The 288,358-nt window shown below is 40.0% G+C and overlaps 3 protein-coding genes across 3 annotated transcripts; 1 reads left to right on the forward strand and 2 right to left on the reverse strand.

Moving 5' to 3' along the window:
• Positions 1–396: 396 nt before the first annotated feature.
• Positions 397–27,218, forward strand: RNF20 (ring finger protein 20). Its single transcript, XM_068973805.1, has 20 exons — positions 397–466; positions 1,528–1,682; positions 6,884–7,051; positions 7,171–7,318; positions 7,471–7,653; positions 10,468–10,586; positions 15,105–15,251; positions 15,431–15,508; positions 15,939–16,058; positions 17,183–17,362; positions 18,257–18,392; positions 18,711–18,832; positions 18,957–19,327; positions 20,556–20,673; positions 21,256–21,405; positions 23,721–23,933; positions 24,488–24,613; positions 24,772–24,912; positions 25,612–25,713; positions 26,018–27,218. Exons 2-20 carry the CDS (start codon positions 1,554–1,556, stop codon positions 26,192–26,194), a joined length of 2,928 nt encoding a protein of 975 aa, XP_068829906.1. The 5' UTR covers positions 397–466; positions 1,528–1,553; the 3' UTR covers positions 26,195–27,218.
• Positions 27,219–35,959: 8,741 nt separating this feature from the next.
• GRIN3A (glutamate ionotropic receptor NMDA type subunit 3A) lies at positions 35,960–230,225 on the reverse strand. Its single transcript, XM_068974563.1, has 9 exons — positions 229,527–230,225; positions 170,914–171,518; positions 151,020–152,067; positions 103,266–103,411; positions 95,006–95,121; positions 80,781–80,932; positions 45,103–45,267; positions 42,826–42,902; positions 35,960–36,299 (listed from the first exon to the last, which is right to left on the reverse strand). Exons 1-9 carry the CDS (start codon positions 230,223–230,225, stop codon positions 35,960–35,962), a joined length of 3,348 nt encoding a protein of 1,115 aa, XP_068830664.1.
• On the reverse strand, positions 60,142–60,654 carry PPP3R2 (protein phosphatase 3 regulatory subunit B, beta). The gene has a single exon (XM_068974754.1). It carries the CDS (start codon positions 60,652–60,654, stop codon positions 60,142–60,144), a length of 513 nt encoding a protein of 170 aa, XP_068830855.1.
• Positions 230,226–288,358: the final 58,133 nt, after the last annotated feature.

The raw sequence follows: 288,358 nt of genomic DNA on the forward strand, positions 1-288,358 counted from the left end.
GGAGAATTCCATGGACTGTATAGTTCATGGGGTCACAAAGGGTCGAACACGACTGAGCAATTTTCACTATTCACAGTAAAAAAAAAAAAAGAAAGAAAGAAAGAAAAACAGGTCGCAGTAGCAATGGTTAACAAACAGGAAAAAAATCTGGGACGTTTCCTCTGACGTCAGCGAGGCCTCTACAAAGCGGCCGCCGGGTGCCCAAGAGCTGCTAGACCGCACTTACTTCCGGAAGCGGGGCGCCCTCGATGCGTGTCACTTCCGCCCGGTTGAGTCTTGTCCTTCTCGCTGTCAGATTGAAGCTACTTCCTCCTTTCTTTCCCTTCTTCCTCCCCTTGGCCCCGCCTCCCGGAAGCTTCGCTGGATCTTCACTTGTGGGTTAGGGGTGAGAGGTGGGAGGGCTACGTGGACCTTGGTGAATAACTGCTCCGCGTTCCACTCCCGGGCGGCGCAAGTTGGAACTCAGGTTAGATCTCGGCCAAGGGCGGGACGGGACTCAGCGGGCAACGGGTATCCCCACCCTCTTCCGCTCCAAGGCCTCCCTCTCCCGGGCCTGTAATTGGCCTCTCCGAAGGCTGGGGTCCTTGGCCCCTCTGGAGTCGGATTGAGGCCATTGTCCTCCTCCTCTCTCTCCAGGCGAGGTCCCACTCAGGTTGCTGCCACCGATACCCTTCTCCTGGAGCTTCAGTTGGAAGCGGAGTTGTGTGTCGTCTCGGTGATGGCAGGGCTGATACCTTCAGTAGCAAAGTGCTTTAGCATCTATTCCGCTTCTTTTGAGCTCCGAAACCTTGGGAGGCAGAGACAGTATGTGGTCACTTGCATTGTGCATATCAAAAATTCCTTTCCAAGGCAGCACGGCTCTCTAAGAGTTAGTACTGGGATTCACACCCAGATCTAGCTTCTCTAGGGTGACACAAATTAGTGGGGAGAGCGTTTAGAAATAGGGAAACTGCAAATATAAAAAGGAGAGTTAGCATTGCTGAGTGCATGCTTCGTGTTCGGCCTTATGCTAAAGTCTTTCTGTACTTATTCATTCCTTATGAGGAGCATAGGAAGCATATACTGTTGTTATTTCTGCTTTAGGAAATTGAGGCTCAGAGATGATATATGGCTTGTTCAGTATTAATAAAGTAGACATCTCCCAGGTCTCTTCCAGCTCTCTGATTCTCCCAACACTGTATAATTAACTGATTTTCTATATTTCTAAATTAAACAATATTTTCAGATGTTGGCATTTCAGGAAATGAGATGCCTGAAAATTTTCTAAGTTTCTTCATCCTTTGCCTGTTATCTTGTATTTTAGTAGCATCCTATTTAGAACTTTGTAGTTCTGTAAATTCAGCTGCGACTCTTACTTCACAATTTACTTTTCTCTTTCCAAGAGGAACCTGAGGATCATGTTGCTAAGTGTGAAATTAATGGACCCGGGTTAAAGGATTGACAGGAAAAGTTGCTAGTTTTTACATCATAGATCGACTCTAGTTGCTCTCCTTGCCTATCTTACCTAAGATTTTTTTTTCTCTCCAGGAAAACAGCTATCATCTTGTGCCACGATGTCAGGAATTGGAAATAAAAGAGCAGCTGGAGAGCCTGGCACATCTGTGCCTCCAGAGAAGAAGACAGCTGTTGAAGATTCAGGGACCACAGTGGAAACAATTAAACTTGGGGGTGTCTCTTCAACGGTATGTGGAAATAATGCTATGAGAGTGTGCTTTTCTTCTGTCAGTTGCAACCTAGAAATAATAATTATGGAAGCCTTTTGGAGTAAGAGAAGTTGATTTGAAAAGAAGAGGGAGATAAAACAGCTAAAAGTAGATGAAATGATGTGTTGCTCATTTCTGAAAAAGAAATATAATGACATTTGATCTTTGTTTTTAAAAGTATATTCATATTCTTTGAAGAGTCTGGTGCCAGATTCAGCATTGATTGTAGTTATTTAGCAGTGGGAAGCTATACACTGATTTTTCATTCACTGGGAACTAAGGGGCCAGGTATTAAGAGGCAGTGTAGCAAAATCAGTCATTGAGAGAGTGCCTTCTTATTTTCTTGTCTGTAAAATGTAATCATAGTATCTACCTCATTGGGGTTTTGAGAGGAGGAAATGAAAGGGTTCCTGTTAAGGAACATTACTTTTTAACATGGTAAGTACTCAGTATATGTGCTCTATTCATAGTTTTTATTGGGCCAGATATTGTGTCTATAATGGTGAGTGAAATAGATATCTTCCTTATTGTTATGGAGTTGTCAATTTTTTTAGACAGTTATACACCAAAAACTTATAGCAATGTTATATGTCCATTAGACACCATAATAAACTCACTGTAATAGGTAAGGCGTCTGTATTTTGGAACTTAACCATAGGGATATGGTGTAAAAATGGTTACATTTGTATAGCCTACAAAACCATATCTACTTTTTGAAATTGAGGATCAGAGAGTAATAGGAACATTCAGAGTAAATTATTGATGAAGCATTGTTTCTGGGTTTGCTGTCTGGGATTCATCAGCCTCCTGTTGCCAGCAGGTGATTTTGTCTTGGCACTGTCTCACATCATGCATCTGAGGGACATTTTTTCATTCAATAAACATAAATATTTGTTGAGCATCTGTTATTTGCCAGACACTGTGCTTTACACTAAGGACAGCTCCTGGACTTCAGTTTGTAGGTTGGCACTGAGAAAAGAACAGACTGTTATGATAGAGTGAAAAATGGGCTCTTCCCAGAGATAACTACATATGCTAAGGGATGCACAAAACACGCATTCCAGAGGCAGTAAGGAGCCACTGGAAGGTTTTAAGCAGGGAAGTAACATGCTCTGACTTAGGTTTTGAAAAAAGATTATAAGGGAGCTAAGTTTATAAGAAGGAGTTCAGTTAACAAAATTGTTCCCTCATTCCTTGTCTTTCTCCTCCCTCCTATTCTTCCTGTCTAAGGGTGGGGAGCTGGGGCAGGTATCCACTGATCCTGCCCTAGCTGGTTGACAGTTGCCCTTGAAGGCAATAACTTCTCTTCTGCACTTCAAGGTTTCTGTGGTAAACCAGCTGAGATTGTGGAACAAAAAACTTTGAGACTGCATGGTATGCTTCAAGTGGGAACACTGGTGGTGTGACTGGAGCTGTCCACCAGAGCTGTGCTGAAGTCTGGCATAGGATGAAAAAGTGTCTGCTATATGTAGAAGACTGTTGCAATAATCTTGATGAAGGATCACAGTGGCTCAGGCCATTGTGAAGATAGTGTCAACATGATTTTGTTCGTGGATTGGATGAAGGGTATGAAAGAAAGGAGGCAAGATGAGCCCAGGATTTTAGAAGTATGGAGTTTTCACAAGCTGAGCTAGGGAGGTATATGAAAGGAGCAGATTTTGGGGAGCTGTGGGGGAGCAGTCATAAGTTTGATATTGGACTATAAGTCTGAGGTATTTGTTAGACCTATGAGTGAACAGGTAGTTGGATGAGGTGATCTGCAGCCTGTGGAGAGGTCTCGGCTAAAGCTGAACATTTCTGAAGCATTGTAGATGGAATTTAAATCCATGAGACTATAGGCTCTCCTGTAAGGGACAAGCATAGATAAAGAAGTCTGAGAACCGGGCCCTGGAGCAGCAACACTTCATGTCAAGGAGATGAGACGAGGCTGACCAAAGAGGGGCCGCTGAGGTAGGAGGAGAAGAGGGAGGGCGGGATCCCAGAGGCCAAAGGAAGAAAGAGTTTCAAGAAGGAGTTGATCAGGGGCTCCTGATGGGTTGAGAAAGGGGAGGACTGAGACTTTAGATTTAGTAATAGAAATTACACTGGAGACTCGACAAGAACTGCATTGGTGGACTGGTGGCAACGGCAGCCTGATTACAGTGAGCTTAAGAGAATGTGTGAGGGGAAGAATTAGGGGAAAGAGGTAGAGATGTTGCTTTGGAGGAGTGTTGATGTAAAGAACCAAGAAAATGGGACCTCAGCCCGAGGGAAATCGGGGGTTGAGGGAAGTTTTTGTTTTTTGTGTTTTTAAAGTAGGAAATATGGCATTTTTATTTATTGGTGAAATGATTTGATAGGATAAATTTGATCCTGGAGGAGAGCATGGCTGCCTATTCCAGTATTCCTGCCTGGAGAATCCCCATGGACAGACGAGCCTGGTGGGCTACAGTCCATGGGGTCACAAAGAGTCGAACACAACTGAGCAACTAAGCATAAACTTGATGATGTAGGAGAGACAGAAAGCAGTTACTGGTTCTGTTCTCTCTCTTCAACAGAAGAGAGAATGTAATATAACGCACAAGGCAGGGATGGGGCCTTAACTAGGAGAGGAACACAAGGGATGTGGGTTCAAATATAAGTAGGTCAGTAGTTGGGCTTGTGGGTAATAGATGTGGACATGCTTTTCTGATTGCTTCTGTTTTTTTTCAGTGAAATCAGAAGCAAGACTCATCTGAGAGTGAGGATGGGGGAGAAAGTTTTGGAGGTGTGAAGAGACAGGAGAAGGTACGAAGTAGTCATCTTGAAGAGAGAATGGACTAGAGAGATGGGGTAGAGTTGCTGGACAGCACTGAGAACCCACTTGAGTTTAAACTAAGGCCAGTCAGCATGGTGCTTTATTTATTTATTTATTTTGTTAGTCACATTCAGCTTCATGGATATAGGTGGAGAATTGGACACTACCAAGGTTGGGGTTTTTAGCAGGCACATATAGAATAAGGGAGAAGGTTATAAAACAGTGTGACTAGTCACGGAATTTAAGTTTGATTAAGAAGGAAGCAAGGGAGTAAGAGGAGTGAAGGTCGTAGGTTTAGGATGAAGGTGTAGGACCATTGGAGTGTAGATCCTGGAGTTGCTGAAGAGTGGATGGAGTCAGAAACCTAGAGAGAGTGAGCTACAAAATTGTGGAGAATGAGGTGTTGGAAATTGAGTTTATAGAGAACATCCAAGTATAGCTAAGTCTAAGACTTAAGACTAATTAGGAGTTTGGTGGCCGAGGGAGCTAAAGGACAAGATCATTGGAGGAGAGGAGGTCAGGTTACAGGATCTGAGATTCAAGAAAGATCGTCTATATGGGAATTGAAATTAGTAAGACGTACAGCATGAGTAGGATTGGAGAGAGTGATGACATGTCAGGTGCTAAATCTTCAGGAAATGTGGAGAAGTGACGTGGGCATTTGTAGATGAGTGCAGCAAGGCAGGGTGGTGGGTGGTCCAGACCAGTGGCATGATCTGCAAAGCTAGGAGGTTTTAGGGAGCAAATAGTGGCTTAGAAGTGGCAGTGGAGAATAAGGAGGACACCTGCCTGTCTCCAGGCCCAGGGCTTCAAAGGGTGTAGGAGAGAAACAACCACCACTGGAAAAGCCTGTAGGGAAGCAATGTTCTCATCCAGGTTTCAGGTGGAGTAAGAAGGGGAAGGTGATATTCAGAAAAGTTAAAGATGTCATTTATTAATAGTATTCATAAGCTGGTACATTTGGGAAACTGTTGACTATTTTGGTGTATCAAGAATGTTTAATCAAATAGAAAATTAAAGGGAAACATGAAATTGGTGCTCTAATAAATGATTCTTACTTTAAAATAGTCATTAATTTCTAGGTAAAGTAAAAGCATAATCCTTTCAACAGGCTGTTTCTTTGCCTGAGGTTCTTCCTACCTACTCGCTACCCCCCCGAACCCCTATCAGTTTCTCCTCAGAGAGAGGTTAAAAGTCCTGAGAGGGGTACACTGTTATTGATCGAGTGACATTTTTGCAGAAACAAAAGAGAGCCTAATCCTGAGCACAAGTTGAGGTTTTAGAGTATGGGCATAGGTTGGCAAACTGTGTGAATGGATCTAGGAGATGGGGAATTGAAGAACTTTCCATCTGATGGCTTCTATTTTCTCTTTAAAATAGGAAGCAAAGTCATCTGCTTAGTGTGATTTGAGAGCAGATAGGGTTTCGTAGTTTGACTCTGCTTCGATGTAGAAGCTAGTTCACTTGTTAAAGAAAGAAACATTTTTGGACAAATGATGAAATCTGTTCAGGTTAGAACTCACTTTATAAAGGTGCCAGTCTCTCTAGTTAAATGACCTTATCTAGAAGTCTCATCATACTGGGTGTAGGAATGGAGGAGTCCAATATGTGGATTGATTCAGACTGGGGTTTGTGTGCAGAAATAGAATAAAAAGATTAAAGGTCGAGAACTTGAGGAGCCCAGTAAGCTGGAGTGTGAAGGAATATACAATAGGGTATAGGCAAGGTATGGGAGATAGTGGAGACAGAGGAGAAAGGAGAAAACTCAATATTTTGGAGATCCAGATGAAGCCTAATATGTTAGGATAAGGTCATGAGGTATCCAGGAAGATATCAGGGAATGGAAGATTCAGGGAATGGGAAGTTGGAATTAAAGATTTCAGATGTGGCACAGTTCCAGATATGACAGAAATCTAGGCTATGGCTTTTGAAATGTCTAGCACAGTGATGGAGGTAGTCATTGAAGTTAAGGAATTCAAAATGCTAACAGTCTAGATGCTAGAGGATTAGATGGCTCGTGCACTTGTGGACATGTCCAAATGTATATTGAAGTCACTAGATGTAGTGACAGGGACTGGGATACAGAAGAACTTGGTTGGCAAAGTCTTGGATGAATGAAGAGCAGTCCTTAGGAGACAGATGACTGACTGGGGTAGAGGGTGACCTGGCTGGATGGTGGAGCCTCCCAGTAGCAGTATTCTGTATGTGTACATGTGACTAGCACAGTGAGCTGAGGTCAAGATTCTAGTGTATTTGTGTATATCATTTTTTCCTCCAATCGTAACAGACATGTATTTCTTTCTTCTGCTGTTACTTCTTATCCACTTATTAGCCCTTGTTGAGTTTAACAGCTGATATGTTTAATTTCTTTATGGAGATTAATAAGATTGGTTTCCTGGGGCAGGAGGAGTTAGACATTCGAACACTGCAAACCAAAAATCGCAAACTGGCAGAAATGCTGGATCAACGGCAGGCCATCGAAGATGAACTCCGTGAACACATTGAAAAACTGGAACGAAGACAGGCCACTGATGATGCCTCACTATTGATTGTCAACCGGTACTGGAGTCAGGTAGTAGCTTGTTAATTTACTCCGGTTTTGGTTTGAGCATTGTAGTTCTCCTTAGCCTTCTCTTTATTTCCAAAGTTGCTTCCTTTTGTATCTTCATAACTGTACCCCCTCTGCTCTAGTTTGATGAAAACATCCGTATCATCCTTAAGCGTTATGATCTGGAGCAAGGTTTGGGAGACCTACTCACAGAGAGAAAAGCCCTTGTTGTGCCCGAGCCAGAACCAGACTCTGATAGCAATCAAGAACGGAAAGATGACCGGGAGAGAGGTGAGTGTTCGTGACAAGTTTACTGCTGCATGCTTTCTGGGTGTTTGAAGCAGGGCTTCGCTTTGAGGCTCTCCATCTGAGGGGAAAAAGTAGATTTTGATATTTGCAGTTTTATAATTTTAGGGGCTTCTTTTTTCCCCCTGTGTCCTCAGGGGAAGGGCAAGAGCCAGCTTTCTCTTTCCTTGCTACTTTGGCCAGCAGTTCCAGTGAAGAGATGGAATCTCAGCTGCAGGAGCGCGTGGAGTCCTCCCGCCGAGCGGTGTCCCAGATTGTGACCGTCTATGATAAACTGCAAGAAAAGGTGGAGCTCTTATCACGGAAGCTGAACAGTGGAGGTGAGGCAAAACCCAAGAGACAGGGAGGAGAGGGGGAGGAATAGGAACTCACCTTTGTGTGTGAGTTTGTAGTTTTCAAACTTACACATTATTATTATTTTCAAACTTATATCTTTACTTTTAATTAAACGTCTTAAAGTCAGTTTTAATCTGTTCTTGTTTTTTTTGTTTTTCTGTTATCTCTTGTTATTTTCAAACAAAGTTGGCTCAGGTTTTAGAATTGTTAGATCTCAATGTTTAAAAAGGTAAAACAAGATACATGAATGGAAAAATGTCTATTTGAAATAAAACTTCTATTTTATGTTACTATTCAGGGTTAATGCAGAAACTTACATTTGTATAATGTAGTTAAGTACTTGTGTAGCTAGGTTGCATCTTATTAAATGTCCTTTAAATAATAATCATGGTCTAGTTGTAATATTTTAATTTCTCTGATTATCATTAAGATGTTTAACCTTTCATTTCTGAGAGAGATATTTCAAATATAATGGAGGTTGAATCACTGGCTGGGAAAAATAAGAATTTTCTTACTCTGTAATTTTGTGTTTAAAGATACTTAGGCCAAGTTAATCAATAGAATTAGAAGGAGAGGCATATTAAGGACTTGGTAAAATTTTGTGGTCAAAAGTTTCTTTGTTTTTCTAATAGTGTGTTTGTGTGTTTCTGTATTTTATTATTTATAACGGATACTTGTTTTAAGATATGCAAATCAGAAGTCACAAAAGTCCTCCCATCTTACTTTTCCAGAGATAGCCGTTGTAAATAGTATTCTTTGTGTCCTCCCAGACTTTTGTGCTCATATGTTATATATACCTTGTGTGTTCCCAGCTATGCCTCTTGGTGCCTCACTCTTTGTTTCTCGATTTTCTTGCCCTGTTTCTGGTGTCTAGTTGGAGCTTATATAATGGTGAATGAATGGCTATAAATCTTCCCTGTCATCTAATGTAAGCTGAGTTGTATGTTACTTCTTTCTCCCTTAGCTCTACTTGAATAGTTAGGAGGTATTATTTAACAATATGCACATGGATATCAGACAGAATGACATATGCAGAGGCTGTGTCATTGATAAACTTGATTTTATAAATGAATATCAAGAAAGGAATTACTTTGTTTAAAAAGGAACTGAAAAGAGTAGTGGATTAAATGGTACTTTAAAATTATGCCTTTTGATGGCATGCATTTTAAGGTAGAGGTCAAGGTAAAAAGTAAAAACATTCAGTACAAGTTACAAACTGCTAAGCTGCTATTATTTATAACATGAAAGATGGTTGCCATTGATTAGCTGAATGTTCTAATAGACGAAGATGTGTGAAGTGTGAATTGTAGCAACAACTCTAACTTTTGGCTGTTCATTTTCCTCTCATGCTTATTTGGCGCTTGATTCAATAGAATTGCATTTATCAGCTTGTTTATTAAGTCCCTAAATGTTTATTGAGCTCTTATTATATTTTGGGCCCTGTTCTCAATATCTTAGGATATTAAGAGGACTAAAATTCAGCCCCAAGTTCTTACCTTAGGTTTTAAATCAGAATCACTCTTGAGAGTTTTTGGCACATACTGTTTTTTGGCCCTGCCCATGTGTATTCTTATTTAGTAGGTATAGGACGAGTCCTAGGTAAGTATCTAATTTTAAAGGTTCTCCAGGTGATGCTGACAGGTAATCTTGGTTGAAAACCATGAAAACCACCACATGACTGACCTGTGTAACATTTCTAAGAGTGATGCCAGTTTTACTTCCTGATAACTGTCTCTAGGGTCAGTATATCACCCGAGAGTATCAGGTCAGTATCACCTGAGAGGATTTCAGCTATAGTATTTATGACTCTAATTTTAAACATACTAGTTTGGTATGTTAAGTTCTATAGGTGTACTTCCTTCTTTGTAAATAACACTATACATTTCAATTCTTGAGTCTCCAGAGTACATCTAGCATAGTATTCCAGAATATGATAAGTAATCCTATGTTCTTGTCTTTATTCTTCATGATTTTATAGATGCCCATTTGAACAGTGAAATTGCTGCTCTCTGCTGTGCCCTTCCCTTCTCTGCCAATAGGGAGAGGCTTCATGTCGCTATTAGTGAATACTAGGAATTTGTGATCGGAGAAGGCGATGGCACCCCACTCCAGTACTCTTGCCTGGAAAATCCCATGGACTGAGGAGCCTGGTAGGCTGCAGTCCATGGGGTCGCTAAGAGTGGGACACGACTGCGCGACTTCACTTTCACTTTTCACTTTCATGCATTGGAGAAGGAAATGGCAACCCATTCCAGTGTTCTTGCCTGGAGAATCCCAGGGACAGTGGGCTGCTGTCTGTGAGGTCGCACAGAGTTGGACATGACTGAAGCGACTTAGCAGCAGCAGCGGCAGGAATTTGTGATAGCCTTAGAAAACAGAATTTTACTACTATTAAGTCTGAGACTGATTAGAGATACTCTGTCTTGTCTACAAGTCTAAAATGCAGTTTTTGGGGGTGACCGTTCCTTATCTGAATAAAGTTATAGGACCCCCTCCATTTTTTTTCACAAGGCATTTTGGTTTCATAGAAAGGGATGGGCGTTAGGTGACCTTGCCTCTGTCTACCTCTGCAGAAGCACAAGGTTGACTGATTTTCTTAAGCAAGGGCTTTAATAAGGACTAAGCCCTCTAAGCAAGCCTGGGTACTTAATCTGTCATGGGAAGATCTTAAAAGCCAGCTATTTCTTGAAGTTTCCAGGAAAGTGAAGTGAGCTCGCACGTGAATACTTTCTCGGGATAGACAGTTGTAAAACGTGACACCTTAGCTGCTAAACTAAAGTACAGTTCTTCTCCCTCAGACAATCTGATGGTGGAGGAAGCGGTGCAGGAGCTGAATTCCTTCCTTGCACAAGAGAACACAAGGCTCCAAGAACTGACAGACCTCCTTCAGGAGAAGCATTGCACCATGTCTCAGGAGGTACCTGACCAGAAAGCAGGTGGCGGTTTCCAGTGGGCTGTGCCAGGCGTTGACTCAGAGTACTGAGTGCTTTAAAGGTCACCTTACTCTGGAAAGCCTGCTTTGATATTTTGAAGGGCAGGTTAAAGCAACCAGCTCTGAGAAATCAAAACCCGAGGAAAGGTTAAAGGGAAGGAAGAAATGAAATGTTTCTCCTTGACTTTGTTTAAATAGACATTATAGGATTTTAGTTTTTAGGAAGAATTGCCATCATGAAGTTTTGCAAAACAACACACCAAACCCTCAAATATTAAATTAGTCCAAAAGACCATGTACAGTGTTACTGAGGAATGGGTTGGTAGAAATTTATCTGAGAAAGGAACAGTAAGAAATACTGTATTTATGATGATCTGTGAACTTGAGAAATGTGGGTTTTTAGTCCAAACTTGGACACACATAGTGCCATAAGCAAACTGTGTCAAGATTTGGGTGTTTATTTATGTAAAATGACTGAGACAAAGCGGTGATAAGCCTTGTTTTGAAATTTGACCTACCTTAGTTGGGCCACCCAACTCTTATGCTTATAAATTAATAGTTACCATGTATTTAGTGCCTGGCACTTAGGTACTTTATGAGTGTTATCTCCCATGGTCAAATAGCTCTCATCTTATGGCTAAGGAAACACTTTCAGAGAAATCGGTGACTGGTCTGAGGGCATACAGCCAGAAAGTGATTGGACTGTGATTCAGATGTCGGTCTGTTTAACTTTAAAGCCCATGTTCTTCATTATACCCTGTTTCTGAAACTCCAGTGCCAAGGTACACGATGGGCTGGTTGCATGGGAATTACCTGGAAAGTTTAATAATATTTCTCATCAGCCTTCAAAGGGGTTGTAGTATCAGTTCAGTTCAGTGACTCAGTCGTGTCCGACTCTTTGTGACCTCATGAATCGCAGCACGCCAGGCCTCCCTGTCCATCACCAACTCCTGGAGTTCACTCAGACTCACATCCATCGAGTCAGTGATGCCATCCAGCCATCTCATTTTCTGTCATCCCCTTCTCCTGCCCCCAGTCCTTCCCAGCATCAGAGTCTTTTCCAATGAGTCAACTCTTCGCATGAGGTGGCCAAAGTACTGGAGCTTCAGCTTTAGCATCTTTCCTTCCAAAGAAATCCCAGGGCCGATCTCCTTCAGAATGGACTGGTTGGATCTCCTTGGAGTCCAAGGAACTCTCAAGAGTCTTCTCCAACACCACAGTTCAAAAGCATCAATTCTTTGGAGCTCAGCCTTCTTCACAGTCCAACTCTCACATCCATACGTGACCACAGGAAAAACCATAGCCTTGACTAGACGGACCTTTGTTGGCAAAGTATTGTCTCTGCTTTTCAAAATGCTGTCTAGATTGGTCATAACTTTTCTTCCAAGGAGTAAGCGTCTTTTAATTTCATGGCTGCAGTCACCATCTGCAGTGATTTTGGAGCCCAAAAACATAAAGTCTGACACTGTTTCCACTGTTTCCCCATCTATTTCCCATGAAGTGATGAGACCAGATGCCATGATCTTAGTTTTCTGAATGTTGAGCTTTAAGCCAACTTTTTGACTCTCCACTTTCCCTTTCATCAAGAGGCTTTTTGGTTCCTCTTCACTTTCTGCCATAAGGGTGGTGTCATCTGCATATCTGAGGTTATTGATATTTCTCCTGGCAATCTTGATTCCAGCTTGTGTTTCTTCCAACCAGCGTTTCTCATGATGGACTCTGCATAGAAGTTAAATAAGCAGGGTGACAATATACAACCTTGACATACTCCTTTTCCTATTTGGAAACAGTCTATTGTTCCATGTCCAGTTCTAACTGTTGCTTCCTGACCTGCATACAGATTTCTCAAGAGGCAGGTCAGGTGGTCTGGTATTCCCATCTCTTGAAGAATTATCCACATTTTGTTGTGATCCACACAGTCACAGGCTTTGGCATAGTCAATAAAGCAGAAATAGATGTTTTTCTGGAACTCTCTTGCTTTTTCAATGATCCAGCGGATGTTGGCAATTTGATCTCTGGTTCCTCTGCCTTTTCTAAAACCAGCTTGAACATCAGGAAGTTCACAGTTCACATATTGCTGAAGCCTGGCTTGGAGAATTTTGAGCATTACTTTACTAGCCTGTGAGATGAGTACAATTGTGCGGTAGTTTAAGCATTCTTTGGCATTGCCTTTCTTTGGGATTGGAATGAAAACTGACCTTTTCCAGTCCTGTGGCCACTGCTGAGATTTCCAAATTTGCTGGCATATTAAGTGCAGCACTTTCACAGCATCATCTTTCAGGATTTGAAATAGCTCCACTGGAATTCCATCACCTCTGCTAGCTTTGTTCGTAGCGATGCTTTCTAAGGCCCACTTGACTTCACATTCCAGGATGTCTGGCTCTAGGTGAGTGATCACACCATCGTGATCATCTTGGTCGTGAAGCTCTTTTTTGTACAGTTCTTCTGTGTATTCTTGCCACCTCTTCTTAATATCTTCTGCTTCCGTTACGTCCATACCATTTCTGTCCTTTATCAAGCCCATCTTTGCTTGAAATGTTCCCTTGGTATCTCTGATTTTCTTGAAGAGATCTCCAGTCTCTCCCATTCTGTTGTTTGTCTCTATTTCTTTGCATTGATCACTGAGGAAGGCTGTCTTATCTCTTCTTGCTATTCTTTGGAACTCTGCATTCAGATGCTTACATCTTTCCTTTTCTCCTTTGCTTTTCACTTCTCTTCTTTTCACAGCTATTTGTAAGGCCTCCTCAGACAGCCATTTTACTTTTTTGCATTTCTTTTCCATGGGGATGGTCTTGATCCCTGTCTCCTGTACAATGTCACGAACCTCAGTCCATAGTTCATCAGACACTCTATCTATCAGATCTAGGGCCTTCAATCTATTTCTCATTTCCACTGTATAATCATAAGGGATTTGATTTAGGTCATACCTGAATGGTCTAGTGGTTTTCCCTACTTTCTTCAGTTTGAGTCTGAATTTGGCAATAAGGAGTTCATGATCTGAGCCACAGTCAGCTCCTGGTCTTGTTTTTGTTGAGTGTACAGAGCTTCTCCATCTTTTGCTGCAAAGAATATAATCCATATGATTTTTGTGTTGACCATCTGATGATGTCCATGTGAGAGTCTTCTCTTGTGTTGTTGAAAGAGGGTGTTTGCTATGACCAGTCTATTTTCTTGGCAAAACTCTATTAGTCTTTGCCCTCCTTCATTCCATATTCCAAGGCCAAATTTGCCTGTTACTCCAGGTGTTTCTTGACTTCCTACTTTTGCATTCCAGTCCCCTATAATGAAAAGGACATCTTTTTTGGGTGTGAGTTCTAAAAGGTCTTGGTTGTAGTATAGTGGTGCTTATAAAGAAACTGGATTGTAGTAAAAAAAAACAATAGTATAACTTTCATGTTTTAAGGTATAAACTAGGTGCTGCCAAGATGAGAAGGTCTTCCTTGACCAGCCCTTCCCTAACCTTAGCGATACTAAGCTGGAGAGGCACAGTGCTTTGCTCAGCTGACCTCTTGTCCATGATGGCTCTCATGGCTGGCTGTTGATACAGCCTGTCAGCTAAGAGCTCTCCTCAGTCGTCCACTGGAGTGTTGCCTCCCCATCATGGCTGTTTCAGGGTAGTTGGACTTCTTATGTGGCAGTTGGCTTCTCCTTAGAGGAAGAGAATTAGTGTTTCCAGAATACCAGGTGGAATCTGCATGGCCTTTCAGACATCTTGAAGTTATGTAGCATCATTTCCACTGGGTCACCAAAGTTGACCCAGATTCAACAAGTGGGGACATTGACTTCACCTGCTGTTGGGAGGACCGTCAAAGAATTTTGGAGCCATATTTTAAAACTAACACAAGGATATGCGTAGATTGATGTGAAAGGTATGAGTTTGGTGTTGAGAGTATTAAACAGCACTAGCTATGTATAGCTCCTAAATAAGCAGAGAACAACATAAAGTTTTGTATCTTTATAGCATCTAATTCTAGATTGCCCTGGGGTCAGCTTGAAAAAGGGAATGGAAGTTTTCCTTTAATTCTCTTTGGATTGTCATTTGTGGGAATGTGGGGAGGGAAGGTTGAAGGTAAAGATAACTGCCTTTTCTAAATAAATCTTTGAGTTTTTATCTCCTAAAATATTTTTCTGGTAAAACGAAGGATGTTCTCTTTTACCTCTTAAAAAACACATATTTTCTGATGGGCTTGTGGTCTGTATAGGGAAATGGTGCTTCTCAGAGGTAGAAAAATTACTAAATCTTAGGTAGTCTTTTCCTTGTGAGAGTTCTTAGAGACTTCTACAGTTTTCTTGATTGTGACTAATCCAGAACTGTTGAAAGAACCTGTGATTTCAGTTTTATGCTCATATGTTGGAAAGAAAGGGAAGTATCTCTTACTTAAATGTTTTCTATAATGATACAGTAAACGGTTAATTCTGTGGGATTTGGGATTTAAGGCATTCCTTTTCTAACTTGGTCTTATTTTCGGTATATTTTTCTGAACACCTGTCTTTGGGATGTAGTTTTCCAAGTTGCAGAGTAAAGTGGAGACAGCTGAGTCACGAGTGTCTGTCCTGGAGTCCATGATCGATGACCTGCAGTGGGATATTGACAAAATTCGAAAGCGGGAACAGCGACTTAACCGACACTTAGCAGAAGTCTTAGAACGGGCAAGTGCTGTTTTATTCATAGTTTGAAGACTGGAATCATTTTAAGGAGTCTACTCAGAAGGGATGGGCTTGGATAATATCAATAGTACTTGAGGACAAACAGGCTTCTTTGAAAGTACTTTGCTTATCAGACTAAAATTCTAGGGTCTCTCACTAAAGAATCTTTGTCTTCTCCATAGGTAAATTCAAAAGGTTATAAAGTGTATGGTGCAGGGAGCAGTCTCTATGGTGGCACAATCACCATCAACGCCCGGAAGGTAAAATCAGCGATGCCCTCAGAATGTGTTTTTTTGACCTGGTGTCAGGTATTGCCTTAGGCTTTCCTGCTGTCTCAGTGGTGGGCAATCCGCCTGCAATGCAGGAGACGTGGGTTTGATCCCCGGGTAGGGAAGATTCCCTGGAGAAGGAAGTGGCAACCCACTCCAGCATTCTTGCTTGGGAAATCCCTTGGACAGAGGAACCTAGCAAGCTATACTATAGTCCAAAGGGGTTGAAAAAGTCAGACACTACTTAGCATCTCAACAATAGCAGCAGCAGGTGTTGTTAGGTACTTAGGATTGTGTTCACAAGTAACAGTGTGGGTTTTTACTAGAAGAGTGGATCAGTGGAGATGGAAGCTTAGGAATGGGAATGATTTAGAAATTCCTTTTCTTTAGTCTCATTTTGCTGTTTCCTCCTTTTCTCCAGTTTGAGGAAATGAATGCGGAGCTTGAGGAGAACAAAGAGTTGGCTCAGAACCGTCACTGTGAGCTGGAGAAACTTCGGCAAGACTTCGAGGAGGTCACTTCACAAAATGAAAAACTGAAGGTAGGAGACACAGCTCTCAGGGGCAGTAAAGTAAAACTTCTTGCTGATAACCTCACATTTATGAAGTGTAACATAGAGCATCATAATTTATGAGGGAAGAGAAAAATAGAAGTTTTGTTGCTGTATCTATCTATTCAATTATTTAGTTACTTAATATTTATATCCTGCCATGTTCTGAAAAGGATTTAAAGCAGCCTTCAAAGGTACATTGACTAAATCAAAGTGCTCTAATGTAGGACCTTGGAGAAAAATGAGGAGTAGGGTAAAATAGGGTGATGATCCAAAATGGATTTTTTAAATGGGGCTTGTATACAAGACATATGCAAGAAGCTTATATGTACTTTCTTCTGGCCACTCCCATGTCAGTTCTGCCAGATTGTACCACAGGATTCAGCCCTGCAGTTTCTAACTACCAAAACAGAGAAGGAATTGTGGTCAGTGATTCTGACCACAGGATCAGATGGTCAGTTGATTTTCACACCTGCCCATTAGAATTTTCTCCCATGGTTCTTGGGTGGAAGGAAATGGATTCCTAAAGTCTTCCCACCACTCTTTCAGTCGCAACCACTTGTCTTTTATAATTCGATACGTTTCTAAGTAGATATATGCATAAAGATGTTTGAACTGAAAAAATGAAAAACAGAACACAAACAGCCCGAGTTGAATCTGTCGAAGTGTTAGAATAATTTAACAGTTGCTTAGAAGAAGCATAAGTATTTTTGATACAATATCAAAAGTATTTTTCTCTGTGACTATCTACAAAGAGAACAGATTAGAGACCAGTGTCCTCAACTATCTTCTTAAAACAGATATCCTGACAAATTTCATAGTGCTCTTCCCTGTCCCTAGATCTGACTGATTTCTTCTAGTGTCCTTGGACACATAGTGTACACCATGTATCAATTAGGACAGTCCTCAGGTGGAAGAATGCAGGCACCAGGTACTACCTCTTGGAGGATCTAAATTGATTTGGGGTAGATTCTATGTAACCAGAGGAGTAGGTAGATGTATTTCACAGAGTTTGCCCCAGATGCACAGGACATCAGAGGGTTTAAGAGTTTTGTTTCCCTGGCTAGCATCCTAGATTCTGCTTCTGACTTTTCTTTCCTTCGGGCACTCCTAAGGTGGAATTACGGAGTGCAGTGGAGGAAGTGGTCAAGGAGACTCCAGAATATCGCTGCATGCAGTCACAGTTCTCCGTGCTGTACAATGAGAGTCTACAGTTGAAAGCACACTTGGATGAGGCTCGGACCCTGCTTCATGGCACCAGGGGAACCCACCAACGTCAGGTTGAGCTCATTGAGGTAACAGCCTAGCTTTTCCTTCTATGTATAAGCTTTCTCCCTCATAAATTTGATAATTTTACTCTTTTTTGCTCAGTTAATTTTTTATTCATTCAGCAAACATTTATAGAGTGGCTGTAGGTCTTTACTGTGGTAATGGTGGCTATCCTGCTGTCAGGGATCATACAGTCACGTGGGGAGAGTAGTATCCAGTAGAATGCAGTGTGGTGCAATAGAGCATGTCCAATACAGAAGTGATAAAGGAGTGATAAAGGAGTGACAGCAGTGATAAAGGAGCATCTGATTAGACTGTGGACCTGCCCTGATTCCACTTGCCAAAGCGGAGTGTGAATCTTAAGGATACATACAAGCTTACTGGTAGATAGAAAAAGGAGAAAGGTTTTAAAAAAATAGTTTAGTGTGGCTGAAGTCTTATGTGCGTGGGGCAGAACCGTGTATAGAAGCTGCATGGCTATGTAAACAATTTTTCTTTAAGGCAGAAACTTTCATTTATGTGTTCACTTCTGCATTTTCCTTAGCCTTTAAGTTTATGTTTCTGGTAGTTGGTCATTTACTATATGTCTGCCAAATGAATTTAATATATCTTACTTGACTATTGATATACTGTTTAATTCTTTAGTTCTCCAACTAAATTGTAATACTCTCAGAGTTAGGAGCCATTTCCTGTATTTCTTGAGTCTCCTGCCAGTTCTCAAATCAGTATTGTGCAGCTCTCTGGTACTCACTAAGTGTTGATTGAATGTATTGATTAAATTGGAATGAATCCCTCTTTTCTTGATATTTTCTTTTTTTCTTCTTAGACCCTTACAGGTCAAATTTAGGAAACGTAGTCCTAGAACATGGTGACATTGCTTCATTTTGATAAGAATGTTTGGTTTCTTTTCCTGTGTATAGCGAGATGAGGTTAGTCTTCATAAGAAGCTGAGGACGGAAGTGATCCAGCTGGAGGATACACTGGCCCAGGTCCGCAAGGAGTATGAGATGCTGAGGATAGAATTCGAGCAGACCCTTGCTGCCAATGAACAAGCAGGTACCGTTACTCCGGCTTCACCCTGCAGCTCTGCTGTACATGCCTTCCTTGAAAGACAGCGTGGTCACCAGGATTTTTAGTACTAACTGGAGCTCAGGAGTCCTAAAGAACTTGAATTCTGCATTCATTTTGGTGTTCAGACTGGGTGCTTGTGTTTTAACTCAAGTTGGTCAGCTTTGTTTCCATCTTCCGAGAAGGAATCTTCCTTTTGACAATTCTTCCTGTTTCTTGGAAGTCCCTCATGTGTTCTGCACTTTCTTTCCTCGTGCCTTTGTCCTTGTCCCAGTTCTTCCTAACTTTGCTGTTGCTGTATTTAAGGCCCCATAAACCGGGAGATGCGCCACCTCATCAGTAGCCTCCAGAATCACAACCACCAGCTGAAAGGGGAGGTCCTAAGGTATAAGCGGAAACTGAGAGAAGCCCAGTCTGACCTGAACAAGGTAGTAATCAGGAGGAGCAGGATAAGTATTATTTACAGCTAAGTCTGCAAAGCCATCTTGGGGTGAGGAGAACGGTGTGGTCACCATAAGTGTGTGTGCTGCTTTCCTTCCTCTGCCCTCCCAGACTCGGCTGCGCAGTGGCAGTGCCCTCCTGCAGTCTCAGTCCAGTACTGAGGACCCTAAGGACGAGCCTGCAGAGCCAAAACAGGATCCTGAGGACTTAGCCGCCCAGTCTGCTGCATCGAAGGCATCTCAGGAGGAGGTCAACGAAATTAAGTCCAAACGCGATGAGGAAGAGCGAGAACGAGAAAGGAGGGAGAAAGAGAGGGAGCGAGAAAGAGAGCGGGAGAAGGAGAAGGAGCGAGAACGAGAGAAGCAGAAACTAAAAGAGTCGGAAAAAGAGAGAGAGTCTGCTAAGGATAAAGAGAAAGGGAAACATGATGATGGAAGGAAAAAGGAAGCGGAAATTATCAAACAATTGAAGATTGAACTCAAGTAAGAGCAATGTTTTTAGAGTAACTGTTTCTGACTCTAAAGTGAAGGTTAGGACGTTGTACTTGAATGATGGCATGGCTTATTCAATAATTGTAATATTTTCATTGTAACCAAGTGTACAGTTAATGTGATCTCAGTTCTTGATCAAGTGGACAACTTCAGTGGCCTGCATGGCTGTTGTATAGTCCGGTTCAGTGATCAGGTCTCAGAAAACCCTGTTGTTTCAGCCTTATTCCTCATGAATCAAATTAAGGAAAAGGATGTCACAATTGAGATAATACTCATGAGAATTGTTGGACATTAACTACTGCTGTTTACTAGATTTCAGCAAGTTGTTGGCATTCATTATAATTTAAATTATAATAGGTGGAATATGTATGGCTATAACTTGAACAGTATTGATCTCTTTGCCTGATGGTGAAGTAATTTGTGTATATATCAGATCATTTAAAGAGGTTTCTAGGAAGTTTACTGCTGCAGTCACTGAAACAGTAAGACAGACCTTTGAGTCAAGAAACACTGCCATAACCTCACATATCACCCCCCGCTTCCTCCTGCACAACCAGGAACTTTGCTGGTAGAACTGGTTCCTTCTTGCTCTGCATTGGTCATAGTTGAGTCTTTATTGATGTTTGGATTGGAGGGACTACTGTCCTCAAAACGTTCAAAAAGGACTGTTAAGAGGTTTGAAAGTTTAGTAAGATAAAGTTTTAGTCTTTAACTGATGATTAATCACTCAACTGTCAAATCTAGGATTAGTGGTATATTTTAAACTGAATTTTCTCCTTTTTTTCTTTTTTCCTCTTGCTGTCTTTGAGGCAGAGTTGTTGTTTTTGTTGTTTTTCTCAAGTGTGGTATCAGAATCATCTGAGTGATTTACTTAAAGTACATTCTTGGACCGCATCCCAGACTGCAGAATCTCAGTTTCTAAGAGTGGGTCCCCAGAACTTTGCCTGTTTAAGAAGTGCCACAAGTGCTTATCTTATAACTTTATGGTGGTGAATTCGGTCTGAAGAGAGAAATGATTCCTTTATACACCTTACTTTTCTATACTTTCTGAGTGTGTCCAGAAGTCTCTTAATAGTCTTTGCAAAAGTTTTATCTTTTAGATGTGTTGTATAAAGTGTAAAATAGAACTGTTTAAGATAATTTGCTCAATTCAAAATTCCCTTGATCTGATGCCCTTTGTTTTCTCATTATACCATTCCTCTCCACCACCTCATCCTAGGAAAGCACAGGAGAGCCAAAAGGAGATGAAACTGTTGCTGGATATGTACCGCTCTGCCCCAAAGGAGCAGAGAGACAAGGTTCAGCTGATGGCAGCAGAGAAGAAGTCTAAGGCAGAGGTAACCTGGTCTGACGTTAACTATCATTCTGATCGAAATCTTTGTTTGTGGGATTTTCCTTTACACTTCTGAAGGTTGTAGTTTCTTTATCTTTAAAGTTAGTGTTTAAAACTTTGCAGCATTGTCTTCCCTTTAGAAGACTATCTAAAATAGAGATTTCCAGATTTTTCCATCAGACAATTATGGGGAATAGGAGTAGCCTTTTCAAACTTTTTGCTCCCCTATTTGCCATATGAATCATGGTAATACTGACTTTCTTCTTCTGATTACTTTTGGAAAGAATGCCTTATGCTTTTAAAATTTGGGAGCCTAGAAAAAAAGGGTGAAATTACTGTTTTAAAGGAAAGAACATCTGCAGTTCTCCAGAATGCTGCTTATAGAAGCATGTGATATTGGAATGGAGTGGTAATAAAGCAGGGCTGTGATGTAGCACACTGATGTATCATTTGCCTCCTTTCACAGTTCTGTAAAGGTTCTTTTGGTGTTTATGGGCCCTCTATCTGTGCACAGATTTAATTGATTTTTAAAATTGTGTGACAGCTTTTTTGTTTTTCTTTTTGTGTGATTCCTTTCCTCCTGTAGTTGGAAGATTTAAGACAAAGACTCAAGGATTTGGAGGATAAGGAGAAAAAAGAGAATAAAAAAATGGCTGATGAAGATGCCTTAAGGAAGATCCGGGCAGTAGAGGAGCAGATAGAATACCTCCAGAAGAAGCTGGCCATGGCCAAGCAGGTGGGCTTACTTTCTTTATTTAATGAGCTTTTTAAAGTAAGTTTTGCTTTTTAAGTAAGTAATTGACAGTGAAATTTATCCTGTCATTCCAGTTTGGTTTTTTTTTTGGTTAATATTTTTTTCCTTTTATGTATTTGCTTGTTTGTTTTTACATTGAAGTCTCTCATCATTCAGTTACTTTGTTTGGTGTATTTGAGAAGAAGGAAATTTACTCTTATTATCACATGGATAGCCAGTTGTTCAGAAACTGTTTATTGAGGAATCTGTCCTTTTTTTGCTGATCTGGAATCAGGGGATGTAATGAATATATACAATTTTATACACATTATGGTTATGTGAAACTAAGAAATACATGTTCCCCCAATAGTTTAGAAATAAATAACTCATATGTTAACTGTGGTAGTCTCTGAGTCACAGCACTGTAGAGACTTGTCCCCTTCTCAAAGGAATGTATATTTCTTTATTTTTAAGTCCCAATGAATTTACTAACATACCAGAAATGGTTAGAAAAATCAAAAATCTGCATAAATAGACTGAAGTACACATAGGTGTTTAATATGTGTGAAAAAAAAGAGTTTTAACTCAGCAGAATAAAGGAAGATAATTAAATGTGGTAGGGCAAAAACATAATAATATTGGAAAGACAGTGGACATATATTTGAACACTACGTATTCTAGGATAACTCCCAAATGGAACATATATGTATGTTATATAAATGTATATATATAAACATATATGTATGTTATATATTGTGCTAAAGAAATCTATAAAAGAGCCAGAAGAAAACAGATAAGTTTTTTTTTTTTTAAATTTGAAGTGGAGAAGACCTTTTTAACTATTAATAAAAGCTTAAAAAAATGAAAGAGTGGTAATTTTGACTTATGGAAAAAAATCACAGAAAAATTCTGCTTGGCGGCAAAGCCAAAGGATAAATGACAAACAGGAAAAATATTTCTAACTCTTCACAAAAAGGCTTATCTTTTTAATATACAAAAAATTTCCCCAAAAATGATAGGGAAGGAAACTCAAAACCCCAATAGAATAGGCACAGGATATGAATGGGGCTTCCCTGGTGGCTCAGCAGTAAAGAACCTGCCTGGTAATGCAGGAGATGTGGGGTTGATCCCTGGGTTGGGAAGATTCCCTGCAGAAGGAAATGGCCACCTACTCCAGTATTCTTGCCTGGGAAATCCTGTGGACAGAGGAGCCTGATGCTTATAGTCAGATACAACTTAGCAACTAAACGATAACAACAACAGAGATATGAATAATTCACAGAAAAATAAATGGCTCGTAAATGTATGAAAAGATGCTCATAATTTATAATAAGATAAATGTAGACTAAAACTGTTTTTGTACACTGTTCTGCATCTATCAGATTGTTATGAAACTTAGATGTTTTCAGTATGTTGGAAAGTTTGTAGATTACAGTTAGTATTATAATTGTGGAAAAGTATGAGAAAATATGAGATTGTATGGTGGAAATTTTCTTACCCAACTCCTACTTGATCAGTTTGCTAGGTAACAGTTTGTATAATTTTTGTCTGCCTCAGCTCACTTCAAATACAGATGAACTAGTGAGTATCAGGGTAATAATCAGTGCCAGTGGTTTCAGATAACAAGGCTTCTGCTCTATTCCTCAGTTCAAGTTCAGTTGCTCAGTTGTGTCCGACTGTGACCCCATGAACTGCAGCACGCCAGGCCTCCCTGTCCATCACCAACTCCTGCAGTTTACCGAAACTCATGTCCATTGAGTCGGTCATGCCATCCAACCATCTTATCCTCTGTCGTCCCTTTCTCCTCCTGCCCTCAATCTTTCCTAGCATCAGGGTCATTTCAAATGAGTCAGCTTTTCACATCAGTTGGCCAAAGTATTGGAGTTTCAGCTTCAGCATTAGTCCTTCCAGTGCACACCCAGGACTGATCTCCTTTAGGATGGACTGGTTGGATCTCCTTGCAGTCCAAGGGACTCTTAACAGTCTTCTCCAACACCAAAGCTCAAAAGCATCAATTCTTTTGCGCTCAGCTTTCTTTATAGTCCAACTCTCACCATCCGTACATGACTACTGGAAAAACCATAGCCTTGACTAGATGGACCTTTGTTGACAAAGTAATGTCTCTGCTTTTTAGTATGCTGTCTAGGTTGGTCTGTATTCCTAGGGCTAATCTAGTGACTAAGAACTAAGCTTCTTAAAAACTGTCTCTCCCTGTCACTTGATTATTTCCAGATTAATAGTCAGCATGTTTAATTTCCTGTGTGCACGTCTTTGGAGTTAGAAGATTTTATTAAAATGAAGGTTCTTTCTTATTTTAGGAAGAAGAAGCTCTCCTCTCTGAGATGGACGTCACAGGCCAGGCCTTTGAGGATATGCAGGAGCAAAATATCCGTTTGATGCAGCAGCTGAGGGAGAAGGATGATGCAAACTTCAAGCTCATGTCAGAGCGTATCAAGTCCAATCAGATCCATAAGCTGCTGAAAGAAGAGAAGGAGGAGCTGGCAGACCAAGTTTTGACTCTGAAGACTCAGGTAACTAGAACGAATAAAGCTTTCCAGAATCCTGTTGAAATAGAGCATTTTTTACGTGAAAATACATGTAAAAGTATGATTATTGTGGCACTTTTTATATAGTAGGAAAAAAACCCCTAAAAACTAATGTATATGATTAGGGTATTGGTAAATAAATTATACATTCATACAGAGGAGTACAAAGAGCTGTTTAAACAAATGTGAATCTGCCAATATAGAAAATTGTCTAAAATATATCACTAAGGGATTCATTTGTTTATGCATTTTGTGTTAAAAATGTGTATGTCTTTTGTGTGTGTGCCGTGTATCTTAAAAACTTCTGGACAGCTGCATGAAGAATGGTAAGAGTGGCTATGTGATTACCTCTGACTGTTAGGATGAGAAATTGCCATAGTCTTGCGTGTAATTCAAAGGGTTCATGGATAGAATTAGTATTAGCTCGAGATTTCTAAAGAGTTTCTTTTATGGATCTGTGGATTAACAGAGCTTGGTCAGTTTTTTTTCCTCTCTCTCTCTTTCCCGTTTGTGTTAACATGCTCCTTTCTTTTTCTGAGGTTGATGCCCAGTTACAGGTAGTGAGGAAACTGGAGGAGAAGGAGCACCTGTTGCAGAGCAACATCGGCACAGGGGAGAAGGAGCTGGGCCTTAGGACCCAGGCCTTGGAGATGAATAAACGCAAGGTACGATGGGTTACTCCGGGGTCTAATGTGATGGTTAGTCTTCGGACCAACAAATAAGTATGACACTGGTGAAATTGCAGGTTCGCTTTATTCCTTGGGCTTGGGTTCATATTTTTTCTCACTCTAATAAGAGGATGTTACTTATACATCCCTCATAGGCAATGGAGGCAGCCCAGCTTGCAGATGACCTCAAAGCACAGTTGGAGATGGCTCAGAAGAAGCTACATGATTTTCAGGATGAGATTGTAGAGAACAGTGTCACCAAAGAAAAAGATATGTTCAATTTCAAACGGGCCCAGGTCAGTTGTTTTTTCTTCCCTTTTTGCCTTTTAGGGGTTTTCTGGACTCTGAAGAGACTTGTTTTTAAGAGTCACTGATCTGTTGTATGTAATTTCCTACTTAACTCCTTGAGTGACAAGACAGAGTCTGTTTTCTTCACTGAAAATTATCCCTAAAGCCTATCATGGTGCCTACCATGTAATGGGTGTGGAATCAGTACTTATTTTTTTAAATGAATGAGTTAGTGAAATCGTAAAGAATTATCAGTAAAACAATTTAGAGTATTTTAAAGTTCTACAATTTTTCTGTTTTTTGCATATCTACTGTTTCTTAGGATGTCTTAGCTGTAAATCTGTAAATTTCAATCCAGTCTATCTTCTGCTTAAAATTAATTGCCTTCAAATAAAGTGGCCTATCAAGTTTTTATCATTTTCCTTTTTAAAAAAAATTAATCACTCTAAACTCTTTGACTGGATTTTCACAGAACTGAATTGAATACACTTAGATACAACTGAAGTTTGGTGATATGATTATGGTTGCTTGCTCCGAAACTAAAGAAAATAGTTTGTCATCTGTAATTCTCTACATTCTTAGAAGATAATTAGACATGAAAGGACAGAAAGTCCTTTCTTTCTATAGCAGAAGTTCAAGTTGGAGCCTTTAATTTTTCTCACAAACGGCAGGTCTGAGGGAGTAACAGTTATGCTCTCCCATCACAGGAAGACATCTCTAGACTTCGAAGGAAGCTGGAGACCACGAAGAAACCAGACAATGTACCCAAATGTGATGAGATTCTGATGGAGGAGATTAAGGACTACAAGGTTAGAAAAACTGCTTCAGTGATGTGTGTGTCTGTCTGTGTGTGTGTGTGTGTGTGTCTGTGTGTGTGTGTGTCTGTGTGTGTCTTTGTGTGTGTGTGTAGGCCTACTAACAAATTAGAAGAATAAATACTGACCTTCTTTACGTGAAAGTAACCAGACAATGGTTTATCCTGGTAGTGGGGTGGGGGGTGGTGCTATTATTATCTCAGTGCTCTGTGGATTTTCTTACTGTTTGCTTCTTCGTGAGCCATTTGGGTCATAAACCTTTATGGTTGCTCTGACTCTGATTCCTTTTTTTTCCTAGGCACGCCTGACCTGTCCATGTTGCAACATGCGTAAAAAGGATGCTGTCCTTACCAAGTGTTTTCACGTTTTCTGCTTTGAGTGTGTGAAGACCCGCTATGATACCCGCCAGCGCAAATGTCCCAAGTGTAACGCTGCCTTTGGTGCCAACGATTTCCATCGCATCTACATAGGTTGATCCAAGCCAGGAGAAGAAGAGGGGCAGGCTCCACAGGCACTTAGTCATCAACCACCGAGCTGCTGCCTCCCCTCGCCTTGACTGTCATCCTCAGGGCAGTGCTTCTGTCAACTCCCTTTCCTTCACAGACTGTGTCCAGGTTCTCCTCGCTAATACTTCGATGACTTCGGCCGGGGGAAAGGATTGGTAATGCCAGTCTTGGGTTTTAGAATGAATTAGAAACAAACAACTTTTGTCTTCCCCACCTGCTTTATTTCCTTTTTTTAGACTTTTCAACGCCTTCTTCAGGCTCCCTGTGTAAGCTTGGGTTGTCCATTCCTCCTGAAGAAGTCAAATTGGTGTTTTTGGCACCGAGAAAGAAACAAGGAAGAGTGGAGACGTGTGGCTGCTTGCAGTGGGTGGTGATCTTTTAGAAATAAGCTATCTGCAGGTCTGAGCAGTACTTGATCTAAACTTCTTGTAAACTTAGATTATAAAATGGTATCATCATGCTCCTTATTCCTGTTTGAAGCCTTAATGAAATTTATGTCCAGGATGAGTCAGCCCATCTCCTAGCTGAGTTCACTAGCTGAGTAATTTGTTAAGATCAGCTGGCTTCCTTGTTACAGTTATTTAAGTTTTGAATGTTCTGCTCATCAGTGTCTTTAAATTTCTTGAGGCCAGAATGATTTCAAATACTATAGCCCCCTTTCATCTTATAATGAAATCAAGATGGGAGAGGCTGGGGCACAGGACTGAAATGGTGAAGAGATCCAGTGGGTATTCTGGGAACTTGATGCAGAGAGGCCTTGGTGAGCTATGAATTACTCTCATCTGCCTCTCCACAGGGGTGGTTGTGACTCCTGTTTTCAGAAGATTCTATGTAATATTTCCGTAGGACTTTATACTCCTGCACAAGCTTCAATTAAAGCAGGATTCAGTTTGCTTTTGTGTTCATGTTTTCCTTTGAAATTTTTATATTTGTCATTATTAGTTGATTTTATACCTGCTGTTTTAGAATTAAATTCTTTAGAACAGAAATAATCAACTGAGATTAAAAGACTAGCTGTGTTTAAACTATTTAGTTCTCTGATTAATTGAAGTACTTTTCTCCCGGTTGTTTTATTGGGATTGTTCTGGGGAAGGGTTATGCCTAAAAGATGGTTTATTTGACTGTTTAGTTCTCTTCCATAGTTTGTTATGGGAGTAGGAGATTATGATTTATTTGCCGGAAGGTATCAGGCTGCCTGGCACTTTAGTTTGAGAGTTCTTGAATGACAAGTTTTATGGTAATCAGCAAACCAGAGGTTTTTTTATGTCTCTGGTAAGGGGCTATGTAAAACAGATCCCTTCTCGATCACCACATGTCCTAGAAGATGGGTAAGGGCAAATTCCATGTCCTTTTGGGTCACTACCTGTAATCAGCAGGACTTGTGATTAGTTCCAGACTCATGTGGAATGGATTAAAAAGTGAGCCTGAGGAATTTTACAGCGTCGTCAAAGAGGTCATGGAGCCCCTCAATCTCCCCACGCCCCTCCCCTACACACACACAGAGCCAGAAGGAGGTCCAGCCCTGCTCGTGGATACACGGTGCATTTGCATTCATTAATAGGGTACTTTCCCCTTGCTGTTATCTTATAGAGCAAGTGGTAGCATAAGTTTGTTGGAAGGAGAGCAAGATGACTTACTTGGGCAGCTAGCAGTCTGGGTTTGGATATTAACTGTTCATAACTCTTAGCTAGGAAAGCCAGCTGGCCAGCATCCGGGGACCACAGAGCCTATGGAATGTTGTGGAAGAAACTGCTGGTTTCATGGGAAGCCGGATGTAGGGGAAGTTCCTCTAGCTGGAAAGAGCAGGGAGCCCCTCATCCCAACTAGCTTGATGTCCAGGCAACACAGCAGGAGCTCTTAATGTCAGTTTCAGATAATGATCCGAAACTGGTGATTTGGGGCATTCTGGCTTCTCATTGGGAAAGAAGTCATTGAATGGGCTTCAGGAATACCCACAAATTGTATACCAAATTCTGTTTGTGTTGTGTCTGCCTTTTTCACAGCTTTTTTCAGATCCTTAAAGGATCATAGTCTCTTAAAGGAATTTTGAAACTTAACAAATCCCCAAAAGGCTAAGAATCACTGCTCTATAAGAGTTTTTTATGTCATGACTATAGATGTTAATATCAAAGATTATAGCATACGTTTTAGAGACCCTCTTTAAAAAAAAACAAAACACATTTCAGGTCTTCTAGAGATGATCTTTTTTCCTTTAGTTTTTCAACCTTGGAAATTGTCTTGGCAGTTTGGACCAAAATCAGGGTTGATGTGCTCTAGGGCATATGACTGCAAGTCTTGGGAGGGTCCTACCTTCTTACCTCCTCTGAGGATCTTTTTCAAAGGTGTTTAGCTGTTTCTGCTACCGATTGCATTCTTACATGAATTTCCACTGGGATTCCTTGGTTTGTTTGTATTGTCTGGCCAGATCCACAGGCATCTTTGCATGCCACTCGAGCGGTGAGTCTGATTTGATACCACAGGGATTCATGGAAAGATTCCAGACAATCCACAAGTGACCACTGACTTCTTTTAGACCTACTGGGATGGAGATGATGGAAGGAAGCTATCTGCTGCTCTTGTCTATTTCTATAGTCATTGGTGGTGTGGAATGTCTGAATACTCACCCTTAAGATTTTCCCTGAGGACTGTTAATTGATAACCCAAGTATGGATGGCTCTGTTGAAAAGTTCAGACTAGTTCTTATCACAAAGGCAATCTCACTGACATAAGACAGCTACACTGAGAGTATGTAGAAAACTGGTGGGTTGTGTATATGTTGGACTGGGTTTATATGGTAGGAAACCTCTGGCATGGAAATCACTTAAATTTTTCTAGATCTCTAGTTGTTTCACCACAAGAAAGCATTAAGCTTTACTTTCTGGGGATTTCTGCCCAAGTTGGGTCTACTTCTAACATTAGGTATTAATGTCTTATGTATAACATATTTCACAGTTACTAAAGTTAGGACATGGAAAGGACAGTGTTTTAATAATCATTCCCAATATCCAGCAGAGGACCTGGCACATAACACTCAGTAAAGATTTGCATGATTAAGTTAATTCAGCTCCATGTTTCTGATAACAAATCTCCAGAAGTCTGTTTTATTGGCCTAATGAGTGGATTCAAACATTCCCTTTTTCCATCCGCTTAATAGAAACAACCTTTCCTCATATATTGAAGCAATACTTCAAATCTGAATTACCCTAAAACACATGACTGCATTTTAAATTTCACTTGTAATAACAGAAGGAGTTATAGTGAATTCTGATACTTCTGTTGGAGGCATCCCATGATAGCAAGGGCTTCTCTTACTGTAGATTAGCCCTTTTTGAGGGAAATTTTAGATAAAATTGGAACCATAGCATATTCATATTCGTGTAACAGTGATTTGCTCTGAGGGTTCCAGAATGCTGAAATCTATGGCGTGTAATGATCTGAAAGCTAGGGTATGGGAGCTGAAAGGGGACCTCAAACCATGTTCTTAGTTTAGAGATGAGGAAACAGGTCCCATTCTGCTACTCAATTGAGTAGCAGAATCAAAATGTGACAATCAGACTTCCATCCACTTTTTTTTTTTACCCTAAGTGGAAACCTGTACTACTAGAGTGTTTGTGATCAAGGAGATAATAAGTGAAAATACTTTCTGTGTCTTTTTGAAGTCTTTCTGAAGACTTACATAAAGCCAGTGTATTTACCCTTGATAGTTCTAATTTGAATAGGGTCTCTTTGCCACACCCTATTCCCTGGTTCAGTGAGTTCCCATAGCATTTTGTTCTGGAGTAGATTTGAACCAGAAGGATCTTAGATTTCTCCTCGCTCACCTAACCCATTTATGCATTTGTGGAGTGCTTATTGTGATTCCAGGCACTATACCTAATATGACTTGGGTGAGTATGAACCTGCTGCTTAGCAAGTTACTTTAGGTCTCTCTACTCAGATTTCTTCATCTATAAAACAAATTCAACTTAGCACAGTGATCTTGCCCTTGCTTTTCTCTTTCTGGGCCTGTAGCTTGCCACCTACATTGTGCTTTATGTTTCTGTCTTATTTAACTATTTGATGTTGTTAAATACCTTGATTGTCATAGTTTCCCAGCTCCACAACCGCACATGCTGTTTTTGTTTTTTAACATGGGATGACTATTAAGCTCCACTCAATTTTTCCACTGCACACATGACATGTAGACACATATGGAAAAGTGTTTTCTTTGTTCCCATAGTGCCTAATGTGCATTTCACTTTTTTGGCCATGATGGTCAACTTGTGGGATCTTAGTTCCCTGACCAGGGATTGAACCTGGGCCATCAGCAGAGAGAGCACAGAGCCCTAATCACTGGACCACAAGGGAAGTCCCCCAAGACGTATTTATTTATCAGTACACACCATGTTGTTTTCCCAGTTTGTGTCTCCCCACCAGACTGAGCTCCTTGGCATCTGAATCTGCTTTCTATCTTTCTGTTTCCAACAGCCAGCCCAGTGCCTGGCTTAGAACAAGCATCCAAAAAATGAATGAATGAATGATATAAAACAGACTTGGGTAAGTTGGTTGAACTAGGTTATAGTAGGTCTATTTTTTTATAAGATTTGATTTATGTAGCTCAGTTGGTAAAAAAAATCTACCTGCAATGCAGGAGACCCAGGTTCGATCCCTGGGTTGGGAGGATCCCCCAGAGAAGGAAATGGCAACCCACTCCAGTATTCTTGTCTGAGAAATCTCATGGACAGGAACCTGGCAGGCTACAGTCCATGGGAATGCAAAGAGTTGGACATGACTTAGTGATTAAAACACAAAAGATAGTGTGTGAAGAATGCATCTACCCAGTTAGCAGACATATGATGGCAAGTTTGCCAGCAGCAAATTACAAAATACCTGAAACTGCAGGGTTGCTGAGTGATCTGGAACTGAATTTGCACCAGTTCTTGGTTGGACTAGAAAAACAAAAAGAAATCCCTGAAACAGTATTTCTGTGAGACTCAAGGGCTATTGTGTTGAGTTCACTGGACCATAGCAGGTGCAGTTACCACAGTAGCTTTCTGTGGAGCTGGGAGCCAGGCTGATGCATGGGCAGGTAGCTGTATGGCTGAAAGACTGGGGGAGAGGTGTTAGAAGGCGAGGAATTTGCAGGTGATAGTCAATATTCTGACACTATAGTATGATTGCCCTAGAATTGCTCTGCCTGCATATGAATCTCGCCCTACTTTTATTAGCTGTGGCAACTCACATAATTCCCTCTTCGTCTTTCCATTTATAGACTAGAAGTCTAGTTTACCTACTCTAGAGTACCAATCTCTTGAGGTTTTAATGAAGATTAAATGAGATCACAGTTTCTAAAATAGGTGCTCAATAAATGTCAACTATTACATCAATTTATGGGTTGTGAAAAGGGCAAATGAGAAGGTCTCTGAGGTTAGAGACCATGTCCCTCTTACAATTGTGTCTCCAGCACTTGGCACATAAATATAAGTTGTTTAGCAAATGTTTGTTGAATTAGTAAGTGAGAGTGGTCAGGCAGTTTTTCAGAGCTCTCTTAGTATGGTGGCTTTCTCTAGGATGTGACTCTCTGACAAAGCTGTTTCAGTTTAACTTCATGGTACCAGGGTTCTGAGTTTGCACAGTATGTTTTGTGCCCCTTGGAACTACACCGGAGACAGGCAGGAGTCACAGCATCACTGGGTCTCCTGTTGGGAAAGGGGCTGGTACCACATCAACATTTGAGTCCCCAGAGACAATGCCAGCAGGACATCTGGAAGTGAAGTTTCTATCTGAACATTTATTCCACAGTCATAGAAACTGAAGACGGAAAAGTCCTGAGGACATCTAGTCCATCCACGTGATTGAACAAGAAAAGTGGCTGGAGCCAAACAGCCAATTCACTTCATGCTCACAAGACAGCATTTCAGTCCTTCCTGGAGTGGAGCGATTGCACACACATTAAAGTGAAGACACAATGCAAACACTCTTTACAAACCTTAAGAAAATACTTATAGGTACGTTATTTTCAGAAAACAAGAACTAAAAGAATAGGGGCATCCTGGATTAGATGGGACATGGGGGGGTGAAGAATAAGTGCTGCAGAGTGAAGTGGTTTTGATGACTAGAAAGCTGTCCCTTCTGAGGACTGGATGAATTTTCTGGTTTGCCTATCAAAAATATGAGTGGGGAGGAAGAGAGGTTCTGTCATTTTTTCCCCCTTCAGTCTTTATCCATACCAAGGAAGGGCTCACTAGCCACAAGGCTCTAACAGACCCAGCATCAGCACTGAGAAGTCTGTTGCCCAGATGGCATAGCTCTGTCCTGCTTGGCAGCTGCTCCACTTACCACTTATCTGGTGGGCATGGAAGCAGCAACTCCCAAATAAGGTTTGTGCAACAAGATCCGTGGATAATGGAGAGTCGCCCCCAGACTTCACCCGATTGTGTCCCTGGCTGCCTCACTTGTCTGGCCCAGACATTTCTTCCAATATGTCTTCAATTGTTGAAGGCATCCTCCTGCTCCTCCACCTTGGGCATCCAAACTCTAGAGCCCTTGTTTTCATTATTTACATGAACCAGTAGCCCCGTCTGTCCCAACTCACCCAGTCCTATTCATTATAAGCTTCGTGGGCCAGGAATTCCCCCTTGTAAACAGGGTTGGGTGTGTGACAGTGGGCCTGTCATGTTCCTGGTTTCCCAACAGCAGACCTTGGAAAAAATAGATCTGACCTCATGAAACATTACCCACAGTAGGAGGCAAGTTAGAATCCCTTGCCTCTTTCTTCTTCACCAGAAAACTACCCTCCACCTGAAAACTGATCTTTGTGTTTCTTGAGCCTGAGGGCAGCTGAGAGAACAGAGGTGGAGCAGAACAAGGAAGGAAGGATTTCAGAGGACCCACCGTTTCATGAAATCTTTTTACAAAATACAACACACTTTCACAAATTGCAAAACACTGTTCAATTACTACTGATAAAAATAATCATTGCTACTTAACATGAAGACTGCTTCATTTCACCACAAGCAACTATTCTTTGTTTTTCTTTGTCCAGAACATGGAGGCAATTCAAGCAATGCTGACAACAGTAAGCCTGCTTTCAGCCCCTGCAGCTTCTGGCTGCATCCTGGCTGCAGTTTTGGCCACATAGTTCATCAGGAGATATTTGAGAAGCCATGCCCTGGTCATCTACTTTGTGGATGGGCAGGGTGGTCTGGCATGTTATCACCACTGCTCAGAATGCCTCAGGAGAGAAGCTTAAGGTAAACCTGATATACAAAAATCCAAACTTACAAAACAGATACATTAAGGGATAATTAATTGCATTACAAAAGGATTCTTTACAAAAGAATTCACCTCTGGGTTGCTTTAAGTAGCCAGCTTCTCAAGTAGTCAGAATCTGAGCTGAGTTATAAAAGTGTCCACGTACAACATTAGGAGCATGGCTGTTACGTGAGTTGAGGTACACCTGTACGTCAGCCTTCTGGGCTTTGTAAAGGTTAGCAGTGCAGAGCATGGTGGTAGAGTCTTGAGAGCATCCTTAGCTGTTGCAGGTGTGATTGGATGGCTAAGGGGCATAGTCTTTCAAAGGCAGCTGCAAACCTGCTTCTGGGTCTGGGGTGAGAACATGGGAGGATGCGCATTTCAAAACAGTTGTCCTTTCTGTTTCCAGGGCTCACTGTCCCCTCATTGTTGAATGGTTTCATCTGTGTGGTTGATGAAGTCTAACATTAGAAGAACCCTCCCTCATCAGACTCTCTAAGCTTATATCCACCCCAGGGGTTTCTCAGACAACTAAATAATTGCTTAAGAGTTATCTTACTTGCAGCTTGAAGTGTTATCTTTCTCTGGGGGCACTGGGCAGCTCTTGGTGGGAATTCAGGGATTGCATCCAAAAGTAGGGGAAGAAATTTTGCATTTAAGGAGCTTTTGCAATGATCTGCAACTTACAGAACATAGTGCTTGGCACAGTGCTAAGTCATTGTAGGCTTCAAATTGATTGGGATGGAGCAAAGATGATCAACTGAGAAAATAAAGCAAATAATTGATAGACAAGGAAGTCTAGTCTGACACGGTGCCCTGGGGTGAGAATGGCTGTATAGACAGTGAATCAGCAGGTGTGTGCTGAAGACTTTTGAGAAAAGCTCATAAAAGTTTCTTTTCAATTCTCATGCTTGGAACAGCCAAACTTCTAGAACAGTGTTTCTTGAAGAGTCATTTTTAGACCACTTGTCAGTTATGTGGGGGTGCCAGTAACAGGAGGTTTCTGAGCCCACATCCACCCCCTTTCCCACCCCATCCTTTGGGGATGAGCCCTGGCAGTCAGCACCCTGATGAGGTGCTAGGGGGTTGAGGATTGTTCTACAGTGTCCATACTCCTTTCCTGTTCTGTATGTCCAAGCCTTTGTACACTGGGAAAGGGATGCCTAGGCACAGGGGAAACGGCTTACTCATATCAACCATTAGATAGGGTTTGGGGGAGAATCAGAGGGACCAATGCCTGTTCACAGTTTGTTACAGATGAGGGGGTATGAGGCTGCAAGACTGACTTGGTAGGGATCCATACAGATATGAAAAGCACAGGGCACATTCCTGAATGCTTAAGCTTGTGATGTACACAGGCTTGAGGTACTCTGGGAGTCCTACAGCTAAGACATAGGTGACTGCTGATCTGAGAACAGCCTCATACATAGCTTGCAAAACATCTCCATTAACCCACAGTACCAGCTCACATGTCCTGTGCAGGCAGTTAGCAGGAATATCCCAGTCTCATCCTAAGGTCACATCCTTGCATTGCTTTTCTCTCTCATTTTGCTTTATAAAAGGCACACACTATAGTGTAGATGAATAGTTAGAAGTAAAGCCCTATTCATTCCTTAGCAAACTTTCTTTTTTGTTGTTCACAAAGCATGGTGTACATTTTAATGCCTCTTCTGTCCGTCCTCTTCCTGCTCACTGCATCTCTGTCCCCTTTCATAGTGGCATGTAAACATGTTCCTACCCAATGTTAGGATGGTGTCAGAGATCCAGGACCCTTTTAAAACCATGGCTCTTGCCTGATCCAATCAGTCATCAGCCTGCTGTGATATGAGTGAGTTCAGCCGACTTTTCTAAGTACCCACCTCCCCATCCCAAGTGTCTCTAGCTCTTCCCTGGCTCCCCATTCAGACTGTGGGGACACATCTAGACTGGGGAGCTGTAGCAAAAGTCACAGCCCGGAATAACCCTGCTCTATACTAAGATTTGGAGAAGGGAAAGGCTACCCACTCCAGTATTCTGGCCTAGAGAATTCCATGGACTGTATAGTCCACGGGGTCGCAAAGAGTTGGACACAACTGAACGGCTTTCACTTTCATATACTAAGATTAAAACCAACAACCCAAGAAGACACAGATATGGTTAACACTTTTATCTCTTATAGTTGATAGTGCACAGAAAGGGCTAAAAACCAGAATTAGTAATGTGGCACCTGGTGAAAAGATTAACAGGAGCTGGGGTTGTCTGGTTTTTCACAGATCCCTCACATGGCGTTACTCCTGACTAAGATTCCTGCTCTGAAAAACACACCTACCCAGGAGACCTAGGAATGAGCTTGAGAAGACTGGCCACTGCTTTGCAGGTTGGAGGAGAGCACACTTGACCTCTAAGAAGACCCAAACCTCAGCGTCCCCCCACCTTGGTCAGTAGTTACAAAAGAGCATTACAAAGTGTCTCAAGGGCTCAGAGGAAGGCCAGGAAGTGAGAAAGGGGAGCAGCGTGGCCACTCAGGGCTCACAAGTTCGATTTGTCCTTTGATACTCTTCCAGCTCCGTTTTCCTGCTCACGGCCAGCTGCAGCTCCTGGCGGATCACCTGAATCTGCCTCTCCAGCTCTGAGAGCTCTTGCATCACTGAGTTCCGAGCCCCGCTGTGGGAGTCTGCTTTCCCATTGGTGGTCAGCGAGGCAGGGAGCTCTCTTCTCCTCGGCGGGAGAGGAATGTCCTGGTGGATCTGGATGCCCAGCTGGTTTGGTCCACCCTCATCATTAAAGATGTACTTTCGTCGATTGTCATGACTCAGATTGGAAGTATTCCACACGGTGAGGTGACGGGGCCCCACACTGGACCTAGGAAACCAAGAGACACTTTAGATTGAACTTCTTTAGATTCACTTTAGCTCTGCCCATCTTTCAGGCACTTCCTTGTGACTAATACAGAGCTGGATATGCAGACAGAGCTGGAGTCACAAAGCCTTGGACAGACTACCTGCTGGAGCATCAAGGGGACAAAAGGAGTCCTTTTCAGCTGAAGTTCAGCTTCTCAACAAGTCTCATGCTGCCCTGATGCTGGAATGGGTGTATCACCTGGGGGGCTGACAAACCAGGGTATGGCATGTTCTTTTATGAAGAACCTTAGATGCTTTTCTATTCTTTTCCTGCCAGTGAAGCTCAGAAAGCCACACTGCATTGAAACAGTCTATGGCTATAAAGATGATGCTTTGGTAGATGTGAAATTCTGTTTATTCAGCTGTTGGACTCTAAGCATGGTCCTGCTAGTAGACACTCTAATATGATTCATCCTTAGTCCCATAGGACAACCCTGATGTTTACTACTTGAGTTTAAGGAGAATAAAAGCATACAAGCTGCAGGTTTCAGCAAAAAGTGTCCCATTATAGAGATGACATTGTGAGCTGAGAATGACAGCTGAGATTTGAAGCTTAATTAAAAAAAAAAAAATATATATATATATCTACCTATCTATCTATCTATCTATCTCCAAGAAATCCTCAAATTCTTGCTGGGATAATGAAAGTCAAAGAGAAATACATTTGCAGTCCTCTTTCAGGCTCCTCTTAAACCAACTACCACCACCCCTGAGATGGCTGTAGACAGCAAAAGAGCTATTGATGGCTAGGTTCAGGAAGGAAGGGGCCTGGTTTCTGAAATACACTGACAACCAGATGGAGTGAGAAGAGTTTCTTGTTACAAGAACAGATTAGAGCCTTAAGCACATGACTGCTGATTTCTTCCAGCCTTGTTGAAGGAGGCGAAGGAGGAGGATTATGATCACTTTTGCAATCTACCACAGGGCAAAATAAAACAGAAACACTGTATTAAGTCCTTGTGTGTGTGTTCTCATCCATTGTAACTGAATCAAGACTTTATTCCTGGGCTCTTACTAAAGAGAAGGAGAAGGGGAGGACCTGCAGTGGAAGGGGAAAAGGGAGAGGTCAACGTTGATTCAGTTACACGGACAAGAACAAAAACACAAGGACTTACCAGGGCGATCCTGTTTCATTTTGCCCTGTGGAAGACTGTGAAAGTAGTCATAATCCTTTGTTCTTCCTTTCATCCATATCCCTCTGTAATGTAACTTCACAGCTCATCCTTATCAATGAGGGTTCAAGGGGAAAGTCTGTTTTCTCTTCCCCTTGAATTTGGCCTGGTCTTATAGCTTGTCCTGACCAATAGAAAGTGGCAGAAGTGGCAGGTGGCGGTTCTAAGCCTTGCAAACTTCCACTGCCTCTCTCAGAACCCTGCTGCTCCAGTGGGATCAGTCCAGACTGGTCTGCTGGGTGAAAACAGACCATCAGAGAGAGTCCCCAGACTCCCTGGTTGACCGGCTGAGGCCATCCTAGACCAGCCAGCTCTGTTTCTCCCTCCTTCCCTCCAAGCTGGCTGTAGGCAAAGGAGCAAGTGTGGCCACGATCAGCCAAGTTTGGCTCAGACTGCGCAGACTGCACAGCTGACCCACAGATTCATAAGCAGCTCATTGTTGTTTAAACCATTATAAATTGAGATAATTTCTCTCACAGCAAAAATTGGTGATACATGCCCCCAGCCATTAAAACACACAAACACCTTCTAAGCCAATCTGTAGTTCTTTAATATTTCTCATGTTTTAGGTCTCATATATATAGACAGGGGGCACCGTAACACAGTTTTCCTGTGTCCTGGGCTGGGTACAAATTTTATAATGAGCCCACTTACAGCTCCATTGACTTTATACCAGGTCAGAGGTATGGTTATAATTTTCCTCCTAGCCTTACGTTTCCCTTTCTTTCTTCAATTTTTTTTCCTATTGAATTTGAATAATTTCAAAACAATCTTGTTTGTGGTATGTATTATTTTATATATGGTTTATGATTTGTATATCTTGGGGTGAGAGGAAAAGAGAAAAGAGGAGGTATATTGGAAATCCAGTAGAGTGAAGGACAGACCAAAATTTACAGAAAATCATGTGCTGAATAAACTAAGGACTGTGTGTGTCTCTCTCTCTCTCTCTCTCTATATATATATATATATATATATAGTCTTTTGCAGTATATACTTTTTTCTTCTGCTTTAAGTAAAAAAGGAGCAATATCTATTCATGCCATGGCCCGCAAATTTCTCCAGGCCTTTCCTCAAACCCATGTGTTAGTCATTCATTCATTTATCTATTATTGTATTTACTCAAATCAGTGTGGAACATAGAGGAGGAATGTAAAGTTGTACCAGATAAAGATATTTGCACAGATACTCTTGCAGAAAAAAAAGAGAGAGAAAGTTTTTGAGCCAAGAGACCTAACTCTAGGATCATGGGATGATTCATAGTGGGGAAAAACCTAGGAGTTATGGATCAACATATTTTCCTAGAATGTCAGGCAACCTCAGAAATCAAGCAAATAGAAATAGCCAGTCTGGTTTTCTCCAGAGCTTTGTGTATATATCTGGGAACATAATATAGAGTAATAAGCAAAAACTGGCCTCCATGATAGGTGATAGGTGGAAGCATCATTAGTGCTCTGATTACTGACACGTGGCTCTGAGCCATTTATGAATGCAAGGTGGTAGATACTGAATGCCAGATGTGTCTAACTAGAAATGAATGTGTTATACTGTTAGCCTCTACAGTGTTTCAGTTGAAGTCTGTAAGCTTTCCTGAGCGTTAGAGTGTAAAGTGACTAGTGAGTTGAGTGAATTTAGCACTAAAAAGTTTTCACTGGGCAATTTTATACCTTTGAGGTTCAATGTTCCACTAGACCAGAAGAGACGTGACTTCAGTGGGCCCCCAAACACTCACTGCGTTTGAAAGGTTACAAGTGGGTGTTGGGTTGTAGGGAGGTGGCATAGGAAATAAGGGGCCAATAAACCATGAGGGCGTATTATCTTAGCTCCTTCTCAAAATAAGGGATTTCAGAAGGGAATCTGCCAAAAAAATGGATACGTTGAGTGAAAGACACATTTGGTTCTGAATTTAGGCAAGAGAGATGTGACTAGGAGTCATATCACAGTTGGAAATGGGATCACGAGTAGCTTCCTGTTTCTATTAGGCCAGAGAACAAATGCTTTTTTATTGTGAGATGGTGTCTTTGCTGCTATGTCTTCTTGTGTTCCTCTCTGGTTAAACATTTATGTTAAAAATGATTATAAAAAAATATATACATAACACGACATAGAATAGCTATGACCTGATTAGCCTACAGTTTGTTGCTGATAGGGCCACAATGTGATACAGGAAGACCACAGACCACGCTGGGGGGAGTGTGTGCTCACTGCCTGGAAAAAGAGGCCATAGAGACAGCTGAAATGATTCTGACAAGCTCGATGCAAATTGCAGAGACGGGGACTCCAGCAGCCCCTGAGGAGATACAGATAATAAAAAAGAATCATGTTTTCCACTCCCTTTTCCTTGTCCATTGCAAATGAGAAGCGTGAGTGTCAGATTTCAAAATTACCCAGAAAGCTAAGGTAATCCTCAGCTTGGAGCTGAAGATCTGCTGTAGACGACAAACAGTTGCTTGGAGGTAATGCTGTGAACAGAGCCTGTAGACATAAGAAAAGACCAAGAGGCTGCCTTAGGCAGCAAGAAACAGAGGCCAGCCAGGTACCAGACCCAAATACTTCTGACATCTCTAACCACCATGAATAAGGCAACAGTTTTCCACAGGCTGGATGTGGGGAAGGTGTAGAGTTTCAATTTCCACATGTCAATTATGCATTTAATGCCTGTTACTTCCTATTAATGAGATGCTCTTTTCTAGGGAGTTTGCAGTAACAGTGCCAGGAAATGGATTAAGCAGAACATGTCTGCTGTATATTTCGAATATTCCTGGGAGTGCTGGAAAGGAGTCGGGAGTGGAAACATGCCAAAAGGGCAATATTGCATGAAATTAATTGCCTATGGTACTTATGAATTTAGCCTTATGTGTATTTGGTACACAGTAAAATAGCTAAAGTAGCTTTTTTGGGGGGGCTTTAGATGTATTATTTAATTTTTAGAGTCTCTAGAAAGTAGGTACTCTCTCTCATTTTCACAGATGAGGAAGTTGGGGTACAGAGAGGTTAAATAAATGACTTGCCCAGGACCACACATATTGTTAAGTGTAGGAGTCAGGATTTGGAGCCGGATACTTCCCCGGTGGCGCTAGTGGTAAAGAACCCACCTGCCAATGCAGGAGACATAAGAGACTCAGGTTCGATCCCTGGGTCGGGAAGGTTCCCTGGAGGAGGGCATGGCAACCGACTCCAGTATTTTTGCCTGGAGAATCCCATGGACAGAGAAACCTGGTGGCCTACAGTTCTAGGGCACACAGAGTCAGACATGACTGGAAGACTTAGCATGCATGCACACTTGTGCCTAGAGATTACGCTGGCACTTTTTCCACAACATCTATTGCCTCTACTGCATTTCAGTGTCCATCTATGTAGAGATATATATATTTTTTGGTCTGTTCTATTTCTAGAGGAAAGCAATAGAATGGGAAAGACTAGAGATCTCTTTGAGAAAATTAGAGATACCAAGGGAGGATTTCATGCAAAGATGGGCACAATAAAGGACAGAAATGTTATGGACCTAACAGAAGCAGAAGATATTGAGAAGAGGTGGTAAGAATACACAGAAGAACTATACAAAAAAGATCTTCATGACCCAGATAACGACGATGGTGCAATCACTCACCTAGAGCCAGACATCCTGGAATGTGAAGTCAAGTGGGTCTTAGGAAGCATCACTACGAACAAAGCTAGTGGAGGTGATGGAATTCCAGTGGAGCTATTTCAAATCCTAAAAGATGATGCTGTGAAAGTGCTGCACTCAATATGCCAGCAAACTTGGAAAACTCAGCAGTGGCCACAGGACTGGAGAAGGTCAGTTTTCATTCCAATCCCAAAGAAAGGAAATGCCAAAGAATGCTCAAGCTACTGCACAATTGCACTCATCTCACATGCTAGCAAAGTAATGCTCAAAATTCTCCAAGCCAGGCTTCAGCAATACGTGAACCGTGAACTTCCAGATGTTCAAGCTGGATTTAGAAAAGGCAGAGGAACCAGAGATTAAATTGCGAAAATCCATTGGATCATCACAAAGCAAGAGAGTTCCAGAAAAACATCTATTTCTGCTTTATTGACTGTGCCAAAGCCTTTGACTGTGTGGATTACAACAAACTGTGGAAAATTCTGAAAGATGGGAATACCAGATCATCTGACCTGCCTCCTGAGCAATCTGTATGCAGGTCAAGAAATGACAGTTAGAACTGGATATGGAACAACAAACTGGTTCCAAATCGGGAAAGGAGTAGGTCAAGGCTGTATATTGCCACCCTGCTTATTTAACTTATATGCAGAGTACATCATGAGAAATGCTGGATCAGATGAAGCACAAGCTGGAATCAAGACTGCTGGGAGAAATGTCAATAACCTCAGATATGCAGATGACACCACCCTTATGGCAGAAAGAGAAGAAAATTTAAAGAGCCTCTTGAAAGTGAAAGAGGAGAGTGAAAAAGTTGGCTTCAAGCTCAATGTTCAGAAAACTAAGATAATGGCATCTGGTCCCATCACTTCATGGCAAATAATGGAAACGGTGACAGACTTTATTTTGGGGGGCTCCAAAATCACTGCTGATGGTGACTGCAGCCATGAAATTAAAAGATGCTTGCTCCTTGGAAGAAAAGTTATGACCAACCTAGACAGCATATTAAAAAGCAGAGACATTACTTTGCCAACAAAGGCTCATCTAGTCAAGGCTATGGTTTTTCCAGTAGACATGTATGGATATGAGAGCTGGACTATAAAGAAAGCTGAGCACTGAAGAGCTGATGCTCTTGAACTGTGGTGTTGGAGAAGAAGCTTAAGAGTCTCTTGGACAGCAAGGAGAGCCAACTAATCAATCCTAAAGGAAATCAGTCCTGAATATTCATTGGAAGGACTGATGCTGAAGCTGAAACTCCAATACTTTGGCCACCTGATGTGAAGAACTGACTCACTGGAAAAGACCCTGATCCTGGGAAAGATTGAAGTTGGGAGGAGAAGGGGATGACAGAGGATGAAATGGTTGGATGGCATCACCAACTCAATGGACATGAGTCTGAGTAAACCCTGGGAGCTAGTGATGGACAGGAAGGCCTGGCATGCTACATTCCATGGGGTTGCAAAGAGTTGGCCAGGACTGAGTGACTGAACTGAACTGAACTGATTTCTATTTGAAACAACATATTTTTTACTTGAAACAACAATTTTTTAGAAACAACATATATGTTGTTTCTCAACAACTTAGTCCCGATTTGATTTGAATTATTGTACATAATTTCCCTCTTGAGCATGGAGTCTTAGTTGCATCTTTAAGCTTTTAACAAACATAAATGATACCTGGAACTGGCCTCTTCTTACCTCTTTTCCACACGTTTAGTCTTGAAACGCTGTTGCTTTTCCTCTACAAATGATGTGTTTAGTGCTCTGTGTAATCTCTGATGGAAAGAACAGATTCACACATACAGATCGTTAGAAACACAGAACCGGGGCACAAAGCACCCCCTGAGATTTAATCTCTTTGCTACTAACCTTGGCTTCTTTAAACCAATTACCATTGATGGCAGAGAAAAAGATCAATATTCAGTCCCAAATCTCAAGAGAAAATGAATTCTAAGATAGTATTTTACCTGGAAGAAAATAATTTGATGGGAAACTTAGAAATACTCTGAGTTGTAAAAAGGTCTGTGATATAAAGAAAAGTTGGGACTTCCCTGGTGTGTCAGTGCCTATGACTCCTCACTTCCAATGCAGGAGATCTGGGTTCGATCCCTGGTCAGGGAACTAGATCCTGCATGCTGCAACTAAGAGATCACATACTGCCACTTAAGATTCAGTGCAGCCAAATAAATAAATAAAAGAGTTATCATAACTGGGCTTCCCTGGTGGCTCAGATGGTAAAGAATCTGCCTGCAATGAGGGAGACCTGGGTTCGATCCCTGGGTCAGGAAGATTCCCTGAAGGGAATGGCTACCCACTCCAGTATTCTTGCCTGGAGAGTCCCAAGGACAGAGGAGTCTGGTGGGATCGCAAACAGTTGGACATGACTAAGTGACTAACACACTATCATAACTAACATGTGGCAAAGGACTTAGTACCATTGCTAAAGATGAGTCAAAACAAAGAAGGTAAGAACTCCTTAGAATTAAACTAATCATGCTGATTTGTAATGGAGAGGATCAACTGTCTGCAGAGTCTTCCTTAGGAGACCAAATATGTCCTAGGGTGAAAGCAGAACAGGGTTCACATGTAGCCAAACCAATAACAGTGACCTATATAGAAAAAAAGTGTTGTGTTAAAGAAGAGAGCAGCATAAGAGATGCAGGGGGCAGAGGTGGCAGAACTGGCAGCCTCACTGCTGGGAGGCAGTGGGGAGCCTGTCTGGGAGGTCAGGTTGGCTGCTCCGGCCTCGCCCCTCCCTGCACTCAGGGGGAATCTGCTGTCTTTGCTAGAGCCCCTTCATCAGTTCTTCCCCAGAAGCTCGGCTGGTAAAGAATCCGCCTGCAAAACAGGAGACCCCGGTTCAATTCCTGAGTTAGGAAGATCCACTGGAGAAGGGATAGGCTACCCAGTCCAGTATTCTTAGGCTTCCCTGGTGGCTCAGCTGGAAAAAAATTAGCCTGCAATGCATGAGACCTGGGTTCCATCCCTGGGTTGGGAAGATCCCCTAGAGAAGGCAAAGGCTACCCATTCTAGTATTCTGGCCTGTAGACTTCCATGGACTGTAGAGTCTATGGGGTCACAAAGAGTTGGACACGACTGAGTGACTTTCACTTTCACTTCATCAGTAAGAAGCCTTCTGAGTATGTTTCAGCTCTCAATGCCTGTTTCCATCAGGTGAGATGTACAAAGGAGTGAGCTTGAATGACTGTTTGCCTGACAGTTTTAGTTCTTCCTGTTGGTGAGTGCATAGGTGTCTGGATAACACGAAGGAACTTTGATCTAGAGCTTGGCCATGACATCAGCGGACTTCTAAGCTCTGGACCATTGAAATGCAGCAAGAGCAGGGACCCGAGCATTCATCTGAAGGGAAACAGGAGACTTCAAGATCATTTAATGGGTTTCAGTTTTGGCCAGGAAGACTCTAAAGGAAACAAATCTTACACACCATCTCTTCAGATTGTCACTAAGTGAAATCATGTTAAAAACATGTCATTGCAATCTCAAAACCATGTGCATCTAAACACTTCCTATGTTTTCCTGTGACAAGCTAAGAGAAATAATGGGTATTGTTACTAAGGCATTTACAGTCTATTTAGCCTATTCTATTAGATCCTACTGGACACAATTTGAAAATGGATTTAACAGTTTTATTTAAAAAAGTCAATATTTCCAAAACACTGAAAATTATATTTCTTGCAACTAACTACTTACTAGAAAACATTTAAACAACAACAACAAGGCTGTTGCTTCCACTCTGAGCAACAGTGGAGGGTTATATGGAAGGAAAGGGCATTATGGGACAGCTTAATTTAAGGGGCAAGTGCATTAATGGGATAGAGAGAGATCCATCTTGTATACTGAGTGTCTACACCACCTGGTTCTCTTGATAACCTGTCATTTGAGGTCCTGGATTCTCCCGTTATTGGGAATTCTGATGCTTAAGAATACTAGAGGGAGATGCCTGGTGGCACTCACCTGACTGGTGTGGAGCCAGTATTGCAGCCTAGATTTGTTCCTGATGCGTGGCAGCACCAGCCTGTACACCATGTGCTCACCAATGGTGGTCAGGATGGACAGACCAAATCCAATGCACAGCAGCATGAAGAGTCCAGAGAAGTGTTTGATGCCCATCTGCAACGTCTGTGGCAGAACAGGAAAGGAAAAGTCATGAATGGGGGGCTGCACCTGGTCCCATGCCTGTCTACTCTGAGATGAACATCGTTTTTTGCTGGACCCAAGGAAAGCTGGAGACTGTTTCTCTGTGCGCTCTGCAGATGTCACTCTACTACACTGTGAAGGGGATCCAGGACCGAGGGCTGCTGCAGGGCACAATTCCTGGGGGTGCTACTCACATACAGTGCTATTGTTTGGTTCCTGGAGTCATGAAGAGGCCCTGTGTCTAGACCACGCTATGGTGTCAAAAGGGACACTGAGAGATAGAGAGTGAAAATTAAAACAATTTAGTATATTAAAACATCGAAAAGTTATCAAGGAAAGAATCTCTCCCAGGGACAGAGAGTGAGTTAGATTTAAGGGGAAAAGATGATGAGCGCAATAAAAATTTTCATTTAGATCTGACAGGGAACATGGATAGGATATCATCTAGTTCAATGTCCTCATTTTAAAGATGAGGAACTTGGGACCAGAAAAGTGAAGGAAGTTGAGCCAGGTCACAAAATTAGACAGCCACAGAGGAGAGAAAGAAGGGATCTACTTGTTGATTTCTTACTATTTTTTTTTGTGTGTGTGCTTAGATAGCTATTATAACTACAATTTATAGTTGCAGAAACTGAAGTTCTTGCAGTTTTTAAGTGACAAAGCTGGCCTATAAGTCAATGTTTGTTTAGCTCCAAAGTTCAGGTTCTTTTTACTCTACAACAAGAGAGCAACAGCAACTATAAAAAAAATCACTTTAACACCTGTGACCGGCTAATGGCTTTACAGGTGGTCTCTACAAAATATGCATTCAGTCACTGGCATCAATGACCAATCAATCCAGGAGAAAGACATTTGATTCTCTGAGTGTCTACTATGTGCCAGGTAGTCTCCCAAGTACCAGGGGTGGAGATAGGAGGGTTATGTCCCTACCTTCAATCAGCTCAAGTCTAGGGAGAAAGCAAACATTTATACCGCATGATACATTGATTCACACTTCCCAGGTTTTGCAGAGAAGCTGGCTCATGAGATAAGACTTAAAGTGAGACAGGTAGAATGTGGAGGCTGGGTGGGAAAGTAGCACTCCAAGTTGAGGGCAGCAGAAACAAAGAATGTGACAGAGACATGAACCTCCAGCACACTGATCTGTGAGCTTGTGAGACAGATGGCTGTGCTCAGAGGTGGGGTGCAGAGGCCCTGCATCCTGAGGGAGGAACAGGCCAGCCCTAGGCAAGGCTAGATTAAGCACCGTAGCCAAGATCATACAAGCCAATGCTAAGGACCCTGAGCATCATCCCTTTGCTGGAGGGTTTCGGTCATTATCATCATTGATAATTATTTAGCATTTAACACGTGGAAGGCGCAGTTCTGAGCACTTTATCAATATAGCAACTTGCTTAATTTTCCCAACGACCTATGAGGGAGGTACTGTCTCCATTTTGCAAGTGAGGAAACTTAGGAATGAGAGTTAAATGACTCATCCAAAGTCACATAGCTGGTAAAGGTCTGGGGGGTTCACACCCAGGCAGGCAGGCTAACTCCAGAGCCTACACTCTTAACCACATCATTTAACTGACATGAGTGATCCACCTATCCTTTTGAAGGAGTTTTCCTTTCTTTCATTCTCCTCTCCTCTACCCCCAGTCCTGGAGAAGCAGGCAGTCAGGATGGCTCAGGCATGGCTAGACCTCCTGGTACTCCAGGAAGTTTATGTGGGGGACCAGGCTCAGAGGCAGAGCTTGGAGATTTCAAACTTTGGGGGAGTCTGGGCCATGGAATCTCTTTTCCTCAATGATACTACTTTTGGCAATGGCTCTGGACCAAAGATGTGTGTTAGGATCCCTGGAGAAGGAAAGACTAGGGGTGAGAAGGGGCACAGAGCATGCCCCAGGTCCCAGAGCCTGGGGCACCTGAGAATGAAAGAAGCCCAGCCTGAAGGAACAAGGGATGCTAGTGTAGGAAAGGTGAGCAATTTATCAGGCCCTGAGGGGTACTCAGTTACTAGAGCTTTTCCTGGGACATCTCTGTACATGTGATGACCAACCTGACCTCCAGAAAGTATATACAAATGTGTCTGAAAATAGCCCTCAGCCTGGACCTGTAGTAATGTGTACAGGATACAGCTATTACAGAAGGATTCAATGAGTTACTACTGCTGTGTATGAAGAACACACTGGGCAAATCCACTTGGGACTTTAACAGCATTGAACACTCAGCAAAAGACTAAACAGACTGGTGCTGCTTTTTATAAAGTGCTGCCAAGATGAAGAAGAAAAATGTAACTTACAGTGAATCATCCTGCTTTTAAACCCTGGTGTTCCCCTCTGTTATCTTGTACATAACAATAATTAGTCTCATTTTCCTCTTATTATCCCAATAACAAAGAGGCTGTATTCAGTTTATTTTACACACTTCTTTCTTTAAATTTCAATTGTTAACACCGACATACTTACAGAATTATAGAAGTAGTTGCTGTTTTTTTTTTTTAAAATTATACATCTGTGTGCCAGACACCATACATGCATATTATGATCTGATAATAGTATTGTAAGTTAAGTAGAACTGGACATGGCACAACAGACTGGTTCCAAATAGGAAAAGGAGTACGTTAAGGCTGTATATTGTCACCCAGCTTATTTAATTTATGTGCAGAGTACATCATGAGAAATGCTGGGCTGGAAGAAGCACAAGCTGGAATCAAGATTGCCAGGAGAAATATCAATCACCTCAGATATGCAGATGACACCACGCTTATGGCAGAAAGTGAAGAGGAACTCAAAAGCCTCTTGATGAAAGTGAAAGAGGAGAGTGAAAAAGTTGGCTTAAAGCTCAACATTCAGAAGATCATGGCATCTGGTCCCATCACTTCATGGGAAATAGATGGGGAAACAGTGGAAACAGTGTCAGACTTTATTTTTTTGGGCTCCAAAATCACTGCAGATGGTGATTGCAGCCATGAAATTAAAAGACGCTTACTCCTTGGAAGAAAAGTTATGACCAACCTAGATAGCATATTTAAAAGCAGAGACATAACTTTGCCAACAAAGGTCCGTCTAGTCAAGACTATGGTTTTTCCAGTAGTCATGCATGGATGTGAGAATTGGACTGTGAAGAAAGCTGAGCACCAACGAATTGATGCTTTTGAACTGTAGTGTTGGAGAAGACTCTTGAGCATCCGTTGGACTGCAAGGAGATCCAACCAGTCTATTCTAAAGGAGATCAGTCCTGGGTGTTCATTGGAAGGACTGATGCTGAAGCTGAAACTCCAGTACTTTGGCCACCTCATGTGAAGAGTTGACTCATTGGAAAAGACTTTGATGCTGGGAGGGACTGGGGGCAGGAAGAGAAGGGGACAACAGAGGATGAGATGGCTGGATGGCATCACTGACTCGATGGACATGAGTTTGGGTAAACTCTGGGAGTTGGTGATGGACAGGGAGGCCTGGCATGCTGCAATTCATGAGGTCACAAAGAGTCAGACACGACTGGATGACTGAACTGAACTGAACTGAAGTTAAGTATTATTATCCCCATTTCACATTCAAGGAAACTGAGGTTCATTAACTACCATACTCAATGTCATACAAGCTAAAAAATAGGAGGCCAGGCTATGGATCCAGGATTGTATGATGCTAAAGCCTGAACTACCATAAAGCAAATACCCTTCAGAGGCATCTCTTGCTGTCTATTCCCTGTTACAACTTGCAAAAAATTTTATTCAAAACTCACCCTCTGGATTGCAAATCCCCTATAATCTGCCTTTGGGCACCAGTGAAAAACGCTTAAACTGTGTCTGAGTCTGACTGATAAAATGTACTGCTGCAGTTGTAATTCAGCTGTTCTTCTCCTAGGACCACACTGCTTCAATGTGCTATGCATTCAATATATGCATTTGTCCCACATTAACAAGTGAAATCTTTTTGTCTGATAGAGTGGAACTTGCTCAACTTGACATTTATCATTGGTCAGAGGAAGAAGAAGAGGAGCAATGAATATTCAATGTCAAATCTTTAAATTTATGTGATGCAGACAAAATAATGATTACTGTTGCAAGTGACATGGATAGAAGCATCATATTCAGAAATGCAATTACAGCCCGGTCTCACGTTGTCAAGAGCTGTATAAGTGAAAGCAAAGAAATGTGAGTGGAATTTTTTTTCTTTATCCCATTGCTTCATCTGCAGCTTCATTTGATAGCTCACAGCCACACACTTCTGGAGTCTCAAGAGCCAAGGAGAGAAGAGTGTCTCAGGATTTAGCCATGGGCAAATGTCAGGCATTTATGGCTTCACTCAGTCCTTCACAGGCTCGTTCCAGCCCATCCAGTCTCTCTCAGTTACCTCCTTAATCAATAAGTAACTACTCAAAAAATCGCCTTCCTTGCTTATTTTATTTTGCTAAATGTTATTTATAGTATTATATTTCCTTAACATTTTATTTTATTGCTCATTTACATTAACATATTCATTGCATTGTGGAGGGCAAGCATACTCTGTATTATGCACGCATGAATACCCACTGATTATGCATTAAAGAACTGGTGTTTTAAATGGTTCCTATTATGTAGAAATCATTGGTGGATTGTCATATATAGCGATATAATGCATTGTACATTAGATATTAAACGCTAACAAATGTCTAGGTATGTTTTAAAGAAATTTAGGGAAACTGGTTGGGCTTTTTGGAAAAGGTGGGAATGTTTTATTTATTTGTTTTGTCTCATACAAGATAATGGAAAAGACTCTCACCATCTGGAAATCTACCAGCCAACGTATTTCTAGGTACAGACTAGATTCAGATAAAGGGTGATGCCTGTACTATCAAAGATTCTGAGTGGTCTCTGTTTAGATCATTAGTGCTTCCGGTGACATAAAGAGGCCAAGGCCACCAATTCTGTTGCTGCTAAACCCTCTTCTGCCTCTTGCTCGGTTGTGGGCCCTTGAAACATCTGACAGATGGTTAGATGACTGACCAGGTTCTGAAAACTCCAGCAAGAAATGCAGATAAACTATTTGAGTCATCATTTGCCTCAGATGTTACTGGTTAAATCCTATAATCTAAGCCTCCCTAGCCCCCAGTCCATGTCTTCCAGCATACAGCAGCTACCCAGTTTCTCTGGTCCTTTAAAGAGTCTGGACTCATTGTTTTTAATTCCTCTCCTCCCATTCTCTTTTGGACCCACTCCAATCAGGCTTTCAATCCCTGGCTTAGGATCCTGTCAAAACCAGCAATGGCCATCAAATCCAAGAGTCAGTTTTCAACTTATTCATGTATCAGCTTGGAAACTTATTTCATCCTCTTGGATGTATTTTCTTCACTGTTTTGGGGAATCCTTTCTCCTTGTTCTATATCAGTCTTGTCTGCTGGTTCCTCCCCATCCTTCTGACCTTAAACATTAGCATAACTTCAGTTCTTTAGTAACATTCACTCTTTTATCCAGACCATGTCTTTAAATACCATCTATTTACCAATGACTTCCAAATTTATATCATTCCCAACTCCTGACTCAGCCTATCTACTTGGATATCTAATAGAATCTCAAAATGACACATCAAAATAAACTTCTAATTTTCCTTCTGAAATCTTCTCTTCACACAGTCTGTCCCTTCTTAATAAATCTCCATCCTTGCAATTTCTCAGGCCAAAAGCATAGATTCCTCCCTTTCTCTAGCATCCTGTACTTAGCATGTCTGCAAATATGGTGGATGCTGTCTGCAAAGTATGTCCAGAATCTGATGACTTCTTACCACTTCCAGCAACCAGCCTGGTCCAAGTCACCATCATCTCTCACCTAGACTATAGAAATAGCTTCCAAATTGTTCCCTGGTCCCTTCAGTCTGTCTTCTGTAAGGCAGCCAGGATAAGTCAAAATATGTTACTCCTGTGCTCAGTGCTCAGTGATGATGTTTGGCCTCAACCAGAGTACCTGTCAGAGCCCTTACAAAGGCCCACAGGACCTAACATGACTTGGTTGCACACCTCTTGCTTCATATTCTTCTTCTCACACTTGTTCACTCTGCTCAGCAGCTTGGGCTCCCTCACTTCTCTTAAAACCATCCAGCTGTTCCTGCTTGAGGCTCTTCATTTTCTATTCTCTCTGCCTTGTAAATTCTTCCACCAGGAATCAGCAACGGTCCTTCACTTGCTCTCTGTGGGTCTCTGCTCAAACATTACTTATCACTGAACTCTACTTTAACTACTGTGGTTAAAAAGGCAATCTTTCTATGGCTGAAAAATATTGCATTGTATGTACACACTACATTTAGCTTATCCATTCATCTGCTTATAATCAGTAGATTAGAGTTCATCAGGAGCTGGGGCTAGAGGAAAATGGGGAGTTATGCTCAGTAGTTACAGAGTTTCTCTTTGGGATGATGAAATAAATTTTGGAAACATGTACTGGTGATGATTGCACAACAGTGTAAATTTAATTAATGCCATTGAACTGTACACTTAAAAATAGTTAAAATGGCAAATTGTTTTTACCATGATTTAAACAATCAAAAAGTAAAAAAAAAAAAAAAAAAAGGCAAATCCTACCCTCTCCCTCTTATCCTGTGAAAGTCGTTCATTTGTGTCTGATGCTTTGCGACCCCATGGACTGTATAGTCCATGGAATTCTCCAGGGCAGAATACTGGAGTGGGTAGACCATCCCTCTCCAGCAGATCTTCCCAACCCAGGAATCGATCTGGGGTCTCCTGCATTACAAGTGGATTCTTTACTGGCTAAGCTATCAGAGAAGCTGGACTCTTCTTCTCATGGACTCAATCTCTTCCCCTTATCTTGTTTTATTTTGCCCCTGACACAACACATATTTACTGTCTATTTCCCTCCTCAAGGAGAATGTAAGCTCCAAGAAACCAAGAATTTTGCTCATTTGTCCAGTGCATATCCTGATTGCCTAGAACACTGCCTAACACTTATTAGGTTCTCAAAAAGTGTTTTTTGGAATGAGTGGATGAAAGCATGTGAAACCTAGAATCTTTATATAATATAAATTGATGTATATATTTCTACCCCCCAAAACTCTTATAGATCTCAAGAGATTTTTAGAATAATTCTGTGATGGAGAAAGAGATTGATATTCTTAATTGATAGATGAGAAAGAGGCTCAGAGAACTTGGAAAACTTGCCATCCTGACTTTCTAATGCCACTGTTCATCAATCTGGGGGTCTATTATGGGAACTGGGAGGAAAAGCATATTAACAATTAATAAAGTAAAAAATTGGAGATTTTTTACACTAATATTACAACTGGCTTCTGCAGGAAATGTGTTGGCTTTATTTGCTTAGGATCCTTTCCTTGGGGAATGGCCCTCCCCTACTTCACCTGGTTTTGGTGTGTCTACCAATCACAGACTCCCCACTCCTTGCTAACAGGAGGCCAAGCACAGGACCCAAGGTAAGCTAGTTTACATCTCAAGCAGAGGCACTTGGCTTGGAAAGTAGTGGAAGCCATCATTTCCAGTGTCTTCAGCATCATAAAGTTCCTCTAGCTCTGAGGTGTCAATATAACTTCTTTTGAGAGAGACTTTATTTCTCTTGCAGAACGCTGAGATGGATGGGTGAGCCCATTCTAGGAAAATTTCTCTGACAGGGTACAGCTCTGCCTTTCTTTGCATGTCTCTAGAGGCTTGGTATACAGTAAGTGCTAATAAATGTTTAATAAAGGAAGTACATACCTGAAAAATAACTTAGTTACAGTTACTCTCAAGGATTCCCGTACTTAATAAGTACTTTCCCCCAGAGCACTAGGGCTAAAAGAACCAGGAGAAATCATTTTCTTTTTCAGTGATCTGGTGTGTTAAAACTTTGTATATATAAATTTGCTCTCTGAGTCTGTAAAATCAAATCCTGGTTTGAAAATAATTTTTTTTAATTTAATTAGAGAGCTGAAATAGGGAAAGAACAACATTTTAGTGAGAGGTAAAGCTCCAGTACTTTGCCTACCTGATGAGAAGAGCTGACTCATTGGAAAAAACCCTGATGCTGGGAAAGATTGGGGGCAAAAGAAGGAGGATGAAGTGGTTGGATGACATCCCTGACTCAATGGATGTGAGTCTGAGAAAACTCCAGAAGATGGTGAAGGATAGGGAAGCCTGGCGTGCTGCAGTCCATGGGGTCGCAAAGAGCTGGATATGACTTAGTGACTGAATAACAACAGCAAAGAAAAAAAAAAAGGCAGGTTGTGGACCCTATAAAATATGGCTAACTCCTAAATTCTTGGAAGCAGGATGGGGAGGAAGCAAATGCTGTTTCTAATTTTGAAGACCTGATTTCCTTTTTTTTTTTTTTTTGCCATCCTGATATTTTGCCCAGAAGAGCAGTAGCTCAATAAAATTTGGCAGACTAATTGTGTCTATACATGCAGCCCTTTATCCAGGCAGGAGGGGGGACAGAAGACAGAGGCCTGCATCTGCATGAGGTGAGGGCTCCAGAGGCACCAAGCAGAGCTACCAGGGGAAAGAGTTTCCCTGGGAGAAGACAATGGGGCAAGACCGGGTGATGTAATAATTGGGGATTTCTAAAAAACTTGTAACAACAATCATGAAAAGGTAGAAAGAAGGTATTCACTCATACAATCTGCAACTTTCTCATCAATGAAGACAGATTGAAAGATCATTTAACACGAAACAAAACAGGAGATGATTTGCAAAATCCAGGGAGATGCTGCCTGAGTGAAGTTATTAACAGTGCTCACACATATGGATGAGAAAATAATCTAGATGGACAGTAAAATCAGGGTCTGCAGGAACTTCTCACTGCGTCCCTTGTCCTGGGGGATGTGGCACTTCTATCCCTCTAACCTGGAATCTGCTTAATGACTCCTCAGCATGGCACTGCCCAGGTTGCTGAGGACACGTCCCCTTTCTGTCCTCGGTACTCCCAGAGCTCTGGCCCTTTCTAGGTTTGGGCAACCATCTTTTACCCTTGGACCTGGTGCTCAGTGTGCTAAATTAGCTCCACTGTGCAGTCTTTTGAAATGTCTTAATGTTAATAAAACAACTCAGAAAAATATTTCCAAAAATTAAATTTGAGGCAATCAACATTATCATTTTCCTATATAAACAATTATCTTCAGTTCTTCATTGTCTCTTCTAAACTATGACCATATGCATATATATTTTCCAGAGCTATAAACTGTTATATGTTAATAATTATGCTTTTTAAAAAGCTTAATCTGAAAATGTATTGATTTATAGTTATTTATTAACTTTAATGGCTTTATATTAGCAACTATTATTTTATCATAATTCACTTTATTCCCAAACTGTCAAATATTTAATATTGCTTCTTATGTATACATGTATATAAATATTGCTACAATAAAAACATCTTTTGCATAGAGCACTTTAAAAATAATTTTTGATTCTTTCCTTGAGATATATATTGCAATGGATGGGATTACCAGGTTAGATGATGGAACTGTTCTGATGCCTTGTGTTGTATGAAATAGTTCTTAAGAGTGTGAAAACCATTTCCAGTGATTCCCAAGATGCCCTGGTGCACAGAATGTTAACATCCTTGCCAACTCTGTTTTACAACTAATCATTTTTTTTTCTATTTTGTTTATTCCAATTTGTATGTGTTCAATTTTTGAGGTTATTTTTCGAAGTTTGTTTTTTTCCTATCTCCATGTGTATACATTCTATATTTATATCATTTGCTCAATTATACATTTCAGAAAAAGTGAGAATTTTTACTGAAGAAAACTAACAAGCCCTTTCCTAATACATTACATATGTTTCTTCATTTAAAATTTTCCTGTTAGCTTTGTTTTGTTAGATTTTATTATGCAGATGTTTGAACTCTATATGACTCCATTTGTTTTGATTATTGGAAACTCTCTTGTTCAGTTAGAAACAGTTGTTAGAAAATAGTCATTGGGAAGTTTTATGCCCAATTGCTTTATTTTTAAAAATTTATTTATTTTTAGGCTGTGCTAGGTCTTCGTTGCTGGGTGAGGGCTTTCTCTAGTTGCAGTGAGCGGGGGCTGTTCTTCGTTGGGGAGCTCCAGCTTCTTCCTGAAGTGGTTTCTGGTGAGGGAGCACAGGCTCCGGGAGTGCAGGCTTCAGCAGTTGCCGGGAGCACAGGCTCAGCAGTTGAGGAGCACTGGCTCAGTCACCCCACAGCATGTGGAAACTCCCTGCACCAGAAATCAAACCCGTGTTTCCTGCATTGGCAGGTGGATTCTTAACAACTGGACTGCCAGGCAAGTCCCCAATTGCTTTGTTTTTGAAAAATAATGAACATTTCATCCATCTCGCCTTTTTTTTTTTTTTTTTTTTAAACTAAGAGCGGACTTTCTCTTCACTGAGACAATTTCAGCTCCACGCTGCAGAAGTACCTTAGCCAGTAAAAGGCCACACCCATCCTAGGGTGGGCTGCATTCCTTTATGCTGATTTTGATTTCTACTTAAAATCCTATTAAAAAAATATTGGTAACATACACATACACACGCAGATACACAAAACCTTGTGAGAACAAACACCATGCAAAATAACAAAATTTACTTGTGGGTCAGCTTTAGTCTAAGAACTGCCAGGCTGTATCTTTACTCTACACAGCTTTTACTACTTTGGTGTCCTTTCAGTGTTGTGGTTTTTCACTATGACTCAGCGGATGCTTTAAAGCCGGACACATAGTTTGTTGCTGTTCACACAATCACCAGCCAGTGGGACAGGTATAGCAGCCAATACAAAAGAAGAGGCATCCAGTTCTGATCCTGTCTAGCCACCTCTTTTTTAAAATTTTTTTGGCTGTGCTGTGTGGCATGCGGGATCTTAGTTTACTGACCAGGGATAGAAATGTTCCCTGCACTGGAAGTGTGGAGTCTTAACCACTGGACTGCCAGGAAAGTCCCAACCTGACTCCTTTTTCACCATGCCACCTTGTCTTACAAACAGCCAAGCCTCCTTCTTTTCAAAGCATGGGAAATAGATAAAACACAATAGCCAGATTCACGACACACTTTAAATCCTAACAGAGAAAATCAATAGCATAAGTGAAGAATGGGATTTGTAAAAAAAAAAAAAAAAATTCCTGAAGATTTTTCCTTGAAGATTCCTTTACAGCAATATAGAGAATAAATCAACTATGTTAAGGACATATTTTGCCCCCTACATTTCAAAAAAAATTGTCTAGTTGATTTGGGGATTGCAACATATGGTAGAGAGCAGACACAATCCATTAATATAGGATTCACAACAACATATTGTTACTGACGTTTGCAGCATCAAAGCATATTGGTTGCTGTTACTAGTTTAATCTAAATGCTGTCACTGATTTCTCAAGATGAGATGAAGGTGGAAGATGATCTAAGATTGCCTTGCCTAATATTTTTAATTTTTTGCAATGCATAGGACCAAGGAGGTAAGAGCTCCTTTCTCCTTAATAAACAATTATCTTTTTGTAAAAATTGAAGCTTGGTTTGATTACTTTAGCAAGGCTTTTAGGAATAATTTGAGGCAGGTAAATACAGAAGCCTCAAAAATAGGAGGCAGTGCAGGGAGCTCACCATTTGTGGTCAGAGAGCATGGTTCAAGTCCTTGCTTTGCCACTTACCAGCTGGATACCTTGGGGTAGCTTCTAGATCGCTCTATAGCATCATCTGTAAAACTGAGATGAAGGCACCCACCCCACAGTGTTGTTACAATGATTAAATGGTATAACAAATGTAATAGGGCCTAGAACAGCTGTTCAATAAGCATCAACTACTATTATCACTCCAAGGAACTGTACAGAATGAGATTTGTTGGCAACTTGGCAATTAGCAGAGAAGAGTCAAAGCATTCTAATATGGAAGTAAATGTGATCTTTTTTCCCAAATATTCATATAATCAGATCTTTCCAGTTGCTGAGGCTAGAAACAGGTGCACAGTTTAAGGTCACTGCCACAGAGCCTTGGGTAACTATTGGGTTGTTCAAAAAGTTCCTTCTGGTTTTTCCTAAGACATTAGTGGGAAAAACCCAAACAAACATTTTGGCCAACCCAATACATTAGGTAGACTGATTGAGCAATTAGCTTGTGAATTCCAGCCACTCCAGAAGCTGAAATGTTTTTTCCTCTTGTTAAATTTGAATATGTAATCCAACATGTTTCAAACCCTAGGTCCTAATTTTAAACTGTATTTTAGTGTGCACGTTGCAGAACATACAAATAGTGTCTCTCTTTCAGAAGTCCTCTTGGCTGGCATTACACAAGCTCACTTTTCTCATGAAAGGTTTCTTCCACAAAGTCAAATAGGTTGGGCTAGAATGAGTCCTCCTTTCTCTTTTAAATTCTCAGTCAAGAAGTCTGTTGCTAGGGACTTCCCTGGTGGTCCAGTGGTTAAGAATCTGCCTTGCAATGTAAGGGACACAGGTTTGATCCCTGGTCAGGGAACTAAGATCCCACATACCAAGGAAGAAACTAAGCTGTCATGCCCCAACTAAGACCTGATAAAGTCAACTAAATAAATGAAAATTAAAGAAGAAGAAGAAGATGCAGCCTGTAGGGTGCAGAGGACCTTGACATTGTTTCCTTTCTGGATTAGGAATACACAAATGTCCTGCTAATCTGAGAGCAGGTGTGGCTAAGTACCAAGTAAGGGTTCAGAAGGAACCCAGAGGCCTCCTTTTCCCTTATATTCTGATTGAGTAAAAGAGGACGAAAGGACATGGAGAGTGAGCGTGTTGTGCACTAGCACTTAACATGTTTTATCTTTTGGAATTCTCAGAGTAACCTGGGGATGGAGCCTCATTTTAACCAGGAGAAATGACAGAGAGAGGTTAAGTAAGAGCTTGGGCTCGCACAGCTGGTAACAAGTGACTGTGATAAAAACCCAGTTGTAACTGAATCCAAACTCAGGTGTGTCTGAATCTTTGCACTGTCACCCTGAAATTGGCATAGGACTCGTATAACTACAGGATCGGGAACATTTACTGATTATTGATACATTTATTTTTAGGACTACACAGGAATTTAAGTGGCAGGCACATCTATTCTTTGTGGCTCATAAGTAATTTATAAAATAAAAAGTATGGCATAGTGCCAATAATGAAATTTGGGGGTTTATTTGCCCTACTTTTGGGGGAAGCAAGACTAGCTACCAGCCTTTTCAAAATATAAGGATAATAAATCTAGAAATGGATCTTCCTTGTCCTGAAAAAAGAAAATCACCTAGGGTTTGTACCTTGGCTAAGTGCATGTAGGGAGAGTATGTCTTATTGTCCTGCGAACTGGCAGTAGTAAGCGGGACATAGAGAGCTGGTAAAATCTAGGGTACGAGAACAGTGTACTTACTGGTACACTGGCTCTCCCAAACAAGCACAACAAAAACAACTACAACTTTTTGCTCTTTTCCATGAGTTCTTACTACTCCCACAATGGCTGGTCTGAAGCTATTGACATGACATCACTGGACATGGAACTGGGGAGGGAAGCACACACTTTTGTTCTCACCCAGTAAGAACAGCTTCAGCACATCTTGGCTGCAGGTTTATTAGGGTGTGAGGGACACTGGGCTGACTGTTACATTAGAGACAAGGCTTCCCCAATGAGAGAACTCTCAACTTCCCTGCCAGGTCCAGGTCAGACTTAAAAAAAAAGTTTTGTCAGTGTAGACAGCATCCACTCCTGCTGCAGAGGTGTACCTGTTCATCTCTGCATCTTTTGAATGCCAGGAGCAATACCACCTCCACACCCTGGGGAGAGTCCACTGCAGCTGGAATTACCACCACTTCTGCCTGTGGGAAGGACTCTGAGTGTGGCCCATTCTCTCCCACTGGGTACTGCAGGTGAGAGAGCTTCCCAGGAAGGGCTTCCCTGGTGGCTCAGCAGTAAAGAATCTGCCTGCAATACAAGAGACCCAGGAGATGTGGGTTCAATCCCTCACTCAGGAAGATCCCCTGGAATAGGACATGGCAACCCACTCCAGTATTCTTGCCTGGAGAATCCCATGGATGGAGGAGCCTGGTGGGCTACAGTCTATAGGGTGTCAAAGGGACGGACAGGACTGAAGCAACTGAGCACGCATGCATGCATGAGCTTCCCAGGCAGTTCTCTGTCCTGTTTGTGTGGAAGCCCCATTAACTGAACTTAATACTGGGGTGGGCAGTCAAGCCTGAAAAGCCACCTTCTCTGAGACTGATAGACTGGGGATTTTGTCTTGGCCTTCCTTACAAGGCCTCTGAATTTCTGCCCGAACAGAAACTGTAAAGGAGCTGGAGCAATGAGACAGAAGGAACCCAGCTGGATTCCTAGCCCATAGGACTTGCTCCAAGATTTCTGGATGTACTGTGGGGAGTGGTCTGAGGCTTTCAAAAGGGAAAGATGGGCTTTTGTTGCCCAGAGAGAGGTGATTAAAAGATTCTCAGCCAAGAGAAATAGATTCATCCCTCTTGCTACAATAAGTAATTAATTATCTGTTAAAAGATGCTTGAACACCACAAGTAAATGAAAATAGTTCACCTAGCACCTTTTGGGAATTTTCCCCCATATATAAAACCATGAGAAGTAAAGGAGAAGATGTATATTTTCTTATTTTTGAACTTTAAAAGTTCTCTCCATTCTTTGTAGTTTGGTTTCTGAATCAAAACAAAGAAAAAAAAATACATTCATAAAAGCTGTTTCCTTTTCTTTTCCCTCCATGCTCTTTCATCATATTCTCCCCAACTCAAGGCATTAGCCTGAATCATTGAGAGCAGAAGAGTTAGTAACACTGAGGTAGGTGGTCAAGAGGCTGGAAGAGCTTGCTTCAGTAAGAGAGACACTTTCCAGCAGGTCAGAGATGGCAGTTACTGGGCCTCTTGGGCAGATCTTTAAAGAGATAAGGAAGAAAGAAAAAGTTGTTGTTGAGTGGCGACCTTATAAAACTCACACAATGGTCACCAAGTGCTTGTGGACCTCCAGGCTTCTGACCACAGCACTGAATTCCTGGAAGGAGATTTTCCCGTCCCCGTCTTTGTCCAGGAGGATGATGGTTTTGTCCACCAGCTGCTGTAACTGCCAGTCTTTCAGATTGTCCCCCACCATCATCTTCAGCACCTGGAAGAGCTCCCCGTTGGAAATGTAGCCGTCTTTGTCCATGTCGTAGATGCTGAAAGCAAACCTCAGCTTCTGCTCCTCATCTCCCCGGACGCTGAACTGGGAGGTCCCCAAGATGAATTCCTGGAAGTCCACCTGTCCGTCGCCGTCGGTGTCGAAGACGTCGATCACCCGCTGCACCAGCGGGTTCTTCTGCAGCTCCGGTATGGACGTGAACTCTTTGACGCTCAGAGCGCTGGAACCGTCCAAGTCCAGCTTCTTAAACCGCTTGCGCAGCCTTTTAATTTCATCTTTGTCAAAGTGCGAGCATAGCTCCTCCGGGGAACTGGCCTCATTTCCCATTCTGGAGCCAGTCTGTTGCTCATAGGGTCGGCGGAGGGAGCAGGGGCGGTGAGCGCACACGCGGCTAAAGAGAGACCGTTGTGCCCGCAGGTGGAGGGCCAGGTGGAGCAGGCTCGCGGGGACGTCTCTTCCCCCCGCGCCTGCCCCCATCCCTTTCTTACCCCCTCCCCCTCCCCCTGCTTCGGGCAACCAGTTGAGAAAATAGGAGGTGCTGGGAGCCAGGTGGAGGAGTGGGTGAGAGAAGAGGAGGAGAAAAGAAGGGGTGGGAGAGGGAAGCTTGCAGGGCGTAACATAGGAGAAGTAGGAGAGAGGGGAGCTGGGGGAGAAGTCCCCTTTCTGAATCCTTTCAGCACCTTAACCTTTATCTCTCTTGCTATTTTTAAAATCTTCTCACGTCTTTACTTTTCCTTCTTCTCTTGGAAAGTGAACTCCAAGGGGGTGGGGCTGCCTCTGTATTAATCGCTTCAGTATCCCCAGCGCAGTGCCTGAAATGCGGTAAGTGTTTAACATATGTTGAATGACTGCGTGAACTGCAAGCAGGGGCTCCTGATGCTTATTTGCAGACCTCCTCTAAGGACTAAATGAGATAATACATCAAAGCGTCGGTGTCATATATGCATCAACAGTTGATCCTTGAACAACATGGGTTTCAACCATGTGGGTCCACTTATATGCAGATATTTTTCGATAGTAAATACTACAGTACTGCTGGGTTGGCGTTGGTTGAATACTCTGACACATAACCATGGATACTGAGAAAGGATACCCAGGGCTGACTATAAAATTGAAGATTTTCCACTGAACAGATGGTTGGCACCCCTAAACCCCCTGGCACTGTTCAAGGCTCAAGTGTTTTTTTTTTTTTTAATTCTCTGGGAGGGAAAGCCAGGATTGACATCTTTCTGATGCAGTGACTACTGACCTTTTTTACAACATTGGGTTCAGGGTCTTTGTAAGAGACTGTCCAGATATCACACTAAATTTCTCATATGGATCATCTACAGGAAGTAACGTATTCCTGAGGAATACACACAATACTGAATTCAGGGCACTTTTCAGGAAGATACAGATCCCAAGACCTTAGGTCCCAAGACCTCTGTCAGCTTATTATTTCAAATACATCATCTCAAACCCACTCCTTATTTTTGTTGGGCTAGTGCCTGATGACTGTCCTGAAGATCACTTTGGGGAATGGCTACAATGTACCCTGAGAAGCTTTTGCTGTGTTTTGGGAGTATAAGAGGCCCTTAGGCTGTCTCACTCTCTCCCACCTTGCTTCAGCTGGGTTTGTTCCTATTTTGTTGATGGTGAATCTCACCGCCATTCCCCAGATTCTTTCTTCCTTTAGGAACACATCAGTTCCTCCAAGTGCATACAAAGTATTAATACATTTGGTTCAAGAACATTCATTTTAAAGGGACTTGGGGCACTCCTAGGACCCTAAATCAAACTGGAAGAGGCAAACGCTCCCTCATTTTAAAAAAGGTTGGCACCTTTTTTGTGCTTTAGTTCAGCCAAAATATCAGCCTAAAGGTAGTCATGCTGAAACTGGCACAACAAAGCCATGGAATACCTTACCATTAGGTCTACACAGTTTAAAAGAAAAGGAGGGACTTCTCTGGTGGTCCAGTGGCTAAGACTCCATGCTCCCAAAGCAGGGGGCCCAGGCTGGATCCCAACCTGGCGTGCTGCAGTCAATGAGTGCAAACAGTCAGACATGACTTAGTGACTGAACAGTAACAACTCTGCCCAGGAGCGTTCATCTAGCACTCAGTCTGGGTCCTCCTTCCGGTGCCCAGGCCTGGCTAAAGAGTCAGGTCTCAGCCGGCGGTGCCCACAGGGCCAGGTCCCCAGACCCTGCCTCCTCACTGAGGGAGCTAGATCCTACATGCTGTAACTAAAGATCCTGCATGATGCAAGGAAGATTGAAGATCCTGCCTGCCCCAACTATGACCCAGTGCGGCCAAATAAATAAAATAATAGTAATAAGAAAGCAAAGTAAAGGTCTAGAGGCTAAAATATTTGATGACTGAATTATTATCTGGACTAAATTAACTAGATCTGAAAGAAGCATGGTTGAGTGGAAGGAATTTAGAGTAGTGTGTTAGGGGTGGGGCAGGCACACAGCTGGGTGTTAGTGAGATCACGACCTTCAGCGCGAGACCTTTAACCAGGGACCATTAGCGCCTCAGCGGTGGTGGTGGGAGATCCAGCCTGGCCAATAGTCAGCTGGACCGAGGTCCTTGTGCCTGTGAGCGTGGTGAGAGGCAGATTGTGGCCTTCTCCCACGGGCACTCCAGGCCTTCTGGTGTCAGGCCGGCAGGTGAGCTGGGGGCCTGGGGACAGGCAGGCTGAGCAATGCGCCCTGCAGAGCTCTTGCTATGGCCGCCCACTGGGTGGGTCCAGGCCTTGAAGTGGTGGTGAACCTCTGCCCCACCCCCTGCGACCTAATGGCAGCAGCAGTCATGCTGGCTCACAGTGCTTGAGACCAGTCCTCGTTTGGGGAGTCTGAGCAGCCTGAGGCCTGGCTGGGTCGTCCTGGGCGCCTGGCTCCCTCAGTGATGACAGCTGGGCAGGGTCCGGGGACCTGGCCCTGAGAGCACCGCCAGGTGAGACCTGCCTCTTCAGCGGGGCCTGGGCACTGGAGGGAGGACCCGGACTGCGTGGATCAAATGCTTCTGGGCAGGGTTGTTGTTCCATCACCAAACTGTGCTCCACTCTTTGTGACCCCATGGACTAAGCACGCCAGGCTGGGCAGGGTACTGGTCTGAAAATGGACTTAGCCAAAGGGCTGGACCCTGAAGGATGAAAGTCAAGCCTTGGGATCTTGAACAAGTAAAGTAAGGGGTAACAATGTTACTTTGCCTGCAGCATTTAAGTGTTCAAAGCCACAAGCAGGCAAGGAGACAGAATTGAATGCCTCCCCTGCCCTTTCTTGTCAGAACAGAGAGTAACATGTGCTTTTGTGGAAGTTTACAGGAACATCGTGACCTGAAGAACAAAGGATTTGACCCCAAGAAGTTTGCAACAACTAATCACATCCCTCCTTCACTTTTCCTATGAGAGGGCTTTGCTGTAAACTTTCAGGGAGTTTGGGGGTTTTTAGGCATGAGTCACCTGTCTCCTTGAATGGCCTTGCAGTTACCCTTTCTCTGCTCCAAACTCTGAACTTTTGGTATTGTTTGGCCTCACTCTGCATGGGGCACACAGACTTGTGTTTGGTAAAACAGGACAATTGAATCTTAACTGTCCACTTAATAGCTGTAAGTAGCTTGGACGAGTTGTTTAATGTCAGTTTTCCCAATCATAAAATGAAGCTAATAATGTATTTCATACAGTTGTATGTGGATTAAAGCTGTTACTAGCCAATAAGATAAACAGTCATTATTATTACTAATTTTGTTATTGTTTACCCTGCTGGTGGAGATGAAGGCTTAAAGAAAGAATACTTGGAAGCCTGAGCACTTAAGTGTATGTATGTCCATTTGATGAACACTCCTTGTATACCGTGTACACTATGCCACTTGCTACTCTCAGTATTTTGCCAGGATTAACTTCAGATGTTCCAGTGTAGTGTTCTTTGGTGGCTGATGGCAAATTTTCCATTGCAGGCAAGCCGTGATGAACCTCACTCGTACTCCTGCGGATTCCTCACGACTTTCTCCTGAGTAATGTTCTGAAGGTCATTCTTTAGGAAGGAGTCATTAGTGTGGAAACTCTTAATTAAGTAAGTATCTTCCTTTATGTGGTGTGTTTTTAGGAGGTAGTGAGGTGCAGTGGTGAGAGCATAGGAATTAAATAGACCAGGTTCCAGTCCCTGCTCTGCCCCATTAGCTGTGAGCTATTAGAGGAGCTGTTATTGTCCTAGCCTCACTGTCCTCATCTGTAAAGTGGTGATAATCGTCATCTGCTTTATGTATTCTCTGTGGCTCAGATGGCAAAGAATCTGCTCACAATGCTGGAGACCTGGGTTCGATCCCTGGGTTGGGAAGATCCCCTGGAGAAAAGAAAGGCTACCCACTTCAGTATTCTGGCCTGGAGAATTCCATGGACTGTATAGTTCATGGGGTCACAAAGATTTGGATATGACTGAGCGACTTTCACGTTCACATTCACTTGTCTATTCTGAGTGAGAAGAGGGACTGCATATAGAAATGTTATGTAGAAGGAGAAATATTGTCCCCAGAGTTAACTAATTTAATGGTCAAACAGACAATACCAGGAAGATGGTACCACTTCCTTGAAATAATTCAGTGAGCAGTTGGAACTGCTTTACTGCCTTGTAGAGGAGATAATGTGATGTTGGATCTGAAATTTTAGTCAATGTGAAGTTGAGTTTCCCATTGTTCCACATTTCATAAACTCTGTAGTTCAGCATTATTATGCGACTTAGTGTTATTGTTTCAGTATTCTCCAGCCATTATTCTTAGTCATTTCCATGAAAAATGCTATTTGTCACTCTCTTTATCACTATGAAGGGATGTGGATTGCTGGACATTCACTAAAGTGAGCATGTTAAAAGGATTGACTGGTTGTTCTGGAAGAAATTAGGATCCTGACACCATTTCCATTTTCAATAAGCCATTTTCTTGTCCTCAACAGTTTTCAAAAAAAGAAAAAAGGACTGTGAAGGGTTATGTGCAAATATAGCTGACGTTGGAAAATAGAAACAGAAGTAATGAGAATTGAGAATCAGGTAAAACTTCATCTTCCAAGTTAGTCAGGAGAACAGGCTTCTGAGTAATTCACATAGTTACTCTGCAAGCTTTACAGGTGGAAGCCCTCACGTTTCTGTGATTTCACTGGTCAACATTTTTAACATCTATTTGTATTGAGGTGGCCACCATGTAGAATGTGGAACAATATAGCTCTAAGTTTAAAACCTTTCATGAAGGACTTTCATGGTGGTCAAGTGGTTAAGACTTTGTCTTCCAATGCAGGGGGTGTGAGTTCAGTCCCTGGTGGGGGAACTAAGATTCCTCACGACCAGAAAAGAAAACAAAAACAGATTGCACACAACAGAAATAATGTTGTAACAAATTCAATAAAGACTTGAAAAATGGTCCCCATTAAAAAAAAAAAAACTTCAAAAAATGTTAAAACCTTTCACGAGCATCAGAGTTCTCACCTGCGACTTATAAATAATATAGTGGTGGTGTCATTATAGGTCTAAGTGGGATAACATCTACCTTTTTTAAAAGCACCCCAAATAGCACATCAGAACACATTAAGGACTCAAAAGGACTCTGAGCCCCTAATTTTGTACCCTGTCTCCTTATTCTTCCCTTTCCTACTCCTTTTTTTGCTTTCTCAAAGCAGAAGTTTGACTCTGGATTTATCAGTTTTATCATTCTTTGATGTGACAAATCTTGTTTGAAGTTTAAATCCATTTAACAAATGTTGCAGCAACATGGATGGACCTGGAGGGTGTGTTATGCTAAGTGAAATAAATCAGAGAAAGACAAATACTGTATGTTTTCACTTATATGTGGAATCTGAAAAATAAGACAAATGAATATTATAATACAGAAACCAACTCACAGAGAACAAACTAGTGGTTCTGACTGAGGAAAGTTGTGGTGGGAGGCACACGAGAGGGAGTGGGTGATTAAGAGGTATGAAGGACTGGGTATAAAATGAATAAGATATAAGGATGTAATGTATAGCACAGGGAAAATATGACCAATATTTTATAATATCTTTATATGGAGTATAAGCTATAAAAATAGTGAATCCCTATGTTGTAAACCTGAAAGTAATATCATAAGTCAACTCTGTGCTTGCTTAGTCATTCAGTTGTGTCTGACTCTTTGCGACCCCATGGAGTGCAGCCCACCAGGCTACTCCACCCATGGGGATTCTCCAGGAAAGAATACTGGCGTGGGTTGCCATGCCCTCCTCCAGGGGATCTTCCCAACCTGGGATCAAATCCAGGTCTCCCACACTGAAGGCGGATTCTTTACCATCTGAGCCACCAGGGAAGCCCAAGAATACTGGAGTGGGTAGCCTATCCCTTCTCCAGATCTTCCCGACTCAGGAATCGAACTGGGTCTCCTGCACTGCAGGTGGATTCTTTGCCAGCTGAGCTACCAACTCTACTTCTAAAAAAAAAAAAATCCATTTAATACATATATGTTGAGCACCTACTATGTGCCAGGAGATGGCGTTTTCTGTGAACAAGAAACAGTCCCCTGAGAAATCTACTCTTTACTAAGTGTTTTGGCTTTAAGGATGTAGCACTATTTGCTCAGCCTTTTATGTTCATCATGTATAGTCAAAAGGATCAAGAGTACTATGTTGATTTTCTTCTGTAATTCTGGGATGGTATTTAAAATGAGCTTTGGAATATATGGCTTTTTAATCATAATTTTGCTATTTAACAACTGTGTGATCTTGGGTTGAGTTACTTGTCTGAAGCACTGTTTGCTCATCTGTAAAACAAGGATACAATTGCTAACTTATAGCATTATTTTCAGGATTAAATGAGATAGAATGCATAAAGTATTAGACTCTGTGCCTAGCATATAGTAGATACAAATATGGTAGATATTATAATTATTGCCTACTGGATACTAGCTTGGAAAATTCTAATTCTAATAGACTATTTGCATATATAGACATGCGGATACACTCAGCTACTCCTTTGTTTTCTGCACAAATATTTATTGAGCTTCTGAAATATGAAAGGCATACGGTAGTGACCTAAGGCAAATACTTTCCCACCTGTCTCTGTCCTTATGGAGATTACTATTCATAGGGAAGATGCCTATTAACTGAATTATCATGCCCATAAATGTACAGGTGAACCCATGGTGAGCATCACAGATGACAGGTCACACAATAGGAATTTGATTTAGTCAGAAAGATGAACAAAACCCCTGTTGTAGAAGTGATGATTGAGCTGAAATCTCAGGGAGGAGTTAACTGGATATTTGAGCAGGGATATGTATTCCAGGAAGAAAGACCTCTGGGTGCAGACTGGGGCAGAGGAGCACATCAGGTAAGACAAACTTAAAGGCCACTTTGGCCAGAGCAGGGAGGTCAAGGGAGAGCATGGTATTAGATGAAGTGAACAGATGGTCTGACCATGCCCTGGACGTTGAAGAAAGGGCAATATTTATTCAATCATTCCTTTACAGGGCATCATTTATCCAGTTATGTTTTGACATATACAACATTGGGGGCATGTAGAGATGGTCCCTACTCAGAAAATTTACTGATTACTGAGTGAATTGAAGCATTAAAGACGGTGATTACTTACAGCACAAGATGGAAAAAGAAAGATATCATCCGAGAGGTAAGGGCCAAAAGCTGTAAGAATTCAGAGAACTGAGAAATTGTTGAGACCTTCCTAGAATTCTTGCTTGAAATGAATGAGATTCCCCCATCCGCCCCAAGAAGTACTGTTTGATTCTGATGAAAACAAGGGGGACGGAATCCATGATCACAGAAGTGGGAAAGGGAGCAGTGACAGATACCAGTGACTAGTTTAATGTGGTTGAAATACTTGAGCGAAATAACGGAAGGTGAGCTGGAAGGAACCAGATCAAGAAGAGTTTTGAATGTTTGGCTGAAGACATTTGGTTTTTATATGACAGGGAAAGCCAGATGAGTGACCGAATCAGAATCATAATCTAAAAAGATCAACCTGGCATTGTGAAGGGTGAGCTGAACAGGGGGAGAGCCTGACACTTGGGTGAGCAGCCAGCAAACAATGAAAACTATGCCTGTTTGCCTGGAGTATGAGAGCTGAGCAAGGATGAAAGAGGCACAAGAGGAGAAAGGTGAAGTGTGTTCATTTGCTGGGCTTCCCTGACAAGTACCACAAACTGGGTGGTGTTTTCAAAAGAAATGTATTATCTCCCGGTTCTGAAAACTAGACATTTGAAATCAGGATGTCAGCAGGACCACATTCCTTCAAACCTGTAAGATCCTTCCTTGTTTATTCCTAGCTCCTGACAGTTTGCTGGCCAGCTCTGCTGTTCTCTGGCCTCAAGCCACCATAAATCCACCCTCTGCCTTCGTGGTCATGTGTTCTCCCCGTGTCTCAGTCTCTGCAAGCTAGTTGTCTCTGTACAGGGACGGCAGTCATGTTGGATTAGGGACCCTCTCCACTGCAGTATGACTGTTTAATCTCCTCTTCAATGACCATATTTCCAAACCAGGCCCTCTTCTGAGGTATCAGGGGGAGGACTTCAACCTATCTTTGCTAGTGGATTTTGGGGGGGGGCACAATGCAACTCATAAAACTAGGCTTGAAGTCTTACTGGATAGAAAGACAGAGGGGGCAGGCAAAGATGAAACTCCAAACGTGACTGCACTGACTTCCCTAGCTGACCTGCCCTGTGCTTGGATGTCGCAGGAAGCTACCTTTACTGTGTGATGAGATGCGGATCCTGTAAGGGCTCCAGGGCTCCTTGCCCCGCACCCCTGACAGTGCTGGCTTCTCATCCAACTCCCACAGCTATGGGAGGAAGTGTTTTCAGAGGAAACGGTGGAGCAAGTTTTCACATTACTGCTGCTGCTGCTGCTGCTAAGTCGCTTCAGTCGTGTCCGACTCTGTGTGACCCCATAGACGGCAGCCCACCAGGCTCCCCTGTCCCTGGGATTCTCCAGGCAAGAACACTGGAGTGGGTTGCCATTTCCTTCTCCAATGCCGGTAAGTGAAAAGTGAAAGTGAAGTTGCTCAGTCGTGTCTGACTCTTCGCGGCCTCATGGACTGCAGCCCACCGGGCTCCCCTGTCCATGGGATTTTCCAGGCAAGAGTACTGGAGTGGGGTGCCATTGCCTTCACATTACGAGACTTGGTTAATACTGTCTAAGAAATAAAAAGCATGGTTTTCTGATATTTTGTAAAACTTTACACTATAACCACTAGATGGCAATCTTCACACATTTTCACGTTTTTTCTTTTTTTCCCCCAGAAGCAGGAAACTTCAGAATCTGGAGGCAACTATTTAGCACTTGGAATAATTACGGAGGAGTCCTGTTTCATGTGATTCCCCCACAGATTTAAGTGTATGGAAATCTAAAAAAGTGAAAGGAAGATTGTCTCTCATAATAGTCCTAATCAGCTTGAGCACTGTTCACACCTTTTAGTCACACAGTAAATAACATTTATAAATATTCATGAGCTCGTTGAATTCAACCAGAGGGAAAACAAGGACTATTAACAGTAGGCGGGGATATAACTGATGCCCAAGCATCTCTGGTATATCAAAGAGGAGACTCTTATGCCGTGTTATCTGGTTACTTTCTCATTAGCAAGGGTCGGGTGCGGGGTGGGAACTTGCTGGAATGTTTTCCCTGTATCAGAATTCAAGCTTCTGTCATTTATATTAACCAGAGAGCCATAGAGAAGCAACTCTTGCTTTGTGAAAACAAGCTAGAGAATCAAGACTAGAGAAGTGTAGATCTCCAGGCTGTGTACCCAGCAACCCGACTTGGAATGCTGTTTAAAGAAAATAGTTATTGCTGTTTCTTTAAAGATTTGTATTATGTTGAGGCTAATGGTTTGTGTAAGCCATCTTCATGTTTTCTCACTGAAATCTAGAAGCTGAGTTGGACAAAAGGAATAACATAAAATTGTAGGTGCTCATTAATAAGGCATACTGCAAAACAGAAAATTCCAGAATCTTCTATTTCTCAAGTTTTCCCCCCAAAGTCTTCAGTTCTATAATATGTAAGCATTATATGAAAGAACATTTTATGTTGGAATTATAAGATGCTTCTGCTTTTTTGGAGATGGGTCCAAAAAATAAGCATGTACTTATTATTTATTAAGTATTTTTTCTTCTGTGTGCATAGTCTGTACTCAGGCAAGGAGGAGGAAACATTTGTTCAGCTAGGTGAATTTGTTCTGGTAAGAGAAGGTGAGGCCTTTCTGAGGCTGGCCTCCCTTTCTTCATGTACAGTTCCACCACATTATAAAAGGACACACGTACAGCTTTGTGTTTCTTTAGGTTTTCAGAAAGCGCTACCTGGATAGGTTCCATCTGACCTTATGCTTGGCTTAAATATTAAGCTTAATTACTTAGGCTATTTCAAGGGAAGCACTCAGCTGTCAAGGTGGCTCTTGACTTACACAGGTTTTCAATTTAAAGCAATCTACAGTCATTAACTCTCCCTGCCTCACCATAACTTTCATCAGGTTGAAAAGCAGACAGTGACATTTTAAACTGGAAAAGGAAGGGGCAGGGATGAGAGAGGTGCAGGAGGCTGTTGCGATGTGACCTAGTTGTTAACAGCAAAAGAGACTGAGTTAAAACTCACTGCTCCCCTAGTCCTGTACTATTCCGTTTGGGTCTTTAAAGATAAACTGCAAAGAAAATTGACAGGCACTGAAGCTCCTTGATGTGACTTGTGTGATCTCTTTGGCTTTCAACGTATAGATGACTAACCCATCCCTCATCGCCACAAAAAATTAAGAGGGAAGAATGGGTCTGCTATGAGAAAGCTCCACTTTCTCAGTGAACAAACATTACTAGGTTTCACACTGGATGCCTGTTTTGGTGGTCAGGGATGCAGAGCCCATCAGTTCATCGTCCTCCTCAGGGTTTCAGGAGCCAGGTCTTCAGCTAGTTAGGTTAGGATTCCTCTAAATGTGCCTGCCTGAGAACCACAGCATTCTCAAAGCAGGACATGCTGCATGGCTCAATCATAAGGGCAAAAAACAGGCTTCAGAGAAATTAAGTGATGTGCTGAAAGTCACTCAGTTGGTTCATGAGAGAGTCAGGACAACTACCATCCTGACTCCATATGATATGATAACTACCATCCATTCAGTACGTACCACATGTCAGACAGTTTTATGAACATTATCTCTGTTCCTTACACCAAGCCGAATCATTAAATCTTCTCTCCAGTTAGTAGAGGAGGAAACTCAGAGAGGTTAAGCAATTTGTGTTCATGATGTCTTGATGTACATTTTACATGGGGATATTTTGACACAGAGGTTGTTTTTATATTTGCACCTCTACAGTGCTCTTAAACCATTTACACTTCAGCTTAAAATATCACCTAATAATGAGCTTCACAAACATCCTCACTCCACCCCTGCTCATCCTTACTGGATGAGGTTCAGGATTGGGGGTTGCCAAGGATGGATAAGATCAAGAATGAATTAAAGGTTGCTCTGGGGTTAGGAGCCAGGAATGGGGTGAGGGCAAGGATTGAGTAAATTCAGGGATGGGGTGAGGGTCAAATTGAAGGTGAGATCATGGATGGAATGGGGCAAAGTTTCCTAATGTGCACTTTCTTTCACATTAATTTTTCAAAAAACCACTGAAAAGTGTAATTTACTTTTAGACTGTCTCAACATTTATTTTTCCTTTACCCTACTTTCCATGATTGAGGTTTCTGGATTTCTGAAGTAGAGCTCCCTTCACTGCAATGTTCCACCTCGTGCTTAGCAGGTTATTTGTTTCCCTAAACCTCCAACAACAATACAAGGAGACCCATGGATTCAGAGGCAGAAAGCCTTGTAAAAACCCAGCAAGCTATGGCTTCAACTGAGGCTCACAGAGATTCAGTAACTTCCCCAAGGATGTGAAATTGTCTCCTCAGAGTAATGAGAGAGCAAGGGTGGTCTGCCTCCTAAGACCGAGGTCATTCCAGTCCCGGTTGCCCTACCTCCTCCTCTGTGACCCATGCAAGGAACAATCTCCCTCCCTGCAGGCTAGACCTTGGTCTGCACCTTCTAGGTGGTCAGGCTGCAGGTGCTTTCTTTTAGCTGGCCCCTTCCCCACCTTCACTTGCCATGAGTGGCTGTTCTAGACAGTTTTTACCTCCCAGACCCACTCTCCACCTCTCCCCATCCCAGTCTGTGTCATGAGGAGGCTTATGGACTACAGTGACTGGTTTCCTTGGCTTAAGACAGTGGTAGAAGAGGCTGGGGTTGGGGGAGTGGAGAGGAGACTAAGGTCAGGTATTTACTTCCTGGCCCTCTCTCAGCCAGGTGACTGTGGCATGTATATGCCCCTAACCAAAGGCTCCAGCTCCTATTTTAATACCCTCCCCTGAAGTGAAAGGCAAAGGAAAAAAGGAAAAATATACACATCTGAATGCAGAATTCCAAAGAATATAAAGGAGAGATAAGAAAGTCTTCTTAAGTGAACAATGCAAAAATGTAGTTGAAAATAACAGAATGGGAAAGACTAGAGATCTCTTCAAGAAAATCAGAGATATCAGGGGAACATTTCATGCAAAGATGGGCACAATAAAGGACATAAATGGTATGGACCTAATAGAAGCAGAAAATATATTAAGAAGAGGTGGCAAGAATACACAGAAGAACTATACAAAAGAGATCTTAGTGACCTGGATAGCCATGATGGTGTGATCACTCACCTAGAGCCAGATATCCTGAAAGTCTGGAGTGTGAAGTCAAGTAGACCTTAGGAAGCATCACTACAAACAAAGCTAGTGGAGGTGATGGAATTCTAACTAAACTATTTCAAATCCTAAGAGACAATGCTGTGAAAGTGCTGCACTCAATATGCCAGCAAATTTGGAAAATTCAGCAGTGGCCACAGGACTGGAAAAGATCAGTTTTCATTCCAATCCCAAAGAAAGGCAATGCCAAAGAATGTTCAAACTACTTCACAATTGCACTCATTTCATTAACAAGGTCATGCTCGAAATCTTTCAAACTAGGCTTCAACACTACATGATCCAAGAACTTCCAGATGTACAAGCTGGTTTTAGAAAAGGCAGAGGAACCAAAGATCAAATTGCCAACATCTGTTGGATCATCAAAAAAGCAAGAGAGTTCCAGAAAAACATCTACTTCTGCTTCATTGACTATGCTAAAGACTTTGACTGTGTAGATCACAACAAACTATGGAAAATTCTTAAAGAGATGGGAATACCAGACCGTCTTACCTGCCTGCCTTCTGAGAAACCTGTATGCAGGTCAAAACGCAATAGTTAGAACCAGACATGGAACAACAGACTGGTTCCAAATTGGGAAAGGAGTATGTCAAAGCTATATATTTTCATCCTGCTTACTTACCTTATATGCTGAATATATCATGTGAAATGCTGGGCTGGATGAATCACAAGCTGGAATCAAGATTGTCAGGAGAAATATCAATAACCTCAGCTGTGCAGATGACACCAACCTTATGGCAGAAATTAAAGAGGAAGTAAAGATCCTCTTGATGAAGGTGAAAGAGGAGAGTTAAAAAGCTGGCTTAAAACTCAACACTCAGTAAATGAAGATCATTGCATCCAGTCTCATCCCTTCATGGCAAATAGATAGGGAAACAATGGAAACATTGACTTTTTTTTCCTTGAGCTCCAAAATCAGTGTGGATGGTGACTATAGGCATGAAATTAAAAGATGCTTACTCTTTGGAAGAAAAGCTATGACAAACCTAGACAGCATATAAAAAACAGAGACATTACTTTTCTGACAAAGGTCCATATAGTCAAAGCTATGGTTTGTCCAGTAGCCATGTACTGCTGTAAAGAAGATTGAGCACTGAAGAACTTGTGCCTTTGACCTGTGCTGTTGGAGAGGACTCTTGAGAATCCCTTGGACTGCAAGGAGATCAAACCAGTCAATCCTAAAGGAAATCAGTCCTGAATATTCATTGGAAGGAGTGACGCTGAAACTGAAGCACAAATATTTGGCCACCTGATATGAAGAACTGACTCATTGGAAAAGACCCTGTTGCTGGGAAAGACTGAAGACAGGAGGAGAAGGGGACGGCAGAGGATGAGATAGTTGGATGGCATCACCGACTCAATGGACATGAGTTTGAGCAAACTCCTGGAAATGATGAAGGACAGGGAAACCTAACGTGCTACAGTCCATGGGGTTGCAAAGGGTCAGACATAACTGGGTGACTGGACAACAAAGGCAGTAGTGGAAGATGCCAAGGCAGAAGGAGACTAAGGTCAGGTATTTACTTCCTTGCCCTCTCTCAACCAGGTCACTGTGGCATGTTTACATCCCTAACCAAAGGCTCCAGCTCCTATTTGAATGCCTTTTCCTGTGCTTCCCTGGGTTCTAGGAGTGGCTTTCTCCATGTTTCCCTTTGAGCTAAGGTATGCTTCCTCAGCGTAGGTAATGTCTCCTTCACTTTACCTGCCCTGAGATATTGCAGTGTTTCTGTTGCTTCCTTAGATCACACCTCTGTAAAGAGTTTCTTGAAAATTCCCCTCAGGCTGTTTGAGTGTGCTATCCATTCTCTGCCCAAACTGTCTCCTCCTTCTGTTTAACTATAACCAGGTGGTTAAAAGGCATATTATTCAACCCAATATTTAAAGGAGACTTATATAAAAGTCTCCTATATAATAATTTCTTGAAAAGTTTTGGGAGTTTGCCAAGCTGTGACCTGCTACTGTCCTTTTCCTCGTTTGTAAATAACAGATTTCATAAATCCTGGAACCCTTAAATTCAGCGGCTCAAAAAAAAAATTACATTTTTGGGGGGCTGAGTCAGAGTAAAATGAAGGAAATTTTATACTTCCATACTTTTTTCCTGTGGAATTGATTGACAATGAGTCTACTGTGGGCAGAGGCACAGCTGTGCTAGGAGGACCATGAAGAAACATCTGAGGTCAATTTAAAATTCTTCTCTGAAAATTGCTGGAGTTTGGTCTGCAGAATTGGACCTGCAATTTTCTAGGTGACTCTGGGGAGCAGATAAAGCCCTAGAATTAAAAACAAAAAACACGGAAAACCACAATTTATTCTCCAGAGAGATTGCCGCTAGACAGCTCTAGGGTTGCCAAGAGATAAAGGGTGAATAGATCAAGGTTCTCACAGGGGATCAAGTATTAATGTCCAACTGTGAGAAATAGGTGGAAGAAAGCATGCTAGGAGACCATATATTGCTAGTATTCATTTGCCAAATGAGGATTTTTTTTTCAGAGTGAAATTGTTTAATGACTTTGTGGTAACAGACGTGGACTTGGACTGTACCTGGAAAATGGGAGGTCAGAGGAACGTCCTTCTTAAGAGCACCTGTTGGGAGAGGTCCCCTCCAGAACATTCCTGCTTCTGCTGTGCTGTGCTCTGCACCCCTCCCCCTGGGGGAGTGAAGTGTTCATTAAACCAGGAGTCCCCAACCTCTGGGATTTAGTGCCTGATGATCTGAGGTGGAGCTGATGTAATAATAATAGGAATAAAGTGCACAATAAATGTAATGCCCTTGAATCTTCCCCAAACCATCCCCCTACCCAGGGCCATGGAAAAATTGTCTCCCATGAAATAGGTCCCTGGTGCCAAAAGGTTGGGAACCACTGCATTAAACTACTACTTTATTAACTCCTTACAAAAAGTTACTGAAGAGATGAAGAAGCTGAGACTGAGGTGGGTTCGTGATTTTTCCAAGGCAGATAGATGGTTCAGGCAGGCTTCAAATATGGTCTGTCTGATTTCAAATCCAGTCCTACTTTCTTCACACTAATAGCCCAGACTGTATGACATTTGAGGCAAAAGGGATGGCGAGGAAAGTGCTAACAAGCATGCTTCCTTCTTCTGACCTTTTCTAGAGAAAGCGAACCCCTTCCCCACCTCAAAACAGCAGGTGGCGACCCAAGGATTGAGCAGGCAGAGGGCCTTCACAGAGGAGACCAAGCTCAGCCAATGAGCTGAACATGGATTTCATTGAATTACATTGTACCTTTAGGTTCTGTGAGGGTGACATCCTGAAATTCTGTCCTAGGTTCTTCAAGACAAACATGCCAGTCAGTGCCCAAGGATATGCTCTGCTGTTTAAATGCACACAGGTGAGCATCCCTGCACAGCAGCGTGTTACTGAACAGACCAGAATAGGCCTGACTTCAGACCACCATCTTGAGAAAGAAGTGCTCCCTGTGTGTCCTTAACATTCCCCGAGGCTGGAGGTGGCCCCCCTAACTCTACACCCACATGGTTGTTATCAGAATCTGCCTTTATTTCTGTCTCTGAAGTCCCAATTAAGGGTGAACTTCTCTTCCATTCTCCTCATTCCTACCCCTCACCTACTTCAAATTCAGCTGACCTGGAAAGCCAGCCCAGGGTTGTCTTAATAACCATAACTTGATCCTGACATCAGCCTCTTATCCAGTTGCTTCCAGCTCACTACATCTAGAGTTTCCCAAATGCCTCTCCCCTGAATTTGTTCCATTAAAAAACCATGGTTGAAAATTGATGTGGTATATTTTGCATGCATCATCTGAACAGGTCATGGCTTTTCTGATTTTTTGTTTTTCAAAACCTGTCTTCTTTTTTGCCCACACTTAATTTTGGTTTTGTTTGAAATTTCTGATAAATCCATAAAGCCCTGGAACAGTTATGATGAAATCTCATCATCCTTAAGGATGTAAGTTACTTTGTGGTTATCACATTTGGGTATAGGCTCACTATTTTACATGCGTTGTCTGCCCTAATTTTCACCACAGTCCTATGAAGTAGACATTTTCACCCCAATTTGCAAAAGCTGAGGCTAGGAATGGACAAGTAACATGTTTAATATCACTTAGATGGTAGTTTTCAAACCTAGAACTGTCTCCAAAGCCCATGCTTTCAACCATTATGCTTTATGGTAAATATATTAAGCATTCTCATCTCCGGATGACATAAAGAAAGACCATGATCACTATATCAATGCTGGGAGGGTACTTGCAGATGATTATATCCAAATACCTCATTGTACTGATGACTAGAAGCAGGTAGGATGGGAGAAGGTATAAAACAGGTGGTTGTCTGTCTACTTAACATCCATTCTCCTGAATCATTCTTCCTAAGGGAACCCTGCTTTCATTTAGGTCTTCTCTATGGGACTATGTATTGCCAGGGAAGCTGCCCCCTTACTAGTCCTAAGGGATGAGTCATGGCTGGCTAATCTATCATGGTAATCTCATTCTCCTCACCATTGATTGCTTAAACATGGACAGATGACACAATTTTTGGCCAATGAATTTGAAGAAATCTACTGGAGAGTTTCTGGGAAGGTTTCCCCACTTTAGGAAGAGCTGTAGGAATCTAAAGATATCTATGAACCCCAGGAAATGCTCCTGATGGAAGGAGAGGAAGTATTAATACTTCTATTTACTATGCCAAGTTTTTTTCCCTAGGTCTTTCCATAAATGTTCTCTTATTCTCAAAACAAAATGACAAGTTATGTTTTATTGACTTCCTTTATGGCTCAGATGGTAAAGCATCTGCCTACAATGTGGGGGACCCAGGTTCAATCCCTGAGTTGGGAAGATCTGCTGGAGAAGGAAATGACTACCCACTCCAGTATTCTTGCCTGGAAAATCCCATGGACAGAGGAACCTGGTAGGCTACAGTTCATGGGCTCGCAAGAGTCAAACATGACTTAGGGACTTCACTTTCACTTCACTTTCATATCCACTCATGAATGAAGAAACTCAGGCCTAGGAATAGTTAAGTCACTCAGTGATTAATTGGTAGAGCCAGTATGCAAGTCCTAAAGTGTATGGCTTCAAATCTATTACGTTTTGTGTTAGATATTTCACACTGGAATTAGATTTATGTTAGTGCTTATGAGTCTATGTATGTTTCCCTCTATGTGTCCAAGTGGAGTTAGGTTCTGAGTCTGAAGAGCCCTGTACCCTGAGAGGCTCGTCCTGGGAGCCAGATTGTCCATCCAGCTGATGTCTTGGTCTCATGGTCCTCTGAAATGGCACAACCTAGAGATGTGCTTGTGATCAGAGAGGTGCAAATCATTCCATATTGCTGGCTTTGGGGACATGATGGGGAGGCTCCCTTCATCTTATCTAATGTCTTGCTGTCAGCTTTGATCACTTGGAGATTTTGGCTTGAATTAGCCCTGGTCACAACAAGTGGTAGGAAATGCCAAATGATTGTTGCTTTGCACAATTTAAGTGATTAGCTTGTTTATTTTCTTGGTTGAATTAATTCAGCTGACCAAACCAAGTTTTATTTCTTTTAGCTTTTTCTAAAGTGAAAATGACAGGGAGGCCTGACATTGCTGCAATTCATGGGGTTGCAAAGAGTCAGACATGACTGAGTGACTGAACTGAACTGAAAGTGAAAATATCTCCAAATAAATATAAAAATTTTTGCCTTACAGGGTTGTAGTGAGAACCAATGAGTTAGTGTCCCAAATACAGTTTTCGTTACATGGTAAGAAACAGAGCATGCTAGTTTTCTAATTCCTTAGTTTCCTGCTTCCTTCCTTTAAATCTTTACTCAGTGACTGTCTTCTCATTAAGCTGCTGCTGCTGCTGCTGCTGCTGCTAAGTCGCTTCAGTCGTGTCTGACCCTGTGCGACCCCATAGACGGCAGCCCACCAGGCTCCCCCATCCCTGGGATTCTCCAGGCAAAAACACTGGAGTGGGTTGCCATTTCCTTCTCCAATGCATGAAAGTGAAAAGTGAAAGTGAAGTCGCTCAGTCGTGTCTGACTCTTAGCGACCCCATGGACTGCAGCCTACCAGGCTCCTCCGTCCATGGGATTTTCCAGGCAAGAGTGCTGGAGTGGGGTGCCATTGCCTTCTCCGTCTCAATAAGCTATGCGATCATAAAGAGAGATAGAAGAGGGCAGCAGAGGATGAGATAGATTGCATCACTGACTCAATGGACATAAATTTGAGCAAACTCCGGGAAATAATAAAGGACAGAGAAGCCTAGTGTGCTGCAGTCCATGGGGTCACAAAGAGTCAGACACAACTTAGTGGCTGAACAACAACAATGATTCGGATTGCATCAGGGATTGTGGGAAGGCTCTGAAGAAGGGGGATTTCAGCTGAGAGTTTATAATGAGAAGGCACTTAGCAGGGTTAATGTTGGGAGGGTGGGGGGAGGAATAGTAATTAGGAAGAAGGATGCAACAGCATGTGCTAAGACCTTAAGGCAGGAAAGCCACTGATGTATCTCCATCTGAAATGACCATCTTGGTGGGGCTGTAATGAGCCAGAAGGAAAGTGGCATGAATGAGGCTGAGGAAATAGGCAGGGTCAAGTCTCTCAGGGCATTGCAGGGCATGTTCAGCATTTCAGATGGTTCCTTAATTAACACGGAAGCCACTGCAGGCTTAAGTAGGAACGGATCTGCCTTGTGGAAAACACACTGGAGAAAGGCAGGCATGAAAACAGAGAGACTAGTGAGGAGAATTTTGCAGTGGTCCAGGTGAGGTGTCAAACAGGAAGATAGATACATGGTTCTAGAGCTCAGAAGAAGAGTTGTTGTTTAAATACAAATTCAAGAGTTGTTGGTGAAGAGAGGCTCTTGGGAGTCATTATTATCAGCTTTAGATTTTTTTTAAATGTCAGGCTGACCTTGTACTGTTTTATTTGCCTTCTCTTTTAAATACTGGAGTCTGGCTCTTATTACGCTCTTTTAGTCTCCTATCTTAATTATCCAATCTCTGACTCACTTTGCAGTTTTCTTTCTAATTATATCATAAAGGCAGAGTGTTATGATAGAAAAATGTATTTTCTGGTTATTTGTGTGCCTTGGGCAAGTCACTTAGGATCTCTGCATATTAGCTTCCTATACCTGAAAAAAGTGAGTTGATTGTTTTCAGTTGAAAAATATCTAGGATTATCAGAGAATTACCTGGTTATATCTGTTTCTCTAAGGAGGATCCATCACTGGACCCCTGGAAAATTAGATCTTGAGGATATTTTGCGATCCACATCATGACCAGCAATCAACAGTTAAACCAAACACTGTTAATGTCAGTCTCAGATACTATTACTGTAATGCAGCATAGCATTTCTTCTGCATTTGTGGATATAATATGTAGGGAAAAGATAGAAATTCAGACATTTACTCATCAAAGTAGCATCACAGTTAAATCCAAGACAAATTTGTTTTACTGAAAATTCCTATTAGATAGTCATTCTTCAAGTGAAATTAGGAGTAATCTAAATATCATGGTCCCTGGAAAAGGAAATGACAGCCCACCTAGTATTCTTGCCTGGAAAATCCCATGGACACAGGAACCTGGTGGGCTATGGTCCATAGAGTTGCAAAGAGTTGTGCACAACTTAGCGACTAAACAGCAGCTGCAAATATCATGGTGAATCCTAGAAGATGTAATAGCCTCGATTATTGGCCACTGACACATATGACAGCATTTTCTAATATTCTTCAAGGTAAAGTTATACAAAGCATCAACATTATCAGCAGTTTCCCCCTTACCTCAGTTACAGCAAAACTTCTCTTGCCACAGGGAACCACCTTATACCACTTGTCATGTAGCACATCCATAAACCCGAGTGATTTGTATTGACTGATTAGCTCGGATATATTGGAGGTAAAAGGAGAGTTGGGAGGGAGACCAATGCCGTACCCTAGAAGAAAATACAATCTCAGATGAGTGTTTCACTTAAGAATTTCCTGAGTTGTTGCCACCACACCTGATATTGCTGTTAGACCTGGTAACAGGGACATAGTAAGCTTTCGCCATCTTTCCCTCAAAGGACTCAGAAATGTCCTAGGTATGATTACCTTGGATCTGCTACTTCTCTGAATAAAAGAGATGAGTCCAGAAAGGAGAGAAATGATTTGTGTACTGTGTAGCAGGGGCACATTGTATTCCAAGGCTTTCTGCCCTCCCCTTCAAGGTATTTTTCAGAAGCCATCGTTCAGGTCTTTACTAGGGCTAGGATTCCCTATTCACTTCTCCCAGAAACCCTCATCTGGACCTTAAATACACAAAATTAGTTAAATTACAATCCCTGGTCTATGAAATACTCTCATCATTGGTCATGCATAACCCTCTTTTACTTTTATTTTTAATAACAGAATGAGGCCTTGTGAATGTACAGTATAGCATAAGTGCTAAAACATCAACAAAAACTTGTCAAAAAAAAAAGGAGTCTGGTAAAAACAAGTGTTGAAGCAAATGAAGATCAGTAAGATCACTTATTCATTGCTTGTGGGAATGCAAATTGATGTACTCACTTTGGAAAATTGTTTGCTTTCGCTTTATATAGCTGAAGATTTATATGCTCTAAGACAAACAACTGTAAGTACATTCCTAAAGAACTCCTCCACAACTAGACCAGGGGATATGTTTAAGGATGTTCTTAGAGGCATTTTTTATAACAGCAAAAATTGGAAATAACCTAAATGTTAACAAGAGAATGGGTAAATAAATGTGAAATATTTATACAATGAAATGTTGTATAGTGTGAAACATATGAATGGTATGGAATAATATGGATGACTCTTAGCAACACTAAGTAAAAAGATCAGTCTCAGGAGATTGCAGCATGAATCCATTGTGTAAATGCAAAAACATTAAAAACAAACCAGTATATTTTTAGGAATTCATATATATGTGATAGAAGTATATTTAGAAAAAATCAAGAAAATGATAAACTGAATATCTGGGACAACAGTTATTCAAGGCAAGAGAGGCAGGGGAAAGGATGAAGGAGGAGCTTGAAGAAGATGTAATTTGTTGTCAGAGTTTTAATTAATTGGCTTTGACTCTGTATCTTCACTTGGTCTGGGGCTTTACTTGGTTTCCAAACTGTTACTTCACTGTTAATCTCATTGACAAGCCATGTGAAAGAGCTAATTACCTACATTTTGTCTTTAACTATTGGATTGTATAGTCAAAAAAAGATGTAGTGCAGTCAAGATGATTGAGGGAGACAAACTGAAAATATAGCTAGCTCTCTTTTTCACATGCAAAGACAAAAGGCTGTCAAGAATATAGAGATGTACAGCAGAAACTAGCACATTGTAAAGCAGTGATACTCCAATAAAAATTAATAAAATAATTTAAAAATGAAGGCAAAGAAACCAAGAGACAAAAAACATATGCACATAACTTTATACAAATAGATAGTCGGCAAGGACCTACTGTTTAGCATAAGGAACTCTACTCAGTACTCTGTAATAACCTAGATGGGAGAAGAATCTGAAAAATAATAGATATATTTATCCATATAACTAAATCACTTTGCTATATACTTGAAATTAACACAACATTGTAAATCAACTATAATAAAAAATAAAAATTTTTAAATGTTAAAAACATCCAAAGATACTTCATGGAAACAAATGTTTGCTATCATGTTTCCATCTTACAATTTATTTCCAAAGACATTAGTTTTTGTTCTTTTTTAAAATTGTAGATACACAAGCCCTTTTTAAAAATGGATTTATTTTTCATTGAAGGATAATTGCTTTACAGTATTTTGTTGTTTTCTGTCAAAACTCAACATGAATCAGCCATAGGTATACATATATCCCCTCCCTTTTGAAACTCCATCCCATATCCCTCCCCATCCCACCCCTCAATGCTGATACAGAGCCCCTGTTTGAGTTTCCTAAGTCATGCAACAAATTCCTGTTGGCTATCTATTTTACATATGGTAATATAAGCTCCCATGTTACTCTTTCCATACATCTCACTCTCTCCTCCCCTCTCCCCATGTCCATAAGTCTATTCTCTATGTCTGTTTCTCTATTGCTTCCCTGTAAATAAATTCTTCAGCACCATTTTTCTAGATTCTGTATATATGTGTTAGAATAAAATGTTTATCTTTCTCTTTCTGACTTACTTCACTCTCTATAATAGGTTCTAGGTTCACCCACCTCACCAGAACTGATGCAAATGCATTCTTTTTCATTGCTGAGTAATATTCCATTGTGTATATGTACCACAAATTCTTTATCCATTCATCTGTCCTTGGACATCTAGGATGCTTCAGTGTTCTAGCTATTGTAAATAGTGCTTCAATGAACAGTGAGATACTTGTGTCTCTTTCAATTTTGGTGTCCTCAGGGTATATGCCTAGGAGTGGGATTGTTGGGTCATATGATGGTTTTGAGGAATCTCCTCACCATCTTAGTTTTTTGAGAAATCTCCATACCGTCTTCCACAGTGGCTGTCAGTTCAGTTCAGTTCAGTTGCTCAGTCGTGTCTAACTCTTTGCGACCCCATGAATCGCAGCACGCCAGGCCTCCCTGTCCATCACCAACTCCCAGAGTTCACTCAGACTCATGTCCATTGAGTCAGTGATGCCATCCAGCCATCTCATCCTCTGTCGTCCCCTTCTCCTCCTGTCCCCAATCCCTCCCAGCAGGAGGGTCTTTTCCAATGAGTCAACTCTTTGCATGAGGTAGCCAAAGTATTGGAGTTTCAGCTTCATATATGGCCTTTACTATGTTTAGTTAGGTTCCTTCTAGGCACAGTTTTTGAAGAGTTTTAATAATAAATGGGTACTGAATTTTTTCAAAGGCTCTTTCTGCATCTATTGAGACGATCAAATGATTTTTATCTTTCAGTTTGTTAATATGGTGTATCACATTGATTGATTTGTGTATATATTGAAGAATCCTTGCATTCCTGGAATAAATCCAACTTGATCATGGTGTATGAGCTTTTTGATGTGTTGCTGAATTCTGTTTGCTAAAATTTTTTGAATATTTTTGCATCTATTGGCCTGTTGTTTCCTTTTTTGTGTTGTTTTTGTCTGGTTTTGGTATCAGGGTGATGGTGGCCTCATAGAATGAACTTGGAAGTGTTCCTTCCTCTGCAAGTTTTTGAAAGAGTTTTAGAAGGATAGGCATTAGCTCTTCTCTAAACATTTGATCGGAGAAGGCATTGGCACCCCACTCCAGCACTCTTGCCTGGAAAATCCCATGGATGGAGGAACCTGGTAGGCTGCAGTCCATGGTGTTGTGAAGAGTCGGACACGACTGAGTGACTTCACTTTCACTTTTCACTTTCACGCATTGGAGGAGGAAATGGCAACCCACTCCAGTGTTCTTGCCTGGAGAATCCCAGGGATGGGGGAGCTTGGTGGGCTGCCATCTATGGGGTTGCATGGAGTCAGACAACTGAAGTGAGTTAGCAGCAGCAGCAGCAAACGTTTTTTAGACTTCTCCTGTGAAACCATCTTCTCCTGGGCTTTTGTTTTTTGGGGGATTTTTGATCACAGCTTCCACTTCAGTGCTTGTAATAATTTTTATTTCTTCCTGGTTCAGTCTTGGAAGATTGAACTTTCCTAAGAATCTCTCCATTTCTTCCAGGTTATCTATTTCATTGCCATATAGTTGTTCATAATCTCTCTTATAATCCTTTGTATTTGTGCACTGTCTGTTGGAATCTCTCCTTTTTCATTTCTAATTTTGTTGATTTGATTCTTCTGTCTCATCTTCTTAATGAGTCTGGCTAAAGGTTTGTCAATTTTGTTAATCTTCTCAAAGAATCATCTTCTAGTTTTATTAATCTTTACTATTGTTTCTTTCATTTCTTTTTCATTTATTTCTGCTCGGATCTTTATGATTTCTTTCCTTCTACTAATTTTTTTGTTTGGTTTTTAAATTTTGTTCTTCTTTTTCCAGTTGTTTTAGGTGTAAAGTTAGGTTGTCTATTCAATGTTTTTCTTGTTTCTTGAGGTGGGATTGTATTGCTCTAAACTTCTCTCTTAGAACTGCTTTTGCTGCTTCCCATAGGTTTTGAGTTGTGGTGTTTTCATTGTCATTTGTTTCTGGAAATGTTCCGATTTCCCTTTTGATTTTTTCAGTAACCTGTTGGTTATTTAGAAACAGATTGCTTAATTTCCATGTGTTTGTGTTTCTTACAGTTTTTTCTTGTAATTGATATCTAGTCTCATAGCATTGTGGTTGGAGAAGATGATGCTTGATACAATTTCAATTTTCTTAAATTTACTGAGGTTTCATTTGTGACCCAAGATATGATCTATCCTGGAGAATGTTCCATGTGCACTTGAGAAGAAGGTATATTCTTCTGCTTTTGGATGGAATGTCTTGAAGATATCAATGAGATCCATCTCATCTAATGTATCATTTAAGACTTGATTTCCTTATTAATTTTGTATTTTGATGATCTGTCCATTGGTGTGAGTGAGGTGTTTAAGTCTCCTACCATTATTGTGTTACTGTCAGTTTCTCCTTTTATGTCTGTTAGTATTTGTCTTATGTATTGAAGTGCTTCTATGTTGGGTGCATAGATATTTCCAATTGTTATGTCTTCCTCTTGGATTGATCCTTTGATCATTATGTAGTATCCTTCCTTATCTCTTGTAATTTCACTAATTTTAAGGTCTATTTTGTCTGATACGAGGATTGCTACTCCAGCTTTCTTTTGCTTCCCATTTACATGGAATATATTTTTCCATCCTCTCACTTTAAGTCCCTATGTGTCTTGAGGTCTGAAGTGGGTTTCTTGTAGACAGCATATATATGGGTCTTGTTTTGTATCCATTCAGCCAGTCTGTGTCTTTTTGTTGGAGCATTTAATCCATTTACATTTAAAGTAATTATTGATATACATATGTTCCTTTTGCCATTTTCTTAATTGTTTGGGGTTGATTTTGTAGATCTTTTTTCTTCTCTTGTATTTCTTGACTATATAATTCCCTTTAACATTTGTGGTAAAGCTGGTTTGATAGTACTGAATTCTCTTAACTTTAGCTTCTCTGAAAAGCTTTTTATTTCTCCATCAATTTTGAATGAGATCCTTGCTGGTTACAGTAATCTTGGTTGTAGATTTTTCTTTCAGTACTTTAAATATATCCTTCCATTCCCTTCTGGCCTGCAGAGTTTCTGCTGAAAGATCAGCTGTTAAGCATATGGGGTTTCCCTTGCATATTACTTTTTGCTTCTCCCTTGCTGCTTTTAGTATTCTTTGTGTTTAGTCTTTGTTAGTTTGATTAGTGTGTCTAGGAGTGCTTCTTCTTGGGTTTATCCTGTACGGGACTCTTTGTGCCTCTTGGACTTGATTGACTATTTCCTTTTCCATACTGGGGAAATTTTCAACTATAATCTCTTCAAAAATTTTCTCATACCCTTTATTTTTCTCTTCTTCTTCTGGGACCTCTATAATTCAAATGTTGATGCTTTTGATATTGTCCCAGAGGTCTCTGGGACTGTCCTTGGTTCTTTTCATTCTTTTACTTTATTCTGCTCTTCAGAAGTTATTTCCACCATTTTATCTTCTAGCTCACTGATTCGTTCTGCTTCAGATATTCTGCTATTGATTCCTTCTAGAGTATTTTTAATTTCAGTAATTGTGTTGTTTGTCTCTGTAAGTTTATTCTTTAATTCTTCTAAGTCTATGTTAATTGATTCTTGTATTTTCTCCATTTTGTTTTCAAGGTTTTTGATAATCTTTACTATCATTTTTATGAATTCTTTTTCAGGTAGTTTGCCTATTTCCTGTTCATTTATTTGGACTTTTTGTTTCTAGTTTGTTTCTTCATTTGTGTAGTATTTCTCTGCCTTTTCATTATTTTTTTTTCTTTTAACTTATTGTGTTTGAGGTCTCCTTTTCCCAGGCTTCAAGGAAAGTTGAATTCTTTCCTTGAAGAAGGTCGAATTCTTTCTTCCTTTTGGTTTCTGCCCTCCTGTGATTGGTCCAATGTTTTGTGTAAGCTTCATCTAGGGTCAGATTTGTACTGAGATTTTGTTTGTTTGTTTTTCCTCTGATGGGCAAGCTGAGTGAGGTGGTAATCCTGTCTGATGTTGACTGGCTTTGTATTTTTGTTTTGTTTGTTGTTTAGATGAGGAGTCCTGTACAAAGTGTTACTGGTGGTTGGGTGATGTTGGATCTTGTATTCAAGTGGTTTCCTTTGTGTGAGCTCTCCCTATTTGATACTCTCTAGGGCAACCTACTCTAGTACTCTTGCCTGGAAAGTCCCATGGGTGGAGGATCCTGGTAGGCTGCAGTCCATGGGGTCGTGAAGAGTTGGACATGACTGAGTGACTTCACTTTCACTTTTCACTTTCATGCATTGGAGGAGGAAATGGCAGCTCACTCCATTGTTCTTGCCTGGAGAATCCCAGGGACAGTGGAGCCTTGTGGGCTGCTGTCTATGGGGTTGCACAGAGTTGGACACGATTGAAATGACTTAGCAGCAGTAGCAGTAGCAGCAGGGTTAGTTCTCTGGTAGTCTAGGGTCTTGGAATCAGTGCTCCCACTCTAAAGGCTCAGGGCTTGATCTCTGTTGCTCCTGGTAACAGTGTTAGGCTTTTTAGGGACCACCTAGGAAGGCAGCAGTCAAACAGGGCTGGTCTTCCTGGGGTGAGGAGTCCATCTCCAGCTCAGGACAGGGCAGTGACTTGGGTCTCTGGGCACATTGTATCACTTCACTTGGGAAACCTTTGGTGCAGCTTTTCTGGTCACAGCTCAGGTTTTGTGATCTTAGCACACGAGAGTCCAGGAGTAGGTGAATTGAGCTTCTCTTTCTGGGCTCTGGTCATGTAATTCACTGCAGGAAAGTCAAGGCCATGTGTTCACTAGTCCATCTCCTCCTTTGATTACACAAGTCCTTTTTAAAAAAATATATGAGGCTTGAGATTTGTGTATAACTAATAAAAGAGAAGAAATAAATAATACAGAAAAAAGTTTGCATTTTAAAGAGGTGTATGCTTTTTCCCCTTGGTAGTTTTGTTTGTTCCTTAACAATGGAGAGTCAAGGAAATGATGACAATGTCAAGAGCATGATTAGAATTTTCCATTCAAAGAGCTATTTTGAGTGCCTATTTTGTGCATAGTAGTTCTGGTTTGAAAGGCAAGACTGACAATAAAAGACTTTACCGGGGCATTCTGTTCTTCAGCTGATGTTATCATAAAATAACAATTTTTTTAAAAAGAAAGTAATGGGTAACTATAAGGAAGTAACAAAGTTTCTTTAGAAATGTTTATTATAATGAATGCTATTGCCAATTCGGTTGCACAGACATTCATTCAGTACCTATTTACATGTCAGGCACAATACTAGTCATGTGTATAATAATATTCACTGACATTCACACATTTATTCATTCACTCATTCATCCATTCAATGAATATTTACTGAGTGAATAGGCACTGTGTTAAGTGGTTGGGATTTAGCAGTAAGTAAGGTAAATATAGACCCTGCTGTCATGGTGCATATCCTCTTAGGGAGGCAGATACTAAACAATGTACTGCATAATGATTATTTCATTACAACTGAGACATCTAAGGTTGTACCAGCTTGTGGGAGAAGGATGGAGACTTATACAAACAAGTAAGGACTTGGAACTATCTGGTGAGTGTGGTCAGATTAGGCCAGGTTTGCTGAATAATTTGTATTTTTTCCTCCTGAGGCAATAACTTAAATAACAACAATTTCTAATACTATAGAGGGCTAACTATTTTCCAAGTACTGCTCAGTAATGGAAGGGCTTCCCTGGTGGCTCAGACAGTAAAGTGTCTGCCTGCAATGCGGGAGACCTGCGTTCGATTCCTGGGTTGGGAAGATCCCCTTACATGCCTTACTCCAGTTTATAGATCATACAATAGTCTAAGATTGCATACTAGATTGTGGCATACAGGTCAGTTAAATCCTTCTGGGGCTCTAATAATGAGAACCTGAACATACTGAGCCCTACTGTGTGCCAGATACCACCCATGCAGGGTATGTATTACTTAGTTCAGGTCAGTTGCTCAGTCATGTCTGACTCTGCAACCCCACGGACCGCAGCAATCCAGGCTTCATTGTCCATCACCAACTTCTGGAGCTTGCTCAAACTCATGTCCATTGAGTCAGTGATGCCATCCAACCATCTCGTCCTCTGTTGTCCCTTTCTCCTCCTGCCCTCAATCTTTCCCAGCATCAGGGTCTTTTCCAATGAGTCAGTTCTTCACATCAGGTGGCCAAAGTATTGGAGTTTCAGCTTCAGCATCAGTCCTTCCAATGAATATTCAGGGCTGTTTTCCTTTAAGATTGATTGGTTGGATCCCCCTATAGTCCAGGGTACTCTTAAGAGTCTTCTGCAACACCACAGTTCAAAAGCATCAATTCTTTGGTGTTCAGCTTTCTTTGTAGTCCAACTCACTTATCCATACATGACTACTGGAAAAACCATAACTTTGACTAGATGGACCTTGTTGGCAAAGTAATGTTTCTGCTTTTTAATATGCTGTCTATGTTGGCCATAGCTTTTCTTCCAAGGAGCAGAGACTTAAAGACTGAGTAAATAAATGGCCTAATATCACAAAGATCACAGTTGGCAAAGCTAGCATTTGAAATTGCATCTGCTTGAGTATAAAAAGCAGTGCTTCTTCCAATGTATCCATTATAGCATGAGACCAAGGCAAAGGAATATTTGACATATTCCTCCCCTTCAAACAGCCTCTATCACTACAATCCTATTGCTATAATATCCCCAAGCCAGGCAATACAGTAAAAACCTACAATCATCTAACTGGTGGTTTGTTTGTTCTTCTTCTTCCTCTAGTTGTTTTAGATATAAGGTTAGATTGTTTAATGAGATTTTTCTTGAGGTAAGAGTGTATTGCTATAAACTTTCATCTTAGAACTACTTTTGTTGTATCCCATAGGTTTTGGACCATTGTGCTTTTGCTTTGTTTTCATTTTTTTAATTTGCTCTTTGATTTCTTCAGTGTGAACTGGTGGCTTGAATTCAGCAGATACAAATATATATATTTTTCATGGGCAGATTTTGTTGTAAACTTTTCATAAATTGTGTAAATACAGCATAAGTACAGCCCCAACTGGTATATGATTGTACATAAATGAGAAATTTAACTAGCAAGGATCCTTCCTGACTATATTACTTCTCCTAAAAATCCTCTTAAAGTCGGTAATTCCAGTCCAGGTTGATGTAATCATTGCAGAATTGTTTTTGTTTTTCACTCGATCACCATATATTGGACACCTATTCATCACTTTCCCAAGTAGAGGCTGAATGCTATTCTGTCTCAGACACTCAGCCAAGTGCTATAGAGTTTGCAGTGTAGCAGTGTTGGCTGCTCAGTTATGTCCAACTCTTTGCAACCCCATGGGTACAAAGAAAGTTTAAAATTTTTATAACTTTAAGAAATCTTTAAGAAGAATCTTTATGAAAGTTTAAAAATCTAAAATTAATAGTTATGATATACATTTACATATTTTTAGAATAGAATTTTGGCATTACAACAGAAGTATAAAAATTACCTTAAGGGAAAATGTTATGTTGAAATTGCAGAGACATTTAGAAAAAATTGCTACATAGGAAATAATTAATATTAAATCACTCTACTTCATCATGTTAAGGTTAATATGTAATTGAGTGCTAAAAATAGATTACCATTCTTCTAAAATTTCAATTTTAATACATATATTAAGTATTAATATTTTAATAATTATTGGCATTAATAACAATTATTAGCTAATTAAAACAACTATGCATATGGAATATAGGGAAAAACAGGAAAAATAGTTATGTGGCAATTAGAAGAGGTATGTGTTAAAAGACATAAAAGTCAATTTTATTCAGAAACATAAAATAGTAAAACCTTGAAGATTTTATTTCTGTCCTCTTTGTCAGCTGTTTTTCAAATTTGATTGTGTTCATCGGTCAAATAATTCTTATCTTTAAATTGCTGACTCAACTTAGCAGCCTGAGTTGCTTTCATTATCATTAGAAATTTGGCTTTGCAATAAAGATGAGGCTGACTATTTTGTGGTTGATGGATGAAGCAAAATGGAATCCTTCAACCCTAGAGATGAAGGCTTCAGGCACCCTGGAAATTGGATACAGCTTAATAGCCCAAGAGAACAATTTTCAGAATAGAATTCTGATATTTTCCCCATGGATAAATCAGCTTTACTAAGCTAAGAGTGGTAGAAATGTATTTGGGCTAGCAAGTGTATAGTTAGAAATTCATAGACTACAAAAATCTTCCTGAAATGTGGTTGGAAAATAGATATTTTGAAAATAAGATCTTAGTGTTAAAAACACCTCTGGAAGAAAGATCAATTCAGTTTTACAGTCTGTCCTAGGAATACAATAATTAGCTACTCCAGGGCAATGGTTGAGCATATTTTGGAATAGTTCTAAACTTAAAGGAGACTTTAAAAATGGATTTCCCTTATCCTCAGCACATCAAAGTGGAGACAGAGTGTGTGGAAGAAGCTGAGATATATGAAGGCGATCTATCTTGGGATAATTTTATAGTAAATTGGTCTCAATCTTTTAATACAATATATTGAATAATAGCCTGGTGGCTCCAATGGAAAAGAATCTACCTGCAATACAGGAGAACTGGGTTTGATCCCTGGGTCAGGAACATCCTTTGGAGAAGGAAATTGCAACCCACTCTAGTATTCTTGCCTTGAAAATGCTATGGATGAGAAGCCTGATGGGCTACAGTCCAAGGGGTCACAAGGAGTCGGACACTAGTGAGCCATTAACACTCTCACTGTCACTTTAACTATGTGCTTGAACATGCTTTACATGTATTATTTTACTTAATCATCACAGCAACTCTGTCCTAGATGTACTATTCACAAACCCATTATGCAGATGAGGAAGCTGAAGAACAGATTGTGACTTGCCCAACTAACACAGTTATTTGGGAATAGCAACTCTATTCTAACCTAAGCACTCAAGACCCCAGAGCTAGTGCTTCAAGTGCTGTACTAAATAATTAGTGGAAAGCAAGTAAAAGAACAAACTCAAAAACAAGCAAAGGTCTTTGGCAGAAAGGTCACCAATCATTACTGTGCGGTTCCATTACTCTTCTCATTTGACCTTTACTGTCGGTTTACTCCAATGCATACATTTGGGACATGTATTCAATTATCTCAACACTTTCTTTTTTCAGAGCACACAATATATCTTTGTGTCCCTGGTATATAGTTTGTAATAAGACCAGAGACTTTCCACATGTTCTTGAATATTTAATAACTTTGGTTTGCTGCACTGAAGACTCACAGAATGGTTTCAAAGTCAATGTGAACTGTTGTCTCTCATTTGCTGTGCATTGACCTTTAGGTGTTAAATAAATGCAGAATGGTGAAGTTGGGAAAGGTATTTAGTAGTCACACTGAGTTGATATAATGCCATTACTACCGAGAGTGATGGCATCACTGACTCAATGGGCATGAGTTTGAGTAAACTCTGGGAGTTGGTGATGGACAGGGAGGCCTGGCATGCTGCAGTCTCTGGGGTCACAAAGAGTTGGACATGACTGAGTGACTGAACTGGACAGAGAGTGAATGTACCTTCAGCATGAAGGAATCAATGGATTCCATCTTCCCTCCTAAGTTCCCAAAATCATTTAAACACTTTGGAAAGTATATGCAGACTTTGCAGGATACTTTTGATTACCTACATAAGGAAGTGATTAGGTACTTAGTCTAATACAACCTAATGAGTTATATAATAGGGTAATAAATCATTTATTACATAACTGTTATATGCCTTGCATTGTACTAGATCCTGTGAGAGAATACAAACATATGGGACATTCTTGTAAACTAAATAGGTAAAAATTGTTCATAAATGGCTTTTGTGATATTTTATGCCTATAAAGTCTAGCTAGTTAATAATAAAGTACACATTTTCATAAATTCAAAAAAACTAAATGTTGTTAATGAAAAGCATATAATATTTTTTTTGTATTTTCTCCAGCATTATGAAAATATAATTAAAAAAAAAATTTCATGGAGAGAAATATTCCATTAAAACCTATTAGATTAACTTTTTCTTTAAAGCCACAGTCAAGAGTTTTATTAGTATCTCTATCACATTGTTTTCTGTAACTTATAAGTATCCTTTCTTTGTGTTTTACCAAGTTCTGCTTTTAGATTGTAAACTTGTTCACAGAGGCTGTATTGAATTAAAATTTCTGATTTGCACATCGCCCAGAATAAACCAGCAGTGGCTTTTTAAAGAATAAACCAACAATGATAAGAATATTCTCTGTTTTCCAGTCTATAGTCTTTCTGCTGTCTTGCAGAGAGAGTGTTTCCCTGCGCCATTTTGTATTTATTCCCTTGGAAAACAGTGTGGTGTCTGGAGATGATGGAGTCTGTAAGACACCAAGTCTCGTGAGCACAGATGGAAATGTAAACAGGAAACCAGTGGGGAATTGATTGTGTGGCATCTGGCACTGGGGTCTAGCAGAGGCAAACAAGCCATTTCACCACTGCCTTTTGACAAGATAGACTTGCCCCCTGAAAACAAAGGTGGAAGACAAGGGTCCCTCATTTTTTTTACCCACTACAAATGATTCATTGTTAACAGCTGCTAATGGCAAAAGGGACTTCAATTACCCAGTGTATCTAGGAGAGAAAAAGGAAATAACATCCTTTCCATTTACCCAGATGCCACACAAATGGGAAATTTTCCACTGTTACATCGAAACGTGGTTATATAATCAATGTTCTTTTGGTTTTCTAGTTTTTCTTTGGTTTCTCTTTTTGTGCCCTGCTACACAATTATGTTTCTGTCACTGTTGTCTCAACAGAAGACCCCTATCACTAAATGTCTCTCTTCCTGTGTTCTATTCCAGGCTAAGGTGGAGGTCACTTTGCCTGGAGAGGGGATTGATTTTTCTTAGGAGAAGGCTCAAAGAAACAGCATCAGCTGTTACATTCTCACAAAAATGAAGATGAAAAAAAAAAAAAACTGCTGATGTGTTTCGGAGAGAGAGAGACCAACTGTAGTTGGGCAACTGGAATCTGAATAGTCTTGCTATACTAGTTAACATACAGGAAAGTATAGTTTCCTGGAAATAGGACTTGAGCATTTTTTTGGGATTATTTCTAGTCAAAATGCTTTCTGACGAGTGAGTATGGCTGTTCTGGGAGCCAGTGTGTACTGTCAGAGGAAGGAAGCTGGGAAATGGAGATGTGAAATTTGCTAGTTCAAACTACCTGCTCCATATATCAACCGTTGTCCAGAATGAAAGGGGCTACTGACAATGCAATCTTTCTTTGGTCCTGAAGTTTGATTGATTGGCTGACCAAGTTGAAAGCAAAAATTTGCTGCCAGTGGGGAGAACGACAAACCTGAGGTCCCAAACAAAGTTTTGTTTAGGACACTTAGAGGTTACTAAATTACAGAGGTTGATTTTTTTCTACTTATTTTTCACCTAGTGGAAACATTTATTTAAGGACTATGAGATTTATATTCTAATTTCAGTATTATCATCTACTTGTGTGATTATGAAAAAATAATATATTGTCTCAACTTTCTTGTGGATAAAACTGAGCAGCTGGGATTAAATCAACACTGGGGTCCTTCTAGTTGTAACACAATCATTCTAGTTTTAGTATCAGATTCATTATAGGATTTGGCCATGAGAAAATACAGATTAAATTAAAACTGGACTCCCTGTTTACTACACTGTGTCAACACTCCCAGATATCTGAAGCAACACCGTTTGGATAACAATGATATTTTGGTTGTTGTTTTTCTAACAATTGGATAAAAATATGTTGGTGGAATAGGTAGAAAATAAATACCTAACTTCAGCAACTTAATAGCTGAGTGCTTAAGAGCTGAAAATGAAAACAAGGGACGAATAGCTCTTTGCCTCTGACACTGGCATTTGTGACTTGCTAGATTGGCAAACTGAGCACATCCCGAGTAAAAGTGCATCAAGAATGATTGATTAATACCTTCTATGGCAAATGGCTTCCCCACAGTTAGAAGTTTGCAGTCAGCATCTACTGACACTTCATAATCCAGGAGGGCTTTGTCCATGATGAAGGCATCTAGTTTCTCTGGATCATTCCTATGTTTAAGACCAAAAGAAGAAAAGCAGAAAATAATTTATTAATAGACAAGAAACACTAAGCCTGACAGCTAGCTTTTGTTTGCTGCTGCTGCTAAGTCACTTCAGTCATGTCCGACTCTGCGACCCCATAGATGGCAGCCCACCAGGCTCCCCCGTCCCTGGGATTCTCCAGGCAAGAACACTGGAGTGGGTTGCCATTTCCTTCTCCAATGCGTGAAAGTGAAAAGTGAAAGTGAAGTCTCTCAGTCGTGTCCAACTCTTCATGACCCCATGGACCGCAGCCCACCAGGCTCCTCCGTCCATGGTATTTTCCAGGCAAGAGTACTGGAGTAGGGTGCCATTTGTTTAGGGAGCAGAAATCTGGAGAGTAGGGGCTGTCCAAGCTGGGCAGCGGCTGGCCCTGCTTTGGTGACATCTCACTGACCTGCAGAGAACAGACCAAGGGAAACAGACACTCTTAACAGAGAGCATGACACCTTTCCAGGGGTTAAATTGACCAACAAAACCAGAGCGACTCTGAATTGAGTGCAAAGGTAAATGGTCAAGGTTCATTTTCCATACATTAACTGAATGACCTTTTTTTTTTGGTTGTGCTACATGTAGGATCTCAGTTCCCCAAACAGGGATCAAACTCTCCCTGTAGCGGAAGTGCAGAGTCTTAACCACTGGACCACCGAATGAAGTCCTCCAAATGACTTCTTCATGTAGGCATTATATTTATTGTTCTCCATACCCTATATAATCACCCTGAAGAGGGAGGTGGGCTTCCCTGGTGGCTCAGATGGTAAAGAATCTGCCTCTAATGCAGGAGACCCAGGTTCAATCCCTGAGTTGGGAAGGTCCCCTGGAGAAGGAAATGACAACCCACTCCAGTATTCTTGCCTGGGAAATCCCATGTCCATGGGGTTGCAAAGAGTTGGACATGACTGAACGACTATCACTTTCATTTTCACTTGAAGAGGGTGGTAGTTTCCTATTTTAACAAATGAAGGAGTTGAAGGTTCAGAGAGTTGAAATAAGTTGATCCAGTTCACAAGCCAGTAAGTGTTGGAGCTAGGCGATCTCATCAATCAGTATGTGAAAATTCTTCATTCTTTCCGTCATGATCACTATCATATTCTCCAGAGATCAGGCATTATTTCACACTCGGGAGTACATAATAAAGAAGTGCAAATAAGAGGTCCAGCATTCTAGGGGAAAAAAGAGTTGAGGTCTCTTTAAAGTCTATAGCTGGTGTTTAATAAATGGAATAGGAAGCATATGTAAATCAGGTCTTTGTGGTCTGATTTATTAATATAACTCCAGAGACTCATGTTTCACTCCCATCCCAGGAGACAGTTCAGGCAAAAATCATTTAAAGGCAAGTATTTCTGGACTGGATCAATGAATTGGCTGGGCTCAAGATAGCAACAGACACTTTGTGCATCCTTCTTGTATTCTCCCCCATTTTTTAACATAGGCACAGAAATGGTCCCCAGGAAGGTGGCCAGTACCAGTTGAGTTTCACTTAGAAGGGAGGCAAGGGATAATGAGTTTCTCAGGGAACTGTTTAAGGTGTATGCAAATGACTCTTTGTTTTCAGCTATCTCAAAATTTTTTGGAAAGGTAGTGAGTGAGTGAGTGAAGTCGCTCAGTTGTGTCTGACTCTTTGTGACGCTATGGACTGTAGCCTACCAAGCTCCTCTGTCCATGGGGTTTTTCAGGCAATAGTACTGGAGCGGATTGCCATTTCCTTCCCCAGGGTTTCTTCCCAACCCAGGGATTGAACCCGGGTCTCCCACATTGTAGACAGGTGCTTTACCATCAGAGCCACAGAACATTTAATAAAGTCTTTTTGACCCCCCGGGTGGTCCAATGAACTTGGTAAAGAGAACAACTCTTCTCTGTTCTATCTGGGTCCAGTCTTTCCTCTCTTAGAACCAAAAATGAGGCTATTGGAATTCAGTACAGAGGAGTAGATTCTAAACTCAGAGGAGAATATGGGGCCATCAAAATTCTAAAAGAGAAGGACACCACTAAACACCTCAAAGATTCATCACTGAGCAGCAAGTACCTTTATGATGGGTTTGTCTGAGTCACACACTGACATATATTAAGTAGGTCAGCTTCCCTTCTTGGTGCCAATGACTATCACTTCATCTTTATACTCTTCCAGAAAGTGAAATAGTCACTTCAAAATAAATAATCTAAAAAAAAATCTGAAAAAATGAATCATCTTTCTGGGGTATTGTATTTGAGTTACAATGAGGCCTATGTTACAGTTCAGTCACCCATGGACTGCAGCATGCCAGGCTTCCCTGTCCATCACCAACTCCAGGAGTTTACTCAGACTCATGTCCATTGAGTCGGTAATGCCATCCAACCATCTCATTCTCTGTCATCCCCTTCTCCTCCTGCCTTGAATCTTTCCCAGCATCAGGGTCTTTTCCAATGAGTCAGTTCTTTGCATCATGTGGCCAAAGTATTGGAGTTTCAGCTTCAGCATCAGTCCTTCCAATGAATATTCAGGACTGATTTCCTTTAGGATGGACTGGTTGGATCTTCTTGCTGTCCAAAGGACTCTCAAGAATCTTCTCCAACACCACAGTGCAAAAGCATCAATTCTTTGGTGCTCAGCTTTCTTTATAGTCCAACTCTCATATCCATACATGACTAATGGAAAACCGTAGCTTTGACTAGATGGACCTTTGTAGGCAAAGTAGTCTTTGCTTTTTAATATGCTGTCTAGGTCTATGTTGGTCATAACTTTTCTTCCAAGGAGCAAGCGTCTTTTAATTTCACGGCCGCAGTGACCATCTGCAGCGACTTTGGAGCCCAGAGAAATAGTCTGCTACTGTTTCCATTGTTTCCCCATCTATTGGCCATGAAGTGATGGGACTAGATGCTGTGATTTTAGTTTTCTGAATGTTGAGTTTTAAGCCACTTTTTCACTCTCCTTTTTCACTTTCATCAAGAGACTCTTTAGTTCTTTTTCACTTTCTGCCATAAGAGTGGTGTCATCTGCATATCTGAGGTTATTGATATTTCTCATAGCAATCTTGATTCCAGCTTGTGCTTCATCCAGCCCAGCATTTCTCATGATGTACTCTGCATAGAAATTAAATAAGCAGGGTGACAATATACAGCCTTAACCTACTCCTTTCCTGATTTGGAACCAGTCTGTTGTTCCACATCCAGTTCTAACTGTTGCTTCTTGACCTGCATATAGATTTCTCAAGAGGCAGGTCAAATGGTCTGGTATTCCCATTTCTTGAAGAATTTTCCACAGCTTGTGCTGATCCACACAGTCAAAGGCTTTGGCCTAGGCAATAAAGCAGAAATAGATGTTTTTCTGGAACTCCCTTGCTTTCTCAATAATCCAGTGGATGTTGGCAATTTGATATCTGGTTCCTCTGCCTTTTCTAAAACTGCTTGAACAACTGGAAATTCATGGTTCATGTATTGTTGAAGCCTGGCTTGGAGAATTTTGAGCATTACTTTACTAGCGTGTGAGATGAGTGCAATTGTGTGGTAGTTTGAGCATTCTTTGGCATTGCTTTTCTTTGGGATTGGAATGAAAACTGACCTTTTCCAGTCCTGTGGCTTCCAAATTTGCTGGCATATTGAGTGCAGTACTTTCACAGCATCATCTTTTAGGATTTGAAATAGCTCAACTGGAATTCCATAACCTCCACTAGCTTTGTTCATAGTGATGTTTCCTAAGGTCCAATTGACTTCATATTCCTGGATATCTGGCTTTAGTCCAGTGAGCACATCATCATGATTATCTGGATTATGAAAATCTTTTTTGTAAAGTTCTTCTGTGTTCTTGCCACCTCTTCTTAATATCTTCTGCTTCTATTAGGTCCCTACCATTTCTGTCCTTTATTGTGCCCATCTTTTCATGAAATGTTCTCTTGGTATCTCTAATTTTCTTGAAGAGATCTCTAGTCCTTCCCATTCTATTGTTTTCCTCTGTTTCTTTGAACTGATCACTGAGGAAGGCTTTCTTTCCTCTCCTTGCTATTTCTTTGGAACTCTGCATTCAAATGGGTATATCTTTCCTTTTCTCCTTTGCCTTTCACTTCTCTTCTTTTCACAGCTATTTGTAAGTTATCCTCAGACAATCATTTTGTCTCTTTCGATTTTTTTCTTGGGGATGTTCTTGATTACTGCTTCCTGTACAATGTCACGAACCTTCATCCATAGTTCTTCAGGCACTCTATCAGATCTAATCCCTTGAATCTATTTCTTACTTCCACTGTGTAATCTTAAGGGATTTGATTTAGGTCATATCTGAATTGTCTAGTGGTTTTCCCTACTTTCTTCAATTTAAGTCTGAACTTGGCAGTAAGGAGTTCATGATCTGAGCCATAGTCAGCTCCTGGTCTTGTTTTTGCTGACTGTATCGAGATTCTCCATCTTTGGCTGCAAAGAATATAATCCATCTGATTTCGATATTGATCATCTGGGGATGTCCATGTGTAGAGTCTTCTCTTGTGTTGCTGGAAGAGGCTGTTTGCTATGACCAGTGTGTTCTTATGGCAAAGCTCTACTATTAGCCTTTGCCCTGCTTCATTCTGTACTCCAAGGCCAAGTTTTCCTGTTATTCCAGGTATCTCTTGATTTTCTACTTTTGCATTCCAGTTCCCTATAACAAAATGGACATTTTTGGGGGGTGTTAGTTCCTGAAGGTCTTGTAGATCTTCATAGAACTGTTCAACTTCAGCTTCTTCAGCATTGCTGGTCAGGGATTAGTTTTGGATTACTGTGATATTGAATGTTTTGCCTTGGAAATGAACAGAGATCATTCTGTCAGTTTTGAGATTGCATCCAAGTACTGCCTTTTGGACTCTTTTGTTGACTATGATGGCTACTCCATTTCTTCTAAGGGATTCTTGCCAATAGTAGTAGGTATAATGGTCATCTGAGTTAAATTCACCCATTCCAGTCCATTTTAGTTTACTCATTTCTAAAATGTCGATGGTCAGTCTTGCCATCTCCTGTTTGACCACTTCCAATTTACCTTGATTCATGGACCTAACATTCCTGTTTCCTATGCAATATTGCTCTTTACAGCATTGGACTTTACTTCCATCATCAGTCACACCCACAACTGGGTGTTGTTTTTGCTTTGGCTCCATCTCTTCATCCTTTCTAGAGTTATTTCTCCACTGATCTCCAGTAGCATATTGGGCACCTATTGACCTGTGGAGTTCATCTTTCAGTGTGCTATCTTTTTGACTTTTCATACTCTTCATGGGGTTCTCAAGGCAAGAATACTGAAGTGGTTTGCCATTCCCTTCTCCAATGGAACATGTTTTGTCAGAACTCTCCCCCATGACCCATCCATCTTGGATGGCCCTATATGGCATGACTCATAGTTTCACTGAGTTAGACAAGGCTGTGGTCCATGTGATCAGATTGGTTAGTTTTCTGTGATTGTGGTTTTCAGTCTGTCTGCCCTCTGATGAAGGATAAGAGGCTTATGGAAAATTGCTGATGGGAGAGACTGACTGAAGGGGAAACTGGATCTTGTTCTGATGGGCAGGGCCATGCTCATGAATCTTTTTTACTATGTTTAACTTCAACCAAAATGAAAAACATCTCTCAGCTTCAGAACTGCAGGAAACTTCAGAAAGGGCTTGGTATATGAACTGTATCCTGGAAGCTGACGATCAGAAACCTTAATGGAATCCTGGCAGTAAAATAAAAATCAAGCTGAAAGGTACTTCTCTAATGAAAGCTTTATTCTCACAGTACCAAAATGTACCTTGAGAGCTACACAGGACCAAGTTACCATTTACTAATGCTCTGTAATAATTTGTGGCAGCAAAAAGAGTATAAAAAGTTAGGGCTCAGTTTTCTAACAATTAATTCCTGTGGTCCATCTGAGTGATATCTCTAAATAACTCCTCATGATTTTGAATTGCAAAGTGAAGTTATTTATGGCAGGTCTCTATTACATAGGAAGGCAAGAAGCAATTAGCTCACAGACTCCCATGGGGCCCTGAGTCACTGGTGAGGAAGTGGCAGGGTTTGATACAGGTATAAGGAGCTTCTAGACTGGCTGAATCATCCTTACAGTTGGCAGGGCCTACACTTGTGTTTCTCCCATTATAAAATCATGCTGTCTCTTTGAACATTCATTTCATAACACATATACAACAAAGCTACTTATATATAGACATATAAAAATAAAGTAATTATTAATTTAATGGGGAATCATTTATTGGAATATTGTCACTTCAAAAAGAAGGGTCCTAAGTGAGTTAGGATGAAGCTCAGGGAATCTGATGGGAGAGGGGAGGGACAGCTTTAACACAGGAACCTCTCTTTACAGATGACTCCAGGGGTAGTGACCTGTAGGTCATGGCACTGGTATGTCAGAGGGTAACTTGGGAACCTTGGTTTTTTGGAATAGTGAATAGGAGCATAGGCTCTATCTGGGCCAAAAGTGGAGAGAGAAGCTCAGAGGGAAGAAGGCAGAGGGCATTAATGATAACCTTTGTTCCAAAGTTACCTCAATCTGTAACTCACCTGGGGGGCTTGTTAAAATGCAGATTCTGTGATGGGACCTGAGAGCACATGCTCCCAGGTGCTACCTGCTACCCGCTACATGGATGTTGCTGGAATGTGGACTGTACCTTGAACATCAAGAATCTGCTTTCCAGTTACAGTTCTCAGGCTAGCCTGCAGCAGTGGCTACAGTCCAAAGTCATGGTTCTGATCCTGACCGCCACTTGCTAGCTGTATTTCCATGGACAAGTTTATTCTTTCAGGCCTCAACTCCTTCGTCGGTGCCTGTTTTCCTCACAATTTCTTCTCTCCAGCTAGAGTATGGTCAACTGAGCTCTGGGGCCTTGGAGGTGAATCCTCCAGAATAAACAAATACCCAGAGTGGAGTGGAACTGCTCCACTGCAGCAGGAGCTTTGCTCAGCCTTTCACACTGACAGAAGGGCCCAATTTGTCACCCATTACTATTTAGTGGGGAGCCATCACTTTCTTCCTGACATCTTATTCTTTTTCTCAGCCACGGATTTCCCTGATGGAGAGGATAAAGAGGAATTGTTGGGGGGCGGGGCAAAGAAGCACTAAACTCTGTGTCAGAGAGGGACTCTAATGTTTAAAGTTCTTACAAAATGGAAAGTGCCACTTCATAGTGTTTCATACTGTATATACCTGTGCAAATCTGAGAACATGAAGTTTCCTTTCTAGACTCTAGTTTAGTCCATAAAATTGTTTTTAGGGCTGATTACTAGAATTTTTGAGAAATACAGAGCCATAATGTCCCATAAAATTATTTGCTTCCCTTCTTTCTTAAAAAAGAATTTGAGGTGCTAAGTCCTGCTGTCATTGGGGTGATAATTGTATTTGATGATAGAGAAACCAGTTTTCTGGTACTGCACGATTGTAGGGATTGGAGTTTGAATGTATGTTATTGTCCCGAGACCATCAGGCAGGAGGGGGAGGACTGCTTGCTTGCATGCTGTGGCGCTTATCAGGAGCCATTCATCCCCTTCTCCCAGGCAGACTAGTTGAGCAGAACCCAGAGATGCACCATCCTCCTTTGCATTCAGCTTCTCTGAATTATAGCTCTGATAATCTGCCATGGCAATGTGATTGCTCTTGATTGCTTCTCATAAATTCTGATGAGAAGGATGCAGGCATGGGAATCATTACCTTTTATCTTATTTCTTTTCTACAGGAAATCTCTAAACTAAATCCCACTTCCTTGTGGCAAGAGGAGACAGTCCACAGGCTTAGAGATTCACTGTGAAGGAAAGGGTTGATCTGGGACACTTTATCCTCTGGCCACATTCCCTGAGTGTTTGATCATTTCAGCACCATTATTTTCCCAAGTGATGTCAAGCCAATGTTTACTTCCCCTACCATCTGCTACACTACTGACCCTACTGGCACTTTGATCAAAGCTACTGCCAGCTTGGGACTGTGGAGGTAACTAGAAAACTAGGTCACATAATTAAATGCACATTTATTCCATACTGTTCCCTGGATCTCACATGGTGTGAGGTATTACGGAACACACAATGGGTATATTTAGATAACATTAAAAAAAAAAAAAACCAACAAACATTACATCAGTAGCAAGCCTTCTTTTTCATTGAGACCTTTTTGGACTGAGGAGGTTGACACTCACTTTAGATACGCCACTCCATCCAGGGTGGCTGGTACATTGTACCTTCTCATATACTCATGCATCTCTGGGAAGCTTTGCCTCACATAGTCTTCAGCACTGCTCTCCCGGACAGTTCCAAAACGGAAGCCTTGAGAGGGATGATGTAGCTATGAGGCAGAAAAAGAAATGTCTTGAATATAAATTATTCCTAGAGTTGTTTTCAAAATTTTCTTTTTGTATCATTATTTGGAGTCTGATAATGACCTTGCATTTTTCAAACACACACCGTCATAGACATAAATTTCCATGTACCAACATAGGTGCATGCTCTTTCATACCAGCTTTCACATAAATAAATTTTCTATCCTCACATAAGTAACTAGTCTCTCTCCAGATGCAAACAGATGAAAACAACAAATAGAAAATATAAAACAGCTTTCTTCTGTATATTGAGAGCCTGTCAGAATTCTTTAGAAATGATAAAATGACATATGAAATCAACCTTGGTAATCATATTATAAATTGCTTATTAGGCAAAGCATAAAGTTAAGATAATAAATGAAAGATTGTGCTTCCTTGGTTAGAACTACACAAAGGCCAAGTTAAAATCCTGTAACCTGAGATCAAAATATACATGACCCCAAACCACGAATTCACCTCCTTTATGTTTATTAGTTTTTATGCTGTAGTATATTTGAAGTTCATTAAATTTATTTTTGGTGTAATTATGAAATGATCTCTTTCCCTTAGATAACTCTGTTACCCAGTGCTGAGTCATGTGGTATATTTTCTCAAATGGAATGGTATGTAAGACAGTTAGAAGCAACAGAGGAGGCGGCTAGCAGGAGTAGATCCAATAATGTCATGGTTTCCAGGATGCAAGACCTCACAGTGAGGGGAGGCAGTGCACTGGGAGTCATGCAGAAGCTTTCTGTCACTAAGTATTAAAGATACAGTACATGAGACAGTATAATTCATGGAAGTTATACAGAAGTATTAATACAGGATCTAGAGTTATTTCAAAGAGAAGAATCAACTTGGGGTTTTTTCTTTTTCTTTTTCTTCTTTTCAAGTTTGCACACGTACAGATAAAGAAATCTCTGAATTTGGTAATAAACAATTAATATCTGAAGATTAATTAGTTTTGACACACAGCAAAGGGTCTAACAATATGGCAATAGTTAAATTATTTGCCACCTCCTTATAGAATGTTATCTAATGTATAAATCATGTTTGTAAAGCATATTTAATAAAACAAAGCAAATGCTCATATGACAAATGGAGAAAAGGCTCGTGTATGGTCTGATCAGAGTTAAATATGTATATAGTTATTTTAAGGGCTTCCCAGGTGGTGTAGTGGTAAAGAATCTGCCTGCCAATGCAGGAGATGTGGGTTCAATCCCTGAGTCAGGAAGATCCCTTGAAGAAGGAAATGGCAACCCACTCCAGCATTCTTGCCTGGAGAATTCCATGAGCAGAGGTGCCTGGTGGATTACAGTCCATGGGGTTGCAAAGAGTTGGACACAACTGAGCATGCATGCATTCATAGTTATTTTAATTACTGTAGCTCCCTCATGTATATCATATATACACATGTACACACACACACACACACACACACACACACACACACACACACTCCTGGGAAGAAAATATATCAAGATATTAACAATGGTTGTTCCATATATTTATTTATAGACTGGCTACAGAAACATGCCTCATGTTTGTAAGTTAAAAAACTACATTCAGTGAAGTAAGTCATTAATTTATGTCAATATTTTTTTGCAGGGCAGCTTTGCATAATTTTCAGAGTTACTGGGCCCACAAAGTTAAATACCTACAATTGCTACAAAGTGACTTACCACCTGCTTTGTGATATTTCTTTGGATATCTCACTGTTGAACAGGCTGTATGGCATATACTTTTGTTCAACTGTTCACACGCTGGATAAATTCTGTTTTATGCCAGCATAACCTTAATGAGGCATCAATAATAATAGCTAACATTTATTGATTTTTATGTGCTAACTGATGTTTATCTGCATTATCTTGATTAATCCTCATAAAAACCTGATTAATCCTTATAAAAACCTCATAAAAAGGACTCTAGTAATACTTCTTTTTAAAGGATTAATCAACTAGGAGCTCAGTGAAATGTAGCAAGAAATAGTAAGTAATAAAAGTAGTAAGATCACACAGCTAGAAGTAGTAGGGATTGGATTAGAACCTATGGCTGTTTCACTTCAAAGTCCACACTATTAGCGACTACATCAGCCTGTCTTTCAGGTCATGGCAACAAATGGAGAGAAAATGTTTATTAGAATAAACTCACTAGTCTTTTAAAATATTCTCCTTAAGCCTTAGGCCTAGGCTGTTCTTACAGTAGCAGATTGTAACCCTATGGCTTGAGCAAGGCAAACTTATCAGCATTCTGTTTATCCAACAGCTGTTCATGTTTTAAAGCCTAGATCAAGACTCTGTCTGAAGTCTTTGGCCTTATTGAATTTCACCCTCTTATCCAGGAAGAACAAAAATAAAAATAATTTACTGCTTATTTATCTGAACTGAGAGAGCACCTTGTACTTACATAACACATACGCTAGGTACTTAGCCATCTTTCACACTTCTCATACATTTCTCCTTTGATTCTCCCCAAAAACTTATGAGGTATTTCTATTATGGTCCTTTTATAAAAAAAGGAACTGAAGATTAGAAAGTTTGTTATTTGCCCAAGATCACAGAGCTAGTAAACGTTGGATGTGGAATATGAACCCAGATAGTCTGATGGAAACGAACAGAGATTATTCTGTCATTTTTGAGACTGCATCCAAGTACTGCATTTCAGACTCTTTTGTTGACTATGATGGCTACTCCATTTCTCCTAAGGGATTCTTGCCAACAGTAGTAGTATAATGGTCATCTGAGTTAAACTCACCCATTCCAGTCCAGCTTAGTTCACTCATTTCTAAAATGTCGATGGTCACTCTTGCCATCTCCTGTTTGACCATTTCCAATTTACCTTGATTCATGGACCTAACATTCCTGTTTCCTATGCAATATTGCTCTTTATAGCATTGGACTTTACTTCCATCACCAGTCACATCCACAACTGGGTGTTGTTTTTGCTTTGGCCCCATCTCTTCATCCTTTCTGGAGTTATTTCTCCAGTAGCATATTGGGCACCTATTGACCTGGGGAGTTCATCTTTCAGTGTGCTATCTTTTTGCATTTTCATACTCTTCATGGGTTTCTAAAGGCAAGAATGCTGGTGTGGTTTGCCATTTCCTTCTCCAGTGGAACACGTTTTGTCAGAACTCTCCCCCATGACCCGTCTGTCTTGGTGGGCAGTAGATGGCATGGCTCATAGTTTCACTGAGTTAGACAAGGTTGTGGTCCATGTGATCAGATTGGTTAGTTTTCTGTGATTGTGGTTTTCAGTCTGTCTGCCCTCTGATGAAGAAGGATAAGAGGGTTATGGAAGCTTCCTGATGGGAGAAACTTACTGAGGGGGAAACTGGGTCTTATTCTGATGGGTGGGGCCATGCTCAGTAAATCTTTAATTCAATTTTCTATTGATGGGTTCCCTCCCTGCTATTTACCTGGGGCCAACTCTTGAGAAATCTGTATGCAGGTCAGGAAGCAACAGTTAGAACTGGACATGGAACAACAGACTGGTTCCAAATCGGGAAAGGAGTACGTCAAGGCTGTATATTGTCACCCTGCTTATTTAACTTATATTCAGAGTACATCATGAGAAACACTGGACTGGAAGAAACACAAGCTGGAATCAAGATTGCCAGGAGAAATATCAATAACCTCAGATATGCAGATGACACCACCCTTATGTCAGAAAGTGAAGAGGAGCTAAAAAGCCTCTTGATGAAAGTGAAAGAGGAGAGCGAAAAAGTTGGCTTAAAGCTCAACATTCAGAAAACAAAGATCATGGCATCTGGTCCCATCACTTCATGGGAAATAGATGGGGAAACAGTAGAAACAGTGTCAGACTTTATTTTTTTGGGCTCCAGAATCACTGCAGATGGTGACTGCAGCCATGAAATGAAAAGACGCTTACTCCTTGGAAGGAAAGTTATGACCAATCTAGATAGCATATTGAAAAGCAGAGACATTACTTTGCCGACTAAGGTCCGTCTAGTCAAGGCTATGGTTTTTCCAGTGGTCATGTATGGATGTGAGAGTTGGACTGTGAAGAAGGCTGAGCGCCGAAGAATTGATGCTTTTGAACTGTGGTGTTGGAGAAGACTCTTGAGAGTCCCTTGGACTGCCAGGAGATCCAACCAGTCCATTCTGAAGGAGATCAGCCCTGGGATTTCTTTGGAAAGAATAATGCTAAAGCTGAAACTCCAGTACTTTGGCCACCTCATGCGAAGAGTTGATTCATTGGAAAAGACTCTGATGCTGGGAGGGATTGGGGGCAGGAGGAGAAGGGGACGACCGAGGATGAGATGGCTGGATGGCATCACAGACTCGATGGACGTGAGTCTGAGTGAACTCTGGGAGATGGTGATGGACAGGGAGGCCTGGCGTGCTGCGATTCATGGGGTCGCAAAGAGTCGGACACGACTGAGCGACTGAACTGAACTGAAACTATGGTGGAGGTAATGAAGATAATGGCGACCTCCTTCAAAAGGTCCCATGCAGGCACTGCTGCACTCACTGCCCCCAACCCTGCAGCTGGCCACCACTGACCCATGCCTCCACTGGAGACTCCTGGACACTCACAGGCAAGTCTGCGTCAGTCTCTTGTGGGGTCTCTGCTCATTTCTCCTGGGTCCTAGTGCACACAAGGTTCTGTTTGTGTCCTCCAAGAGTCTATTTCCTAGTCCTGTGTAAGTTCTGGCAGCTCTATGGTGGGGTCAATGGTTACCACCTCCAAGAGGGCTTATGCCATACCCAAGTCTGCTGCACCCAAAGCCCCTGTCCCTGTGGCAGTCCACTGCTGACCTGCACCTCCACAGAGACACTCAAACACAGTTCTATGTCAGTCTCTGTGGGGCCCCTGGGTCCTGGTGTGCATAAGGTTTGTTTGAGCCCTCTCAGTGTCTCTGGTGGGACTGAGGTTTGATTCTAAAGGCTAATTCGCCCCTCCTACCATCTTGCTGGGGCTTCTCTGTTGCCCTTGGGAGTGGGGCATCTCTTCACAGCCACTCCAGGGCCTACTGTCTAACTGGGGTTTCTCTGACCTTGGATGTGGGGTATCTCTGTGCAGCTGCTCCAGCGAAGTGCAGCCACAGCTCCTGACCTTGGATGTGGGGTATCACTTCGTTCAGTATCACGGTAATCCAAGTCTATGCCCTGACCAGTAATGCTGAAAAAGCTGAAGTCGAACAGTTCTATGAAGACCTACAAGACCTTCTAGAACTAACACGAAAAAAAGATGTCCTTTTCATCATAGGGGACTGGAATGCAAAAGTAGGAAGTCGAGAGATACCTGGAGTAACAGGAAAACTTAGCCTTGGAGTACAGAATGAAGTGGGGCAATAGCTAATAGAATTTTGCCAAGAGAACGCACTGGTCATAGCAAACACCCTCTTCCAGCAACACAAGAGAAGACTCTACACATGGATATCACCAGATGGTAAATACCGAAATCAGATGGATTATATTCTTTGCAGCCAAAGATGGAGAAGCTCTATACAATCAGCAAAAACAAGACCAGGAGCTGACTGTGGCTCAGATCATGAACTTCTTATTGCCAAGTTCAGACTTAAATTGAAGAAAGTAAGGAAAAGTTCAGGAAGATCCCCTGGAGAAGGAAATGGTAACCCACGCCAGTATTCTTGCCATGGGCGGAGAAGCCCGGTAGGCTTACTGTCCATGGGGTTGCAAAGAGTCGGACACAACTGAGCGACTTCACTTTCACTGTTCAAGTATGACCTAGATCTGATAGAGTGCCTGAAGAACTACGGACGAAGGTTCGTGACATTGTACAGGAAGCAGTGATCAAGAACATCCCCATGAAGAAAATGCAAAAAGGCAAAATGATGGGTCTGAGGATAACTTACAAATAGCTGTGAAAAGAAAAGTAGTGAAAGGCAAAGGAGAAAAGGAAAGATATACCCATTTGAATGCAGAGTTCCAAAGAAATAGCAAGGAGAGAGAAGAAAGCCTTCCTCAGTGATCAGTTCAAAGAAACAGAGGAAAACAATAGAATGGGAAAGACTAGAGATCTCTTCAAGAAAATTAGAGATACCAAGGGAACACTTCATGCAAAGATGGGCACAATAAAGGACAGAAGTGGTAGGGAAGCAGAAGCAGAAGATATTAAGAAGAGGTGGCAAGAATACACAGAAGAACTATACAAAAAAGATCTTCATGACCCAGGTAACCACAATGGTGAGAGGGTAACAGGCAGGAAGGCCAGGGGTCTCCAAATGGAGGAAATAGCCTGCAAGTGTCAGACATTTTTATCTCTCTTAAGCGGCAGGAGGAAACAAACTAGCGATATTTTTTTCCTTCTCTGTACAAATTTAAAAGGAGGTTTCTCTTAGAATTCTGTGTTGCCATAATGACACCTGGTTTCACTTGAAGTTAACCAATGCCTTTTTCTTATGGAAATGTTTATCTTAAGCTATGCTAATGTACTATGCATTTACCCCAAACTCTGTCTTCAAGTCGGTTCAGCCTTTTGGGCTCAGAACCTACTTGATAAACCAGTATGTTATACTCCGATATTGTTCCTCTAATCTATGTAAATGACACTATTTGTATGGTGCTCTGCCCTTCTTCAAGATTCAAGTTAATCCTTTTATGGTCCGAGATAAACCATTTGGAGCCAAGATTATCCCAAAATACATCTTATGGGTGAGGGGCCTGGTGCCATTCTAAGTTTTGAGACATTTCTTTCTTTCATTAACAGACTGCTGATGACTATATAACATCCAGCTAAAGACTAGCGGGGGGTACTCTTTCTGCCCCCTTCTGATGCCTATGTCAGAAGCTTTCTCTATCTCCTTTATACTTTAATAAAACTTTGTTACACAAAAGCTCTGAGCGATCAAGCCTCGTCTCTGGCCCTGGATTAAATTCTTCTCCTCCGGGGACCAAAAATCCTGGCGTCATAATTCAACAACAACCTTTCAATGGTATGATCACTCACCTAAAGCCAGATGTCCTGGAATGTGAAGTCAAGTGGTCCTTAGGAAGCATCACTATGAATAAAACTAGTGGAAGTGATGGAATTCCAGTTGAGCTACTTCAAATCCTAAAAGATGATGCTGTGAAAGTACTGCACTCAATATGCCAGCAAATTTGGAAAACTCAGCAGTGGCCACAGGACTGGAAAAGGTCAGTTTTCATTCCAATTCCTAAGGAAGGCAGTGCCAAAGAATGGTCAAACTACCACACAATTGCACTCATCTCACACATTAGCAAAGTAATGTTCAAAATTCTCCAAGCCAGGCTTTAGCAATGTGAGCTGTGAATTTCCAGTTGTTCAAGCAGTTTTAGAAAAGGCAGAGGAACCAGATATCAAATTGCCAACATCCACTGGATTATTGAGAAAGCAAAAGAGACTTCCAGAAAAACATCTATTTCTGCTTCACTGACTAGGCCAAAGCCTTTGACTGTGTGGATCACAACAAACTGTGGAAAATTCTCCAAGAGATTGGAATACCAGACCATCTGACCTGCCCCTGAGAAATCTGTATGCAGGTCAGGAAGCAACAGTTAGAACTGGACATGGAACAACAGACTGGTTCCAAATCGGGAAAGGAGTACGTAAAGGCTGTATATTGTCGCCCTGCTTATTTAACTTATATTCAGAGTACATCATGAGAAACGCTGGGCTGGAGGAAGCACAAGCTGGAATCCAGATTGCTGGGAGAAATATTAATAAACTCAGATAAGCAGATGACACCACCCTTATAGCAGAAAGTGAAGAACTAAAGAGCCTCTTGATGAAAGTGTAAGAGGAGAGTGAAAAAGTTGGCTTAAAGCTCAACATGCAGAAAACTAAGATCATGGCATCTGGTCCCATCACTTCATGGCCAATAGATGGGGAAACAGTGGAAACAGTGGCAGACTTTATTTTTTGGGCTCCAAAATCACTGCCTATGGTGACTGCAGCCATGAAATTAAAAGACACTCGCTCCTGGAAGGAAAGCTATGACCAACCTAGACAGCATATTCAAAAGCAGAGACATTACTTTGCCAACAAGGATCTGTCCAGTCAAGGCTGTCATTTTTCCAGTAGTCATGTATGGATGTGAGAGTTGGACTATAAAGAAAACTGAACACCAAAGAATTGATGCTTTTGAACTGTGGTGTTGAATAATAGTCTTGAGAGTCCCTTGGACTGCAAGGAGATTCAAGCAGTCAATCCTAAAGGAAATCAGTCCTGAATACTCCTTGGAAGGACTGACGCTGAAGCTGAAACTCTGATACTTTGGCTACCTGATGTGAAGAACTGACTCATTTGAAAAGACTCTGATGCTGGGAAAGAATGAAGTCGGGAGTAGAAGGGGTCTACAGACGATGAGATGGTTGGATGGTATCACTGACTCAATGGACAGGAATTTGAGTAAACTCCCATAGTTGGTGATGGACAGGGAGGCCTAGGGTGCTTCAGTCCATGGCATCACAAAGAGTTGGACACGACTGAGTGACTGAACTGAACTGAACTGAGTTTTATGGACGATAGTTAGCTCTGAACACCATGAACAGATCTTCTGACACTATGTCATGATGACTCTGGACCTGGTCATTACAAAACTTGATACTTACAGGTCGGGCAGTGAGCTAAGTGGCTTGCACATTTTGAATTCTGCAAAATAGATGTCATTTTCATATTTTACAGATTAAGATGCTGAGGTTTGGGAAAACTAATAATCAAATTCTGATAGCTAGTCATTAGCAAAATTCAGCCCTTGTTCTTTTCCCTAACATGCAGACCAGGTTTCATTCACGTGCGGACCACAGTTACCTATTATGACACTTGGTACCTGAAGAGGGCTCTATACATGTGTGTCAAGTCAATTAATTTTACCACTATTCTTCTATTCTCTCTTTCCCCATTTAACTTGTATTCATCCTTCTATTTTCAGCCATCACTTCCCTAACTAGCTGACTAGGTCAGAGGCTCCTTTCCTAAGCCCTCATAGTACACATACTTTTCTTTTGTAGAACTTATCAGAGTTGCACTTTTAAAATTTAACTGTGAATAGTTTAGTGTCTAGCCTTTCATCTTCTCACTGGACTGGAAGCTCTATGTAAAACATTTAATTAATTGTTGTATTCCAGTGCCTTTCATCATGTAGTTGCTCAGTAATATGCTTGATGAATGTTCTTTGAATCCAGAGGGAGATGAAACTTTGCCATCCCACTTAGCACAGATTGGGCTAACAATAGAGCTCACAACTCAGGCTTTTGAAATGAACTCTCCTCTTAAGGTAAAAGGATCTTAGGTCAGTAATTAGAATACCTTTGCTTATATAGTCCTTTTTAGAAATAATTTAAATAATAATCTTAAAATAATCCTTTTTAGAAGTCCATTTTCTCACATTGTACTGTGCAGTATTTTTATGGCCTATGAACTATTTCTAGGCAAACTCTGCACTTCTTTTCTTTGTCGAGTACATCAATATAGCACTGCTTCCCAAGACACCGAAGGGAGTTGGGAACCAGCAGATCCAGGCTTGGAATTCCAGAGGAGGATGAGTGAGCCCTTGTGTCGTCTCCTTTCCATGTTTTCCTGCTGCCTTTCATTCACACCTCTTCGTGGCATGGCTCTCATGCCTGTGAAGGGAGCAGTTTTGAGAATGGAAAGTTCCTTCAACATTAACATAAATAACCAAGGTCTATGGGAGGGAGCATTCTGTTAGCCTGACGGGGACCCTACTCTAACCTGGAGAGGTATTACAAACACTGCCGTTTCTCCAGCCTAAGCCACCATCATTCCTGCCCTCTGCACATTCCCTGTTTTACCCTCCAATCCAGTCAGAGTAATCTTCCTAGGGCCCCAAACTGGTCATGTTACCCACTGGATTCACAGCTACCAGTGGCTCCTCATTGCTCTGGGATGAAGCTGAAACTCTGGCCTGAGCATGATCCAGCTCCCACCACCTTCTTTCCACTCTCATCTTCCCACTCTCCCCTGGACCCCGAAGCTTTAGCCAGTTTTCTCAGTTCTTCCAACGTATACCTTTTGCTTGATCAGGTCTCTTTCCCATAGCCTTCACTCTACCTGGGATGCTTCCCTTTGTGTAGATAATTCTAAAATGTCACATCCTCAGAGAAGCCTTTGCTGACCCCTAGACTAGATTCCAGTGGTCATGTATGGATGTGAGAGTTGGACTATGAAGAAAGCTGAGTGATGAAGAATTGATGCTTTTGAACTGTGGTGTTGGAGAAGTCTCTTGAGAGTCCCTTGGACTGCAAGGAGATCCAACCAGTCCATTCTGGTTTTTTTTTTTTTTTTATGTATTATTATCTTTTTTATTTTACTTTTCAATACTGTATTGGTTTTGCCATACATTGACATGAATCCACCATGGGTGTACATGAGTTCCGAGATCAGCCCTGGGATTTCTTTGGAAGGAATGATGCTAAAGCTGAAACTCCAGTACTTTGGCCACTTCATGCGAAGAGTTGACTCATTGGAAAAGACTCTGATGCTGGGAGGGATTGGGGGCAGGAGGAGACGGGGACGACAGAGGATGAGATGGTTGGATGGTATCACTGACTCGATGGACATGAGTCTGAGTGAACTCTGAGAGTTGGTGATGGACAGGGAGGCCTGGCGTGCTGCGATTCATGGGGTCGCAAAGAGCTGGACACGACTGAGTGACTGAACTGAACTGAAGTGAAACTAGGTTAGGCCACCTGCAACACCCTCCCATTGTACCCTGCAATTTCCTGTCACATTAGTAATACTTGGGATTATTTGTTCGATGTCTACTTTTCCTGCCTGCTTTTACATTTCCATGAGTGTTGGGCCTAAGCCTGTCTCATTTGTGAAGTTATAAGTCCTCAGCAAATGTTAGCTGCTATCATTCTCATCATCATTAGTATCATGAAGCAAATACAGTGCTTGGTATACAGAGCAGATCCCTGATAAGTATTGGTGTAATAAGTCATCATTATTAAAACAAAATTCTCTCAGGTTAGATACATTAAAAATAGACACTTGTGTCACACTTCATGTTGTCTTCCTTTCAAACATTAAATTTTTTCCTTTAATTCTTATCTTAATTCTTTCAAAATCGTATGTTCTTTTTTATCTCTATATGTGAGATTCTAACAACAACAAAAAAAAGGATGAGCTACTAGGCAGTCACAGAATAACAGAACCAGAAAAGGGATCTAAGAAGCTATTGATGCAACTGGATAGACTAGCATAGTTCGCCCTTTGTGTCCATGTGGTGTGTAATTCAAACATCCAGGGATATCAGAAAGCCTGCATCCAGGAGGGAGGATAAAAGCATACAAAGAGCTAAAGTAGTTCAGCTGCATTACAACCATCACCAGGAAGCCCCAGAGAGAGAAAAATTTCTTTAAAGTTTCAGCTAAATATTTTACCAGCTCTTCCAATTCTGTTTATATTTGTGTCAGCCTCTTCAGGCCTTGGGGAAATATCTAAGGTTAAACTACCCATTTGTATGTGAATTGTTCAGTATTAATGGAATACTGAACTCTACCCAGAGCACCTGTGTGGAGAATAATCAGACATTTTGAAGAAAGCAAAGTGGCTCAAAACAAAATGGAAGCAAACTCAAGAAACAATCAAGCTTCTCTGTCTATGGTAGATGTAATGAATGTGAAAGTGTTAGTCACTTAGCCATATCCGACTCTTTGTGACCCCATGGACTGTAGCCTGCCAGGCTCCTCTATTCATGGAATTCTCCAGGCAAGAATACTGCAGTGGGTAGCCAATCCCTTCTCCAGAGGATCTTCATGGCCCAGGGGTTGAAATTGGGTCAGATTCTTTACCATCTGAGCCACCAGGGAAGCCCTGTAGATGTGATGATTTTGATTAAAAAACAATCTTAATGTTGGGTATTTTTACTTGGGGTCTATATTTGTACTTATCTGAGATTGTTACTTAAATGGGTGGAATGTAATCACTAGGCTTGGTAAAATGTCCTGTGGAGGTGGGTGGAAAAGGCCATTTTTAACTTTACCAATGGAATGGGATATACTAGATATTGGGACTTTAGTTCCTCCTCATGCCAGTGTATTACCCACTTAAAACTTGTGGACTCTATAAATGGGGTGGTCTCAGAGTTCAGAGAGCTTTAAAAGTCATCTGCTGTATCCACTGATGGCTGAGTCCTTGATAGCAAAGCTAAATCTATTATTGCTTGGAGTTTCTTCAAAATGTAGATCCTGACTCTTTAGGTCTAGGTTAGAGTCTGTGAATCTACATTTTAACAGGTTTCCTATCGATGCTGATAACTTGGTTCATGGATCAAACTTTAAGTAGCAAAACTTTATTGATAACATCACTACTATATTTCAGTTAAGTCTCTGCTTGGATGTCTCCAGCGACAAGGAAATCACTTTTCTTGAAGCATATCTTCTGTATAGGAAGGATATCTTTGTGTCCCACCCAGCAAATCTATTTGAATATGTAATAATAATAAAATAACAGCTAATATTTACAAATATTTACCATATGCTAACAGTGAAATCTAATGATATTGCTGCTTTTATTATTTACTGCCATATATGAGAATTGAGATTCATGGAGATTTCAGCACATTGTCTTAGGCCAGCAGGAAGAGATAAATTAAGATCTGAATCTGACTCTGTCTGACTTGAAGCCCTTAGCCTTTTCTAGCACTACATTCTGCCTTTATAGACTTGCGTTATTGTCCAAGTTTTGGTGATGACTTTAAATAATACAAACCTGTCTGTGCTACAAATTCAAAATCATTTTGATTGTTATAGATGTGACTGTATGATTCATATTGCAAAGTAGGACATTTCTTTAAAAGGGGACAGTATTGATTATTACAGAGACAGCAGACACACTAGAATTATCCCCAACAAACAGGGATGTGTGTTCACTGAGTCATTACTCACTTTCTGAACATTGTTGTTGTTCAGTCGCTCAGTCGTGTCTGACTCTTTGCTACCCCATGGACTGCATGAACATTAGAAAACAGAAAAATGAGGCTGAAAATAATGTTACCCAGTGTTTCTGTAATGTGAATTACTGAGTAAATTTTATATCACAGTATTTTTCCATGTTATTCCCATTTTCTTTTTAAAAATTTATTTATTTTTATTGAAGGATAATTGCTTTACAGAATTTTGTTGTTTTCTGTCAAACCTCAACATGAATCAGCCATAGGTATATGTATATCCCCTCCCTTTTGAAATTCCCTCCCATCTCCCTCCCCATCCCACCCCTCTAGATTGAAACAGAGCCCCTGCTTGAGTTTCCTGAGCCATAGAGCAAATTCCTGTTGGCTATCTGTTTTACATATGGTAATGTAAGTCTCCATGTTACTCTTTCCATATATCTCACCCTCTCCTCCCCTCTCCCCATGTCCATAAGTCTATTCTCTATGTCTGTTTATCCATTGTTGCCCTGTAAATAAATTCTTCAGTACCATTTTTCTAGATTCTGTATATATGCATTAGAATATGGCATTTATCTTTCTCTTTCTGACTCGCTTCACTCTGTATAATGGGGTCTAGGTTCATCCACCTAATTAGATGCATTCCTTTTTATGGCTGAGTAATATTACAGAGGCAAGGTTCTCCTTTATTTGCATTTAAATATCTTTATTGAAGTATAGTAGATGTATAATATTATATAAATTATATGTGTAAAATATAATGATTCACAGTGTTTACTGCATTTTTTCTTTTCAGTCTGTAATCTCTAGTCAACAACATTCTTTGACATTACCTTTGATTTATAGGAGCTGTAGCCCAGGTTCGTCTGACATCAAGAGTCATTGCATCAAATCCCTTGTACAGACTAAGGGTTAGCAAACTATGCCCCATGGGCCAAAGCCAGCCTGCCACTTGCTTTTGTAAATCACGTTTTATTGAAACCTAGCCAGGCCCCATCATTTGTATTGTCTACTGCTTTTGAACTACAAAGGTAAGAGCTGGGACTATATGGTTTCACAAAGCCTAAAATATTTACTATTAGGCTCAAACAGAAAATGTTTGCTGATCCCTGGTATGGACATTAATTGATCTGACTATCTCTTTGACTCCTCTAGTCTAAAATCTGAACAGTTGCTTAAGTGGTGCCACCTTTGGAGGTGAATAAACAGGTGCATGCATGCTCAGTCATTTCAGTCATGCCAAACTCTTTGTGACCCCATGGACTATAGCCCCCCAGACTCCTCTGAACATGGGATTCTTCAGGTAAGAATACCAGAGTGGGTTGCTGTGACTTCCTCCAGAGGATCTTCCCAACCAAGGATCAAACCTGCATCTCTTGTCTCCTACATTGGCAGGTGGGTTCTTTTCTTTACCACTAGTACCACCTGGGAAGCCCGAATAAACAGAGATAGATTTGGTAAATCTCAGTAGATTTCTTCAGTTCAGTTCAGTCCATTTGCTCAGTCATGTCCAACTCTTTGTGACCCCATGGACTGCAGCATACCAGGTCTCCCTGTCTATCACCAACTCTTGGAGTTTACCCAAACTCATGTGCATTGAGTCAGTGATGCCATCCAACCATCGCAACCTCTGTTGTCCCCTTCTCCTGCCTTCAATCTTTCCCAGCATCAGGGTCTTTTCAAATAAGTCAGCTCTTTGCATCAGGTGGCCAAAGTATTGGAGTTTCAGTTTGAGCATCAGTCCTTCCAATGAATATTCAGGACTGATTTCCTTTAGGATAGACTGGTTGGATCTCCTTGCAGCACAAGGACTCTCAAGAGTCTTCTCCAACACCACAGTTCAAAAGCATCAATTCTTTGGTGCTCAGCTTTCTTTATAGTCCAACACACATCCATACATGACTACTGAAAAAACTACAGCCTTGACTAGATGGACCTTTGTTGGCAAAGTAATGTCTCTGCTTTTTAATATGCTGTCTAGGTTGGTCATAACTGTCTTTTCAAGAAGCAAGCGTCTTTTAATTTCATGGCTGCAGTGACCATCTGCAGTGATTTTGGAGCCCCCCAAAATAAGGTCAGCCACTGTTTCCATTGTTTCCCTCTCTATTTGCCGTGAAGTGATGGGACCGGATGACATAATCTTTCTTTTCTGAATGTTGAGTTTTAAGTCACCTTTTTCACTCTCTCACTTTCATCAAGAGGCTCTTCAGTTCTTCACTTTTTGACGTAGGGGCAGTGTCATCTGCTTATCTAAGGTTATTGATATTTCTCCTGGCAGTCTTGATTTCAGCTTGTGCTTCCTCCAGCCCAGCATTTCTCATGAGGTACTCTGCATATAAGTTAAATAAGCAGGGTGACAATATACAGCCTCGATGTACTCCTTTTCCTATTTGGAACCTGTCTGTTGTTCCATGTCTAGTTCTAACTGTTCTAACTTCCTGACCTGCATACAAATTTCTCAAGAGACAGGTCAGCTGCTCTGGTATTCCCATCTCTTTCAGAATTTTCCACAGTTTGTGGTGCTCCACACAGTCAAAGGCTTTGGCCTAGTCAGTGAAGCAGAAATAGATGTTTTTCTGGAACTCTCTTGCTTTTTCCATGATCCAGCAGATGTTGGCAATTTGATATCTGGTTCCCCTGCCTTTTCTAAAACCAGCTTGAACACCTGGAAGTTCACGATTCATGTATTGCTGAAGCCTGGCTTGGAGAATTTTGAGCATTACTTTGCTAGCATGTGAGATGAGTGCAATTGTGCGGTAGTTTGAGCATTCTTTGGCCTTGCTTTTCTTTGGGATTGGAATGAAAACTGACCTTCTCCAGTCCTGTGGCCACTGCTGAGTTTTCCAAATTTGCTGGCATATTGAGTGCAGCACTTTCACAGCATCATCTTTCAGCATTTGAAACAGCTCAACTGGAATTCCATCACCTCCACTAGCTTTGTTCATAGTGATGCTTCCTAAGGCCCACTTGACTTCACATTCCAGGATGTCTGGCTCTAGATGAGTGATCACACCATCGTGATTATCTGGGTCATGAAGATCTTTTTTGTACAGTTCTTCTGTGTATTATTGCTACCTCTTCTTAATATTTTCTGCTTCTGTTAGATCCATACCATTTCTGTCTTTTATCGAGCCCATCTTTGCATGAAATGTTCCCTTGGTATCTCTAATTTTCTTGAAGGGATCTCTAGTCTTTCCCATTCTATTGTTTTCCTCTGTTTCTTTGCACTGATCACTGAGAAAGACTTTCTTATCTCTCCTTGTTATTCTTTGGAAATCTGTATTCACATGGGTATATGTTTCCTTTTCTTTGCTTTTCACTTCTCTTCTTTTCACAGCTATTTGTAAGGCCTCCTCAGACAGTCATTTTGCTTTTTTGTATTTCTTTTTCTTGGAGATGGTATTGATCCCTGTCTCCTATACAGTGTCATGAACCTCCATCCATAGTTCATCAGGCACTCTGTGTATCAGATCTAGCACCTTAAATCTATTTATCACTTCCACTGTATAACCATAAGGCATATGGTTTAGGTCATACCTGAATGGTCTAGTGGTTTTCCCCACTTTCTTCAATTTAAGTCTGAACTTGGCAATAAGGAGTTCATGATCTGAGCCACAGTCAGCTCCTGGTCTTGTTTTTGCTGACTGTATAGAGCTTCTCCATCTTTCGCTGTAAAGAATATAATCAATTTGATTTCCATGTTGGCCATCTGGTGATGTCCATGTGTAGAGTCTTCTCTTGTGTTGTTGGAAAAGGGTGTTTGCTATGACCAGTGCGTTCTCTTGGCAAAACTCTATTCCCTTTGCCCTGCTTCATTCTGTACCCCAAGGCCAAATTTGCCTGTTACTCCTGGTGTTTCTTGACTTCCTACTTTTACATTCCAGCCCCCTATAATGAAAAGGACATCTTTTTTGGGTGTTAGTTCTAAACTATCTTGTAGGTCTTCATAGAACCATTCAACTTCAGCTTCTTCAGTGTTACTGGTTAGGGCATAGACTTGCATTACCACTTCTTGGCGCTGCCTAAATTTAGGCCTTAGCAATGATGATGCATCTCATTTCTAGCTGTGTGGAATATCAACACCCAGCAGGAGGTCCAGACTACTAAAGCCCTTTGTTTCTTTCTAGGACCAGTGGCAGGAAGGCTCTGGTCACACAATTTCAAATAGAAGCATTTGTATGACGTTGGACTAATTTTGAATTTAATCTTAAATCCTAGTGGCAAGTGCTATTGGATCAGCCTCCACAGGCCCAAAGTTATGACAACTGGCCAGTGACACATATATTCACTTTAGCTAAGTTATTTCTTCATTTTATCCTCTTATTTGCCATTTCCTCCACTTCTCATCCTTTTGATGCAGATTTTATATATCTGCCATCTTATCAAAGCTAGAGTTAATCATTATTTCTATATTGTTTCTTCCATTGTTTTAATAATGGTAATAGCTAACCCTTACTGGATGTCTCCTTTATTCCAGGCACTGTGCCAAGATCTTAAATTAATCCTCATAGCATCCTTTTGGGGTATATATAATCATTATCCCCATTTCAAAGATGAGATGAGGGGTAGGGATTGAATCTGGAAGTGGTTATGCAGTTTGCCCAAGCTGCAAAACCAGAAAGTGGCAAATCAAGGAGGTGGATCCAGAAACCTGAGAACCTATACTATTAATCTTTCATGTATCCTGCCTTCAGGAAAGATTCTTCTTCTGTAAACTATAGCTAACATAGACATTTCTCATGCCTAATGGTCAATTTAATCCAAACAACTAGTGCGGGTTTAAAAAAGAAGACAAAAAGCCCATTCCCTCTGGGTTTTTAAACAATGTGTTTACCACAATTATAGCAAAGCAGCAAAAACAGCAACATTTGAACTGTGCTATTAAAAAAACTCATTCATGCACATTATTCTATTCACAAGGCACAAGGAGTCTGATGGTTTCTGTGTTCTATTCATACAAGGTTAAAAGAAGCTAGATGGATAACAGAGTCCCTAAAACAAGCACATTCATCCTTGAACCCCTGGGGGTCAAACCCATGTGTTTAAATCCTAGCAGTCTTGGGAGTGGCTGTAGGAGAACTGAGCCCTCCCTGCTTGGTTGTCCCTGGCCAGCATCACTACAACTTCATACACTTATTTGCTGTCACACTGGCCATCTATCTGCTTCTTTTTCCCACTCTACTTAGGTTACAAGTGGGGATGAGGGACTGAAACTGAAGAGACATGTCAAAGTCAGGGAGGCTATAAAAATAAGGAGTCCAAGAGGACTTCCCTGGTGGTCCAGTGGTTAAAAATTTGTCTTCCAGTGCAGGGGATGTGGGTTCAGTCCTAGTTCGAGGAACTTAGTTGCCCACATATTGGGGACAAGTAAGCCCGTGCACTGCAATGAAAGATCCCGAGTGTCATAATGAAGACCTGATGCAGCCAAATAGATAAATAAATATTTTAAAAATAAGTCCAGGCTACAGGAAAGAGCATCTGGAGGAGACGCCAGAGATCATTTTGTCCATTCATATGTATGTATGTAGCTTGCATTTATTAAGAACTCACCATGTGCCGAGCATGTGGTAGAACCTTAAGTAGATTGTATATTTTAAGCCTCATAGCAACCGTACAAGGTATTTATTTTCATCTCCAACTTTCACACAAGAAATAAGGTTTATGTTTAAATAACTTGTCTGAGGTGAATCAGCCAATATAGGAAGGCTGTGAACTTAGTCAGACTGCAGAGACTTTGTATGTAAACATTCTGATCTATATGATAAGGAGAGTTATGCTCTAATGGAAAAGGTGAAGAAAGGTCTTGCTGCAGGTCACAGAAAATAAAGTAAAAGTGAGCTTAAAAACCCTGAACTCGGGCTCAAATACAGTCTTGTTGAACGTATAATTCCCTCCTCAAACCACTGGCTGACAAAAATAATTGTTCTTTATTTCTACTTTATAGTAAGCTATGCTCAACAACACGTTCCCATCTCCTATTTATGAAACCATGAGTTTATAGTCTTTATGTTCTTCTCTAAAAATTAATTTCCTGAATTTAACTTTCCCAGCAACATCCATGAAATGGCACTGTGGTACTCATTGTCTAGGCCTCTAGAAGTCCTTGGGGTCCCTCTGTCTCATGTATAGTCATACAAGGGTAGTGGCTATTATCATGGGTCTTTGTAGTCTAAAGGCTAGATGTTATAGGATTTCTAGAGGGGGATTATTACTATTCTGCTACGAATGTGCTATCTTCTTTGTTGACTGTGCCCTTTCTTTGATGCAAGTCATTTTATTTTGCTTCTCTGATCCTGGCCTAATGCTTTATTCTGTTCACGTGGAGCAGGCTATCCTTTTCAGTTCACTGAAACCATCCCAGTTGTCTTATTGAAAATCTCCTTTGAATCCCATTTTATGTCGTGTGATCTTGTGGAGCTAGGGCCATTTCTCCCTTATATGTCAGACTAATCATTTCGATACTGGTACTATAACACTACTGGTATTTCCAAGTACAGAGGCATGGAAGAATAGCAATCATGGTAGTGGTGACGATGATGTAGCTCACTGTGTGCCAGGCATTGTTTAAATGCTTTGTACAGAGTAACTTTTATAATCATTATGACAATCCTATGAGGTTGATTCTATCATCATATCAGTTTTACAGGTAAGCAATCTGAGGCACAGAGTAACTAACTTGTTTGAGCTTACAGAGCCAGTAAATGAGAGAACTGGGCAGCCTGTGTGGCTCCATTATTTATGCTCTTGACTATCATTATATACAGCACAAAAGTTTTTGGCTTTACCAACTACTCCCTTAACTGCTGTGAGACTCAGTTCCCTTATAAGCAAAACTGCCAACTGAAAGTTCAGCCATTGTACATGTAGCCAAACAGCTAACTGGGAGAGCTTAACTAGTCCCTAAAAATTTCTTAATACTAGTGGCTATCTATTGTGTTGATTACATGCATGACCCTCCACACTCGTCATGTCATTTCAGCCTTCCTATATCCTTATGAGGTAGGTTCTGTTAATAGCTCTAGTTCATGACTGGGGGAAATGAAGCTCAGAGACTTGAGATAACTTCCTCCAGGCTCTTCAGCCCATGCTGTTTCTATACCCACCTATCAGTTGACTCTAGAACCCAACTGCAGGTAAAATATTGTCTTAATGGGATTTTCAGAGATAATTATGATCACGATACAGTTACTTTAAAATGATAATTTCTCTAAAGATGTAATTTCATTGTAAGTGACAGAACTGAAGTTTGAACCAGGTCAGCTGAGGCCAGAACCTTTTATGGAAATGGGAGGACTCCTTTTACCTCATGGCATCAGAACAACATTGTCTTTTTGTTTATATAATTGACTTGCTATCCAGCCAAACTTCAAGGTGAAAAATGAACTGCAGACTGTGGAACTCAAACTTCTAACTTGAGTCATTGCACATCACCAGCAGTCCTGTACCCTGAAAACTGAACAGGCAATAAGGTCCTTGCGGAACCTAGACTCAGCAAGTCTGGGTTGATTAAATGCGAATGAATGAAAACAGCTATAAATTTACCTGCAGTCTAGTGATGTAAGCTTTTTGGCACAGCTCTACCCAAATCCTTAAGGAACAGTGACTTGTTTTAATGCCAGTTTTTATTTAATTATATAACAGTAGAATTAAATATTAAAGTAAGCCCAATTTTGCCTTAATGCAGGGTGGGCTGGATGCAAAAGTACAGTAGGAGGTTTAGCCTAAAGGTCAGTAATTCCATAGCACCGACCCCAGGAAACAAACCTCTTAGAGATCCGCTAAAGAAAAGCATCACAAGCAAAAAGACAGACAAACTACAGGATAACAGAAAGAAGAGAGATACTTTCCTCTTGCTTTTCTTTTCGCTTAGGCTAGCCCTTGATACTTGAGCTGTTTCTAGTTATTTTGTTTGCCATGGTTGAATAGTCAATCTGTCTTTGCTCTAGAGAACTCAGGGAATCAGTGGTTGAGTCATTATACTGGAGGGACCCTCAAAGAATTCAAGCATCTAGTCTGAATAAATGCATCTGAGAGAAGATGCCTCCTCTCCCCACCTCCTCCAGGGCAGCCTGCCTGCACCTTGCTGCCAGCTTTTCCATTTGAGACCATCTTCCAGTTTATGACTGAGCTGGTATTTGCTTATCTTTCTCTTCTGTTCAGCACATTTGCTCTTGTTAAATGAATCACAAGAGCAGCACAACTAAAGCAGCATTTTTGCTTTGTGAGCCAAGCATCAGAAAGTAGCAGTCAGCTGAGTTAAAGAGGCATTCCCTCTCTCCTTTTTTTTTTTGCAAATTTCAGAATTTTTTCATGCACAAATAAAAAAGGCATGCAATGATTCACAAAGTTTGCAGTTGAGAAAAATGAGGTTCAGCAAGATTAAGCAATGTGACCAAGATTAGACAGCTAAGTGGAACTATGTCAAATACACATTCAACAGATTGAACTTGTGTGCTGCCACTGGAATTTAACCTGAATGTAGTTCTAATTCTGCTATCTCAAGTAATTCTCCAAACAAACTAGGAGCATGAATTGAGGAATTTGCAATTTATATGCAGAAATTGGCTTGATGCAAACTGGAAAACAAGTCTAGGAACTTTCTCTAGTGTCTAGATAGTAGTAGTAGATTCTTTGAAAGTTTGTGATGAATGAATATACCCAGAATGTAAATAAAAAACAAGTTTTCTCAGAACCTAAAAATTCATGGTGTTAATTAATCTATACTGAGTTTAAGAAGATAAGTTAAATGTATCTCACCAGTTTAGAAAAGTATTAATAATTACAAGTGGAAGCTACTTGATTGTTTTAAGATCATCTGTTACCCTGGTGTACATTAAAAAGTAGTAAAATATTTTTAACAAAAATATTGATTAACAAATTTGGTCACTTATAAACTCTGAGTTAACCCTTCCTCTTTTGAGTTCATATTCTGAAGGACAATTTTCAGACAAGTAGGCTCATTTGCAAATAGATTATTTCTTCCAAGAACTATAGAATATTAGAACTATGTTGATCTGATGTGCTAAGTTGTTCCAGCTGTGTCAGACTCTTGCCACCCTATGGACTTTAGCTCTCCAGGCTCCTCTGTTTTTGGGATTCTCCAGGCAAAAATACTGGAATGGGCTGCCATGTCCTCCTCCAGGGGATTTTCCCGACCCAGGAATTGAACTCTCATCTCTTAGTCTCTTTACTGGCAGGTTGATTCTTTACCACTAGTGAACTGTTTAATTCATAATCCTTAGCTTTCAGATGAAGACCAGTGTTAAATGACTTGCCCAAGGTCTAAGACTTTATTATGACAAAGTTGGGACCAGAACCTAGTTTCTTGGACTTTTGAGATTACATGAGTCATACAAACAAAATAAAGTGTGATTGCAGTGTGTGCATGTGCTCAGTCATGGCCAGTCCTTTGTGACCCTATGGACTGTAGCCCACCAGGCTCCTCTGCCCATGGAGTTTTCCAGGCACGAATACTGGAGTGTGTTGTCATTTCCTACTTCAGGGGATCCTCCCATCCCAGGGACTGAACCTGCGTCCCTTGTGTCTCCTGCACTGACAGGTGGATTCTTTCCCACCGCATCACCTGGGAAAGCGTGACTATATAGGTGATATTTAAGGATGAAAATTGGACAGAAACAACCTTGAATAGTCAGATCAATTTTTTAACCTCACTCCTCCAGGGGACTGAATTTGGTATTCAGATGTCCTTTTTTAAAAAAAAATTTTATTATAACCTGGAGAATGTTCTAACCTTGTTTGAGACTACAGTTCTAAAGAACATGAACTAGGACTTTAAGCTTAAATATGTAGTTAGCTGGTGTGCAAACCACAAAGTGACACTAATTCCTTAGATTCCCATAGTAAGTTTTCTCTCTCTCTCTCTTTTTTTTTTTTTGTATTTGTCTATTCATTTTCAGCTACAGAACTTAAAAAACCTTTCGTACATTTCCTCCTATCAACCTGGGGTGTCAGGACAAAGAAACTGTTGTGTTCTCCATTTACAGACTAGGAAACCAAATTCTGGAGAGATTAAGTGGGTGCAGTCTATTGATTATTTTAATGGTGCCAGTTCTTCTCCCCTCTAGGATTCACTTCCTTTGCCATGTGACCCTGAGCGAGCCTCCCTCTTTGACTCTGATTCAGGCAGGTGACTTACTTTGGTCATTAGAATGTTAGCAGACATATGTTAGAACAGTCTTGGAAAAGTGCTTGAACATTTTTGCTCATGCTCTGCATGAGCAGGACATGCCTGCTGGACAATGAGGCATGTGGGGTAGAGCCAGGTCACTCTAGCAAATATTAAAGCCACCCAGATCAGCCAATAGCCAGCTGCTTCCTAAATACATAAGTGAGCCCATACTAGGTCAGCTAAACCTGGCAAACTTGCGAGCTATATAAATTTTGTTTTGTTGTATGCCACTGATGTTTTGTGGCTGTCTGTTATGTGGTATTACTGTAGTAACAGGTAACTGATAACAGTGATTATAACTATAAATGAGGATTCAGAAATTTAACTAAGACCCATGTCAGTGCCTAAGCTGGTAAAGAATCTGCCTGCAATGTGGGAGACCTGGGTTCGATCACTGGGTTGGGAAGATCCCCTGGAGAAGGGAAAGGCTACCCACTCCAGTATTCTGGCCTGGAGAATTCCATGGACTGTAGAGTCCACGGGGTCACAAAGAGTTGGACACAACTGAGTGACTTTCACTCTCATGTCATTTAGAGGCATAAAGAACTGGCTTAGATGATAAAGAACCTGTCTGCAATGCAGAAGACCTGGATTTGACTCCTGGGTTGGGAAGATCCCCTGGAGAAGGGAATGGCTACCCACTCCAGTATTCTTGCCTGGAGAATTCCCGGACAGAAGAGCCTGGCAAGCTACAGTCCATGGGATCACAATGAGTCAGACATGACTAAGTGACTAACACTTTCACTTTCATGGCATTTGGTTCAGTATTGCCTTTTTACATTCGAATATGCCACTATCAGTTCAGTTCAGTCTCTCAGTCATGTACGAATCTTTGCGACCCCATGAATTGCAGCACGCCAGGCCTCCCTGTCCATCACCAACTCCTGGAGTTCACTCAGACTCACGTCCATCGAGTCAATGATGCCATCCAGCCATCTTATCCTCTGTCGTCCCCTTCTCCTCCTTCCCCCAATCCTTCCCAGCATCAGAGTCTTTTCCAATGAGTCAACTCTTTGCATCAGGTGGCCAGTGTACTGGAGTTTCAGCTTTAGCATCATTCCTTCCAAAGAAATCCCACAGCTGATCTCCTTCAGAATGGACTGGTTGGATCTCCTTGCAGTCCAGGGGACTCTCAAGAGTCTTCTGCAGCACCACAGTTCAAAAGCATCAATTCTTGGGTGCTCAGCCTTCTTCACAGTCCAACTCTCACATCCATACATGACTACTGGAAAAACCATAGCCTTGACTAGACGGACCTTAGTCGGCAAAGTAATGTCTCTGCTTTTCAATATGCTATCTAGGTTGGTCATAACTTTTCTTCCAAAGAGTAAGCGTCTTTTAATTTCATGGCTGCAACCACCATCTGCAGTGATTTTGGAGATATTCCGCCAAAATAAAGTCCTATACTGTTTCCACTGTTTCACCATCTATTTCTCATAAAGTGATGGGACCAGATGCCATGATCTTCGTTTTCTGAATGTTGAGCTTTAAGCCAACTTTTTCACTCTCCACTTTCACTTTCATCAAGAGGCTTTTTAATTCCTCTTCACTTTCTGTCATAAGGGTGGTGTCATCTCCATATCTGAGGTTATTGATATTTCTCCTGGCAATCTTGATTCCAGCTTGTGCTTCTTCCAGTCCAGCGTTTCTCATGATATACTCTGCATAGAAGTTAAATAAGCAGGGTGACAATATACAGCCTTGACGTACTCCTTTTCCTATTTGGAACCAGTCTGTTGTTCCATGTCCAGTTCTAATTGTTGCTTCCTAACCTGCATATAGGTTGGAATTCCTATTTCCATTCCTCTTATTCTTCCTTTCAAATCCATATTAGGTACCACCTCCTTTAAGAAGTCTTCTTTGATCTTCCCAAGAAAGAGTTAACTATCCTTGTGGGTGCCAACTTTCCCTTTTGCATATTTTTATTATTTCATGAATCATGTGCTTGATATCATAGTGGCTTCAGTCATGTCTGGCTCTTTGTAACACTATGGACTGCAGCCTGCAGGCCTCTTTGTCCATGGGATTCTCCAGGCAAGAATACTGGAGTGGGTTGCCATGCCCTCCTCTAGGGGATCTTCCCTACCCAGGAGCTGTACCTGTATCTGCATTGCAGGCAGATTCTTTACCACTGAGCCTGTGGGGAAGACTTCATTAATCACATTATAGTGAAATTAGTTGTTTAGCTGAATGTATTTCTGAAGAGACTATGAGTTTTTTGAACTCTTCCAGAAATCATCACAGTACTTCTTAATATATTTGAAATTATATTAATTGATGGAAAGAAAACCATGAAAGAAGAAGGGAATAATTTCTTGCTGAATGATTTCAATAGTATTTTTGTTGTGATTTTGCCTGCCATCTAAGTTAGGATCCCTAGGTTAGGTGAAAGTTCAAGAATAAAGAATCCATTAATGCATTGTATATGTGTGTGTTAGTTGCTCAGTTGTGTCTGACTCTATGTGACCCAACGGTCCATAGCCTGCTAGGCTCCTCTGTCCATGGTATTCTCCAGGCAAGAATACTGAGACAGGTTGCCATTGCCTTCTCCAGGGGATTGTCCCAATCCAGGGATGGAACCCAGGTCTGTCACATTGCAGGCAGACTCTTTACCATCTGATCCACCAGGGAAGTATTAATGTATTATTTCAGCACATATGTACTATATACACTGTGCACCATCACCATAAATAACATAGAAAAGGTCCCTACTCCAATGGAGAAAAATGATGAATAAAAGGCAAACTAGATACATTAAAGAGAGTAAGAGAAAAAAATGGCATGATGAGATACAAACTCAGGTGAGGTGGTCAGGGATATTGACTCCTCACTGGGTACTTATTGGTGATTTACTTCCTTTCCTAGTTGTACTACAGGGTTTAATCTTGTTATACATTTTCTGAGAACAAAAGATTGGATGTATTGTTCTTTACATCTTACACAGACTCTAGGGACAGAGAATAGCTTGCTAGTTGATTTTACTAAATTCATTGTGTGTGTGTGTGTGTGCACGTGGTGTTTTCCCTTCAGATTTTTAAATTTATGCTCCTTGTTTGGAGGGTTATTATAAGCCTGTAAATTCTACAAATAAAATTCATATTGCTTGGTAATACTTCTGGGCTTCTTCTGCGATTTCCCATTTGGAAATGGCCATAGGCTTTATTTTGAAGATGTATGTCAAAGCATAAATCCTGAAAGCCAGTGACTGTTGGTTGTAATTCTTCCTGGGGAAGTCAAGGATGCAGTTGTTCTTGGCCTAATGTTAGAAGTATTAGAAAAATAACTATAGTGGATCTTCAGCCCTTATGTTACATATAATCTGCTCTTCTTCATTCATCTAGTTAGCTGGGATTGTGGTCATCTACAATTCTGGAAAATGCAGATTTAACAAGTAATTACAGAGCATTGACACTGGCTGGCCACTGTGTTCAGATAGCTTATACACATTATCTCATAATTGTATAAAGACAGTGCTATGAGTAAGTATTATTTTCAAGTCTATTTCTTAGGGATAACATCTGAAGCTTGGAGTTTAAGTACCTTGCCCAGGATCACAAAACCCAGTTATGTCCTAGAGACAAGATTTAAATACAAGTTTTCTGTCCTGAAATAGGATTTAAAGATCTTTCCTTTTTTGACAGCAAATGTTTATCAAGTACAAGGCTCTGTACTGGGTTCTGGAAATCTAGAAATTATCAAAATGGTATGAGGCAATTTTCATAAGATGCTTTCATGTCACCCTATAAACCTTTGACGTTACTTTGCCAACAGAGGTCCGTCTAGTCAAGGCTATGGTTTTTCCAGTAGTCATGTATGGCTGTGAGAGTTGGACTATAAAGAAAGCTGAGTGCTGAAGAATTGATGCTTTTGAACTGTGGTGTTGCAGAAGACTCTTGAGAGTCCCTTGGACTGCAAGGAGATCCAACCAGTCCATCATAAAGGAGATCAGTCCTGAGTGTTCATTGGAAGGATTGATACTGAAGCTGAAGCTCCAATACTTTGGCCACCTGATGTGAAGAGCTGACTCATTTGAAAAGACCCTGATGCTGGGAAAGATTGAGGGCAAGAGGAGAAGGGGACAACAGAGGATGAGATGGTTGGATGGCATCACCGGCTCAATGGACTTGAGTTTGGGTAAACTCTGGGAGTTGGTGATGGACAGGGAGGCCTGGTGTGCTGCGGTCCATGGGGTCGCAAAGAGTTGGACACGACTGAGTGACTGAACTGAACTGAACTGAATAAACCTTTGAGTAAGAGAAGAAGAAACGGAAAGGGTGTGTTCGAGAAACTCTTTGTAGTAGTTTGTCAGCTACTAGAAGGGCAACTTTTGTATTGAATTCCCTAGAGAGCCAGTAGTTCCCAATATTCTGTTTCCACTGAAGACACTGTCCCCTAGGGATGGAATTGACTGCCATGGGTTGATCAGGGGTCCCAGGCAATAAGCCCTGTGCTATGCCCTGCAACTGTGGTTTACATGCTTTCCACAGTCTTGCTGGACTAGGGACACCTGGGACAAGCTGGCTTTCATATTTTTCTTCAAAGCCAACTGGTCGAGTACACTTTTCTTTTTTGAGACTTAGTTTTCTATTAGCATTTAGTTTTTATGTATTCAAACTTTCCTCTAATATGCATAATTGCTGAAAGAAAAAGGCTGCAGAACAGCTATGAATTATGGCTTTTAGGGGAATGAACATTGTAGTTAATGTTGCAAGACAGCTTCCATTATAATCCTGTTTTCACATCCTTATGATTTTTTAGGGGGATGAAGGGGAGGTAGAATTTCCTTTGAGCTAAAATTTTCCATGGTTTGACTCAGCCCAAGGTGATTTTCAAAAATGAAACATTTGCACAAATGTCTCCATTTATTTTTTGAGTTATTGTATTTGGAAAATGCTGCTCATTTTTACTTGAAGTATTAATGCATAAAATATTCCAAGTATAAATGGCTATTAAAACTTCAGTCATCACATGCCACTTGCTTCAGGAATGACATCTGAATAAGATTGTAAAAGAATTATAGTTCCCAAAGGCTAGATTCTCTATATAACTATATTGCAGCATTTAGTGCAAAAATAGTTAAAATATTTCATTATTTTCAGAGTTTCATTGTAATGCTTGGTTAGTACACAGCTTTTCACAGTGGAAATAAATATTTCAGTTACTTTTATTACTTACAAATTTATAATGAACTCTAAAGTGACGAAATACATTAAAAACAATTTTTATACTTTTTGAACTATATTAGTCGTGGTTTTAATTGTTTATCTTAGGTCTGTTTTAAGTGTGTCTTGTAAATTACACATTATTGAGAAAAAATGAAACCAAGTTTCAGGGATCATAATTACTAATAATTCTTCCAATATCTGAGGTTCTTTATTTAGAACTTGGGGCACATATGTAGAAAGTGTTTTGTTCTATTGGTTGTGTCTTTAATTTGTTTTTCCTTTCCACCTATTATTGACATTGTTTGATATTCTGAATCATAATATTTTTTGTGGCTATGTATTATTCTATGTGTATGACTTAAGATAATCTATTTACACTTAACTTATGCTAGAATGGAGAAGGCAATGGCAACCCACTCCAGTACTCTTGCCTGGAAAATCCCTTGGACTGTCAATGTACCTAGTTACTAAGTTGAGAAGATGTTATGTATATTGTAAAGTTTGATACAAATGAAAATTGTATTATCATTTAAAATATTAATATAATTAATTGAAATGATACTGAAATACTATTGAGAAATGACTTGTGTGGTCAGTAACTCTTTCTCGGCTTTTCCACTTGGTGGCGATATTTACATTCTTCTCCAAAATGAATGACATCTTCATTTGGTAAATGTTTCACATTGAATAACCTCTTGGTCTCTTTTAGAATCCTGTACCCTTCATTCTATTCAATACAATATTTTGTGAGCTTATCATTCTAATTAGTTACCCTTTGAATATTATCTCCATAGTCTTTAATAGCTTATTCTTCTCTTTTGTGATTGGAAATCAAGCATTTTATAGAAAATGGCTAGTTCTTTCAAGGCAAATTCTGTTCTGGTACCTACACATGCACATATATACATGCACACACACACATATATAAAATATACATATATTATAGACTGTGTTATATAACTATTATGTTTCTCATTATATACACATGTATATTACATGCAAATATTACACTCACTATATTATGACATATATCGTATAAGATATAATACATTTTATAAATGTATTTTATAACAAGACATACATACCATATATTAACATATGAAATATACATATACATAAGAAATATGTATATACATTTATGATATATGCTATATTATGTATATAATATACATGCATATTTCTTGCTAATATCTAGGCTACATTATTTTCTGGTTTTTTCCCCCTTTATCCTGTAGTATATCCATACAGCTGTTCTCATTATCTGGAAAGAGGTTAAATTTCTGTGTTCTCCATTCAAGGTCTCTTTTTTCTCTCTCACTTTTATTATCTGCTTAAGAATGAGCTCTGCTGCTGCTGCTGTCTGTCGTGTCTGACTCTGTGTGACCCCATAGATGGAAGAATGCACTCTACTCTCCTCTTATCCTTCCTATTTCTGATTCATCATTTAGATTTCATTCAGCTCTGTGTTTACTTCCTCAAGGAGGTCTTCTTTGATTGTGTCTCACCCTGTCCCCCCATCGCCCCCAAGTTAGTGTGCTTCTTGTTAATATACTGGCATAGCACTTTGTCCATCATCAGAACACTTACCTTATAATCATAGTCATTTAATATCTGATTCCCATGCTAGAATGAAAGTTCTCCAGAGAGAGGGACTTTGGGATTTGACTTGTCTGTTGTTGTAACCCCAGGCCTTATCTTAGTGGCAGACCCAGGGTGGACTTATACATATTTATGGAATGGATGGATGAATGAATTATCAGCCTGCCTTTCTCATTTTAAAAAATAATTTCTATATTTGAAATCATTAGTCAATGTGACTAGGTATTTAATATAGTTTTTCCTATAATTACTATAGAGCACAGGCTAGTTATGGTACTCAATTGCTGAAAGCATTTCAACAACTTTTGCCCATGGGGAGCTATAATTCCACCTTATGATATCATAAACCACTCAAGGATTTCATGTAGTTATCAGAACCTTGGGCTAAAATTATAACCCTGAAAGCCCTTGCTGCCTATTAGTCATTTGGTACATGACATAAAGCAAAATATATTCTGCATTCTTAGACTTTAGTTTGGCTCTTAGTATATAAGCTGCTTGATTTTTATATTTGATCTGCAAAATATTCAGCTCCCTGAAAGCATAATCCATCTAAAAATCTAAGGTAATTCACAAGTACTAGATGAACCTTGGGTAGTAATTGTGAACATTTTATGAATTTCTTATTTGTTCTGATAATTATTTTTCTCAAATTACATTCCTGAAATGCTGAGCTTTGGGAGCTGTGAGTATTCCTACCCTTGTATGCTTAAAAAGTTTTTGAACATAGTTTAATATGAGGGGGACATTTTGTTGAAAATTGGGTGGATTTGAAATGAGGAAAGTTGAGTTCAAGTGACAGCTTGAACTTTTGAAAAATCACTTATGTCTCTGAGTCCAAGTCTTCTTTGCTATTAAATGTCTTTCCTGCCTCACAAAGACAAGGGATAAACCGAGGTGCTGGAGAGAAAGTATTTGGGAAGCAATGAAAGCTTTATAAATAATTTGTGCCATTATTATTTGTCATAGTAGTGAAGCAAAATAGTCATCTTCTAAAAGCATGTAAAAATGAAAAGAAAATCGCTGGATTAGGCTAAAAGCTTGTATGTCCTATATGTAATACTTTCTCTCCTTTTAGCACCAAGTTATAGACAAGAACAAGAATTATAGACAGGACAGTAATGATGGCAACATTATGGTGAGTGCAGGGACACCAATGTTTCCTGCAGGAAAACAATGTTGTCAACTGATTTACAAGATGTGAGGAGCAGGGTGAGAAATGGGTTAATAATGGTTCAAAGAAGAAGCTGATAAGATGGTTGCTTTCTCCACAGAGGACAGGACCAGAGTAAAAAGGCTCACAAAGCAACACAATGAAGAATTTCTTTGCAGTGAGGGTTGACCACTGACAAAGACTAGGAGTTCTTTTCTGAAACTCTTTAGAGGATGGACTGGTGTGCTGCTAGTTTAGCCAAAAGCTGCAGAAGTGGCATAGGTCAGTTTGATAGTGGGGAAAGGAGGATTCTGGGTGGACCATGAACAAAACTGTCATAGGTCCATTATCCAAGATGCCTGCCAGCTGGGATAAAACTAAGGTTGGGAGGCTGGGGCTCTGAGTCAAAGCATTGCCCAGTGCTGGGAGAGGACCAGAGCTAAGCTGCATGGCTGTATTAAAGTAACTGAAATCTTAGACTTGTTAATAGGGCATGATACTACTTATAAGATGGAGGTAAAGTGTTATTTTATATAAATACTTCATATAATCTACTTTTTTGACAATATATAGCTCATTTTTTCCTTAACAGCAACCCTGTGTACCAGTGAAGGGATGTGCATTACTTTAATTAATCTCCCCTTAATGACTATGGATTATTTCTAGCCTTTCAATGGCATAAACAATAACCTGATGAACAGACACTGACTTAGTCTTGGTCCTCTTTGAACAAAATTTATATGAGCTGAGCAGTGCTGAAAGCAGAGTGGAGTACCAGTTTGAGGGACTTAATGGGGGAAGATTAATTAGCTCTAGAATTCATACGCAGACACTACAGATTCATTTGGAGCTTTCTGACCGCAGGCTAAGAGGAGAAGTTAAGCAAGTATTTCACAGGGAGCAGAAGCAGGGGAGCAGGGCAGCATCCGAGACAGTGATGTATACCACTGTGGTGGTGGATGGAAGACACTTTGCATACACACAGCTCCTCCTTAGTGTATGAGGTACCCAGGAGGGTACAGTCTTGCTGCAACACTTCCCTGGGTAGGGTAGTGATGATGCTGATGGTGAGGGTGGGATGGAATTAATCCTTCTTGCATCTGTGTCTCTCTTACTTAGTTATCACATACTGAAACATACACTATACTGTGTGGGGACAGATTCAAATGTCACAGTCTCAGAGCTGTCTGTGCCCTTGAATCATCTTTGCATGTGAGCAGCTTTCCCAGACTAAGTCCAGGGGTGGGGATAAGGCTGTATGGAATAAATCAGGTTAGGGAGGACATTATTACTGCTTGTATAAATGACACTGAATGGGAATGATTCACAGTTGGATTTGTTGGAAATGAATCCTGCCTCTACTATTTATAAGCTATGGAGCCTTGAATATAGCCACTTGGGGCTTCCCTGGTGGCTCATACAGTAAAGAATCTGCCTGCAATGCAGGAGACCTTGATTTGATCCCTGGGTCAGGAAGATACCCTGGAGAAGGGAATGGAAATCCACTCCAGTATTCTTGTCTATAGAGAAGTCCATGGACAAGGAGCCTGGCAGGCTACTACAGTCCATGAGGTTGCAAAGAATTGGACATGATTGAGTGGCTAACATATTCACTTTCAGCCTTGAATAATTTACCTAATTTCTTTCAGCCTTGTTTCTTTATCTGTATGCACGCAGTAAAGTTTAAATGAGAAAAATCCATGTGATGCAATTAGCATAGTTCCCGGAACAAAACAGGTGTCTAATAAACATTATTAATTATTTATTGATGATAGTTTCAGTATCTGTTCCTGAAGTTACATCTATGGTCTTGTTACAAAGCTAAGTAGTTCATGTATGACCCTCAGGATGCTGATTGACCATCACACTGAACATGTAGGCCGCAGGAAATGCACATACTTACATATCTACCTTTGTTTACATACTTATTTGCAGTAAGATTCACTTCTATTAATTCTATGTCTTCAGATCATGCATGAGAAAAAGCCTAGATAAAATTTAACTTCAATAAAGGCTGACAGGGTGTTTTGGTTGGGGTTGTTAAAAATGTATTGTTATTTGGCATTTTTTAGGCAACAGTTTTCTGATAAAATTCTATGGTAAGGTCACTTTCAGGTTTGAAAGGTATTAATGAATTCTGACAAAGCATCTTTTCTAAACTTCAGCTATGCACAATATCATCTCTCTCTATATATAATATTTGTAATTCAGTTGAATATATATGTATATATAGTGCAGCTTGGGAGTTTCCGAGGTGGTGCTAATGGTAAAGAACCTGCCTGCCAATGCAGGAGATGTACGAGATGCAGTTTGGATGCCTGGGTTGGTAAGATCCCTTGGAGGAGGGCACACCAACCTACTCCAGTATTCTTGCCTGGAGAATCCCATGGACAGAAGAGTCTGGCGGGCTATGGTCCATAGGGTTGCAAAGAGTCAGACATAATTGAAGCAACTTAGCATGAATGCATGCACAGTGCAGGTGAATTGGCTGGAGCAAGCTTGTATGCAGTTACAATTGGGAAAACTGAGCCCCCAACTGGGTGAATTTCCCAGACTGAGTTCATAATGGAAGAGAACTCACAGTTAAGCCTCCAGACTTGCCACTGGATACACTCATGGTTAGATCACATAGCTTCTGATCTGATTAAGGGCCAAAATGTCAAGTTGAGACTAAATTATAAAAATACAACACTCACCTTAATTCACCCTGTTAATGGAGCTAACACATATATTTTAGACATAAAACTTTTTGGGGATTGCCTACGAAGTCATCAAACACATATAGATATTTACTCAGCATGAAAATGAGACTCTTCCCAGGGCAAACCGTCAAACTCAGTTTCAAACATCTATATGTCTAATATCAGGACTTTGCCTTTCGTATCACAGTACCTCACTGCCTACCAGGGCTCTCCATCTATCCATCCCAAAACATTGAGTATGGAATGATCTGAATACTTTGAATAATTATGAGACCAAAGAGTGAGGTGTGGCCGAGTCCAGTAGGACAGACAGAGGATGGGAGCATCTCTTACCTGCAGTTGAAAGTTGTAGCCAGGTGATTTCCATATTATGTCCAGGAGTGACCTGGAGTAATGGTTCTTCCTAATTATAATGTGTGTGTCCATTTAACCTGTTTTAATTTTTACATAAGTGTATGTGTGTGGACATACAGTCCATAGAAATGTATATGGATTGTTTATAACTACATAATACATATGTGAATGTTCAATCCCTGGGTCGGGAAAATCTCCTGGAGAAGGAAATGGCAACCCATTCCACTATTCTTTCCTGGAAAATCCCATGGACAGAGAAGCCTGGTGGGCTACACAGTCCTTGGGGTCACAAAAGAGTCAGACTAGTGACTAAAACAACAACATATATGCGAATATTTACAGATGTCCTATGACATATTCATTGATATGAAAGTATCTATGTATAAAGACTGTGCTTTGTAAGGAGATTAATAATGTAAACAAAACTATAGGCCAATTTTCCCCTAATTTAAGGGAAGTGTTTGCAAAAATTTGGCACAGTTTCTGTTTGTATTCAAATGAAAGAAGTGATCTTAGATAGTCATTAAAGGAAACCCAGCAGGATGTCTAATTGAAAACATTTTGCTGCAGTTTGTATGAATTACTATATCTATTTGAAAGTAATAAAGCTTCAGTTATTTAAAAAATTCTATAAAGATGTCTCCTCAAAATTATTTTGGAAGTAGGTGACAAAATAAACAGGTTGCATGCTCATTTGTTCAGTTTTCCATTTATCAGTCCAAAATAGCAAGTCTTTTTTTTTTTTTTTTTTAAGTTCCTGAATTATTAAAGTACATTCAGGAAAGGAAGGGAAATATCCTTTTTAAAAAAAAAAAAAAAAAACTCCTACTAAGTGTCATGTAATGTGTACCTGATCCTTGTTGTTGTTCAGTTGCCAAGTCATGTCTGACTCTAACCCCATGGACTGCTGCATGCCAGGCTTCTCTGTCCTTCACTATTTCCCAAAGTTTGCTCAAATTCATGTCCATTGAGTTGGTGATGCTATCTAACCATTTTATCCTCTACTACCCTCTTCTCCTTTTGCCTTCAATCTTTCCCAGTATCAGGGTCTTTTCCAGTGATTTGGCTCTTTGCATCAGGTGTTCACAGTATTGGAGCTTCAGCTCCAACATCAATCCTTCCAATGGATATTCAGAGTTGATTCCCCTTAGGATTGACTGGTATGATCTTCTTGCAGTCCAAGGGACTCTCAAGAGTCTTCTCCAACATCACAATTCAAAAGCATCAATTCTTTAGCACTCAGCCTTTTTTATGGTTCAGCTCTCCTTCAGTTCAGCTCAATCGTTCAGCCATGTCCAACTCTTTGTGACCGCATGGACTGCAGCATGCCAGGCCTCCCTGTCCATCACCAACTCCTGGAGTTTACTCAAACTCAAGTCCATAGATTTGGTGATGCTATCCAACCATGTCATCCTCTGTTGTCCCCTTCCCTCCCACCTTCAATCTTTTCCAGCATCAGGGTCTTTTCCAATGACTCAGTTCTTCTCATTGGGTGGCCAATATATTGGAGTTTCAGCTTCAGCATCCATCCTTCCAATGAATAATCAGGACTGACTTCCTTTAGGATGGACTGGTTGGATCTCCTTACTGTCCAAGGGACTCTCAAGAGTCTTTTGCAACACCGCAGTTCAAAAGCATCAGTTCTTCGGTGCTCAGCTTTCTTTATGGTTCAAGTCTCACATCCATACATGACTACTGGAAAAACTATAGCTTTGACTAGATGGACCTTTGTTGGCAAAGTAATGTCTCTGCTTTTTAATATGCTGTCTAAGTTGGCCATAACTTTTCTTCCAAGGAGCAAGCATCTTTTAATTTCATGCCTGCAGTCACCATCTGCCACAGAAGGCAATGGCACCCCACTCTGGTACTCTTGCCTGGAAAATGCTATGGATGGAGGAGCCTGGTAGGCTGTTGTCCATGGGGTCGCTAAGAGTTGGGCACGATAGAGTGACTTCACTTTCACTCTTCACTTTCATGCACTGGAGAAGGAAATGGCAATCACTCCAGTGTTTTTGCCTGGAGAATCCCAGGGATAGCGGAGCTTGGTGGGCTGCCGTCTATGGGGTCGCACAGAATCAGACAAGATTGAAGCAACTTAGCAGCAGCAGCAGCAGCAGCAGTCACCATCTGCAGTGATTTTGGAGCCAAAAAAAAAAAAAAAAAGCCTGTCACTGTTTCCATTGTTTCCCCATCTATTTTCCATGAAGTGATGGGACTGGATGCCCAACTCTCCTTACTAGACCTCTAAATGTTTCTGACCTCACTCCATCATCTGCTGCTGAGGACCTAAATCCACCTAGGCTGTGGTAGCATTATCAATCTCATGTTCCCATTCAAGGATCACATGTCTCTTACCCTTGCCTCCACTATGGGCATCATAGTCTTAGATTTTCTTTGTTTCGATAATCTGTTTATATCAATCTCATGGCTCAAATGCTATGGGTCACTCTTGGATATAATCTGAAATTCGCTTGGGTATACTCTTCAGTTGCAAGTGACAGGTGCTCCTGCCCTCTGCCTCTTTCCTACTGGATACATACTGGTCATTTCTGCTTGGCCTCATGGCCAAGTGCATTATTTACTCAATACTTATCTGAATGAATGGTTGACATACGCTTAGGCTCTAGGAATACAGATGCATAAGATAGATCTAATTTATAAACTCTCCTCTCTTGGAGTTTACAATCTAGTGGTGGATGGAATCAGAACTTTGGATAAATATTTTACATCCATTATATCCTGTAATCCTCTCAAATGAAGACACAGAGGTCATGGCAAGCAGACTGTCAAACTCCACACAAACATACATCAAACTTTAGATTTGTCCAACACGACAACTTTGCTCTTTGTTTCACTGTACATTGTCCCTTACTGGGAGGTTTTCCTTCAATTCATTTTATAGAATCTAGTATGAGAATGTTTGTATGGTCTTATCGAAAGCATTTGATTGATTGATCAATTTCAAAGTAATCCCTGCATAATGCAATAGCCCTATTCCAATGATGCTGCCATTTTTCACTCACTCATTAACTGAAAAACATTTGTAAACTATTTATTGTTCCTCCAACACTCTGAGGATTCAGTGATGAGCAAGACACAGAAGGACAATTAACTGAAATAGATAACATGACAATTTCAGATTGGATTAAGTCCTATGAAGGGAATAAACAGGATGGGAATGAAAATATGCTTCTAAAAGTCTCTTTGGAAAGCACAGTATTTCAAAGATGTAAAGATTTTTCTATGGAAGTGCTACTCATTGTGGAACTCACTCTATTTGGACTTGAAAGGCTGCAGACAGAAGGGGTGCATGTGTAGCAAATAGTGCTATTGTGACTATTGTCTTGTGTCTGAATTATTCTCATTCTTATTTGGCTTAGTATGTGCTTTACAATAACATAAATAATATATGAGCATTGTATAAAATATGAAGAAAAGCTATGATCAGCCTGGACAACATATTAAAAAGCAGAGACATTACTTTTCTGACAAAGGTTCATCTAGTCAAAGCTATGGTTTTTCCAGTAATCATGTATGGATGTGAGATTTGGACCATAAAGAAAGCTGAGCAATGAAGAATTGATCAAGCTTTTGAATTGTGGTGTTGGAGAAGACTCTTGAGAGTCCCTTGGACTGCAAGATCAAACCATTCAATCCTAAAGGAAATCAGTCCTGAATATTCATTGGAAGGACTGATGTTGAAGCTGAAACTCCAATACTTTGGCCACCTGATGGGAAGAACTGGCTCATTGTAAAAGACCCTGACGCTGGGAAAGATTGAAGGTGGGAGGAAAAGGGGACGACAGAGGTTGAGATGGTTGGATGGCATCACTGACTCAATGGACATGAGTTTGAGGAAGCTCCGGGAGTTGGGGATAGACAGGGAAGCCTGGTGTGCAGCAGTCCATGGGGTCGCAAAGAGTTGGACACCACTGAGAGACTGGAACTGTAGAAAATATGAATAGAAATAAAACAAATATTTTCTGTAATTACACTGCTTAGATACCCATGCTATTGACACTGTTATATTTTCTTCTAGTTACTTCTCTTTATAGCCTGGACAAATGCATATTATAAAATTGGAAATATATTGCTTTATTTCCCAACTTCTTACTTAACATTATGTTTTGATTTTTTGACGCTTTAAAAGCTCTTTAAAATTATCTCTACTGGATGCATTTTTATAACACATAGTAAATTGTAATGCATTAATTGTGCTGTTGCTGGACGTTTATGTGATTTCCAGGTTTTTGATGTTTTGACAAAGGCTGCAGTGGATCTTTGCAATCAATTGATGTTTATATATTAAGTTATTTTCTTTGGACAGATTCCTAGGAGCGAAGTCAAGGATGAAAGGGCATGAACCCTTTTAAAGCTCTTGATATAAATGGCCAATTCAATTTATGAACATGTTGTAACAATTTACAATAGCAGTGTATGTTGGTGTTAGTCTTAACATGCTTCCATCAAGATCGAGAACTATCAATAAAATACTCCTATTTTGTTAGGTAAGTATGTCATTTCATTACTGTTTCAATTAGACTTTCTTTGACTACAAGTAAGAGTTAACATTGAAAAAATTATTGGTCAATTTTATTTCTTTTTTGAATTGCTGTTAATATCCTTTATCTATTATTTGATTTTAACATTATTTCATGTATACCTTGCTCTCTTCCTGAAAAGACTTGAGGCAGCTTAAAGGTCACATAAAATACAAGACAGCCTAAATTAAAATAGCTTGAAGTAGAAAAACTTCCTCAAGCCAGAAATGATGCTTAAAAGGCATAACACAAGACAATAAATCTGCTATTAGTGCACAAGAATTTTGCCTCCAAGCTCTCTAGAACTGAGCTCAAAAGGAGAATCTTTCCATTCATCCAATTCACAGTGACAGTGCGTGTGTGAGAGAGGACACTAATTTTCAAGATATAATTAATGATGATATTAAAATCTGACACTCTAATAAATTCTGTTTTGTGTGTGTGTGACCCCTTGTTGTCATACACTATGCTAGTTGCTTTACTTGGATTATTTTAATTTCTATGAATATTCAGTGGGGGGCAATTACCTTATTACTGCCATTTATGGCAGTGCTTAGCATATGGGACTAGTTAATGAGTATTAGCTTTTTCTGTTATTATTACTAATATTAAGTATTTCAATGTTTAGAACAAGTCACTTGAATATTTTTTAAATAATATATATAAATAAAAATTTTTTAGAAGGTTCAGCAACAGTCAAACAAACCAATAAAAAAATCCTGTGGGCGTTTCACAGAAATTGCTTTACATGTGTACACTAATAAAGGACAATTCTGACATCTTTAAATAATTAGCCTTCCAGTTTGGTAATATGGCAGTTTGTTTGCTTGCTTGGGATTTACTAAAGTAGCTTTATTAAGATATAATTCACATGCCATACAATCCACTCATTTATGATTCATTGGGTTGGGTATATTCATAAGATATGTGCAACATTAGCACATTCAATTTTCCATCCAAATCATCTTTTACACTTAATACATTAAAAATTGTTTTCTTTTAATGCACTTCTTATAGAGGACACTTCCCCGATCTATCATGAGTTTTTGTTGCCAAAGTGACTGGGATGTTTCTCCTCTTACGTTTTCTATCTAGAAGTACATGGAGCCCAGGGGAAAAGCCACTCCACCGAAACTACAGCATTACTTAGATTTTTCTTCTTTTAAGAAATTTTCTCTCTAGAATGTCTGGCAACAAAACCTCTGTAGTTTATGTCTTGTCCTCTTTTTCTTTCCCTTTTCCTGGCTTTCCGATCTTGTAGCTCATGATCGAGCATCAGGGCTGCACCCTCTCCCTCCAGTCGTGGGCTTCTGTTCGTTCTGCATGTCACCCTGAGATGCTGTCACCTCGCCCAGCTCCTCTTTTGCTCATTTGCCTCCTTCAGGTCTCATCCTTCAGATCTCAGCCAGAATTTCCCTCCTCCGGGTGAGGGGAGGGAGGGGTTTCTCAGATTCTCCATTCAGATCAGGTCTCCCCCAGGGTTCTCAGATTCTGTCGTATTTGCTTTCACAGCAGCTAATCACAGTTTAAATCATTACCTGACTTACGTGTTCCCTTGATTAACATCTTTCTTCCCTAATAAATCCCATGTTGCAAGGACAGTGTCTGTTTTGCTGACTACTAAATTCCTAGCCACCTAGCATGGTGCCTAGAACAAAAGTTGCTGTTATTGGATGAATTAAAGGAAAAACAAATAAATGGTTTGGTGTAGTTCAGTTTGCTTTCCTCTCACCTTAAACTCCATTTTCAACGTCTTGTTTGCCCTAGAGTTCTGGCACTCCCACCTTCTTCAAGGCCAGCTTTTATTACATGAATTCGTATGTTTTATTGGGCAGCCACATGGTGTTATATGAAGATCAGTGAAGGTGGTTTTTATTATCTTGGGAGATGCTTATCATTTCCTACTAAGGCTATGTGAGTGTACTTTACTTTAATATTTCTGATTAAAGTTTGCTTTTGTCTTCACAGGCAGGACTTTTTAATTTTTAATATTTACTTGAATGTTCACCAGGAGTGTTTTTGTAAAACAGGACCATCATTTGCCTGTACAAAAAAAAAAAAAAAAAAGACACTAGTCTCCTAATCCCTCTAAGGAGGCAACTTTTATAATATACATTAGAGACACATGGCTAAAGGGGGCATTTTATAAGAGAAGCTGGAAAAGAACTAGAAAGTGTATTAAAATCAGCAAATAGTTCATTTTGACTGCTCACGTATCCTTTCAACTGTTAATTCAACTCTATGAGAGGAGGCAGGGCTTTATTTTCCAGTGTACCTTATGACTTGTGAAGTGATCTCATCTCTTATACCTCAGCAGACTGAATGTCAATGGCTAGAATGTTCTAAGAATGCCCTGGTCTATTCCTTTGACCATAGATCCAGATGAAGACCTCACTGGATAAAAATAATACTGCATTTTTTTCACCTGTCAATCATCTCAAAAGGCTAAGAGCAAATGACTTTTGATGATGAGGCAATAAGCACTTGCTTCCATCTGTCTACACTATTTTCTGCACTGCCTATAATGGATGGTGCTAGTTTTATGATGGAGAAATACCCATATAAGGTCTATTAAATATATTACTCATAAATTCTTGCTTTCATGGTCTCATGCTGCAAGAGCCCACCTGCTTTGAAGCATGGAGCTTGCTTCCCAAAAGAGTTGGTGGGAGAGAGTGAGAAGCTACATATATTACTTTTAGTGTAAAGTAAATTATTCTGGCAAAACTAGTTTCACTAAGTGAGGATAGAACTATTCTCTAGAATTTCATTTGCACAGCAGGCCAGTCCCTCTCCCTTGGGGTTATCTGTAGGAGCAGCCAGCAACAAGATTATTTCTTCCCTATGACCCCCTGTCAGAAAAAAAAAAAAAAAGCACTCTAACCTGCCTTGGCTGCTGTAACTCATAGTGAATCATAAATTGGTCTGTCCTGTACAGCATTTTGCATTTAATTTTACTTCTGATTCAAAGTGGTTGGTTGAAGCCAGTGAATCTCTGCTCTGAAATGGTGATAAAATGTTCACATTCTTAATGCTTAACAGTTTATTAACTGTGTTAAATGTATAGCCAGCATGCTAAACAGTTATGACCAAGGAGAAAAATGGAGCTATTTCAATCAGTGTAAGTTATCTAATGTCATGGTTACAGATGCTTATGCAGCCAGGACTCAATTTGCTGATGGATTGAGTATAAATACAGATCATAAAACTTACTTTTTAAGTCAATAGATTTTCATCCAAACACATTTCCCATAGGAATATTTTATAAGTTATTGTTTAGAATCCAAGACTGACACATTAAAAAAAAACCATAGCCAATTTTGGGGACTAGAAATAGATACTATTTACACAAAAATAAGAAAATGCTATTTCTATAATTTAAAATATTCTATATAACAGAAAAGTTGTTTTTAGGAAACGGTAGATGGAACTGTTAGGAATTACTTTTTTAGACTGGGATTGCTTAGATGGCCTCCAAGAACTGAGGACATCATTTCCTAGGAACATATTTCTTAATAAAATGCTTCTAGGGAAGTCTGGGTGGAGAAGGCACTGGCAACCCACTCCAGTACTCTTGCCTGGAAACTCCCATGGATGGAGGAGCCTGGTGGGCTGCAGTCCGTGGGGTCGCTAAAAGTCAGACACAACTAAGCGACTTCCCTTTCACTTTAAACTTTCATGCATTGGAGAAGGAAATGGCAACCCACTCCAGTGTTCTTGCCTGGAGAATCCCAGGGACAGAGGAGCCTGATGGGCTGCCGTCTATGGGGTCACACAGAGTCGGACACGACTGAAGCAACTTAGCAGCAGCAGCAGCAGCAGGGAACTCTGGGAGTTGTTATTCTCAAAGTTTTCATGCATACAAATATAGAGGAGACATGGGGAGGTTATCCCAAGATAATTAAAGAAGAGTTAGAGAATGGAAGGAGGCAGGTGTTCAAGAGCATTAATGTGGAGACACCAGGAAATTTGCCTGAGGTGAATTAAATGAGCTGTGGGAAAACGGGATAAAAATGGCAGCATAGTACAGTGAGAATTGTTCTGATACCCAGTAGGTGACAGAGATGAAAATTTATGAGAAGAAATGAGACAGACCATGAGTAAGGGGTGGAAGAAACCTCAGAGTGTGAACAACACTCCATATAAATCACCTCTCATTCAGTATTAGCAGAGTTTCTCATTACAATGGAAAAACAAACATCCCAGGAGAACAACAGGAGATCTGTGGCTTCCATGTGAATGATACATTTTCACTCCTCAGAAGTAAATGCTACGAAAATGGAAGTTTGAAAAATATTAGAGAAAAGCAAACCACATAAACCCAGTTTCATCAAACATTAAAATACACATATACATGCTAATTCTCATGGTTTGGACTGGACACTGATCTTTGTCCTCTCTATAATGACCTTAGTAGATGGGATAATATTAATCTTCATCTCAAGGAGTTAAAATTCAGTCTACCGAGAGGCATTCGAGAGCCTGCATGATTTTGCTTCAAGTTACTTTTATCTCCTCAACTTTCAGCTCGTCTCTCTGCAAAACCATATGCCAACTTTATGCCTTCTACTTCTCCTCGAATGACAATTTTTCTCCCTACTGCCTTCTTCCTTGGGGATCTCATACTCCCCACAGTGCTTTAATACACGATGTCACCTCTCTGCTCCAGATTCCCACCAGTGTCAATGTCACTTCTGAAATCTGGCTCCATATTTCCCAGTGCCTGCTGGATTTCACCTGGATGCCCAACACAGATTTTAAAATGCAAAGTATGAAACTGAACTGATCAGCATAATTTCCAGTTTATAAACTGCCTTTTCTGCTTCCCTGAATGGTACCATCATTTTATACACTCAGGCCTGCAGCTTTGCACGTGTGACTCTGTTGACTCTCACATCCAGTTAATTGCCAAGTCCTGAATGGAACTGAATAGATAACTACTGATCTGGCTGGGCTTCCCGGGTGGCTCAGTTGTAAAGACTCTGCCTGCCAATGCAGGAGACACGGGTTTGATCCCTGAGTTAGAAAGATCCCCTGGAGAAGGAAATGGCAACCTACTTCAGTATTCTTGCCTGGAAAATCCCATGGACAGAGGAGCCTGGTGGGCTACATCCATGGGGTTGCAAAAGAGTCAGATATGACCTAGCAACTAAACAACAACAATAACTGATCTGGTCACTACAATGTTTCTTGACTCTTCTATCAGTGACAATATCCATAACTCCAACTCTTTCTCTAGCTCCAATACTGTCTTTCTCTTCTAATTGTGTTTGATTGCTGCTGTTGAAACAACCGTTCTAAATGGATTCTGCTTCTCTGTGCTATTCCACTGTTCAAAAATGTCAATGGATCTCTAGCCCAATGTCAAAGATCCTCTGATATCTCAACCAAAGTTACTTTTCAGACTTAGATCTCCTCCTTCCTTTCATGCTGTGGCTAAAGTGAACTCTTCAAGATATCCTGACTATGTCTCATATGTTCTACCTCCAAGTAGTTTGTTCTGTTCTTTTTCTTGGAATGTCCATTCTTTCTTCCTTGATGCAGATATTCAAATTCCAAGTCTTCTTCAAGAATAAGAACACAGTTTATCTTATTAATTAGTCAGACGGTTCAGTCACTTAGTTGTGTCCGACTCTTTGCAAACCCATGGACTGCAGCACACTAGGTCTCCCTGTCCATCACCAACTCCTGGAGTTTACTCAAATTCATGTCCATTGACATGATGGTTGGTGATGCCATCCAACCATCTCATCCTCTGTCATCCCCTTCTCCTCCTACTTCCAATCTTTCCCAGCATTAGGGTCTTTTCAAATGAGTCAGTTCTTCTCATTGCATGGCCAAAGTATTGGAGTTTCAGCTTCAGCATCTGTCCTTCCAATGAATATTCAGGACTGATTTCCTTAAGGATGGACTGGTTGGATCTCCTTGCAGTCCAAGGGCTCTCAAGAGTCTTCTCCAACACCACAATTCAAAAGCATCAATTCTTTGGCGCTCAACTTTCTTTATGGTCCAACTCTCACATCCATACATGACTATTGGAAAAACTATAGCTTTGACTAGATGGACCTTTGCTGGCAAATTAATGTCTCTGCTTTTTAATATGCTTTCTAGGTAGGTCATAACTTTTCTTCCAAGCAGCAAATGTCTTAATTTCATGGCTGCAGTCACCATCTGCAGTGATTTTGGAGCCCCCCGAAACAAAGTCTGTCACTGTTTCCACTGTTTCCCCATCTATTTGCCATGAAGTGATGGGATCAGATGCTATGATCTTATTAATTAAGCCTTCCATTGAAGGCAATTACCCTTTCTTTGAAATTTGATGTGTTTCATTTGTTTCTAAACTTTGGCATGCTCATACCTTTTTTTTTGTTAGTTCAACTTTTAGTTTTTTGAGGACCTTCTGACTGTTTTCAATAGTGGCTGTACCAATTTTCAATCCTACCAACACTTATAAATTTCTAAGTTGTTTTTCCTTGTGTTTTAATCTTTTTTTTTTTTTTATCTTTTCTCTTCTACTTTTCTGCTTCTGCATTTTCCACATCGTTTAGTGTAAAAAAGAAAAAAAGATAAAATCACTCAAAGAATTGAGCATTGGCAAGAGAGAAAAGAGCTCATGTGAGTGAGTGGAATATATTTAAGAATGAATGCTGAGTAACTGAAAGGTATGGAAATTTTTTTGATTATGCCTGTCATTGGGAAGATGAGGTCATTATGTTGTCTGCATAACACCACACATTTGGATGAAAATTGAACAATTCTGTCACCAACTTTATTCACCAAAAGTTCAGATGTTGGGTATTTCTTAATCAAATAATCTAGGTGTTTTTATATGGAAAAGAAGTGAGAGACTTTAAACAACATTAGGAAAGAGACATATATTTTTGGGAACCTTAGTGAAAATTTATTTATTATCTAAAATTGAAAATGTTTTAGATTTAGGTTTGTCCACTTCATTAGGACCTTAGTAAATGTAACACAAAGTTGACATTGTCCGTTTCCTCTCACAGCATATTAAACCCAGACAACACATTAAAAAGGAGGATGAGATGGTGGGATGGCATCACCGACTTGATGGACATGAGTTTGAGCAGGCTCTGGGAGATGGTGATGGACAGGGAAGCCTGATGTGCTACACTCCATGGAGTCCAACAGTCAGACATGACTGAGTGATTAAAATGAACTGATTTCCTCTCACTTTGTCTGGAGGGCTGGGTTAGGTTTATAAAAATGTGACCTTTTTAATTGGGAATGGAATGAGTGCTTCTTTTTGCTTAAAAAAAAAAACTATTTTACTGCTGTGTATGGTTTATTGTTATGCTTTTCCTTTTAATCCTTAAAATAATAATTGCTTCAGGTTTCTCATGCATAACATCCATGAAAATTTTGATAATCTTTGTTTCTGATTAATAAAACTCTAGTCAGTATTATGTTCACCTTTTTACATATGATAATGGTCCAGAATTTTCACAACAACCAGCACATATATTGTCTCTTATACTAGATTGGATTGATGGGTTTCCAAGTTGAATTTGTAATTTAAGAATCACATTGCAAGATTACTGCAAAAAACAAAACAAAACAAAAAAAAAACTGAGTAAGCCTCTATTAAGATGGCAAACTTTTGGGAGATCCACAGACCTCTTGGGGCAAAGAATAAACAGAGGCTGCTAATACCAGTGCAATATGAAAGCTGAAGCATCACCAAATCTCTCGTTAGGGTAACACATATATTTATACTATGGAACTTACTTGTGTTCACTAAATCCAGATGACAACCTAAAGTCCTGACTGCACATTAAGAAGCAAAGATAATTCATTGCCCAGTCAATGATCCATTGTTTGCTGAATCTTTTCATGAGGTTCACATGTATTAAGCAGGTTTTCAGTATATGGGTCAAATTTCTCACATTCGTTTGTTTGCAGAACAGACCATATATCCTAATCCAAACTATTTATGAGAATTCTCTAAAGCTGCCAGGAGCCCTCTGGGCCACCTCATCATTTAAGGAAAATAGTAAATGTCCTATCTGATCATTCTCTGTGCAATTAATTTTAAATGTTTGATAAAAATATATGGTAAAGGGTTCAATGTTATGATATTTGATGTGAAAAGGGATATTTGAAAAGTCATGGTGATGCTTCACAGTTTGAAATGCTCAGCTTCGCTCAAGATGCTTTAACACAGTGTGTCCTGGGTATGTTCCTTGAATTGCAGCTTTCTCCAGTCTTTTGTAGATGGGTCCTACAGATTGGAATACATGTCTGCTCTAGATCTGCATTCTGTTCCCCACTGGGACTGTAGTACTCCCTTGATTCCTTTTCTTATTGTTTTGAGCCCTGACAACCCCCTCCTCTCCATTCCCACTAGGTTGGCCAAGTTCGCCATACTTGTAGTCACTGAAAGAGGTCTTGTCACCAAACAGACATGGCTATTTACTCAAGTATCACCACTGCTTTACCTGCTCACCTGAACCCTACCCTCCTCCTTTCTTCATAGGGTCAGACGTCTAGAATATCAAAGGTAGCCTAGAATAGAGATGATTTTCTTGAATATTCTTGGACATTGTAATGTGACTGTTGACATCCTCCTCCAGCCCTAAGGTGATCAGCCTTTTTTACCCTAAAGGACATTCTCTTCCTAGTTAATCTTCCCAGCTCAGTTGGCTTAGTACTCCTTGCTATATGCATTGAGTTTTCTAGCTTTCTGACTTTGAGTGCTTATGATAAAATGTTAGTTCTTTCCATTTTACAATTCTTCATGATGAAAAAGGATTCTTTACTAATAGATGTTTCTATGAGACTTTCTTTGGAACAAAATCCCCTAAAGGCATCCCTCACTCTTTTTGTTTCATTTAATAAAGCAATGAAATATTTAGTGCAATTAGGCAACAGACTTTTTGGACTAATATCTACAGATGGTTCAAAGAATATTCTGTGTTAGATGAAAGCATATAAACTACTGCAGTGTAAGACACAATATACAGAGTTAAAATGGACAATAAGGAAATCTAGAGTAAAAAGAAGTATTACCTTAGGGTCATGTATTCCAGAAAGCTCTTCATAGATCTTCTCACCTACCATGACGGCAGCCAAATTCGCCGTGTATGTTGAAAGGCAAAACATACAGAAAATGGCCCAAAGGTTCATCAGAAACCTTCCAGTCCAGCATTTTGGAGGTTTGATAGCTGCTGTTCTACCAAACAAGAGAGCATAACAGACATTCAAGGCTGAAGAGAAGGAGAAAACTTTACTTCTATTCCGCCCCTTGGGAGTCATGCCAAAGGGGCTTTTCCACTCATAGAGAGTGAGGAAAATGGCAGTGATGTGCAGCGTCACAAAAATCCCCAGCCACATTGTCCAGTGGAGTGGCCACATGAAGGCTCCGATGGGAGCTGCTGTGTCTCGTGTCCTCACTAAGATGCCCAAGCTGGTGGAGAAGAAAGGGCTGGTGAAATCTATCACCTGGCTTCGTGCAGTATTGATGCTGAAGGAAGTGACTGCCAAGTGGGCTGACCCACTCAGGAGATCACCCACCAGCCCAGTCCAGTGCCCATTTTTCCAGGCTCCATATTTGCCATCTCCAACAATATAGAGATCAAAGTCAAAGTTCATGTCTTCTGCTAGTTTTTCCAGGAGATCAATGCAATATCCATAGCAGCACTTCTTCAATTTTATGGGCACTGTATCATTACTGCTATGGAGGCTGCTAAAAAGGCTGTCCAACATGGAAGAATCATTAGTCATGGGGTCTAGACAGAGTTGGCCAGCAGGGCACAAGCCTTCATCATCAACCTCCCTTGTGAAGACAAATGGATGCTCTATCAGTGTAACCACTCGCAAGTGTAGCTTACTTGGGTGCTGAAAGTGGGTTTTGTGCCTCTGGGCTTGCTCTGGCCATATTCCATAGTCCATGACAATCTTCCCCCTCTGCCAGCTGCCCAAGCGTGTCCACATTGGCTTTCCCATGGGGTCATTTTGCAGATTCCAGATGAAAAAGTTGTTTTCTGAGCTGATGATAGTGGAACCTTTCACTTTGATGGAACCACTGAGGCCTCTGAAAGTGGTGTTGGCTAGAAACCTGGCAAAGAGGAGTAAAGGCAGAAAGTAAGGAAGAGGGGTGAGGGCAAAGTCATGAAGTAGTGCCCATCTTTGCTTCTCTGTCTTAATAAAAAGACCTATTTTTAAAAAGGCATTGCCTATAATTACTTTAGGAATTAATAAGCTGGAATATTTCTAGAAGAGTCCTATTTCATTGAACAAATGCAATCTTATCCCCGTGTTCTAATACCTGGACTGGGTGTTTGACTTATGGTCTTACTCCAAATCTTCATTCCTAGTTAAGGGGTCTGTTAATTAATTTGTTATAAATGGTTAATTATATAGTCTCACAAGTTTCCAAGCTATGGACGTTCTAAGCATCTTTAACATATCTCATTTCTACTGTTCACCACATTCAACTGCAAATAAATCAGCTCAATAAATATCTTTGGTGCAAGGAATAAGTTTTAATAAGTATGCATATACTTTAATAATTGCTTAACATTATATTCATAATTCTAGAAAATAGCCAAATCTTATTATTGGTGCTTCTCCTTTTAGAGTGAAAATAATCGCCATGTCTGTTCCCATGAGGCCAGTCAAAGCTGCATGTTGGATACCATCCATGGAATAAAGAAAAAGATGATAAACAGACTTGCAGTTCCCAGGACAGCCTCAGGCTAACCTCCCTCTAAGTCATTAGAGAAAAACAATTGGCTCTGGCTCTAGAGAGAGCTTCTGCCAGAAGTCAAAGAAAGGAAAATTACCAGCTGAATGATGTACTGATTCCTTACCCTGTGAACCAAGGCACTGTCAGTACACGTTCTGCTATGGAAAAGGCAGGAAAATGCTTGGTCAAAGTCTCTGTCTTTCTTGAGTTTTGGAAGAAGAGACAAAAGAGGTAACATATAGGCTGTGGTATCTCTGTACTCTTAATTATGGCCTTGTGTCAGAATGAACGGCCACAGTTTGACATCAGACACACCTGTGTTAGAATATTAGTCCACCCACCTCTTAGCATTGTCCTTGGACACGGATTTACCGAACTCTAAGCTTCAGTTTTGTCATCAGCAAAATAGGGGAAATAATTACATTTTTATTTGTAAATTACTTCCACTGTAAGGGTTAGAAATAATTCATGTGAAGTATATACTATACTTTTAGACATAGAACAAACGTTCCAGATATGGTAATTTAATGTCTTTTAAATTTTTTCAATCAAGGCCATCCCCAATCACTTTTCCTAGTCTTTTAATAGAACTTTTGCAGTTGGAGACACAAAGTATTGCATTATGATAAACTCATAGAGGGTACTCAAGACACATTTCAAATTAAAAGAAATTAAATTGAAATGTGGACTGTAACATAGAAGATTTTTGTGAAGAGTTGGATGATACAAGTCTAGGTCCTTAGCAAAATACATTAATCTATTGATCACCACAAATTACTCTGTAATTTACAAATGCAAATACCAGTAGTAGGAAGTTACATTGCCACAGAAGAAACATAGAGAAATCAGAAAGTGTGAAGAATGTACTAATTTTCATTAAAGATATAAATGTAAATCACATTTGAAGATTCTTCCATCACTAAATGCCATATAACTGCTCATTTTGGTAGATTGTGTATAATAGTAATTATTCACATTAGCACTCCCTTGTGGGACTCTACCACTTAAAATGAATTCTATTTTGCAACAAGTAAAAGTCTCCATTATCTTAGATTTTAAAACAGTTTTCTGCTTTTTTAGGGAAGTAGAGAACCAAATCATTAAAATATTTAATCATTATAAATCATTAAAAATCATTAATCAATCAATAATTACCTAGGTAGTAGAACAGAAGAATGACTATAATTGTGTTTCTGATGAGCAATCTACTATTAGATTTGTTATCACACACACACACATACACACACACATGGATATAGCCTAGGGAATAAAATAGTTATTAGTAAATAGGTTAATTTTACTTGGTCAGTTTAGTGATCAGAAAAGCAAAGTTGTAGAAAAGGAAACTCTTTATTATTTTAAGAATATATGGGGCTTAATGATTATTTTAATTGGATGGACCTACCAAGCACTGCTGCTGCTGTTGCTGCTGCTAAGTCGCTTTAGTTGTGTCCGACTCTGTGCGACCCCATAGATGGCAGCCCACCAGGCTCCCCCATCCCTGGGATTCTCCAGGCAAGAACACTGGAGTGGGTTGCCATTTCCTTCTCCAATGCGTGAAAGTGAAAAGTGAAAGTGAAGTTGCTCAGTCGTGTCTGACTCTTAGCGACCCCATGGACTGCAGCCCATCAGGCTCCTCCATCTGAGGGATTTTCCAGGCAAGAGTGCTGGAGTGGGGTGCCATTGCCTTTTCCGTACCAAGGGCTACCACTGAATAAATATATACTTAAATTCTCTCAGAAAAGAGGGTTTCGGGAATCTTCCAGAGATTGACTCCATCATTCCAGTAAAACTTATTCCTCATTGTCGATGTTAAATAACGTTCAACATGGCCATAACTAAAGAACAGTGCTCAGCTGTCTCTGAGGCATTCATCTGTCACTGAAAGACATATCAATCAGGATCTAAAGGTCTTCCATTCCCAAGACTGGAAAATTCCAGTGTTTGTTTCACTGTGGAATGGGCACCAAGAAGTTGGGTCTCAGAGAATCCCCTTTTATGATGGATTATTTCTATTTTATTTTCAGTTTTAAAGAAAAAGTAAAATAATCTCATTAATAGCCTTAGTTATTATCATATTCACCATGTATTCTTTATAATGGAATGGCAAAGTGTAGCAGAGTTTGAATACTCATATATTAGTTAAAAGATTACAATGTTGAAATCTTGCTTTTGAATACTTATTTCTAACATGTTCCTTTTTATCTTGCCCTGGACTCTTCTTGGATGAACAAGAAAAAGGAAAATCAGGAATAACAACTTTATTGGCAAGGTAAACTGATACAAATATATACCAGGTACTGTTCTTAGTATGAGTTTTAAAGATGAAAGACACACTCATTATTCTTAAGGAACTCAAAGTCTCACAATGGGGAGAGAGAAAAGCAAACAGGCAATTCTAAACCAGTGTAATGAGCACCCTGATGGAGGCAGAACTGGGGGGCATTTGGAGAAGACTCTTGAGAGTCCCTTGGACTGCAAGGAGATCCAACCAGTCCATCCTAAAGGACATCAGTCCTGGGTGTTCATTGGAGGGACTGAAGCTGGAACTGAAGCTTCAGACTGAAGTTGAAGACTGAAGCTGAAACTCCAATACTTTGACCACCTGATACGAAGAACTGACTTACTGGAAAAGACCCTGATGCTGGGAAAGACTGAAGGCAGGAGGAGAAGGGGAAGGCAGAGGATGAGGTGGTTGGATGGCATCACTGACTCTATGGACATGAGTTTGAGTAAGCTCTGGGAGTTGGTGATGGCCAGGGAAGCCTCATGTGCTACAGGCCATGGGGTCGCAAAGAGTTGGACATGACTGAGCGACTGAACTGACTGGAACAGAAAGCAAGGGCACCTGCAAATTCCTCTATAGGGGTGACAAGAAAGGCTTCTCAGAGGAGGAGGTATTTTTTTGTGGGGGAGGGGGATTGTAAGAAATTTTACTTCCTGAGGCAGAAGTCCCTGAAGATAAGAATCTCACGTGAAGTGAAGTGTTAAGTTGCTCAGTCATGTCTAACTCTTTGTGACCCCCATGGACTGTAGCCTACCAGGCTCCTCCATCCATGGGACTCTCCAGGCAAGAATACTGGAGTGGGTTGCCATTTGCTTCTCCATGGGATCTTCCAAACCCAGGGATTGAACCCAAGTCTTCCACATTGCAGGTAGATTCTTCTACCACCAAGCAACCAGGGAAGCCCTAGGAATCTCATATGCACACTAAATACACTGAAGACAAACTTTGTCTAATCAACAGTATTGACTCAGGACAGTTCTACCATTTGCTATATAATTCTCACCAATAATCACTACTTTGGAGTTCAGTGCAATTCCATAGCATATAGGAAACCAAATTTTTTAAAACAAATGCTTTACCTTGAAAAGCCACATAACCAAATAGTAACATTTGCAGAGAGACAAGCAAAGATGTAAGTATAGAAAGGGTATACTTTTAAACTCATCATCACTAAGCTGCAGATCACATTAACAATGATTTGCCCTTCTTCTGCTCCAGGCTCTCCTTTTCTTGAAATATCAAATGTAAATGCATGTTAAATGATACTTTAAAAGAAACATAGGAGCAATCATTGGGACAATCATATGATTTTGACATTGTATGTATTTTTTCATGTGGAAGGAGATTTTATTTAGAATTTGATTTGGGAAAGTTGTCAAAAATATTAAAAGGTTTGAATATTTAACTAAATAGGATGATAGGTCATTGTGAGACAATGCATATCAATTTAACTGAAGTAATAATGAGAGATTTCAAAGGCAAATATGAGATAAAATGAAGGAAATCTTAGAGAGCTGAATCTTGAAGAAGGAATTATAGTTAAGCAGGAAGAGAAGCTAGGGACTGATACTGTCAGCCCAGGGAGATTTGTGTGCAAAGCCAGAGACGGAGAGAGCAAGCTGCTTGATGATGAGCGCTGAGAAATAAGACTGGAGGTGAGGGTGGGAAATGAAGTACGAAAGGACTAAGATCATGATGAATATAATAGTCATTGAGAGAATTTTTCTGGGGAGGGACAGGATCATCAGATTTGATTTTAGAAAGATCTTGTTTTCTTGTTAGCTAAGTGGGAAACAGTTTGGAAGGAGAAGCAGGCTGAGAACAGTTTCAGATGTGAGGATTAATGCTTCTCCTTTCCTCCCCTGGCTTCCTCTCTCTCTGCTTATTTCACAAGGGGCTTAAGGTGACAAGGGCTAAGTAATAACAGAAGTGGAGAAAATGGCATAATCAGGAGATCTAATAGTTTCCAAAAGAAAAGTAGTGATTTTAAGAGGGTCAAATGTACAGGGTTGCATTTAATTCACAAACTATACTAAGGGTGTATAAAACTTGGCTTGTTGGAAGGTCATGTAAATAAGACCTGGAGTATTTGCTTGCGTATCAGATAAATGTAAGCCCATAGAGCACTGTGGGGGAAAAAGAGAAATGTAGTATCAAATTCCTCTAATAGTAATTTAGAACCTGGATCAGAGGTATCAATAATACCACTACATTCTGTGCTGATCATACTACCCCTCCAGTCTAGCCATGAATTCTCAATAGATCTTCCAGTTCAAGTATTACGAGGGAAGGTAAGGAGGTGGGAAATTTAACAAGAATGGTAACTATAACAATCTTATAGGAGAGCAGAATAGAAACATACTCAGGTTGCAACTGGACTCTAGATGTTTCGCATGTCCATTTTATGGACTGGATTTTATTTAACAGGAAAAGGGGAGCCATGAAGGTATCGAAGTAGAGCAATGATATAACCATAAGTCTGCACTGATGATTCTCCTCGGCAAGTGGGCACAATGTATACACAGGAAGGAAGAGATAATGATCAGGAGACCACTTAGAAGATTAATACAATATCTTTGCCATGGTATGATAAGAGTCTTGATCTCACTCCATGAGTGAGAATCTGGTGCGTAGTGAGTGTTTAACAAAGCATTTCAGGTATATATGTATATATTTATCAGCAGATCTCTCAAGATATCATTCTGCTTGAAAGAATAAAGCTCATTGGTTAACTGGCATGGAGGTAACTTGTTACTTCAGTAAAAGTTCCCAACTATGTCACTAATTAAGAACACATGTTTATTTGAGTAGGCGCTGAGATAAAATCTGAACTCTTCAAAGTATGTAAAAAATGTTTTTGAGACAGTTCACAAATATAAGCAAGATCAGTGTTTAATGTATTTAAGATCTTTTAGAAGCCACATTTGTATACAAAACTTGGCCTACTAATTAAAAGATTTTCTTATTAAAACAAATGAACAAAGATGCTAACAAAATAACACATCAGCAAATCAATCATTTATTCACGCAACAGTACTCATTTGCCAGGCACTGCTGTAAGTTCTAAGAGATACAGTAGTGAACAAAGGAATAAAGATCTATGTAGCTTCTATTCTATCGAGGGGACAGAATAAATATTATAAATGGGGAATATGAATGGGATATTAGTGCTAAGTGCAGAAGCAAAAAAATAGAGAAAAGATGTAAGATGTATCAGGGCTGGTGGTGGTAGTGTGGAATTTTAGGTTAGGGAAGCCAGGAGAAGGTGATATTTGTGTAAAGGGCTGAAGAAGGGGAAGGAGCTGACCAAGAGGCTCTCTGGGTAAAGAACATTCCTATATAAGGAGCTAGGAGTCCAATGTCCTTGAGAGGGACGGTGTCTGGTATGTTTGAGGAAGAGCTAAGGGACTGAGTAAGAGGGGAGCTAAAGATGAGGTCCGAGGAAACTTGTGGGGGGAGGGGTGGGGAAAATAGATTTTGAGGGTCACTGTAAGGACTTTGTTTCTTCTTTATGTGAGATGGAAAGCCACTGGTGGGGTTTGAGCAGTGAAGTGATATGATATGACCTGCGTTTTGACAGGCTTGTCACAGTGTTGTGTCGAGAATGGACTACGGAGAGACAAAGGCAGAAGCAGAAAAAGCAGTTAGGGTGCTGTTTCAAATATCAGACAAAAGTTGATGATGGTTTAAGCTGAGGTAGCAGCAGTAGAGGTGAGAAAAATTAGTTGAATCATGATAAATTGTGAAGCTACAGCTGACAGGATTTGCTGAAGGCTCAGACATAGTTGCTAGGAAAAGGAAGCATAAGAATGACACCAAGGTTTTTGCCCTGAGAAATTGGAATGATAGAGTTGCCATCAATTGTAATAAAGAAAACTGTAGGAGAATTGGGTTGTGAGGTGGGTGAGAACCACCAGGAGTTTGGTCACTAATGTTAAGTTTGAGATAGTTCACTGACATCCAAACGGAGTTGCTAAGTAGGTAGGTGGAGAATTCTGGAGTTTAGGAAGGAGGTTTGAACTGGATATACAGTGTGGGAGCCAAAACTCCATATATAGTATTTGAGATCACAACAGTAATTGTAGGTGAGAAGTCCAACGAATAAGTCCAGGGCTTTTGGAGGTCATGCAGGTGAGAAAGAACTAGCAAGAAGTAACCAGAGATGTAGAGCAGGCTGTGTTGTGTTCTAGAAGTCAAGTAAAAGAGAGATTTTAATCAGGGGACACTGATCATCTGTGTCAAATGCTTCTAACAGCTCAAATGCAGTGAGGCCTGAGGACTGACTATTGGCTTTAGAAACATGTAGGTCACCAGTGACTTCATGAGAGTAATTTCAGTGGAGTGTTGGAGCCTACTGCTTCAAGGGAAAATGGAAAAAGAGAAACTGGAGATAAATCTTTAGAGAGTCATGCTATAAAGAGGGGAAAAATGGAATAGTGGTGGAGAGGAAAAATTAAGCAAATATCTAAATATTATGAGCTTCCTCTGCGGCTCAATGGTAAAGAATCTGCCTGCAATGCAGGAGCCACAGGAGAAGCATGTTCGATCCCTGGGTTGGGAAGATCCCCTGGAGGAGGGCATGGCAACCCATTCCAGTATTCTTGCCTGGAGAATCCCAGGGACAGAGGAGCTTGGTGGGCTACAGTCCAGAGGGCCGCAGAGTCGGACACAACTGAAGCGACCTAGCAAGCATACATGCATAAATATTATATATATATGTATATATATATATTCATGTGTGTGTGTGCGTGCAGGATTTTAAGCTGATGACAGTGATCTAGTAAAAAAAGAAAAATTGGGGCTTCCCTGGTGGCTCAGTGGTAAAGAATCTTTGATGAAGATTGGTAAAGAGTCTGATTCCTGATCTAGGCACAGCCCACATGCCACAGAACAACTAAGCCCACGTGCCATAACAGTTGAGCATGTGCTCTAGAGCCCAGGAGCCACAGCTACTGAGGTTGCACAGCAATGAAGACCCAGCACAGCCAAAAATGAATGAAGAAAGAGTTAATTTAAAAAATAGAAAAATTGTTGATGTAGGATAGAAGAGACAGAATTCCTGGGACAGTTCCCTTGAGGGCCAAAAAAGATTGTACTCTCAGGTGCAAGAGGGGGTGATGCTCTTTGCTGTGATAAGAAAGGAGCATGGACATGGGAGAAGGCAGAGAAAATACAGAGCCCTGAGGCAAGTAGGTGGGTGGATGAGGAGTTTGTGGAAGTTCTCTCTTGATTGCTTTAACTCATTTAAAAAGTAAATTATAGAACTCATTATACTCTCCCCCTTACAATTCATTTGAGAGAAGTTTTATTGTATTACTTTCAAAATGAGAACAGAGGTACTCTTAAAAAATGCAGAAAGCAAATAACTTTCATAAGAAATGTATTCGATCAATTTCAAATAAAATGTTTAGTGTTTTGTTTTCCCACTTGAGTTTGCAAGAGTGAGTTGTGAGACTATCTGGACCTGGCACTTTCTAAAGAAACTGCAATTTTTCAATCATTTTTTCAATATCTTCTATTAAACTTTCCATTTCTCTGGGTTCATTTTGGTAAATGATGTTTTCCTAGGAATTTTTTGCTACAGAACTGCATAGAACGTCATTTACACTAAACTTAAGATTTTTCCTCAATTAGCTTTGGTTTTTGTTTTGTTAATTCCTTCTTTCTAAATCTCCTCCCACCTCTCTTTTTTCTAGTTTTTTGGATGAGAAAATATTTATGTTCATATATTCTTTAATAATAGAATATTAACTGCAGTATTTATCAATTTATTGAATTAACTAAACATTCATGTATTATTTTTTACTTTTTAAAAACTTGGTCTAAAACTTACTAAAGATAAATAAAAATCTCCCACTACAAATAATGTTGCCATTATTGTTGTTCCTAAAGATTTTAGGACCTGTTGCCCCTGATTTTTCTTCTGTCTTATTCAGCATATAAAGTTTCCTTGGCCACCTGATGTGCAGAACTGACTCATTTGAAAAGACCCTGATGCTGGGAAAGATTGAAGGCAGGAGGAGAAGGGGACGACAGAGGATGAAGTGGTTGGATGGCATCACCAACTCAATGGTCATGCGTTTGAGTAAACTCCGGGAGTGGTGATGGACAGGGAAGCCTCATGTGCTGCAGTCCATGGGGTCACAAAGATTTGGACATGACTGAGTGACTGAACGGAACTGAAAATTTCCTTAATCTTTTGTTTTTATATTCATTATAAATTTGTAACTTTTCTGTCTTGAACTAGTTCTATCAAATATCCAGCTGTCTCCAGCCTTCATTTTGAAGACGTACAAAAATATCTTCATGTTGCCTGAATGTATCATCATCCTTATATGTCTTCTTCCATGCCCAGTTGAATATAAGTCATATGTTTATTCCTACTTTGATCTTTTCTTCACACATCAGTTCGTCTCTTTGTATGTCTGTGTCTCATTTGTTTTTCATTTCCTTTAAAATTGCCCTCTTATCTTTGTTTATCCCCCCATTATAGTTGCCTTCCATTAATCATGTCTGTATCTAGGAATATCTGTTTTGCTCTGTAAAGCCTTAAAATTTATTTTTCCCTTTGGGAACTTTGTATCATTAGAATCTCTATATCCTCTTATTTTCTCATATCTTTAAAAATGAGCTACATTTCCTTTCCCATGATCATCTCATCATGTTTAATATTTTCTCCCAGAGGAATGAGAGATTTGTTTGTCCTCCATAAAACGCTATCAAATTTTTTAGTCTATAAGAACATAATTTTGATATTTTGCTTTGCCTGATTAGAAATATTTGGCTATGTTATTGCTAGTGACATTCTCCCCAGCTCCCTTTGCATCAGCACCACCTAATTCTTATCAGGTTTACTTGCTCTTATGCACGAATCTAAATATGTATTTCTTGATTATTTTAAATTTAGTTCCAGATCTATTGAGCACAGCAGAAAAACTCAATAAAGCTCTTTTAGAATGAGACAAAGGAATATTTTTGAAGTTTCCCTTCCTTCTTTTTCTGGAAGGAGTGGAGAAGAGTTGGGAAGAGATCCACTGATGTTCAGAAATCCCATCTTTTCTTTATGTTAGTTTTACCTACACTCATGCAATGAATCTTCCAATCAAAAAATCATCCTAAATTCCACAGTTTTGCACTTGTCACTGGTTCACAATTAATATAGTTTTCCCCCTGCTCTTTATCATTGAAGAGCCCCTGAAGTATATGCTCTTTGGATAGTCTTATGTCTTTTAAAAAACTGATTTTTTCTACAACCTCCGTAGACCTCATGTTGTATGAATTATTAGCTACACATAGTCTATTTGTACTTTAATCCACATGTGTAGTTTTTCTTAATTCTTAGACTTTTTCATAATGCCTTTTATTCCCTAAATTACTCTCATTGTGCCTCTCTTCTGCAGCTTCTGATTATTTCCCTTTCCCCCAGTATTCTTATAGTTTCCAGTATGTGGGTTTATGTATGGTTCTCTCCTTTTCCTTTAATGTTCATTCTCTACTTTATTTTTCTGAACTTTGTCTTCCCCTCTCTTTATCTTCTTCACCTCTCTCTTCCTTTTGGTGGACTTTGTATGAAGGAAATATCAATATTCCATCCTGTTAGGAAAGAGATCATGTCTTTAATCAGCTCTTGACAACCCCTAGTTAATTTAACTGTTTTTGTTGTTGTTGTTGCCATCTAGGCTCCCTCCCACCCCTGAAACCTATCTATTTACTTCCCTTTACTTTTCAACATCACTTTTACCATCTCTTCCTTATTTTTAATTGCTCTTGAGAATCTTTGTCAATGTGTATGGCCAGCTACTAAGTTCAGCTTTTACTTTGTGGCCTCTTTCACTGAATGAGACCTCTGTGCTATCTGTCTCTGACTCTATGTTACAATAACATGAATTTACCGTCTTAGCCACGGAGCTTACCCTTGGTCCAATTCTGTCAGAGCATATCGCTTTGCTTTTATTCTCTATATGTGGGGCATTAAACATTAAATGTAGATGATTTTTTGAGCTACTTATAAAATGACTCCTTAACTTTCCCCTGAAATCCTCCTTAATATCCTAATGTATGAGTATTTAGCAGCTGATGAACTGCATCTTTGAGGTTTTTGACTGTAAGATCCTTGAAGGCACGGATTTTGACATTCTCCACATTCTGAGAGCAGTCTCTTCCATATGGTTGCTGTGGGAAATGGACAAATCCTCCCTTTCCCACTGCTCTGCTGCATAACACTGCAGGCTGTTCAGCTGAAAGAGACTTCAGTGTTCATCTAACAGTCTGTCACACTGAGTCATCTTTGGATCTTGGCCACGACACATTGCCTGGCCAGAGTAAGTGTTCAGTGATGTTTGTGGGGCAAATGCAATTAAACACATGTCTTCTGCTCAGGTCAGACATGTGTCTCTTCAAGAGCACTTCTTCACTTTGCCAGAAGAATGGGGCTCAATCAGCCAGGAAGTATTTATATTTGTAGTGTATAGATTATTCAGAACATTGAAATTCTAATACATTTCCCCCTTAACAATGGAGAGTATCAAAAATAGAAATAAATTCTATGAGAAACCTCTCTGATAATAAGGAATTTAATAGGAATTGGAAATTACTAAATTTCAATATTTAAAGCAGAGGGCCCACATACTATAATCATTGATTACATTCTTATTTAAAACAGCTTACAAAACTCATCTTTTAAAATAGATTTCCATCAGCTAATGAAAACGGCAATTTAATAACATACTAAATCTACATACACATAAGTACATACATAAACCACTGGGGTCTGGTTTTCCAATAAGCGAAACCTTAGAGGAGAAGTAGAGCCCTTGTCCTTCTTGACTATTTTTCCCAAGAGGAGGAAAATGCTAATCTATGTTTGAGTTATGTTTTAATATATCTCTTGGGCTATGTGTGTGTGATGTGATGGTATCACTATGTCAAAAAATTAGGCACATAGACATAGTGCCTTGTTTTCCTGCTTTCATGTGGCACAACTGGCAAGCTGGTACTTTTTTTTTTTCTGTTTTTCTCCTACGTGGAAGTTAGATCTGTTCCATACTCTTAGGCTGTTTTCCTTTCCCTTCATTTTTTGATATAAACCTTGACTCTTCTCCATAATTATGGCCTGTGCCCAACCCTTGGATGGCTCCTCGTTGCTTTGTGTAATATCCCATGTTAATTCCTTCCAGTGCTCTAGATCTGGCTCTGGCATTAGGCCATGTGCTGATATCCCTTCCCTTAGCGTAGCCCTGGCAATGTGACACTACATAGTATTTATTGGTCGAGAATCCATCCGAAAGGTCAGGGGGACTAGAGTTTGAAGTTGCCCTGGTAAAGATCTGGAATTCAGAGTACACCTGCAATGCGAGTGTGTTCAGTTGCTTTTGTGTCCAACTCTTTGTGACCCCATGGACTATATAGCCTGCCAGGCTTCTCTGTCCATGGAATTTTCCAGGCAAGAATGCTGGAATGGGTTGCCATTTCCTACTCCAGAGGATCTTTCTGATCCAGGGATCGAACCTGTTTCTCCTGCATTTTCTGCAATGGCAGGCGGATTCTTTACCACTGAGATACCTGGGAAGCCCTGCAATACTGCTCTCTATTTTTTTTTTTTTTTGTGTGTGTGTGTGTGTGATATATTTCCAAATTTTATAGTAGATGCATACAAAGTAAAAAGTCAACAAAGAATATGATCACAATTCTCACTCAGGCAAATAAAAGCTTGGAAGCTCGCCTAATTTGGGAAATTTCCAGTTTAAAACCTGTGGGAAGCTAGATTAAGCAAATTTAAGCTGCATTCTTCAAAACAGGGTCTTGAGGGAATACACATCTTTCACTGTACCTTATATTTGAGGCCCTCATGACTTAGAGAAAATTTTAGACTCAGCTCTTGCCATGACTTAAGTGACACAGAGGGAGGGGCAAATTCAACGGCTTTAGCCAAATTAGTTCAGTGACAGGAGTTCCTACTGGAAACATCTGGAAACACAGACCTTAACTGTTCATCCTCAGGAGTCACCAAAGCACATGTTTTCTAGAAGTACTGACTCCCTGTTAGTTTTGCAGAGGCAGTCAACTTGGGAGTAACAGCTGGACACAGCAGGTCACCTCACAGCAATGGGTTCTCCTTGGGGACCCAAGAAACCAGTTTTAACATCATCCAGCCCCTGGCTTCCAGGTTCAATGCAACGGCATTTCTTTTGAGTACAAACACACAGGCTAACTAGTTTGAGTCTGTCGAGGTCCTCAGGACAGGAACATTTATACATGGGTCACCATACCTCCTGATTTATATAGCTTTTGTCTGAAAGAATATGAATTATAAGGTAATGGGATCACAATTAAGGAAAGTTAATATTAACTATGAAAAAGCCTGGAACTTAGATATAGGCAGTTTAAATCTTCCCCTATAAACTACTAACTGAATGACCTTAGGCATACCACTTAACATTTCAATGTAGGAATTCCTTATAATTAAGGAAGTCAAAATCTCCAGAGATTAAATAGCTTTGCCAGGGTCATAAAGCCAGTAAACTATTATAAAGGTGAATAGGAATACCCTAAATTAGAATTATATCATGCCACCTCCAGGTTTTCTAGAACCCTTCTAGTATCCAGTAATGAGATGGGGACCATCATCAATTTATACCTTGGGAATTTTGAATGGGTATTTTGTTTTAGTCTTCTTTTCTGAAGCTTCCTAGTGCCTTGTAATATCTAACACATAATACAGTCTGATTAATACATGCAGAATCAATAAATAAATCAACATTTACAATTAGTGAAAGGCCAGTGAATCTTGGTATTGCTTGACCATATAAGAATAAAGATGAGCATAGCCTGGGAGGGGAAGGAGTCTCTTTAGCACACAGAACCATATTTCAAGGTCAACTGAGGAGGGCATAACAATGCCAGATAATATCAGAAGATAATCACTAGTAGAATGAGTGTGGTCTCAGTGGGGAATGATAACTAAATAGCTGGCTTCCCTGGTGGCTCTGTGGTAAAGAACCCCCTGGTGGCTTTGTGGTAAAGAATTATTCAGTAGTGAAGTCATGTCCAATTCTTTGCAACCACATAGACTGCAGCATGCCAGCCTTCCCTGTCCTTCACTGTCTCCTGGAGTTTGCTCAAACTCATATCCATTCAGTCAGTGATGCCAATCAGGAGATGTGGGTTCAATCCCTGGGTCAGAAAGATCCCCTGGAGAAGGAAATGGTAACCCACTCCAGTATTCTTGCCTGGGAAATCCCATGGATGGAGGAGCCAGGCAGGCTGTAGTCCACGGAGTTGCAAAAGAGTTGGACATGACTCAGTGACTAAACAACAATAACAACAACCAAACAGCTAGGTCAAAAAAAAATGGATAAAACACATGGATAAGTGGAGGAGCATATTGTCTCTTGGCAAAAGAACAAAAGAAGGGGGTCATAAGCTTCCTGGAAGCAGGGCCCCTATTATCTATTCTTTGTGTCTCCAGCATTAGCCAATGTCCTAGCCTAATATTAGCAAGCTTCAACATATGCTTGAGGATGAACAAATGAATTAATCACTTGATACAGAACTGAACTGCAGAAGCTATTCAAAGAAGAAAGATAAGATTCCACAGCCTGCTGAGAAGTTAGAATATCTATCAGGACGATTAATTAACTAAAGAGTCAGGGACGTCTTATGCCACGGGGAACAAGGTATCAATCCATGTCTAGGCTCTTGGAATTATTAAAGGAAGGCTAACTCCCTTTGACCAGGTTATGAGTGACTCAAGGGGTTCTTTCTCCAGGAAGATAGATTCATTACCACCCAGGGCCTTCAGATAAGCATGGGCAAATCCTAATTCTAGGAACAGCAGGCAAGTCCTTCAACTCCTCTTCATTTTCATGAGACTGGTGTTTAGGATGAGATAAGGGAGTACATGTAGGCAAAGCTAAAACCAATTTTGAGAAATAAAAGCAATTTTTATATCTTTATGGCTTTTTAAAAATTACTTGTAAGGCTTTTATGCTATAATACTTTATTTGGTTAATTTGTTACAAGATAATGATTTTATAAATATGTCATGGCTAATGTTCTGGCTCTCAAGTGATATCCAGTATGTGTATAAAATGCAAACTCCTTAGCATAAAAGTCCTGTGTGGCATGCTATCAATTTAACAACTTTTCCAGAATCATGTCAGATTCTTCTCATAGGCAATGGATGTGCCAACTGTACTAAATTTCTTCAGATCCTGATGAATTTGCAATGCCATTTCCTGTGCCTGTGAGTCTGCTGCAAACCAGAATGCTTCTATTCTTTTATCAAGATCCAATTCCAGTATTTCTTCCTCCTCATCAGCTCTTTGAGAAGAGTGTATTATTTCCTCCCTGTGTATCTGAATGTTTCTATTTTTAAGAATCACAGATCCCTTTGTTTTCTACATTTCTTTACTTTACAGCCTCATGCACTAGGCTGTACACTCCAAATGGCAGGATGCAGCCCTTTATTTTGTCTGCCTCACCCTAGCTCAACAAATAATCACTGACTTCCCTGGTGGCTCAGACAGTAAAGCGTCTGCCTACAATGCAGGAGACCCGGGTTCAATTCCTGGGTTGGGAAGATCTGCTGGAGAAGGAAATGGCAACCCATTCCATTATTCTTGCCTGGATAATCCCATGGACAGACGAACCTGGTAGGCTACAGTCCATGGGGTCACAAAGAGACGGACACGACTGAATGACCTCACTTTCACACATGTATTGCACATGTATTGATGAAGTTATTGCCAAACAATATATCAGATATCATTGCTTCAAAATGATTTACATTTAATAAAAACAACTTGAAATAAATTGCTAAAGATCACAGTATGAACTTGGTCCCCAAATGGTTTTTGTCTACATTTAGTGATGGTGGATGTTTGCTCTGCCATGTGGGGACCTGGGAAGGATCAAATCCCTTTCACCTGTAATTATGTTGATGTAGTCTGCCATGAGAAATGATTTTTTCCTAGTCTAAAGGCCTATGCTGAAAAAGTCATGTTTTTGGTGATTTCATTAGCATTTGAAAATGTTAACAATTCTGTCAGCCTAAACTGAAAATGACTGTGTGAGAAATGAAAGCTTGCATAACTCTGGCACTTGCTATTCATGGCTCATTATGCTCATGACTTTCATTATGCAGTGAGGAAGTAGGGTCAGCCTCACAAAATTTAGGAACAATTAAGAAAATTACTGTATGCAGATGTGACTTATGGACTGAGAATAACGAACTTTCTAAAAGACTATATTCAACAAAATAAATCAGGATGATGAAAAATCCACAGATATTTTATAGCTTAAGGCAGCTTTTCAGTTATTCATTGTAAAGACTCCTTCCAGGGCTTTGCCCACTTCCCTTGACCCTTTCCTGAGCATTTTGAAACTTTTTCTTTGACTCTATTCCTCATGGAGTTTAGGACGTCCTAAGGATATTTCCCGAAGTTCTTTGAGTTCATTCTCAAACACATCCATGGAGATGAAAATATTGTTGCTGACCCATGTGCACTGTGAATTGCTACCAAGCTCCCTAACCTCACAGTCTTCTTTTACAGTTTGCAAAGTCTGTGGAATAAACATGTGGAAATAGCCACAGGTCAGAGGGTATTCACTAACCTAACATTCTATTAAAAAAAAAAAAAAAAAAGGAAAAGAAAAAAACCAGATGGTACCTAGGTAAGTTTAAAAACTCTGTTTTTAATTTAGACAAAATTTTATTTATCTATTAACCACTCATTATTCTTCTAGAGCAACAGATCATGTAGGGTGTAAACATAAAATCTCCATTTCTTCTTCTATGTTAGTTTCAGTAAATGTCTATTAGGTAGCCTCTATACACTAGGCATTAAACTAGATTGAATAATAGTGTCTCCATTTAATAGAATTTATATTTTAGTTCAGAAATCAGACACATAGACAAATAATGCTGATGGAATGGGCTAAGTACCATCACATAATTTCATGTACAAAGTGCCATTGGATAAACTAAAATTTGAGGAGCCAGAAAGATCAATTTTATCTTGATAAAATGAACCCCTGATAAGCATACAACTGAAGTTAACAAATATTTCTCTCTAGCTTCTAAACATTTTTAGGTTCCAAACAGAATTGTTTTTCTTGTGCTCTCCATTTTATATGAGACAGAAAGACATTAAATAACTTAATATAGTTTTCACAAGTGGATTTTCTGTCTACTGTTTAAGATTGTCCTTCCAAAATAATGACTGTTTGAAATTATAGCTAAAGACTTTGCTTGTGTTTTTGTTATGAAGGAGGATGTTTCTTATCCAAGATAAAATCTTGAGTCTCAATTACATGCTAGTTCCAAAACAGTAGATTAAATCTGGATAGTGGCTATAAAATAAAACACGCATAGACTTTAATCTTGAGGCAATTCAAATACATTATAGGAAAAGTGGAAAGTTCAGATGATGATAGAACATTTAGTTTATCATTAATAGATTCCTAATAAGTGAATTTTAAATTATTTTATTTTATTAACAACCTTCTTTAGGGTGAAAGTGTTAGTCACTCAGTCGTGTCTGACTCTTTGTGACCCCGTGGACTGTAGCCCACCAGGCACCTCTGTCCATGGGATTCTCCAGGCCAGAATGCTGGATTGGGTTGCCAATTCCTTCTCCAGGGGATCTTCTCAACCCAGGGACTGAACCCAAGTCTCCCACATTGCAGGCAGACTCTTTGCTGACTGAGCCACCAGGGAAGCTAGGCTGTACTTAAACTATGCCACATATATGAGAGACATTTAGTATGTTGCTTTGCACATAGTAGATGCCTAATGTGAAATGAAATGTAAAATGATTGGGACCTTCTGACCTTTCCTCAAATGTTCCTGTCTTTTAAAAGGCAAGACTGAGATTGCCTTGTACTCTTCAACACAGTCAGTTGATCCTATTGCAAGACTTCCTGAAAATAGGATCAGTCTATAGCTAAGCCTTCACCTCTGGAACAGCAATAATTCTCTGATGTGACCTCTCTGACCATAGGTGGTCTTTTTCTGAAAAAATTCTAGGCCCTTGCAAAATACCCTTTAAGGACTTCTTTTTCTGGGGATCATGAAAACCATGACTATAGGGTGGATTATTTTTTAACTTAAACAGGCTTTTTCATTCCAGCTTCTGAACCAGACTGAGGAACTGGAAAGAAAGGTGGCTAATTTTAAAAAGTGTGTATATATATACACACACATATATAACATATATACACATATATATATAACATAAAATTATATATGCACAGACTTTACTCTTGTAGAACTTAGTTCTGTCTATCTATCTTTTTACTTATTATCAACTATCTGTCCACCACAACTCCTCCGTGGCTAGTAGGATCTATTATTATATCCTTTTTACATCAGTGGGTATAGGACATAGAAAACTAAGGCTCAGAGAAGTTAAACCACTTGACCGAGTCATGCAAATAGTAGGTCACAGAGCTAAAACTCAAGCTCAGAGAGTCTGGCTCCAGGCTCTTTGTCTTTAACCACTTCTCTATCCTCTCTAATGCATCATAACCTGGGAGTAGAGAGAAAAGTCTATCTCCTCCTTGACTAAATTTTTTTTTCTCTGAAAAGATTTAGATTTTTCCAAGTCTGTTGGTACAGGAAACAGTGGGCAGAGAGGGAAATATTTGTTGTGCGTTTACTATGAGCTGAGCGCCGTGTTAGGAATTTCTTGTATATAATTTTGTGGTCTCTTTATCACATTAAGCTACATTCAATATTATCTTAGTTTACTAATTAGAAAACAGAGACTCAGAGTTTTTTTTTTTAAAAAGCCTTGCCAAGAACACACAGCTAGTATGGGACTAAGCCACGGATTTAAAAACAGGATTGAGTGTTCCCCACTACAGGAATATTTTACTTCCTATCACAGTCCTATGAATGGGGATATAACCCAGGCCTTGCATCCTACCTTGATAAATATTGTCCTGACGTGAGATTTGCAGTTTCCACATCCATGCAGTTCATTGTGCTGGGAATGAGAGCAAGTTCTGGCTGGATCATGGTGGCTGTGGCTACAGCTCTTGCAACCAGTTCCATGGCATCTTGTACATAGTACTCAAAGACAGACTGTGTTGTTTTTCCATGAGCAATCAGCCCTAAGGGCAGACCTTCTGTCCTCAGTTTCTCAACATTCTGGGAATCCCCCAGTACCCAACGAAGTTCAGGGAGCATTACCCCAAACTGGGTGGTAATTTCGAAAATCCGCCGGATACTTTCCATGTCGCAGCCAAACATCACCATTGTGGGTGTACTGTTCTTAATGCTCTCCAGCTGGACCTGCAGGAAGCTCAAGAGGTCCTCAGTGGAGGAGAGGTTGATGGTGATGTTGATGATAGAGCCCAGGTGGAACTTGGAATTATTCTGGGTAAGGAGGAGGAAGTCGGTGATGTTCCAGTCTTCCTGGCACAGCAACAAGCTAAAATTGTACCAGTTGTTCATGGTCAGGATTGAGACAGTGACATCAGCATCAGAACTTAATGAATTTTCTAAACTCAGTTGGAGGTGAAGGGGATTCTGTATTTAAAGATATGAAAAAGAAGAATTAGAACGTATTGGCCAAAGATTATAACATAGGGTACTTTTACTTTCTTGTGAGGCTTAATCTTTTATTTTTCCCTGTGATATTCAAGTGCCTCTGGGATAAAATTCACATAATTTGGAAAGCTGTGTTTCCTGTCTAATGGAATTGATTTCTTGCAACTGATTTCCTTATAATTTACGCTTAAAGTACTAGAGGCCGATGGTTCTTGGTGTAAATGTCAGGGGTAACATGACTATACTTTTAGTCTTAAATTTTTATCAGGCTTGCCTGCTTCCTTACAGACAGTTCCCTTTAGGCACCCCATTTCTAACTATCCCTGTTGGGAATTCATTCATTTGTTAAATTTTCCTGTCAGGTGAAATAATTGAAAGAAATTACTTTTGCTTTCCTTTAAAACTACTAGCAGAAAAATCTTAAAACAGTGCAGATACTTGTATAAGGATGGTGTGGAAAAAGGATGCACTAGGAGATAAAACCTGGGATTTATTTGGAAGGAATGATGCTAAAGCTGAAACTCCAGTACTTTGGCCACCTCATGTGAAGAATTGACTTGTTGGAAAAGACTGATGCTGGGAGGGATTGGGGGCAGGAGGAGAAGGGGACAACAGAGGATGAGATGGCTGGATGGCATCACTGACTCAATGGATGTGAGTTTGAGTGAACTCTGGGAGTTGGTGATGAACAGGGAGGCCTGGTGTGCTGCGATTCATGGGGTCGCAAAGAGTCGGACATGACTGAGCGACTGAACTGAACTGAACTGATAGTTTCCCAAACTTTTAGCTGCTGAGGAAGGCGATTGTTCTAATATATGTGGTACCATGGCCTGAATGTTTATGTTTCCCTCCAATATTTATGTTGACATCCTAATCCCTGATGTGATGGTATTAGGTGGTGGGACCTTTGGGATGCAATAAGTGCAGAACCCCTCACAAATGTGAGTATGAGATTCATGCCCAAGAGGTTCAAGAGAATTCCCTTACTCCTTCCGTCACATGAAAACAGTGAGAAGCTGGCAGCCTGCAACCTGGAAGAGGATCCCAACAATGCTGGGACCCTGGTCTTGAACTTCCCCCCTGCAGGGCTGTGAGAAATAAAATTCTGTTGTTTACAAGCTACCCAGTCTGTGGTATAGCAGTCTAAACACACTAATGTGTGTGTGCTTAGTTGCTCAGCCATATCTGACTCTTTGTGACCCCAGTGACTGTAGCCTGCCAGGCTCCTCCATCCATGGGATTCTCCAGGCAAGAATATTGGAGTGGGTTGTCATTTCCTCCTCCAGGGGATCTTCCTGACCCAAGGATCAAACCTACATCTCCTGTGTCTTCTGCATTGCAGGCAGATTCTTTACCACTAAGCCACTGGGGAAGCACCCCAAATACACTAAGACATATGGAATAATTAACAATATACTCAATCAAAATCAAATACATAGTCTAACATTGAAGATTAGATTGCATTTCTATATCTAATGAGACTGGATTCTTGCTGTGAAAGGTGAAATGTGTGCCATTTAAACACACGTATATAACTTCCATCACAATTTCATCTACTTATAGAACTCACCAACTCAATGAAAGGAGAGAAACTTATTTGAAAAATCACAAATTACTAATCATATAGGTGAAGTGGAAATAGTCCTCTAATGAGTAAATCTGCTCTCAAGAGCAGGCATTTGACATATTTATCTAACATTGACATCCTTAGAATGGTTAACATAATCCTTTATACAAGGTAGGTGTACAATAGATATGGGTCAAATTGAACTAAATACATTCACATTTTCGAGTTATTAGACTGTTGAACTATTTTTGAGAGCTTGCCAAACATTCAGGTTAATAATATACGTAGAAAAATGAGGACTTTCACAGTGAAGTTTCATACACTGGTACAAAACTAAAGTGTAGCTTTTCCTTACCCACCAAAAAGAGTGTAAAAAAATAGTTTGAGCTGAACTTTGAATAATTTGAAGGGTTAAAAGGATTCTGATAAGTGTAGAGGAAGGAGTGAGGATTCCAAAGGAATTTATGGGAGAAAAACTATGACCAAAGACAGGAAATGAGAGTAACCATATGGTAAGTAGGCACTGCAGGCAGACGCTTTAATCTCTGAGCCATCAGGGAAGCCCTAAGTAGGAGGGAGTCTTAAAATTTATTTTGAGAATTTGACTTTCGTCCTTCCAAATTAAGCTGTGAGCAGGACTTGTAATGATAAAAGCAGAGCTTTTGGAGGATTGTCTATGGGCTGCATTCGAAAAGGAGAGGGAAAATAAGACTTTCAGGATTTCATTTAGGTGCTAATTGTTTTAACTGGAAACCAGTGTTGGTAATGATAGCTGCCACTGCTACTGCTAAGTCACTTCAGTCGTGTCAGACTCTGTGCGACCCCATAGATGGCAGCCCACCAGGCTCCCCCGTCCCTGGGATTCTCCAGGCAAGAACACTGGAGTGGGTTGCCATTTCCTTCTCCAATGCATGAAAGTGAAAAGTGAAAGTGAATTTGCTCAGTTGTGTTCAACCCTCAGCGACCCCATGGACTGCAGCCTTCCAGGCTCCTCCGTCCATGGGATTTTCCAGGCAAGAATACTGGAATGATAGCTAGAATGATAAAAAATGTTTCTCTTCAAATTAAAATTTAGGGACTTCCCTGGTGGTGCAGTGGCTAAGACTCCCACTTCCAATGCAGGCGGGCCAGGTTCAATCCCTGGTTAAGGAACCAGATCCCACATGCTGCATCTAAGAATTTTTGCATGCTGTGAGTAAAGAGCCTACATGCCGAAACTAAGACCCAGCACAGCCAAGTAAATAGAAAGAAAAAAAAAGTTAAAATTTATCGACAAGATCAGATATAAGAGACAGATAAAGAAAGGTGTCAGAAAACCAGGAGACATTATCCAGTAGGTAGTTCCTGTTTCCCGGCTTGGGATGCCCTAGAGCATATAAGATAAAGGAATAGAAGCTTCATTTCCTCACTCCTACTATTGACGAATATAAACTGCTCCAGAGAGTTCTCTCTGTCCTCCCTTTTTAACTTTTTACTTCCTCTTCTGCCTTAACCTTATTCCAGAATCAATGAACAATGGAAGGCAAGTTTAACATTTAGCTGGCAAGAACAAATTATGCCCAACTGTTTTCTTGGCCTTAGTCCCTATTCTGTTGCCAGTTTTCATTCTAAAACATAAATATGACCATACCATTCTTCTGCACCTCTGAATCACCCATAAGACAAATATTAAAATCAACAGTATGGCTTAGGAGGCCATTCTTAGTCTTTAACTTCACCTCCAACACTCCAAGCCTGCACCCCAAAACAAGTCATAGTGGTAAATTTATTTTTCTTGGATCAGAGTGAGCATTTTCACATATAAACAAATTTGAAATGCTGAATTCTCCACTTGGGAATGTATTTGCCTGTATTCATATTCATTTTTCAGAACTCAGCTCTTACATCAGATTTCCAGAAACTAGTTTATGTTCCGTTTACTACTGTTTCTGCTGCTGATCTTTTTTTTTTTTTTTTTCCTCACAATATTTTTGCCCTTTTATTTCCTGCAATGGTGAACTGGATTTTTGTTTATTTGATTGCTCCTCTGACTGCTGCCCAAGCAGAATTAATCATCTCATGTGTGTGTCAGGTTGTCATTTTGTTCATCTCTCTATTACAGTTCTCTTCACACGTACGTTAGTTATTTGGTTAAGTGTGAGACCCCCAGGTTCAATTCCTGGGTCAGGAAGATCAGCTGGAGAAGGGATAGGCTACCCACTGTAGTATTATTGGGCTTCCCTTGTGGCTCAGCTGGTAAAGAATCTGCCTGCAATGTGGGAGACCTGGGTTCGATCCCTGGGTTGGGAAGATCCCCTGGAGAAGGGAAAGGCTACCCACTCCAGTATTCTGGCCTGGAGAATTCCATGGTCTATACAGTCCATAGGGTCACAAAGAGTCTGACACGACTGAGGACTCTCACTTTCACTTTACCTCTCACAACAGAATGGAAGCTTCTTTAGGATGAGAACCATATCTCAACCATCTCTTCTAGTACAGTTCTTAGTTAACCAGTGATACTGTTTATCAATTGGAATTTTCTCTTGTTCATCTCAAGTACTGAGCTATGATCATAATCTTGTCACTGGAAGACTGAGAAGAAGACCATTTCCAGCAGAGCTTCAAAACCCAATATTTTGCCCCCAGTTGGAACAAAGGCCCATCCATGCACTTCCTACAGAAGGATTCATTAAGTTGGTATATGAGGATCAGGTTCTAATGGAGGCAGAATTGAAAACGTTCTCCTCTTGCTAAATAGGAAAGTAACAGTAGCTAATCACATTGAGCATTCAGTGTGCCAGGAAACATGCATTTGGCATGAGAGAGTGACAGAGGAATAAAATGAAGACACTCCCCCTTGATGGATAATGATTAATCCATATAATAGCTATCCCTACTAAGCTATCCATAGTAGCTATCCCTACTAAGAATTCTATTAAGAAAGTACAGATGTGGAAGTTCATCCTTACACAAACTTAAGGAACACAACTCTTCAAATAAATACTTATTAAATAATATAGAAACATCTATTAATATTATATTTATTCAACAGCCTCAGATGCATCATCTCCTAATTTCTCTCCATAGAATAATAAAGGGAAAGGCATGTGTGTGTGTGAGTACACATATGACACAGATATGAAAACTTATAACAAAAAATTCAAGCCTTATAGGAAAACTTTTAGCAAAGTCTGGAACAAAAATTAAACAAGATCTATCAAATGAAACTGAGACTCAAAATCTATGTCTTACATATAGTTTTCTATTTTGCAAAAGAATAACCCATGGTCTGAAAGAAAGTATAATAAAAAAAAATAAATAAAAGTCCACATTGTTTATTTCCTAAATCAGAGATCCAATAACAAAAAAAAACCCCAAGAATCAGGAAGCCTCTCACAACCATGTTGATAGTTACAGAAAACTGCCTTGTAAGTACATTAAATTTATATAAATTAAAATATACAGGCTCAGTAGAATGTTAGGGGGAGAGAAAAAATGAAATTAAATAGTACTGATAATTCTAACTATCCTGAGTATATTCATTATTATATATGACTATTATATACATGGATTATTATATACTGTAATAAATGTTATTATACATAGTTATATATACAAAATTACATATCTCAAATTTAATAGGTAATTTTAAAAACTGAAGTATGGTTTGTGTATGTTATATTAATTTCAGATATGCAAATTTATTATGAAATGATCACCATGATAAATCCAACAACCATCTATCACCATTCAAAGTTCAGTTGAGTTCAGTTGAGTTCAGTTGCTCAGTCGTGTCTGACTCTTTGTGACCCCATGAATCGCAGCACGCTAGGCCTCCCTGTGCATCACCATCTCCCGGAGTTCACTCAAACTCACATCCATCGAGTCAATGATGCCATCCAGCCATCTCATCCTCTGTCGTCCCCTTTTCCTCCTGCCCCCAATCCCTCCCAGCATCAGAGTCTTTTCCAATGAGTCAACTCTTCACATGAGGTGGCCAAAGTACTGGAGTTTCAGCTTTAGCATCATTCCTTCCAAAGAACACCCAGGTTGATCTCCTTTAGAATGGACTGGTTGGATCTCCTTGCAGTCCAAGGGACTATTGACTACTTTATTCCTTAAGCTATCATAACTTATTTATTTTATACTAGTAGTTTGTATCTTTTAACTTCACCTCTTTCATCCAACACTCTTCACCTCTGGTAACCACCAGTTTTTTCTCTTTATAAATATGTTTCTGCTTTATTTTATTTGTTGGTTTTGTTTCTCAGATTCCACATATAAGTGAAATCATATGGTATTTGTCTTTCACTGTCTGACTTATTTCACTTAACATAATACCCTCTAGATCCATCTATATTGTCACACATGGCAAGATTTCTTTCTTTTTTTTTTTTTGTGGCTGGGTTATATTTCATTGTGTGTGTGCATATGTGTTTATCACATATCTGGTTTATCCATTTATTTTTTAAAAAATTTATTTTATATCAGAGTATAGTTGATGTTGTGTTGGCTTTGTGAAACTTTGAAAAGATACACACATCTCAAAGTTCACTGCAGTACTATTTACAATAGCCAAGACATGAAAGCAACCTAGATGTTCACTGACAGAGAAATGGATAGAGAAGATATGGTGTATATATACATCTATCCATTCATCTTTCAATGGACATTTAGATTATTTCTGCATGTGTGTGCACTAAGTTGCTTCAGGCATGTCCAACTTTTTCAACCCTATGGATCATAGCCCACCAGGCTTCTCCGTCCATGGGATTCTCTAGGCAAGGATACTGGAATGGGTTGCCATGCCATCCTTCAGGGGATCTTCCCAAAACAATGATGGAAACTGTGTCTCTTAGTCTCCTGCATTGGCAGGCAGGTTCTTTATCATTAGTGCCACTTGGGAAGCCCTTAGATTGTTTCTGTATCTTGGCTAATTTAAGACATTTTCAAATGTACTTTTCTTATTCTTTGGATTGAATCTTTATTACTACAGAAAATGACATGCCACTCTACCCCACTGATTTTTAGATTTTTATTCCCATTATAATCCGTTTCTACATGATTTTGGAAGCTGAAATGACTTAAAGTATAGGACAAGAAGTGTGGATGGGGAATGGCCATGTTGAAATGTACTCATGGAATGAAATCTCACCAAGACAAGTGTAGAGCAGGAGGGAGAGAGGAATTTCTGAGATGGCAATGCAGTTGCCAGTGTCAGAGAATTGCAAAAATGTCAGAGATTTATTCAGTGGTGTAAGGGAAGATTGGTTCAACTGTGATGTGTCACAGTGGATTTACTACTAGTAAAAGATTTGTTGTTGTTCAGTTGTGTCCAACTCTTTGTGACTCCATGGACTTCAGCATGCCAGGCTTCCCTGTCCTTCACTATCTCTCAGAGTTTGCTCAAATTTATGTCCATTGAATTGGTGATGCTGTCTAACCATCTCATCCTCTGTCATCCTCTTTGCTTTTTGCCTTCAATTTTTCCTAGCATCGAGTATGAGTAATGAGTAAATGTGCTCAGTCATGTCTGACTCTTTGCTAACCTATGGACTGTTGCCTTCCAGGCTCCTCTGTCCATGGGATTTTCCAGGCAAGAATACTTGTAGGGGTTACCATTTCCTTTTCCAGGGGATCTTCCTGATCCAGGGATTGTACCCATGTCTCCTGCATTGCAGGCGGATTCTTTACCCACTTGAGCCATTGGGGAAGCCTCTTTGCTGAATCAGGGGCTTTTTCAATGAGTGGGCTCTTTCCATCAGGTGGTCAAAGTATTGGAGCTTCAGCTTCAGTGTCAGTCCTTCCAATGAATATTCAGAGTTGATTTCCATTAGGATTGACAAGCTTGGTCTCCTTGTAGTCCAAGGGACTCTCAAATGTCTTCTCCAACACCACACTGTGCTCAGCCTCCTTTATGGTCCAACTCTCACATCCATACATGACTACTGGAAAAACCATACCTTTGACTATATGGACCTTTGTTGGCAAAGTGGTGTCTTTGCTTCTTAGTATGCTGTCTAGGTTTGTAATGGAGAAGGCAATGGCACTCCACTCCAGTATTCTTGCCTGGAAAATCCCATGGATGGAGGAGCCTGTTGGGCTGCCATCTATGGGGTCGCACAGAGTCGGACACGACTGAAGTGACTTAGTAGCAGCGGCAGCAGCAGGTTTGTAATAGCTTTCCTTCCAAGGAGCAAGAGTCTTTTATTTTCATGATTACAGTCACCATCCACAGCAATTTTGGAGCCCAAGAAAATAAAATTGGTCACTGCTTCCACTTTTCCCCCATCTATTTGCCATGAAGTGATAGGACTGGATGCCATGATCTTAGTTTTTCAATGCTGTGTGTTAAGCCAGCTTTTTCACTCTACACTTTCACTCTCATCAAGAGGCTCTTTAGTTACTCTTCACTTTCTGCCATTAAAGAGATATCATATGCATACGTGAGGTTGTTGATATTGACAATCTTGATTCCAGCTTGTGATTCACTCAGCCAGACATTTCCCATGATGTACTCTGCATATAAGTTAAATAAGCAGGGTGACAATATACAGCCTTGTTGTATATACAAGTTTCTCAATTTTGAACCATACATGTTTCCCAATTTTGAAGCAGTCAGTTTTTCCATATCCACTTCTGTTGCTTCTTGACATGGATACAGGTTTCTTAGGAGACAGGAAAAATGATCTGTTATTTGCATCTCTTGGAGAAGACTCTTGAGAGTCCCTTGGACTGCAAGGAGATCCAACCAGTCCATTCTGAAGATCAGCCCTGGGATTTCTTTGGAAGGAATGATGCTAAAGCTGAAACTCCAGTACTTTGGCCACCTCATGTGAAGAGTTGACTCATTGGAAAAGACTTTGATGCTGGGAGGGATTGGGGGCAGGAGGAGAAGGGGACAACAGAGGATGAGATGGCTGGATGGCATCACTGACTCGATGGACATGAGTCTGAGTGAACTCTGGGAGTTGGTGATGGACAGGGAGGCCTGGCGTGCTGTGATTCATGGGGTTGCAAAGAGTCAGACATGGCTGAGTGACTGAACTGAACTGAACTGAAGGACTTCCCTTGTGGCTCAGCTGATAAAGAATCACCTGCAATGTGAGAGACCTGGGTTTGATCCCTGGGTTGGGAAGATCCCCTGGAGAAAGGAAAGGCTACTCACTCCAGGATTCTGGCCTGGAGAATTAGTCCATGGGGTCACAAAGAGTCAGACATAACTGACCAACTTTCACATTCACTTTCCAAGACTTTTTCACAGTTTGTTGTGATCCACACAGTCAACAGCTTTAGCATAGACAATGAAGCAGAAGTAGATGTTTTTCTGTAATTTCTTTGCTTTCTCTATGATCCAACGAATGTTGGCAATTTGATTTCTGGTTCCTCTGCCTTTTCTAAATCCAGCTTGTCCACCTGGAAGTTCTCAGTTCACATATTGCCAAAACCCAGCTTGAAGGATTTTGTGCACAACCTTACTAGCATGTGAAATGAATGCAATTGTGTGATAGTCTGAACATTTTTGGCACCTCCCTTCTTTGGGATTGGAATGAAAACCAACTTTTTCCAGTCCTGTGCCCACTGCTGAATTTTCCAAATTTGCTGATCTATAGAGTGCAGCACTTTTACAGCATCATCTTTTAGGATTTGAAATAGCTCAGCCAGAATTCCATCTCTTCCACTAACTTTCTTTGTTGTAATGCTTCCTAAGGCCCACTTGACTTCACACTCCAGGATGTCTGGCTCTAGATGAGTGAACACACCATCACAGTTATTCCAAAAAGGTCATTAAGACCTTTTTTGTATAGTTCTGTATATTCTTGCCATCTCATCTGCTTCTGATAGGTCCTTACCGTTTCTGTTCTTTATTGTGCCCAGCCTTACTTGAAATTTTCCCTTGATATCTCCAGTTTTCTTGAAGACATATATAGTCTTTCCCATTATATTGTTTTCCTTATTTCTTTGCATTGTTCATTTAAAAAGGCCTTCTTATCTCTCATTGCCTTTCTCTGGAACTCAGCATTCAGTTGGGCACATCTTTCTCTTTCTCCCTTGCCTTTCACTTCTCTTCTTTCCTCAATTTGTTAAGCCTTCTCAGAAAACCATTTTGTCTTCTTGTATTTTTCTTTGGGATGGTTTTGGTCAAAGATTCCTATACAGTGTTAGGTATCTCTGTCCATAGTTCAGGCACTCTGTGCCTTCCTGTATTTTTCTTTGGGATGGCTTTGGTCAAAGATTCCTATACAGTGTTAGGTATCTCTGTCCATAGTTCAGACACTCTGTCTACCAGATCTAATTCCCTGAATCTATTCATCACCTCCACTGTATATCCCTTATGTATAATCATAGGGATTTAAGTGATAACTGAAAGGTCTAGTGGTTTTCCCCACTTTATTCAATGTAAGCCTGAATTTTGCAATAAGGAGCTGATAATCTGAGCCACAGCCAGTTCACCATTCTGCAGAGAATATAATCAATCTGATTTTGGTATTGACCGTTTAGCTATGTCCATGTGTAGTGTCATCTCCATGTGGACAGTCATCTCTGTCCATGTGTTGTTGGAAGAGGGTATTTGCTATGACCAGCGTGTTCTCTTGACAAAAGTCTGTTAGTCTTCGTTCTGCTTCATTTCGTACCCCAAGTCCATACTTGCCTGTTACTCCAGGTATATGTTGACTTCCTACTTTTGCATTCCAATCCCCTATGATGAAAAGGACATCTTTTTTTTTTTTTTTTTTTGGTGTTAGTTCTAGAAGTTCTTGTAAGTCTTCATAGAACCGTTCAACTTCACCTTCTTTGACATCAGTGGTTGGGGCACAGAGTTAGATTACTGTGATGTTGAATGGTTTACCTTGGAAATGAACCGAGATCATTCTGTCTTTTTTGAGACTGCATTGAAGTACTGCATTTTGGACTCTCTTGTTGACTATGAGATTATTAGTTTAATGGCATAACCAAAAAACAAAGAAACAATCAACCAACCAACCAACCATTTCTTCTAAAGGATTCTTGCCCACAGAATTAGGTATAATGGTCATCTGAATTAAATTCACCTATTCCAGTCCATTTTAGTTCACTGATTCCTAAGATGCCAATGTTCACTCTTGCCATCTTCTGCTTGACCATGTCCATTTTATCTTGATCCAGGGACCTAACATTCCAGGTTCCTATGCAATATTGTTCTTTGCAGCATTAGACTTTCACCACTGGACCCATCCACAACTGAGTGTCATTTTCCTTTGGCCCAGCTTCTTCATTTCTTTCTGAAGCTATTAGTAATTGTCCTCCACTCTTCCCCAGTAGCATATTGGACACCTTCCAACCTGTGGGGCTTACCTTCTGGTGTCATATCTTTTTGCCTTTTCATACTGTTCATGGGGTTCTCACAGCAAAAATACTGGAGTGGTTTGCTAATCACCCTTCAGTGGACCGTATTTTGTCCGAACCCTTCACTATGACCCTCAGTCTTGGGTGGCCTGGCCTGGCATGGCTCGTAGCTTCACTGATTTATGCTAGTCCTTTTGCCATGACAAGGCTGTGATCCATGAAGGTGAGAAAAAGATGAAAATTCCACACACACCCACACACACACCCACACCCACACCCACACACACAACCCAGGCAAGAATGGTAACAAAATTTGGAAAAATTAAAATAATAGAGGAGCCATGCCTTAAGAGATATTAGAGTATATCAGAAAATGCAATTTTTATATAACCATAATAATTAAAACAGGTAAGTACTAGCAAAAGGATTAACAGGTAATAGAACAAACATTATTGTATATTGACGTACACAGATTTAATATTCTAGTTTAATATACTTCTTTTGAAAATTATAAGGGCATACTGAAGAAATACACATGAAGTGAATTGAGAAAATAGATTATTTGGGAAAATAAGCACCATATAAATCCTAATTCTATGACATGTTAAAAATAAATTCCAGGCCATTTAAGAGTTAAAAGTACAATGTTAAATCATTAAAAGCTAGAGCAAAGAGGTATGTCTCAGAAATCATAATGATAAAGAGAAATACATTAATACTATAATGTACTTTATTTGTAGCATTAAACAGCTCTCAAAAACAAAAAAATAAAGGAAAGTAAGAGACAAGATAATTTTTGCAACAAATCCAACAAAGAGTTAATGTTCACACAAAACATAAAGAACATTTACTAAACAAACAGTAAATAGAACCCTTGACTGAATATTCATTCATTATAGAAAATTAATTTTAAGCTTCAACTGTGAGCCATGTTCTCTGTAAAAAATTTCCTGTTGTCTATACAGAAGGTGAGAGAGAGACAATATATGGATAGAAGTAAAGAAGTAAAGTAGAGAAGTAAACATAGTATAAGTATGCATTATGGAAATTACTGTAAATGAAACAAATAGGTGCAGTGAGGCTAGGAAAGGGGAAAAAGTGTAATAATTATGATCAATAAGGTAGATGGATGCCAGTATTCACACTGTATGCACACTCTCTAACTGGGACTTTAGGAAAAAATGAGGGATGTATATAAAAATGATTTATCACTATATACAGGTGATATATATAATTATATATATAATGATATTAAAAAAATACACATATAACTAAAAATGTGGTCCAATTTTGACCATCCATTCTTCTTTGACTAGGTACTATGTAGTCCCAGATAAGTGGATGGAGCTACTACCTACTTCTATATTCCTTTGACTCTTCACTCACCTCTTTTGTAGTATCTACAGTGTTGTTTCTCAGGTCCTAAACTATCCTGCTGGCTAGGTCTTCCTCAGTCAGTTCAGCTTTTCTCTCCTTCTCTGGGAGAGTAAATCTAGTGGTTAGGGCTTAGTAGTCCCTACAACCTAGCTTTAACATCTGTCTTCACTGTTTACCAGCTGTGTGGCCTTCTACAAGTCACTTAGGATCTCTGAGAGATAAATTTCTCATCTCTAAAACAAGGAAAACATTACTTCCTACGTTATGGGTTCATTTTGGGAATCAAATGTGAAAATCTGATAATGCACAGATTCTGATAACTGGCCCAGAGTGAGAGCCCAGTAAGTGACAGTTATTACAGTTTTCTTGGAGTTAAGTCATTGTGTTGGACATGCTTGGTAAAGTGACTGCAATACAATTTTTTCTTTTGCTATTGCTCTTTTTCCTTTCACTTTTCTATTTTCACCCAATAGCCCCTGCAATAGATATTTCTTACAAATACCAATTATACGAACTCCTCAGTAGAAAAAGAGCAACTCCACTCCAGGATGGGAGCAGCTATTTATTTGGAAGACAACATATTCACAGCAGAGGACCCTCCCCACACAGCACCACCCCACCCCCCCAAAAAAAAAAAAGAAAAAAATCAACCCAAAACAAAAAACTTCTTTGGTAACTAGCTCCAGTGTCACTTCACCTGTTAAGGAATCTGAGGCAACAGTTGCTGCAGATCCCCTATCAATCTTTGTTCTTCCCAAGAGCACAGAATCACCTATTTTGCAGATCAGTAAAAGTTTCAAAAGTAGGATTGTCTGCAGGAAAGAGCTTGCCAGACACTTTGAGATATTCTCTGACAGAAGAGGTAATGAAACTGGGTTTGCCTTTCAGTTCAGTTGCTTGATTGTGTCTGACTCTTTGTGACTCCATGAACTGTAGCACCCCAGGCCTCCCTGTCCATCACCAACTCCCGGAGTCTACCCAAACCCATGTCCATCAAGTTGATGATCCCATCCAACCATCTCATCCTCTGTTGTCCCCTTCTCCTACCCTCAATCTTTCCCAGCATCAGGGTCTTTTCAAATGAGTCAGCTCTTTGCATCAGGTGGCCAAAGTATTGGAGTTTCAGCTTCAACATCAATCCTTCCAATGAACACCCAGGACTGATCTCCTTTAGAATGGACTGGTTGGATCTCCTTGCAGTCCAAGGGACTCTCAAGAGTCTTCTCCAACACCACAGTTCAAAAGCATCAATTCCTCAGTGCTCAGCTTTCTTTATGGTCCAACTCTCACATCCATACATGACCACTGGAAATACCATAGCCTTGACTAAGCAGACCTTTGTTGGCAAAGTAATGTCTCTGCTTTTTAATATGCTGTCTATGTTGGTTATAACTTTCCTTCCAAGGAGTAAGCGTCTTTTAATTTCATGGCTGCAATCACCATCTGCAGTGATTTTGGAGCCCAGAAAAATAGTCAGCCATTGTTTCCAATGTTTCCCCATCTATTTGCCATGAAGTGATGGGACCAGATGCCATGATTTTAGTTTCTGAATGTTGAGCTTTAAGTCAACTTTTTCACTATCCTCTTTCACTTTCATCAAGAGGCTCTTTAATTCTTCTTCACTTTCTGCCATAAGGGTTTGCCTTAAGAGTGGAGAAAAGATAGAAATTCTCTCAACTCTTTCCTGGGCAAGCAAATCCATTTAATTTTGACTTCTAGGCCAAAGCTCAGAAAGTTCAAATGAGCATAATATTCCGCTCCTTTTAAGAGATGAAACTCCCTTCTATTCCTAAGTCTGCTGATTGCTAAAGATGTTCAAGGGGCCCAGAACCACTTTCTACACTGCTATCGCTTCACCTCAAAGAGGTCACAGGAGGCTAGCTGTGTCTCATTACTTCACACCTCATTTGACCTATATTATATATAAGTTTCTTCCTTTCTGGAAATTAAATGTTAGTCCTTTAGAAGCCCAGGCTTTTAAATAAATTGTTTTTTTTTTTTTTAAATGGTTTCATTAGGGATTTGGGCAAACAAAAGGCACAGTCCCTGCCCAGAAACTGTAATCTAAAAATAACAATACAAATGAAAAGCAAATACCTACCAATGGCCCTAGTACTTTTTGCATAGTATTTTATCCTCACAATGACCCCATGAGGTGATTACAATGATAAGCCTTCTTTAAGAGATGACAAAATTGAGGCTCAGAAAAGAGTGGGTAATTTTCCCAAGGGTGCACTGCTACTAAGAAATAGAGCCTGGGTACAAAATACAAGTTTGTAAGACTTGAAAGAGCAGACTTTTGGCCAGTATGTTATACTGCTTCCTCCACTTGGTAAGAACAAAATGTGCAGTAGAGCTCTAAAGTTTGTATATTTAAAATTTATAGCTTCACTTACTTGCAAGTAATCCTAAAGGCTCATGGAATCAAGTCATTTTTAAGATGTGTCATGGTGCAAGTTAAAATGACACCCTGTGCAACTGGCACATGGAAGCCAGCAAGGCGGTCAAGTCTGTCACCCAGTGTAAACACAACTTAGACATTTTCTTCATTCATCCTCCCATTTGTAGCAACTCTTGTAAAATAAAACTTTTATTTATTTATTTTTTAAATTTCTGGCCTCACCCCGTGACATGTGGGATGTTCCCAACCAGGGATCAAACTCACTTCCCTTGCGTTGGAAGGTAGAGTCTTAACGACTGGACCACTGCAGACGTCCCAAGACTTGTGTTTCTTCATTAACAACAATTTAACAATAAAAGCCAGTGGTGTAATTAATGCCATCAGTTTTGTGTTTAGTAAAATAAATTTTGGAAAAGGTCACTTAAATTTTTCTTTTAGATTCTACTGAATTTCATGGACAAAACTATAACCTAAAATGTGCACGACTCTGTAACCCCGCAGACTATAGCCCACCAGGCTACTCTGTCCAGGGGATTTTCCAGGCAAGAACACTGGAGTGGATTGCCATTTCCTTCTCCAGGGGATCTTCCTGACCCTGGGATTGAACCCATGTCTCTCGCATCTCCTACATTGGCAGACAGATTCTTTACCCGTAGTGCCACCTGCGAAGCCCCGTAATCCACAGTGATGTTCAACTATTATGTATGAGAGTGTCAACAAAGATCTTAGGATATATCTCTCAGGATTTTTGAATGATATATGAAACCAGATGTAAGAGAGTACTAGAATACAATATATGCTACAGAAGGCAGGATTATGGATACATGCCACAGGTGGCATAATGCTGCCAGTTATGCTTGGTGTGGTCTATTTCACTGCAGCAGTTTGAGGAAAGCTGATCTTCTTTCATGGAAATAGAGAAGACACTGGTAGTTTTAGGAAGAAATGTTGGCACAAATACACTATCGTCAAAAACAACTGGCTGATTTATCCATCCAACAAAGCAAGTGTTGAAAGGTTATTATATGTCAGGCCACGGTTACAGAAATGCATGTCTTCAGGCAGAGGAAAACGCAGACACATGCATGCAGTGGGTACTCTTTGAACCAACTCAACCCTCTGCACCCTAGGCCAGTTTCCAAAAAGAGACGTCAGGGCATAGCAGGTCAACTTGTGGCAATCACTCAAGCTTCCTGTGTTGGGCTTTTGATCATGTTTTTTCCATTTTAGTTCCATCTAATCATTGATACTCAACTCTTTCATCTATGTTCCACCCATTTCTACCTTTTGTTGTGGATGGTTGTACTTTGTTTCTTTCACCTGACCTCTGGTAATTTTGAAAGCTTTTGGCTGTCACTCACTCTCTGAGCTCTGTCCTCCCAGCCCGTGCATTCCAGATACACTCTGACTAGCTGCAATTTCCAGGGCTTAAAACTGTCACAGGTATACCTGGGGGGAGGAAGGACTTTGGTTAAAAGAATGTGTCTGTCTAGGGAGACTCGGGTTCCATCCCTGGGTCGGGAAGATTCCTTGGAGAAGGAAATGGCAATCCACTCCAGTACTATTGCCTGGAAAATCCCGTGAACAGAGGAGCCTGGTAGGCTATAGTCCATGGGGTCGCAAGGAGTCAGACACAACTTAGCGACTTCACGTTTTTACAGAAGATGTGTAGACATACAGTGTTTGAGAGAGCAATCAGTTCCAGCAAAATAGCCCAGTATAGAAATATTGGCCCAGGTGGGCCAGCAACAGTTAGCCATTGGAAATGTGGGCATTTAACATCGGGAAAGACTAGTAGCAGGCAACAAGATCCTTGGTCTGGGATTTAGAAGGTCACTGCAACTACCTGGGGAGCCTAGAGGAGAGGACACAGTGGCTCTGTCTGGAGTAATTCTGATCTTTGTTTGAAGTGAGGCTCTGCCATTTACCTGTTCTGTGAGACAGACTCTGAAAATCATTTCTCTTTGCAGAGTTTCATTTTACTTTTCTATGCAATGAAAATGATACCACCTACCTTTCAAGGTTTGTGAGTATAAAATAACATAATATACATAAAGCATCAGTACACAGTCAATGGTAAGTGGTAGCTTATAATGCTGCTGCTGCTGCTGAGATTAGGAATACTATACTAAGAGAGATGAAATATAAGGGCTAGACTGGTGTTGCATTCAGTTTATTTAATGAACAGTTGAGTATCTGTTTTGTGCCAGTCATTGAATACTGACTAGTGGAACTACAGTGGTGAATAAGACCAATGTCACCTTTTCTTTTATGGACTTTAAAGTCTAGAGGGTACTATTATCAGCACCAAGACACAAGTCAAGGAGTAATTTAGACACAAAGCAGCAGACCAGTGACAAGAAATAGGGCCCAAAGTTTGAGTCAGGCTAAAAGGAATGGTGATTTGGTTTTTCAGTTTTAGTGAAAATGAAAATGAAAGTCGCTCAGTCGTGTCTGACTCTTTGCATTCCCGTGGACTATACAGTCCTGGAATTTTCCAGGCCAGAATACTGGAGTGGGTAGCTGTTCCCTTCTCCAGGGGATCTTCCCAACCCAGGGGTGGAACCCAGGTCTCCTGTATTGCAGCCAGATTCTTTACCAGCTGAACCACAAGGGAAGCCCAAGAATACTAGAGTGAGTATTCTATGCCTTCTCCAGCAGATCTTCCTGATCCAGGAATCAAACTGAATCTCCTGCATTGAAGGCAGATTCTTTATCAGCTGAGCTATGAGGGAAGTTTTAGATCATGAGGCAAATACCTTCATATCCTTCTTTCCTGCATTTCAGACCAGCTTGGGGCACTGGGACAAGACCAAGTTTACAGGTGATGATCATGGATGACTTAGAAGGGAGGGGAGGCTAGAAGAAGGCAGAATCTGACAATTAGGGAGGGCCTCCTTACATACTCAACATGTAGTAACTATTTATTAAAAGTTAGTCTTATTATTATCATTGGTATTGTTTGCAAAATTAGTCCACTTCCTTTTACTGGCATAATTGATCCTTCTCTCATGACTCAGAGCATTCTGGTATCAACACCGGTGACTGTGCCTGACTGGGGGACCATGATGTGATCAGGGGCCATAGATCCAGCTGGCTTCCATGTTGACTGAACCATGTAGGCTGGAGCTCTTGAGCCTCTCTAGAAAGTGTATGTTTTCTCTTCTCTGCCACTGAGTCAGGTTACCTACTATCCCTTTTTGTTCTGTCAGTGTGCCTACTTTCATGGACTCCTTGAAGCTTTTTAAAAATATACTTTTGAGCTAGAAAAACAACATAACTCTCATGCCACAATTAAAATACTACCAAGACCATCTTATAAGTAAATATTGAGGAGGCCGTGAACTGGATTTGTTATGAGGACTGTTCTTGGGAACTTGACTTCCATTTCTTTAGCTGTGATAAGAGGATAATAATTAATAGTCAACCACCTACCTCTGAACAATGTGGAGATCACATGATGATATGCATGTGAAAGTGATTTATGAAGTAGAAAGCATTATAATAGGGAACTTGATGTATTTGCATATCTGTTTTCTAGACAGTAGGGAACAGGCAGGATGCATAAGCTGGATGGAGGTAAAGGAGGCATTTCTGGAGTGGGATATTCAAGTGAAATAACATTTTCAAATTCTATGCCAACTTTTCCATCTTCATATTACAGAGGACAAGGCTATTTGTCACATTTCAAGAACTTTTGGAATAAAGATGTTGGTTTAAGAGTGATTTGTTTTCCACACTCAGGTTTTAGTCAAATTAAGCAGTATTTGAATGAACCTGCACATTTATATATATCAGAGGCAGATAATTTATAAGATAGTTAAAATTTATCAAAGTATTCAAGCTACTGTTATAGACACTCTCTTCTGGGGACAAACTATAGCATATTTTCTTATAATGGGAACTATTGAAATGTGTGCCACATAATTAAACTGTCTAGCAAGCAAGTTAAATTTTCTATGGAAATTTGATTATTTTATGTCAGTGTAGCTTGAAACTATTATTAAGAGATGGCTTATGCCACATGCTAATTTGCTTTTTTGTCCTAAGAATGAAAAGTCAGCTAAATGTTGATTATTTCTATTTTAAAATACCCTCCAGTTGACATAACCTTTTTTCTCAATTCCATAAGCCATTTTAAAATTGATACAAGTACATGTTTTGTACATTTAAACTATGGTTCGACTAATTGTGATATAACATAGCTTTCATATATTCTGGTTTAATATTCCAGATTAATTTTCATAATATCATAAAATTTATAAAATTAATTCAGTGGCATAATGGCTTCTTGTTTCATTTGAAAATTTTGAAAAATTAGATGGATTCATATTTATTGCTTGTTACGTAACACTGACCAGTTTAATACTAGAAATAGTATTGTTCTTGTTTAGTCACTAAGTCATGTCTGACTCTTTTTTGACCTCAAGGACTGTAGCCTGCCAGGCTCCTCTGTTCATGGGATTCTCCAGGTAAGAATATTGGAGTGGGTTGCCATTTCCTTCTCCAGGGGATCGTCCCAACCTAGGGACTGAACCTCCCTCTCCTGCATTGGGAGGCAGATTCTGTACCACTGAGCCACCAGGGAAGCCCAGAAATAGTATTAGCAAGGCCTTAAATAGTATCTAATTAAATTTCCATTTTAGCACATTATTTCAAAACTTGTGATTTATTCATTATAATTAAGGTTTGCTGCAGTAAATTTTATTTCACTTGCATTAATAAGCACATATTAGCATAATTAATTCTTTTTACCTTTCAAATCCTGTTTCAAAGTAAGAAGGCATTAGAAATATTGAATTTAGTTTCAATGTCTCTGGTCACAGAGGGAGTACTTTCTTGTGAATTAATAATCATACTCTTACAAGCAGTTCTGGTGATTTCAGGTCCAAAATGATAAATTCTGAATGAACAGGCCTGTGTTGACTCAGGATGGTCTGTGTGAGCATTGCCACTTATTGTGAAATGATCTATTTGGTTAATTTTCAAATTTAAGATTTGGATTGTATCTGGCCCTGTTGTGAACTCACTTGTCAAATCATTGCCTACATCCACTCAAGGTCAGTAATAACCAAATAAGGCAGAAACATTAAGTTCGAATGTCTACCAAAAGTCAATTATTGCACTTATGATTTTATCATTTGGTTAGTAAGGGACCTTAAAGCTCACTTAATTGAAGCTCCTGTACAGTTTACAGAATGCCATATATTCAGGGGAAAGAGTGAGTTAAAGGTCCTTTTCTTTCTATTTGCAAAGCTAATCATTTGTTTAATTGAGGTGGTCTGTCTTCCTTAGAGTCTTTTGTGAATTTGACTAGATTTTAATATTCATGAATATCTACTTGTGTCTAATTTTATTTTAAAGGAATGATTCAGGCTCAGCCCAAACTTGCACACTCTAATATCTCTCTGTAGTCTTTAAGTCACAAAATAATTGCCCTTTATGAGAGAGGTATAAAGAGTACAATGATTTATGAATTCACTAATTTTTCTTCTCCACTGTGACAAACATAAACAAGCATATCGTGTCTTGAAACAGAAACATTAATTACTAACATATCTAGTGCTAAAAAGAATTAAATCAAATAAAATGGATTTTCTGGTTTTCCACCCAACTTACTATATGCCCTGGAATATAGTATAGGGGTATCTTTCTGGAATTACTATCCATATATATTCATTCTGTTAGCATTAGTTAGTCTCTGTTGGCACTATTTTCTTTAAACTCTTGCATATCACACCAAAAGCCTTTAGGCTTTAAAATGAGAAGAACCATCAAAGATCATCATTGTTTTCTAAGTCAGTCCTGGAAGCATAGACCCAGAAAGAGGTCAGGGACCTTGAGAGGTCTTTATTTTTTCCAGAATAAAAGAGAATTGATAACTCAGCCTTTATAACCTAGTCCAGCATCTCAAAGTGTTAAATTCACAATGTTGATGATTTTCTCTCTCCTTCTGCCTGTGTCCTGGATGATCCTGGAGAGTCCTGACATCCTGTCTTTTGCCATCCTTTCCAGATTATGCAAGATACATCAGAGCTGACTGTTACCTCTTTGTTTTCTAGCCATCATCCTTATCTCCCTCGAGGCACAACAGTGGTGTCATCTTGTCCTGTATATTCAATTGCCTAAGTATATCTTAGTTTCCTTTGATCTTGGAAGCCAACTCAGAAACCTTGGAATTCCCTAAGTGCTTCACCTCTCTTGCCACTACATCCATGGGTCATTTTCTTTGCCCAGAACATTTACCTCTCTTTTTGCATCACTAACTCCCCATCAGCTTCCAAGACTGTGCTCAGGTTTCTTTTCCCCAGTTAAACATTCTTATTTGCCTCACACTCAAGCTGCAGTACTTGCCTCTTTTATCTGTGCCCCATGATACTCTGGGCTTCCCTGGTGGCTCAGAGGGTAAAGCGTCTGCCTGCAATGCAGGAGAGCTGGGTTTGATCCCTGGGTCAGGAAGATCCCCTGGAGAAGGAAATGGCAACCCACTCCAGTATTCTTGCCTGGAGAATCCCATGGACAGAGGAGCCTGGTGGGCTACAGTCCACAGGGTTGCAAAGAGTCGGACACGACTGAGTAACTTCACTTTCACTTTTCACCATACTCTGTACATCTGCCTCTCTTTATTACAAGGCGTAATCATTAATTTATTCATCTCTCTCTTTCCCTGGACTATTTGGGGGCTAGAGATGTACCCCTTTATAGGGAAATCCTGAGTAATGTTGCCCACAAAATAGACTCACAGAGAAGAACTGTTGGTTGAATGAACAAATGGTGATGTGTGGTTTAGATTTAGACAGAGAGGTCTGACCTTTACCTGAGATGGATGTCTATTTTTTATGAGTCATTTTCCTTCCTGTTTGACTAATATGGTATCTCTCTAGAGCCAAGAATGATTATTATCTGCTTTCCCATAAAATCTTATCCATCCAGATGACACAAATCTTTGCTGATGTCAATCAGAAGAGTGGCACCTGAATGCCAAGAGGATTGACAGAATCACTCAAGTGCATATATGCCCCAGGCACTGTTTAGAAATACAAGTGAATCCGTATATGCACAAACTCGGTGTGTGTCAGTCAACTTCTTTACACTAAAGATGATTGTGGGGAAATATTTATCGTGCCTTATAAATTATTTACAATTGAATTTGTTTAAATGTTCAACAGTGATGCATTTAAAACATGACTCAATAGACAAAAGTATCAATACTGAGGCAACCTTTCCATTATCTAGAGTGATAAAAGTATCTGTTATCTAAGTGTGGTGTCTTTACAGAACTGGAGAAATGACCTTGAAATTGCCATGACCAACCTAAAATGGGATTCTAACAAAGTAACTGGAAATGGCAATAAATAAAGACTATGTTAAGGTAAAGAAGAGGACATTGGAAGATGACAGAAGTCTTACTAGGATTTTAAAGCTTAAGATAACACACCTATTATTACTACACATAACAGAAAGTATCTTGGCACTTTGCATGAAAGAGAAAGTAATTAAATTTCGGTTTACTTGAGTTTAGAGACAAAACTTGGCTTGGAGGATGCTGGAGGGGAACAGAGACGTCTGAACAGTCTCCCCACTCCTTGCCCTGCATTAGTCTAGTTTGCCTCTTAATGTAGATGGTGGAAGCATGAAAATGCTTACCCTTCCTCAAGGAAATAGAGTGCAGATTGCTATGAGTTGAAGTAAGGCTGATTCAGGATTGGTACCTGGCAATTGTACCTGAAGTGTCTGGCAATTTCCAATTAGAGAAAGGATGAGGGAGTTTCTTCTTTCCTCTCTCTCACCTCCCTAATGACCTTGTTTTGGAATTTGCTTCAGCAGTTTCTCTCTCCCTTGGGGTCTCCTATAGACTTACAAATGCCCTTAGTATCTCATTCACTTTCCTCTTCCAGCTACCATTTCGGCTTCTACTCTTTTTCTGCAGCACAAGTGTGAAGACATATCAGTATTTCAATATTCTTTCCTCATTTTCCATTTTTCTCACCCAATAAGGCTTTTGAATTCACCACCACCACTTTTTTAAAAAAGTATTTATATATTTATTTGGCTGCACCAGATCTCAGTTGCAGCATGCAGAATCTTTGATCTTCATTGTGGCATGAAGGTTCTTTAATTGGGACATGTGGGATCTTTTTAGTTGTGGCATCCAAACTTTTAGTTGTGGCATGTGGGATCTAGTTCCCTGACCAGGAATTGAACCCAGGCCCCCTACATTGGGAGTGTGGAGTCTTAGCCACTGCATTGGGAGTGTGGAATCTTAGCCACTGGACCATCACAGAAGTCCCAACCACAACTTTGCTGAAGCAGATAGTGAACAAATACTGCTGAAATGAAAGGTTGATTTTCATTCTCCAGGTGACTCACCTCTAAATACCATTCACCACAGTTGTTCACTCCCTCTTGAAACACTTTGTCCTCTAGGCTTCTCAATTCCATAGATAGGATTTGTTTTCTTATTTCACTGATTTATTAGTCTATCACTTTTCTAGATTCGGCACCCCTGGTTCTGTCCTTGCCTCTTGTTTTCTTATCTACACGCTAGTGTACAAAATTTAATTACTACGTGCGTGCTAAGGTGCTTCAGTCATGTCTGACTCTTTGCAACCCTTTGGACTGTCGCCCGCCAGGCTCCTCTGTCCATAGGATTCTCCAGGCAAGAATATTGGAGTGGGTTGCTGGGCCCCCTCCAGGGGATCTTCCTGATCCAGGAATTGAGCATGTATCTCTTATTTTTCCTGCATTGGCAGTCCAGTTCTTTACCACTAGCGCTACCTGGGAAGCCCTTAAGTATCATGTATACACTTTATTCGCTAACCTGGGCCTTGTGTATTTGACTGCCTTCTCGATAGCTCTTTTTGGATTCCTGTTGGGCATTGAAAAACCTAACAAATCCAAAGAGGTTCACTGCATTCTTTCCTCTTACCCCCACTCCACCCCCACCCCTGCCAAACCTACTTTTCTGAGTCACCAGGATTGCACCATCATGAACACCAACTGCTAAGACCAAAAACTAAGAAATCTTCACATCACTCATTAATCCATCAGCAAGCCTCATTCACTCCAAAACATATCTCACGTTCAATCACTATCATCATCTCACTGTTTCTAGAGCAAGCCTCCCTCTGTCTCCTAGGCTAAAGTGACAGCCTCCTTGGTCAGTCTCCCTGCCTCTATCAGTGTTGGTCCATTCATCAGTCAGCAGCAATCATAGCAGGTGAAGAGATCTTTTGGATGTGTGCTCAGTCATGTCTGACTCTTTTTGACCCCAAGGACTGTAGCCCTCCAGGCTTCTCTGTCCTTGGGATTGTCCCACCAAGAATACTGGAGTGGGTTGCCATTTCCTTCTTCAGGGGATCTTCATGACTCAAGGATCAAACTCGGGTCTCATGTGTCTACTGCATTGCAGGTGGTTTCTTTACTGCTGAGTCACCAAAAAAAATCTAAATTCACAACATTCCTTTGCTTAAAACATTTAAATAATTTCCCACTGCACCTAAAGAAAAATGTAAGCTCTTTACCCATGCCTTAAATGATCTGGCTCAGCCTACTCCTCTAAATTCCCCACTTTGCCTTTTTGGTCTCAAAGCCCTTATGCTCAAACCTTGGTTTTGGTGTTCCTTTTTTTCTTTATGCAAAGTGGGAACACTATCCGTCCACTTGGATTATTCTTTCTCAACATTCAGGCCTCAGCTCAAATTTTTAGGCTTTCTATCTACAGGAGCAGCCTCCCCACTGCATCACTCACCTGTCATTTTCTTCATAGAACATGGTTTTATAATCTTCAGAGTGCTGGTTGGTAACAGAAATGATCTTTTTCATTTGGTGATGAACTTGTTGAATACATTCTCACTACTAAAATGAAAGTGTCTAGAGGGTTCAGACTCTGGATCCTCACTGACTCCTCAGTGCCTAGAATATTGTTGAATGGTATTTATTGGCTGACTGACTCAGGATACCTCTCTATCACATGTTAAAACTGAACTTTCTACCAAAAACTTCAAAAGTTCATTTTTTGAGCAATAAAACATATCCTAGAAATTGTCCTGGTAGAATCATTTTGGGGTGGTTGACCTGTAGAAATTTGTCTTCTTTGCTACCTGTTTCCATCCACACTTCCAAGTTTCTCTCTTTGCCTCTGTTTCTGTCTCTGTCTCCATCTTGATCTTAATCTCTATATTGGTCTCTAAATTTCTTTAAACATATGCTTCCTTTGTGGCCCTGTAGCTAGCTTTCTCTCTTGTTTAAACACAAGGCAAAGGGCTTTCTTTAAAGGAACATAATAATGGCAAGTGACTGTATTTACTGAGCATTAGAAACCATTATCATCATATTCAACAGCTTGCTATTTTGGCTATTGTCTTTAAAAGATGAGATATTTTAGCTATTATGTAAAAACCTCATTATGGAACAGCTCTTTACTGCAAAATTGGTTATCTGTGGATCAAATCATGTTTCCTAAAATATCCTCATACAATATTTCTTGACAGAATAGGGCTAGTTCATTGAATATCTTAAGGTAATGTTACAGAGGCTCAATTTAATTCTTTGGTGTTTGAAGTCAAATTCACTTTCAGAATAACTCATGTTTAGGAAATATACTTTCAGTTCAATTCAGTTCAGTCGCTCAGTCGTGTCCGACTTTTTGCGACCCCATGAATCGCAGCACGCCAGGCCTCCCTGTCCATCACCAACTCCCGGAGTTCACTCAAACTCACGTCCACTGAGTCAGTGATGCCATCCAGCCATCTCATCCTCTGTCATCCCCTTTTCCTCTTGCCCCCAATCCCTCCCAGCATCAGAGTCTTTTCCAATGAGTCAACTCTTCGCATGAGTTGGCCAGTGTACTGGAGTTTCAGCTTTAGCATCATTCCTTCCAAAGAACACCCAGGACTGATCTCCTTCAGAATGGACTGGTTGGATCTCCTTGCAGTCCAAGGGACTCTCAAGAGTCTTCTCCAATTCCACAATTCAAAAGCATCAATTCTGTGGTGCTCAGGTTTCTTCACAGTCCAACTCTCATATCCATACATGACCACAGGAAAAACCATAGCCTTGACTAGATGGAACTTTGTTGGCAAAGTAATGTCTCTGCTTTTCAATATGCTATCTAGGTTGGTCATAACTTTCCTTCCAAGGAGTAATCGTCTTTTAATTTCATGGCTGCAATCACCATCTGCAGTGATTTTGGAGCCCCCCAAAATAAAGTCTGACACTTTTTCCACTGTTTCCCCATCTATTTGCCATAAAGTGATGGGACCAGATGCCATGATCTTAGTTTTCTGAATGTTGAGCTTTAAGCCAACTTTTTCACTCTCCACTTTCACTTTCATCAAGAGGCTTTTAAGTTCCTCTTCACTTTCTAGTTTATTCAGAAAATATTTTTTGAATTGCTACTACATGCAAGGCACTGTAATATATATTGGAAATGTGATGGGAATGAATGTTCTCTCATCTGTCTTTATGGAGCTTAGAGACTTAAAGGGGAGGCAGATATTAATAAAATAATAGTAGTAGGTACTTATTGGATGAGTGTTTACTGTGTGCCAGGAAGCGTTTTAAGTGTTTTGCAACCAGTAATGGACTTGTAAGACCTGGTGGCTCAGTGGTACAGAATCCGTCTGCATTGCAGGAGATGAGGGTTCAATCCCTGGGTTGAGAAGATCCCCTAGAGGAGGAAATGGTAACTCACTCCAGTATTCTTATCTGTGGAATCCCATGAACAGAGGAGTCTGGTGGGTTACAGTCCATGGCATCATGCAGAGCATGGGGTTGAGCTCCCTGTGTCCATACAGCAGCTCCCACTGGCTATTTTGCACCTGGTAGTACATATATGTCAATGTAACTCTGAATTCCTCCCATCCTTTCCTTCCCTGCACTGTGTCCAAAGTCTGTTCTCTGTCTGCTTCTCTATTCCTGCCCTGCAATTAGGTTAATCAGTACCATTTTTCTAGATTCTTTATATATACATTAATATACAAAAATTTGTTTTTCTCTTTCTGACTTACTTCATTCTCTGTAACAGGCTCTAGATTCATCCACCTCACTAGAACTGACTTAAATGTATACCTTTTTATGACTGAGTAATATTCCAATGTATATACATACCACAACTTTATCCATGCATCTGCTGATGGATATCTAGGTTGCTTCCATGTCCTAGCTATTGTTAATAGTGCTGCTATGAACATTGGGGCATATATGTCAGGCTATCTGCCCAGTAGTGGGATTGCTGGGTCATATGGTAGTTTTATTTCTAGTTTTTCAAGGAATCTCCATATTGTTCTCCATAGTGACTGTATTGGGAAACCCTGGTGGCTCAGATGGTAAAGCGTCTGCCTACAATGCGGGAGACCTGGGTTGGATCCCAGGGTCAGAAAGATCCCTTGGAGAAGGAAACGGCAACCCACTCCAGTATTCTTGCATGAAAAATCCCATGGATGGATGAGCCTGGTAGGCTACAGTGCATGGGGTTGCAAAGAGTAGGACACGACTGAGCAACTTCTCTTTCTCTTTTTCTCTAGTGACTGTATTAGTTTATATTCCCACCAACAAGCAAGAGGGTCCCCTTTTCTCCACACCCTCTCTAGCATTTATTGTTTGTAGATTTTTTGATGATGGCCATCCTGACCGGTGTGAGGTGATACCTCATTGTAGTTTTGATTTGCATTTCTCTAATAATGAGTGATGATGAGCATCTTTACATGTATTTGTTGGCCATTTGTATGTTAGAAGCCATACTTTTCATCACTACGTTTTACTGCCTGGTAAGACGTTGGAATTAGAGAAGGCAATGGCAACCCACTCCAGTATTCTTGCCTGGAAAATCCCATGGACAGAGGAGCCTGGTAGGCTGCAGTCCATGGGGTCGCTAAGAGTTGGGCACGACTGAGCGACTTCACTTTCACTTTTCACTTTCACCCATTGGAGAAGGAAATGGCAACCCACTCCAGTGTTCTTGCCTGGAGAATCCCAGGGATGGCAGAGCCTGGTGGGCTGCCATCTATGGGGTTGAACAGAGTCGGACACGACTGAAGCAACTTAGCAAGACGTTGAAATAAATGAAAAGCAAGAATCATTCCAAGTAAATTCATAATTACAACAGTATGAACTTAAAGTGAAGACTCTAAAGAGAATTCAGTCCAGAGTAACCTAGTGTGTGGAATCAGGGAAAATTTTCTGATGTAAGAGATGCTGCTGCTGCTGCTAAGTCACTTCAGTCGTGTCCGACTCTGTGCAACTGATGGGAAGGGTTTAATTAATTAATTTATATTTCATTCCCTCCAGCCCTATTCTGTTCTATTTAATACCATGAGAACCTTCTTTTCACAGGAATAGAGAAGCTCCTCGCTGATGATTTGGCAGTTAATTCATTCTCTGACCTTTCCACTTCCTGCACTATAATCAGTCTCTGCTGTTGCTTAACATAGTGCAAAGTCAGAACAAATGAACATAGGTCAGATACATGTAAAAACTCCCTGGGTGGCCATGGTCTGTCTCAGGATGAACGTGGAACCTTCAATGATAACCCTAACAAGTGAACAACATTAACTCCAATTCTTTTGTGACCCATTCTAGCCACTTGTAGATAAAGCTATAATTCAGAAAGGAATTATTAAGAGAATCATAATCAGATTATGCAATTAGGTCTTGGTAGGACTGACACGACTGCATTTAATTTATGATACACAATATAGTAAATCAACTCAGGGAAATGGCACCTTTCCTTTTAATGCAGGTCATTAGGAAAACATTCCTCACTGTCCATGGGACAGAGCACTAGAATGTACTGCCAGAGGAGGTCATCGTAGGTTCTTTTTAAGCAACAGCTCATTTAATTCTCACATAGGCCAGGATATTTCAATTTGTTCTTTGGATGCAGATTTTATTCTTCACCCCAGCACTTAGCTAAAAATGTTGAATACTGCACACAAGGGAGACCAAGAGGAAGAATGAAAATGAATGTGTTGCCAAATGACAAATTTTATAGTCTCTTAAATCCAAGAGGATTGATTTCTCTCTCTCTCTCTTTTTTCTTACTTGCAGATGAAACATACAGATTTCCGAAAAGAAATCACAGATGCGTAATGAGGTGGTGAGACTAAATCAGCAAATGAGAAGCAGGAAACATCCCAACGGCAATTATTCAACAGCCACTGAAATTTGCAAAAGATGCCAATATCTCCCAGGAGAGTAAACAATCATGATGAAGAAATGTCAGCTGTGGAAATACTGTGTTAAATATGTAGTGCAAAACTTTCCAGCACTATATTTTGTCATATGAAGGTAGCCTTATGCACAATAGTCCATAAGTAGTCCCCGGGTTACGGCTACATCAGCAGAAACCTCTTTACTTCTCTGTGCATGGTAGTTACTAGTGAACTCAACTGGGGACACACTGGCTAGCTTAATTTATTATCACCAATAATTGTTTATGTCTAGTAAGATTAAACAAGGAAATTCAAACCCATATCCTATATACACTCATTTGGCTGCTCTTATTGATGACTGGTTTATTGTGTGATCCTGTGTCTCCTAGGCACAGTCAAGAAACTCCCTTTTGGATATCTTGGTGATGCTTTCCTCTGATGTCTTTTAAAATATCCCAAATGGGCAGCTCCTCAGAAAATAGAAATAGATATAGATGAGAGTCATATTACTTAAAAAGTAAACAAGTTATTAATACACTTATTCTCTGGTTTTAGTAATCATTGATTTTGTTTGATTTAACTTTTTACAATTGCTCCCCAATACTAATAGAAATATTTCTAACACTATGTAATAAGCCTATAGTTTTCAGGTAATATCAAGGCAATTGTTATCCTTTTTTAAAAATTTTTATTTATTTATTTGGCTGGCTGCTCTGGGTATTAGTTGTGGCATGTGGGATCTTTAGTTGCAGCAAGTGGGATCTAATTCCCTGACCAGGGATCAAACCTGGGCTTCCTGCATTGGGAATACAGTCTTAGCTACAGGACCGCCAGGGAAGTCCCTGTGTGGCAGACAACCCATCCTAAGAATTTGGGATTAGTAGTAATGAATTTTGACTCCCTTTTTGCAATACTAGGGTAATGGTCTGCTTGTTTTTATGCTTAATGTTTCTGGCGAAGAGGAGAGTAAAAAGGAGCATGAAGTCAGAGGTTACTTACTATGATTTTGACGGTTCTTTGGTAAGTCTTTCCCCTTAATTTTAACCAAATGCATCTTGCTGGTTGTTAGGTGAAGAAAAGTTGGAGTCTCAGTGAAAAACACTGGGGTCAGGGCGGTGCTCAGATGTAATGAATGTGAATAGAAGCAGACAGGAAGAGAATCTTCCTAATATTTGGAAGGCTAAAATGAATTAGCTGGTGAGAGTGAAATGTTTGTCATTCTAAAGGGTTCTGAAGTCATGTCAGTGATTCAGTGCTAACGATAGTGGAAAGATCACTAAGTGACTAATGCAGTCCCATTTTAGGACTTGAATAGTTAATTGGATTTAATGATTTTCAGGGATTTAGCATTATTTATTACAAGCAATGGGTTGTCTAGTGGTTGGAAGACCAGCATCATATGCCTTTTAAATACCTTTCCAAACAAGATAATGTGATTTTTGTGACAGCTTTATACATAGAAGCAATTAAAGCGTTCTAGTGTTCCCGTAGCACTAGAGGACAATGTGATAGTATTGTTGTTAAAGTGGGAGTAGAATGCTGTACATGAAAGGAGAGATGGGGTACTGTATTAACGTGGCCTGGGAATTCTAGGATCCTATTTCTATGATTATAATTAACAATGAAGCAGTCATTTTTCTTTAGAGATCCAGAATTTACTTTATCATCTGTTCAAGGCATATATCTTTAGAAATAGCGGGATGATGATTTGTCTTATGCATTTCTATGGCTAGCCTGACATTTTTATATCAGAGCAGTAAGCACGCAGATGCAAAGTTATAAGGTCTACACTAATGTCTCCCAGATGTTTATTAAAAGTCTTCAAAGTAACTTTGCAAACTTTAAATTCCTTAATATATGCATATGTCATAGGACATATTTTATGAATTTCACATAATAGAAGAAAGTTCAGAATCAACTTTTTAAACTGTTATATTCTCAAAAAGCTTTGAAAGGATTAAAAAATTATAACATACAGGCAATTTCAAAATGCTTCAGTGACCCTTGGCAATGGACTAACTCTTTTATCAGCATATTCATATGTTCCCAGCCATAACCTGTATCATGATTCTTTAATCTTTTTTCTCTTTTGAAATTGATTTTTCCTAGGAAGATGGGTTGGAGAAGGCAATGGCACCCCACTCTAGTACTCTTGCCTGGAAAATCTCATGGACGTAGGAGCCTGGTAGGCTGTAGTCCATGGGGTCGCTAAGAGTCAGGAACGACTGAGCGACTTCACTTTCACTTTTCACTTTCATGCATTGGAGGAGAAAATGGCAACCCACTCCAGTATTCTTGCTTGGAGAATCTCAGAGACAGAGGAGCCTAGTGGGCTGCCATCTATGGGGTCGCACAGAGTTGGACACGACTGAAGCGACTTAGCAGCAGCAGCAGCAGGAAGATGGGTTGCTTAAGATTTCTAGAGGTTGGACATGAATAAAGAAAGTTAATGGTAAGTATGTTAATATGTATTCTAGGTCACATAGGTCTCAGAAAATTCAAACAATCTTTTCCAGAAAGAAACAAGAGTCATTATTTGTCCCTCTCAGCAGCTTCCAATGATAATAAATTACATTTTCAGGTGCCAGAGGGGTCGTCTAAAGTCAGTTTTAAATAATATACCATTTATTGAAATAGAGTGCAGCTCTGCTTATGGAATCTTTTGTAGAATAGCCTCAGTTTCTTGAGGCAGCAGAACCTGGTGATTAAAGTCTCAAGAGAGGAGCCAAGACCCTTGGATTGTAAAGTTGGTGCCAGAGTGGTCATATATTATCTAAGCTCTTAGAAGAAGAATCTCTGAATATGTAGAGATTTAGAAAATGAGGACTGAACTTAAGATCAGAAAAATTCATTTTAATACTTGCTTGGCAAAATAGCCCACCTAAGCCTCAGTTTCTTTACAAACACATTTGAAGTTTGATGGATTAATACCTTCCACTTAGAACTGTAGGGTGTTATGTGAGGTTATGTGAAGTAAAATTATTTTGTGAATTGTAAAATCCTCATCAAATGAGAGTGACTGTTTTTATTATACAGATATAAATGAAAGCTCATGCTTTGAAACCCAAGACCTAAAGGGAATGAGACACTCTCTCATAAGTTCACACTGTACTTATTCCTTATTTAGTTATAAAAGTCTGTTGAAGAATGTAGTTATGGTATTTTTACGATCTATTAATATGATGGTGTAAAAGGCCTTTCAAAACGTGTTGTTTGGATATGGCAAATATATAGTATAACCTGCCTCTTTTATTTACTATACTGCTTCTAAATTCTTTTTTCATGGAAATCTTTTGTTTTAGAAAATTCTTGAATAAACCTCTAATTTGGAAGGCTAGAAGAAGGAGCTAAAGTAACAGTTGAGAATTATTTATAGGTAAGTGACAATTGAGAGCCTGGCCAGAGTAGGGGTGTGTGAGTGGAAACTAGAGAGATAAGATAACTAAGGATCTAAGTCTCAACTATAAAAATTCTCAAATGACAGATAAAAGTGATTTTGTACTGAATCAAATTGTCTATGTCAGAGAATTCTTATTTTTTTTTTTGAGCATCAAGTATAAATACAAATTAAGACAAAAATTCATTTACTGTTGTATGGAGAATGCCAAAACATATGCAAATATTTGTAATCTTTTGCAGCTATCAGTGGATATATTAAGTCTTGGTGGATGAGTGATGTCCCAAGTCTATTCTCAACAGTAATAATTTATTACATAAAAGAAGTATCTATTAGTCTAGAGATCTGCAGTAGGCTGATACTTTCCACTGTCTACATGTGTACATGCTCATTCACTCAGTTGTGTCTGACCCTTTGTGACCCCAGATTCCTTTGTCCATGGAATTTTTCAGAGAAAAATACTGGGGTGAATTGCCATTTCCTACTCCAGGGGATCTTCCTGACCTGGGGACTGAACCCATGTCTCCTGTGTCTCGTGCATTGGCAGGTGGATTCTTTACCACTGTGGCACCTGGGAAGCCCTTCCACTGTTTACCTTGCTCCATAAATCCATACTGTAACTCAGAGATTTCTACTTATGGCAAAATTGTATAGTCAGTTTAATCAAGTTGCTTTCCTAATGTAGAAGCTACTAAAAAGAGTCAACCTCTGGTGATGAGGTACCCAAGGGAGGAATTTTGCCAAACAATTATAGTGACGTTATGTGGCATCAAGTCAACTGGCACCAAGGTTTTGTTCCAGGCAATCTGAAAGACAAAGTAGATGGCCAAGACAAATACTTCACATTAATGTATTGTTTCTTTAAACTTCATACTGTCTGATTCAACTATCTGTTTAGTTCAAATGAATTGGAAAATTGCTGTCTCCACAGCTCTCAGCACTTAGATACACATGCCTAACATACTATGATAAATGTTGTAAAATAATAATTTCATTGAGAATAAAACAGCATCAAACAATGTTGAGCAAGGAGACTAATTACTCACAAACACATCTCAGAATCAGAAGAAATCATAGCAGCAATGGCATCCACTATAGGCCCAGGTAGAGCAGTGTAGACGTTTTGGAGCAAAGAATGAATATGATTCCTGACTGTCTCTTATTAGATGGATGACCATAAGCAAGTAAAGTCCTTAAGTAAGTGCCCTTAAGTAAGTACCCTCTAATCTCTTTGCTAATAATATAAGGAGAAAAACATTACCTATTTGAGAAGATTTGGTGAGAGTTAAATATGATACTGCATGATGCCCAGTACATAGTAATGGTATACTGAATGCTACTAACCATTACTACTACTTTGAAATTTGAGTGACTCACTAGGTCTATTGTCTCTTAGCTCCAAATCCACCTTCCTCTTCTCTGCCTTGGGATGCTGGAGCTTGTGCACTACAAATCACATTTCTGCTTTGCTAGGGGGCCCAGGTAGGGTAGGCTCTGCAATAGAGGCTACTCGAGGGAGATTGCAGGGCTAGAGGAAATGAAGGGAGTTGCTTCTTCCTGTGGGTTTTCTGCCTGTTACAGGTTTCATTAAGCATTGTTTCATTCTTTCAACAGTTCCTTTATCCAGGGTAGAACCTAAATCTGGTGTAGCTTTTACAACAGTTGCATTTTATCCTGCACATATGATGCCAACACCAACCAGGCAGTTAAAGGTCTGGATCTGAGCTCTGATGGGCCTTCCTTAGAGCTCAGACTCACCAACTGGGCAGCACTCTTTTTTCTTAGATGTCTGAGTTTCAGCTTCATAATGCTCTCCCTCTAAACTTCAAAGTGTTGGTATATCTTCTGCTAAGACACTTCAGTCATGTCTGACTCTGTGTGACCCCATAGATGGCAGCCCACCAGGCTTCCCCGTCCCTAGGATTCTCCAGTCAAGAACACTGGAGTAGGTTGCCATTTCCTTCTCCAACGCATGAAAGTGAAAAGTGAAAGTGAAGTCACTCAGTTGTGTCTGACCCTCAGCGACCCCATGGACTGCAGCCTACCAGGCTCCTTCATCCATGGGATTTTCCAGGCAAGAGTACTGGTGTGGGGTGCCATCGCCTTCTCCGGTTGGTATATCTAGCTTCTTCCTATTGTTTCCTCAGCTCCAGGGATAGTATCTCCTTTAAGGATTTGCTATCTTCACACCATAGAGTTCTCTCATTATCCTTCTAGTCACCAGACTGACAACTCTGTACCTAGTTGATTATTCATTATAGTAAATTTTCTCTCTTCAAATAAGTGGTATGGTTTCTATTCCTTGAGTAGCTCTCACTGATACACTTAATATCTGATGGTTTATTTAATCATTTGGACTGTTTAGAAAGATCTTGGTTTTGAGATGGGGGCCTTTTGAACCATATAAAACAACTTTCTGATTTTCACCAGCTTATCCAGTATTGACATGTTTAAAACAGTTACCACTCCAGAGTAACAGAACTAGGTGGAAGTTATGACACAGACAAGGCAGCCAGAAGGAAATAGCATGAAGGCATGGATAGAAATGAAATGATTGATTGCTTGTTCAAACCAAAACTACAGTGATGGATCACCATTCTAGAATTTATCCATAAAATTCCAAAAAAATTCAGGAAATAGTCTGATGTAACATTTCTCAACTTCCTATTAAAATATTAAATAAGGCATAAAAATATGAAAGCTCACAACTTTGAAAACTTTTATTAACAATCAACTTATTGCTAGAATGGAAAGATGTTGCACAAATTGTAAACTAGGGGAACCAGAAGAAAAGAATATGAAATTACTATTGTATCTGAAAATAATAATACCTAACATTTCTTGAATACTTAATATATACTTAATATATGCATTTCTTAATACTTTTAATAAATTATTTCATTTAATCTTCCTTAAAACTCAGTGAGGTAGATCTTATTATCTCTATCTTATAAATGAAGAAATTTAGGCATAGAGAGATTAAGTGATTTACCTAGCTACCTTTCACTAGTCAATGGCAGGGATAGGATTAAAACTCAGGCAATCTGGGTCCTCTGGCTTTTAACTCCTATAATGATTATCATCTCTTCCTTTCTATTACTTAGTTCCATTAGAAGAGTCACCATGGCCTCTCCATTGCATGAGTTCTGCTTTTTGAGGTAGTCAGAATGACATTCAGTTACATCCCTCCTTGGATTAGTATTTTTAATTTCTAAATTTAATAAAAGAGATATTGCATCTCCAAGAGGAATATGGGAGAAGTTTAATTCCCACAAGCAAAGTACCACAGAACTTAGCAGGATCAATACTCTAGCAGACATGCAAAACCTACTGCTATAGTTTTATTTATTCATTTATTTTTTCATGTACGTCATTGCTTCTGATCAATGATTCTCAACCAAGAGGGCACATCAGAAACACCTGGGAAATTTTTTACTCACGGGCCTATATCCCAAGATTTTGAGCCAAGAGGTCTAGAATGGAGCCACGTATGTATTTTGAAATTCTGATGTATTTTGAAAAGGTTGCCTAGGTTGAGGAACTAATTAAGAGTCACTGGTTCATATTATCAGAAAGTGACTCAGCACATTGGCTAATTCAGAGAAGCAGATTCCAGCTTGGTTCAGCAGAGTCACACCACATGCTTGATGATTGTTAAAAGACTGAGCTTTGGTTTAGGCAAGGGGCACAGCAACTTCCTGTCTAGCTTTATTTATTAGAAAAGGATTCAATCAGAACAAAAGTGAATTCAAAGTAAGGCAACCAGTAGTCTTTGTCGGCAGACAGATTGATTTCCTATTGTTCTAGAATAACAATACCTCCTCCCACCCAAGAAAACAAGGGCCCTATTGAGATGCTGCAGAACAAAGAAAAGACATATTTCAAAAATATTTTGTTTTAGAAGCCAAAATAAAATTATAAAAAAGAAGAAAACCCACAAAACCCTGACATTTAAACATTAAGAAGGATAACATGACTTTATGAAAAATAAGTAATTCACAAGAGGAGAAATACTGAGATTAACAATAAATGGGATGAAAAAGAATAGTGTAAATGGAAAGAAACAGGGAATTAAAAATCCAACAATAGATTTTAAATATGTTTTGGAAGCCTAAAAGGCATGAGAACTATTTCAAAGCTTCAAATTACTGATGTGTCTGTGTTCATTCACTCAGTTGTGTCCAACTCTGCGACCCTATGGTCTGTAGCCTGCCAGGCTCCTCTGTCCAAGGGATTCTTCAGGCAGGAATACTGGAGTAGGTTGCCATCTCCTACTCCAGGGGATCTTCTGAACCCAGGGATCAAACCCACATCTCTTGTGTTTCCTGCACAGGCAGGCAGATTCTTTACCACTGTGCCACCTGGGGGTTCCTTGAATTACTGACATGGAAGACAAAATTTAGAAAAACTTTCAGGATACAGAACAAATGGAATCCTTTTCCATTATTACAAGAGCTGTAAATAATGGTAAAGGATGGGGAAGGACTGTGCATCTAAGTTTGTACTCATTCAGTTCCTGTTTATGCCAATTGTCCTATGTCATTATTAACCATTCCCTCCTTTTTCATTTTTAAAACTGTCCTGGTGTGAATATAAACTATTTGGTCACCTTGCTATGAGCAACAAACCTCAGAAATATGGTGTACCTAAGACAGAAGAAGCCTTAGAAACAAGAACAGAACATGTGCAGAATAGGAACATGTACACAGGAACAGAAGGACTATTCAAAGACATATCTGCAGAAAAATTTTTGTTTTTGTTTTTTGAATTTTATTTTATGGACCAGCTTCATTCTTCACAAAATCAATAAACAGCAAACTGTGCCTAGACATATCTGCAAAAATATTTTAATAAAACTGTCAAACATTTAGGAAGAAAGGAAAGAAAAAAAGGGAAAGAAATAGATTTCTCACTACTGCTATGTTAGATGCTCAAAGACAATAGAGTGATACCTAACTGTATTTGTTTGGAAAATAATTTTATGCCTTGTCAGTTGTCTTTTATCTGTTAAAAAATAAACAAAGCCAAACTAGGATATATAAGGGTGTAGAAAATAAAAATAGGCCATTCATATACCCCATGTGAAAAAGATCACTGGAAAGACTCCAACTAACTAGCGCTTATTTTCCCTTTCCAAGAATCTATGCTGTCAATAATCTACTAAACGGACAAAGATTCTGTGAACAAAGATTTGCATTGCAGAGCACTTTATTCCACAATAATTGTTTCTTTGACAAAAATTGTAAGAAAAACTTAAATGTCAACATTCTAGGCATATCCAACATTCTAGGCTTGGGATAATATGCAGCTAATAAAATAATGATGACAGTGAGTTTCCCATGACTTGGAAAACACTAGCAATATCACATAAAATAAAAGAATCTGAATAGAAATTCTCCACATTAAAAGTTCTATATAACAAACACTAGGAGAAATACCTCAAGATATTTGAGATAACTAGCAAGAATGAATGTTTCTGATAGTGAAATTAAGACCTTTTTTCTACACTCATATTTTCTTATTTTATAATTAGAGGTAAATAAAACAGAGAAATATGAGTTGTTTGAAGTCTGTGGTGACTTGTAAAAGATTCATGACATGAGGCAAGTGAGTAAAGCAGAATACAAAACTGTACGTTTACAATTTCAGAAATTCATCCGTTCATCCCTTAAAAAATATCTGAGTGACCACTATGTGCAAAGCACTATAATAGATCCTTGGATTATAATAGCAAGTAAAACAGAAAACACTAACTTTAGAGAGACAGAAACATGAATACACGAGGACAAACACTAAAAGGAAAAGTATGTTAAAATGGTGAGATTATTTCTTTTCTAAGCTCTGAATACAGTGTCCAATATTACCATTGCATTGTTTCTCATACAAACATGATAAAAGTCAATGAATAACAAACTGCAGTTAATAAAGTAAATAAATGTGTACATATGTATGTACAAATGTATATGTATGTATGAATATGATTATATAACTACATAAGTAATATGTACATATTACATACATATATTATGTAAACATATGTATATTTATAGAAATACTACCTAAATATAAGTAAATATGTATACATAATAAACTAAAGTAAAAGCAACCTTCCTAGATCATTCTGGCCCAGAATTCTATCAGGTTTTTGGGAATCATCTACAAGAACTCTGCAGACCATTTGCTTAACAGCTTTCGTTTCACAGTATTTAGAATCACTGAACCCACAGTAGAGGAAAGAACGCCAGTGATGAAATACAAGGACATTTTTGTATTTTGAAATGACATTTCTCACGCGTCCCTCTTATAAAGTACTTCAATCACTTTGTCAACACTATCTCATTATAGAAAAGTTTTCAGTTTTCTTAAAAAAAACACAAAATCAAGGGAGTTGTCAGAGTTTTGCCATAACCTTGCTTTTCTATAGTGCCTGTTAAATTTTAACGTAAGAGAACAGAGGCTTAGGAAGATAGAAAACAATGAAGCTAGCATATTTAAAAAAATGAATACCTACTATATGTCATATGATATTGCTAATCTATTTGAGAGCAATTATTCTACTTAATCAGTACCTCTAACACTAGGAGTAGTTATTATCATCTCATTATCTCTATTTTATGAGTAAGGTTTCTAAGATTCATTTATGGGTACACCTGGAATGGATTACATTCATTATCTTTTAATACCTATTTTCCCTCTTGTTCTCTTGCTTCAGATGAAGGTGGCCACCTCTTCTGTATAATAGGCACATATTCTAGTTTTTCCAAACTGCACCTTTAAGCTGCTGTACCTGTTATGGTTACAGGCCTATGTCACTTCCTCTTGCTTATCCAGTCATTGAGGCATTTCTAGTTAATACTTGCCTACTCAAATGTATTAACATTTCTAATCCAGAATGATGATCCTGAAGCTCTAGCAAGCCTGCAGATTATTACTATTTTTTTAAAAATAAGCTGATTTCTTAAAAAAAATCAGCTACTTAATTCACTTGATATATAGATATTTATCAAATCATCATATTCTGTGCTTTAACTATCTTACAATTTTATATCAATCATACCTCAGTAAAGTTAAACAAAAATGAATTAGTTATCAACATTTAAGGACAATTTTGGACTTCCCTGGTGGCTTAGACTGTAAAGAATCTGCGTGCAATGCAGGAGACCCAGGTTCAATCCCTGGGTCAGCCAGATCCCTGGAGAAGGGAATGGCAACCTACTCCAGTATTCTTGCCTGGAGAATTCTATGGACAGAGGAGCCTGGCTGGCTATAATCTACTGAGTTGCAAAGAGCTGGACATGACTGAGCAGATAAAACACACACAAGGACAATTTTACATTAAAAAAAATCCACAATCTGGCTTCCTTTGAAAAAACAGAATATTTGGCAACATCCCATGAGTATCAGCTTGTTGGAGGTGAGTGGTGGCTGACTACCTCCCTCAGAAAGATTAGGCTCTATCCAGTTATCTACAATTTTTACTACTCCTGATCATATTATTTGGGGGCTTCCTAGGTGGTGCTAGCGGTAAAGAATCCACCTGCCAAAGTAGGAGACATAAGAGATTAGGTTCAATCCCTGGGCTGAGAAGATCCCCTGGAGGAGGGCATGGCCACCCACTCCCATGGACAGAGGAGCCTGGTGGACTGCCATCCATAGGGTCCCATAGAGTCAGACACAAGTGACTTGGCACAAGTGCACTGTATTATTTGGGACTGGTTTTTCACATTTCCGTTAACTTCCTGGCTCCTATATGAAATCTGAATTTGATACCTTGCCCCAGGTCATTGAGTCTCTAACTGTGCTGTGGATACATAAAATTCACCTGGGGGAGATTCTTCAAAAAAAGAAAAAAAAAAGCTGGCATCAGGTCACAACGCACAATTTAGTGGAATTCGATGAATCTAGAATCTAGACTTTAAAACTACTACCTACATGTGATTTTGTTTCAGGTGGTACCCAGTCAAGGTTTGAAAATCACATTAGGGAAGATTCTTAGGATAAGTGGTTCCCAAATATAATACTCAGAATCACCTGTGGACACAATCACCTGTGAAGTTGTTTGGTTTTTGGATAGATTTGTATGCTCCAAATCCAGGGATTCTGATTTGATAAGTCTGAGAATCTTTATTTTGAAAAGCTATCTGGGTGTTGCTAACACACAGGTGGCCACCACTCTGGGGGCTGAAAGTCTAGGGAATTACACTTAATGACCGAAAAAACAGTGAGTACAATGGGAAGCTAGGAATTTTGTTGTTGTTCAGTCACTAAGTCCTGTCTGACTCTTTGCAACCCCATGGACTGCAGCATGCCAGGCTTCCCTGTCCTTCACTATCTCCTGGAGTTTGTTCAGATTTATGTCCATTGAGATGGTGGTGGTGTCATCCCACCATCTCATCCTCTGTCATCCCTTCTTCCTATTGCCTTCAATCTTTCCCAGCATCAGGGTCTTTTCCAATGAGTCGGCTGTTAGAATCAGGTGGCCAAAGTATTAGAGTTTCAGCTTCAGCATCAGTCCTTCCAGTAAATATTCAGTGTTGATTTCCTTTAATATTGACTGGTTTGATCTTCTTGTAGTCCAAGGGACTCTCAAGAGTCTTCTCCAGCATCACAATTTAAAAGCATCAGTTCTTTGGTGCTCAGCCTTCTTTATGGTCCAACTCTCACATCTATACATGACTACTGGACAAACTATAGCTTTGACTATGTGGACATTTGTCAGCAAAGTTATGTCTCTGCTTTTTAATATGCTGTCTAGGTTTTCATAGGTTTTCTTCCAAGGAGCAAGTGTCTTTTAATTTCATGGCTGCAGTCACCATCTGCAGTGACCTTATCCAGATCTGAACTTTTGTCTGATTCCCTGATATTTCGCTTGATAAGAGATAACAGAATAAAATATAATTCCAGGCTTTCTTTCTTTTTCACTAATGATTATTTCAAGTAGCTTTATTTTTCATTAGTTATGGACAGGGGCATAAAAATAGACAGTTCTAGCAAGTTCCTCAGAGAAGGCAATGGCAACCCCATCCTGTACTCTTGCCTGGAAAATCCCATGGGCAGAGGAGCCTGGTAGGCTGCAGTCCATGGGGTCGCTAAGAGTTGAACACGACTGAGCGACTACAATTTCACTTTATTTTTCATTAACTCTGAATTTTTCTAATTTTACAGGTAAGTCAGAACTCTTGGCTACACAATATAGAGACATTGGCTGGGGAACAGGGGTGAGAATTTAAGAAAGCAGTGACCCAAAGCCACAAGAACAACATCACTTTTCTGGCCTCTGTGGTCTCCAGAAAACTTAAAACCTATTTGGGGAAAATGAAGGACATGAAAAGTTTAATAGGGTGAAGAAATACTTTTTCTATTTCTTATGAAATCAATTTCCTCAAGGTCTTACTCTTCCAGCTTTGTTCTACATAACAGAGTAAATTCTAGGTGGTCATGAACTCTATCTACTTAGTGAATGAGAATTCTTTTTCATAAAGTGGGACACTTCTTAGTTCACATCATCCACACTTTGACAGGTGGAGAATTTTCCACCAGTGTTACTTAGTTGGGTTACACTGGAAAGGATGGAAATGGACCATTGATTCAGTTTGATCAACAGTCACTGAGCATCTATTATGAGCCACTCACTGTGCTAGGAGTTTAGGGTTCAATTTAGTGGAGGAGAGAGACACATATATCAACAAATAATTATTAGGCTATGCAGCAGATCTAGAAAAGAAGAGTGTTCAAGGCAGAAAAGTGATGTAAAAGGGAAAGTAACAACCTGCAGTGGGAGAGGACAGAGCACAGGGGATATTTAAGCAACATTTTGAAGGCTAAACGGGCTTCCCTGGTGTCTCAGATGGTAAAGAATCTGCCTGCAATGCAGACGACCCCTTGCAGAAGGGAATGGCTACCCACTCCAGTGTTCTTGCCTGGAGGATTCTATGGACAGAGGAACCTGGAGGGCTATAGTTAGTCCATGGAGTTGCAAAGAGTCGAACATGACTGAGCAACTAACGCTCACTTTTGAAGGCTAATAGGAGTTTTAGGCAGACACAAGGGGAAAGGGATTCCAAGCAGTGGGAGCAGTATATGTCAAGGTTTGGAACAGCACTGTGCAGAGTGCTTGGGGTAGGGGGTGCTTAGTATCTAGAAGAAATGAGGTGCTAATCTAGAAGAAATGAGGAGAATAAGCCAGGCTTGGATGATGACAGGTCTTGAGTGTCACATGAAAGCTGCTTAGAATTCATCCTATAGGTTAGAGCTTGGCTGTGTGGGTGGCTACTGAGAGGATTTTAGGTGGCTTGGGGGGCTCGACATTAAAAAACTCTAAATCACAAAGTGAGAAAGTTAATCCCTTTTCAATTAAATGTTTAATCCTTCTGCTAAATCAAGGAGAAAGCCTCGGTTTGGCTTTAGTATGTGTTTAACACTTCTCTAACACCTGGAAAATTTCACTTTTACAAAAAGGCTCAGGCAATTCTACCTGGCTGGAATTGCTTTGTTTTCACTGTATACTTATTTTTACAATTAACTTCTCTTTATGGCAAGGGATACTGGTTTTTCATTAGTGTCTTGATAAAAGATCTTTAAATATAAATTTAAAGAAAGTTAATTTTCAAAACAGCAATAGGTGATCACAGATGTAGCAGAGACTATGAGGGCAGTACATGAATGCATAAAGTTTGGAAATAATGATATCTTGGGGAAGTAGGGAAAGTGTTTAAGCAGTGAGTGAACCACTTCTCTTCTGACAGCACCTTGGAGAATATACTGGAGAAGCCAAGAATGGAGGCAGAGAAGTCAAGAATGGGGATCACAGAACTACTCTAGGCACAGGTGGTATAGGCCAAGGTTAGCCTGTTGGTTTATTCCTGATCTTTCCTAGGGTTACATCATCACAGGAGGGGGATCCTAAGCATTTCCTGGCCTGAGCTGCAGCTATTTCTTGATGAAGATCTTCAAGTGGCTGCTGCCCAGCAAGTGTTAAAGGCAGACTTGAAATGAAGGTCAGAATGAGATTTAATTATCTTCTAGTTTTCTAACCCATGATGGAATATTATTGGGAAACCGATGTGATCTAAAAACTTTTAACTAATGGATTTTTACGAATATAAATAGCAGGCAATTTTAGCTTTAATATTTTATTTCCAAAGTGTCTCATTCTAATCTGTGTCCTGGGTGTGGGTCTCCTATCCTGTTAGTTCATCAAAATCTCTCCTTCCCCCTTAAGTCTAAGATAGGCAGCAGAACTATGCAAGCAGTTAGGACGTTTTTAGTCCCTGTTTGGAAGATAGGAAACCCTCCTCTTTCCTCCCTCTCCAGCTGCTGCTGACCATTTAGGAGTCACAATACGACCACACTGGGAAGATCCCCTGGAGGAGAGTATGACAACTCACTCCAGTATTCTTGCCTGGAGAAACCAAATGGATAGAGGAGCCTCACAGGCTCCAATCCATGGGGTTGCAAAGAGTCAGATGCGACTGAGGTGAGTTAGCATGCACAAACGACCAGGCTAGTTCAATGCCGGGTGATAGAACATGCGCGGGCTGTTCCCACTGCCAAGAGTGCCTGAAAAGATATGTCTTGGCTTTTTCAAACTGGATTAGAATCATTTTCTCAAAGAAAAAGATGTTTCAATAAAAATGCCTCTCATCTGTTTTTAAAATTTGAATGTACAAAGTATTTTTATGTATATTAACTCACTGAAACCCCTATCAATTCTTTAAAATAGCATGGGAGGCCCTCCATAAATACCTGTTTAATGAGTACTATTGATAATTTATAATGGAAGAAACTGAGGTTCAGGGAGGTTACCAAAGGCGTTTTCAGATGCTTCTGGAGCTATAATTTGAAGACAGGTCTTCTGGTTCTCCTCCTCACTCCACATCCCCTTCATCTCAAACAAAAGAGCTTGTTACAGAGAGTGTTTGGTGCCTATAGTACTACCAAAATCAGAATTCTGTGCTATTATGATCAAACAGGGTTTTGTGGTCTGGTCTGAGGTCTTAACAGCCACAGATAACATTGCTTCAGTGGAAAAATCAATTTTGAATTGGAGATTGATTCATCTGCAAATCACGACAACTTGGTGTATATCTGTCTTTCTATATAGATATATAATAGATAAGTGCTTTTTAATATGATGATTTACATTTATTGATTTTTTAAAAAATATCACATTTTAATTCCTAGAAATCTTATATTTTCTGGGCATGTGTATCTCAACAGAATGTCACAGACCAGAAAGAATTATCTTCACCTGCTTGTGGAAGCCCTTGAGGACCAGGTTTTGTAAGACTGGTGATGGTAATTGATCTGTGTTTTTCTGGTTTTAGGGAAGGCATGTCAGAATCTTGGGGGTGGGGGATGGAATGCTTTTTGAACAATATCCACAAAAACTAGAGAATCTGATATGTTCTTTTAAGGCTGGTAGATCCTGTTCCAATTTTGTGAATCAGTCCTGTAGCAATTGTTATTAAGGTGTGAGTTTCATCCATTAGGAGTGTTGAGGAGTGAAAAAAGAATTATACTATTGCCATAATGAAGTGTCTTTTGAGCAGTGGAGAGGCATTAGACTCAGTGCAGTGTACCTTATGTTTGCTGAATGAATGAAAGAATGAATAAATGAGTGAAAGTTGCTTTGCTTTAAGAAGATTTATCTAGAAGCAGTGTGCAGAATGGTTTGGAGGAAAGGAAGTAGAGATATTAGGGGGCTATTCAAGAGTATTGGCAGGAGCAGCTAGTATCTTGTGAAAATCAGAAGGAAGAATAAGGTAAGGACATGCAAAGCATACTGAGGAAGGCAACAGATGCCAAGAAAAGGGAGGAGCTAAAGATGTTATGAGAAATATTGTTATAGGTGAGAGAAGGTACCATCTGAGGATATCCTTACATATTTTGAGTTTAAGGTAAGAATATAAAGAGAGAGATAACTGGAAATTCCAGTTAGAAATTCTTGCTGTCACCACATGCAAAAAGAAAAATTCAGGAGTCTAAATCTTGAGAATGTAAATCTGGTTATTGCCTCACTATTTATACTTTCTTCTTTGAAACTGTGAATTTGTTAGCAAATAGTGTTATAGATGGTAATAAGGATGATCCATTTATGCAGCAAATAATTATTGCTATGCTCATTCCTACCTCAAGGCCTTTGCACTTTTGCTCTCTTTGTTTGTAATGCCTTCCCCTCAGAAATTTGCATGGCTGATTCTTTACTTCTATCAGTGGTACAGTGTTACCTCTTCAGGCAAGCCTTTGTGACTAACCATTGTCATTCTCTAGTCTTTTACCCTGAGTTATTTTTCTCCCTTGTGCTTGCCTTTATTTAATAATACTGTATTATATATTTATTTGTTCGTATGTCTTATTGTCTGCCCCCCTCACTAGAATATAAGTTCTTTTGAAACAGTGGCTTTGCTATTCTATTTCCTGCCGTATTCCAAGGTTGTGTTGAGAACTTCACTTGGGAGGCTGGTCACTGCTCTTTGGAGTAAGGAAGGTTGGAGGGGAAACCATTCTATGTGGGTGGAGACAACTAGACATCTGGAGAATGTGGGCTAAGGGGGGTATAAGGAACACAGTCCGATGATTTGATCAGAGTGATAAAGTCACAGAGAGTTCAGGCTAAGTCCTGTCATGGGAAATCAGAACCATGTTCAGGCAGAAGTTACAGCAGGGCAGAGGAAGACACTGCTCTCCAGAGAGGAGGATGGAGCAGATGTGAAGTGAGAGCCCGAGAAGAGCTTCTGGGCCCGAGAGAAAGTGAAGAAGAGAGTAGCTGCCCAGTACCTTCCCAGTGATGCAGCCCAGCTCCCCTTAAGCAATTCTATTCCTTGTCATCTTCCTGTAGTTTTTCAGCATAAACCCATTATTTTCAAGCCCATGGAGTGAGTTTTCTGTTGCTTAAAACCCCAAGCCCTAGAGAGCAATAGAAATGTCCAACAGAACTTGTCCAAGAGAACTTGCGTGAAGATGGAAAATGTTGTATATCTGTGCTGCCAAATATAGGAACCATTACCCACATGTGGCCACTGAGCGTTTGAAATGGTTTTAGAGTGCCTTGAGCAACTGACCTGTAAATTTTGTATTATTTTCACTAAACTTAAATGAATATAGGGTTAGTAGCTATCAATTGGACAGCACAATAAAAATAGAAATATAGATCAATGGAATAAAATAGAAAGCCTAGAGATAAACTCACATACATATAAGCACCTTATGTTTGACAGAGGAGGCAAGGATAATACAATGCAGAAAAGATGGCCTCTTCAGTAAGAGGTGCTGGGAAAACTGGACAGATACATATAAAAGAATGAAATTAGAACACTTCTTAATACAATACACAAAAATAAACTCAAAATGGATTAAAGACTTAAATATAAGGCCAGAAACTACAAAGCTCTTAGAGGAAAACATAGGCAGTTATTCTCTTTGACTTGAATCATAGCAAGATCCTCTCTGACCCACCTCCTAGATTAATTGAAATAAATACAAAAATACACAAATGAGACCTATTAACTTAAAAGCTTTTGCATAGCAAAGGAAACTATAAACAAGTTGAAAAGACAATCTTCAGAACAGGAGAAAATAATTACAAACAAAGCAACTGACAAAGGGTTAATCTCCAAAATACAGAAGCAGTTCATACCAGAAAAAAAAAACAACCCAATCAAAAAATGGGCAGATTTAAACAGACATTTCTCCAGAGAAGACATACAGATCACCAATAAAGGCATGAAAAGATGCTCAACATCGCTCATTATTGGAGAAATGCAATTCAAAACTACAATGAGGTATAGCTCACACCAGTCAGGATGGCTGTCATCAAAATATCTACAAACAATAAATGCTTGAGAGGATGTGGAGAAAAGGGAATCCTCCTGCACTGTTGATAAGAATATAAACTGATACAGACATTATGGAAAACAGTATGGAGATTCCTTAAACTAGGAATAAATCTACCATATGACCCAGCAATTCCACTACTGAGCATATACCCTGAGAAAACCACAACTCTAAAAGACACATGTACCCCAATGATCATTGCATCAGTATTTATAATAGACAGGACATGGAAGCAACCTAGATGTCCATCAATAGATGAATGGATAAAGAAGTTGTGGTACATACATACAATGGACTATTTATTACTCAGCCATAAAAAGAAACAGATTTAAGTCAGTTGTAGTGAGGTGGATGAACTTAGAGCCTCTTATGCAAAGTGAAATAAGTCAGAAAGAGACAAAGAAGTATCGTATATTAACACATATATATGGAATCTAGAAAAATGGTACTGATGAAACTAGTAGAGATGGACTTGTGGACACAGCATGGGAAGGTAAAGGTGGGACAAATTGAGAAAATAGCTGACATATGTACAGTATCATGTGTAAAATAGATGGTTAGTGGACACAGGGAGCCCAACCTGGCACTCTCTGATGACGGGGCAGGATGGCAGGGGGAGGAGAAGGAGACTCAAGAGGGAAGGGATATGTATATAATTATGACTGACTCTCATCATTGTACAGCAGAAAGCAACACAAAATTGTAAAGCAATTTTCCACCAACTAAAAAATTTTTAAAAATTGGACAGTCCAGCACTATGGTTATTACTACAAGGGGTCAAATACAAGAAGCACAATCACTGAAAGGCAACGAAGGGACTAGAAAAAATGAAATAAAGAAAACCACGATGCTGTCACAGAACTCAAGCAGAGGGTGTTCCACAGCACCAAATCTGTAAGAATGTTGAGGAGGATGAAGTAAAGTCCCATTAGTAGCACTGTCATTTATCCTTTCATGGTAAAAACTTAGTCCAAATAACAGGGGTAAACAAATCAGAAAACAGCTCATTCAAAGGCAAACTATCAAGCCATTAAAAAATAGAAAAAACATTGATGATATGGAAAGATGTTTATAATATATGTTAAACAATTTCATAAAATGACATGATCCCAATTTTATAACACATACATATGTCTAGAATTCTGGGCTGTGGGTTTATGAGCAATTTTTATTTTATTCTTTGGCATTTTATTTATTTATAATTTTTTTATAATGAGAATAAAGGAACAAATGATATGCTTAACACAATAAAACGGCTACATCTTTTCAAGCTGCATTATAAAACAAAGTGATAGTAAATATAGCTACTAAAAATAATTAACCATCCTGCATTTCTAAAGTTATTCACATTTTTCTCCCAACTCCTCTAGATACACACTGTGAGGTGTGTATACTTTAAGGTCAGTTCAGTTCAGTTCAGTTCAGTCACTCAGTCGTGTCCGACTCTTTGCATATGACTGCAATTATGGTGGCAGAACAGCAGATTGTTGGGAATTCTTAGAAGGCAAAAGATCTTTTCTTAGCTGGACTAACCTAGATGTCCCATGGTCAAAAGACCAGGAAAAGAACTAAAAGCTTCTTGGAGTCCTTTTCTTGCCTTGAGAGGTGGGTGTCTTGACAGGGAGGCCTGGCGTGCTGCAGTTCATGGGGTCGCAGAGTCGGACACGACTGAGCGACTGAACTGAACTGAATGACCACTAGATGGCGCCCTGTACTTTCAACCAGGCGAAGGTACATTGGCTTAATTTAGGCTTGGATTTGCCATTTATTTTGAGGAGTACACGGAAGCATTTCCTTCTGTGTATAACACACTGTATGACATGACTCAAACTAATTCCTCGTATAGCATCAAAACAATAACAGCTCTCTATCTGAACCTATTAAATTCACAACACATAGAAGCAAATTTTTTGTTAAATGGAATCCCTGTTTAAGTACCTCTGGCTGGGACTGAACAAATAGAATTTCACAACTGAGCCAGATAGTAATTCTATTAGATAAAGGCATGCTGAGCATCCAACTTCGTTTATGGAAATAAAAATTTTTATTTTTTACCTGGCGAGTATTCATTCAGGTTTTGTTTGGCTTTGAGTTGAGGCTTTCAATAGAAAAAAAACACAACAGATTCTATGCAGTCAAAGCCTTGGTACTGACAGTTTAGCTAATGACCACCCCTAACTGAGGGGACAGTAGTGACAACCCATGTCTAAGTCATTCCTAAGAATGCTACTGAAAGATCCAGACAGAGCCATTGTTTGGAACTGTACAGGCTCAGCGTTTGCAGAGCCTTGAAAATACAAAGCTAGGCTCAAATATAAAGGAAAATACCACCCTTTAATACAGAAATTCCACCAACTCAGAATGTCCATGCTTTGAAAGCCATGTCAACTCTGACTTCAGAAAAATTTTTTTTAAAAGGTGAATTCTTTTTTTCTGTTCTTTGATTCCAGTGTACAATTGGAGTGACAATAAGGCTTTCTTTACTTGTATCCAAGTGTTTCTAAAAATTCTAAAGCATTATCCTTGAGAGAATAAAATACATTAAAAAAAAATGTTACTCAAGGATATGTCAGGACACCCATGGGGCAGCAGCACATATGCATTACTTTCGTAATCAGAAAAGTGACGCACATTTTAAAAGTCCCTGAAAGCTGTAAATGCATCAAACAATTTGATACAGTCAGGATTCAATCAAACACAGAGTTTGATCTATAGATATCTTTTGTAATCCTTAGTATGTAACAGAGCTGTGTGTGTATGTGTGTGTTAGTCACTCAGTCGTGTCTGATTCTGTGTGACCTCATGGACTGCAGCCCACCAGGCTCCTCTGTAGACTAGGATCCTGGAGTGGGTTTACATGCCCTCCTCCAGGGAATCTTCCTGATCAGGGATTAAATCTTCTTCTATTATGTCTTCTGCATTGGTAGGTGGGTTCTTTATCATTAGCACCACCTGGGAAGCCCATGTAACAATGCTGCTGTGCCTAAACTTGGATCTAATACATGCCACAAGTTAGATCCGTTAGTATGGATATAAAGCCTGCATGAAAAAAGGGAAACTTGTGAACCTTAAATCCACATCAAGTTGAGACTCTCCCCTTTCTAAAAACCCTCTTCTCCCCCCTCCCCCAAGAAGCCAAAACTGTCAACTGTGTCATGCTTCTACTGTTCCTTAAGTTTAGTTTCTGGGAACCTGTGAGAAATTAGGGTAGTAGGTAAGGCAATACTTGTGAATTCCTCACTAATATCAACGAATAGAAATAGAACATTATTTTTCACCTCTGTAACTGCTCCAAAGATCCAGTCATTCAGAATCCATACAAAAAAAGCAACTGGTCATCATTCACCTCATTGATGACCAAATTTACACATACCTAACCTAAGGGTGCACCTCAGTGAGTTGGAACTCTAAATGGGGTTTCAAAACAGCAGCATCTGTTTGTTTCTTAAGCTTGGCCCACTGGAATCAGATCTCCTAAGTTTAAATATCATCTGCATACTGAAAATGCATTTAGAAGTACTCTGGAGAGAGCAAGCTAGAATATCTAAGCTTTCATTCTGATTATTTTAGTTTTCTATTAAGTTACGCCAACACTATGTGCTAAAAGAATGATCATTAGAATAAAAATACACTGTGGTGTGCTTAGAACTTTGCATACATGATATGCAAACTTTACCATATACAATCTTCATTGTAACTTTATGAGACAGTCATATTTTGTGGATCAAAAATTGAGGCATGGAAACATCAGGCATGTTTCTCAAGGTATGATATCTAGAAAGCTATAGAGCTAAGATTCAAACATAGGTCTGTGCATCTCAAAAACCTATTCTCTTCACCTCTAGCTTGCATTTCCTCCATTTATATGTTATTATCGTCTGATTTGTAAAATAAACACCAACTGTACTGCTCATTTCTCAAAATAATTGTGAGGATAAAATTGAAAATATGGATGTAAAAGATAAATTTAAACATATTCTACAATTAATTTATTACTGTAATCTTTATTTTCATATTGAAGTATTGAAAGCAGTAGTGAGGAAATGTGAAGACTTGTCTTTTTTCTCTTATTATTATTATTTTTTTAAATTTATTAATTTGGCTGCACCAGGCCTCAGTTGTGGTACATGGGATCTTTAGTTGTGGCATAAGAGGTTTTTAAACAAAATTTTATTTATTTATTTGGCCACACCATCATGTGGGATCTTAGTTCCCTGACCAGGGCTTGAACCCATGCCCCCTGTATTGGGAGCATGGAGTCTCAGCCATGGACCACTGGGGATGTCCCTCTCTTATTTTTAATTGTGTAGGTAATACATACTTATTTTTTGAAAAAAAAAGCATGCATAGGGGAAAATCTGGACTTCCACCATTCACTTACAATCATATTTAACTTTTTAATAAAGTTCTAGACTTTATATTTTATAGAAGGTCACTGCTGCTGCTGCTGCTGCTAAGTCGCTTCAGTCGTGTCCGACTCTGTGCGACCCCATAGATTGCAGTCCACCAGGCTCCCCCGGCCCTGGGATTCTCCGGGCAAGAACACTGGAGTGGGTTGCCATTTCCTTCTCCAATGCATAAAAGTGAAAAGTGAAGTGAAGTCGCTCAGTTGTGTCCAACCCTCAGCGACCCCATGAACCGCAGCCTTCCAGGCTCCTCCGTCCATGGGATTTTCCAGGCAAGAGTACTGGTGTGGGGTGTCATTGCCTTCTCTGACAGAAGGTCACACTTTACATAAAACATATACATTTTTTATTCTGTGTCAATAAATATATCTTCATTTTGAAAGGGTACATAGCACTATATTGTAAAGTTATATTATGATTCATTTAATTAAACTATACTGGATAGTTAGTGTAAAATATGCTTTTAACCATCAAACCTAGAAGTAGATGTCACTCTATTTTATCTTTTTTTCCTGCAATAATTAAAAAGCAGTGATGGATTCTCAGATTATAGGCTGACAAATATACTAAATTAATAGGGAGGTTTTAGTATTTTTTCCTCTTGGTGACCTCTCACTTTCTGTAAGGTATAGCTCTTCCTGTCCTTTTACGTTGTCTATACCTTGTTGTTTTCCTCACAAGACTGTTAAAGGGATGTTATGAGCACATTTGTGAAGAAGCCTTGAAAAGCAAAAATTTTATGTAAATATATATGACTGGATTTTTTCCCTAAATCTATGTCTCAAATGAATAACAATGAGGCATAATTCGTCCTCACCAAAAGAAAAGTCATCCTGCTTAATTTTTTACTACTTGAATCCTTGAAGTTTTATCTCTACAGACAGATCATCCCTGGCCATCCAGATACTACGTTTCCATGGTCAGTTTCCTCCAACTGACACAATACCAGCCGAGGTCAGTACGATCATCCTGTTCCCTCAATGGGGGAGAAACACTGTCTCCCCTGAAAGTGTCTGAACCTTTTATATTCTGGAGAGCTGCAAGTCTAGCTGATGTAATAGGTTTAGGGGAAGATGCCTGGCTTACTCCTTGTTTACCTTTTCTCCAATACTTTCCCACCATCCCCCATAGGAAAGATCTGAGAAAGAAATAGTGGCTTAAAGATTTCCATTAGTTTGTTATTCATGCATTGACTCAAGAAGCAATGTGACAGACGCTGAGATGTTCTTTTCTTCCTTCCTGCCTAGTTAGAGATTTTGCATCCCATTTTTAGTGCTGTGCTGTTTCTTTACTCTTTTGTGTATGTGAGTAGCAGCAGCTAGACTAGGCAGGAGAAAAGAGAAAGAAGTCATCTCTACATTGTGTGGTGCCACTAAAGTGTGCAATACCTTGCTATGAGAGCTCCACAGTGTTGCTTAGGGCAATGATACTCAAAGCAGCTAGTCTGCCAACTGTTGCCTATCCAAGATGAGCTAAGGAGCTTGTGCCAGTATGAAGCAACACACTGCTTTGTCCAGAAAGACTTCCCAGGAAAATAATTTCAGATGAGCCAAACTGTGCGCTTAGTGGTGTGGCAGGAGAAGTTGGGGTAGAGAGATTAGACCCTGTGGCCATAGTCTCGTGAGCAATCTACTATAAGTTCTCCTATAGAAGATGTATGAGAGGCCAACGTTTCTGGAAAATGTTATTGGGCATCTTATTGAAGCTTCTATGGTAATAACTAAGGCTCTAGAAACTGCATTGACGATGTGCATTTATAAAAATTTGCCATTGGTATAGAAACGGTACCTTTGGCATGTCTTCTAATCCCAGGCAAGAGGGTAAACTATTCAGGAACACAGTTGTTTGGCAGGAGGTGGGTGCTAAACCCACCTACTTTTAAGAGAAATAAAATGAGGGAGTGGGTATAGAGTAAGGTAGAAGATGAAGACACATTACACTGTGAATCAAATCTTATTTTGATTAATAACAAGTAATGGAGAATTAGTGGTGAATTATGACTGGGATGATTCTTATCAGATCAAAACCAACACCTCTCTACTGGTTATTTAGCTAACACTATAAATTTTTTTCACAGTGCATCACTTTCTTTATTTGATTCACACAACAACTCTGTCAGACTGGTAAAGTCAACCTTCTTTTGACTGACAAGCCTAGATGCTCAGAGACCAGAGGCACTTCCCTAAAATTCCATGGCCTGTAAGAGGCAGGAGTAGACTGAATCTTCTGAGTACTATTTAATATACCTTCCAGTAACTGTGCTCATTTAACCAAACTGATTGGTTGAGTGGTGGCTCAGATGGTAAAGAATCTGCCTGCAATGCAGAAGACATGGGTTTGATCCCTGGATTGGAAAGATCCGCTGGAGGGAATGGCTACCCATTCCAATATTCTTGTCTGGAGAACCCCATGGACACAGGAGCCTGGCGGGCTACAGTCCATGGGGTTGGAAAGAATAGGACATGACTGAGTGACTAAGACTTGCTACTTGCTATTCATCAAATACAAGCTAATGGCACAAAATCCAAGGTGACTTCTGCCACACCAGAAGATAAAACAGGAAGGAATTAGACACCAAAATTGGTCTTCAGTTGATTCAATCGTAAGTTAACCCCAAGATGTAACAGCCAAGGAGGTCAAGACCCAAGATTCTCTATAGACTCTTCTATGGCAGTCACAAAGGAAAGGGGGCAAGACAGATTAACTGCCCAATGAACGGTGTTTGCTAGTGTCTTCTGCTCTATTTATCTAGAAAAATAAGTGCTATAAAAATTTGCCAGATTAAAAATAAAAACTTCCAAATTAGTTCTAGGTTTATTTTTCAAGAGTCTATACTGCTAAGAAAAGTTTTGCATCACTTGACGTTTAATTTGAAATCATTTATCTTCAAGTTAGCAATAATTAGGTGCTACTATCAGCCATTCATCATGAATTGTAGAAGAATATGTTTCCCCCAAGAGAGAGGACAGTGCCTATGTGCAGAAAGTCAAGAAAAACTACCACAATTGAGAGCAGATGTTTTAAAAAGAAATGTCCTTCATTTGTCCCCTCACGAGGCAGGTAAGTTATGTTGTGATATCATTGTTTTTCCCCTGTACCATACACAAGTGGCACCATGCTAGTCAAATTCTAATAAACAGAATTTAGTACTTATCCCTGTATTATAAAAATGGACCATCCAAAACACTTACATTCCCATGGAAATAAACATATATTAATTAGTTGGCATATATAGTTCATGATACACATTGTGGACGGTACATTCAGTGAGAGATGAAAATAGCAGTGTGGTCTCTTTTTAATTGCATGGGTTTGAATCTAAGCCAATTATATTACTCCATTAATTCTGCCTAATGAAACCAATATGGAATTAACATGAGATACATTTTAGAAAGAAATGTGTCTCTGTCACTACCTCAGCAAGTAAATTTTGAGGTGTTAACTTTGGAGAAACTATACAAAACTCTCCAAAGAAAAAGTAGTAGGGGGTGTGAAGAGAAAGAAAGAACTGTAGGAACTTACAGTAACAAACTTAAAGTAACTTAAATGTAACTGGATCCATGTGCAGCATCATTATTTGAAGGTCATAGGAACAGAATTCGGTTGGTCTCAAGTGTAGATTTGGGTGTAATAAAGTCAGAATTTTGGGGATGGAAAGTTACTTTGGATCAAAAGTTACTTTGACCTTATCCTATGTGTAATATTGTATTAAGCTTTTACTATGTACTGATATTACACATATGATTTCCAAAGCAGTATAGCTAAACAATCTTATTTTTAACAGATTTCCATGCTTGAAGGAAGTTTGTTCCATTCAAGCTGATGGACCTATGTGTTTATGTTCTGAATGAATAGTATATTGAAATAAATGACTATTTTCAGGGGGTAATCATTTCAGTGGTATCTCCATTCAGGAGTTGTGGCAGGATGTGATCCAAACCATTATTTATTAATTAGGTTTCATATAAAAAGATCAGTAGCCCAAAAGAAAGTGGGAGAAAACATGTTGCTGTTCCTGCTCTGAAAGCAATTTTGATTTGCATGATTGTGTGGACAAGTCCACCCTCTTCTAGAATCCTTTATTTAGGCACTGGCACAGTCAACAAACTAGGTCACTGGGCAGGAGAGTCTAATAAGGACAGTGGCTAATTTAAGCCAAATTTTTTTAATGTGTAAAATGACTTCAGCATGCTTTTATATTTAGAAAGTTTTTTTTTTTTTTAAATCCCATCATTGTATTAGATAAAATTCCACTTTTCAGGAGAAGCCAGAGAAAGATCAGTTTTTATTTTTGCTGAAAGCAGATGATGGTCATATCCTAAAATTACATATTACAGTGACTTGGCATTGAGCTGGACATTTTTAATATAGAACATTATAGAAAGACATTTAAATTATATACTAAAAGTAAGACAGGTTAGATATGTTTGAAGTTAAAATACAAAGATAGATAAATGAAAGAAAATGTCCTCAGTTGGCCAAACTAGATTTGAGTCAAAAACAATAATTCCCCCCTTTCAAGATGTGTGCCATGAAAGTTACAATGACAATAATGATTTTAAATACACTTCTGAATTGAAATACAGAAGCAAATGTGCTTGACACAGTATTTATTTTATTGTCAGCTTGCAAGGGTTGTCCCTGGAGGACTCTCTGCCCTCCAATGGTCCTAAAGCTTTGAAATTGACTGATTCTAGATGATACTTCACAGTTTCTCTGGTCTCCTTACTGAAGTGTGCTGCATACCACAAAAATTCATCAAGGAGCAGAGACAATTTCACTTCTAACTAAGGAACACTAATTTGGGGGGAAATTCTTGCTATTTAAGACTCCTGGCAAACAATCTACAAATGGAAAGGAGTCTGGAGACTGAACAACACTGTTAGCATGTATGAAGTATTAGGTAATAAGGAAGCAATGATGAGAAGCAAGTTATGCTGACTCTTGCATTTGTTATGTCTGATTCTGCATATATATTAATAATGATACACCCCTATGGATGCAATTTCATGTTTATAACACTCTGGCTATTGGCAGCATTGTGCATCTGTGTTTCCCAAGCCTTCCCATCTGCTGCCTATAGTCATTCAGATTCAGGTGACAGAAATATATTTTAGCTTAAAGTTAATTAGTCTGCACTCTGCAGATCAAATCTCTACAGTTCAACATTAAATAGGAATCTTCTGGGCAACAGCAGAAAGCAGCCTGAACCCACCTTTCCTAAGATTAAAAATGTTAAGATTCATTTTTCTAGAAAAAGAAACCTTTAGTACTCTCTTCATATATTATGCATAGATTTGATCAAACTTTTCATATGTATTTGCTCTTACTCATTTTATTTCTTATCTCTGTATATATATCAAAGTGGAAGAAGAGAGATTAGAAATATTTTTTCCGGCTACAGTGACAGAGTGAAAATGATATAGAGAGAAATTCTCCCAAGTCTGGACTCTTTTACTAATATACCAACCAATGTGGATCAAGCCTCTGAACTTTCCTCAATTTCTCAGTCTTTAAAATGGGACCAAAGACAATTAACTATTTGTTTCATAAATACTTTGTGCAATGCTTAGTAATGCTTAATATCTTACTAAAAAATAATGTACAAAATGCAGAAAGCTCCCATTGCTAAGAGGACCCTGCCTTTAAAAATATATTTATCTTATTATTAATTGTCAACAGTTAAATTCACAAATAGCTTCCTCTATTGAAACCACACACACACATTTAACCCACAGGAAACGAAATCATTAGTCTTCTTTATTTCTAGACAATTGGTGCAGAAATGGGCTGAGAACACAACTAAATATAGCCAGTTTCTGAACCCACATCACATAGAGAGAGGGTAGGGACAAAGACACAGTCCCAGATGAGTCCTCCCATCCATTTTTCCGGTATCAGATTATGTTTTTAATGGCTTTCAATATCCAAGACTAACTACCAGACTACCTATTGCTTCTGTACTAATTGCAGATTTCATGTTTACGCACAGGAATTTAGAGGGAGGTGTTTTCTTTACACCATGGCCTAAAGCTCAGGGAAGTCGTCCAAAGTCAGAGAGGGCAGGTGCTCTTTCTGACAGTTGCTTTCAGATTTCTTCCGGGGACTGAACGACTCTGGCAATCCGGGCTCTTCTATGCCCATCCCCCACGCTAATCATTAGAACCTCGATAGCTCTCTACGCTCCTGAACTTGGGACTTCAACTTCCATCGGGTAACCACTAGGTTTCTCCCAGCTGGTCAAAACGTGAAGACTTTTTCGCTTTTTCTCCCACTTTCTTCCTTCCCGCTTGCTACCTTTACCTCTCATTTTATTTCCATCTGAGTTTGAATATGTTTTATTTTACTTCTACTGAGATCCTCCTATAACCTACGGATATGGTCCGATTCTCAAACAGTATCAAAGTTGTAAAGCCCCACGTCCCTAAGGTCTTTACCCGGGTTTTCCCTCTCCGCCCGCCACCCATCCTCCCTACCCCAGCCCCCGCTACCGTCCCGGCCCCTAGTGGCGTCCATCTCCACTCCAAGCGTCAGACTCCTCTCACCTGACTCTCCCGTGGGAACTCGTAGCGCACGATGCTGATAACTGGAATGTGCAGGACGGAGCTGACCAAGTCGAGCTCCATCATCTCCCCCAGGCTCTGAGGGAAGGCGAGCAGCGCAGATACCCCTTGCACCACCACGGTGTGACACACGCTCTGCAGAAAGGAGAAAGGGTCACTGCTCCACGGCGAGCTAGGGGAGGAGAAGGGCAAGAGGGGCAGATCGCCCAGGCCCGCCTCGATGGCCATCACTACTTCCAAAGACAGGTTGTAGGGCAGCAGTCCTTCTACTCGGTTCAGGTTGTCCACGGCGAAGAGGAGGGCGTCCCGAGGCCAAAGGGTCTCGGCCCTGGCGCCCTCCCCCGGCTTCCGTGCGCCCAGCGGCCCCCGGCCATGCAGGGCGCTCCCCAACCAGCGTGCGCCTGGCGAGGGCGCCGGGGGCAGCCAAGTCCCTGGCTCAGGTTCATCTCGCGGGGCGCCTGTCCGGCTGCCGTCCGGGGTGCGGCTGGCCGCGCGGGGGGCCGTGGTCCAGGGCTGCAAGTGCACCGCGCCCACCCTCACCGCGTGTCCGATGCGCTTGAGGATCTGGCAGGGCTGCGGGTGCGAGGAGGAGCCAGGCACCCCGGCCAGCACCAGTGCGCAGGGCGGCGGCAGCAGCAGACAGACCCTGCTCAGCAGCCACCACAAACTCAGTCTCCTCATTACTGAGACCCGCAGGGAGAAAGCGCGCCCCCTCCTGCGCCCGGCTCACCCCGCTGCAGCAGCCGCCGCCTAAGGTCTCCGCCCCCAGGTCCCGCGCGCCGCTCACTCGGCTTGGCGAAGCGGTGGCAGGTGCTGGAGCGGACTCTGGGCCATCCAAATGGGAGGCTAGCGCGCCCTCGGCAGTCTCAGAACCCGCTCCCAAGTCCCTCCGCCTCGCATCCTCTGCCCGCCCGGTCCCTGCGCCGAGCGGGGCGGGCGGCGCTGGTCACCCGCGGCTTGGGCGCCCGTTCCCTGCCCGCCCCATCCGCAGGGCGGCTCGGGCACTGCGTCCGGTCCGGCGGGGAGGCTGGGCTGAGAAGCCGAGGGGATTTCTAGGGGGCAACGGTGAGCGAGGAGGCAAGAAGCTCACTTGGATTCTTGACTCTTCTTTTTCCGCCCAGACGAGACCCACTTATTTCCTTGGCCTCGCGCAGGAGAAGGGGGTTCACACCTGGGGTGCGAGAAAGCAGCCAAATCCTCCTAGCTCCGTCGTCGGCCGCCCTCTCGCGGGCTCCCCCAGAGCTGGCTTCATTTTTCTTCTTCCCTCGCTACTTCCTCCCTTTCTTTCTTTCGTCCTCTTTCCGCCCAGTCGCCGCCGCCGCCGGCTTCCTCAGAGGAGCGACGCGACTGGCCAGCAAAGGGTGGTTCTGCTCGGAGCGCAAAGTTCTCCCCGCCTCAGCCGGCGCCTCCCTGTTGCTGAGCCAGGCGCCGGCCTGTCGCTTGGCTGCGCTAAACGCCCGCTGATGGTTGAGAGTCGCGGGTGGCCCTTCCCGCGCCCCTGACAAGTTCTCGCCCCTCCAAGGCCAGGAGTCGTAGTTGGCGATATTCCTTGCGCTCTAAGACGAATTCTGAATTCGGAGTTGCGCCTGAGGAATCTGAAATCCAGTGGTTCCCTGGGATAGGCTGAAAGAGGCAGTGACTTTAAGAAGCTCTTCTTCGATGTGTTTTAAAAGGTTTTTCTAGCTAAAGGTATTAAAGCAAGAACCACGTATATATACGTTTAATCTCCTCAGCTTCCTGCTTTTTGGCACGTGGACGTTTGACTTTTTTTTTTTTTTGAGGATCCCAATGTTTTCTGGTTCTCAGAATTATAACAAAATTTGAAGCAATTATGTGACCAAGAGATTTAAAATATCAATTCTTTGAAAGCACACTCAACAGCAGATTCTGGTTTAGACCAAGAGTCCTTCAGATTATTGCTACTAGTAAGCGCTCTCATTTGTGTGGTATTGAATACAAGGAGGTCAGTGGATTACGCTTTGACCTTTTCCTCCATGACCTGACCAATCTGGAGTTGGAAGGAGGAGGTTAAGGGTAGCGCACTGGTTTCCACACAAACAGTAGATTTATTTTATTTCACGCAACAGTATCATTTATGAGGGGGCTTTCCCGGTGGCTCAGATGGTAAAGAATCTGTTGCAGTGCAGGAGACCTGGGTTCAGTTCCTGGGTGGGGAAGATACCCTGGAGGAGGGCGTAGCAACCCACTTCAGTATTCTTGCCTGGAGAATCTCATAGACAAAGGAGCCTGGTGGGCTACAGTCTATGGGGTTGCAAAGAGACACAACTGAAGCGACTTAGCATGCATTCATCATTTATGAGGAGAGTAGATGAGATATCCATGGGGCAGAACAAACACCTGGCATCAGGAGTTCTGAATTTCAATAACACTTTCAGAGAACCATGACCTTGGCAATTTATTTTACCTAACCTTGCCCTGCTATTTGGATCTGGTAAATTGTTATGCAAATACAGCTAGCTTTTAGCTCTGGAGAGTTGTTTTGATTCATGAGCTACAGTTTCCATCTTGCTTTAAATCCTTGGGATGAAGAGGCTCTAGCTAAATAAAATTTTCAAGAAGCTTGCAAAGTGAATGCTGTTTTGCTCAGCACAGATCTTGAAAGCCATCTCAGCACTAACCTTACCTGACATTCTAATTAGCTCTTGCAAGACTGGGGTGCTAGAGAAAAGACTCCCATGAGGCCAAAGTGGCACTCATACTAGAGTCTGAACCAGAAAGGAAAGATTCTTCCTGAAGCCCTAGAGAGGCTCTGGTGCATGGATGTTGGAACTTTCCTTTTGCTCCAAATGATTCCACTGATTAGGATCTGAAAAAGAAAATTATAGAATTTTGTGGTCCTTGCATTCCAAGAAGACTGGGAACTGATTGTGTAGTAAGGAAGTGTGCTTGTCTGTGTGTGAATATGTGTGTGTGGAGGAGTATGACATTCCAGATTATGACCATGCCCTAGAGTGATTATCTTGATGCTTGGCATCACATGTGCTCAGACCAGGTTCCCAAGAAAATAGGTGGTGATGAAGAACAGCTGGATCTAATCTGTTAATGGCATCCAAGAGCTACTGTGTTACTTTTCCTTTCCAGTTGTGCCCTAACAAAGGTCCTACTGCCCAGTGTCCTTGGAGCCAAGAGAATAGACCAAGTTTAGATGAAAAGTAAAGTTTTTTTTTTTTCTTTCATCAGATAATGGAGAGGTGCAAGCATGCACCCTAGGGAACAGGCTTCCTCCGACAGGCCGAAGATGGGGCTGCTTTATAGGAATTTCATCGGTAGGGAGGGACAGAGTCTCTGGGAAGGCAGGCACAGCTGTGCAGCTCACACCAGAGAGCATGTAATGAAGATTCCACGTGGAGTCTCTGCACGCGGCCCATCAGCTGCCATCTTGAATCGAGCGTTGTGTGCTGCTTCCAGTCGTGGCCCTAAGCTGCGGTGTCAGCCGCTTCTCAATAGGAATTCGAGGCTGAGGTGCCTGGTGTGAGACTTCTGCCTGCCCCTAAGAACAAGTGAAAATGAAGTAAGCGCACCGGAAAAAAAGGTTAGATTTTATTTTATAACCCGGGTTCTATATTTACTTCCTAGGAATTGTTAACAGGCTTTCCCAGTGGTAGTGGTGTGTTCTTTCCATCTCTCACGAGTCAAGAACCACTTGGGGGAATGGCTGAACTGTTTATTCATAGAATAAATGATTATTCCCATGGTTTTGAGGAAAGTGCTGCCCTGGCTTTCGATAAAACTGTTAACTAAATCTTGAGAATATTGTTTGAATAGTGAAGAACAACCCTTCCTTCTTATGCTTCCTTTTGTTTCTTTCCTAGGTTTTTCAATTATGTGACCCTGATTCCTTTCTGTTTTCTCATGCTGCTTGGTTCTCTTTTTCCATATCACTGTACTCTAAGCATCTCTGACATGCTTCTCTTCAATCTTATCCCCGCATTTTCCTCCTCTCCTACCACTTCTTGTTCATGCTTCAGTGGTCATAATTTTGAAAGTTTCTAAAAGATTCAATCATCAATTCAGTGCCCATTAATTAAATTCTTACTATGTGCCGGCATTGCTGTAGGACTATACTGGGGAATAGATGAATAAACTCTGGTTCAGAGGAGTGGAGAATATATCTTCCCCCCACAAAGTCACATAGTTAATGTGTGAACAAAATGCTAATGTTCAGCTTTTAGTGAGAGAGACAGACAATAAAACATAGAAGTAAGTAGATTTGGATATGTTAGTTGCTACTAAGGAGAAAAATAAAACAGCAGAAAAGAAGTATTATGGAGGAGATTGGTTAGTAATTTTAGATGGGGGAACTGGGGTAAACCCTTTGAGAAGATTACTTTTGAATAAAGATCTAAAGGGAGGTGAGGGAGCGATTCATATGAGTACTTAAAGAATTTCCAAGCAGAGAAACAGCAAGTGCCAAGGCTCTGAGGTGGGAGTGTTTCCACTATGCTTGAAGAGTAGTAAAGAGGTCAAGTTGCTGGCACAACTGATCCAGTATGAGAGTGGTGGATGGTGAGGTCAGAGCAGCAATGAGGAGGTACAGATAATGTAAGCCAATCATTAACTTGGACTTCTACTCCAAAAGGGATACGAAGGCACTGGGAAGGGGAGAGAGAAGTAGAAGAATGACTTGTGAACTTGTGTTTTACCACTCTAGCTGCTCTGCTGATGGAAGAGGAAAGGTGGGCTGGGATGAAGTCAGGAGATCAGGAGTTATGCTGTTGCAGTAATCCATGAGAGATACCATTGCTGTGAAATCATAAGGCAACTTTATCACATTAGTGTTATTATTCCCATTCTACAGAATAGAAAATTGTATCTGAGGAAAGTTAAGTTATTTGCACAAAGTCATCACATAGTGAGTGGCAGAGTGGGTTCAAAATTTTAAGTTCATCCCAGATGCACTGTTGGTAGCAAGAATCAGCCAAATTTCAAAATTGGCTCACTCAGAGAAGATGAAGCGCTCTTTATTACGAGATTTGAAATGAGAACTACTAATCTAAGAACCCACGTTGGAGAGTCAAATAAACAAAAACAAATCCAAATTCTCACAATTTAAAATGTGCTTTTGTGTACATCTGTGTTTTCTGGTACCAGGAATGTGAAGGCTGAAAGTTGAGATTTTTTGGAGGTAGCCCAGGAATGGCTGAGTGAAGAATACTATGTGAGTCAGGAACTTGGATGCTATTCTCATCTCTGTTTCCCTCTGGATGTGACATTTAACCCCCTAGAGCTCAAACTTTCACCTTTGTACTGGGACTGTGGAGACAGCTCTTGGCAGTTGTCTGTGTGGCAGGACATGGACCCCGTGAACCCTTTCTAGTTCCATGGGAAGAAGAAGCTTCTTGTAGGTTATCGGTTCTGTCATATACATATTAAGGTTTGCAAAACTATCTTTTTTGCCTATACCTTGAGATATTTCAAGTTTTCCACATGTCTAGCTTTGTTTTGTAGATGACAACAATATTAAATGGCATGTTTCTGTCTCTGGGTCAGCATTTTATGCAGTAGTAGCAATGTAGCTATTTTAAACCAATATTCAGATGAAAAGTGTGCTCACCTTTAACTAATAACACCTAGGAGCCCAACTATGCCCTCTCCCACAGCAACTTCTTTGTCTCTATTGCTGGAGACCCTACTGTTATAAGAAGCTTTCTGGGTAAAAATGAATAAAAAAATATGTGGAGTTGATAGAGAAACTGTGGTAGCATAATTTGAGGAGGGAAGAAATCTAGAACATCTGGAAAAAAAAAAATCAAGTCAGTTTACAGAAGCAGACCCTGTGAGTTCATCTATATAAAACTTAATTGTTCTTTTCTTGTTCCCCCAATTAAAAAAAAAAACAGTCCTATGTTGATTTGACACCCTGTAACATTGTCCTGCGATGCATGGTAAGTTGCTTCAGTTGTGTACAACTCTTTGTGGCCCTTTGGACTGTAGCCTGTCAGGTTCCTTTGTCCATGGGATTCTCCAAGCAAGAACACTAGAGTGGGTTGCTGTGCCCTCCTCCAGGGGATCTTCCAGACCCAGGGATCGAACCCACGTCTTTTATGTCTCCTGCCTTGGCAGATGGGTTCTTTACCACTAGCACTGCCTGGGAAGTACCTAGCATTGTCCTATATTTTACTAAATAGGCATTAATTTTGGCATAGTCATCCTCTTGTAAAAATATGTATAACTTTCATGATTATGGGAGTGTCCATCACGCATTAGTATAAATTATTTTACCCTGATTGTTGTAAAATTAGTATACTGCTGGTAATTTTTTTTGTAAGCCCTCCCCAATAGCCATTTTGCTTGGTTGCATTTCTTTTCCATGGGGATGGTCTTGATCCCTGTCTCCTGTACAATGTCATGAACCTCCGTCCGTAGTTCATCAGGCACTCTATCTATCAGATCTATTTCCTTAAATCTATTTCTCACTTCCACTGTATAATCATAAGGGATTTGATTTAGGTCATACCTGAATGGTCTAGCGGTTTTCCCTACTTTCTTCAATTTGAGTCTGAATTTGGCAATAAGGAGTTCATGATCTGAGCCACAGTCAGCTCCCGGTCTTGCTTTTGCTGAGTGTATAGTGCTTCTCCATCTTTGGCTGCAAAGGATATAATCAATCTGATTTCGGTGTTGACCATCTGGTGATGTCCATGTGTAGAGTCTTCTCTTGTGTTGTTGGAAGAAGGTGTTTGCTATCACCCGTGTGTTCTCTTGGAAAACTCTATTAGCCTTTGCCCTGCTTCATTCCGTATTCCAAGGCCAAATTTGCCTGTTACTTCAGGTGTTTCTTGACTTCCTACTTTTGCATTCCAGTCCCCTATAATGAAAAGGACATCTTTTTTGGGTGTTAGTTCTAAAAGGTCTTGTAGGTCTTCATAGAACCATTCCACTTCAGCTTCTTCAGCGTTACTGGTTGGGGCTTAGACTTGGATTACTGTGATATTGAATGGTTTGCCTTGGAAACGAACAGAGACCATTCTGTCGTTTTTGAGATTGCATCCAAGTACTGCATTTCAGACTCTTTCATTGACCATGATGGCTACTATAGTTCTTCTAAGGGATTCCTGCCCACAATAGTAGATACAATGGTCATCTGAGTTAAATTCACCCATTCCAGTCCATTTTAGTTCGCTGATTCCTAGAATGTCAATGTTCACTCTTGCCATCTCCTGTTTGACCACTTCCAATTTGCCTTGATTCATGGACTTAACATTCCAGGTTCCTATGCAATATTGCTCTTTACAGCATTGGACCTTGCTTTTATCACCAGTCACATCCACAATTGGGTATTGTTTTTGCTTCGACTCCATCCCTTTATTCTTTCTGGAGTTATTTCTCCACTGATCTCCAGTAGCATATTGGGCACCTACTGACCTGGGGAGTTCCTCTTTCAGCATCCTATCATTTTGCCTTTTCATACTGTTCATGGGGTTCTCAAGGCAAGAATACTGAAGCGGTTGGTTCATGAACCCCATGAACAGTATGAAATACTGAAGTGGTTTGCCACATTCTTGTCTGGGGAGGCCTTACAATAGCCGTGAAAAGAGGAGAAGTGAAAAGCAAAGGAGAAAAGGAAAGATATAAGCATCTGAATGCAGAGTTCCAAAGAATAGCAAGGAGAGATAAGAAAGCCTTCCTCAGCGATCAGTGCAAAGAAATAGAGGAAAACATCAGAATGGAAAGACTAGAGATGTCTTCAAGAAAATTAGAGATACCAAGGGAACATTTCATGCAAAGATGGCCTCAATAAAGGACAGAAATGGTATGGACCTAACCAAAGCAGAAGCTATGAAGAAGAGGAGGCAAGAATACACAGACGAACTGTACAAAAAAGATCTTCATGACCAAGATAATCATGATGGTGTGATCACTCACCTAGAGCCAGACATCCTGGAATGTGAAGTCAAGTGGGCCTTAGAAAGCACCACTACGAACAAAGCTAGTGGAAGTGATGGAATTCCAGTTGAGCTATTTCAAATCCTGAAAGATGATGCTGTGAAAGTGCTACACTCAATATGCCAGCAAATTTGGAAAACTCAGCAGTGGCCACAGGACTGGAAAAGGTGTTTTCATTCCAGTGCCAAAGAATGCTCAAACTACCGCACAATTGCACTCATCTCACATGCTAGTAAAGTAATGCTCAAAATTCTCCAAGCCAGGCTTCAGCAATACGTGAACCATGAACTTCCTAATGTTCAAGCTGGTTTTAGAAAAGGCAGAGGAACCAGATATCAAATTGCCAACATTCGCTGGATCATGGAAAAAGCAAGAGAGTTCCAGAAAAACATCTATTTCTGCTTTATTGACTATGCCAAAGCCTTTGACTGTGTGGATCCCAATAAACTGTGGAAAATTCTGAAAGTGATGGGAATACCAGACCACCTGACCTGCCTCTTGAGAAACCTTATGCAGGTCAGGAAGCAACAGTTAGAACTGGACATGGAACAACAGACTGGTTCTACATAGGAAAAGGAGTACATCAAGGCTGTATATTGTCACCCTGCTTATTTCACTTATATGCAGAGTACATCATGAGAAACGCTGGGCTGGAAAAAGCACAAGCTGGAATCAAGATTGCCAGGAGAAATATCAATAACCGCAGATATGCAGATGACACCACTCTGATGGTAGAAAGTGAAGAGGAACTAAAAAGCCTCCTGATGAAAGTGAAAGAGGAGAGCGAAAAAGTTGACTTAAAGTTCAACATTCAGAAAACGAAGATCATGGCATCTGGTCCCATCAGTTCATGGCAAATAGATGGGGAAATAGTGAAACAGTGTCAGACTTTATTTCTTTGGGCTCCAAAATCACTGCAGATGGTGACTGCAGCCATGAAATTAAAAGACGCTTACTCCTTGGAAGGAAAGTTATGACCAACCTAGATAGCATATTGAAAAGCAGAGACATTACTTTGCCAACAGAGGTCCATCTAGTCAAGGCTATGGCTTTTCCTGTGGTCATGTATGGATGTGAGAGTTGGACTGTGAAGAAAGCTGAAAACAGAAGAATTGATGCGATTGAACTGTGGTGTTGGAGAAGACTCTTGAGAGTCCCTTGAACTCTCTGCAAGGAGATCCATCCAATCCGTTCTAAAGAAGATCAGTCCTGGGTGTTCTTTGGAAGGACTGATGATAAAGCTGAAACTCCAATACTTTGGCCACCTCATGCAAAGAGTTGACTCATTGGAAAAGACTCTGATACTAGGAGGGATTGAGGGCAGGAGGAAAAGGGGACGACAGAGGATGAGATGGCTGGATGGCATCACTGACTCGATGGACATGAGTTTGAGTGAACTCCGGGAGTTGATGATGGACAGGGAGGCCTGGCGTGCTGTGATTCATGGGTTCGCAAAGAGTTGGACATGACTGAGTGACTGAACTGAACTGAACTAAACTGAATTTTTTTGCGGAGGAAAGGAATTCATTTATATTATAGGGAAATTAGGATATAGAAAATAATCAGTGGGATTTCACTAAAGAAGTTTTCTGCAATCTAGGGACTGGAAACAGAAGAAAAGGGATATTAGGAACTAAGAAAATGGGGTAATGAAAAGAAAACAAAGAATTATTAATCTGTTGAGTATTTCAGTGCTTAAGTTTTGCCCTTATGCTGGAAACATAAAAAGAACTGGCTTCTCTTTTGTATCACATGATCACCTACACCCAGGAAACCAAATTCAGCACAAGGCTATTACTGATCTATACATTAGGAACTGCCAATAGTCATTTGTCTTTCAGCTATGAAAAAGAACACCGTTGTGTCCTCAGACTAGTTGTTGTCAGGGGAGTAAGTTATCAGTTGTGACAAGTGCGTGGCCTTTTCAGCATCCACCAGGATTATTAGCTGAGTGGTTGGATCTCCCGATTCTTGTCCTAAACCACGCACCACAGGGAATGCAATTAGGAATTGGAGAGGCCAATATGGCAGTCTCTCTCCATCTCTCTTATACTCATCATTCCAATTTAGTATTTATCCAAATGAGTTATAGAATAAAGCTTGGCCCATCACAGATTGCAACATTTTAAAAGAACTTTTCCTTGCCCAGTTTGTAGAATGAATTTTGTTAACTGTAGCCAAAAGAATTTGGGAATTGTCTAAAGACTATTTGTCATCATAGATCCTATGCCTTATATCTGTGAAAGCATTTTGTTTGTTTTAAAAAAGTTTTTGTCTCTTTAGAAAGAGATTTTAAAGGAGGTTTTCAGAGGATGCACAAGCATTATTAAATCCTCATTATTCTAGAGCTTATTATCTTGAGTGACTTTTGTATGTCAGGCACTTTGTGTACATGATCTCCTAATATTTTATAGATGATTAACCTGATACTTGGTGAGGTTAAGTCATTTGCTAAGAACTGGGAGGTAAACACACAATTGATTGTCTGACTCCAAAGTCCATGCTCTTTTAATTTCCACTTCATGCCTGGCTATTTATTGAACTAATGTACAAGGATGAACATAAACACAAAGTTAAACATAAACACAGTTATTTGGCAATCACTTGTCAGAGTATATAAATGAATGGTTTTCTCACAGTTTAATAATGCACATAAATAGGCATGAATCATAATTTCCTGTTCTCATATTGAGCCACAAAATATCCAGCAGATATCTTATATCTTATCTGTTTCAGTTGTGAAATGACTTCTACCTTAGCTACATTTGGAATATCATTGGGAATATCTTATCCTCCTTAGGATCTCTGTTCAGAAGTCACATACTCAGGATATCAAGACCAATTTTAATGTGCACAAATTTAGGTGATTTAGGGATGGTGCTTCTGGAATATTCTTGATGGGAAAAGTTCAGTTCAAGGAGAACCTTTATTCTCCATAAGGAACTCCAGAGTCTTCTCTTCATATACTGTAATTGACAAGACTTCTATCTTGATCTAAAGATTGAAGAGTTTGCATGGTATAAGATAGCTCACTCTAAAATGAGTTTCGATATACTTTATAATGTGATGTGAGTTTTGGCTGAGCAGAGTTATCCTCTGTGCCATTTCTAAGTGCTACAATTGATGCAGGCAGAAAGGGAAAAAAAATTCTCATGATTATGCTGAAGGATGACCTTCTGGGAACTGAGCCTCTCTTTGAAATGAGTTAGTCATCTATAAATTGTTAGTGAAAGAGCAATGAATGACCTCTTCATGAATTTGAAATCCCCTTAAAAACGGTACCTTTTTATTTTGGGATATCATCATTGGGTTAAAAAAATCAATTGCTCCCCTTCCCAACAGTTCTCTCATTGCAGTATGCACTATGGAAAGCAGACTGAGAAAGACTGAGACGGTAGCAACAGTGATTAGCCTATGATCACATGGAGTTCTCCCAAGAGCTCAATGGGAAAATTTCATCCATTAAAAATGCCAGTATAATGGGACTGATTAGGGTGAAGCAGGATGAAAATAATAACTACTGTATTCTGAAACGGGATGACACCTCTTTTTTTTTTTTTTTGAAGAGCTTAATGCATTTTTGTAAAATTAAAAAAAATTCTAAAGAGGGTAGATATATTAATATATTTATGTAGCTTTAAATCAATTATAAATTGCTGATGCCTACAGCAGAGAGTCAATAAATGAATAGCTCAAGGTTCCACAGCAGAATTAAAAGCCCATTTCTTTTATAGTAGTGAAAAATGGGAGGCAGCATTTACTCCTGTGACCACAGATGGGGGAGCTAGTGCTGTGCAGGCTGGTGTTTCTTCTCTGATCTGCTCTCAAGAGGGGACTCTATTTGGTTCTGATATTTGATGCCATTAAGGTGAAGCCTGAACTTTTCTGATAATGAAAACATTTGTAGCCCATTTGTTTATAATGGCCATATCTACTTTAATCTTCATTTACACCTTTTAACTGGAGAGATTTATAATTTCCTCTAGCCTCAGTATGGCTTCTTCCTGAAGTCCTTCATCTGGTTGGCGGCACAGTCATGTTTCTGTGGAGTTTTGAAAATGGTCTTCAGCAAAAGCAATCTTCCTTTTCTATTGTACCAGCTATTCAATCTTCCTCCTTAAGACTTCCTACTAGCTCCCTGCTGCTTTCTAAATCAAGCTGTGATTTTCCTGGTTTATCAGCCTCTCCATCATGGGGTTTAAATTTGCCATTACAGATTTTTTTTTTAATAGTATCTTCTCCAGTGCCCAAATACATCATGTTCACTTCAGAAGGGTGGCCTGGCAGAGTCCACAGTTGGCGGTGCATGCATCTGCATGAGCATGGCGTGGGTAGGGGAGATTGTCTATAGCTTTTTTGCTTCTGCATCCATGATTTTCAAGTGACTACAGTGTCTGTAAGTTGCCTGGATATTACTTTGTTCTGAGTCTGTTGTGCCAGCAAGTCTTTGTCTACACAGAGGTTATGGTTTTACGAAATGAAACAAGCCAGTGCAGTCTTTGACTATATTTTTCACAAGATCAGAAAATATGATAATGAAATTACACTGAATCCTATGAGTATATTAGGAAAGGCTTTAGTAATATATGTATGAAAAGTGAAAATGGATGTGTTAGTTGCTCAGTCGTGTCTGACTCTTTGAGACCCTGTGGACTGTAGCCTGCCAGGTTCCCCTATCCATGGGATTCTCCAGGCAAGAATATTCCCTTCTTCAGTAGATCTTCCTGATCCAGGGATTGAACCTGCATCTCCCTCACTGCAGGCAGATTCTTTACCATCTGAGCCCCCAGAGAAGCCAATATGTATATGTCAGTCAGTCAGTTCAGTCGCTCAGTCGTGTCCAACTTTGCGACCCCATGAATCGCAGCATGCCAGGCCTCCCTGTCCATTACCAACTCCCGGAGTTCACTCAAACTCACGTCCATATATGTAGTTTAATATAAAATTGATATGTATATTATAAAAAAATTAGCAGTAGGCATAAGTTGAATTATTAATCTCAGATCTCTATCCCCCTGTGTTAGTAACCTGGCTTCATGCCAGGTGAAGTATTTAACCCTAGTCCTTGATCTGGGGCTTGGGAAACAGTTTGCTTTGACCAGTGGGATTTTAGTGGACATGATGCAAACAAAGGCTTGACATGAACTTGCACAATTGGACTTATTTACTTGAGCTCCCACTTTCACCCAGAGAAGAACATTCTTTGGATAGCTGCTGATCCAATGACCATGAAGTGAAGTGAAGTGACTCAGTCATGTCCGACTCCTTGCAACCCCATGGACTGTAACGTGCCAGGCTCCTCTGTCCATGCGATTTTCCAGGCAAGAAAACGAGTGGGTTGCCATTTCCTTCTCCAGGGGACCTTCCCAACCCAGGGATCGAACCCGGTCTCCTGCATTGTAGGCAGAGGCTTTTACTGTCTGAGCCACCAGGGAAGTCTACCCAATGACCATGGGAGGCATGTAAAACAAACCTGGATCCAGCTTCCCCTTAGAGTCAAGTCCAAATGACATCAGCCTGGATCAGATGAATTCCAGTGAACAACAGTCTGGTGAATGAGAAATAAATGCTATGCTTTACACTGCTAAGATTTTTTTTAATCTATGAAGCAGCAAAGTAACTGATATACATGTAAAAATCTGTGGGAAAAATTAGTTAGAAGCATCTTGTACACTTTCAGGAGAAGCATGCCTGGTAGCTCAGGTGGTAAAGAGTCTGCCTGCAATGTGGGAGATCTGAGTTTGATCCGGAAGAGCAAACTTGGTTTGGTCTGGAAGAACCCCTGGAGAAGGAAATGACAACCCACTTCAGTATTCTTGCCTGGAAACTCCCATGGACAGAGGAGCCTGGCGGGCTATAGCCCATAGGGTCGCAGAGTTGGACACGACTGAGCGACTTTACTCACTCACTCATGCCAAAGATAAACCAATTTTTTCTTTGAGTTAAGGAAAAACTCTCAAACATCTCCATAGTATACCCTGGGGTTAGCCTACATTCAGTCCAAGCTCTTATAATTTACTTCTATAATTTCACACAGTGGGTATTCAGATTCTTGTCATGACCCAACACAATGAAGGTATTAAACCATCATGAAATTAAACTTATTCAGCATGTATATGAAAAACAATTATATAAATTCATATAGTGCCTAGAATAACTGATATCAAGGTTAAAATGAATACATCCAGCCACAAAACAATCTTAAAATAACCACATTTATTTGTGCTTTTCAAATAGCCCGAAGAGAGAGACATACAGTGTAGTAATATTTCAAAAAAAATTTAAACTTTCCCATTCATTTCCTTTATTTGTTGCAACTCTTCCATATTTCTTTCATTCTAAATTGTTCTTAAAATCTCCTGTTCTGAGGGAAATTCAGGAGGAGGGGAAAAAAAAAAGAAAAAACCTCCTTTTCCTTGTTTAAAGATTTTTCTCAGCCATAGCCTGTTCTCTCCCAGTGTTTTTCTGCCTCTAGCTTTCTTCCTGGTTCTGTGTAACAAACCCTGAGAGAACTGAGTCCAATCCAGCTGTCAGGAGGCTGAGGATTTCAAGCCAGACTCTTCTGTAGTGGCCAGAATTAGGATAAATGCTGGGAACACTCATAATTTAATAACTGTTGACACATCACTTGTGGAAATGAAATCAGCTCTGTGTTAGGGACATGATAGATGTTTGATGTAGAATGTAGACAAGATGAAAAGTTCCCTGCTTTGGTGTTGGAGAATTTTGTTATTCCAACAAAGCATTTAAAAGATTTGAGAAATAAAGCTTGAAATGGATAATACTTTCTGAATTGCAATTGAGTTCTTTTAAAGGATATCAAGCATAAAGAAATCAACAGAAAAATGTTAGACAATAGAAAATATATTCCAGAAGTCAGAGTGTGGGACTAATAGGATAAAATAAAAGCTAAATATATTATTAACATATGTATATGCATATAATTTTAAAAAATTTGACTTAGTGAAAATAAGGGTTTCCAAATTTTATGGTCTCCAAATCAGTGGCATTGTGGGTTGTAAAAATGCCACTTTGCTTTCTATAGTTAAAATTTAATATAGGTTTCATACAGTATTGTAAAGTAAAATAAAGTAAAAATAAAAATTAAAAAAAAATTAATATAGGTTTCAAATTTCCATTTCCCCTGATGATGGAAAAAAAATAGGCCAGTTTAAGAAAATTGCATCTGTTTGGATTTAACACAATTCCTTAGGGTTCTTTCTCTTCCATTCTCCTTATTCCCTTTCCTGGGGCAAAAATAGGCTTACGAATTGTCCTGGTGTTAGATGAGGGGAGTTAGTTTTGTGAACACCTCTGTCTCTACTCTGGCTTCCACTGGCATCTCCTGATGGGGACTGCATCTTCTTTTGAAGCCGTAAGCAGCATGCCTTGTGAATCCTCATGTTCTAACTCCAGTATTCTTTGAGCCATTGACTTTTTGCTTCTGCCCCTCTCTTGAGCCGCTAGAGAATTTTCTCATATTTGTCCATATAACACTGAGGAGTGTGGAATATGGGAAGGCTACCCTCAGGCCTGTATCTAGGTACTCCCTCTCAGTTACTGTTCAAATGCTTAAGGGCTTCTCTACAAGGCTTCCAATGTCATAAATTATGCTCTGAGTTCCTAGAGAATCTTTCTTTGTGGGATTCTCTTAACCTATTTGGGGTCTATATAATCCATCTTTTTCCCCTTTAAAGATTTAAACCCTGCATTGGTTTTCTCTTGATGGTAATAACAAATCACCACATATTTAGCTGCTTAACACACATATTATCTCACAGTTTTTGTGGATCAGGAATCTAGGCACAGCTTAGCTGGGTTCTGCTATGGTTGCTCCAGGCTGCAAGCAAGGTGTTGGCCATGCTGAGTTCTCATCTGAAGGTTCAACTGGGGAAGACTTTACTTCCAATTCATTCAGTTTTTGGCAAAATTCAGTTCCTTGGTGTTGTAGGACTGAAAGTCCTGGCATTTGACTGGCTATTGGCTATACTCAGATCCTAGAGACCACCAGTAATTCCTAGAAGCTGCTTGCAGTTTCTTTCTATTTGGGCTTCACCAACTTGTCAGCTTATTTCATCAAGCTCCAAGGAAGAGACTCTGCTAAGATAATCTTATATAAACATAATCAAAGGAGTGACATCCCAGTACCTTTACCATAATACATAACCTAACCATGGGAGTGACATCCTATTGTCGTTGTTCAGTTGCTAAGTTGTGTCTGACTCTTTACAACCCCACGAACTGTAGCATTCCAGGCTTCCCTGTCCTTCATTATCTTGTTTAATTTGCTAAAACTCATGTGCATTGAGTCAGTGATGCTATCCAACCATCTCATCCTCTGTTACCCCCTTATCCTCCTGTTTGCATTCTGTCCCAGCATCAGAGTCTTTTCCAATGAGCCAGCTCTTCTCATCAGGTTGCCAAAGTATTGGAGATTTCAGCATCAGTCCTTCCAATGAATATTCAGGGTTTATTGCCTTTAGGATTGACTGGTTTGTTCTCCTTGCAGTCCAAGGGACTCTCAAGAGTATTTTTCAGCACCACAGTTTGAAAGCATCAGTCCTTTCGTGCTTAGCCTTCTTTATGGTCCAACTCTCACATCCACATCTGACTGCAAGAAAAACCATAGCTTTAATTATACAGTCATTTGTGGGAAAAGTGATGTCTCTGCTTTTTAATATGCTGTCTAGGTTTGTCATAGCTTTCCTTCCAAGATTGTTGTTGGTCAGTTGCTCAGTCATGCCTGATGCTTTGCAACCCCTTGGACTGCAGCATGCCAGGCTTCCCTGTCCTTCACCATCTCCTGGAGCTTACTCAAACTCATGTCCATTGAATTGGAGATGCCATCCAACCATCTTGTAATCTGTTGTTCTCTTCTCCTCCTGCCTTCAATCTTTCCCAGAATCAGGGTCTTTTTCAGTGAGTCAGCTCTTCACATCAGGGGGCCAAAGTACTGGAGTTTCAGCTTCAACATCAGTCCTTCCAGTGAATATTCAGGGTTTCTTGCCTGTAGAATTGACTGGTTGGATCTCCTTGCTGTCCAGGGAACTCTCAAGAGTCTTCTCCAACACCACAGTTCAAAAGCACCAATTCTTTGGTGCTCAGCTTTCTTTACGGTCCAATTTTCACATTCATACATGACTACTGGAAAAATCAAAGCTTGACTATATGGCCTTTGTCGGAAAAGTGATGTCTCTGCTTTTTAACATGCTGTCTGTGTTTGTCATAACTTTTCTTCCAAGGAGCAAGTGACTTTTCATTTCACGGCTGCAGTCATCATCTGCAGTGATTTTGGAGCCCAAGAAAATAAAATCTGTCACTGTTTCCATTTTTTCCCATCTATTTGCCATGAAGTGATGGGATCAGATGCCATGATCTTAGTTTTCTGAATGTTGAGTTTTAAGCCAACTTTTTCACTCTCCTCTTTCACTTTTATCAAGAGGCTCTTTAATTCTTCACTTTCTGCTACAAGGGTGGTGTCATCTGCATATCTGAGGTTATTGATATTTCTCCCAGCAATCTTGATTCCAGCAGTGCTTCATCCAGCCCGGCTTTTCACATGATGTACTCTGCATATAAGTGAAATAAGCACGGTGACAATATATAGCTTTGTCTTTTCCAATTTTGAACCAGTCTGTTACATGTCCAGTTCTTACTGTTGGTTTTTGTCCTGCATACAGATTTCTCAGGAGAAAGGTAAGGTGGTTTGGTATTCCCATCTCTTTAAGAATTTTCTACAGTTGTGATCCACAAAATCAACAAGCATAGATTTTTTTAAAATTCCTCTGACTTTTTTTTGATTCTACAAATGTTGGCAGTTTTTCTGATAACTCTGCCTTTGCCAACTCCAGCTTGTACACCTGGAACTTCTCAGTTAACATACTACTGAAGCCTAGCTTGAAGGATTTTGAGCATAATCTTGCTAGCATGTGAAATGAGTCCAATTGTATGGTAATTTGTACATTATTTGGCATTGCCTTTTTTGGGATTGGAGTGAAAACTGATTTTTTCCAGTCCTGTGGCCACTGCTGAGTTTTCCATATTTGCTGGCATATTGAATGCAGCATGTTCACAGCATCATTTAGGATTCGAAATAGCTCAACTGGAATTCCATCACCTCCACTAGTTTTTTCATAGTGATGCTTCCTAAGGCCCACTTGACTTCTCCCTCCAGGATGTCTAGCTCTAGGTGAGTGATCACACCATCATGATTATCTGGGTCATGAAGATCTTTTTTTTGTTTAGTTCTTCTGTGTATTGTCTGGTGACTCAGATGGTAGAGCATCTGTCTACAATGTGTGAGACCCGGGTTCAGTCCCTGAGTTGAGAAGATCCTCTGGAGAAGGAAATGGCAATCCACTCCAGTACTATTGCCTGGAAAATCCCATGGACAGAGGAGCTTGGTAGGCTACAGTCCATGGGGTCTCAAAGAGTTGGATACGACTTCACTTTCACTTCTCTGTATTCTTGCCACCTTTTCTTAGTATCTTCTGCTTCTGTTAGATCCATATCATTTTCTGTCCTTTATTGTGTCCATCTCTGCATGAAATGTTCCCTTGGTATCTCTAATTTTCTTGAAGAGATCTCTAGTCTTTCCTATTCTATTTTCCACTATTTCTTTGCATTGTTCACTTAAGAAGGTTTTCTTATCTCTCCTTCCCATTCTCTGGAACTCTGCATTCAAATGGGTATATCTTTCTCTTTCTCCTTTGCCTTTCACTTCTTTTCTCTGCTTTTTGTAAGGCCCCCTCAGATAATCACTTTGCCTTTTTGCATTTCTTTTTCTTGGGGATGGTTTTGATCACCACCTCCTGTATGATGTTATGAGCCTCCATCCATAATTCTTCAGGGACACTGTCTACCAAATATAATTCCTTGAATTTATTTGTCACCTCCACTGTATAGTCAGAAGTTAACATCCTGTTAACTTGCCATATTCTATTGGTTAGAATCAAGTCACAGGCCTTTATTTACTCCAGGGTAGAGATTATTTAAGGCTATGGACACAAGGTGGTGGGGATTATGGGTACCACTCTGAGGTCTGTTCATCAGAGACCTCAAAATGAGGAGAGAACTGGGCATCATAAGAGGCCCACTGCCAAAAAACTGTAGTTACATCTCCTTTATTTCTTCTTTTCCTGTCAGCTGGTAACATTTGTATTTTCTCAACTCTTACATCATCATGTACACTTTTCCAACCAATCTATGTATAAAATTTATGACTGAAGTTTGGTCTCTATATCTTTAAAGTTTTTAGAATTCCAAAACAAAGACAAATTTTCTGAAATATGGATCTTGAAAATGTAGCCTTTAAGAATGCTCCTCTGTGTTATTTTGCATCTATTCAGGAGCTGTAAAGCCAAAATGTGATTCTATCTTTTTTCTTTCTCCCTTAAATTATACAATAAACCTGTTTTTCCCTGTCTAGCTTTAATGCTGAAATAGATGCAAAATTAAAAATTATAAAGAAGGAAAAATAGATCTGATGATATTTATTTTATTTATTTATTTTTATTTTTTTACATTTCAAAATGCAATTCTTATCAATAGACATAAAACAGTGGGAAATGCTGTTATTAAATGGCTACTTCTTAAAAGCTTGCATATTAACACCAAAAAAACCCCTCACATATTCCGAATATAATTCAATTGGATTAAAGAACTAAGTGGTGGCTTGGACAGTAAAGAATCTACTTGTATTGCAGGGGACCTGGGATCAATCCCTGGGTTGGGAAGATCTCCTGGAGAAGGAAATGGCAACCCACTCCAGTATTCTTGCCTGGAAAATTCCGTGGACAGAAGAGCCTTGTGGTCTACAGTCCATGGGGTTGCAAAGAGTCAGACATGACTGAGCAATTAATGCTTTGACTTTCAAAATCACATAGAAAAGTTAAAGTACAAAGATCAAAATACTTAAGACAGCATTGTCAATGCTTTGAAGAAACAGGAATATTCCTATGATTATTATAAAATCAAGCTATCAACCTATATGGAGGGCCTCACAGATTATTTGATAAAATGATCTGCTACATGGAAATTAGCTTCCTTGGTGGCTCAGAGGTTAAAGCATCTGCCTGCAATGCGGGAGACCTGGGTTCGATCCCTGGGTCAGGAAGATCCTCTGGAAAAGGAAATGGCAACCCACTCCAGTATTCTTGCCTGGAGAATCCCATGGATGGAGGAGCCTGGTGGGCTACAGTCCACAGGGTTGCAAAGAGTGGGACACGACTGAGCAAATTCACTTTCACATGGAAATTAATACCAAAATACAAAGAAGAAAAATAAGGAGGGAAGGAGAAAGGAAGAAAAGCTAAAATCTGTAAATAGAAAATTTTCAGCACAATGGAAATATTGTAGAAACCTGAAAAGCAAAATAAATATTTAGCAATAGAAGAATGATTAGGTTTTTTATGGTGTATTAATTCTATATTATTCAGTCAGTAAAAATGATGAGGGCTGAGTGCTGAAGAAATGATGCTTTTGAACTGTGGTGTTGGAGAAGACTCTTGAGAGTCCCTTGGACTGCAAGGAGATCCAACCAGTCCATTCTGAAGGAGATCAGCTCTGGGATTTCTTTGGAAGGAATGATGCTAAAGCTGAAACTCCAGTACTTTGGCCACCTCATGTGAAGAGCTGACTCATTGGAAAAGACTCTGATGCTTGGAGGGATTGGGGGCAGGAGAAGAAGGGGGCGACAGAGGATGAGATGGCTGGATGGCATCACTGACTCTATGGATGCAAGTCTGAGTGAACTCCGTGAGTTGGTGATGGACAGGGAGGCCTGGCGTCCGGTGATTCATGGGGTCACAAAGAGTTGGACACGACTGAGCGACTGGACTGAACTGAACTGACTAGATGGACGTTTGCCGGCAAAGTAATGTCTCTGCTTTTTAACGTGCTGTCTAGGTTGGTTATAACTTTCCTTCTGAGGAGTAAGTGTCTTAATTTCATGGCTGCAATCACCATCTGCAGTGATTTTGGAGCTTCCCAAAATAAAAGTCAGCCACTGTTTCCACTGTTTCCCCATCTATTTGCTATGAAGTGATGGGACCAGATGCCATGATCTTAGTTTTCTGAATGTTGAGTTTTAGCCCAACTTTTTCACTCTCATCGTTTACTTTCATCAAGAGGCTCTTTCATTCTTCGCTTTCTGCCATAAGGGTGGTGTGATCTGCGTGTCTGAGGTTATTGACATTTCTCCCAGCAATCTTGATTCCAGCTGTGCTTCATTCACCCCAATGTTTCTCATGATGTACTCTTCATATAACTTAAATAAGCAGGGTGACAATATACAGCCTTGATGTACTTACTCCTTTCTCGATTTGGAACCAGTCTGTTGTTTCATGTCCAGTTCTAACTGTTGCTTCTTGACCTTCATACAGGTTTCTCAGGAGGCAGGTAATATAAAATAGTGGTTATTATTTCTTTTAAATTAATAGTGCCTCACAGGCAAGTTAAAGTTATAACTAATTTAGTAAGTGATTACCCAGTTACCTCTGATATTTGAAACATATTTAGGAATTGGAAAAGAAGCAAAAACATATACTAATGAGCCAAAAAAAAAAAAAAATTAGAGTGCTGATGCTCTGAAGTTCACATTTTTAGAAAAACAATTTCAGCTGTTAGAGCATTCAGACCAGCCTGATTCTTGTATCATAGCAAGTTTGAAGTGATAATTGGAAGCCAGGGAACAAAAAATTAATGATAGAAAATTAATGGTAATAATGGAATAATGAAATCCACAGTATCTTATGCTGTTTATAAAACGCATCCATTGTTTTATTTGATTCATACAAAACTTTTGAGATATTATTTTTAGAGTGTGTCCGTTTTATGGAAGATGGCATTGAGACTTAAGTAATTAGTGGTGTTTGCTCAAGATGGTGAAACATGGTGTCTGTCTTTCACCTTTTCAGTGTAATGTGTTCCAGATCAGTCAGATTTGTTTTCATCTCCTGGCTTATCAGCTTTGTGACAATTCTCAGCCTCAATGAGGAAAACATTTATAGGGCTGTTTTGATAATTAAATGAGAATATGCACGTAAAGTGCTTGGCATAGAGTCTAGCTAGTAATATGGAAAGTTTTAAATGCCTGCAAACATGTCTTCAGGTTAAAACAGAACTTGAAATAAACTTGAAAGACAGATTGCTATCTATTCACTTTGGAATTTGATATTGTTTTAAGGCGAAATAGCTTCGTTGGCCACATTTTTGTAGACGTTGGTTTCTTTTCTTTAGAATATCCTTGTCACTCTGAATTTTCACAGTTCTCCTAGATTCCATCGTTTTCACACTAATCATGAAATAGAAAAGTTAGGAACACTGTGCTTTTTTAAATGCAGGTGACAATTTTCATCCTTGAACATCTTAATGACTGGAAATATGTAGAATTATACTTGATGCTGCTTTAAGATTGTAGAATTTTAGAAGGAAGACAAAATCCTGAAAAAAATGGACATTGGAAACTTCCTTAGTGAGAAAAGATTTCTGTGATCTATGGAAACCGAGTCAATGGTATTCTCTTGAAATTAGCTTGAGGCATCATGCTATTCATTCTCATGCTGTCTTTTGGCTTCATGAAGTACTTAATATTTTTTAAAGTCCTTCTGACCAGATTATTTGGTATTTTCTAGATTACCATGCACCCATAAGAGGGCCGATCTTGAAAATAGTTTTGGTGCTGGTAATTTTTTCAAGCACACACACAAGCACATAAACACACCTGCCACACATCCTTGGCCTTGACTGTCTTGAATACACTGCATTGAATTTCTGTCATGTCTTTGTTTTAATAGGTAAACCTTTGGGCCCAGGGAAACAAGCCCACTTGTGTGTATAAAAAGATAATGGGGTCCACTCTTTCTTGGATGATATATATGCACTTAACTCTTTGGTACTTCTCCAAACTTGCTTACAGTACCAAATAGATGTGCAGTAACTCCAGCAGACCAGGTACTAGCTGAATTAGCCATACTTTATTAATACTTGGCCCTAGCCTTCAGAAGAATAGATGTAACACACACTTGGACTGATGAATGATTAAGTGGCATGGGCCGCTGGAGGTTTCAGCTCTGGCCCTCCTTCCCACCCTCCACCTGTGGTCTGCAAGTATATAAAAGTGATTCATGAACACATTTGAAAAATAAAACAACAATAAAATGACAACAGAATAAAAATTTTCATTCAGAAGCAAATAAGACAGAGAAGCACCTGGTAGAAGCTACTAGGATTAGGGCCTACAGATGGAGATAATCTTTCCAAAATGCCCGTCTGTGTCTTTCTATTTATGATACATTGGAGTTTATGACTGTGGCCAAGTAGACTAAGCCACAGCTGGGACCTAATCTTAGACTGAAATGTTCTAGTACATGTTTCTTTGTGTTTAGGTGAAAAGCGATGGGGAGTATTACTGGTGATTTTGGAATATTTTCATAAAGAGAAAGTTAACCAAGTGGTATCTGGAGGGAAAGGAATGGATTGAATATCAAGAGGAACCAGCATCTGAATAGGAAAGACGGCTCAGTTTGGTTTTTTTTTTTAAAATTGGAGGATGATTGCATTATAATATTGTGTTGGTTTCTGCCTTACAACAATGGGAATAGGCCATAAGTATTCATATGTCCTCTCCCTCTTGAGCTTCCCTCCCACTCACCCCTCTAGGTCATCACAGAGCACCAGGCTGAGTTCCTTGTGTGATACAACAACTTCCCACTAGCTATCTGTATTGTATATTAACACGTATATATGGGATCTAGAAAAATTGTACTGATGAACCTATTTGTTGGGCAGGACTAGAGATGCAGAAGTAGAGAATGGACTTGTGGACACAGAGGGGAAAAGTGAGGGTGGGACAAATTGAGAGAGTAGTGCTGAAATATATATTACCATGTGTAAAATAGCTAGTGAAAACGCTCAGATTTTTAATGGAGAAAGCTTCCTAAACTTCAAATTGTCACATTGGCACATAATGGCAATCGATATTAACTGATTATTACTGACTGAAAACAAACTTGACATACCATAAAAAACCTAACAAAAACAACTTTGAAAAGCATAGAGTTTTAGTACATGGACAAGCTGTATTACTTAGTTTTTAAGAGCATCTCTGCATTTTAGTAGAGTGCAGTAGCCAGCGGTTTATTCTCTTTTAACTAGGTTGAATCATCACAAACCTGTACACTTGGATTGCATTAGTTTATTCCTTTGAAGAACTGCACATAATGAATTTAATATTATGTGCTTGTCTTTCAATTGCTATATGATAAGATTTCCTAAAGCATTCTTTTTGGGGGGGAAATAAGGTTGAAGATTTTCTCTACTGCCTAACTTAGTTGTGTTTATATAAAATTCTCTAATTCTTTTATAAATAATCTATAGATAAAGTTTGTTTCCCCTCTAAGAACTGTGATACTCCTTCCTTTCTAGAAATGAGAAATATGATATGTTCTAATTATCTTTTTCACTGTCTTTACCAGGAACCTCTATAGTACCAACTTAGAAATTTAGATAAAGCAAATATATTGACATTTTTTTGCTTTTTAAAATATTTGGTGTTTCATACATTTATGTTCTACTGTTACATTTCATGCTCATTTTTGTTAACCTGTTGTCTCAAATCCTTTGTGAAAAATAATAGGTCAAAATTTAACTATGAAATAGATCAGTTCCACCAAGCTTTGTGTATTTTGTTTGAATTAAGAGAAAAGTGTGTAAATGACGCATTTTAAAATGACACATTATGCATTTATTTAAATTTATTAAATTTGACAAAGGAACTGTTCAACCAAAATGCAAACAAAGGGCTTCTAGATGTTAGACCCTTAGGACTGAAAGGACTTTGGTGGTCACTAAGAGAATCTTTTGGAGAAAGCAATGGCAACCCACTCCAGTACTCTTGCCTGGAAAATCCCATGGATGGAGGAGCCTGGTAGGCTGCAGTCCATGGGGTCGCTAAGAGTTGGATACAACCAAACGTCTTCACTTTCACTTTTCAGCATCATGCATTGGAGAAGGAAATGGCAACCCACTCCAGTGTTCTTGCCTGGAGAATCCCAGGGACGGGGGAGCCTGGTGGGCTGCCGTCTCGCACAGAGTCGGACACGACTGAAGCGACATAGCAAGCAAGCAAAAGAATCTTTAATGTCTTAGATTTTGCATTCCCACTGACATTATTTTCTGAAAATTTTGTAAAGTTTGGTGTACAATTCTTCCAGTTTTAAATCTGGTGACAAGCTTTTAAAAAATAGTCACTTAAATTAAGGTAGGTTTGCTCGATAATAATATACATCACAATATCAAATAATCTTAACTAAAAGTGAAAGTATTTTGATCCCTTTAATTTTTCTCATAATTTGCACATTTATAAATATCCTAAGTCTCATTCAAACCACTTGTTTCTGAGCTATTTACATTCATCTAAATGCTAGTAGGTAAGAGTTACCTTATATCTAAAAATAACATCTAATTTGTGCCTTTTTAAACATTTCTAAGCTTGAAAAAAAGCAATTTGTTTCATTATTATTTAAATTTGGACGTGAGCTCAAAATGAATTGTTTTAAAAACTTAGTAAAGAGTTAATTGCAAACACAGGGGCCTGTATACCCTTAGCTGTAAAGGATAAGAAAAAAGTGAATTATAGTTTCAGTCAGTAACCTACATCCCACCTCACCCAACACTCTGTCAAGTTGGAGATAATATGGAAAGATTGTTTAGAGACCCTGGAACATCTAACTGAGGAACTGGGGACATCTGAGTCATAAAAGTAGCTGCCAACAAAAATAAAACTGCTGCTATGATTGGTTCTGTGTAGGAGAGGGCAGTCATCGCAGCTGGGGTTGCTGGACAGTGTTGAGAAAAGAGGTTCCCACTAGTTGTGATAGCATCCTACCCATAGCCTCATCCACTTTTCTGATCAAGTGGGCCTCTTCAGATGCTTTGTTTTGTGGAAACATTTCCCTCTAAAAATCTTGAGTCATGTGCAGACAGTTGAGACATTCCCTTTCCCTGAAAAGAAAAAGTAGAAAAGATTTCCTCATTTACTTGGGTTGATTTAGGTGCCTAGAGAAGATATCTTTATTTATTTATTTTTTTAAAATATAAATTTATTTATTTTAATTGAAGGGCTAAATACTTTACAGTGTTGTATTGGTTTTGCCATAGATCAACATGAATCCACCATGAGTATACACGTGTTCCCCATCCTGAACACCCCTCCTACCTCCCTCCCCATACCATCCCTCTGGGTCATCCCAGTGCACCAGCCCCAAGCATCCTGTATCATGCATCAAACTTGGACTGGCGATTCGTTTCACATATGATATTATACATGTTTCAATGCCATTCTCCACAATCATCCTATCTTCACCCTCTCCCACAGAGTCCAAAAGACTGTTCTCTACATCTGTGTCTCTTTTGCTCTCTTGCATACAGGGTTATCGTTACCATCTTTCTAAATTCCATATATATGCATTAGTATACTGTATTGGTGTTTTTCTTTCTGGCTTACTTCACTCTGTATAATAGGCTCCAGTTTCATCCACCTCATTAGAAATGATTCAAATGCATTCTTTTTAATGGCTGAGTAATACTCCATTGTGTATATGTACCACAGTTTTCTTGTCCATTCATCTGCTGATGGACATCTAGGTTGCTTCCATGTCCTGGCTATTATAAACAGTGGTGCAATGAACATTGGGGTACATGTGTCTCTTTCAGTTTTGGTTTCCTCAGAATGTGTGTATGCCCAGCAGTGGGATTGCTGGGTCATATGGCAGTTCTATTTCCAGTTTTTTTTAAGGAATCTCCACACTGTTCTCCATAGTGGCTGTACTAGTTTGCATTCCCACCAACAGTGTAAGAGGGTTCCCTTTTCTCCACACCCTCTCCAGCATTTATTGCTTGTAGACTTCTGGATCGCAGCCATTCTGACTGGCATGAAATGGTACCTCATTGTGGTTTTGATGTGCATTTCTCTGATAGTGATGTTGAGCATCTTTTCATGTGTTTGTTAGCCATTTGTATGTCTTCTTGGAAGAAATGTCTGTTTAGGTCTTTAGCCCATTTTTTGATTAGGTCGTTTATTTTTCTGGAATTGAGCTGCATAAGTTGCTTCTATATTTTTGAGATTAGTTGTTTGTCAGTTGCTTCATTTGCTATTATTTTCTCCCATTCTAAAGGCTGTCTTTTCCCCTTGCTTATAGTTTCCTTTGTTGTGCAGAAGCTTTTAATTTTAATTAGGTCCTATTTGTTTATTTTTGCTTTTATTTCCAGTATTCTGGAAGGTGGGTCATAGAAGATCCTGCTATGATTTATGTCGGATATTGTTTTGCCTATGTTCTCCTCTAGGAGTTTTATAGTTTCTGGTCTTTTGTTTAGATCTTTAATCCATTTTGAGTTTATTTTTGTGTATGGTGTTAGAAAGTGTTCTTGCTTTATTCTTTTACAAGTGGTTGACCAGTTTTCCCAGCACCACTTGTTAAAGAGATTGTGTTTTCTCCATTGTATATTCTTGCCTCCTTTGTCAAAGATAAGGTGTCCATAGGTGAGTGGATATATCTCTGGGCTTTCTATTTTGTTCCATTGATCTATATTTCTGTCTTTGTGCCAGTACCATACTGTCTTGATGACTGTGGCTTTGTAGTAGAGCCTGAAGTCAGGCAGGTTGATTCCTCCAGTTCTATTCTTCTTTCTCAAGATTGCTTTGGCTATTCAAGGTTTTTTGTATTTCCATACAAATTGTGAAATTATTTATTCTATCTTTGTGAAAAATACCATTGGTAGCTTGATAGCTGCTTTGAACCTATAGATTGCTTTGGGTAATATACTCATTTTCACTATATTGATTCTTCTGATCCATGAACACGGTATATTTCTCCATCAATTAGTGTCCTCTTTGATTTCTTTCACCAGTGTTTTATAGTTTTCTCTATATAGGTCTTTTGTTTCTTTAGGTAGATATATTCTGAAGTATTTTATTCTTTTCATTGCAATGGTGAATGGAATTGTTTCCTTAATTTCTCTATTTTCTTATTATTAGTTTATAGGAATGCAAGGGATTTTTGTGTGTTGATTTAATATCCTGCAACTTTACTATAGTCGTTGATTAGCTCTAGTAATTTTCTGGTGGAGTCTTTAGGGTTTTCTATGTAGAGGATCATATCATCTGCAAATAGTGAAAGTTTTACTTCTTCTTTTCTAATTTGGATTCCTTTTATTTCTTTTCCTGCTCTGATTGCTGTGGCCAAAACTTCCAAAACTACGTTGAATAGTAGTGGTAAAAGTGGGCACCCTCATCTTGTTCCTGACTTTAGGGGAAATGCTTTCAATTTTTCACCATTGGGGATAATGTTTGCTGTGGGTTTGTCATATATAGCTTTTATTATGTTGAGGTATGTTCCTTCTATTCCTGCTTTCTGGAGAGTTTTTTTTTTTTTATCATAAATGGATGTTTAATTTTGTCAAAGGCTTTCTCTGCATCTATTGAGATAATCATATGGCTTTTATTTTTCAATTTGTTAATGTGGTGTATTACATTGATTGATTTGTGGATATTGAAGAATCCTTGCATCCCTGGAATAAAGCCCCCTTGGTCATGATTTATGATCTTTTTAATGTGTTTTTGGTTTCTGATTGCTAGAATTTTGTTGAGGATTTTTGCATCTATGTTCATCAGTGATATTGGCCTGTAGTTTTCTTTTTTCATGGCATCTTTGTCAGGTTTTGGTATTAGGGTGATGGTGGCCTCTTAGAATGAGTTTGTAACTTTACCTTCCTCGGCAGTTTTCTGGAAGAGTTTGAGTAGGATAGGTGTTAGCTCTTCTCTAAATTTTTGGTAGAATTCAGTTGTGAAGCCGTCTGGACCTGGGCTTTTGTTTGCTGGAAGATTTCTGATTACAGTTTCAATGTCCGTGCTTGTGATGGGTCTGTTAAGATTTTCTATTTCTTTCTGGTTCATTTTTGGAAAGTTGTGTTTTTCTAAGAATTTGTCCATTTCCTCCAATTTGTCTATTTTATTGGCATATAATTGCTGATAGTAGTCTCTTATGATCCTTTGTATTTCTGTGTTGTCTGTTGTGATCTCTCCATTTTCATTTCTAATTTTATTGATTTGATTTTTCTCTCTTTGCTTCTTGATGAGTCTGGCTAATGGTTTGTCAATTTTATTTATCCTTTCAAAGAACCAGCTTTTGGCTTTGTTGATTTTTGCTATGGTCTCTTTTGTTTCTTTTTCATTTATTTTTGCCTTAATTTTTAAGATTTCTTTCCTTCTACTAACCCTGGGGTTCTTCATTTCTTCCTTTTCTAGTTGCTTTAGGCATAGAGTTAGGTTGTTTATTTGAATTTTTTCTCATTTCTTGAGGTATGCCTGTATTGCTATGAACCTTGCCCTTAGCACTGCTTTTACAGTGTCCCCCAGGTTTTGGGTTGTTGTGTTTTCATTTTTGTTTGTTTGGTTCTATGCATATTTTGATTTCTCTGATTTCTTCTGTGATGTTGGTTATTCAGCAGGGTGTTGTTCAGCCTCCATATGTTGAAAGTTTTAATAGTTTTTCTCGTGTAACTGAGATCTAATCTTACTGCATTGTGGTCAGAGAAGATGCTTGGAATGCTTTCAATTTTTTTAAATTTACCAAGGCTAGATCTATGGCCCAGGATGTGATCTATCCTGGAGAAGGTTCCGTGTGCACTTGAGAAAAAGGTGAAATTCATTGTTTTGGGGTGAAATGTCCTATAGATATCAATTAGGTCTAACGTCTATTGTATCATTTAAAGTTTGTCTTTCCTTGTTAATTTTCTGTTTAGTTGATCTATCCATAGGTATGAGTGGGTTATTAAAGTCTCCCACTATTATTGTGTAACTGTTAATTTCCCCTTTCATACTTGTTAGCATTTGTCTTACATATTGTGGTGCTCCTATGTTGGGTGCATATATATTTATAATTGTTATATATCTTCTTCTTGGATTGATCCTTTGATCATTATGTAGTGTCTTTCTTTGTCTCTTTTCACAGCCTTTGTTTTAAAGTCTATTTTATCTGTTATGAGTATTGCTACTCCTGCTTTCTTTTGATCTCTATTTGCATGGAATATCTTTTTCCAGCCCTTCACTTTCAGTCTGTATGTGTCCCTTGTTTTGAGGTGGGTCTCTTGTAGACGACATATATAGGGGTCTTGTTTTTGTATTCATTCAGCCAGTCTTTCTTCTTTGGTTGGGGCATTCAACCCATTTACTTTTAAGGTAATTATTAAGTAAGTAATAATGGTAAGTATGATCCCGTTGCCATTTACTTTATTGTTTTGCGTTTGAGTTTATACACGCTTTTTGTGTTTCCTGTCTAGAGAAGATCTTTTAGCATTTGTTGGAGAGCTGGTTTGGTGGTGCTGAATTCTCTCAGCTTTTGCTTGTCTGTAAAGCTTTTGATTTCTCCTTCATATTTGAATGAGATCCTTGCTGGGTACAGTAATCTGTGCTGTAGGTTATTTTCTTTCATCACTTTAAGTATGTCCTGCCATTCCCTCCTGGCCTGAAGAGTTTCTATTGAAAGATCAGCTGTTATCCTTATGGGAATCCCCTTGTGTGTTATTTGTTGTTTTTCCCTTGCTGCTTTTAATATTTGTTCTTTGTATTTGATCTTTGTTAATTTGATTAATATGTGTCTTAGAATGTTTTGCCTCAGGTTTATCCTGTTTGGGACTCTCTGGGTTTCTTGGAGTTGGGTGATTATTTCCTTCTCCATTTTAGGGAAGTTTTCAACTATTATCTCCTCAAGTATTTTCTCATGGTCTTTCTTTTTGTCTTCTTCTTCTGGGACTCCTATAATTCGAATGTTGGGGAGTTTAACATTGTCCTGGAGGTCTTTGAGATTGTCCTCATTTCTTTTAATTCGTTTTTCTTTTTTCCTCTCTGATTCATTTATTTCTACCATTCTATCTTCTACCTCACTAATCCTATCTTCTGCCTCCATTATTCTACTATTTGTTCCCTCCAGAGTGTTTTTGATATCATTTATTGCATTGTTCCTTATATATTGACTCTTTTTTATTTCTTCTAGGTCCTTGTTAAACCTTTCTTGCATCTTCTCAGTCCTTGTCTCCAGGCTATTTATCTGTGATTCGATTTTGTTTTCAAGTTTTTGGATCATTTTCGCTATCATTATTTGGAATTCTTTATCAGGTAGATTCCCTGTCTCTTCCTTGTGTTTGGTTTGGTGGGCATTTCTCCTGTTCCTTTACCTGCTGGGTATTCCTGTCTCTTCATCTTGTTTATATTGCTGTGTTTGGGGTGGCCTTCTGTATTCTGGCAGTTTGTGGAGTTCTCTTTATTGTGGAGTTTCCTCGCTGTGGGTGGGGTTGTACGGGTGGCTTGTCAAAGTTTCCTGGTTAGGGAAGCTTGTGTCAGTGTTCTGGTGGGTGGAGCTGGATTTCTTCTCTCTGGAGTGCAATGAAATGTCCAGTAATGAGTTGTGAGATATCAGTGGGTTTGGAGTGACTTTGGGCAGCCTGTATATTGAAGCTCAGGGCTATGTTCTGTGTTGCTGGAGAATTTGCGTGGTATGTCTTGCTCTGGAACTTGTTGGCCCTTAGGTGGTGCTTGGTTTCAGTGTAGGTATGGAGGCGTTTGATGAGTTACTGTCAATTAATATTCCCTGGAGTCAGGAGTTCTCTGCTGTTTTCAGAATTTGGACTTAAGCCTCCTGCTTCTGCTTTTCAGTCTTATTTTTACAGTAGCCTCAAGACTTCTCCATCTATACAGCACCATTGATAAAACATCTAGGTTAAAGATGAAAAGTTTCTCCACAGTGAGGGACACCCAGAGAGGTTCACAGAGTTACATGCAGAAGAGAAGAGGGAGGAGGGAGATAGAGGTGACCCAGATGAAATGAGGTGGAATCAAAAGAGGAGAGAGCAATCTAGCCAGTAATCACTTCCATATGTGCACTCCACAGTCTGGACCGCTCAGAGATGTTCACGGAGTTATACAGAGAAGAGAAGAGGGAGGAAGGAGACAGAGGTGGCCAGGAGGATAAAGGGAGGAATCAAAAGGAGAGAGACAGATCCAGCCAGGAATCAGTTCCCTAAGTGTTCTCCATAGCCTGGAACACACAAAGAGATTCACAGGATTGGGTAGAGAAGAGAAGGGGGAGGGAGGAGATAGAGGTGACCTGGTGGAGGAAAAAAGAGAGTCCAAAGGGGGAGAGAGCAGTCAAGCCAGTAATCTCACTCCCAAGTAAAAATGGGTACTGAAGAGTGCGTTGTTAAAGGTACAAAATTGTTAACGAATACCAAAAAGCAATGATTAAAAATCTAGAGTAGAGGTTGGATTTTCAAAAATACAAATATTAAAGAAAAAAAACTAAACAAAGTCACAAAAATTATAAAATATATATATATGAAGTTTGCTTTAAAAATAGGGTCTCTTTTTTTTTGCAAAGTAATAGTAGGTTATAAAAATGAAAATTAAAGGAGTAATAGATAACTTAAAAATAAAAAAAATAAAAAAAATTAATGATAGTAAAAATAGTAAAAATATATCTAGGACTTTCTCTGGTGTTCTTGTGTGCAGTGTAGGGTCAGTTCATTTTTGGATAGTTTCTTGATTCTGCTTATATTTCTCAAGATCTATAGGCCCCTTCTATGTAGTTGGCACTAACTACAGGGTTTTAATCTACTACACCTGTCACTTCCAAGGAGGTTCCCTCTGATTTGGCTTCTTCTGTTTGCTGGTCTCTTCAGTGTCTAATTTCTGCTCTGACACAAGGGGGCGGTGGTGGACACTCTTTTAGGCTCACTTGTCCAGTCTTGCTGCGGGGAGGGAGGGACGCATGCTGCAAACAAATACCACTGGCGTGTGCTTGCAGTGTCTCGGCCACACTGGGTTTGCCCCAACTCACAGCGTGTGTGCTTTCCCTGTCTACACTGCTTAGGCTTTAGGTTGTTCTGGCGGGAACTGTCTGAGGCTGGCCCTGGGTTGTATGCACTTCCCAGATCTAAGCTGCTCAGGTTCAGGTACTCAGGTAGTCCTCAGAGGCACAGACTCAGTTGGGCCTGCGTTTTGTGCCCTTTCCAGGTCTGAGCAGCTCAGGTGATCAGGTGTTTGGTGAGCGCAGTTGCTGCGACTTATTGCCTCCCCTGTCCCTGCTGCTCAGTTTTCTGGGTGTACAACTGGTACACCTTCTCAGGTGGATGTTGACCATCCAGAATCCCAAGAAGCCTTAGTTAGCAGCGAAGCCTGCTTGCAGTTTGGTAGGTAATGCCTCTCTGGGGCCGTGATTGCCCCCTTCCGGCTCTGGCTGCCCTCGCCTGCCTGTCACCGGAGAGGGATGTCTGGTCTGCAGCCGGCTAGCTCTGCTCAGTCCTTTGTTCTGTGAGCAGGCCTGGCAGTGTCTTAGGTTAGGGCTTTTCGCGTGGTAGCTATCCCACAGTCTGGTCTGCTATCCCAAGTTAGTTTGGCCTGATTGCCCTCAGGGCATTCAGGCCCGTTCCTTACTCTAAGCCATGTAGCCCGCGCCTCCCTGCCCAGCCCCTGCTTGCTAGTGGCGGATGCAGGTGTCTGCGCTGCTTCTCCGCTGGGGGAGTTACTGTTGGGCACGTAATCTGTGGGTTTTAATTATTTATTTATTTTTTCTCCCGGTTATGTTGCCCTCTGGGGTTCCAAGGCTTGCCACAGACTCAGCAGTGAGAGTGCTTCCTGGTGTTTGGAAACTTCTCTCTTTTTTAAGACTCCCTGCCTGGGAAGGAGCTCTGTCCCTGCCTCTTTTGCCTCTCTCTTTATCTTTTATAGTTTTTCCTGCCTCCTTTCGAAGACGATGGGCTGCTTTTCTGGGTGCCTGATGTCCTCTGCCAGCATTCAGAAGTTATTTTGTGGAATTTACTCAGCATTCAGATGTTCTTTTGATGAATTTGTGGGGGAGAAAGTGGTCTCCCTGTCATATTCCTCCGCCATCTTAGGACCGCTGAGAAGATATCTTTAGATGTGAGAATCCTATTTAGTGTGCTCAGGCTGCTCATAACAAAATACCACAGGCTAGGTAGCTTACAAATGACAGAAATTTATTTCTCACAGTTTCATACTGGAAGCGTGATTTCAGGGTGCCAGCTTGTTTCTCTGGGTTGCATACTTTTCCTTGTATCCTCACATGGCAGCAGGGGCTAGGGAGCTCTGTGGGGTCTCTTTTATAAGAGCACAAATCCCATTTATGAGGGTTTCACCTTCATGACCTAATAATTTCCCCAAGGTCCTTCCTAGTGATACCATGACTTTTGGGGCTTACGATTTCAGCATGTGAACTTTGGGCGGGGACACACTCAGACTATAGCAAACCTTTTGTAAAATGGAAAAGGAACCTTATTTCCTTTGGTTTAACTTTATACCAGTACCAAAAATAGGCTGAGGGCTTTCCAAATGGAAGACCCTGGTCGTTTCTTTATGGGCAAATTCCACATTTCCTTTGAGGATTGCAGTCTTGGGATGACAGCTTGTGTTGGCTCTTTTCTTTCTTTGATGTTTGTGCTTTGTTAGTATCACTTCACTATATCTCATGTTCAGTTGGCCAATTACTATAAAATTATTGTCATATGTGAAAGTGTTTGGCTATAGATAAAAACACACAGACTTTTTATTTTCAAAATAATGGCAATAAAATGTCGCTCAAATATTAATATTCTAACCAAACTTGATCAACTGTCAGGTGAGATGGTACCATGTGCCAGAGCATGAAAGTGACCCACATAATTCTTCTGCTAGAATTAAGTGTTGATCAATGATGTTTTTGAAAATTCATGAGCATCTGTTTTTCTTTTTTCTTTCCTGATTAATTCTATTAACCTATACATAATTCTTTGCATGGAGAAGCTCTGGTCAGAAAAGCTCATTTCAGGCAATGAGGCTATATAAAAGTGCAGCTCACTTAGGTTCCATCAAGGAGTAATCTGAAATGGAGATTTTGTTTTTATGGTAAAATTTAGGGAAGTTGTAAGATTATTACCAATTTTCTGTTAATGACTTGAATTTTTAAGTTACAAACGTGACAGCTGATGTTTGTGCATAAGTCAAGTCAAGATTACATTGAGGGTGATGCTTCAATTTAGGCACTAAAATTAAGAAACAGATGTTAGGACATATTAAATTGGATACAATTTTAGATTTCCTGGGAAACTCTAATTTTGGCATTATTTAAGGTTTTTATTTACTTGCATTATGCTTGAGGAATCAACCCCATACTTGTTAGGTAATATTATATATTTTTTATCATTGGTTTTTCAATGAAAAATGACTTCTCTGGTGGCTGAGATGGTAAAGCATCTGCCTACAATGCAGGAGACCCAGGTTAAATCCCTGGGTTGGGAAGATCTCCTGGAGATGGAAATGGTAACCCACTCCAGTATTCTTGCCTGGAAAATCCCATGGATGGAGGAGCCTGGTAGGATACAGTCCATGGGGTCGCAAAGAGTCAGACATGACTGAGCGACTTCACTTTCTTTCACTTTTTCAATGAAAAAGCTATGACAAATATAATATGGAAACAAACTCTGAGAGAGGAAGCGATGTATTAAGAAAGGTGTTTGCACTGTTACATTTAAAATGGATAACCAACAAGGGCCTACTGTATAGCACATGGAACTCTGTTCAGTGTTATGCGGCAGCCTGGATGATGGGGGAGTTTGAGGGAGAATTAATACATGTCTATGTATAGCTGAGTATCTTTCCTGTTCACTTGAAACTGTCACAACACTGTTAATTGTCTAAAACCCAACACAAAAAAGAATATATTAAAGAAAAGAAAGGTGTTTTAGTAGGAATGTAACTGTCAAGAAAAATGATGCCAGAAATTGAGTGGGCCCATCATGGGTAAGTCCCACACTTCATGGTCTGTTAGAGATCTAGAATACAGTTCTCTGTGGAACTGTGAGAACTGTACTGAGTTCTCCGAAGCACTTGTAGAGCACCTTGTGGCTTCAGGTGTCTGTGAGGCATTGTGGCATCTTCTCTTGAGATCTTAGGCTAGGTTCTCCAGAAACATGAAGAGTTGCATGTAGGAAGTTTATTGGAGAATGTGCTTGGCAACAGCACCCAAGGCAGGGAGGAGTGAGGAACTGGAAAGAGAGAGAAGGTGATGTAGACCCACAGGGAGGCCTGGAGCAGAGCTGACTTCTCAGAGCTGTCTCAAGTTGAGGCAAGGGGACAAGGCCTATGTTGTGTCTCCTCCGATCTTCCCTTATCATCCAGACATTGGGAAAGGGCTGCCTCAAGAGGGTATGAATCTTGAGTGAGGTTGCTCCCCTTATTACTGGGCATTTGCCAAAGACTATCTTGGCTGTGAGTTACCAGCTATCAATACTCCCGGTAGCTGGGCTCATGAGGTCTCTGTTCTGAAGGGGGATAATGGTGACCTGACCACAGCATTCTTTGTGATTACCAGGCCCTGTTGGATGTAGAGCATGCAATGATTATATTACTGCTATTATTATTAATGATCAAAATTAGCATTTACTGAGACCTCTTCATGCTGGGCACTGTGCCAGTGCTTTGTGAGGCTGATCACTTTAAGCATGACCTTGCTGTGAGGCAATATAGAGCACTGGTTACAAACACAAGCTTTGGGATCAAAGGGTTTGGGCAAAATGCCAGCTTAGCTTTCCACTTTTACCTATGCAACCCAGAACAAGGTAAACTTTTAGATGGTATCTCCTAGAGCACCTTGAAATATTAAAATAACTTAATTGTATAAAACATTTAGAATAGCACCATCATATATTTTATACCCAAGAAATGTTAGTGATAATATCCATTTTACAGATGAGGAAACTGAGGCTTGGAGAGGTGAGGTAACTGCTAAGGCACATGAACTCAGGTAACTTGACCCACTGAGTCCATTCTCTTAACCTTTATTGAACATTTTTCTATAATAAAGTAATATGTGATAGGTCCAGGAAAATCAAATAAAATGTTTTCCATGCCTTTTGGATAAGAGGGCCAATCTGTGAAGATTAACTGCATAAAATAATATGGGTTTTTGTGATGTTGCAGCAAGAGTATAACTTTAAAGAGAAAATAATCTTTTATTTGTTTATTTATTCATTATTCAACAGATTTTTTTTTTCTGAGTTGGGCCATTTTGTTCCAGGTATTCTGTTGAACTCTGTGGTTAAAGTGGTTAGCAAGACTGTCATTCTTCCCCTTCAGGACTTATGATCAAATAAGAAGTATGCTAATTTTATACAAGGTAAGTATAAGTTAATGTGGATATGAGCGGAAGAGAGAGCCTCAGGTTTAGTTCCTACCTAAGGACTTCATTTATGGCGAAAACATACTCATAACCTACATGAATCAATAATAATTACCCTATTTCCCCTGACCCTTGATGGGGCCTCACAGCATGCAGTAGAAGTACATTATGCGTGCTCAAAAAGAAAATAAAAAAGTGAAATTTTAGCAGTACAGGTGAGCCATTTCATTCAGTGGCTGTATGCCCTGGAGAGAGCATGAAATGGGAAATATTACTTTGCTATTCAGTCAGTTGACTTCAGTTTCCATTTATTTTCTGTAATATGAGCACTTTATTGAGCTGGGCATGATTCTTATGTTAAAGACATTTACTTTTCAAAAACATAGCCTCTAAACATAAACTAACTATTTCATCTGTGCTGAATTGAAGAAACAGCAATCTGTTCCAATCCTGAAGGAAAAATTTCTGGTGTTGAACGTATTGGTCTCCAATGTAGTATAAAATATGCTCATGTATGGTAGTTGATCTGTGATTACAGGGATTTTTAGTGGTAGTTTTGATTATATGCAATTTTTTTGCCTTATATGCCAACTTTAGAACTTAACCATTTAATATAATGTAACTTCATATAGTATTGTCCTTAAGTAAGTGGATCCTGCAAGCAGGTAAACTTGGGTTCAGATCATGGTACTCACATAACATCTGCGACACTGGGGAATTCAGTTAACTTCTCACTCTTCATTTCCCTCCTCTGTGAAATGGGGATAATCCTAAAACATAAGATTGTTAGGAGAATTAAATGAGAATATATGTAAAACCCTTAGCACGTTTACTGAGCAATAAGTGGCCTATTAAAAAAAATTCTTTGTGAAACATAGAACTCTAGAGAGTCAGAGTTGACACAATAGCTAAAAGGTATTTTGTGCTGGTATGTGTATTAGGAAGTAATAAACATGGAAGAAAGCAACGTATAAAACAGTGGTTAATTTTGGAGTTAGTGCTGAACTTGAAACCCCACTTACTACACTTACAACTTTGTAACTTTGGGCAAGTTATTTGACTTCTCCAAGCTGCTCATCTGTAAAATGATACAATTTATAATTCCAAACTCATAGGGTTGTTGTGAGAATAAAATGAAATGATCCATGTGAAGTACTTAGCTTAATTCTGGCACATAGTATGCACTCAAAGGTGTTAGCAATTATTATAGGAAAATTTCATGCAAAATGCCTTTTTAACTTTCACAATTACTATTTTAAAAATACAAGAAGAGAAGTTCAGTGATTTCTCTAGCTGGTAAGTGGTGATATTTGTATCAATAATGGATCCTTTGACTCCAAGTTCAGGAACTTTTCTACAATCTCCTCATACTCTTTCCCCCTTACCCCACCCCTTGTTCTGCCCTCCCCAATAAAACATGGGTAAGATGCTGTTACAGTTTATATTTCTGATGTAATTGTATAATTTCACAGACCTGATACTCAAATGAATCTTAAAGCTAAAATTAAACTCAGGGACTATCCAAGCAAGGTTTCAATAGCATACAACTATGCCAATCTGTGGAAGCCCATAATGCCTGAGTGAATCTCCAGAAACAATTCAGAGGATATGTCAAGCTTAAATAGTCAGACAGAATTTTAAAAAGAAAAATAAGGATAACTTTCTGTAAATACAAGGCAGAGACTAGAAGTGGCAGAGGAGCATGGAAGTAAATTTTTCATCGTGGTTGCTTCAGTTTAGGAAGGATTCATGGTAATTGCACTTTGTGGATTAGAAAATCAAATACAGTCTCTTATTGCCTCATTAAAGTCCCCCCACTTTTTTTTTTTTTACTAGTTACAGAAGCCTCTTAATATTTACATCTTTGGAATCCATTTTAATCTTTACATTTATCAACTGGGAGTGGAATGAAAACACTGAGTAGAAGAAACAAGTTAATGTTGGATGTCTACTGGTTCAATACCTAATAAAATTGATCCATGTCTTTGAACCCTGGAATCTAGTATGATGAGCAGGTCCTTAGCATTATATTCAGAGACATTAGGGTGCCTGCTGCATATCATGAGCAAAGTGCAAATTCAAAGCCATGTTGACTGTAGTCTAGTCAGTCTGGATCACAGTGATTTCACCACTTGGTTTAGGTTTTGAGTCTTTATCCTTTGCATTTAAGCCTGCCTACACATCCACTAACTGTGTCGTTTCAAGACTGACATAGTTGTCCCGCTTCCTCTTCTATTGTTGCCTGTTCTCATTCTGATCCAGTTCCTGTTCAATTCCTGGCACTGGTCTGAGTCTCTCTGACTCTGTGTTGTGCCTCAGGACCTCCTAAGTTTCATATCATGCTCAGAGGTTTTGACTTGTATATTTTACTGCTTTGAATGTCCTCTGTTAGGATACCCTGTCCTAGTTTGCTTTCCTGCTCCCAGCTCACTTACCTGCTCACACTCTAGGAAGATAATGAATCTCAAACATCTGGTTGGCAGCACTAGGCAGACTTCTTCAGAAACCTGGTCTTCTCAGGGGTATATATGTATATATATATAATTCTTGAATTGCTTTGTTACACTGCCATTTCTTGCATAAACTCTGCTCAACTGCACATACATGCACTGAGTTATTTGCACACATTTCCTTCTGTAAATTATAATAACTGATGTTTATTATTAGTTGTTGTATACGTGGTACTATTCCAAGCACTTTATACACATCAAATTCATTTAATCTTCAAACAACTCTTTTCAGTTCAGTTCAGTCTCTCAGTTGTGTCCGATTCTTTGCGACCCCATGAATCGCAGCACGCCAGGCCTCCCTGTCCATCACCAACTCCCGAAGTTCACTCAAACTCCTGTCCATCGAGTCGGTGATGCCATCCAGCCATCTCATTCTCTATCATCCCCTTCTCTTCTTGCCCCCAATCCCTTCTGCATCAGGGTCTTTTCCAATGAGTCAACTCTTTGCATGAGGTGGCCAAAGTATTGGAGTTTCAGCTTCAACATCAGTCCTTCCAATGAACACCCAGGACTGATCTCCTTTAGGATGAACTGGTTGGATCTCCTTGCAGTCCAAGAGACTCTCAAGAGTCTTCTCCAACACCACAATTCAAAAGCACCAATTCTTTAGTGCTCGGCTTTCTTCACAGTCTAACTCTCGCATCCATACATGACCACTGGAAAAACCATTCAGAAAACTAAGTTCATGGCATCTGGTCCCATCACTTCATGGGAAATAGATGGGGAAACAGTGGAAACAGTGTCAGACTTTATTTTTGGGGGCTTCAAAATCACTGCAGATGGTGATTGTAGCCATGAAATTAAAAGATGCTTACACCTTGAAAGAAAAGTTATAACCAACCTAGATAGCATATTCAAAAGCAGAGACATCACTTTGCCGACTAAGGTCCGTCTTGTCAAGGCTATGGTTTTTCCAGTGGTCATGTATGTATGTGAGAATTGGACTGTGAAGAAGGCTGAGTGCCGAAGAATTGATGCGTTTGAACTGTGGTGTTGGAGAAGACTCTTGAGAGTCCCTTGGACTGCAAGGAGATCCAACCAGTCCATTCTGAAGGAGATCAACCCTGGGATTTCTTTGGAGGGAATGATGCTAAAGCTGATACTCCAGTACTTTGGCCACCTCATGCGAAGAGTTGACTCATTGGAAAAGACTCTGATGCTGAGAGGGATTGGGGCAGAAGGAGAAGGGGACGACCGAGGATGAGATGGCTGGATGGCATCACCGACTCGTTGGACATGAGTTTGAGTGAACTCTGGGAGTTGGTGATGGACAGGAAGGCCTGGCGTGCTGTGATTCATGGGGTCGCAAAGAGTCGGACACGACTGAGTGACTGAATTGAACTGAACACATTGGCAAAATTTTAATCACGATAATCAAAGTTGTGGGAGGCCCCTTTATGCTCTGCTGCTGGATGTGTACATTAGTATATCCTTTTTTGGATGGCAGTTTAGCAGTATATTATAGAGACTTGGCTTCCCACCTTGCACTAATGATAGGGAAACTGCCTGCCAGTGCAGGAGATGCAAGGAATGCGGGTCTGCTCCCTGGGTTGGGAAGATCCCCTGAGAAGGCATGGCAATCCACTCCAGTATTTTTGCCTAGAAAATTCCACGGCCAGAGGAGCATGTTGGGCTACAGTCCATGGGGTCTCAAAGGGTCGGATGTGACTGAGCATATACACAAACGCAGTTTATAAAGACTTGCATATTATATACATAATCTTCAAGACAGCAATTCCACTTTTAATTATCTATCTTAGAGAACTATTCAGACGTGGACATAGTAAGTAGAAGGATGTATACGACAGCATTATTAGTAAAAAGCAAAACCTATAAATTGATAATAAGTTAAATACTTTGTGGTACTTGAATTCATAGAACATTGTGTATATAGCAGTTCAAAAAAGTCAGATAGATATATGTGCTTAGTCGCTCAGTTGTGTACAACTCTTTGTGACCCCATGGGCTGTAGGCTTCCAGGCTCCCCCGTTCATGAGGATTCTCCAGGCAAGAACACTGGAGTAGGTTGCCACGTCCTCCTCCAGGGGATGTTCCCAGCCAAGGGACTGAACCCAGGTCTCCTGCATTGCAGGCAGATTCTTTACTGACTGAACAGGGGTGACCCTGTATGTGTTGACATTTGAAAAGCTCTAGTATACATTATTATGCAAAAAGGCAACTTTTAGAAAAATAAAGTCCCTGTTAACCTAAGAAAGACAAAATTACACACCTCTATGAACAGCTATTTCATATACATATAAACCAAATAGAGTAGCAGGTATCTTGGTGAAAGCTGTCTGGAAAGTGGGGACACTATATTTTAGTTTATATATATATATATAAAATATATATATATATATATGCGTGTGTGTGTATGTTCTTGCACATAGTTGCTCAGTTGTGTCTGACTCTTTGTGACACCATGAACTCCAGCCCGCCAGGCTCCTCTGTCTATGGGATTCTCCAGACAAGAATTCTGGAATGGGTTGCCATGTCCTCCTCCAGGGGATCCTCCTAACCCAGAGATCAAATCCATGTCTCCTGTCAATGCAGGAGGATTCTTTACTGACTGAGCCATAGGGAAGCCCAAGTCCATATATAAATACATGCGAATACAGTCATGCAAATACATTCATGGCTTTCTTTTTGTCTGTACAGTTAAAGAAAACAAATAAATGTATGTCTTTTTTACAAATAGTTTGTGTCTAGCATACTACTCTTCTCTGTTTTATTGCCTTTTTGAAGAGGACTGCAGAAGACGGCTATTCTTTGATCATTTTCTCTCTACTTATCAGAGGTTATTCTATGATCAAGGTAGGCAACATCAAATGTTTCTTAGTGTTAGTGTATCACCTCCAAGGCAAAGTGGACTTAAATGACAGGGGAATAGCAACAAGAGCAATTCGTTAGCATTTCCCAAGGTCCAAATCCCACTGTTTGTATCTATACTACTCAATTGCTCAGTATTACAGCCTAGATTGATCTCTGAATGTGGGTCTGCTATTTCCTCTTTATGTGAATTTCAGATGTTCCAGTGATACCTATTTTTTTAATTGAAAAAACATTTTTTTAAAAATTTTTCTTTTCTATTATAATTTTATTACAGGGTATGGAATATAGTTCCCTGTGCTATATAGTAGGATCTTATTGTTCACATTACATATAGTAGTTTGTATCTAATCCCAAACTCCTAATTTATCTTTCCTCAAGGAAGGATACGCCTTTCACCTTCGGTAACCATAAATTTGCTATGTCTGTGAGTCTATTTATGTTTTGTAAATAAGTTCATTTGTGCCATATTTTAGATTCCACATATAAGTGATATCATATGATATTTGTCTTTCTCTGTCTTACTTCAGTTAGTATGATAATCTCTAGGTCCATCTATTTTGCTACAAATGGCATTGTTTTACTTTTTTTTATATCAGAATGGAGAAGGAAATGGCCACCCACTCCAGTATTCTTGCCTGGAGAATCCCATGGACTGAGGAGCCTGGTGGGTTGCAGTCCACGGGGTCACAAAGAATCGGACACGACTGAGTGACTTTACTTACTTACTTTACTTATATCAGAATAGTATTCCATTGTGCATATATCTTTATCCATTCATCTGTCAGTGAACATTTAGGTGGTTTCCATGCCTTGGCTATTGTAAATAGTGCTGCTGTGAACATTTGGGTGAATGTATCATTTCAAATTACAGTTTTCTCTGGATATATACCCAGGAGGAGGATTGCGGTATCATATGGTAATTCTAGGTTTTAAGGAACTTCCATACTGTTTTCTATAGTGGCTGCACCGATTTACATTCCCACGAACAGTGACAGCATTCCCTTGTCTTCACATCTTCTCTAGCATTTGCTAATGATAGCCATTCTGACTGATAAGAGATGGTATTTTATTTTAGTTTTGATTTGCATTTCTCTAATAATTAGCAATATTTAATATTTTTTCATGTGCCTATTGGCCGTCTATATCTCTTCTTTGGAAAAAAAGTCTATTTAGGTTGTCTGCCCTTTTTTTTTTTTTTTTTTTTTGATTGGGTTGTTTTTTATTATTGAGAGTTGTATAAGCCATTTGAAAATTAAGCTCTTGTTCATCACATTATTTGCAAATATTTTCTCCCAGTCTGTGTAGTCTTTTTGTTTCGTTAATGGTTGGTGTGCAAAAGGGTATAAGTTTGATTAGATTCCATCTGTTTATTTTTGCTTTAATTTCTATTTCTTTGGAAGACTGACCTAAGAAAACATATAATTTACGTCAGAGTATGTTTTGCCTATATTCTCTTCTAGGAGTTTTATTGTGTCATGTCCTGTATTAAGTCTTTAAGCCATTGTATTTTTGTGTTTGGCATGAGGGTGTTGTTCTAATTTCATTGATTTACATACTACTGTCCAGCTTTTCCAATACCACCTGCTGAGGAGACTCTTGTTTCCATTGTATATTCTTGCTTCTGTTTTTGAAGAATAATTAATTGTAGGTGTGTGGGTTTATTTCTGGGTTTTCTATATGTTCCAGTGACCCATATGTCCCTTTTTGTGCCCATATCACACTGTTTTGATTGTTGTAGCTTTGTAGCATTAATCTAAAATCTGGGAGGGTTATGTCTCCAGCTTGATTCTTTTCTCCAGGATTGCTTTGGCAATTCTGGGTCTTTTATGGTTCCATAAGAATTTTAGGATTATTTTTCTAGTTCCATGAAAAATGTCATGGGTAATTTGATAGGGATCACATTAAATCTGCATATTGCTTTGGGTATGACCATTTCAATAATACTACTTTGTCCAGTCCAAGAGCATGACGTATCTTCCCATTTTTTTGAATCATCTTCAGTTTCCTTTATCAAGGTTTTGTAGTTCTGAGCATATAAGTCTTTCACCTTCTTGGTTGGGTTTCTTCCCAAGTATTTTATTTTTTGATGTGATTTTTAAAGGACATTTTTTTTAACTTTCACTTTCTGACATTGTTAGTATAAAGAAATGCAACCAATTTCTGAATGTTAGTTTTGTATCCTGATGAACTCATTGATTGGTTCTAGTTTTTGTGTGGAGTCTTTAGGATTGTCTATATAGAGTATTACCTGTATATTATGAAAATTTTACGTCTTCCCTTCCAATTTGGATTATCTTTTATTTATTTATTTAATTGCCTTCTTGCTGTGACTAGGACTTCCAATACAGTTTAACCAGAAGTGGTAAGAGTAGGAATCCTCATCCTGTTCCAGATTTTAGCAAGAAGACTTTCAGCTTTTCACTGCTGAGTGTGTCGGGTGTGGGTTTGTCATAAGCAGCTTTTATCATGTTGAGATGTGTTCCCACTTTTGTAAGAGTTTTTAGAGTGAATCAATGTTGAATTATATCAAATGCCCATCTCAGTCACAGGAGTACCAGTGTTCCTTCAGATGTTCTTCAGGAACAGAGTTTACAAACCACCTATAGTGAGTAAATCCATGTGGCCCCTGAGGATCAGTTCAGATTTCATCCCCACCTCTGAGGTGGGTAACCTGCAGCACTTGTGTGCTATCAGAACTCATAGAGGTGGAGCTGTGCCCACTGTGAGCACGCCAAGAATGAAGCTGCCATAGCAGGCTCCACCTCTCTCTCCTTAAGCCCACAGATTGACAGTGGGTCTTCAATGGCAAACCCAGGCTCCTTCCTGTGCAAAGCTCCCATTGTGGCCAGAGCACACTCCAGCCCTTTCAGGATGTCTCCACACAGCCAATCCCAGTCCTCTCCCTAGCCTGTCTTCTGAAAGCTAAGTTCCATCTCCCAGTCCCAACGTGCACCAGCAGATGTGTGGAGCTGAGGTGTGCAGAGAAGTGGCGAGCACCCTCTGTGCTGGTCTCTCTCTGTTCTGCCTGCTGCAAACCAGCTGCTGTGCTCTCCATCAGCCTTCAGTTCAGTTCAGTTCAGTTCAGTCGCTCAGTCATGTCTGACTCTTTGCGACCCCATGGACTGCAGCACACCAGGCCTCCCTGTCCATCACCAACTCCCGGAGTTTACTCTAACTTATGTCCATTGAGTTGGTGATGCCATCCAACCATTTCATCCTCCCTCGTTCCCTTCTCCGCCTGCCTCCAATCTTTCCCAGCAACCATTAGCCTTAGATGCTCTCTTTCTGTCCCAGCGGATCTTCTCTTTTACAGCTCCCTCCCAGTGGTACAGGTCCCATCCAGATTTCTTTTCTCTTTTGTCCTACCAGATTACATGGTGATCTTGCTTGTAATTTTGGCTTTATGAGATCTACCGGCATTCAGCAAGTATTCTGTGAGAATTGTTCTACATGGAGGTGTACTTTTGATGTATTTGTGGGAGGAGATGGGCTCCATGTCCTTCTATTCCACCATCCTGATCTAATCACTCTCCAGTGATAGCTGTGATGGCTCTCACTACTTTTTCTAGTGAACCCATTGATGGTCTCTCTGATTGCCCATAATCTTGTGCTTCCAATCTCAGGCCAAATCAGGATCCTAAAATGTACTTTGCAGGCTTCTGAATACTGTGGACTTCCAAGGGATATTATGAAGGACTTCAGCTCCTTGAAACTGAAAGACATGTGAGATCCATAATTCAGAAGCAACCATTGTACTTTGGTGCCCTCTCCAAAAGGCACAGTAGGGATAATGTGAGAGGCAACAGGCTAGCAGTTTCCTGGGAAAAACTATGAATACAGTGAGAGTGATGTCAGAGAGTAGATGAGAGAAACAGGAACCTGTATGGTAATTAAAAATAGGCACGTGGGATATAGTTGCTAAAGTGACCTAATTCTGCTGATTGAATCATACTTTTCTCAGACCAGATATGGTCATGGTGCACTACTTAGAGACACTGCTTAGGCTTTTTCATTACTGCTCCATTAAGGTCTTCATTGTGGACACCCCTCCTCCCCCAACCCATATTCTATCTTTCCTCAATATGATGAATAATGTTTGGCTCTGGGGACAGCAGGGTTGTTGTGCTGAAGGCATCTTAGGCCCATAATCCTACTGATTATTTATTTAGACAGCCAACAATCTGCATAGGTGTACCTGGGGATCTAGTGTAATGGAAGCAAAAGGACAAGGTGGTGGCAACATCTTGTTAAGCTTGGTGTAGAAGGAGCAGGAAGAGCACTGGCTATCAGTTCAGTTCAGTTGCTCAGTCACGTCCAACTCTTTGCAACTCTGTGGACTGCAGCACGCCAGGCTTCCCTGTCCATCACCAACTCTCAGAGTTTATTCAAACTCATGTTCATTGAGTTGGTGATGCCATCCAACCATCTCATCCTCTGTCAGCCCCTTCTCCTCTCAACTTCAATCTTTCCCAGCATCAGGGCCTTTTCTAGTGAGTCAGCTCTTTGCGTCAGGTGGCCAAAATATTGGAGTTTCAGCTTCAACATCAGTCCTTCCAATGAATATTCAGGGCTGATTTCCTTTAGGATGGGCTGGTTGGATCTCCTTGCAGTCCAAGGCACTCCCAAGGGTCTTCTCCAACACCACAGTTCAAAAGCATCAATTCTTCAGTACTCAGCTTTCTTTATAGTCCAACTCTCACATCCATACATGACTACTGGAAAAACCATAATTTCGACTAGATGGACCTTTGTTGGCAAAATAATGTCTGCTTTTTAATATGCTGCCTAGGTTAGTCATAACTTTTCTTGAAGGAGCAAGCATCTTTTAATTTCACGGCTGCAGTTATCATCTGCAGTGATTTTGGAGCCCCCCAAAATAAAGTCTGACACTGTTTCCACTGTTTCCCCGTCTATTTGCCATGAAGTGATGGGACCAGATGCCATGAACTTAGTTTTCTGAATGTTAAGCTTTAAGCCAACTTTTTCACTCTCCTCTTTCACTTTCATCAAGAGGCTTTTTAGTTCCTCTTCACTTTTTGCCATTAGGGTAGTGTCATCTGCATATCTGAGGTTATTGATATTTCTCCTGGCAATCTTAATTCCACCTTGTACTTTTTCCAGCCCAGCGTTACTCATGATGTACTCTGCATATAAGTTAAATAAGCAGGGTGACATTATACAGCCTTGATGTACTCCTTTTCCTATTTGGAACCAATCTCTTGTTCCATGTCCAGTTCTAACTGTTGCTTCCTGACCTGCATACAGATTTCTCAAGAGGCAGGTCAGGTGGTCTGGTATTCCCATCTCTTTCAGAATTTTCCACAGTTTATTGTGATCCACACAGTCAAAGGCTTTGGCATAGTCAAAAAGCAGAAATATATGTTTTTCTGGAACTCTCTTGCTTTTTCGATGATCCAGCGGATGTTGGTAATTTGATCTCTAGTTCCTCTGCCCTTTTAAAACCAGCTTGAACATCTGGATGTTCACGGTTCACGTATTGCTGAAGCCTGACTTGGAGAATTTTAAGCATTACTTTACTAGCATGTGAGTGAAGTGAGTGAGTGAAGTCGCTCAGTCGTGTCCGACTCTTGGCGACCCCATGGATTGTACACTGCCAGGCTCCTCTGTCCATGGGATTCTCCAGGCAAGAATACTGGAGTGGGTTGGCATTTCCTCCTCCAGGGGATCTTTCCAACCCAGGGATCGAATCTCCTGCATTGCAGGCAGATGCTTTACCCTCTGAGCCATGAAATGAGTGTAATTGTGTGGTAGTCTGAGCATTCTTTGGCATTGCCTTTCTTTGGGATTGGAATAAAAACTGACCTTTTCCAGTCCTGTGACCACTGCTGAGTTTTCCAAATTTGCTGGCATATTGAGTACAGCACTTTCACAGCCTCATCTTTTAGGATTTGAAATAGCTCAACTGGAATTCAATCACCTCCACTAGCTTTGTTCGTAGTGATGTTTCCTAAGGCCCACTTGACTTCACATTCCAGGATGTCTGGCTGTAGGTGAGTGAGCACACCATCATGATTATCTGGGTCATGAAGATCTTTTTTGTACAGTTCTTCTGTGTATTCTTGACACCTTTTCTCAATATCTTCTGCTTCTGTTAAGTCCATACCATTTCTGTCCTTTATCGAGCCATCTTTGCATGAAATATTCCCTTGCTGTCTCTAATTTTCTTGAAGTGATCTCTAGTCTTTCCCATTCTATCGTTTTCCTCTATTTCTTTGCACTGATCACTGAGGAAGGCTTTCTTATCTCTCCTTGCTATTCTTTGGAACTCTGCATTCGAATGGGTATATATCTTTCCTTTTCTCCTTTGCTTTTTGCTTCTCTTTTCACAGCTATTTGTAAGTCCTCCTCAGACAGCCATTTTCCTTTTTTTGCATTTCTTTTTCTTGGGGATGGCTTGATCCCTGTCTCCCATAGTTCATCAGACACTCTGTCTATGAGATCTAGTCCCTTAAATCTATTTCTCACTTCCACTGTATAATCGTAAGAGGTTTCATTCAGGTCATACCTGAATGGTCTAGTGGTTTCCTCTACTTTCTTCATTTTAAGCCTAAATTTGGCAATAAGGTGTTCATGATCTGAATCACAGTCAGCTCCCAGTCTTGTTTTTGCTGAGTGTATAGAGCTTCTCCATCTTTGGCTGCAAAGAATATAATTAGTCTGATTTCAGTGTTGACCATCTGGTGATGTCCATGTGTAGAGTCTTTTCTTGTGTTGTTGGAAGAGGGTGTTTGCTATGACCAGTGCGTTTTCTTGGCAGAACTCTATTAGCTTTTGCCCTGCTTCATTCTGTACTCCAAGGTCAAATTTGCCTTTTATGCCAGGTGTTTCTTGACTTTTTACTTTTGCATTCCATTTGGGTGTTAGTTCTAGAGAGTCTTGTAGGTCTTCATAGAACCATTCAACTTCAGCTTCATCAGCATTACTTGTTGGGGCATAGATTTGGATTACTGTGATATTGAATGATTTGCCTTGGAAATGAACAGAGGTCATTCTGTTGCTTTTGAGATTACATCCTAGTACTGCATTTTGGACTCTTCTGTTGAGTACTATGGCTACTCTATTTCTTCTAAGGGATTCTTGCCCACAGTAGTAGATATAATGGTCAACTGATTTAAATATAGCACTGGCTATAAGAGGAGCCAAACTGCAGCCTTTGCAGACTCTGTTCTTTCTTTTTACACTGAGGACTATTTTGAAATCTTTCAGGCTGCCTAACTATCTTAATGAAATAGTTATCATTTATTCCTGAGCCAGAGCCTTAGAGTAGTGCAATCTCCAAAGACTGGTGTAATTTTAGCTGTAGGAATCCAAGGGTGAAATTTAAGATGGGTAAGCAGAATTAAGGAGTACCTGGTTGTAATCTCTGGGTTCTAGTTGGAGGTATTTTTAAGGTTCTGGACTTAGTTCAGGAGAGAGTTTCAGTTATCTTTAACAGTAGTAATTTCTTTGCTATTGGGGGAGTTCAGACTCAGGTGGGATGACTGCTCCTCAGACTTGCCATAGAGATTAAGGAAGCAGATAAAATAGACACTGTATATGATACCACCGAAAACTTATAATTTTAGGATTTAGAGTTACTGAATTCATGTTAGTCAAACATCATACATAGTCATGAACTACAGCATAGTTTATTTTGAATTTTTTGGAAAAAGAAGCGCAATAGATAGTCTGTCTTTAATTTGGGTAGTAGATCCAAGGATAATCATTTAGTTGATAAAACTAATGCCCTAAAGACTCACAAATTCAATAGATGCAAACATTTATTCATATGGTATTCTACCTAATTTTGAAGATCTTATTCTTATAAAAAATTATTTTTTAAACCCACAAACATGCAGATATCCACTGACTACATTCTTTATGCTTTTCAGAATCAATAATTTAAGAACAAATAAACGTGTAGAAAAGTTTTTCACATTATTTGTCTATATGATTCTTTAAAGAACAAAAAGTGTTTGGACCAGGGCATTGACAATACTTGTTTTTCTATCTACAGTCATTGAACTTTTTTTTTTTTTCTTCTCTCATTTAAATTTATAAGATTTGGCCCAACACCCAAGTCTCTGAGTGCACATGTTAACATGATTTGGAGGCAATAGAGTGCTTAGAAACAATAATGATTTGTGCTGTTAAAACAGACTTTTAAAATAATAACAACTCTTGAACTTAAGCTCCACTCTGGCAAAGAATTGATTAAAAAGAAAGCATTTGTAGTCTGAAAATCAACTTATTATTTGTGCTCTAAGGACAAAGAAAAGAAGCACTCAGCATAACCAACCAACAATCTTCCAAACTTAATGGAATGCAGTGAGAGTGAAACAACAGTTATGCAATGTATCACATTCGTGGAAATTTAACCACAATGAGCATTCATTGTTCTCACAAAATATAACTACTTTGATCATTCCCCTTTTGTCCTTATTGTTCCCATCATACATTTATAAAGTCATTTTCAAAGACAGAGGAATAAAAATGATTTTGTAGCCTCCACTAGGAGACACCTCATTTTAGCCCCAATTCCACTGTAATGCAAGTCAAATAATTTGCTATTTGTACATAATTTGTGTGCAGCTTTTAGATATAATGTGTAATAGTCTAAATGCTTGACTTGGTTTTTCACTATAATGGCATACTTCCAGTTCAGAGACCATAGTAGTAACAGTAATAATATTAGTGGCTAACATTTATTGAGTGCTTCCTATATGCCTATTACTTCCATTTATAGAATATATATGTGCATATTTATGTATATATATATGTACATATAATTTATTTCAGCAACTGGCTCTTTGGTAGTAGCCTCTCTGTGTTGTCAAAGGCTCTCTTCCTGAGAATTCCTCCTCTTATTTCCAGACTGAGTCCCATAAAGTTGAACTTACTTAGTGTGTATACTCACGCTATGGTAGATAATAGGCACTGATATTATGAACTGAGAGGCATAACAATAACAATTACATGCTGTGATTTATAATAAATATTTATTTAGTCTTTGTTCCCTTTTCTGGCACAGAGCTCCTATAACCCTTGGAATTTTCTACATGGTGAGAGCAAAAGGGGTGTTTTGTTATGCTATGAGGCAACTTTTGGAACTCAGGTAGGGATGCGGGATAGTTGCCAGGAGAACAAATTGTATGATTGGATGGTTAAAATATTTGGTTTCACACTTCTGACCTCTAGGGAAGGAAGTCCTGTAGATTGAATCAATCACAAATGACTAATGATTTAATCAATTATCTCTTTGTAATGAAGCCTTCATCAAAACTCAAAAGGACTGGATTTAGAGTACTTTTGAATTGGTGGATACCTGGAAATTTTGGGGAGAATGGTGCACTTTCCCCATACCTTGTCCTTTGCTTCTCTTAACATCGTGCTATTCCTGAGTTATATCCTTTTATAATAAAACAATGATCCAGCCTTGTAACTGGCCTTTGAGGTCAGTGTCGGGGGGTGAGAGAGCAGTACTGTGGAACTTGAACCCCTAATTGTGAAATTTGATGCTGTCTTCCAGTAGATAATATCAGAAGTGAGTTGAATTAATGGAAAACCAGTTGGTGTTCAGACAATGGCTTTTTGGTATGTAGAACTACCACTACCAAAGTAGAATTGGTTCCCAGAACCTGATGTATGGATGTGAGAGTTGGACTGTGAACAAGGCTGAGCGCCGAAGAATTGATGCGTTTGAACTGTGGTGTTGGAGAAGACTCTTGAGAGTCCCTTGGACTGCAAGGAGATCCAACCAGTCCATTCTGAAGGAGATCAACCCTGGGATTTCTTTGGAAGGAATGATGCTAAAGCTGAAGCTCCAGTACTTTGGCCACCTCATGCGAAGAGTTGACTCATTGGAAAAGAGTCTGATGCTGGGAGGGATTGGGGGCAGGAGGAGAAGGGGACGACCAAGGATGAGATGGCTGGATGGCATCATGGACTCGATGGATGTGAGTGTGAGTGAAGTCCGGGAGTTGGTGATGGACAGGGAGGCCTGGCATGCTGCAGTTCATGGGGTTGCGAAGAGATGGACACGACTGAGCGACTGAACTGAACTGAAAGACATATGGTCACTGCCTTCTGTGAATACCTACACAGATGCTGTATATTAAAGAGTACACACAAGCTGTTATAAGCTTGTATAAAGCTGTAACTATAAAACTGTATAGAGGTACGACTTTCTCCTTGAGTTTGGAGACTATTCTAAATTGCCTAGTGCTGCATATCCAATTCCTAGCATAGTGTCTGGCTCAAAAATATTTGCTGAGTTAATGGTCTAGTGGAGGAGACAGATCTATACACAAATATAATAATAAAAGATACAGGAACAAGTGAGATAATGTTGAAAGAGATTGAAGATCACAAGTATTTTCCTTATCCTTTAATATATTATAGCAATATGGTAGAATTCTATTGTTATATCTTTAATTTGGTCATGACAATAATAGTATTTTAGGTATAATAATGCCTGAACCACAGTATATGACTTTTAACTTTTTTAGGTGATTTTAAAACCTGAGAAAATATGTTTTCTCTCATTCTGTAGTGTTGGTTGTTTCTCTGCTGTGCAAAGCATGTTAATTCAATATAATCTCACTTATTCATTATAATTACAACACAATTTTGGAGGAGGTAAATGTGTCATTGCCCTCATTTTCCAAATGAAGAACTTGAGGTAAAAAGGGTTTTAACTAATGCTGTGTTTTAAAATCTGGGCTTCACTGGTAGCTAAGCTGGTAAATAATCTACCTGTGATGCAGGAGACCCCAATTCGATTCCTTGGTCGGGAAGATCTCCTGAAGAAGGGATAGGCTACTCACTCTAGTATTCTTGGGCTTCCCTGGTGACTCAGACAGTAAAGAAACATGACTGAGTGACTAAGTACATAACGAATAGATACAGTCTATGCTTAACAGAGGAGAAGTCAATGGCAACCCACTCCAGTACTCTTGCCTGGAAAACCCCATGGGCAGAGGAGCCTGGTAGGCTGCAGTCCATGCGGTCGCTACGAGTCGGACACAACTGAGCAACTTCACTTTCACTTTTCACTTTCCTTCATTGGAGAAGGAAATGGCAACCCACTCCAGTGTTCTTGCCTGGAGAATCCCAGGGACGGAGGAGCCTGGTGGGCTGCCGTCTATGGGGTCGCACAGAGTCGGACATGACTGAAGTGACTTAGCAGCAGCAGCAGCAGCATGCTGAACAGACAACTCATTGGCAGTCGTATTTTAAAATTTTTTCCAGCTTTTTTGAGATATAATTGACATACAGCATTGTACAATTTCAAGCATTGTGTTGATTTTATGTACTTAAGTACCATGAAATGATTACCACAGTATGGTTAGTTAACACAGCCATCACTTTACATAATTACTATTTCCTTTTTATGACAAGAACACAAAACTCTTAGAAACTTTCAAATATAAAATACAGTATTGCTAACTATAATCACCATGTTGTACATTAGATCCCAAGAACTTATTCATCTTATATCCAGAATTTTGTATACCTTTGACCAGTATCTCCCCATTTCTCCCACCCCTCAGTCTCTGGAAACCATCATTTTATTCTCTGTTTCTGTAACTTTGGCTTTTTTAGCTTCCATATGTGAGGTTATACAGTATTTGTCTTTCTCTCTCTGACTTATTTCACTTAGCATAATGCCCTCAAGGACCATCTGTATTGTTGCAAATGGCAGAATTTCTTTTTTCTTCTCATGGCTGAGTAATATTCCATTGTTTATCCACTCATCCATGGATGGATATTTGGGTATTTCCATATCTTGCCTATTCTAAATAATGCTTCAGTGAACATGGGAGTGCATGTATCTTTTTGATATAAAGTTTCAATTACCTTCAGATAAACATTCAGGTGGGGGATTGCTGAATCATATATTAGTTCTATTTTTAAGTTTTTGAGGGTCCTCCATACTGTTTTCCATAGTAGTTGTAACAATATACATTTCTACTAACAGTGCACAGGAGTTCCCCCTGACCCCACATCCTCACTAACACTTATTTCTTATCTTTTTGATAAAAGACTTTCCAATAGATATGAGTTTATCTCAGTGTGGTTTTGATTTGCATTCCCCTGATGATTAGTGATGTTGAACATTTTTCTTCATGTACCCTTTGGAGATTTGCATGTTTTTTTTTTTTTTTTTTAATGTCTATTCAGTTCCTCTGCACATTTCTAAAGGGATTTAAATTTTTTTTTTTTTTTACTGTTGAGTTGTATGAATTATTTGTAGTTTTTGGATGTTAACCCCTTATCAGATATATGATTTGCAATACTGTCTCTCTTTCTGTAGATTGCATTTTCGTTTTGTTGATGGCTTCTTTCACTATGCTGAGCTTTTTAGTTTCATGTAGTGCCACTTATTAATTTTTCCTTTTATTGCTTTTGATTTTGGTGTCATGTCTAGGAAACTGTTGCCACGACCAATGTCAAAGAGTTTTCTCCTGTGTTTTCTTCTAGAAGTTTTATGGTTTCAGGTCTTATTTTTAAGTCTTTAATCCATTTAAAGTTAATTTATGTAAGTGATAGAAGAGCAATCCAATTTCATTCTTTATTGCTAATGTACTCCCTTATCCACAGGTTTATTTTCCAAGGTCTTAATTACCTGCAATCAACTGCAGTTAGGAAATATTAAATTAAAAATTCCAGAAACAAACAATTCATAGTTTTAAACTGCATGTTGCTCTGAGTAGAGTGGTTAAATCTCATTCCACCCCACTCCATCCTGCCTTGGATATGAATTATTTCTTTGTCCAGCCTATCTTCCTGTTAGTCACCTAGTAGTCATCTCAGTTATCTGATCAGCTGTCCAGTATCACAATTCTTGGGTTGAAAGGAACCTTTATTTTACTTGATAATGGGCCCAAGGTGCAAGAGTAGTGAAGCTGGCGTTTCAAATATTCTCTTACCTAATATATAAATTAAACTTTATCATAGGTACGTATGTGTAGGAAAAAACATAGTATATATATATATATAATATATAAGTATATATATATAATAAAAACATAGTATTAATATATATAATAAAAACATAGTATTAATATATATAATAAAAACATAGTGTGTGTGTGTGTGTGTATATATGGTTTGGTACTAACTGCAGTTTCAGGCATCCATTAAGGGTCTTGGAATATGTATGTAATGGATAAGAGGACACTACTGTATTTTTTTTTTTTTTGCTAGTATCATACAGGTTTTAGTTACTCTAGCTTTATAGTATAGGTTGAAATCTGGAAGGACAGCAATGTTTTCTGATATCAGGCTCTAGGACCTTTGGACATAGCTGTTGGAATTAAGGGATGACACTGATCCAGGCTTGTCTGGTGCAAAAAGACAAATTAAGCCTATCTGATTCCACCTCTGGAGAATACTAAGAAAAAGTGGCAGAGTCATGTAAAGCTGAAGTTATGAGGGAATAAAAGTAATACACACAGGATAATGGACACAGAGGGGGTGCTAACGCTGGTGGAGAAGTAGGGAGACATAGGTAGGAAGAGAATAGCTGAGTCATGTGAATAGATGAGCATTTGAGGGAATAGAAGTAAAGTCCTGAAAGCTGCAATGGACTCAAAATAAGTAAGTCTACAGTGTATGCCATTCCTGAAACCAGATGTTCAGGTGTTCCTATGCCATTCCTATAGCTTCTGGGAACTTGAATGAATTGCTGTTTTTGTAATCCTAGAGCATAGGAGAATAGTGCCAAGGTTTGATGATCAGCTTAGAGGTACTGCCAGTGCCAGGATGACCCCAGGCCCAACAGAACTGGTTACCTTGATGGAAGTCCAGTGTAAGGCCCAGGCAAGAAGTAAAATGGCAGTGACCCATTATTCATCCTGGGATATACAGTTGGCATTGTGGTCATAAGCATATGAGCAGAGAATGTATAGCAGAAAAGTCGTGCTACCAGCCAGTGAACTTTGAGGCCTTGTTATTCTTCCATGCCAAGAACAGTAATGTCTTCTAACCCTATGGCAAGATTGAGATGATTGATAGGATCTACATGGATTCAGTTGTAACTGTCCAGTCTCATTGCATCTGTCTCTGCCTTACTCATTAAATTTTCTAGCCACATTGGCCTTTTTCAGTTTCTTAAGTGTTCTAGGTTTTTCGACTGAAGACTTACTTTCTCATTAGTAATATCTACTCATTCTAGTTTTGGGTTAAATGACCCTTCCTCTGAATGCCATCCTTGAATAATAATTTTAAATACTCTAAAATAATTCTGTACCATCCCTCTACTTTTATTTTGGAGCAATTTGTAGTTTTTCCTCAAAGAACTTAACAAAATTTATAATTAAATATTTACTTATAGTTTTATATGTTAAATGTATGTTCTCCCCACTGGACTATACCTTATAAGGGCAGGGCCTATATTTGCCTTAGTTACTTCTACATCCCTAACACCTGGTACAGAGTTAGACTTTAATGACACCTGATAAGTGAACATGTAAATGCATGAGAATTAAAGCAGTGTATGGGTAGGAAGTTAGGCAGTCCATTATTGAACCAAGTGTTTGCTTTCCTTTAGTACAACATCATTATGCTTACCTAATGATAATTTTCTTCTCACTATAAAACTGTATTGTATATTTAGTTATTTTAGTTTCTCTCTTTTTTTTTTTTAGAGCATCTAATCAAGGAAATTTCTTTTCTTGGGTGAATTTCTTATTTTTTTAAATTGCTTGATGTTATGTGACTGACATATATTGAATGATACTATTAATAACAGCCGTAAATAGTTGCCTTTTAAATAACTTTTCAAAAAGCTTTCCAAAAGAAAGTCACAGAATGCACAATGTCATTTATAAACAATATCACTCTTTACTTGAAAAATTCTGAATTTTTTCATTTCAGTAAAAATATGAGTATCATGACATTTTTTTTCCTTCTAGAATGAGAGTTTGATCCTGCCATCCTAGTTTATGCTGGCCTTATAGAATGTATCATATCAAAAACAATCTTATCTGTTTTTTATATCAGATTCTAAAACAAATTCACCGTTGGATCCAGCAGAAGGGAAGGCAGGGCTGTCAAAGAAACAGATGTTGGCATTGTAAAAGCAGATGCTCTGTGCTTAATTTTACATGCCAAATATTCTATTATTAAAATTCAGCATCTGTCTTTTTAGAGAAATTACTATGGCTCAACCAGATTGAAAGTAGCCTTCTTGTTCAATTATAGGAATTCTGTGACTCAGAATGCTATATATTTGAAAATCAAGCAAGTAAACCAGATAAGAACCTCTTCCAAAAGTAGAAGGCCTTCCAGTGATGTATGCAAGTAGCCTCCGACATGAAAAGTTTCTCATACGAATTGCATCTAATTTCTGCTCCCTGAACACTCCCTCTCCCTTGAAGAACCTGGAAATGACAGGGACTGGTGTGAAACTACCCATTAGAAGGAAGACAAGGCAGCTTTTGCATCTGAGGGACTGAGGTCTGAGCTCAGGAGTGTTCCTGGAGAGACTTTTGATCAGTAATGAAGGGAAAACTATCTAAGCCTGGGCTTTGAAATCCTGCATCCTTGATAAGGTCAAAGATACAGAGCTGGTTGCCCTAGGAACCTAATTAAAGCCCTGCCTCTCTGAGAGAAATTAAACATTGGCAGGAAGGAAGGCACCAGCAGCTGTCAGGAAGCCATTTCTTCAAGGACAGCCACACCTTGACAGCACTTTAAAAGTGTTTTCCTCATCTGCTCTGTGAACTCCTAAAAATCAGTCCTTTCATCTCTGATTTGACAGCTGGCCCTGAACAACTTAGTGAGTCTGTGCTGCTTTTCCCATGTAGGAAACTGCATTCATGCACAGGCCTTCTTATTTGTGGCAACTCAAAGTTGCAGTGATTGGACAATGAAGCAAACGATGGCTCATTCATTAGGAGGGTGGTGGAGGGGAAGCACCATATTAAGCAAGGAACCTGTTTCTAAGTGTCATTTCTAAATTAGATGGTTGGAGTTTCAGTGCAGCTTTTCACTTGACTGTTAAGGGAGAGGGTTGGAGAATCCATTTAAACCCACAGAAACTGAATGGCAGAGGGCATGTAGGCACTAAACATACATGGCTATGTTTTCAGAGATTCTGAAGTCTTGGAAGAAAAGGTGTAATACCTGTAGGTTTCCATAATATTTCCCAACATGAGTTCTGTAAGTCCACTGCAATTCTCATTGGGAAATGCCAGGAAGAAATTGCTTTTTAACTGTGGATTTGACATCTAGATATTGATGCCTGTAAGAAGGATTTGGGTTTGACAATGACTAGGGGATGAGAAAATCCACAAGGGAATTTTCTGAGCACAAAAGAGAGAAATAAAAAACT

The sequence above is a fragment of the Capricornis sumatraensis genome, chromosome 6, assembly GCF_032405125.1.
Source record: "Capricornis sumatraensis isolate serow.1 chromosome 6, serow.2, whole genome shotgun sequence".
Lineage (NCBI taxonomy): Eukaryota > Metazoa > Chordata > Mammalia > Artiodactyla > Bovidae > Capricornis > Capricornis sumatraensis.

Excerpts from the sequence above, each read along its gene's own strand:
- RNF20 (XM_068973805.1), top strand. The coding sequence starts at position 1,554 with ATGTCAGGAATTGGAAATAAAAGAGCAGCTGGAGAGCCTGGCACATCT. Across the intron at positions 7,654-10,467 it reads ACGGAAGCTGAACAGTGGAG|ACAATCTGATGGTGGAGGAA; the intron begins GTGAGGCAAAAC and ends CTTCTCCCTCAG. Across the intron at positions 23,934-24,487 it reads TTTTGACTCTGAAGACTCAG|GTTGATGCCCAGTTACAGGT; the intron begins GTAACTAGAACG and ends TCTTTTTCTGAG.
- PPP3R2 (XM_068974754.1), bottom strand. The coding sequence starts at position 60,654 with ATGGGAAATGAGGCCAGTTCCCCGGAGGAGCTATGCTCGCACTTTGAC.
- GRIN3A (XM_068974563.1), bottom strand. The coding sequence starts at position 230,225 with ATGAGGAGACTGAGTTTGTGGTGGCTGCTGAGCAGGGTCTGTCTGCTG. Across the intron at positions 103,412-151,019 it reads CTGGAATACATGACCCTAAG|CTACATCATCCCTCTCAAGG; the intron begins GTAATACTTCTT and ends TCTGCCTCATAG. Across the intron at positions 80,933-95,005 it reads GAAGCCATTTGCCATAGAAG|GGTACGGCATTGGTCTCCCT; the intron begins GTATTAATCAAT and ends ATTTTCTTCTAG.